This window comes from Chrysemys picta, chromosome 6 (assembly GCF_011386835.1).
Source record: "Chrysemys picta bellii isolate R12L10 chromosome 6, ASM1138683v2, whole genome shotgun sequence".
Classification (NCBI taxonomy): domain Eukaryota; kingdom Metazoa; phylum Chordata; order Testudines; family Emydidae; genus Chrysemys; species Chrysemys picta.
The window spans coordinates 124101543-124353348 of NC_088796.1; the positions used below are offsets into that span (position 1 = coordinate 124101543).

The 251806-nt window shown below is 43.6% G+C and overlaps 1 protein-coding gene across 3 annotated transcripts; it reads left to right on the forward strand.

Annotated features, from left to right (window-relative positions):
* The first annotated feature begins 25740 nt into the window (after positions 1 to 25740).
* On the forward strand, positions 25741 to 229430 carry RNF38 (ring finger protein 38). 3 transcript variants are annotated; one of them, XR_509557.4, is made up of 13 exons: positions 25741 to 26313; positions 127285 to 127355; positions 175409 to 175602; positions 182689 to 182902; positions 186099 to 186266; positions 200753 to 200923; positions 204495 to 204656; positions 208169 to 208275; positions 210294 to 210378; positions 213979 to 214100; positions 215168 to 215267; positions 215389 to 215982; positions 225856 to 229430. XR_509557.4 is itself a non-coding variant. In XM_005309268.5 (12 exons), exons 1-12 carry the CDS (start codon positions 25848 to 25850, stop codon positions 225916 to 225918), a joined length of 1923 nt encoding a protein of 640 aa, XP_005309325.4. In that variant the 5' UTR covers positions 25743 to 25847; the 3' UTR covers positions 225919 to 229430. The 3 variants fall into 3 exon arrangements, 2 of the variants coding, with proteins under 2 accessions (XP_005309325.4, XP_065405848.1); XM_005309268.5 differs by lacking the exon at positions 215389 to 215982 and having other exon boundaries at positions 25743 to 26313; XM_065549776.1 differs by lacking the exons at positions 25741 to 26313; positions 127285 to 127355; positions 215389 to 215982 and adding an exon at positions 141893 to 142039.
* Positions 229431 to 251806: the final 22376 nt, after the last annotated feature.

Genomic DNA, 251806 nt, shown 5'->3' on the forward strand with positions numbered 1-251806 from the left:
CCGCCAGTGCTTCGTCCCATTAGACTATGCTGCTTTAAGGCATAAATGAAAGTCTGGATAGTTATTGTTAGAAATAAAATGGATGAGCCCCCAAACTTGGGCATGTTCTGTGATTTTTAATTAATTGATTTCCACATTCATGACATGTTTTGTAATAACTGTCTTTAACTCATCAGCAAAGAGGGGAGAAAATTGTATCCTCATGTTTCTTTCCTTCCTGTTCTCACACCATGGCAGGGTGTCTACTCCTGTGCAGAGATCATTTTGGTTTAGCTTTGTAGGGCAGCCAATAGGGGAGGAAACAGCCGGACATTGGGAATTTGGGGAGAGGGATAGCTCAGTGGTTTGAGCATTGGCCCCCTAATCTAGGGTTGTTGTGAGTTCAATCCTTGAGGGGGCCATTTAGGGAACTGGGGTAAAAATCTGTCTGGGGATTGGCTCTGCTTTGAGCAGGGGGTTGGACTAGATGACCTCCTGAGGTCCCTTCCAACCCTGAGATTCTATGAATTCCCAGTTGTTTCCTTCTGCTGCTCCCGGAATCAGCCTTTGTGTGCCTGAAAAGGAAAGAGGAGATTGGAATGTTTTGGAAATAGCGAATTTTATATCACCTGCTCGCTAACAGATGTCTGGATACCCCAGCCCCCATAGTGAGATGCAGCTTGCGAGCACAGCATGCTCGGGTTGGGGAAAAAGGTAGTTTTCAGTCACCTTTGCGCCCTTTGTATTGTGGCTCCTGTTATGCTCACAGCATACACACAGAGAAGTTAGATTAAAACCATCAAATATTCTTGCTGGAAGGATGCAATGTAGCACAAGTAGTTTGCTTACTCAGGGCTACAGTCTGTGGAATGAATTCCCCCAGGAACCCAGGACCATCACAATCCTCCCTAACCTCCCAGTCCTGGTGCAAGGTGCATTTCTTTGACCGGCCTTCTCTAACAAACATGGAGGAGCATGTACATTTAAATAAAACCCTACCAAAACAACCCAGTGTTAGTCGCCTTGATTAATGCACTGCAGGAAGGTGCTCAGATACTCTGGTGATGGGGTGAGGCCGATATGAACCTACAGAGCACAGATTTGGCCCCCCCGAGATCAACTTTAATCTACACGTTACATTTTTACATAAGCCAAAATACCGACTCATTTCAAGATGTCATTTTACTCAACTTAAGGAAATGTTCATTGTAAACTGTCATCAAAAGGCTGAATTATTTTCCTGTGAAAAAATATAATTCCTTAATTGCTGAATTTTTCAGTGTTCTGAATATGCCACGGATTTGCTTTTAATCAGCCTCTTTTAAATAGGATGGTTATTCAGTGTGGCAAAAGAATTCGCAGTGTAGCATCGCTCGCTGAACTGTACGAGGGGGAGGGCGTAGCCATTGCAGGTTAAACAAAGGCAATCTTTCTCATTCCGTTGTTCCACCCAAGCCCCTTTAAAAGAGAGTCTGCGTCTTCTCGGTCTCACTGAATATTGGCTTGGGACTGTAGTTGAGACCACTGGGTGCTCCATTTCAGATCTTGTTTACTGTACAAGGTCAGAATGGGCGGTCAGGTGCCATTCTTCTCAGAGACAAAGTAAAAGGCTCTCTTTGAAGGGAGTTAAGAAACAGTGATTTTTTTTCCCCACAGCTTGCAGACGATCAGCTGATAAAGGACAGGCACAAACCTCTGAGAAATCCCTAGATGCTCCAGAACCTTTCCTCAGAACGCCGCTTGGGGTGAGCATAACATAGGGGATGTGGATCGGGGGGGAACAGACAAACCTGGATGTAAAATAGCTCCACGAGGAAAAACACTAGGGGTCTGACCCAATTCCTATTAAGGTTAGTGGACAGACTCCTATTAACTGCCATAGGCATTGGATCAGGACATAGAGAGCAGGGCCGGCTCTGGCTTTTTTGCCGCCTCAAGCAAAAAAAAAAAAAAACCAACCTGTGGCGCGGCCGGAGCAGCAAAGCAGGAAAAAAAACCCCAAACCCTGCGGGGCGGCCCGAGCCAGAGTGCAGGGGGACTCCCTGCACTGCTGACGTGCCCCGGCTAGCGGGGCGGGGGGAGAGAGAGAAGGGGGGTGGCCAGGGCTTCAGCGGGGCGCTCGCCACGCGGCCCCGACCGCCGCACCGCCTGCCGGGAGGGCTCCGCGCCGCTCCGGTCGGCAGGGAGGGAAGGACGCGGCTGCCCTGCTGGGCTTGCTACAGACCTGGCACCAGCTGGAGCAGACGGATCGCGCAGCCCCCTCCCAACAGGGCGCTCCCCTCCTCCGCGCCGCCACCCCCTACAGGGCGGCCGGAGCGGCGAACAAACAAACAAACAAAAAAGCGGCCGTGCCGCCCTAGGATTGGGCGGAGTGCCGCCCCGTAGAATCTGCTGCCCCAAGCACGAGCTTGCTCGGCTGGTGCCTGGAGCCGGCTCTGGTAGAGAGAAGTGCTATAGACATATGCTCCCTCTTTGTCCCCCAGCTCCTTTTCCCACCCGCAACAACTATTGTGGGAAAACACAGCTTGGAAGGGATGCAAAATTAGTAGAAAAGACTGAATTTGCCTTCTTCAAAAGCAGTGAAGACTGGACATTTCCCTCTCACATATGTGGCTGCTTCTGTGAATGTATTTAGAAAATGTGTTTGCATGCATAGGCGCCAACTCTATGGGTGCTCTGCGGCTGGAGCACCCATGGGGGAAAAATGGTAGGTGCTGAGCACCCACTGGCAGCCCCCCCCCCCCCATCAGCTCCTCACCCTCCTTCCCAGTGCCTTCCACCCATGGGGCAGGCGGGGGCAGGTAGAGGCAGGGCGGGGGTGGGGCGTTGGGGGAAGGAGTGGAGTGGGGGTGGGACTGGGGGCAGAGCAAGGGTCAAGCACCCCCCGACACATTAGGAAGTCGGTGCCTCTGTTTGCATATGATTGAAATGTAATGGTTTAAGAGCTTAATCGTGTTCCCTTGGAAGTTGATAGCATAACTCCAGTGCTGGATCAAACCCTAAGAGCTTGTCTACACTTAAAATGTTGCAGGGGCGCAGCTGCACCACTCCCTATGTTGATGGGAGGGGTTCTCCCGACCTAAGTTCTTAGTGTAAACCAGGCCTAGGATAACATCACCTCTGGTCTCCCAGGATTTGTCTTGACTAGGAAAAATGGTGAAGTTTACATTGGGATTAGCTAGTGCATTCTAGCTAAACTTGACCTCCACCTGTTCTGCATCTGCACTAGGAAAAAGGTTAACACCTTGAACTCAACTCTAGCTGGTCATAGTCTAGTCTAGGCGGGAACTTGTATTACACGGGAGACCCACACGGTGCTCTCTCTCATGGAAACGTTACCTTTGTTCATTCTTGTTTTGCTGTTTTCCTTAATCTAAAATAAAAACCACTTAGACTGAAAGTATATGATTATTATTATTTATTTTTTTTAGGTTTGTACTACTCCATAATAAAAATGTCCATCCCAGACTCCATATGGGTCTTGTCAATCTGTTAAATATACGATATTACAGACTGTCAGTTACCCTTGGATCCTGGGAGTAACATACATAAGAACAAATTTAGTTGAACTTTCCTCAACAGAATCCCCTCAGAAGTCCCCGTCCCCTGCCCCGACATGCTTCTTCCCGGCCAAATCCACTACCCACCTCTTTACAAACCAGAGAGGAGAGCTGGACCTTTCAATGCACCTGAAGGTTTAACAAACTCAGGGTACTATGGATCAAAGGGGCTGTTCTTTGTGTATGGAAAAACATAACACGACTAAACAACACAGTATTTTCCCATGCAAATCAATAACTGCTCTTGAAACACTCCAGCCTATCTGCTTCTCACTTGTTTCACTACAGGTGGTTGATATTTTTTGACCAAAATATTCTTCCTATCAAACAATGGAGTTTGTTGAAAATGAAATTTTTCAGTAGAAAATGGTTTTTGATCATTTTTTTTCAAAGGAAGTTTCTAAATGAAGTGAAATAAACACGTTTGTTTTCTGGGAAACTGAAATTTTTTGTTCACTCTGTTTTTTGAAAACTGAACATTTTTCAAAATTCTGAGATTTTGAATTTTTGTTTGCTCTTTTCCTGTTTTTTTTTTTTTTCTTGGCCCCTCAGTGCAATAGAAAGAAGGATGTCTAGGGTGGAAGACTTTCTTTTTTCACTCTGTACATTTTCAAAATTTCTTCTCATTTGGAAAAATGACAGAGGAGCAATAGTAGCTCTGCCCACGCAGATTTTTGCCAATATATTGCACTCAGTGGCAAAAAAAAAAGTTTTTTTTTAAAAAAAACCTTGACATTTCAAACACTATTTTGTTTTTGAAGACCGAAACAAAATGAAAATGTCAATATGAAATGAAAACTTGTTCTTCATTTTGAATTTTTCCAGCGAAAATTTTAGAATTAAAATGTGATCTTCAAGACTTTCCTCTGGAAAAAACTGGGGTTTGGGACCTGCTGGGTTGTTCACCTTCTGAACAAAAAGCTCATCTGTAATACTCCAATGGCAAAATTCAGCCCCCAGTTACATGACTATGAACCGTAATAAAAGTTTTAATTTTAATATTTCATCATTAAGGCCCTAGTTAATTCACTATATTGCGGAAATTGCAGATCCCGCAATATTAGGCTTCCACCACAGTTTTGTCAGTCGCATGGGGCTGATAGCGGGAGCCCTGGCCATCAGCCCCGCACGGGGTTGACAGCCCCACACATTAATGACTTTAATATAGTTGCAGCAAAATGTCTGGTTATCAAAAAAATTAGCAGGCATAACCTAGTAGTTGAGTGTTTATATTGTTCCAGCAAATTTTTCTTAAACAAACAGGTCTTCTCTGGCTTTTCCAAATTACCGCAATTAATAAAGGTCCATTATTACTTTTCCGCCATTTTGCATGTCTTGTCCGCAACTCAGCCACAATTATTTGATAATCATCCCACGATTCAAGTAGAGCCTTATTCATGACATTCTTTACTTAACAAATGAGAGGAAAGCCAACTGGTAAAATACCTACCCATTGTGTAATGCTATGATGTCACGAGGGAGATATGATATATTCTCTGAAATAATCTCTGATAAAATAACGTAGATTCTTATGTTCATGTGATCTTTGAGATTTCCAGTATTTAAATGTCCTGGGACCCTGGTCTGTGTTTGGTAGCAAAAAAATAAGCACCTTGAAAGAACCAAATCCTTGGATGTGAGCTCAGGCAGATAACTGGCTACTGGTTAAAAACTGACGATGGGTCTGTGGTGGGGTGTCTACTCGCACACAGGTAGTGAAAGGGGTAATGTGGCCTTCGGAGCCCAATTAACTCCCCTGGATTATTGGAGGGTGGGCCAAGCCTAATTAAAGATGAAGCCCAGCTGGGGAGGAGCTGGGTGGTGCTATAAAGAAAGTAAGTCTGGAACAGAAGGGGCTCTAGGGAGAGATGGAAGAACTCTGTAGTCATTGCTTTGGTTATAGGGTGACCTGTGGGGAACCGGAAGCCTCCTATAGCTTGAGAAAGCTGGGGGGGGGGGTAGAGAAAGGCACTGTATTAGAACATGCTCCTGTGGCTGACCCGGACACAAGGGCACTACCCAGATCTCTGGGGAGAAGCCCTCGGAAGTGTTGATTGTTATGAAGAGCCCAGGGAGCAGGGCCGGCTCCAGGCACCAGCCGAGCAAGCTGGTGCTTGGGGCGGCAGATTGAACGAGGCGGCATTCCACCCAATCCTAGGGCGGCATGGCCACTTTTTTGTTGTTGTTGTTCTGCTCCGGCTGCCCTGTAGGGGGCAGCGGTGCAGAGGACGGGAGCGCCCTGCAGCAAGCCCGGCAGGGCAGTCCTCGTCCTTCCCTCCCCACCGACCGGAGCGGAGCCCTCCCGGCAGGCGGCGCGGCGGGAGGGGCCATGTGGCAGCGCCCCACTGTAGCCCTGGCCGCCCCCCTTCTCTCTCTTTCCCGCCCGCTCCCTCCCCTTCCCCTCCGCTAGCTGGTCCCCCTGCACCCGCGCTCTGGCCGCGCTGCAGGTTTTTTGTTTTTTTTTTTGCTTTCCCGTTCTGGGCGCCCCGTTTTTTTTTTGCTTGGGGCGGCCAAAAAGCCAGAGACGGCCCTGCCAGGGAGGGGCTGAGGAAAAGGCCGGAAGAAAGGCTAATGGTAGGTAGGAGTCCAGGGAGGCAGTGGCAAGGTGTCTGATAGAGCAGATCTTGGCTCTTCACCCTAGAATTCCCGGACTGGAACCCAGTGTAGAAGGTGGGCCTGAGTTCCCCCACCAGTCCTTGGGAGGGTGGCATGAAGTCCCTGGACAGGAGGATGGTTTAAAGTCCTGAAAGACGTGTGTATGGACCATGGTGCTGAGAACCAGAGGTAAGTACACTGGAATTTCTTTCATTGGATGTTCTGTTCCCCTCTAAGGGATGGCACTAAAATGTGATCTGGCTGGAGGGCTGAGTCATGAGAAAAGGTCGACCACTGCAGGGCCAAAGCAGCTGTTGATAAGGGAAGCCTGATACACCACACCCAGCTACAAGGGGCCATGCCTGCTGAGAGTCCACTCCACTACAGAGCACTGCCTTAGGATGTGGGAGACCTAGATTCAACTCCCTGCTCTGCCATGGCTTCTGTATGACCTTGGGCAAGTCACTTTGTGTATCTGTGCTTCTGGTCCCTGCCTTTAAAATGATAATACTTCCCAACCCCACCAGGAAGGCTGTGAGTCTAAACACACTGAGGGTGAAGTGTTTTGAGATTTACAAATGAAAAATGATGAGACATAATAAAATTTTTAATTATTATTTTATTAGTGTCTTTCAACTTCCCAAAACCAGAGCAGCTCTGAGGCCTGCTATACATGCAGAAGGTCTGATTGTAAACTAATTTAGGCCTGGTCTACCTTTAAAGTTTTGTTGGAATAGCTATATCAGTTGTGGGGGAGGAATCACATCTCAGACTGCTGCTCTCCCTGTCTCCACCACCTGAGACACCAAAATAAGATGCCACTCAAAGCAGAGCATGCAGACCACAACATAAACCCTTTCTAGTGTACGCAAGGCTTGAGTTAAACTAGTGCATGATCCTCTGTAGAGACACTTAATTCACTATGAACCTGTCATAGTGGGTACAAAGGTGCTTTATACCAGTATAGTTTATTCCCAGCTAAAGGTGCAGGTGGCAGCTGAACCAATAGTGCTAGTTCTAGGAACATCAACATTCAGGGGCCTGAATTGCTTTAACTACACCGGTAACCGATATAGTTAAAAAGGTACCGAGCAGACAAGTCCTCATGCTTTCATCTTCTAAGGAATAATGTGTGCTGTGGTGGCCTAAATCAGGGCTCTTCAGAGGCAGGGCCGTGCAGAGGGGAGAGAGGAGATGTGCCACCCAAGCCATGCTGTGTTAAGCAGGGGGTGAAGGCCAGTGTCCCATCCAGATGCTCCATCTCCTAGGCTGTTAGCCATCCATGGAGCATTAGTCCTTATCTCAATGTGTATTCTCCTGCACAGGCAGCAAGCATGTGGCTGGCCGCCTGGATGGGGCTATCTCCTGTGTCTAGCACACCTGTGCAGAGGCAAGTATAACGTGGCCCCATGAGCATGTGCACGCATACATGTGCACCTGACTTAGATAGGAACCATGCCCAAATGTAAGGCCCCACATCCTGGGTGCACTTTGTCTGAACATATAGCAACAACGGGTGTGCAGTTTTACTGGTGGGTTCTGGTGACAATAAGGGCTAGTCATCCCCCTGGCACTGGGACACAAACAGGACATGTGACAGCACTGGGATGTAGCTAGAGTAGGGGTTCCCAAACTTGGTTCACGGCTTGTTCAGGGTAAGCCCCTGGCGGGCCACGAGACACTTCGTTTACCGGAGAGTCCGCAGGTACGGCAGCTCCCAGTGGCCGTGGTTCGCCGTTCCTAGCCAATGGGAGCTGTGGGAAGCAACACGGGCCGAGCCACTGCTTCCCGCAAACCACAGCCGCTGGGAGCTACGAGTGGCCGTACCTGCGGATGCTCAGGTAAACGAAGCATCTTGCAGCCTGCCAGGGGCTTACCCTGAACAAGCTGCAAACCAAGTTTGGGAATCCCTGAGCTAGAGTGAGACTTGCACCTTGTGTAAGGGGACTGTTGCCCCTTACTAACATTCAGTGGGGGTGTTTTGGTTGGCTCGCTCCCAGCACTAAAAGGGGAAGGGTCGATGGCAAATCAGGAGCCTGAGACTGACAGTCCCCAGGAGCAATGGGGAGAGGCCAATGCTCCAAATCAGCCTGATTGACAGGGCGGGCAGCTAATCAGAGTGTCAGGAGGCCGGGGGGGGGGGTCCCGTCCTCCGTGTGAGCTGGAATGGCCTGAGTCAGACAGAGTGGGGCCGAGCTAAGGAGAGAGCAGGGGCCCGAGCTGAGCTGCTGGGAGCAGAGCTGTAGCAACCAGAGCCAGAGAAGCAGCCCAGGGAGCAGGTCAGAGCTGGGAGCAGAGTCACAGAAGCAGCCTGCAGAGCAGAGCTGTGCTGGGGGCAGAGCTGCAGCAACCAGAGCCAGAGAGGCCAGAAAAGCAGCCCAGGGAGCTGGAGGCAGAGCAGCAGCAGCAGCAGCAGCCGGGCTGAGGCCGAGTGGAGCTGGAGCCGGGGCTGGAGCTGTCCGGAGCCGGGTGCGGTGAGCAGCTGGGGAGAGTGAGGGGGACCCTGGGCAGTGGGCCCAGCACAGGGAGACGCCTCAGCCAAGAGGCCTTGCAGGCCAGACTTGGAGGGGGATCATAACCCCGACCGGGCGGGGGCGACGCTGGGAAAAAGGGTCCTGCCACCTAGAGCCTGAGAGCGTGTGGCCAGCACCAGAGCAAGTGTCCAACCCACAGCGTCTCTGCAGCACAGACAGGGCCTGAGAAGCAGGCCTGGGACTTACAAGGAACAGACTGAAGTGCCCTGACATTCCAGAGACACTGTTTGTAATGTTCCCTGCCACAAAGCAGGGTGATGTGTTTTCCTTTAACCTTTCCCATTTTTCCTTATTCTTTTTTAAAATTAATTGTTAATTAAACAACTTGTATTTGCTTTAAATTGTATGAAATGATCAGTGGGTCAGGGAGGTGCCCAGTGCAGAGAGAGTACCCCGGAGTGGGGACACCCTAGCCCCTGTCCTGGGTGACCACAGCAGGGTTGGGGGTCGAGCCCCCCAGGAATCCTGGGCCCAGCCTTGTCGGGGTTACGAGGACTCTGCCACACAGGAGAGTGGAAGGGGAGCCCTCAAGGGCAGGGAGGCCTCTGGGTAAAGGAAGTGGGAGTGAGGACTCAGATCCTTTCGCTAGCCCACTTCACCGGGGTAGTGCAGAAGCCAGGAAAGTTCCCCACAATAGCGGGACCATTCCCCCGCTTACACTTGCATGAACCCAGCAAGGGGCTGGTTAACAAGGGAGGCCTCAGTTGGAGCCTTAATTGCTCTGAGTTTCACAGCATTTTCATGACTATCTGTCAAAGGGGCACGGAGCACCACTGTCTGGGCATAGATCCCAGTTCTGCTCCGTTGAAGTCAATGGCAAAGAACCTCCAGTGGGAGCAGGATCATACCTCTAGTGAACGGTGCATGTCCCCCCAAATGGGGCATGGGTTTTTCACACCTCTGTGCGACATACATAAGCCAACTTAATTTTCTAGTGTAGACCAGGCCTCTCAGTCAGAGGGGGATTAAGATATATTGGGGCCATGGGCACAAAGAACATTTAGGCTGCCCACGTCCCCTCCCCGCCATGGGGCCCTGGTCCACCTCTCCTCCCCCCCCAAAGGCCCCACCCCCCAGACCTGGTCAGAAGCCAGGCTGTGGTAAAAGCTGCCCACGGAGCCTGGGCCACTGTGGGGAGCTCTGGACCCTCCACCTGCCTTGGGGGGCAGGGATACGGGCTGGGGTCTGCTCTCGGGCACTCCGGTCCCCTGCCCAGGGCAGATGGAGGATTGGGGCTCCCCACAGCTGCCCGGGCTCCCTGGGTAGCTCTTGCCATAGACTAGGGCAGTAGTCCCCAAACTGTGGATGCTCCCCTAGGGGGCACAGAGGAACGTTCGGGGGGTGCAGCAGGGCCCAGCCTCACCCCCAGCTCCGCTCTGGTCCTACCCCAGCCCTGCCCCTAGCCTCAGCTGGGGCTCTGCTCCTGGCTGCACCCCCTCTCACAGCCCCCCAGCTGTGGGCCCCGGCCCCGCTCCTGCCCTGGCGTGTGTGTGTGTGCGGACTGGGCAAAGGGGGGGGTGTGACTGAAAAAGTTTGGGGATTCCTGGCCTATGGTGACCATATGTCCCATTTTGGCCCCAGACGTCCCAACTTTTTTGGCAAAACTGGGCCTTTGTCCCATTTTCTCTAGCCAACTGATCACCAGTTGACAAGAGCAAATGGGACAAAGGCCCGATTTTCCCAAAAAGGAGCTTGGGGCGGGGTGAGCAGTGGTTCTGGCCAGCCCCGCAAGGGGGAGGGGAGAGGGCCAACTCTGTACATGGGGGGGAGGGAGAGGGCTTGGGGGAACCTCAGCACCACACAGGGGAGGGGAAAAGGGAGAGGGGCTCGGGTGAGCTCTGTGCTGCGTAGGGGAGGGAGAGGGGCTCACTCCGGACCCTTGGTCGAGGGCTGCACTGCGCTGGACGGGGGGGAGGGGCCTTCATCCAGCACGGACGGGGGGGGGGGCAGGCATCAGGCTAGCTGAGCGTGAGGTTTGGGCAAGCAGCGCTCACTGTAGCCAGCTCTGTGAGGTGTTTGGATTCTATGGGCAAGGGGCCAGATAGAGAAGTTGTTTCCTGTGCAAGGGCACGTTTTTGCTCATTGAACGCACTTTTGCATCATCGGGGATATTTTTGTGCCCGTTACTAGAGTCCTGAGTTACAAATACAGCTTCAGAATCGCCTTTTACTTCAGTTTGTAACAACGATGCAAACCATGACAACCCAAGAATAAGCGCCGCTACGTCTACTAGCAACACAGCAGCTTCTCGTCTGCCCCAACCCAGAATATGCCCAACTTACAGCCGTGATCTGCCCAGCGCTTACACGTGAGTAGCTCTTTTGGGACATCTCATGAGGCGTAGAGTCAACCGAGGGTAAGTCTTTGCAGGAGCAGGCAAGCCCCCAAAGTCCCCCATCCCACCTGTACCTATCCCCATTCACCTCAAAAGGCTAGGAAAAGGGCTTTTCTGGAACCGATTTGAGCTGTTTCACACCCAGAGTGTGGGGGAGGCAGTGAATTTCATAGAGGGGGGAGCCCTTCGCAGAGAATTCCCTGCTTTCCCTCCTTTTCGATCCAAGGGGCCACAGCTTCAGCATCTTTACTGATCTCAGATAGGCACCTCCCAGGCCATTGAGTGCTTTACAGGTCAAAACCAACACCCCTTATAAGCCCTCAGAAGCCACTGCAGATCCCAGAGCACTGGTTGCATGTAGTCAGAATGCACAACTGCACTTGGCTATATTTTCCATGTGCTTCTGTTTGAGTGGATTCAAGGGGTAGTGCAATGCAGACTGCCCGGCACTAATCTAGGCTGTCTCGCCGTGATAAAGGCATGGATCACAGTAGCCATGTCTACATCCAAGAGAAAAGGTCCCAGTCTCCTGGCTAGAGGCAAATGGTAACCATTGTATAGGATCACTTCACAGGAACTGAGGATTCAACAGTGATCCCTGCCTGCTAACACAGGTCATTGGGATGGGTGTACTATCTACTTCTGAGGAAATTTTGTGCCAAAAAATTAAAAATTCTGTGCACAATATTTTAAAATTCTGCAAAGTTCTGCAAATTTTATTTGTCAAATAAATGTGGAGGCTCCAGCATGGCAGGGGGGAGCACAGGCCACTGGCTGCACAGAGGTGGGAGATCACTGTGCAGGTTCCCCCTGGGACACAGACTCAGCAATGAGGCTGCACCCAACCCTGACAGAGCGCAAGGACTGGGCCTGCCCCAGAAACACCCCAGGGCCCTGCCCCTCCATGCCAGGTGCACCAGGTGTGGGCAAGCAGGCTCAGCAAGGCAGGATCCAAGTGTGGAGGGGCTTAGTGTGGGGGGGATCCAGGTGTGGGTTGAGAGGGTTCTGTGTGGGGCAATCTGGGTGCAGACGGCTCAGTGGGGGATCCGGGTATGGGGGGACCTTGATGCACAGAGACTTTTGGGGGTGGGGTTCTGGGTGCAATGGTAATGGGACTCTGCAGGTGAAGGTGGTTGGGGCTCAACAGGTGTGATCTGGGTATGGGGGGGATAGAATTAGGCTGGGGAGTCTGGCTGTGGGGGGGTCCAGATGCTGGGGGAGTGGAGCTCAGTAGGGTGGGGATCCAGTTGCAGCTGTTTGGGGCTTGGTGGGGTGAAGTGGAGATCTGGATACGGGTGGCTTGTTAGGGTGGTCCAGGTGCAGGTGGAGTGGGGCTCATCTGGGGGGGGGAGGTTCTGAGTGCAGGGGAGTGAGGCTTGGTGGGAGGGTCTGGGTATGAGGGGGTCTGGATGCGTGGGGGTTGGGCAGATGGAGGAGCAGCTCTCTATGCAGGGATCCCTTCCCCTGCAGCTGAGGAGAAATGGGTGCAGGAAAGGGTGGGGGGGGAGAATTTGCAGAGCTTCCTGCAGTTGGGGGGAAAAAATCTGGGAGTGGATCTGACCTGGCCCCAGATGCCGTGTAGGAGAAGAGTAAGTCCCATCCTACCCAGCCAGGAATAGCAGCTGAGCCTGGCGCAGAGTAGGAGCCACCAGCCGGGTCTTCCCCAGTCCTGCTCCCTGCCCCACAGTGATTTACTTCTCTGCTGGCTGCCCTGGGCACCCGAAACATACTGCTGAGAAGGGTCACATGACCACTCTTGTGGCTTCCTTTTGCTTCCCCATCAGAAACTCATTTTTCTGCGGGGAAACAAAGAATCTGCAGGGGACGTAAATTCTGAGCATGTGCAGTGGCACAGAATTCCCTCAAGAGTAACTATCTCCAAAAGTCACATGCCAACAAAGAGCAGAGACACCAATGCTCAATGCTGCAAACCCTTTTACTTTATGCAAGTGAGTTTTTCCCCTGACGTCACTGGGACTATTTGTGTGCATAGATGTATTCATGCATAAATGTTCGCAGGTTGAGGCTCAAATGTTAAAGGTTTCTTCCATTAGTAAGTAGTCATCACTTCCTCTCCTCCTCAGTGTATTTCTGTTTGTTTGATCGTCTCTGTCCTTCAGACAGAATAGCAAATCTGTGTACATTCAAGGGCATTTTGCTGAAGTAGAGCAAATAAAAAATTCCCTTTAAAAAAAAAAAGAGATGGGCACAAAATGTGATATCACGCCTTGTTTAACAATATGTTGTGTTACAGGATGTAATGTTGCACCTTAAAAGTGACCTGCAAAGGAGAGAATTTAGTCTTGTGCCCTTTTTTGTGACGTATAAAGACCTGCAAGCCTTTTTTTTTTCTTCAGAAAGATCTTTCTGCTCATTTTAGAGAGATTCAGGTCTGTACTAACCTGGAAGACTCTATGGTCTTGTCCACACTTGTAAATTCTGTAATGGTAATTAGCCATATGTAGCCTGGGTGTAGCTGTCACAGTATTACTGATATTTTAAGCTGTAATGTAGGCTGGGTGCTAGGGATTTTAATACTGTGTCAGCTAGCCTAGGTCCTGATTAGAACTGCTAACACAGTATTAGTGACTTGCGTATCCCACCTACACTGCAGCTTACAATGGTACCTGTACTTAATACACTAGTAAAATGTGTTCCTGTTGATGGAGCCCACAATGGTGAGTGAGATTGTGGAATTGTGAGAGCCAAAAGGGTTAAAGTGAAGCAAGTGAGGGTCTGTCTGCACTGCAGAGTTAACTCAGGTATTGCCCCAAGCCCCCTTCTGTCCAGACACAAACCCCTCTCACCTGAATGTGGTGGTGCTTTACAGGCTAGCTGGCGCAGCAGGGGCGACAGGCTAAACCCCGGGTGCTGCTTCCACTTGGGCTGGTGACCCACATTGCAGTGAGGACACAGGCTAACCCACTCCAGTGCCAATAGTCCTCCAATGCCTTCCCACAATTCCCCTGTGCCCAGAAGGACAGACAAGTTCTCCTATACCACAATTCATTGGGAAAGCAACAGAGCGTGGCTGGGGTTCCTGTGGCACAAAGAACCATGGGCTGTGACCCCAGAAGTGCTAGTGAGGCACACAGGTGAGTGCAGCACCAGTGAGGACACAAAAAGAACAGGAGTACTTGTGGCACCTTAGAGACTAACAAATTTATTTGAGCATAAGCTTTCGTGGGCTACAGCCCACTTCTTCGGATGCATCACACAGGACACAATAACTTGGGGAGGGCTTTGTAGAGTGGCTGCCCACACCAGGGCCAGGCTAACCGGCGTTCCAATCACCTGAGTTAAATCTGCAACACAGATGACCCCTCAGAGGGGAAGGGGGTTTTAGTCCAAATTTTTTCAACTCTTCATTTTGTTTTTCCTTTCTCTTTGTTAACACTGATTTTAAAGATTATGACAACCTAACAATTGGAGGAAGGAAGTCTTTTTTTGGAAGGCTTAGCACCTGCACACCTATTACTGAGGTCTGAGAGCTAACAATATACATCCCCTGCGACTCCCAACAAGCATTCCCGTAAAATCTGGGAGGAGGAGTTGGCGCCAGTTTAACTTAACTTGTCTCCCTCTGCATGTTGCATGTGGTGAAGGTCACATGATAGACACATTTTTCCTTTCACTGTCCCATTTTGCTACCTCCTCTGCTGCTGTATTGTGCAAGCACTGTGGGCCTGCTCCAAAGCCTATTAAATCTTGACTCCAATGGAGTCTTTCCATTAACTTCGGTGGGCTTTGGCATAGACTCAGCCCTTTCTTCCCTCTACACCCTGGGGGTGAAACTGGAACCAGTGGCCCATGCACTTCATCCTCACTTCAGTCCTTAATGTGGTGTTTCAGAGCTCCATACGCTCTTCTTATTGCAATTTTTAAAATGTTTACATCGTCCCACAGTGTGCTAGCGTCTCTCCGGGGCAAGACAAAGAGCTTCCAATCTAACTCTAAACACGACACAACAAGTGGTGATACCAAACAGCAGGTAGTGTATGGAGGAAGAAGGACAGGGCTTGCAGCAATAATTTCATGTGGTTCGGGGCTTGAATTGGGCTGGATTGTGCTGAGTTGGCAACCTGACGCTGGCGGCTAGTTCTGCAGAGGCTACATTTTCATTGAAGGGGGGAGGGGGGAGAAGGAGTCTCTCTAGCCTGCCTGCATCTGCAGAAAGCCTGAAACAATAGCTCTGAGAGCTGTGAACTGCCCTGTTAATTGAAATGGGGCTAACTCAGATGCCCACTGATGAGGAATGTAATGACCTTAACTATTTCACTGCTGATCAATGTGTAAGAGAGGAGAGGGAGTGTCAAAAATGTGCATAATCTACTGTGTGTGGCATCTGTTTGGTGCCCCAAGATTGGGCTGGGACTACCCACCTTTTCTTTCCAATCTGCGTGTGTCCCTAGGAGGGAGGAACAGAGCCTGGGGGTGACTGTGAGCACTACTAATCCCACAGTGCATAGGAGGACTCCCAACCAAGCCCACCGGGAGCAGCAGGAGTCAGGTCTGCTCTGGATATGGGGATGGGATCAAATAGCCCTTGCCCTGGTTCTAGTGACTGCTGTCCCTCCCTCTGCTGGGGCTGGTTGCAGACTGGTTGCAGATATTGCTGCTTTGATTATACTCAGTTCACGTTTTCAAGCTTTTCTTCTCAACCATGAGGACTAGAAACAGGTGGGCTAGGGGAGGGGGAGTTGAAATGATAGCTGTCATTCTGATGTGCTCACATGACTCTGGGATCCAGGACCCTAGGCATGTGCATACTCTGCCAGTGCCTTAGTCAGCCCCCTCCACTCTTCCCCCCGGGGTGTAGCCAAACCTCAGGGAGGACACGTGATCAGATTTTGAATGTCTGCATGCTCTGGTTTTGAGTGGCATCTTATTTTGGTGTCTCCGATGGTGGAGATTGGAGAGCAGCAGCATTGTTATCCCTGCCCTTCAATTTAAGCCATAATACAGTCATGCTGTTTAGGCAGGTGCACTTCTAGAGTGTTTGATTTAAAAAATAGTAAATACTGATATTCACGATCTGTTGTGGACTGGCTTTCCATAGGCATTGTGGAAGAGCAGAGCCTCCCCTGCTCATTCTCTGAATGGAGGTGAATTTCACCCTGGGGGAGGCAGCGTGGTGCAGCTGGATCTGGGCTCCACGCCTTGGTCTGCCACGTGACCTGAGGCTAGTCACTTTACCTTCCAGTGCCTCTTTCCCCTTCCGCCCTATCTCTCTTGTCTATTTAGATTGTAGGTTCTTTGTTTTTACAGTACCTAGCACAATGGGGCCCTGATGTCAGTTGGGTCCTCCAGACCACTGGTTCTAGACCGTGGGGGTACACAGAGGTCTTCCGGGGGTACGTCAACTCATCTAGATATTTGCCTAGTTTTACAACAGGCCACATAAAAAGCACTAGCAAAGTCAGAACAAACTAAAATTTCATACAGACAATGACTTGTTTATACTGCTCTGTATACACTATACACTGAAATGTAAGTACAATATTTATATTCCAATTGATTGATTTATAATTATGGTAAAAATGAGACAGTAAGCAGTTTTTCAGTACCAGTGTGCTGTGACACTTGTATTTTTGTCTGATTCTGTAAGCAAGTAGTTTAAGTGAGGTGAAACTTGGGGTATGCAAGACAAATCGGACTCCCAACAGGGGTACAGTACGAAAGTCAGATCACGCTATCACTGAAAAACCACTTCATTTCTACCATATAATTCTAAAATAAATCAATTGGAATATAAATACTGTCGTTACATTTCAGTGTATATAGAGCAGTATAAACAAGTCGTATGACATTTTTTGTTTGTACTGACTTAGCTAGTGCTTTTATGTGGCCTGTTGTAAAACTAGGCAAATATCTAAATGAGTTGATGGACCCCTGGAAGACCTCTGTGTACCCCGATGGGTACACGTACTCCTGGCTGAGAACCACTGATCTGTGCTTCCTTGTCAATAAACAAAATTGCATCAAAGAAATAACTGACTCTCACCAATTTCTCCTCCTAACTGGAGCAGCTTATAAGACTCTGAATTTTTGACTGACCACTTGGATCTGAAGGGATAACCATATTAATTCTACACCCAAATGAATGATATTCTTCAATTGCATAATGAGAGGAGGTTCTTAGGACCCTGCAGGTGACAACAGATGGAATCTAACAAGTAAATTATGTCATGTGTTGCCACCCATAAACTAGTTTTTTCCACAACCACAGGCAAAACATTTCTCTTCACCTATGTTGCTTGCTTCTGTTTGTTTACTAATAAGCAAGTAATTGTACATGCTCTTCGACTGTGATGTTTGCTCAGATTTGCTTCTCTTTTTCATCTCCTTACTGAGCTTTGCATAGCGGGAGATGTTGCCTTTCAGTGAAATCTATGTCAGAGCTTTAATTTTTTTTTGTTAACGATGAGTGTAGCTATGTTAGATTGAAAATAATTCAGCTCAGCACCAGTACGTGAGCCTAGAGAAGGGAACGGTAGGGTAGGCTACATGTGGCCGTTCCAAGACTTCTGTGATGCTGTTCAAAGTTAATTTGTATTAGGAAAATGTCGTCTCATTGGAGAGATAAGGACTCAAAAACAGTTACATGCAATACAGCTGCCAATATTTGTTTCCTGGGAAATCTGTGTTTCCTTGAGTGACTCCTGAGGATCCCCCATTTTCTGGTCTCCACATTTCTAATTCTGTCCTGTGAGTAGCATTCTTCCAGCTAAGGCCTATATGGGATTCCCCCTTTTGGAATGTGTGGGCCCGATCCTGATGTCTGCTGAGTGCCTTCATTTCCTTTCAACCTGGAGTTGAGAATGTTACACACTTGGCAAGACTGGGCCCTCACAAAACAATGACTAATCACCCTGCCTCTACAGAGAGCATAAGGGGTCTCTGGGAAAGGAACTGATATAACATAACCCTTGTAGTAAGTTACATTAGGCTAGTGCATTTAGCTCCACTGCCCATACTGGGAAGGACAATTCTATGTCTTGCACATGATGACAAATCAGAGGGCATCACTGCAAGACTTGTCAGTTGTTTAATTTCTCATGGCTTCAACTATTTTAATTGTAAATTGGTGGTGGAGGGATTACAACACTGGTTGTGCATTTCCCCTGGGGAAATGGCCAGCCTTCTTTATTTGCCTATGGAGTTGAAAAATCTCTGTAAAGATGGGGTAGCTAATGAACACAGTCACCATATTTTCTGGTTGCTTTCCCCAGCCTACCAGTGTCACGGCAGGGTTGGAGTGAAACATTAACCAGGTAGCCTTTCATCCATGCCCCCCTCTCAGCCAGGCCCTTGGGAAGGTATTCAACAGCACTAGCTGGGTCAGACGATACAGATAATTAAAGCATTCAGGGTTAAAATCACCCAGTACAGAGGCCTTAAGCATCACTTGAGCCTTTATTATGGGGCTTAAGTGATACCTAGGACAGGTTCTTCTATGAGGTGAGTTTAATTATCGGTGAAACAATATCTAATATAATCATTTCCAATAGTGGATTACATTGAGAACAGTGAAAAGCACATTACAGGTAAGATTCTGATAGAAGATTGGGGATTTTTATTGATTTATAGGACATACTTCACTTTTCTTTTCAAAACAAAAATATCATTGAGCAATTTGTTAAAAATAGTTGCTGTGGAGGGGAAAAAGATAACACACCAAATAATTACTCCAGATCTGTAGTAAAATTTTTAACATCAAATTTTCATTCTTTATCGAACTGGTGAGCTTTGACTGGCTTGAAACTAAATGAAATGTTTAATATTTAGATTGCCATGGATTTCTGATCACTGCAGTATTGAGAGTGAAAAGGCTAATTACATAGAAAAAGACAGATCTGCTATCACATTCCGTGGTGCACTCCAGAACAATGAGGGGTTGTCACTACCTGCCCTGGGGTACCTCATAATGCTTTGTTGTTATAGATCCTCACCTGGGGTGCTCACAAATAGCCTAACAGCATGCATGTCACATCCTGAGTCTTTGTATAGCTACAGACCTGGTCCAGCAACTCTGACCCCTGCAGCCTGTCAGCAACACACCAGCCACACTCTGGCTTCCAGCAGCCTTGGTTACTACCTGCAGGGTGACCCCAACACACTCCAAGTCCCAGATTTTCCCCACAAACACATTTTGCACTGACCAGCCCCCTCCTGGACAGTTCAGATATAAAAGGTCCATTGTAACCCTGTAAGGGATCAATATCCAACAGTTTGCTACTTCAATTGGAGTTACCAAACAATTCAAGTTAAACATGATGTTGGATTAGTTTTGATTAAAAAATAAAATAAAATAAAAGAAGCTTATTCAACCACAAACAAAGTGAATACAAGTAATAGGCATTAAAGTCAGAAATGGTTACAAGAGGAAAAAGAAAATGCTTTCTAGTAACTAAAATTTAACAAACTAGACTTGGTTCTAGGTAAAATCCTTACCATGTGTTTGTGATGTTACACCCCATAGTCTTTACGGAAATATGCTTATGATATGGCATAACTGAGATATATTTTATGCAAGATGGGTTTGGTAAGGTATCATTGGAAAGGTTATGATTTACTGAATGTGATTAACCAATGTGCATGCATGTATCATTTCTGTATCTGAAGCTGGGAATATTGACTTTGTAACAGTTACAACTGGGTGTATATTTAGGGGAACGCCCTCCAGACAGTAAGCAATCAGCCTGGATGAACCATTTAAGAAGGATAATAGAACTCTGGAGATACTAATCTCACACCATCCTGAGTTTCCTGGGATGTTGTTTTGACACTGCAGGGTCATCTGATGATGTCACTTGGTACAGAGTCCCACCTTGGTCACTGCTGGTACTTTCCCACTGGAAACAAAGGCTTCCCGCCTTATGTACATTATATTTAAAGCTGGGAAGGAAGTTATTCCTGGCTCTCCATTTTGCCTGACTGCCCAAGAAGAGGGACTGCTAAAAACACCTGAAACGAAGGCAAAGTGGGGAGTCCAGATTGAGATGGGGTCCAGTCTGTAAAGAGAAAAAACTGGAACTCTGAGCTACAGAAACTCTGCAACCTGCCTAAAATAACCTTTAGGGTAAGAAATTACACTCAAGAAACAGGTTACAAAACGTATTAAGCTTAGCTCATGTATTTTGTTTTATTTGCTCAGTAATCTGCTTTGTTCTGTTTGCTATCCCTTATAATCACTTAAAATCTGCCTGTAATAGTTACTAAACTTGTTTTTGTTTATTATTAAACCCCATTTGTGCAATTTCCAACTGGGGGGCGGGCAAGAAGCTGTGCATCTCTCTCTTCACATTGAGGGAGAGGGCGAATTCTTATGAGCTTGCACTGTATAAATCCCTGTACAACACAAGACAATATACCTTTGGGTCTGCACTACAAGGGAGGTGGGCACCTGAATGCTGGGGCAAGTCCCTTAAGTTGAGTCTTCCCAGAGCTGATCTCAGTGTCTGTCTTTCTGCAGCTGGGTGTGGCCCTACCTGAGTGTGTGCTAGAGGAAGCTTGAGCCTGGCTCAGCAAGACAGGGTTAAAGGGGGCCCAGGCTGGTGGAACAGGCAGGCTCAGTGGTATCCCAATACATCAGGTGGCACCTTAAAGGGGGGCAACTCGTCACAGTGTTCCCAACAACACTGCTAACCAAATGTTCATGTCAGGCTCCCTCCCAAAGTGAAAGGGCTGGTTCCTTTGTCATCTTAAATGAAAGGGAGAGAAAGAAAGAGAGACTACGTGGGGTGTTTTTTGCTCCTCAATTTTATAGTCCAGTCACCCTTTGAAATGCATTTCCTAAAGGTTACTCCTACATAAAGTTCCTTCCCATTGTGAGGATGGACACAGACTCTCGTGGTGAAAGAGGTTCCATGTTGTTAAAATATAGATCAATCTGTTTCTGCCCCCCCTCCTCCCCTTCGCTGTTGCCAAAGAACGGCCACTTCACCGGTGAGTGCTCATCAACTTTGATGACAGCTGCCTTGAGGCATCAGCTCGTCCTTTGTCTCTGAGAAACCGGTTTACCCCTCCCTAGACTTGTCTGGTCAAATATTTCAGTCATGATTTCAGCTCATATTCATAACTTTATACACAATGTCGTTACATGCATTTCACCTTGTTACTGACCAGTCATTAGTTTGTAAAGGATACCTCAAGGCATATTTTGTACTAAGATTATTACAATAGTGTATGGGGTGTGACTATAGGGTGCATTTGGTCACATATTGCTTAGAGCAGGTTGCTGAAAACTATTGATAAATGACCCTGTTAGTACCATTTTGTTAAATGCTGTATAGAACCAGTTGTCTTCATCTCAGAAGTGGGAAAATGATGTCTTTATGTAGCCATGCACTGAAAATAGCCAGATCTAACCCAACAGTTATATTACCTTCAAAAGTCTTGGTTGAAATTTAAACTAACTTTGTAAGGAAATACATCATAACTCTGGTAGTAAATAAACCATCATGCACCAGAAACTTTGTGGTTTTACAGTTCCATAACCTAGACACACACATTAAAAGTAGAGCTTGCCCTGAACTTCCAGATGTTCTGCAACCTTCTCATTTCTACTGGAAAGACAAATCTTTGAGTGCACATTAGATAAATGGCCAAAGCAGCTTGATAAGGCAGAACTATCCTTTTATTACCTATTTGTGGAGGCAAATTAATGGAGTGAGCCCCTTTAGAAACTGTTCTGTAGGAAAGAAATCCCCTATGCTTTGACCCTACCAATTTTTGGAGGGCTTGTGAAAGGGTGAATCTGTGCTATGACTCAGTAATATGTGATATTGAAAGCACAGGAACAATTTCAAGCAACTTCCCCAGAGGAATGGACTGGAAGATGTGATCAACAGCTGCCCTCCAAATCCTCCTTTTCCTTCCATTGCCCTTCCTCCATAGTCTTCATGTGGTGGTGTGGACGGCACCTGCTGTCCACTGGTTCTCAGCATTAGGCTGCAGGAAGTAGTAGTCCTGTCTGGCAGGTGTCAGCAAGGTGATGTCTCTCCAGATAGAGTAACAAAAAATAAATAAATTAAAGAAATTGGTGTGGGTGGCACGGGGTGTATATGTTGCCAGGTGGCCTCCACATTCAGTGGAATATAGTGGAAAGATGGCTCTTGGTGGGGCCTGGTGATGGGTTTTAACTGTTGCCATACTTTAAAAAGAAAAAATAGCAGAAGCCTCTTCCTACTCAGTATTTTGTACCATGTGTTATGTAAAGATGGCATTGTTACAATGCAGTATGCAATGAATAAGATTTTAGTAAGTTTCAATAAAGAGCCAAAGTAAATGTCCTCATTAAAATACAACACAATGCATGTCTCCTTCCAGGTAGTAAATCTCATTGTTGGCTTCCAAGATGTCCTTTTTTTCAGTAAAATGTCACTTTTTCACATTATTTTCTTTACTATCCCTGAAAACTTTATAAATATGTTTTTGAACTGCATAACATTGCAGATGTGTGCATTTGCTTTAACATATACAACTACTGTAAGGATTTTCATTGTAAGGAAAAAAGTAATCTCTAACCACTTGGTATCTTTTCATGTATAAGGATTAAGGTAAAGATGTTTGTCACTGATATGTTACCAACACCATATGCTGTATATTGCAGAAGACAGTCACATATTATAACTAATTAAAGCTTACTGATTTATTAAACTCTCTATATAAAATGGGAATGTCAATTTAATCCCTAGCACCAAGAGATAGCAAAGTGCAGGTTTGGAGAATTTTACTCCTTCCAGAACTAAAACAGTGTTTTTGGAAGCAAATCAATGTAATTTAAAAGTCTTGTTTTAGCCTGGCCAAATGTTTCAATTTTATGTTCTTAAACAAAATTAACTGTTTGTCTTTCCAGACACTTTTCCTGATTGATTTTGACAGCAGAACTGGGCATCACTATGCTAATTAAACATCTGGGATTATTAAGTGAAAATTAATCTTCATGGCAGGAGCCTGCATTGGTTGAATGTAACCCCCACGAGAATTTGAAGTCCTACTGCACTCTCTGCGGATGAGAGCCCTTTCTTTGAAGGTAACTAATTGACCTGACAGTCAGGCAAGAGGGGCTGAAACTACTAACCGATTAAGCACACACTTCTTCACCCTTAGAGGGAAAGGAAATTAAAAAGGGTGAGTTTTTCGAGATTACTCTAGTCCTGAAAACACATGCACCCCTGCCTTGCACTATGAAATCACAGCAAGGTGCAAATTTTTCTATAGGCACCACCACCCACGCCCCCATTAAATCAACTGTATAGGTAATTTTCTGTAACAACCACGGGGGGGTAAATGCACTTCTTCCAAAGGTTTGCTCCCTGCACCAGGGGCATGAGCAGCACAAGGCTCCTAGGGCAGATGGGGGCAGGATCTCACAGCAGCGGAGCGCAGAGCCATGCACCCCCGATGCAGGACTCTCGGTTTCTAGGTGCACCCAGCAGTGGGGCAGGTGCTGTTCATAAGCTGGTGGCCGTGCAGCAGAAGCCAAGCCAGCCCCTGCCCTGACCACAGGCAGCTCTCTCCCCAGCCCCTGCAACAGCTGCCAGGTATTTGTAAACCATTGCTTCCTTCCCCTCCCCCACCGCCTCCGGCCCCTGCTCGGTCCGGCGGCGGCTCGCCCAGCCCTGCCCGGCTGGCTGCCCCCCACTAGCGCTGGCGCGTGATGGATAGAGCCAGCCCCGGAGCGGAGCAACCAGCCCCGTGCAATCGCCCAGCCGCCCAATCGATCGCAGCAGCGGCCGCCCGCCTCCCCTGCAAAGCATGCCAGCTGCATGGGGGGTGCAGCAAACCTGCGGGAAGCAGCAGCTTTCATGCACTCCCCGCCTCTCAGTGCAGGGATTGCAAAGGCGATTCCTTTCAGCTGTGCTGCAAAGCCACCCTGCTGCTAACTCACTCCCCCCGAGCTGCCGCCCGGGGCTGGGGGGAGAATCCTTTATTTGCTGCGGGGGAGAAACGGGAGAAGCGAGAGCCGGCTGAGCACAAAAGGCTGCAGGGGAATCACCAGCAGCCCGGGCTCCCTGGGTGGCGTTTCCCTCCCCTGCACGGCTGGGAACAAAAGGGGAAAGGGAAGGGGGGGGGGTGAGGATGATTCCGGGCTCTGCACATTTGGTCTGCTCAGGGCTTCCCAATGCCAGTGCTCTCTGCACATTTCTCCTCTCTCTCCCCGGGCAGTGTGTGTGCGCGTGTGCAACTTCTCCCAGGGGCCCGCCCGCGTGCCAGCGCGCACCTGGGCGTGCAAAAGGCACATGCATAGAAAGTCTATGAAGACAGGTAGCCCTCTGCTGTCCCCACCCCCTTCACACCACTAAGAACAGATTAGAACATTGCATGGCGGGGCTGGGTTTATTGCACACACACACGTGCATGCCTGTACTACAGTAGCCGATGTCTGTGTACACACATGTAGAGCCACGCGTGTACAAACACACAGTGGCCAGCACACTTCATTTTATTTTGCCCTGGAGCTTTTTAAAAGGGCGAGGGGGACGAAACATGACAAGCAGATGCCCCCAGCCATCGTCCTTCCCTGGCCCCGGGCAGTTCTGGGTTAGTACCAGTGCCCCCGCCATCTTCCCCCCTCCCCGGCCTGGTCAGTTCTGGCTTTGTACCAGTGCCCCCGGCCTGGGCAGTTCTGGGTTAGTACCAGTGCCCCCCGCCCGGGCAGTTCTGGGTTAGTACCAGTGCCCCCGGCCCGGGCAGTTCTGGGTTAGTACCGGTGCCCCCGGCCCGAGCAGTTCTGGCTTTGTACCAGTGCCCCCGGCCAGGGCAGTTCTGGCTTTGTACCAGTGCCCCCGGCCAGGGCAGTTCTGGCTTTGTACCAGTGCCCCCGGCCAGGGCAGTTCTGGCTTTGTACCGGTGCCCCCTGCCCGGGCAGTACTGGCTTTGTACCAGTGCCCCCGGCCAGGGCAGTTCTGGCTTTGTACCAGTGCCCCCGGCCCGGGCAGTTCGGGGTTAGCACCGGCGCCCCCCTGCCGGGCACTGTGTGAAGCAGGAGGTGGGAAGCCCCAGCCAGGCGCTTTAAAAGGCTTCCCCGCTCCCCACACGGCCATGGGGCGGGCGCGTGGCTCTGCTCCGCGGGCAGAGCCGGGCTGGATCCCGAGCCGCTAGCGCGGCTCCCCGCGGGAGGAAGGGCGGGAGGCCGGGCCAGCAGGAGCCGGGGGAGAAAAGTTTGTGGGTTTGCCGGGGCGGGCCGGAGGGGAGCCCCGGGCAGGGCGCTGGTGGGTTCCGGGGAAGCGCTGCCCCCTCGCTGGCGGGCTCCGGGCGGGCGGGCCGGGCACGGCAGTGGGAAGGCGCGGGGCTGGCGGCGGGCGAGGCGCTCCGCGGTATAATTGATGCGGGGCGGCGAGGCCGCGCACAGGCAGGGCAGCGCCGGGGGGACGGAGCCAGGCGAGTTTCTTGCCCAGGGCGGCGGAGGCGGCAGCAAGTTCTCCCCGCGCCCGGGCGCGGCGCCCCCCAGCAGGCCGGAGGCGGGCCGAGGGACGCGCACACACAAAGGCGGCCGGGGGCCGCGGGCGCACGCCGGGCGGAGAGGCGCGGCCGGGAGGGGCGGCGGAGCTGCCGCCCCCTGCTCCTCGCATGCCCTTCGCTTTCGGTTTGCCGGCGCGGCGCGGCGGCTCGCAGGGCGGGGGCACCGCGGGCTGGCAGCCGCCTTTGTTTTCTCGCTTGCGCGGCTGAGCCCCCGGCGCCGGGCGGCCCCCCTGGCCCGGGTCCCTCCCCGCCGCGCGGCTCCGCGCCAGCCCTTTCCCCGCCCCCCAGCAAAGTAAGTTTCCCCGGCGGGCTCCCCCTCGCGCCCCGGCCTCGCCGCCCGCCCGCCCGCTGGGGACACCCCGGCCCCGCCGGCCGATGCCGATCGCCGCCAGCTCGCAGCCCCGCGCGGCGCAGCCCGACGCCCGCCTCTTCCCCCCGGCCCGGCTGCGGGAGCGGGAGCGGGACCCCGCCAAGCAGGGGGCCGCCGCCGAGGAGCCGCGGGCCGCCGGGCGCCTGGATCCCCCCGGGCAGGCCGGCGAGGCGGCCCCGGCAGCCGGGCTGAGCGGCAGAGCGGCGGCTCCTCCCGCCGCCCCCTTCCTCCCCTCCCCGCCGCCGGCCCCCGCCGCCGCCTCCCCGCCGGCCCCCTTCCTGCTGCTGGAGCCGCCCCGCACCCGCTCCCGGTCCCGCTCCGGCTTCCTCACCCTCGCCATGAGCGGGGCCGCCGCGCACTTCCAGCCGCCGCCGCCCCTCCACGGGCCGAGCCTCCCGGAGCAGGGAGCCCGCAGCCAGGGCAGAGGCAGCCCCGCCGGCCACGGGCACCCCCGGGCCGCCCCCGCGCCAGGTAACGGGGACGGGGGAGGCTGAGGGGGGTGGGGATGTGGGGGAAGGGTGGGGTGGGGGTGATTGGGATGCAGGGGTGTGGGGTATGTAGGGGGAAGTTGGGTATGTGAGGGGATTGATAAGGGGTGCAGGGGGAGTGGGTGCGGTGCTGGGGAACTAAAGAAAGGTCGGGGAGACATTGCTGGGGGCCTGGGCTATGGGGGTACTAAGAGTGCTCGAGGGACAAGCTGCTGGGACTTGAACTGATGGTGGCGGTGGGGTTGTTAGGGGGGGTCTGAAGAGTTGGGTGGTGCGGGGGCTGCCATAAGAGATCACAGGAGTAGCAGCCCACTTTGTTTTTCCGAAGTTGACACAATCTGTAACACTTCTGCCGAGTTGTTCAGCCTTAGCCTCTTCCAAGCAATCTCTCTGTATCAGTCCCCACAGGGAAGATGACATGTGTCTGTCTGTACAGCGTGGTGGTGGGTGGGTGTATGTAATATCAGACATTATATTGGCTACAAAAATGGCTACACAGTATTAAACATGCTTTCTGCTTACTTGTGGGAAGTTTGGTGCAGCGAAATGGAGAGACTTCTGTGTGTGGAGGCATTTTTCTGCCCCACACTCCTCATAAATTGGAGGGGTTTGTTTTTGCCTGTCCTATTCTGCTGGGGGAAACTGTGATCTGATTACTACTTCAGCTCTGAGCTCACAGTCATTTTCATGGACACTCACAGTGTTGTCACACAGACTGAAGCTGTGAGGTGATAAGTCCCCAGGATGACATGGGAGCAGCACATACAGGGAGAAGAGAAGCTCAGGTTCCTAAGAAAATAACTTTAAAGGAAGTATCTTGAAAAAATACAACAAAGTAAATAAACTGGTTGTGATTTTATTCAAGTTTTGCCTAATGGTAACTTTCAGTACAACTGAAACTTTTATGATAATCAAAGTGAGAAATAGACTGGCCAAGATCAGTGTGGATCTATTGAATCTACAAGACTGCACGGAGGAGATAACTTCCTTTCCTACTTTACATATTTACTCACAATATTTGTGATGCTGGAATGATTGAATTGTCTGCCCAAAGGATGCTGTTTAATTCTCTTGCTGCATATAGTCCATTGGGGTAATCTCTGCCACGTAGATTGTATTCTAAAAGTTAGTATATAAGCATTTAAAATTATTCTATCATTTGAGATGTTTCAGGGTTTTTTTTCTTGGTGTCAGATGCAGAATTATAAATTATACTATTGTGGTAGAGAGACTAAAGTTGAAATAGCACATCTGTTATTAATATAATAATATATTATCATCTTCATTTTTTCTAGCCTATAGCTATAGTAGGTCTTAATTTATTTGACATTACTTTCTCTTTACATGGGCTTCAGCTGTAGCTATGCCCTCATACAATATTTTGTTAAATATAGACTTTGAATCCTTTAACAGAACGACAGAACTTTGATAATAATACTCATAGGGTATCCACTGCACATGGTAACCATGTGAGATGTGTGATTGTTCGTGGCTAGCATGGACTACTGTGGGAAAGAAACAACTAGGTAATAAAACTAACTCTTAGTATTAATAACATATAGTTTTTAGCAACCATTCATCTCAAATACTCTTATTTAATCTTAATGAGTATTTGTGATTGCCTTAATTTTTGCTGTCCAACAGCTTTTTGTCTTGGCATCAGAAATCAGTTTTCATAGAAATAGCATTCTGATTTTTATTCAATATTTAATTTGAGAAGAAAATAACAATGTTAGCAGCGATGCTTAGTTTTGAGAATATATGGCAGAGGAACTACTATGTCTATGTGTAAATCCAAAACAGAGGCTAACTGTAGGCTATCTTTCCCTCTTTCCTTAATTTCTAATAAGTATGCCAATTAAAAATAGGTGAGTTCTTAAATTCTTGTATATCTTGGTAATGTGGGGATTATTGGAAAACATCCTTATTCTTTTGGAAACACCATCTGCCTTCTTAATTACCACTTTATATTGGTCATTTGACACCTGACACTTTTTTTTTTACTATTATTATTTAAAGAGTCATGTCTGTTTCCTGTTAAAAATGGCTACACAATATTACCCCAGTGAGGAACAGTTTTTGGCTGCTCACTGCAACTTTATTTTGGTGCTAAAATGTTAAAGCCTTAAATCTGCAAACACTTAAATGCGTGTACTTAACATTAAAGCATGTGAGTGGTCTCATTGACTTCAGTGGGACCCCTCTGTGTTTAAAGTTGCGCATGTGTGTAAGTGTTTAAAGGATTGGGGCCTATGATGATTTCTCTTCTCAGAGTTGTGTATGGCAATAGGAATTTTACTGTATGTTTATGAAGTTACTAGTGCAGGAAAACAGCAAAGAATGAAAGCATTTTGGGGGATTGGTGAGTAGGGAAAAGCTGTTTGTCTTCTCTTTGGAACATACAATTTTTATTTATGCTGATATTTTGGGGCTGGGTGGTTGTTGTTTTTTGTGTGTGTGTGGGTTTTTTTTTTTTTTTTTTTTTTTTTGAGGGGGGAATGATTTACAGAACTGGTACAAGTTTTACTTTAAAATGAGAGCTATATAAGTATTTTATAAATAGCTGGATTTATTTATGTTTACTGGAATTTGTACTAAGGAGACATCAACTTAAAATCATACTTCTATTTGATTGTTTTACCTATTATTTCTAAAGGTAACTCTGAAGATTACAGAAAAATATCTGTTTGTGTTTTACTTTGTATATAGTCAGTTTTCACCATTGCTCTATGAAAGGCCCATACAATCAGAGAGATGATATTTAATAGGAAAAACATATTTGTAAAAGTGCAGAAATTGGCTAATCTTGGGAGCGGCTTTTTTTTACTTGAAACTATTTCTATTTCTTTTTAAAATTGATTATACTTTAAGTGAATTTGTTGACTTAAACCCGAAATTTTCCTTTCTTATAGCTGCTCCTAACTTCCTGATACTTTCAACAACTTGTACAGTAATACTGGCAATGAAAAACTTGAAATTGTAGATGTATATTTCCTGTGATTTGAAACCTGTCACAATTACAGAGAAGAAACTCAGTCGAAGTGTTTAGTTCATCATAGTCCTTGTAAGATGTAACTATATAGCACTGTGGCAGCACGGAATTAGACTGAATGCATTTTCTTTAGCCTTCTCTGAGAAGGGGAGGGGTTGGTTTTATTTATTAGCCCAAACCTTTTGCTTAGAAACTCACTTAAACTACAGTTGCAGAGTTGTTGCAGTGAGGAAAGCTTGTAAGGCCTGTGTATAAAAATAGTACTTAGAACTGTGTTAAGGCCAGATTCTTCAAAAGAGATTAGTTCCTATTTAGAGAGCTGCCTAATTGAAGCTGGGTTTTTTAAAAAATCTGGCTATTTATGTTTACTGATCAAGACTTTCATGGAAAACAGATTAGTCTTACAAAAAATACACTTTAAGACCCCAATTCTGCAAACATTTATGCACCTGCTTAACTTTGCTACCATGTGCTGAAGCATTTGCAGAATCAGTGCCAAAATTGTTTTTTGTTTTACAGTTGATAACGTTTTTCTGTTAGCCACACTATTGAAAGTAATAGTTTTCAATTAGTTTGCTCTTTAATCGAGTCTCTGTTCTCAAAACATTGAAATAACAATATTATGAATTTCTATTTATTTTTCAGTATTAAGGAAACTTAGTACATTTTACAGACCAAGTCAGAATCTGTCGCAGACAATTACTGGGCGTCCCCATCCCCCACAATGTTTAGTGAAGTGTGTTTTGTTTTTTTTTCTCATTTGTTTTCCCATTAAATATACATGTCAACAGATGCAAAGGGCTTTATTCAAGATTGTCAAATTAATAAACGGGTAGTGGAATAGAAAACACAGAGCTGAACTGCTGAGTCTTCTTTTCATCCAGGAAATTGATCCTGATCTTAAGAGGCACTTTCAGGCAGAACTAGAGGAAAGTGCGTTACCTCTGTCACTGTAGGCATATCTTGTAAGTGAAAAAGATGAGAACAGCTAGAGACATGCTTGTCAGTTGGTAAGAGAGGGGTGGTTTTAATGGAAAATTTCAGTCCTTTTTCACCTTCAGTTTTTTGGAAGCTCCGATCTGTAAAATTATTTTTGTTGTGGTATCTGGGGAGGAAGGAACCGTAAAAACAATAACCTATTAGAATAACATACTTTCAGTGCTTGGTAGACAAAGCATTTTAAAGGTGGCTTTTCTCTTTTCTACTTAGGAAAGCTACCTTTTGGCTGACTCCTGGTAGCTATATTCAATCAATTAACGCTGATTTCAATTTTCAGCCTTGTTATATTTCAATTTTAGATGGAATAGTTCTAAAAACTACAAATTAATGATGTCAGTCTCACATCAGTCAAAGCCTTACTATAAAATATTATTAAGAGGGGTGGTGGGAGATAAGTAAGCAGCTGCTAAGAGGTTTTAGTCTGAAGGAATTGAAACTGCTGATCAAAGGATCAGTGCCTGTTTTCAAACATATGCAAAACTGCAGGGTGTGAAGGGGATGGACTTGCTTGTAAGGGTGCTGCCACTATTTGTATTGAAAGTGAGGTGGAAAGCTCTTGCAATTCATAGCGATTTTGCCTGATGCAGTATATGCTAAACAGTAGTAATTTAACTACTGAAAACTCCCAATAAATTTCAGATTGTCACATGCGATTTTTTTATGCCCTTAGCAGTTATCTGTGTGCAGTACATATGGTTCTATTTTTGAATTGAATAGCAGTTACAGTGGTTTTATGGCGAGAGTCATGCTTAAATTTTGCATGCCCAGAGATGTGGGTCTTCTTACTTAGGTTACACTGGTCCCTTCACAGCTTTATGACCCTCTTAAGTAGAGCAAGATGCAAGGATATCTCCTTAGTAATAATGAATGAAGCACATTCAATACTTGGATTTGGTGGATAAAAATCTGTTCTTGCACCTTTTTATATTCAAGGCTAGTGTATTTTAGCTGAAATGATTGTAGTTTGATGGCAATCCTTAGTGAGAACTTGCTCAGAATTGTAAACCCAGAGCACGTAATGCAGCCTAGTCTTTTGGTAGAAATTAGCTAGCTTGGATAATAAATTACGATTTACCTTTTGGGTTCTCTGAATTATTTAGTGAATACCTTGGAAAGTAGGTTTTTAAAAAACAAAACAAACATTAATTTCTGGTTCTTATAAACAGCTTTTCAATAGAAATAAATCGACCACAGTATATGGAATGACCCATTTCAAGCGTTTAAGCATTTAGTATATTTTTAAGAAAGTAAATGCCCTTAGCCAAAGGGAGAGAGATTTCGGGGTTGTTTTGGGAAAAGTACACATTCATTTGTATACTTTTTTTTTATGATGATGATGATCGTTTTCAGATAACATGCATCTTCCCGTAAGATTCTCCTATGGATCATCTTGATAAGTTTTTCACTTTGCTCCTAGTTTCTTGAGCAAATTAAATGTTTATTAATATATGGTGAATATAAATATGTTCACTCAGTTGGGGAAAGATTCTGTGAAGACATGGTATACTAGGCCAGAGATATGCTATGTTGCTTTGTCAGAACATGTTAAGTTGATTAAAAGGTACAGTATGGCGGGGAGGTGATGGCAGTTGCTTGGGCTAGTTACTGCTGCTTTCCTATAGCAAACAGCAACTGCTGACAAACTTATGTTTTTCAGATTTATTGCTCATTATGTCGTTAGTCTGATAACATGATGGCTCTATTTTAGGGCGCATTCTTTTTAAAACGGCAAGACAAATAACTGTAGAGAATCCTTCAGGTTTCAGACAAACATAATGACATAAACCACACTATTGCTACAGTTACTGGAATATAAATACTCTGAAAGTAACACTTGCTGGGGGTAGAGTAGGGTAATCTTTCATAATTAAGAAAAATCTGTCTTTTCTATCCCATAGGACATACTCCTATTTAATATTGGGAAGGGGAAGAGAGAAAGTATTTAATTTTAAAATATATCTTTTGCTGTGCAACATCAATTTAGATTGCGTAACTAGTGAAGGCCTAATCCAGCAAGGCGCTGAGTGACCTCAGTTCCCATTGATTTAAGTAGGAGTTGACTGACCTTGCAGAATCAGCCTCTAAAACAGTAGAGGGACAGGTTCCTTGGGTGCAATGCCACACTTGCCAAGGTACAGGACAGTGTGCTGATAGCCCATTTTGGATAGTACAAAAAAGTCTCTTCTGAATATTACTAGCTATTTTAGCTAAAACATGAAAACTGGTTAGCTGCAGAATTCACAAATACATTTGGATTGCTGTACTTACCTCTGGTGTACAGCCCCATCCCTGGACCTTGGCTACACTTGATAAAAGACTGGGTCAGGTGCTTCTGTCAACAAGGGAACTATTGCAAAGCTACATGTGAAGGTAATGGGCGTGACTCTTCTCTTACACCTGTTTTACATTAGTGTAACTACGTAGACTTCACTGGAGTTATGTCTGCTTTACCACTTTGTAAGTGAAAGGAGAATCAGGCCTAATGTCTTACAGTTAAAGACTCTATCCTTTTTGATTTAAAAACTAGTACTTCCAAATAAGTTGAAAAATACAAAATGATCAATTACAAGTCATTTTATGAAATACAGCACAGTCTCAATGAAACAAAAGTATCTGAAAGAGGCTCAGGCCTCCCCAATGTCTAATAGCAACACTGAAAAATGCCTCGATTATTGAATGACTAAATTCAGCTGTCCATAATTATTCAGTACCCCCTTTACGCTTGGATAGTCATAGTTACATTCTTTAGTTTAGTTTATATTATGGAACTTCCTTTTTTCCCTGTATGCAATTTAATACGTTTGAAATTCTGGTGCTCCTGTGTGTGTGTGTGTGTGTGTTCATGTCTGTCTTGTTGCTGAGACATAGTTTGTCTGAAGAGTGCAGGTGCTGCTTGAATGTCTAGCTAATTCATTCCAGTTTAATATTACCTTTAGAAAATAAACAAGCAGAAGGTTTTGTACTTTTTCTGGTTTATCTGTATGTTGTGCTTTGGGGCAGGTGGAGAGGCAGAAATATTTTGAGTGATGCTCTGCTTGCACATAATTAAGGTGAAAAATAGTCTTGTCACCAAAGGGAGCAGGAAGAAACGCTTTAACAAGAGTACTAATAAGCATGTCTGTGAACATTACATAAATCTGGGGGGGGGGGGGGAAGACAGGTTCAATTTTTAGAAAGATTTTGCTTACCTTTTTATATTTTTAGCCTTGCCACTTTTCACCCACAAGATTATCTTGGCAAAATGAGGCCCTCTTGCATACAAAATCTTTTTAATTCATGATTTGATATGAAAGATGGTGTTTTAAATCTTGTTGCAATGATATTAGTGAAACTTCAGCTTCTTTCGTAAAATATCTGAAGCAGGAGAATTACAGGTGGTTTCTTGTTTGGTTTCTAATATGAATCAGAAGCTTAGGTGGAGAGAGTTTTGACTAAAATGTCAGTTAAATATGAATGTGCCCAACCTGAAAGGTGTAGTACAGGAGGAGGAGGGGACTATATGGAACAGGTGAGAATACAAGATATTAAAGAGCTAGTCTTAAAAAGTTTGTGGTCTTTAACTTGTACAACTGATTAATTTGTAACTAAATTATACTTTCCTCTCTTCATGCTTGTGGCTTACTATTGTGATATGTTGATGCAGTTAGAGGTGAGATGGAACGTCCATTCTGTGCATATTTTTCAGTTGCTTTTTATTTGCTCTATAGAGGCCTTTTGGTTGAAATCTCTCATGCTTGTTCTGAAGTACTCTTTCTGTCTTGTGTGCACAAAGCATAATACATATCCATTTGGTTGTTTGAGCTACCTGAACGTGGAAAAACATTTTTTCAACTGGTGAGAAGTATTGGTTGGTCTTTTTGTGCTCTGATAACAATATAGCTTTCTTTTAGCACTTATTTGACATGTAATGTAAAATGAAAAAATGCATGCTCTCTGTTCTGTTTGGAGGAAGGAGAGGGAAGTGGTTTTGAAATAGCAAAGTTATGGGTATTTTAAGAAGTGTTTTGAGCATGCTGAGTGTTTTGTTTTCTGAACTTCTGACACACACATGCTCTAGTTGTTCACTTTCTTAAAACATACTCTGCCCCCACCTCCCCCATTGAAGGAATTGAGCTGCTACCAATATGCCACCTTCTTATTTGGGTTGATCTTGAGCCTGCTCGCTCTCATCCAAGGTTCACTCATGGCTTCGGTTTTGCCCCAATGAAAAGGGATGTGTGTCATCAGCATACTTGTGGCATAACACTTCAAAACATCTTGCTAACTTCTCCTTCTGCATCCAAGCGAAGATAACCCATGTTCACCAGGCTGTCGAGCACCTGCAACAGTCTCTTTGGGAATCTTTCTTTCATAGATGGACCAATAATGGAGGCTTTTATGTTTCAGATCTTGCTTAATAATAATGTTTGATTTGATTCTTGCTTAATAATCAACTTGCTGTTATTCTACTGGGGGTTGTAATCTTTCAGCTCTCGTAAATTAAGCCATTGGGCTTGATCAGTAGCTGCACGGGAGACTTCCAAGGGAAAAACAAACTAAAAGGAGCTTTTAATGCAACGTTGCTTGATTCTAATTGCACAAAAGTCAGGTACACTTATTTTAAGGTTTGCACTTAATCTTCATTCCTCCTCCTTGTATCTATGCATTACAATAGGGCAGGGGGAATGAATAGGTGGATTGCGGGCCAAATCAAGACCACCAGACACTTTTGAACGGACCCCAAAATCTTTTTATTTACTTACTATTATTGTTGGGATTTTTATTACTTTCTCTAGAGTTTGGACCTTGACTGTAACTTGACTAAGAAATTTGGATCTTGACAAACAATAGACTACCCCTGCAATAGGGTCTTCCCTTGCATGATTGCACAATACTGAACAGAACAATGCTACTTGTGTGTCGGCAAATAAGAAATACCTTACAACCATTCAAAGAAATTGCACTATAATAGTACATACGCATGCACATACATAGGATTTTGTGTTAGGAGATATATCATATGATCATGTCTTCAAGTACACTGTCTTAATGCAAATGTACAAGGAACAGAATTTAACTCTGAATTTCATGACTTTTATTAAATTTCAATTCTCGCCCATGGTCTACATACTCCCCTGTGTAGGATTCTTTTTACATTTTTTTTAAAGCAGTAGTTCCCAAACTCTTGTACTGGTGACCCCTTTCACATGGCAAGCCTCTGAGTGTGACACCCCCCCCCCCAAATTAAAAACACTTCTAAATATATGTAACACCATTATAAATGCTGGAGGCAAAGTGGTGTTTGGGGTGGAGGCTGACAGCTCGCGACCCCCCCCATGTAATAACTTCACGACCCCCTGAGGGGTTCTGACCCCCAGTTTGAGAACTCCTGTTTTAAAGGAATCACCTAAGATTGTGTGTGTTATGTACCATGCCATCCAGGTGTGGAGGGAGAATGGCTATGTAATTGGTAGGGGTTGTGTCCAGTAACACGCATTGAAAAGACAGAATTGCAGATTCTGTGCTGGGAAAAATATGGATCACTTCATTACTACATGTGTGGCAAAATTTGTAGTAAGTGACCACAACATGGAGCAAGGTGCAGCAAACTAGTCCAGTGCTCTGGCAGTTCTAGGTGAAGTATTGCTCCCTCACCACGGTTTACAGCTTGTCCTGTGTATATGAATGTCGACTGAGGTGTGTATGTATTTTGCCAATAGCAAGTTACTGCTGTTCAGAGCATAAATTTACTCTGTTTTCTGTAGTAGCTTAGGCCCTGATCCTATAAAGACATTTATTAATGTACTTTATGCATGGGAGTGGTCCCATTGATTTGGCTAAGGATCTGTGCAAGATTAGAGCTATACTTTCTTTTCCCCTGCGGTAGCATGTGTTGTACTTTTAGCTTCTTCCTTACATAATCAGACTATGTCGCCTTTTTGGAGTTTGCAGATATTCTGGTGTAGCTCTTGCATGGGACCACTTTCTTTCTCTTATAAGTTGGTATGGCAGAAAACCAAGCAGGAAGAAATGGCTTGTGCATGGAATTTGGAGGCAGGTTTTGTAGTAAAATGCTGCACTTTTTGGCTCATAAGCCATGGGAGCATATGGATTCTTTGTGGTGCAGAAACTGCGTGTGTGTGTATTTTTTTTAATACATGTATATTTATATTTCAAGCAAGGTTTTGATTTTATTTTTAAAGACGTGTTTACAAAATTGATAGGAAAACAAGTATGGCAGATACTATAATTCTCTTTAAATTATGCCTATGGATTAGGGCATTTCAGGACTTTCCGAAATTCTTAATGCTTTATTTTTTAGGGGAGAGAAAAAGCTCTTAACCAATTAAGAGAACAGTGTGTCAAAACTATCAAGACTGTGTGACAGTAACGTTTATGTTTGCTGAACAGTATGCTACAAGCTGAAGTATCAATTTACAAATAAACAGGAAAAATGTATATTGGATGTTCTTCATTGATGTCTATTACAGTTAGTAACAAAAATGGGGAAAATTCTTTTTCCTCTTTTATTGAAACTTCTAAATGTTTTTTGAAACTTCCAGCCTGTTTTTGTCTATGTCTTGCACGCTTTCACTACTCACTGTGTAGTACAAATGTAAGCTTCTAAATTGTATTACTGTACTTGGATGTATAGTCAGGAGGGTGTCCCATTAGTTTGTTCATTTCTAATAGAAGAAAAGTGTTTTTACAGGTTGTTTTTAAGACACTTCATGTTCTGATGTATTCTTTATTAATTTGTAATATAACAAAACTGTTCTGAGTTTCCATCAGAATACTCTTGTGGTCCTTAACTCAAAGTATTGTGAGCATATTGGTGTGTAAGCTGATGAAGCAATAAAGCACAAAAGTGCAGGGTCAGCCAGATAGATCCCCTTTCCTAGGGAGAATTTTATCTCTTGGTCTCAGAAAAACAGATAACAAACATAAAAATGTAACCCGCAGATGTTTCTTGGCTCAGTTTTTGACTCAGTCCTGGGTTCAAAGAACAGACTTCTTTCAGGCAATTCCTTTGTTCCTGGAGCAGCTGCTTCTATGCAGCACCTGCATGAACCTGAGTTGCTATTAACTCCTCCTTTTCCAGGCACGGGATAGGGTCTCTGAACCTGGTAATACTATGCTTTGAATATCAACCATATTTAGGAATCTGCTGCCAACAAAGGAGTATGTTCTTATTGTCCATTGAGTAGCAAATCTGAGCTCATGATGTTCTAATCCACTGATGTCCCATCATTTGCAAAAATAACTCCTGTGTGAATAAAGTCTGTTCAGTAAGTGTAGATAGTATTAGTGGAGTAGAACAGTTTGTAAACTGAAAGCTCCTTTTTGTTGAATTTCAGTAGATCAAAAAAAGTTGATAGGTTCCCCTCCCCCTCTCCTCTGTTTTTCCAGTTGCAGAAATAAAGAACTTTGGAAATCTAATCTGATGATACTTACGATGTTTTTTCCTATCGTATTTTTACTTGTATTTGCATAAATGACAATCTGAAATTGTTTTGTTATCTTTGTGTGCCCTTTCCTTAAAGAACTGGTTTTCTGTGGCAGGCTGGGTTTGAGCTAGTCCCACTCCTAGAAAGTGTCTGGGAGATGATGATTCTACCTCCAATTCTTCCTGAGGCTACGACACTTCTGTAACAGGGTGGTTGGAATAGGATTGAAGCTAGTAATAGCGAGCAGTTCTCTTATAGTATGAGAGGATAGTGAACTTAATTTAGTAACATCGATTATATATACCATTTTGGCATACCATAGGCCAAACAACAAATAAATACACATCAGTCCCTAAAACAGACAGATAAAAGTCAGATTGTCATTCCCTTATTCTTAAGGGTTTGGCATAGAGTTTCCAGTAGGGAATGCTAAGACTCCCTTTTCCTGTGATAACCGTAGTTTAAGATTACTGACCAATTGTCAACTAAATAAATAAATCCACAGGAATTGCTTAATGATTTGTCTGGGTATTTTTGTAATTGGTTGGCTGGTTAAGGAGGAGGTTTTAAAAAAAAAAAAAAGTGGTGAGGCTTTAAATCATAAAAAGGTATAATAATCTTGACGATTCGCTTTCTATAGGTGGGCTCAACCTTTGAGTGCAAGAGAGAGATTTGCTAAACTGAGTTGTGTGCATGTATGTGGAGTCAGTCTCTTCTCGCATTTATTTTCTAAAATTCTTGTAAAATAGAGTTTAGCTATTCAGAATAGATATTCCTGTATTTGAAAATCATATCACCCATTTCAACTGAAATTCTGCTGATGGTGATTTATTTATTTTTTGCATGTGAGTCCATTTACTTTTCTCTTGCTCTCTCTAGGGGTAGTCACTGATCTACATAAACTGATTTTGAATCCTCCTAGACACTATTCCTTGTTATTTCAGAAGTACCTGTAACAAGGGTATGGTATCTTGGGGCGCATTCAGATGAGTAAGTCAATCTCTTGTCTGTGACTTCCTATCTGAATTCCTGATATTTGTTTTGAATTGATGGCTATGGCTAGAGATTCAATTACAGTGGAGTGTTTGGGGCAGGAATGCGAGAAAGCACAAAGCATAGAACACAGACTGCTTACAAAAGCAGGTATTAGACAATACTACTTGCGCTGCAATTTTGCAAAAGTACTTCCTGGCTCCAAATGGACTGGTTGCGATATTCCAGCAGGGTCACATAACTGTTCCAAATGACTGATTACCGTCTAAAGAAGTGTGGTGAAAGGCAATCTGTTTGTTTTTTCTGATCTTAGAATGTTTCAGAGGAGAAAAAATGGCCAGTCCACGGAATTCTATTACTTTAATTGGAGATCTTGTGTACTATGATTGAGTTTGTAAATTTATAATACGCTGGCTGGTTATGATTTGACGAAAGGACGACCAGGACTCCTGTTTTTGAGATGCTGTCAGTGATTACTACCACTGCCACTTATGTTTTGTGATCCAGAACAATAATAGTGAGGGGTTTGTACGTCAAGCAAAAGTGACCAAATGGGTTGTCCTGTGTTGCTCCTATTGAATGAGGAGATTCAGAACAAATTAATCTACATAAGAGAGCAGCAGTTGCAGATGCTTATATTGCTAACCAGTGATTGGCATAGTGAACTCAAGGGATTAGAGAAGAAATTTAGGTAAATGCTAAAATAGCAGATGAATGGGGCCTATTACTTACAGCCACATGTAAGTGGAGATGTGCCAGTACTATGAAACTGAAATACACCTCTACCTCGATATAACGCTGTCCTCGGGAGCCAAAAAAATCTTACCGCGTTATATTGAACTTGCTTTGATCCACCAGAATGCGCAGCCCCACCCTCCCGGAGCACTGCTTATTTGTGTTATATTGGGTAGCGTTATATTGAGGTAGAGGTGTACTCCAGCAATTGAAAGTGATGGTGGAAGCTCTGACTTCTTCAGAAACCTGCCAAGCGTGATTCTATTTTAAAGTGGGGTTTCTGGTATCAAAATTAATTATTTTGAAGAGAGGCCAAAAAAGACACATTTGTCTTTTAAACACAGTTTGTATTTAGAGGTGTGCTGAAGGTTGGATAGGGGAGGGAACAGGTGCGATCTCCCCTCCCCTTTCCTTTTCACTTCTGTTTTATGATGTATAAAGAGATCCTGGAAGGTTCCCTTCTCCCAAGGATGTCTGTATGGGGTGGGGATGTGGTATGGTGGTGTGTGGTGTTTTTTTTGTTTTGTTTTTTTTCCCCCTAAAACCTTAGATGTGTCTGGAATGTCAAGTCTCATCTTCCCGGTTTTGCCGGGGGACTCCCTTGGAGGACTCAGAGGCAAATGCAGAGCACTTTTACTCCTTAATCAAAGTGGCAGGGATGTTGAGCCTAACTGCCACGTTCCAAATTTCTGCCAGTTGTTCGAGGTAAATCTGTGCAAACAAAAAAAGAAAACTTCGCGAGAGGAAGCAATTTAATCAGTTAATCCTCACTCAAGCGATATCCGTGATATGATAAATCTACTAGTTATCCCGTCATCCATAGTTTTCCAAGTAAAACAGGGTAGACAAGACCTGAATTTGTGAAGTAAGAAATGACCAGAACAAAAAAATTAGGCATTCTGTTTGTCGTCAAACAAAAAATATACCTTTTTTTCCCTTGCAAAAAAAACCTCTCTGTGTGTTCTAAAAGATGACTTGCAAAAGAAAAGGAGTAGGTGTGGGGTGAATTATGCCATATATAGCTAGATGTGTGGAAGCTGGACTTTGTCTGTGTGTGGAGGGGTAAGAAGAAGTGAAAACAAGGGAAGTAGCTGAATTTTCTGGAGAGTTTGAATCCCAGATTAATGTGGAGCAAATGTAATCTTAAAACATTTTGATACCAAGACACTTGCCACTCTTCCCATTGCTTCACTTTATCTTATTCCTCTACATTAAGAGAAATAATTTGAGGCTTTTTCCTATCAATTATGTCCTGGGATTTTTTTGATGTAGCACTTCCTGTCTGGCACTAACAAGAGAAGCATTTATAAGGGCATTTTCCTTCTCTTCATGACTCTACTTCTCCTGCTGTTTTTCTTCTCTTCTGGCTTTATTCAGCCTTCCTGACAATATAAGGAACTTGAGGATTCAAGTTTAATAGTAACATAAAGAGGAGACTACATTGTCCAGTTGCAGCAAAGAGATCTATTAGGATCCTGGGCTGCATCAAAAGGAGTATTATAAACAAGACCTGGGAAATCATTATACCATTGTACAAGGCTATGGTGTAGCTGCACCTTCAGGGCACTGCATCCAGTTTTGGGGCATTTTACTTCCATAGGGATATACACATTAAGGAGAATTGTCTGGAGAAGAGATACTAATGGGCAATTCAGAATGTTTTAACTACAATGCTCTGAAGAGCTTACACCTATGCAATTGGAGAAGAGGTGGCTATGTGTGGTTTATTGCTTTTATAAAGAGGGAGCAATTGAGTAAGGATTTAGCTAGCTATTCAGGTAGCAACAGGGAAAAACACAACTTCTTAAACAATTAAAGTTTAGCAGGTACTGGCAGGACCAGGGGTGGTTGTGGAGGTTTTAAGACCGTTTGGTATTGTCAGCATCTTGGGTTATAACTTGTGATTTAGGGTTTGACAGCACTAGGAAGGTTTGCTGTTTTAACTATACTGGGAGTTTCAGGAAGTGGAATAAGCTATAGTGGTATAAGGCACTTTCTGTACCAATATAACTGCATCTATAGTAAGGTCTGTACTGTTGTAACTGACAGCTGGGGTGTGATTTGTGTGTGTGGTTTTTTTTTTTTTACTGATATAGTTATATCAATCTAACTTTTCTAGTGTAGACCAGCCCTTAGATGCTTAATGTAGTTGATTCTTGCTCACGTTTGCTTTGTTTTGGATCAAGAAGGAACTTTCTCTCCAAGTATATTAGGGCGCTCGGAGCTTTCCTTCCTTTCTCTGGAGCATTGAGCATCCTCTCTTAGAATCAGGTGGGTGAATCCAAAAATATTCTCCCCCACCCATTGTTACTCTTCTCCTGTGCCGCCTCTTTTGTTGTTGACTGGCTTCTGATCTCCTATGCATACATGTTCCTCTCAACTTTTTCCCCCTCTTCCCTGCTCACCTATCCTATGGGACATGCTAGCGCACTCTGCTGGAGTGGTCCAGCTTGACGTGCATCGTAGTGTTGAAGGACAAAGTGATATCTTGATTCAGCACAGCACTTTCTCGCTGATTGACTGAGCCCTGCAGTCAGCCAAGATGTCAGTGCAGAAGTGGGATAGGCAGATGGCTTGGGGTTTCCTAGGCTATTGCTAATAACAAGGTTCTAAAAGGTGTTCAAATTTTGCTTTAGTGAGTTGCAGCACAATTTTAACCACGGATGATCTCGTGCCCAAATGTTTTAGTTGGGATAGTTTAGTGGCTCTGTAGCTCAAACTGTAGCAGCTTGTGTCTTTTGATGTTGTGAAGGCCAAGACTGTAAGAGGGTTGACAATAGGTCCATCAGTGGCTATTAGCCAGGATGGACAGGGATGGCGTCCCTAGCCTCTGTTTGTCAGAAGCTGGGAATTGGCGACAGGGGATGGATCACTTGATGATTACCTGTTCTGTTCATTCCCTCTGGGGCACCTGACATTGGCCCCTGTCGGAAGACAGGATACTGGGCTAGATGGTCCTTTTGGTCTGACCCAGTATGGCCGTTCTTATAGCAATATCTATTGAGGTTGTCGGAGCTCTAGATAAATGCTAGCTAGCTAACTGCTACTGCAGCACTAGCATGTCCTCTCTGTGAAACTCACAAAAAATAGTGGCTGTTTTATTCTAACTTTCAGTGGTGGTAAATCACTTTTTTGAGAGAAAGAGACAGAGAGATGACATTTGAGATGGCTTCCCCATCAGCTAATCATTTAAAGTTGCGTCAAGTTTTGAACACTTACATAAGAACATATGTGTGGTCTGTCTAGCCCAGTATCCTGTCTTCTGACAGTAGCCAGTGCCAGATGCTTCAGAGGGAAGGAACAGAACAGGACAATTTTGAGTGATCCATCCCCTGTTGTACAGTCCCAGCTTCCGGCAGTTAGAAGTTTAGAGACACCCAGAGCACGGGTTGTGTCCCTGCCCATTTTGGCTAATAGGTCCATCAATGGTTATCTCCCATGAATTCATCTAGTTCTTTTTTGAACCCAGTTATACTTTTTGGCCTTTATAACATCTCCTGGCAATGAGTTCCACAGGTTGACTGTGTGTTGTGTGAAGCAGTACTTTCTTTCTTGTTTTAAAACTGCTGTCTATTAATTTCATTGGGTGACTCTCTTGGTTCTTGTATTATGTGACGGGGGTAAATAACACTTCCTTATTTACTGTTGCCACACCATTCTTGATTTTGTAGACCTCGATCATACCCTACAATAGCCATCTCTTTTCTAAGCTTAACAGTTCCAGCATTTCTGTCTCCTCATTTGAAGCTATGCCATACCCCCTAATCATTTTTGTTGCCCTTCTCTGTACCTTTTCCATTTCTAATGTATCTTTTTTGAGATGGGGCGACCAGAACTGCATGCAATATTCAAGCTGTGGGCATACCATGGATTGATATAGTCGCATGATGAAATTTTCTGTCTATTATCTATCCCTTTCCTAATGGTTCCTAACATTATGTTAGCTTATTTGACCGCTGATGCACATTGATCACAATTGTCCACAATGACTCCAAGATCTTTCTTAAGTCATAACAGCTCATTTAGATCCCATCGTTTTGTATGTATACTGGGGATTACCGTATATACTCGTTCATAAGCCGAATTTTTTTAGTAAAAAAGGGAAGCACCAGAGACGGGGGTTGGCTTATGAACGGGTATAGAGAGGGAGAGGTGGGACACAGCCCCTCTCCCCCGACAGAGGGAGCAAGGAGAGGCAGCAGAAGGGAAGAGGCGGGGCCAGAATCTCTCTGCTTCTGGCCACGCTGCTTTCCCCCCCCCAGCCTCCGAAGCAGCTGCAGCTCCGGGGCTGGCAAGGTGCAGCCCGTGCCGCTCGGCCCCGCCCCCCAGAGCAGGCTGTGGCCGCGCTGCCTGGCCTGCTGGAGCACACTACGGTGGTGCCGCCTGGCCCAGCCCGCTGAAACCATGCTGCGGCCGCGCCGCCTGGCCTGGCCCACTGGAGCAGACTGCAGCCGCGCTCTCCAGCCTGCCGGAGCAGCTCCAGCCAGGCCAGAGACATCCTCCCCTGGCCCTCCCCAGATAAGGTGGGAAGGGATGGGATGGGAAGAGTGTGGGGGTCCCAGGCTAGAGGTGGGTCATGTGGGGGGTGGTCACAGGGGTTACTCCCCTGACCCCCAGCTTCTCCCCCACAAAAAATTTCCCCACCAGTTGCTGTCCTGGCGCGCCGGGACACTTTGTTAGTTAGGTTTACCTCCGTGCCTGCAGACACTCGAGGTAAACAAACCATCTTGGCCTGCCAGCAGCTTATCCTGATGGACTAGGAGCCAAAGTTTACTGACCCCTGAATTATAAGGTCGGCTTATGAACGGGTCATAAAATTTTTCCATTTTTACTTATCCATCTTGGGGGAGGGGGTTGTACGGTAGTATGTTTTCCAGTGTGTTATTTTGCACTTATCAACGTTCAGTTTCGTCTGCCTTTTTGTTGCCCAGTCACCCCAGAGGGGTAGCTGTGTTAGTCTGTATCCACAAAAACAACGAGGAGTCCGATGGCACCTTAAAGACTAACAGATTTGTTTGGGCATAAGCTTTCGTGGGTAAAAAACCCACTTCTTCAGATTGTCCGGTGGAAGATTGTCTGAAGAAGTTGGTTTTTACTCATGAAAGCTTATGCCCAAATAAATCTGTTAGTCTTTAAGGTGCCACCTGACTCCTCGTTGTTTTTCCAGTTTAGTGAGATACCTTTGTAGCTCTTTGCAGTTGGCTTTGGACTTAACTATCTTGAATAATTTTGTATAGTCTGCCAACTTTGCCACCTCACGGTTCACTCCCTTTTCCAGATCATTTATGAATGTGTTGAACAGCACTGGTCCCAGTATGGAACCTTGGGGGATCCCGCTTTTACCTCTTTCCACTGTGGAAACTGACCATTTATTTCTACCCTTTATTTCCTATCTTTTTAACCAGCTATTGTTCTACAGAGGACTTTCCCTCTTATCCAATAACTGCTTGCTTTGCTTAAGAGCTTTTGGTGTGGGACCTTGTCAAATGCTTTCTGAAAGTCCAGGTACACTATATCCACTGGATCACCCATGTCTATGTGCTTGTTGACACCCTCAAAGAACTCTAATAGATCGATGAGGCATGATTTCCCTTTACTAAAGCCGTTTTGACTCTTCCCCAACATATTGTGTTCATCTTCATGTCTGATCATTCTGTCCTTTACTGTAGTTTCGGTCAATTTGCCTGATACTGAAGTTAAGCTTACTGGGCTGTAATTGCCAGGATCATCTCTGGAGCCTTTTTTTAAAAATTGGCGTAACATTAGCTATCTGCCAGTCATCTGGTACAGTTTGATTTAAGCGATAGGTTACATACTTCAGTTAGTAGTTCTGCAATTTTACATTTGAGTTTCTTCAGAACTCTTGGGGTGAATACCATCTGGTCTTGGTGATTTATTACTGTTTAATTTATCAGTTTGTTCCAAAACCACCTCTACTGACACCTCAACCTGGTATAGTTCCTCAGATCCGTCACATAAAATGAATGACTCAGTTATGGGAATCTCTCTCATCCTCTGAAGACTGATGCAAAGAATTCATTTAGCTTTTCCACATTGGCCTTGTGCTCATTTAGCACCTTGATCAGTGGCCCCACTGATTGTTTGGCAGGCTTTCAGCTTGTGATGTACTTAATTTTTTGCTGTTAGGTTTTGTCTCTCTTGCTATTTACTTTTCAAATTCCTTTTTGGCCTGCCTAATTATACTTTTACACTTGATTTGCCAGAGTTTATGCGCCTTTCTATTTTCCTCAGTAAGATTTGACTTAGTTTTTAAAGGATTCCTTTTTGTCTCTAACTACCTCTTTTACTCTGCAGGTTAGCCATGGTGGCATTTTTGGGGTCATCTTACTGTGTTTTTTTGATTTGGGGTGTACATTTGATTTGAGTCTCTATTACTGTATTTCTAAATAGTTTCCATGTAGCTTGCAGGCATTTTACTCTTGCGATTGTTCCTTTTAATTTCCATGTAACTAGCTTCCTCATTTTTCTGTTGTTCCCCCTTTTTGAAGTTAAATGTTACTGTAGTGGTTTCTTTGTTATTTTCTCCCCTGCAAGTGTGTTAAATGTAATTCCATTATGGTTTCTATTCCCTAGCGGTTCAGGTATGTTTACCTCTTGGACTAGAGCCTATGCTTCACTGAGGACTAAACCAAGACTTGCCTCTCCCCTTGTGGGTTCCAAGACAAGCTGCTCCAAGAAGCAGCCATTTATGGTGTCTAGAAATTTTATCTCTACATCCCGTCCTGAGGTGGCATGTTCCCAGTCAATGTGGGGATAGTTGAAATCCCCCTCTATTATTGTTTCTGTAGCCTCCCTAATCTCCCTGGGCATTTCACAATCATCACCACCATCCTGGTCAGGTGGTCACTAGGAGATTCCTACCGCTATACTCTGTTCAAGCGTGGAATTTCTATCCATAGAGGTTCTGTAAATAGATCAAACTGTATTAAGATTTTTACTATATTTGACTCTAGGCTTTCTTCCACATATCGTGCCACTCCCCCACCAGCATGACATACTCTGTCAATCCTGTGTGTTTTTGAAATATCATGTCCCGTTGATTCTCCTGCTTCCACCAAGTTTCTGTGATGCCTATTTTATCAATATCTTCATTAAATGCAAGGCACTCTGATCACCTATCTTAGTATTTAGACTTCTTGCGTTTCTATACAGGCACTATAAAATTGGTTGATATTCAGTTGTCTGCCTTCATATGATGTAATTAAATAGGGCTCTTTTTCGTTTCACTCTTTCTCTTCAGTTCCTTCCTGTACATTATCAACTTCTATCCTCTCCTCTTTACTAGGATATAGAGTATCGCCTTTAATAAATCCTCCCCTAAGGGATGTCTGCCTGAACTGTGTGCTTCTCTGCACCTGTTGGCTTTCCCCCAGCCCTTAGTTTAACACTCCTCTCTGGCCTCTCGAATTTTACATTCCAGCTCTCTGGTTCTGTTTTGGTTTAGATGGAGCCCATCCTTCATGTATAGGCTCCTCCTTTCCCAAAAGCTTCCCCAGTTCCTAACAAACCTAAATCCCTCCTCCCTACACCATCCTCTCATCCACAGATTGAGACCCTGCGGTTCTGCCTGTCTTCCTGGCCCTGCGCGTGGAATTGGAAGAATTTTAGAGAATGCTACCATGGAGGTCCTGGACTTCAATCTCTTACCTAGTAGCCTAAATTTGGTCTCAGGACCTCTCCCATACCTTTCCCTATGTTGTTGGTACCTACGTGTACTAAGATTGTCTGTTCTTCCCAAGCACTGCATGTAAGTTCATCTGGATGTCTTGAAGCCCGCGACCTTTGCACCCAGCAGGCAATGCACCATGTGGTTTTCCTGGTCATCACAAAGCCAACTATACGTGCTTCTAATATTTGAATCCCCCATGACTATTATTCAGGGGTATCCTCAGTGTGAGAGGAAACTATGCCCTCATCTGGAAGGAGGGTTCTAACTATGGGATCGTTTTCCTCCTCTCTAGCTTGATGTCCTCCTTCCCTGAGACTGTCGTGCTCCTCAGTAGCACAGCAGCCGTCAGAGTAGGGGTGGGACCGTTCTAATGTGTCCCTGAAAGTCTCTTGGGTGTATCTCTGTCTCCTTTTGCTCCTCTGGTTCAGCCACTCTTCTCTCAAGAGCCCATACTTGGTCTCTGAGGGCCATGCATTCCTTGCAACGAATGTACACATAAGTCCACCACCTGCCCACAGGGCAGGTAATCATACATGCTGCATTCAGTGCAATAAACTGGTTAGTCCCCACTCTGCTACAGGACTTCTGCCTGTTTACACTTGCATGTTTTTTTGTTTTGTTTTGTTCTTTGTTTTTTCAGGGGGTTATTGGCCAAAGTGTAGAGTATTTGCCTCACGTACTCCCTCGCAAAACTCCCGTTTGCTAGCACCTCTGGTGTTGGCTTTTAAACCCCTGTTCTCCTGGAGAACACTGTCCCCTCCATGTTGAAGTGTCCCTATTTTGAAGCATTAGTTTACAGTCTGCCTTGGTTCTTTTTAAATTAAAGAGGAAAGGTTTTGGTGGAGTTTTGGTGGAGTTACCTTTCATGTCTAGAGGATTTTTTTAGTACAGTAAAATTATCTGACCCAGACTGCTCACAGCATTTTACTCTTTCTAGTACAGAATCTCAGGCATTCAATGTATACCAAAGACATTTCTGGGTGGGGTTTTTTTATTATTATTTTTTATTTGACAAACTGCAATTCAATTCAGCACCTGAGAGCATATATTGAGACCTTTTGAGAAGGGTCACCCAAATCCATAGATCTTTAAATGGTCACATGTAACATTGCCCCCAGCTCGGTGTAAAAAGTACAGTAGTTGGACTGGGCTCAAACAGATGTGACTGGGGCCCCTCTTGCTGGCATTTGGAAACATTTTAGTAACCCTGCTAAAGAGAGAGCAGTCTCAAAAACCAGAACCGACCTAGGTGCAGACAAGCATTTCAGCCTGAGAACCAGTAGAACTGCACAAACCTATGTATCCTATGGGGTTGACAAGTTATGTCTAAGTACATCTGATTCTTGAAAAAGAGAAGAGAAATGGGTTGCTTTATTTTTAATGTTTGAAAGAATGTGCAAAAGCAGTAAATGCATCCGTTTTGGTTTTAACACATCTGAATTCCAGCAGTTTTCTGCCAGATGTTGCATGTATTATGTTGCAAGAGTTTGAGTTTTGAGAAATTAAATCCTTAATTTATTCACTTAAATTTGTGTAGCAGCTAGCCTACAAATGTTTTTACAGGAAGTATTGTGGAAAAGGAGCAGATGCGGTCAGATTTTGGGGGTGGGAGGAAGAACAAGGCTGGTACCAAACTTGTAGACACATTTTTCTGCAAAAACTGTCCCTTCTTGACAGTTGTCGGAGACGTTTGCCTTAGCGGTATCGGTAGGGTCGGCTGTAGTGCCCTCTTGAGTGCTGCACTCACGCACTGGTATATCAAGTGCTGCCGACCCTACGCCCTCACAGTTCCTTCTTACCACCTGTGACGGTTGGAACGCCTTGTCTTGCATCGCAAGAGCGTTAGTGGTTCTTACAGTCCATTGTTCTGTCTCCTTTGTTGTTAGTTGATCGGTACTTAGACCTTTGAGTTAATTGTTAGAGTAGTTGTTTAGAGAGTCCTGCCTGGGACTTGACCTTCGAGCGGGGCATGCCCCGTTCCCCAGGCTTTAAGCCATGTTCCTCTTGCAGCTGTCCGATGCCCATTAGTGACGCCCCATTTAAAGTGCTTGGGGGAGTCCCACGGTAAGGATAAGTGCAGGATCTTCAAAAACTTCCGCCCTCGAACTCAGAAGGAGCAGGATATCCGCTTGAGGGCCCTCCTCATGGAGGCTGCGCTTCGTCTTACCTCGGAGCCCTCTTGATCAGACTCCATGCTTGGTGCATCGGCATGCAGCGCACCACCGGCACCAGAACCCACCGAGCACCGTTCCCCCTCCCTGGTGCCTAAGAAGTGGTTGAAGTTGATGGGTCTGCCAGCACCAGAGAAAAAGGGGGATTCGGGCAAAGAAGCCATGTCAGGCCACGTGCCTGCCCCGGAGCTGATTGGGGGTACTGCTGCGGGCCAGGCCCCCATATCCAGCCAGAGACCTGCTTCCGACTCCTGGGAGAGGCAGGGGGTCCTGGCCCCTAGTAGGGTCATTATGCCAGAAGCGGGCCCAGCGGCCAAAGGGCAAGCAGGCTGATCGACACCGCGGGCGCCAAGTCAGGCGACGGACCCGGTCAAGGCCCCGGCATCTACAGGCAAGGCAGTTATGGGACTGTCCCCTAAAGCAACAGAGTGTCCCTGATCCCCGGACTGTAGGTGTCAGTCCCCATCACCGTGGCCTCATACCCTGGCACTGCAGCCTTGGTCCCCAGTTAGGGGGTCCCTGTTGCCAAGGTCTCCCCCCTGCAAGGCACGGGACACCTGAGTTGCGACACTGATCCCTGTACCCATGGTACCATAAGGCCTCCTGCCGGAGTTCACCATGGTGCAGATCACCATCGCCTAGGCGGTCTCCCAGGCATTGATTTCCCCTCCCCCCCCCCCCCCCCCCCCGGTGCCATAGACTCAGGCATCTATGGCTCCACTCTGGCCCATCTGTTGCGAACTGGGGCTGTTGATAAATGAGAAGAAATCGACCTTAATACCTGTACAATGCTTAGAGTGCATTGGAGCAGTCTTCAACTTTGCTCAGACGAGAACCTTCCTCCCTGAAGCTCATTTCCAAGCCATGGCGGACCTGATCTTGTCCATGGAAGCCCACCCTCTCACCACCACTCACACATGCCTACAATTGTTGAGTCACATGGCAGCCTGCACTTACGTGGTCTGGCACACGCAACTCCACCTTAGGCCCCTACAGTCCTGGCTCGCGTCGGCCTACGTCCCCAACAGACATAGCATGGACCATGTGGTCAGGATCCCGGGCCACGTACTGTCGTTACTCACATGGTGGTGGAATCCTGCATTGGTGTTGGAGGGGGTTCCCTTCACGGCTCCATCCCTTTCAGTGATCCTCGTCTCTGATGTGTCGGACCTGGGGTGGAGAGCCCACCTGGGCAATCTCAGCATGCAAGGCTGTTGGTCGAGTCACGATCGCTCCTTACACATCAACGTCAGGGAGCTCAGAGCGGTTTGCCTGGCCTGTCAAGCCTTCCTGTCTCACATAGAAAGCAGGGTGGTCCAGGTGCTGACGGACAATACAGCAACTATGTTCTGTATCAACTAGCAAGGCGGGGCCAGGTGGTCTGCCCTTTGCCAGGAAGCCCTCAGGCTCTGGAACTTGTGTACAACATGGCATCCATCTCGTATTGCACACCTCCCCCGGGCCAGGAACACTTTGGCAGATGGCCTCAGCAGCACCACCTCGTCTCAACACACGTGGTCCCTCCATCCGGAAGTGGCCAACTTCATCTTCCAGGCAGAACAGGTAATGCCACCTTTTCTGCTTGATTTTTGGGGGATCGACAGAGGCTCCCTGTTGGATGTTTTCTGCTCCCGTGGTCAGGGGCTCTGTTGTACGCCTTCCCTCTGATGCCGCTGATTGACAGTCCTCATGAAAATCAAGCAGGACAGGGCGCAGGTGATCCTCATTGCACCGGCTTGGCCACGCCAGCACCTGTTCACCACTCTGCTGGACCTCTCTGTGGCTGCTCCATTACAACTGCTCCTCAGGCCGGATCTGCTATCCCAGAACCACAGCAGTCTTCTGTATCTGAACCTGGTGGCACTGAACCTGACAGCTTGGCTACCGCATAGTTAAATGCGGAGGAGCGGGAGTGCTCAGCCGCTGTCCGACAGGTCCTGTTGGGCAGCAGAAAGCCCTCCACCAGAGCAACGTGCCTGGCCAAATGGAAGTGGTTCACTGGTTGGACTTTGGATAAAGGTATCCGGCCCAAGCAGGCCTGGCTGCAGTTGATCCTGCACTACCTTCTGCATCTAAAGCGCCAAGGCCCCTTCCTTTCATCTATCATGGTCCACTTGGCTGCTGTTTCGGCCTTCTGTCCGACACTCGAGGGTAGCTCGGTTTTCACCGAGCATGTGACTGGCAGGTTCCTCAAGGGCCTCGAGCACCTCTACCCGCACGTCAGGAACTGAATCTTGCGCTATCACAGCTCACAGGACCCCCCCTTCAAGCCTCTGGCTTCCTGCGCTCTCCTTCTCCTGTCCTGGAAGGTCACTTTCCTAGTTGCGATAACATCCGTCCACCAGGTCTCGGAGATTACAGCGCTTATCTCAGAACCGCCCTATGGTCTTGTAGAGAGCCACACCCAGCTTTCCTGCCCAAGGTGGTCTCTCCGTTTCATACAGGCCAGGACATTTACTTACCTGTCTTTTTTTCCAGAGCCGCATAAGTCAGAGGAGAAGCGTACATTGCATTCCCTAGACGTCAGGAGGGCGCTAGCCTTCTACATTGAAAGGACCAAGCCATTGCGCAAGTCGACGCAATTGTTCGTCGCGGTGGCCAACAGGATGAAAAGTCGTCCAGTGTCCGCTCAAAGAATTTCTTCTTGGATCACTGCCTGCATTTGCTACTGTTATGATCAAGTGATCATAATTGCCCATTCAACTAGGGGGCAAACTTCCTCAGCAGCTTTTCTAGCCCAAGTGCCTATCCAGGACATCTGTAGGGCGGCCACCTGGTCGTCTGTCCACACCTTCACGTCCCGTTACGCACTTACCCAGCAGGCCTGAGATGAGCAGAGCAGTGTGACAGTCTGCTAGACTATGAACTCCAAGCCCACTTCTGAGGATACTGCTTGAGTCACCTAGAATGGAATCGACATGAGCAAGCACTCGAAGAAGAAAAACGTAAAACATTTTGTAAGTGGTGTTCTTTGAGATGTGGTGTTCATGTCCATTCCATTGCCCGCCCTCCTGCCCCTCTGTCGGAGTTACTGGCCAGAAGGAACTGAGAGGGCGTAGGGTGGGGAAGTGAGGGAGGTCTGTCTGTGGAGTCGGAGGGAAATGTGGCTTAAGGTTTCAGTGAGATCTTTTCAGAATAAGAGCTCTGGTGTCCCGGTGGTGGGTGAGGGGAAGAAAGATGGAGTCACTGCTTGGCTGAACTCCAGATGGAAGGGGGAATCTGGGCCTGAATGGAAAGTGAATCTCCCTCACCCCCAGGGTCAGGGCTGTGCAGTAGCTGGTGCAGAAAGGGGCCTAGAGCTTGCCTTGCCTTAGCGATCCCGTGGCTACCCTCACCTTGTGGGGCCCCTCTGGGCTCTCTTCAGATTGGGGCGGGGCGGAGATAGGGCAGGGGCCAGACCTCTCATGGTCAGAAGGAAGTTAGGGTTCCATGGTCAGCACATCTCTGCCCCAGTCACCAGGAGATTAACCCTGCCCTGCAAACCTGAACTCCCAGCATTCTCAGGACACATGCTGATCCCTAGTGGCCACTGCTGATATCCAGCACCTCCCTCCTCTCTTAACCTGTGAGTCCCTCTCTGGATTGGAACTGGACTGGAACCAAAGACCATCTTGGAAGCAACATTACCAGCCCAAGCAGTCAAAAATCATGAGTTAGACCCGCCCCCCAAATCACAGGCTCTACCGCCGCTGCTTCATTCATTCTTCGGGGCGCAGAGCGCGACGGGGGGAGCCGCGATCAGCGGCAATTCAGCGGCAGGCCCTTCCTTCCGAGAGGGACTGAGGGACCCGCCACTGAATTGCCGCCGAAGAGCCGGCCTGGGGGATGGCGCAATTTTATATTCTTGCCTCGGGCACAAAAATACCTACTTACGGCTCTGCTCAAAGGGGTGCTGCAGCTGACCCTACGGATACCGCTAAGGCAAAAATCTCAGATGACTGCGCACGTGGGTGCGCACACACCTAAAATGGAACGGACCTGAGCAACACATCTCGAAGAACAACAGTTATGAAAAGGTAGGTAACCGTTTTCCATGATTCTACGTTGTGAATCAAATATAATGAAAACAGAGAGCTGGGGAGCTATTGATCTCAGTTTGCTGATTTCATGTGTTATGCATATGGGTAAAGCAGGCATATCTGTTTGTGACATGTGAGATCTGTATTTGGAGGGAGGGGACGGAGTGAGTGACTGCTCCTGTAGACTTCCAAGAGCCCAATTGCAGATCTCACTTACCATGGGTTTCCTTTGGCCTAGGGCTCAGTGAGCAGAAGGTACCACAGGGAAAAAAGCAAAGGGTAAGTGCGCTGAATGAAAGATTGATATCCACAGGTCACAAAGCCATTGTTCATTCAAAGCCTGCTTTAAATCTGCATTTACATTTCTGTTGAATATTCAATGAGTATTTTTCCCCTGCCATTATTTAGTGTGCTGCTAGCATACTGATGCTCTCAAAGAAGGGTTAAGAGTTCAGAACATGCACAATGATGATAAAATACAGCTTCTTAGTGGTCTACATCTCTCTTTTCCTTGCATCTGTTTTCAGTTGTTCATTTGATGCTAGAAACAAACACTCCATGCCTATGGAAACATTTGCAGGCATGCACACACACAGTATATCTACAGATACAGCCATCTCCGAATATTTTGGATGGATCTTATAGTTTGGCGGTGGCAACGTTCCTTGATTTCTAATCACCTCAGTGCATTATTTAAGAGAAGAGCGATGAAAAGAGGTACCAGTGAGGAGGGAATTGGCTCTACGGCATCCTGGATTTATGTATCTGTTAAGTGCATTGTAAACTTTGTAGGATTCTTTGTGGAAATGTGTAGGCGATATAACGCTATCTGCTGATGACTACTGCTGTTAGGGCTGGCTGCTGAAGCTGGTTCCATTTCAGTTCTAAAGACTCCTTTTGCAAGGTCCTTGAGCTCTTTGCTGCAATTAAAAAATAAATAAAAAGGGCAGTACAGTCATTTTTAAAGTGTGCGTGCATGAGGGCTAGAATTACAGAGCTATGTGCCTGTTGTATATGTTATCTAATCCAGAATACTTCTCATGTACAAGAAAGGCAAAATAACCCACTGTAGTCACGCAGACACATCTGTGAAAGCAGCCAGGGTTGTAAAAGGTTAGCCACTGATATGGCATGTTAAACCAGATATAATTTGAGTTACCTTGCCCTCCTGTTCAGAGCTCCCGTGTATCCCTAAAGGGTTTAATCTAATGTGAATGTTTTTATCACTATTGCATTTTCTATAGTTAAACTATTATTGCATCTAAGTTGGCTTTTCTGGTACCTTCTGTGGAGGGGATATGACACTTATTCTTAGATGATAATCCAACTTCTAACTAATGGGGGTTAGAAGGAAACTTGGCCTAGGGGCAGGTTATTGCACAGTTGCCTACTGCTGTGTGTATGGCACCTTCCTCTGGGATCGCTATTGCTGTCGGAGGCAAGGTACTGGACTAGATGGACCGTTGGTCTGGTCTAATGTGGCATTTCCTCTGTCTGTGTGATACAATTATTTTAAAATTGTAGATATTAGTAAGACTCCACTCAGCTTGTCAGGTCTTTGGGGGAGGGACAGTTTTGTTCTGTGTTTGTACTGCACCTAGCACAGTGGGGCCCTGGCCCATGACTGCAGCTGGTAGGCGCTACCGTAGTGCACATAATATATCTAGAAATGCACTGGGAGTGGGGGTGGGGTAGAGTGTGGGGAACACAGTGAAACGTGGCAAGTGAGGGGGGAAATTTACATATATGTTAATGAAAATAATCCAGAAATTAGGAAAAACTTTGGGGCTAATATTAGCCACTGAATTACTCAGTTTCAGTAATGCAGTGGGCACATTTTAACTGACACGAAAGTGAAATCTGCTACTGAATTCCAACTGTTAATTTACATCTTGTGATCTGGATGCACATCCCCTTGTTAATAAACTTCTAGATAGAGACTACTGTACTCTTATGCAAAACTTATTAAAAGTACTTCGCCCGGTGGATGTGTAAGGGGACACTGTGGAGTGATGTATCTTCCCCACTGCGTGCACACGGCTTGCTTTCTGAATAGCATTAATGTTTATAAGGGATGGGATGGAGCATCGGAAGGTTGGGAATTAGGCATTTGGGGGAGAGTGTAGTGAGAGCCTGTGGAGGAGGCTAGAACAGGGGATTGTCAATAAGGAAAGGTTAATATTAAGCAGGGTACAGTGTCAATGAAGTTGGTAGCTGAAGTTAAAAGGAAAAGAGTGAAAGAAGAAAGTAATAGAAGGAGGGAGACAGCAAGCACAGAGAAAGAAAAGACTAAGAAATGAATAAGCTTCCGGGTATTACTCTGTAGCTCTTACTTATTTGGGAGGGTTTATTAAAGGCTTGAATTGTCAGCTGGCATTTCCGTTTCTCCTCCCACAGTGGAACATATCCTAGTCAGAGCTTGATCCTGCTCTGGCATAAGCAGGCCTGCACTCGGAGGATGTCCTGGAGCAGGCCATTTGTGCAACGCTGCTAGTGTACAAACCACTAATGGAGGTGAGCAGAGTGAATTCAGCCACCTAGATTGTACTGCATGTGCCTCCTGAAATCTATAGCCAGCCTATAGAGAAGGCTGTCTGGGCTCTAGGTCTTCTATCCCACATTGAAAACAAGCTGTGCACCAGCCATATTGCAGATGCTCCCAGCTGGAGCTGGAATTACTGTGTACATGCAGAATTTGCTAACGCCAGATTTTGGATCCTACGAAAGTTCTTTCCATTCTAGAAACCGTCAGTAGCCTAAGGTAGGATTGCCAACCCTCCAGGTTTGGCCTGGAGTCTCCCGGAGTCGGCATTGATCTCCTGGTGGCTATCGAAAGCAATCCAGGAGATTTTAATAGGGTAGTTTAAGAAAATGACTTTGTCATGTTGGGGGGGGGGGGGGGGGGAAATCTTCCAGAATAGCTTCAGTGAGAGGTGGCATCCCTGGTCTAAGGGTCAATGCTCCATATGCTGAAATATCTTTATCAAACAAAAAATCCTGCGTCGAACAAAAAATAGTGATCCATTTCAGAAGGGGTGGAAATATGAAGCACAAAAATGTGAAAAGCTACATTTTAGAGATCCTCGGAAGACATGGTTTTTGGCTTATATCTTTGGGAATTCAGGGTTATAATTTTTGCCCGCCTGGAGGGCTACCATATTGTTCTTTCAGAACAAAAATCTTCTCGACAGACTTATTCTGTTTATAGGCTTTTTAAGCACAGTGATCAGAGAGAGATTGTTCTAGTTCATCCACTTGCATGCAGACTTTGATGAAAATCACAGCCGTTCTGCTTCTTGAGGAAAATGCTACATTTTTACCTATTAAAGTTTTTGTAAGTATAGAATCACATAAAATTGGAGGGTTGTTTTTTGTATTTACAGGGGAATCCTCTAATAGGAATTGATTTGGGCAGTTTCTGCCTTGATGGTTAAATCTCAATGATTGTTACATCCAGGTCCATAAGAGTGTCTTTCCCAAAGCTGTCACATGCATATAAGCAAGAGTTCCGTCATGCAAGGACAGAAGGAGCTCTGCTAGGTGTTTTAATGCCAGGCCAGGCCAGTCAGGTTATAATTGGCTCTAACTGTCAGTTAAGTAAAAGATAATATCCTTCACCTATAGCCAGGTGACACTCAGAAATGTGTGAAATCCTTTTCTACCTCTGGTGTTAGGAAAAAAATTACTTCCAGTCTGATCCCTCTGCTATAAACAGAGCAAATACATTTGCCCCAGTAGTAATGGATCCATAGAGCTGAATGAATTATGATTTTAAGTGAGGTATCACTGAGGGCTCATCTTCACTGTAAAAATAAAAGCAACCATGTGCCATTTTGTGGGAACTGTGTTACAACATAGTTGTCCCGGAGCATGGTTAAAAGACTGTTCTCTCTTGGATTATAGACTGGACCGTAACTGTTCCTGTGCCATGTTAACTGTAACGCCGTTGGAAAGATGTTTGAAATATGATTAAAGCCCCTCGACACTACTGTGTTTTAATCATGTCGTGGGTAATTTGTGTTGTGACCAGGTCTGTAGATTTGGTACATGGTTGATTTTCATAGCAAAGCTGGGCCCTAAAGGCCTATTCTGCTGTGATGTTTGAGAGAGAAGGTCTGCTCAGGGGGGGAAAAAAAAGTAAAGAAAAGACACCATTGATTCGTGATCTCTGATGATATGCCAGATTCTCCCTTCCAGTTCAGTATTAGTTATGGCTTTGGAACTTGTTCCAGCAGGCCAAGGGAGGAAGCTAGAATTTGGACCTTCAGGATATGCTGCAAGACCCCCCATTTTCCTAATTTTCCCTTGGGGAAATTTTGACCGACATCAGTTTTGGCCATGGCATCGCTTTTGTCAAAGAATATGACGCGCTTTGCCCCCGCTCCCTCCCCCTTAGTTCTGACCATTTCACCCATTTCTGAGCGTCACCTGGCTATAGGTGAAGGATATTATCTTTTACTTAACTGACAGAGCCAATTATAACCTGCCTGGCCTGGCCTGGCATTAAAACACCTAGCAGAGCTCCTTCTGTCCACAAATCATTCAAGCTCCCTCGCCTATATATTTCTGCACCATTTCAGATCCAGTCACTCTGATGACGCAGGCATCAGTCCTGTTAGTAACAGCATGAGCACAGGTTTTGCCTGTACCAAGTGGTCCAAAGAGAAGTACTCATTTGGGGGTTCAATCCAAGACTAACACACCTCTCAGGATGAAGCAGAAGGGGTTTCAAGCACCTCTGTTTTTCAGTCTATTCTTTGCAGCCACCAGCATCATTGTAAGTGACATCTGTTTTGTTTTTTTCCCTCTGCCTGCATAACAGTTGGGTCAGTCCTTTGAGGCCTGGGAAATGGTGCTGGAAATTTGGGGGGGGGGGGGGGGGTTAAGTATGAACATCTTTTATTGGTAAACTAGAAGTAGTTTTACTGTGAGGAGGGAGGCTGTCAGCTTTGGGGCACTGTTGGGAAATGCATGTTTTGGACAGGCCCGAAGCATTAGATTACTGTGACTCTGTGGGGAGCAAATATATTGGTAAGACCGGAGGGGAAAGAGTCTGATTTCCTGTTGGCCTGCACCTCGTTTACACTAGTGCGAAGTAAGCGCAAGACTCTATACTGGTGTGAATTGGGCTGAAGGTGTGAGTAGCATTTCCTCAGCCTGCCAATTAACAACACCATAAAATTGTGGTGGTGCGGTTGGATTGCTGTTGACTTCTGCACGTATTTAAGTTCTTCTTTGTGCTGGATGGTTTTATGGAACGCTCACTCTTCAGGAGCCTGAAGCTATGGAGAGCGGTGCCACTGAGGTAACATTTTATTACAAGATCACGTTTTTTCATCATTGCTACCAAAACCACAGACTTGAGGCTGGTGTCTGCCAGCTCACAATTACGAGCTGTGATTGTTGTAGCGATCTGCTCTGACTTGTCAACACTTTCAGTAGGCCCTCATGGGTATGCTAGTATTTTTGTTGCTTCTATTCTCACGGGCAGTTATCAAGTAGTGGAAATTGCATTTAAAGAAAATATTATATGAAGTTTAGATGGCATTTCAATCTTACCCAATAAAACACAAAGCATTGAATATTGTTGTTGAGCCCCCCCCCAAAGTGTGGTAGGCACTTGACAAATAAACATTATCAATACAGGCCCTGTCCTAGGCTAAATATCTGGGACCTTTTTTTGTCTGAACTGTTGGTTAACATCATTCCACCATCACAATTGTTTTCAGCTTAACACACGCTCTGACAAGCTCTAGCACAGTTGCCAACATTGGGAGAACACCATTTCCTGTTATAATTGGGAGAATTTCCCGTCATGAGAGAGTTGCTTCTGTTATGAAAATAAAATCGGATAAAACATTGGCAAATAGACAAGTGAGGATCTGTGTGTAGAAATTCAGAGTACAACTTAGTCATTTGACTTGAGAGGGACTAGCAGTGAAATGCTGTTTGAGTCAAGCTGCTGGTAGTGCTTGAGTTGTAAGGGCCAAGTCCTGCTTCTCATCCTCAAGAGATGGATTTCAAGAGAGGGAAAAGTGAGACCCAGGACAACTTTAGGAAAATTAAGTAGGGTCACCGTTGTTTCTGGTGGCTTCTGAGAGAGTTCCTGCATTGAGTGCACTTATTTCCTTTTAGTCTCTGCTCTGAGCTAGCAGGACTGGTCCTGTTGGATGATGCTCTTGTGCGCTGCTACTGCTAGCTCATTTCATGGTGGTGGTTGGAGGGGAGGGGGGCATTTAAATGCCAGTGCCTTTTTAAGGCTGAGGCACTTGCTCCAGCTCCTTCCTACATATAGTCTTGCCACTGCTCTACAGGCAACTCATGCCGTTCGTTTTTTATCCCACATTACGTTCCCTTGCATTCCACTCCTCCACCCCCAGTCCTTTCCCTGCAAGTGTTTCAGCCAGTGGGAACAGCAAAAGAATAAAAGGAAATTATTTGCAAATGACTTCTACCCTTTTTCTTTCTCTGGTTATTGCATTCATATTTTAAGGAGGAGGGAGAGAGCCCGAGCCTGATAGGCTCTCATTAAGGACCCCCCCATCCTAAAATGGAAAACAAACTGAGCCCCTCACCATGTACACCAGGTTTCTTACTCCTGCCCTAGACCACTCAAGCCCCAGATGTGTGTCAGTTGTGCCATTTTACTGGATTTGGCTTTCCAAGTGCCTGACCTGGGAAGCCAGGAAGATGGCACATAGCTGCCATACTCCAGGCATGAGCAATCCAAAGAACTGTCAAGCTTTCCCACCCCCCACTAGAGAGCAAGACCAGCCACTTGGCCCTGTTCCAGGAAAGTCACGGACTATGTGGGCTTCTAAAATGGAATAATGACAGGTTTCAGAGTAGCAGCCGTGTTAGTCTGTATCTGCAAGAAGAACAGGAGTACTTGTGGCACCTTAGAGACTAACAAATTTATTAGCATCCGAAGAAGTGGGCTGTAGTCCACGAAAGCTTATGCTCTAATAAATTTGTTAGTCTCTAAGGTGCCACAAGTACTCCTGTTCTTTTTAAAATGGAATAATGTTGCACTCCATGTGCTTTATGGAAATATGCTTATGAATATGACATAACTGGAATATGCTTTATGCTAAATACCCCTTGTATGGTGCCATTCGAAAGTTTGTAATCTACTAAGTGTGTTCATCCTATTTGTTTGCATGTATTATTTCTAGATCTGGAGTTAGAAGAATAAGGTATAAACTTGTATCACTGATGTAAACATATTAAGTGGAGGCCATTAAGGGTGCTCCAGAAACAATCAGTTGTAAATGGCCTTAGTTACTTGAAAGCCTTCCTGTGTACGTGTGGGCCAGCCCATGGGGAATGGAGACTTGGGGTCTTATAGTGACATGTGACCATGTCACCTGATGATGAAATCCATCTAAATCTGGTACTTTTCCATTTAGAAGCAGGGGTGGGGACCCAGAGAGACAAGATTCCCGCTTTATGCCAAAGTTATAAAAGGGTGGAGCAGGACAAAGAGGGGAAGTCATGAGAGAACCCATAGTTACCACCTGAAGTGTCTGCTGGATTAACAAGGACTGTACCATGGGAAAGGATTGGGCCCAGACTAGGAAGCAGTCTAGTCTGTGAAAGAAGCTTATTGGAACATCTTTGAGTGTGAGATATTACCCATAATCAGTTTCTTAATGCATTAGGCTTAGACTTGCGTGTTTTGTTTTATTTTGCTTTGTGACTTACTTTGTTCTGTCGGTTATTACTTGAAACCACTTAAATCCTACTTTTTATACTGAATAAAATCACTTTTGTTCATTAATAAACCCAGAGTAAGTGATTAACACAGATTAATACCTGGGGGAGCAAACAGCTTTGCATATCTCTCGGAGTGTTATAGAGGGCGGACAATTTGAGTTTACCCTGTATAAGCTTCATACAGAGTAAAGCAGATTTATTTGGGGTTTGGATCCCATTGGAGTCTGGGTGCTGGAGACAGGTAACCTGCTGAGCTGTTTTCAGTTAAGTTTGCAGCTTGGGGGGTGTTGCAGAAAGCTAGCGTGTCTGCAAGTCTCAAGCTGGCAGGGAAAATAGGCTCAGAGGTAATTTCAGCACACCAGGTGACAGTCCCAAGGGGATTTCTGTGACCGAACCCATCTCTCTCTCACACAGACACTCTCTCTCTCTCTCTCTCTCTCTCTCTCTCTCCAGTGAAGAACTTACAATCTAAATAGACAGAAGAAAGGAAGTACTACTATTCCCATTTTACAGGTGGGGAACTGAGGCACAGAGAGCAAGTGACTTACCCAAAGTCTTGCAGGGAGCTGCTAGCAAGGCAGGAATTGAACCTAGGTCACTGGAGTCCTAGTCCAGGGCTTTAACCACAAGATCATCCTTCCCGTCCAATAAATAATATATATGGAGATATACTTATCTCATAGAACTGGAAGGGACCTTGAAAGGTCATCAAGTCCAGCCCCCTGCCTTCACTAGCAGGACCAAGTACTGATTTTGCACCAGATCCCTAAGTGGTCCCCTCAAGGATTGAACTCACAACCCTGGGTTTAGCAGGCCAATGCTCAAACCACTGAGCTATACCTCCCCCCCCCCCCCAACAGATAAGAGATTCTGACCACTTCCTGCAGGATTTGGCATGATTGCCTCCACCACCCACCTTGGTCCAAAGTGGGCCAGAGAGAGGAATTGGACATTCTGAGAGAAGTGCATACCAACACCAGTGACCAGGACCCATGCTCTTTCTGGAAAGTCAGAGGCTGCAGGGTAAGCCTTGTCCCCATCTGATAGAAATAGCTGGGCCTCCCTTAGTGGGGGCACCCTGAAACATTCGATCATCTGACCCATCCTCAGAGCAAAATGGTGTGCTGAGTCATCCTGGGTCAAAGCTTTCTCTCTCATGGCAAAGGGCACATTGAACAGATTCCTTCATGAAGATCTTCGTCTTCCCACTAGCTTCAGGTCACAGCACGGAAATCACGCAGGCTGCATGGCTGGCCAGTCCCCTCACAGCAGTGGGCAGAGGTGAAACAACCTAGATTGAGTAGCACCAGCAATCAGCTGGTACCGTTAGTCTTGAGAGACGGCTGACCTGCCTATCAACCTCTGCAATTGCATGAAGCTGTTTGAGTTTGTTCCTTTCCAGCAGGCCCCACGAAGTAATGATGGGCAGCTGTTTCTCAAGAGCAATGGCTTGCACGTCCTACAAGGTGCTTTTCTGTCACCATTTTTAACATCCAGGTGCAACTGCTAAGGGATTTCCTAAAACGTCACACACCACAAAGCCAGCAATATATTGAGGACCTGCAGCTCCGTAGTCTCCAGTTCCAGCACAGACACCTATTGTCTCAGTGCTTGATAGCTATTAGAGCATGGCTCGTGCTGGACCTAGAAGAGACTAGAGCAGGGGTGAGCAAACTTTTTGGCCCGAGGGCCACATCTGGGAATAGAAATTGTATGGTGGGCCATGAATGCTCACAAAATTGGGGTTGGGGGGAGGGGCTTGGGGTGCAGGAAGGTGCTCTGGGTTGGGATTGAGGGGTTTGGAGGGTGGGAGGGGGATCAGGGCTGGGCCAGGGGTGCGGAGAGAGGCTCAGCAGTGCAGGCTCCAGGCGGCGCTTACCTCAAGCAGCTCCCGGCAGCAGTAGCATGTCCCTCCTCCGGGTCCTACGCAGAGGCGCGGCCAGGCGGCTCTGCGCACTGCCCTGTCGTCAGGCACCAGCCCCACAGCTCCCATTGGCCACGGTTCCTGGCCAATAGGAGCTGCAGAGGCAGTGTGCAGAGCAGAGCCCCCTGGCGGCCCCTACACGTAGGAGCCTGAAGGGGGGACATGCTGCTGCTTCCGGGAGCCACATGGAGTAGCCCCCGACTTTGCTCCCTGGCTGGAGCGCCGGAGTGGGGCAAGCCCCAGACCCTGCTCCCCAGTGGGAACACAAGGGCTGGATTAAAATGGCTGGTGGGCCGGATCCGGCCCCCGGGCCGTAGTTTGCCCACCCCTGGACTAGAGTAAGGCTTGTTGGAAGTGGGCTACTCTTCTAAGAACTAGTGAGCCATTGTTGTGAGTCGTGACCCTCCCTCTATCCTGTTTCTTGTAAGCGTGCCATCTTCAGATCTCGCTGGAAGCATTGCCTGTTCCCCAAAGCATTCTCGGAGGGCCGACAGCAGACGAGAATCTGGCACTCATGTAGGAAGCATGGTTTAGCTGAAGAGTAGGATGGAGAATTGAGGCTCTTGTAACCCCTGTAACGATTCTAGATACTGCTGTGAAAGATGCTTTAGAAATACTTGTAGTCCGATTCATTTGCTGTGTTCCCATTTCAGCCTTTTGTTGTAGTGCCTTGCTCTAGAATTGTTTTTTTTTTAAATGTTTTTTTCTCTCTTTACCCAAACCAAAATAACCCACTAGTTCCTCGAAAGAAGCAAACCCAAGAAATAGGATTTGTCCCAATTCTGTTTTCCTTTAAATATAGACCAAAGGAATCGTCTGTATACAGTAATGCTCATTGGAGCAGTGTTACCATTTTTTTTATTTGACTGGATGGCTGTTAGATAAGGTTCACAGTGTACTACTGTGGAAACATGCCTCCTGAGTATATAGGATCTGGCAGTTATCTATTGTGGGCAGTTCTTTATGATCTGAAAACTGTAGCTTTTGGAGGCAGAGTGACCTTTGTGATGGTGATAGGTTAGTATGTTCACCAACTTTCAAATATGTTAACCGAACTGGCCAGTGACGGGAGCTCTCTTGCCTCTCTCCTGTTGTGAAAGGCATAAGGCAACTTTAGAATCTTGATTTGGAAGATAAGGGGTAAGACGGGAAAGCAGAAAGAGTCGCAACCAATAAATTGCTGGACTTTCATAAACATCCCTGCCACTGCAGTCTTAGCTGCCAAAGGAGCCTTCTCTGGAGGTCACAGCCTGCTGGCACACGTCCGCTAGAGTGAGCGTTGGAAGAAAGGCCCTAAAGAGTATTGCAATAAGAGCAGCTGGCAGTGGGGGCTAATTTTGGGTGACCCGAAGAAGAGCTCTGTGTAAGCTCAAAAGCGTGCGTCTCTCTCACCAACAGAAGCTAGTCCAGTAAAAGAGATTACCTCACCCACCTTGTCTCTCTAATAATCTGGGACCAACACGGCTACCACAACAATGCATACTTAGATGGGTTAGTGGCAGATTTGGTCATCAAGGCTGTGAATGCTCAGAGGTTTTTGGCTGCTAAAAAAAATCATACAGCTAAAGCAAGATGCTGAGTAATAGATTAGTGCAGGCTTCACTTTGGAAAATGCACAAGTTACCATTTAATACTTTGGGAGTTAGTGCAAACTTTGCTGTAGCAGGTTCAGTATGTTTCAATTTTATTTCTCTTTGGTTCTTGTTAAACCTGTCTCTGAAGAGTATCCCTTATTGACTTATCCTGGAGTGTCAGCCAGATTGAGTAACGGGAATGCTAGTTAGTGATTTGACAAGCTGGCTTATATGGTGCCAAACTGCCAGTCATTTGGGAAAAGAAGCTGTTTGTGAAGTACTGCCAGTTTAACTCTTCAGTAGGTGGGCTGCTTCTGAAAGGTTCCATGTTTCAGCAATTCATACCAGCATACTAGGGGAAAGACTAACTTTGATTTCGCTGGCTACTAAAAAGATTTTACAAGTATAAGAATTGTGATGCATAATACAAATCCATTTTTTCCCCTCTCCGTTGTTCCCCCTCATATGTTCTTGCTGGGTATAATCGTTTCAAAATTTCCCTCCTAGATCTTAAAAATCATCCAGTGATCTCCCCATCTCTGTACCCTCATCTTTCTATTTGTCACTCCATTCCCAACACTTTTACAATAAGCTGCTTCCCCCTCCCACAACTACTCTTTTTTTTTCAGCTATTTTCAAATCCCTTGTACTTTTTCAGGTGTGTGACACTTAGATTTCTTGCTAATTTCCCCCAGCAAAAAAAAAAAAAAAAAAAAAAAACCCTTAACGCAAAGGTGAAGAGTGTATGAAACTTTCTTAGGAATGATGGAATGATGCCCCTATACCTCTGCATAATGAAATTCAACTTCCAGATCCCCTAAATTTGCTCAGTTCTCTCTGAAATTTGGCCTTTATTCCTCTTCCCTCCACTCAATCCCTGTTTTTTACCATATGTCGAGATGCCACTTATGAGATAATAAACTCAATTTTGTTGGTATTTGCCTGTACAGTAGAACCTCAGAGTTACAAACACCAGAGTTATGAACTGACCAGTCAACCACATGCCTCATTTTGACCAGAAGTGTGCAATCAGGCAGCAGCAGAGACAAGACTGAAAAGCAAATATAGTACAGTACTGTGTTAAATGGAAACTACTAAAATGCTGCTTTTCCTTTACTATTCAGAAGAGGAAAAAAAATTAGTTTCAAAGCTGTATTAAGTCAGTGTTCAGTTGTAAACTTTTGGAAGAACAACCATAATATTGTGTTCACCGTTACGAACATTTCAGAGTTATGAACAGCCTCCACTCCTGAGGTGTTCGTAACTCTGAGGTTCTACTGTAGATAATATATACCTATCTCATGGAACTGGACGGGACCTCGAAAGATCATTGAGTCCAGCCCCCTGCCTTCACTAGCAGGATCAAGTACTGATTTTTGCCCCAGATCCCTAAGTGCTCCTCTCAAGGATTGAACTCACAATCCTGTGTTTAGCAGGCCAATGCTCAAACCACTGAGCTATCCCTCCCTCAATCCTAATTATAAATCCTTGTATGCTACTGAATTATTTGCACCATTTTTTGTACTTTAACATAAAAACTATTAAAATACTATGGAGCATGGTATAAAAAGTTTTAATTGCAGCTTGTTTTCAGTTTTGATGCAGGGACTTGAGAAAATGGCAACCTTTCCTTGGAAACTGTGCTCAAAATCCTGATGCAACGTACAGTAACTCCTCACTTTAAGTCGTCCTGGTTAACGTTGTTACATTGTTGATCAATTAGGGAACATGCTCATTTAAAGTTGTGCAATGCTCCACTCTTACGTTGTTTGGCTGCCTGGCAGCCTCCCTACGTGCCCCGCCTCCCACCAGCCGGCAGACACCACGGATCAGCACCGCTGGCTTGCAGCATTTCGGGGGAAGGAGGGAGGGGGGAGGAGTGAGGCCTCGGCACACAGGCTCCCCCTCCCTCCCCAATGCTGCAAGCCAGCTGATTGCCCTGGGCAGGAGGTGGAGGGGGGGGAGGGAAGGGGAGCCTGCCTGCTGAGTCCTTGCTCCTCCCCCTCCCTCCTGCTCCCTAAACACCGCAAGCCAGCTGATTGCCCCAAGCAGGAGGGAGGGGGGAGGAGCAAGGACTCTGCGTGCAGGCTCCTCCTGCCGGCGGCAGTCAGCTGGCTTGCGGTGTTTAGAAGGGAGGGGAGGGAGAGGGGAGGAGCGAGGATGCAGCATGGGAAGTAAAGGGGGAGGAGGTGGGGGGAAGAAGAGACAGGTGGAGAAGGTGGGGAGTGGGCTTGCAGAGTAGGGGAAGCTGCCGCTGCTGCACAATGTGCTTCTCCTAGCCTACAGCACCTTCAGCCTCCTTGCCTGCCCCATTGTCTGCAGTGCCAGTGGGCTGTGCCTGTGTGGGGTAAGGCAGGAGCACCTCCCAACTATAGTACTGTATGTACAGTATGTTTGTAAACACACAGCACGTGCACACTACTCCCCTCCCCCCCAGCGTAGTATTAAATTGCTTGTTTAAAAATTGTTTACGACTTATACCTGTATTAAATTGCTTATTTAAAATGTATCTAATGCCTTTTGTCTGGCAAAAAAAAATTCCTTGGAACCTAACCCCCCCTCCCCTTCCCTCCCCATTTACATTAATTCTTATGGGGAAATTGGATTCGCTTAACATCGTTTCACTTCGTCGCATTTTTCAGGAACAGAACTACAACGTTAAGTGAGGAGTTACTGTAGTTTAGACTGCCACAAGTTGCTATGTTTGTAGTGATTTGCTCGTGAGGTTACCTTGCACAGAATGCAAACGGCAATGACAACATACAGAGGCCAGGGGGAGAGGAGAGATGCAGTTTCATTAAACGAGCATCATTTTGTTTAAGCAGTAGAGTTAAACTATGATTCATAAAAGAACGAGAAATCAATACTTTACTGTCTATTGTCTATACGGGTATGTACATATAAATGTACCCAAACTGGTGACTGCACTGACTCTACCATGTACAGTACCATATCAGCTTTTCTAAGAGCCTGAATCCTGTTGACTGTCAATACATACCATACTAGGTTAGTGAAGACCGAAGTTCTGTGCTGTCTGCAGTAAGTAACCTGATACTGCCAACAGAGATGACAATTTGTATTGCAAGAGTGGAAATAGCTCTAAGTATATAAAATATGTCCTGACCGTTTGTTTAGATTTAATTGATTTTTTCCCCCCCCCAGGCACACTGTCAATCATCTGTAAATTTTAGGGCACTTTTTGTGTTCTTTTTCTGTATTTGATGGACTTAAAACTTGAATCAGGATGTTCATGAGAACTTACTTCCTGGGTCAGGGTATAGGGACACGTACAAATGCTTAGAGGGCTTGTGTACTGAGCTCTGTTCTCAAAGTCTGTCTTAATTTCTAGTACAGCTAACGCAGGGGTAGGCAACCTATGGCATGCATGCTAAAGGCGGCACGTGAGCTGATTTTCAGTGGCACTCGTACTGCCCGGGTCCTGGCCACCGGTCCGGGGCGCTCTGCATTTTAATTTAATTTTAAATGAAGCTTCTTAAACATTTTAAAAACCTTATTTACTTTACATACAACAATAGTTTAGTTATATATTATAGACTTATAGAAAGACCTTCTAAAAACGTTAAAATGTATTACTGGCATGCGAAACCTTAAATTCGAGTGAATAAATGAAGACTCGGCACACTACTTCTGAAAGGTTGCCGACCCCTGAGCTAACGGGTCAGAAGTAGTAGTTGGATGGGACACCAGTTTGCAAAGCATGCTGCAGTGATAGTCCTTGTTCTTCACAGTGACTACCAAGAAAATTCTTGGGAGAGGATTTCAGCCACTTCATGAAGGCTGAGTATAACCACCATTTTATTGGGTTATATGGAACCACCAGGTGCCAGAAAAAGACACTAAAAGCAAAAGTAAGAGTGATTTCAAAAGAGATTGTTCAGGAGAATGTTGTCAACTTGAAATCTAATCAATAAAAAGAATGAATCCATATCGGAGTGTCAACTACTTCCCCTGCCATAAGGTGTAATTTTTGCGGTCCTCCTTTACTACCTTTTAAAAATAAATGTTTTGGCTCCTCTGTTCCTGTGTGAAAGACTCCAACAATGGAGGAAGCTACTGTCATTTTTTCCCCTTTGTAGTTGAAGCTCTGTTATAGGCTCATAATAAAATGGAGAAATACTTTCTCTAATTTCTTTCAACTATAGGCCTTTTAAGTGTTACAGGTAACAATTGGAGGGTTTCAAAAACAAAAACAAAACAGGCACAGGTGTGATACTTCTTTTTAAGTTGATGATGCCCTTCCCTTCCTAATGTAGCATATATACCCTGTTATGAGTTCTGCTTGCTGGGAGGTCTTCTAGCCCCCACCTCCCCTGCCTCTCCCCGTGCGTTCCACTTCGTGTTGTTTTATCTGCCAGGGTAAGGTCACCATTGAAAGAGACCAAAATGAACAACAACAGAACAGATAGCTACGTTCCCTGGAACAGAATTGAGTTTTTTGAAAACCCAAATGCAACCTGTTGGGAAAAGCAGTTCCTCAGACCAATTTTCTTTTTTCTTGGAAATTGAAAAGTATGTCAATGAAAGCACAGAGTATAGCAGGTGAAAGCTACTTAATTTCATTTTAAATGCTTCAAGGCATCCGAACACATACAACATCTGTTAACCGAATGTTCTTGAAATCTTTAACGATTATAGAGACAGACTTTATAACAGGGCTAAATGCTGCTTCAGTTATTTTATAATTGTTTGATTTAAGACAAACTAAAACTTTGGATGATTGTTTATTTATAAAATATATTTCACAGTTTTGTTCTTTTTTTTGCTTCTCCCAAGATTTATAGGAGATATAGCAGTAACTACATAATTGAATTTGACATGCTTTATATTGTAAATCTAACTTTAAAAAAAAATCATATTTACAATGTATAAAGTAGGTCATAAATGTGTTTTACCTTGTTCCTTCCAACTTTATCACTAAAGCTGTTCTGTGGTTGAAATTTTGCATGCTTACCCTTAGTTCAGAAGAGTTTATTATTTAATTTTAAGTTTGCAATAGAATTCTCCTGTTCAGAGCTCTCTGAATATTTTTTGTTTGGGGTGGAGGGAATCATTTTGCGTCAACCCAAAATGTACATGTTTCAAATATTTTGGCAAAATGAAATGTCAAAAATGATCTGATTTTTTTTCTTTGATTTTTTTTTTTTCCATGTCAGCGCCCAAAACGCCTTTTTGTTTTTAGGGTTTTTTAAATTGTTTTAAAATGTTTTTTTTTTCATAAATTTAAATAGGGCTGTCGATTAATTGCAGTTAATTCAAAATATTAATCTCAATTAAAAAAATTGTGATGAATCAGTTTTAATCGCACTGTTAAGCAATAGAATACCAATTGACACTTATTAAATATTTTGAATGTTTTTCTACATTTTCAAATATATTGATTTCAATTACAATACAGAATACAAAATGTACAGTGCTCACTTTATATTATTTTAGACTGCAAATATTTATAATCAAAAAATGATACAATTTCTTTTGTTTATTTTTCAGTTCACCTCAGACAAGTGCTGTAGTGCAATCTCTTGTGAAAGTGCAACTTACAAATGTAAATTTTTTTTACATAACTTCATTCAACAATAAAACAATGTAAAATTTTAGAGCGTACAAGTCCACTCAGTCTTTCCTCTTGTTCAGCCAATCGCTAAGAGAAACAAGCTTGTTCACGTTAACAGGCCATAATGCTACCCGCTTTTTATTTACAGTGTCACCTGAAAGTGAGAACAGGGGTTCACGTGGCACTTTTGTAGCTGGCATTGCAAGGTATTTACATGCAAGATATGCTAAATATTCATATGCCCCTTCATTCTTCGGCCACCATTCCGAAGGATGTGCTTCCATGCTAATGACACTCGTTAAAAAAATACAGGCAAGTCTCATCTTATGCGCATTTAACATGCGCAAATTCAGCTTTGCGCGGTTGGCAAAAAAAAAAGAGAAAAATAACAATTTAAATACTGTACCTTTAGTGCGGGCGATTCCGCCCGCCATTACACTCAATGTAATTTTGACTGTATGCGATTTTCGCTTTACGCGCTGACAGCGGAACGTAACCCCAGTGTAAGATGAGACTCGCCTGTAATGTGTTAATTAAATTTATGACTGAACTATTTGGGGGAGAATTGTATGACTCCTGCTCTGTTTTACCCGCATTCTGCCATATATTTCATGTTATAGAAATCTAGGATGATCAACCTTCTGCTGGTGGCATTTGACTCAAATGATGAAAATGAACATGCATTGATCTGCTCTGCTTTGGATCACTATCCAGCAGAACCCGTCATTAGCACAGACGCACGTCCTCTGGAATGGTGGTTGAAGCATGAAGGGACATGTGAATCTTTAGCGCATTTGGCACGTAAATATCTTGTGACGCCGGCTACAACAGTGCCATGTGAACACCTGTTCTCATTTTCAGGTTACATTGTAAACGAAGCGGGCAGCATTATCTCCTGCAAATGTAAACAAACTTGTTTGAGTGATTGGCTGAACAAGAAGCAGGACTGAGTGGACTTGTAGGCTCTAAAATTTTACATTGTTTTATTTTTGAATGCGTTTTTTTTTTACATAATTCTGCATTTGTAAATTCAACTTTCATGATAGAGATTGCACTACAGTACTTGTAATGGGGGAATTGCAAACTACTATTTCTTGTTTTTTTACAGTACAAATATTTGTAATCAAAAATAAATATAAAGTGAGTACTGTACACTTTGTATTCTGTGTTGTAATTGAAATCAATATATTTGAAAATGTAGAAAACATCCAAAATATTTAAATAAATGGTATTCTATTATGTTTAACAGCCCAATTAATCTCGATTAATTTTTTTTAAAGTAATAGCCCTAAATTTAAGGGGAAATTCCTAAACCAAAAGTCAAAATGTTTCATTTTGGAAGTGCCGAAACAAACCATTTCAACACAGGCATTCTTAATTCAAACCATTCCTAATTCTTGAGTGCTTCACTTTGCAACGTTAGCATTAGTTTATTGTTTTGTTATATAAAGGGGAAAATACTGTGGAGAAACTGGTGAAGCCATGTAAAGTATAATGAAGCTTATTAGAACTGGTTGAAACTACCAAAAAACAAAATCAAAAAACCTTTCACGGAAAACTCACTGGGTTTTTTTTCAAACCCTTCTACTTACTGCCTGTTTTGACACCCCTTGCACATAAACAAACTGAAATAGGGTGCATGGGGTATGGTTGAAAAGATTTAGCTCATATTTAAATATAATTATCCTTTTTTGTTTGTTTGTTTTAAGGGATAATACTGAGGTTGGTAAGACTTAAAATTCTTTTTTTTAAAAACACATGCATACATATGCCACCTCTCTGCAGTGTCTGTTTTTGATTTTATGAAACAAGAATTATTTTCTTGAAGGCTCTGTGTACTTGTGAGGCATATGAAGTTCAGTGTGTATCAACTCTGACAGTGTCTTTAGATTTAAATGTTTTCTTTCATTTTACTAGATCTATTATTATTTAGATTGTATCAGAACATAGGAGCCCCAGTTATGCACCAGGAGCACCTTGTGCTATACCTTTGCACAAATGGATAGCAAAGAGAGGATCCCTGCCCACAGAGCTTACAGTCGAAGTGTAAAGGTTTAGTACTAACAGCTTCTTCTCCAGAAGTCACTTCCCGTTCGTTATTCAAGGAAGTCATACCCTTGACTTTGCATTCCCTTGGTAACAGATTTCCATTCTATAAACTGAGAAAATCAGCTTTTATGATTCTTGCTAGAAAATCCACTGGCTTTTTTTTTTTTTTTAAATTCATATATATAATATTCTCACACATGCCTTTTTTACTGTAGTATGGACGAAAAGATGGGACTCCAGTCTGTCAATAAGCCTTAACTCTCGTGGCAGGTGATCTGCTGTTAGGTTAGCAGGTGTGAAAACCTTTACTAAACTGTTAAACAGTTTCCCCGGTGTCTTAAAGACTATCCATTGAATGCACGACCTGCAGTGGTATGTAGGCTGTGCACCTGCAACCACTTCCTGATGGCTACGAAACAGAATTGTTAGTGCAAGGTGCAGTACTTTCCTAAGTTCTGTTCTGTTCAAAGATGTATTGTATGTACGTTAATAGGGACAGGGTCAGCTCAAAATAAAAAAAAAAAAATTAATGGAGATATGCCATTTCCCTAGAACTGGAAAGAACCTTGAAAAGTCATAGAGTCCAGCCCCCCCTGCCTTCATTAACAGGACCAAGTACTGATTTTGCCCCAGATCCCCAAGTGGCCCCTGCAAGGATTGAACTCACAACCCTGGGTTTAGGAGGCCAATGCTCAAACCACTGAGCCTATCCCTCCCCTAAATGGAATTTAGTCTTTCTCTCTTTACAAAGTTCTATATGTTCACGCTTCCAAAATAAATTAGTTCAATGCTATTTTTTTTAAGTTGGCATCAGTGGCTGAACATACATTAGTATCTGTGCTATAATTAACGTAAGTGTGATTAAGAAAACAAAATCCATTAACTGATCTCATTTTCAGGCTTCTTGGTGACAGAGGTAAATAGAGGAGAAAAATTAAAATCTTTGAACTATGGGATAGCTTGGAGACCCCTACTAAGATAGGGCTGTTTTGTGCATTTGCACACTGCCTAGCATACGAAGAGACAGCATTTACCTTCAACCAGACAAAAAGTAGGAGAGAGGATGAATTTTTATCCTTATTATAGAATGGGAATTGAGGCACACAGTGTTGTGACTTGCCCAGTCACTCAGGAAGACTGTCAGGGCCAGGAATGGATCTCAAGGTCTCAGTCCAGTCTTAACCATGAGAGCTTCTTTCTTTTCACCTCCATGTGCTCTTCTCTTTTCTTCTTCTCCTTGCTTTTCTCCTTCTCTTCTCTTTGAATGAAATATCAGGTTTTTTTATTATTGGAATAAAGAGTTATTTGCAAGTTCCAGCTTCAGACACATTTTCAGCAATTAAAAAAATAAGAGATGCTCAGATGGCACGAGACTTTCTACAGGGTTTTATTTACTAAAATGTCCTGGATATAGTTTCACTTTCTGTCTTTGCTTAATATTTATGATCGTTCCATCTGCCATGAAACAAGAACTGCAAGTTCTGTTCTTTGATAAATGGGGTGGAAAGGGCAATCCAGTTTCTCTGTAGCATAGGTAAGTACTTCAGGAACATCTGCTGAAATACTCAGATGTAACTTTTGCGATTCACAGAGTATTGGACTAAAAATGCCACCTTCCAGGGAAGGATTGTCCAGTGGCTAGGGCATTAGGCTGGATGGACTACTAGCAACACTCTTTATGAGGTGGTAGATAATTTTCCTCTCCAGACTCTGCATCTTGATTCATAGGAACAAAATTTAATGCTTTGCAAAGGAGGGTAAATATCCCCATTTTTGGATGGGTAAACTGAGGCACAGGCAGGTTAGGTGATTTGCCCAAGGGGACACAACAACTTGGTGGCAAAGGTGGGAATAGACCCTAGGACTTCTGACTTGCAGGCAATTCCCCCTCTCTCTCTTTGGAGTGTGTGTTTAGTCTCCACATTCCTTTCTACAAAAGCCATCATGCATAGATTAGATGTGAAGAATGTGCTGAAGTTTTTCCTGAACAGAACTTAGTTATTTTTGGTTTCTTCTTAACTTTTAAGATAGATCAAAGGGATGCTCATCTTCAGGCAACATCCTACTAAGTAGTTACATACGTTGTGTAATGCAGGGACGTTGTGTAATGCAGGGACGATACATTGCTCTTTCTCAGACAACTTTGGGTTCACTTCACCAGCTGTGTGGCAGCTGCCGAAATATGTTTGCACTGCGTTTCTCTAGCTGATGTCTCTAAAGTAGCCAACTGGGAGGAGTTTTGGTCACCACTACTATTCATACTCCGAGGCTAGGTCACATGCTTAGGTTGGTCAATTTCCCTGACTGTTACGCTACAGAGCCTTGGATGGCTTATAGCTAGGGAGTCTCTGTGGCTGAGATTCCGTGAAGGCAGTTGATAGAGAAAACAACTTTCCCATCTGTAATTGGAGTCTTGCAAATATATTCCTTCCACAGCATGACGCTCCACCCTTGCAGTACAGATGCTGTATACAAATGAATGCGTGCCTTGATAATTTTGCCTCCTTAATTGTACAAAGTTTTTCTGATGTGGGGAGGAATTTTGAAAACCTACTGTGAAGAGTGATTCTGGAAAAGTGGCACAATTGGGTTCTGTGTTTGTGTGTCAGTGACTTCCTTATCAAATGTACTCCGTTCAAGGATAAAGAGAGATTTTCCTGACTGCCAACCCTGCAAAGTCACCCTGAGCTCTGACATCCAAGCTGGGTTCTTTCCGCATTTTAATAACCAATAATAAAGGTCCTGCAGGCCAAATAATGACCTTGGTTCTACACATGCAGCCTTGTTGCGTTCCCGTGGGTTTGCACAGGTGTAACAAACTGGAATTTAGTAAACAATTCTCTTGAGGATGCACAAGAAGTGAGTCGAATCCCTCCCACTTCTCCCTCTCTCTAAGCTGTGTTGGCTCCATATTGCTAACATGAGTAAAAACTTATTTTTGTCACTGAAGCTAACAGTATTGACTCAGCACACAGGAAGCAGCTCTGTTGAGGTGAGACTACCATTTTTATATAGGTACTCTTCAGGTAGAACGATACTTCAAGAAAATGGTGGACCAACCCTTAAACATTCATTTCCAGTATGTTAGTCTTGAATTCAGAGCACGACATCTAATTATGTGGATTCCGTACTTTAAAGTTTTTGGTTTCTGAAGGCAGAATGCCAGATAATTATTGGGCAGTGATCAAATGAATTCCTTAAAACAAGGCATAATTTGTTGGTATGACTCTGCAGTAGAAAATGTGTATGTGTATACTGTTCACATTGACTTGAAATGTGGTTGTACACCTTAATTTGTCTTGTGATCTCTTATAAGCTAATAAAAAAGAGGGGTCAAATAAAAATGTGGTGATTTTGTTTCAAAATGAATGTTTTACTCCTCTTCCTTTCCCCCACCCCAAACAAACCCAAAAGAGAGCTTTTCCTTTGTTTTTGTTTTTTGTTTTTAAAGGCTTTATAAGGTTTCCAAGTTCTTGTGAGCAAAGGCTGTCTTCAGCTCATCGTCCCTTCTAACTTTGTCTGCAGATCAGCCAAAAATAATCGATTTCTGCATACTTAGAATTGTGGGTCTAAAGTCTTACCTCAGCCCAGCAAGGTCAGCAAGTTTCTCGCAAATGGTGCTCCCTTGAAGTCAAGACGTAAGAGTTCAGTATGAACGACAGCTGTGGCTATCTGCTAGCGTTAATCTCCACAGGAATATATAAATCCCCCTCCGTTTGCTTATGATGGCAGAATATCTGTAATTGGAGGAACGTTTTGGTTGTGCATTTGACCTTCCTTCCGTATATCCCTGCCCGTTTTTTTCCTCCTTTGGATTATAGTTTTTATGTATGCTCTTCAGTGTATATAGTTAGATATTGATAATGTAATGCCTTTCTCTCTTTTACTCTTCTTTTGATGTGCTGTAATATATATACTGCTTACTGTATTTTTTCACTCCATGCATCTGATGAAGTAGGTTTTAGCCCACGAAAGCTTATACCCAAATAAATTTTAATCTCTAAGGTGCCTCAAGGACTCCTCGTTGTTTTTACCTTTCTCTCTGTGTTTGGTGTGAGTAGGTCCAATGAAGGCACCTAACAAGCAGAGGGAAGAAACGGGTACTGCGTGGTTTTCTTCCATGTTTTCTTCCCTGTTCTCCAAATAGGCAGATAGCACCGTTAGATCCTCAGTTGTTTAATCCTCTCCCCTCTCAATCCAGTTCTATCTCGTTTCTTTCAGCACTCCTCACCTGCTGCTGCATCATCTGCCGTCGCCCACTCCCCAGCTCTCTGTGGCCGTTCACGGGTTGTGTGCTTTTTTTTTTACTAGAAATGGCTGGAACAGCTAACAGAAAAAGATGAAATTGTATCAGCTACAGCTCAACTGAGTTTGGCTATGGGATTCTTCTCTCTCATTTACAAGGACTTGCTGTCCCCCCAGGAATCAGCAGTCACACTGGACCTATTATTTCAGACTCAAAAGACTGGCAGCTTCTCACTCCTAAATGTGGAGGCGAACCCTTTAGTTCTAACAAGCCATACCCTTCCTTCTTGTACCCAGGGTTGGTTACCCTTTTTAAGGTATTTTAAAGAAGTCTCATTGTTTGAAATACGGTATTCCAGCAGTTGGTCTGAACACAAGCAGGTGAGTAAGTGCTGGAGAGGTGGATTTGAAATTCCTCCAAGGTCACAGGTGAAGACTAATTCAGGTGTTAGATCAGAGTTTCCCTTCTGGAGCTGGTGAGCCTCTTCCAGACTAAGAACAGTTTCCTGCTGCTTCTAACCATGAGCAGGTGAAACTTTGTAACTGGCGCTAGTCAAAAGTTTTCAACAAAACATCGATCAAAAAATACAGTTTCACCAAAATCAACACTGTTTGTGGGAGTTTGTCGATTTTTGACAAATTTCGTTGGTTAAAAGTCTGAACAAATCATTTAAACCAGGTGTGGGCAAACTTTTTGGCCTGAGGGCCACATCGGGGTATGGGGATGAGGGGTTTGGGGTGCAAGAGGGGGCTCTAGGCGGGGACCAATGGGTTCAGAGGGTAGGAGGGGGGGATCAGGGATGGGGCGGGCTGTTGGGGCATGGGGGCGCTGGGGATGAGGGATTTGGGGTACAAGAGGGGGCTCTGGGCTGAGATCGAGGGGTTCAGAGGGCGGGAGGAGGATCAGGGCTGTGGCAGGGGATTAGGGTGTGTGGGGGGCGGCTCAGGGGTGCAGGCTCCAGGCAGCGCTTACCTCAAGCAGTTCCCGGAAGCATTTTCCCCCCTCCGGCTCTGAGGGCCGGGACGAGGGTTTTAGCCACCTGGATGGATAGAAGAGGCTGTAAATAAGCATTCCCCTGTGAGCATTCTGGGCTAGCGTTTCAAAAAACCCAGTGTTCTTAAACCTCAGCAGCACGCCACAGAACAGCTAGAAGCTGCACTGCACCAGAGATGTCGACTGACTCCTTTTTCAGTTGAATTTCTAAGTAGTCCCTTACCCCGAGCTTGGAAAGCTCACAGACATCCTCAGCCATGTCTCTCTCCCCCGCTGCATGAAACAGGAGTATTTGACAAAGGTCTGGTGTGTGTCTGTCTCGTGCTTTTTTTTTTTAATGATTATTTTTTTTAAAGCCTTAAGTTTCTTCCAGAAATGATCTCAAGCTCTTTCTGTAACTGGATGTTTGGTTTCTAAATGTTGTAATAACTTAGAGGGCTTCATGCTCGAGCTTCCAGCATCTCAGAGCACCGTATATGTTCTGGTTTCAAATTCGTCAACGTAAAAGTATCGTATCTTTCTCACAATTCAGTTTTTCCTTTCCGAGCTATCCCTGGAACAACTTGATACTGCAATATTCACACAACGATTTATCTTTCCAAATTGCCCATTGGCCACAATTGAGCTTTAGCAAAGACTGAACAATTGATGCAGTGCAGTCATGAAGGCTCAACAGTACCCTCAAAGCCTGAGCAATTACAGCGAATATGTCCACTGTTCCAGTTCATTGACGTGTGTGTGGATACTACACTTAATTTTGTACATAATATATAATGATTGTAATGGTGAGTGCATTGTTTTTTATGTGATATATCCAGGCATATGCACAGGTACAGGCTTAATACTGACTGTATTAGTAGAAGCTCTGGTAGCCTGCTGCACACATGTGTGTCCTGTGCTATATTCTGCAGTGGCCCTTTTGCTAGAACTCTTGAGTTACAATAATATGGTGGCTTTAAAAGGACATGCTTCCTATCCCTTTTTAATATCCACTTGAAGTCTATGGAGTTCCTTTTTCATTCCTGTGCAAACTCCTTCAGGACACAGGTCATATCCCACGCTTTGGGAAACAACCACTCTCATTGTCAAAACTCTCAGGAAGGTTTATCGGGGGCGGGGGGAGGCGGTTTCTGATCCACATGTCTCCAGATCTCCTGCTTGTGTCAGGTCAGGATCCTTCCTTCTTCCTGCTATTCTGAACCTTTTCTGCCAGAGTGGCCCATCTTCCATAGCAGCCTAGAAAGATGACAGCTTGGTTTGGCATATGAGCAGAAATATTTGAAGAGTTTCCTGTAAATGTGAATTGTACTTATGTCATTTTCGAACCTTCCAAATTTTCTTCATTGTGTGGGACATTTTTTCTAAGAGCTTGTCTACACTGGAAGCGTAAGCCAAATTAACTAATGCGCTTTGAATTCACAGCTTTAATTGACGTGTGTTTAAACCTCAGTATGGATGCTCTAATTCAGATATAAAGTTGCCTTGCTTTAGTGAATGCACTTTAACGAATGTGCTTTATATTCACATCTTTCCCCAGTGACCCTGTATAGCCCCTGGCCCCAGTGATGTTCTCTCAGCTTTGACCACTTCCAAATCATGTTCATTCTCCTCAGTGCCACTGTGTCTTGAAAAGGGATTAGGGTAAGGATTTGGGACTTTGAGTTCTTGCTATTCTTTAAAACTGTGCGCTGTGAGTTAAGGGAGCTATTGGAGGCCTTATAGGTTTTCTGTAGGTTATCATGCAGCTTTTTTCTGTTTCTTGATATCTGTAGCCAGGAATAGACATAATTAAAGTTATCACTTCTTGGAATTTTGACATAGTTTGAAAAGATTGATTTCTCTTCTCTCCCCTCCACCCCACCACCCAGTTCCACACGTTGGTTCTTTTTACTCTCAAAGATGCATGGATTTGTGGTAATGGTACAAGTATGCAGATGGATAGCTATCTCCATTCACCGCCTGACTAGAGCTGTGTGGAGATAAGGTAACTTTATTTTGCAAAGGATTTGATATTTTGAAATTTGGTTTAGTTTCAATTTGGAACAAAACCCCCAAACTTCAGAATTCTACAAAAGGGAGTGGCGCCCCAACTCTGGGCCCCTCTGCCGGATGGGCTTCCCCAGAGCCGTGGTCTCTGACTTTAGGGCAGTTCGGCAGGCAGAGTGCTGAGGAATCGGTGGACGAGCTGGGAGGAGACAGAGTGGTTTCTTTCAGAAGCCTCCTTGGGTTCCCGCCGAACTTCATAGAAATCCAGCTGTCTCTGTGAAACACTTTTTTTGATTTTTTGACAGATCACCAAATTCCAAAGAGGATGGGGGAAGGTTTCATGGGATTTCTGACCAGCTCTACTTGTAACCTTAAAAATTAGCCCATTTGGTCTGTTTCCGAGTGTATCATCTCCACCTTCCACTATATAGCCAGTAATAGAACCTGAAGCGTCTCCATTAATTTGCCTGTGCTTTCCTGAGCTATAGTGTTGTGACTCCAGAAGGAACTTCCTAGCTGGAAGGCTAGTCTCGTTGTGACTTTTTGAGACGCATCAACTCTTAAAGTGCTTCTACATTTCTATTAATGTTCTCTTCTACATCAAAGTTTATATTTCCATTCGTTTAAACTGTGGTTTAAATGATTAATAAGACTAGGACTTTTCAGCTTGGAGAAGAGATGACTAAGGGGAGATATGATAGATGTCTATAAAATCATGACTGGTGTGGAGAAAGTAAATAAGGAAGTGTTATTTACTCCTCATAACACACAAATTAGGGGGTCACCAAATGAAATTAATAGGCAGCAGGTTTAAAACAAACAAAAGGAAGTATTTCTTCACACAACGCACAGTCAACCTGTGGAACTCTTTGCCAGGGGATGTTGTGAAGGCCAAGACTATAACAGGGTTCAAAAAAGAACTAGATAAATTCATGGAGGATAGGTCCATTAATGGCTATTAGCCAGGATGGGCAGGGATGGTGTCCCTAGCTTCTGTTTGCCAGAAGCTGGGAATGGATGACAGGGAATGGATCACTTGCTGATTCCCTGTTCTGTTCATTCCCTCTGGGGCACCTGGCATTGGCCACTGTCGGAAGACAGGATACTGGGCTAGGTGGACCTTTGGTCTGACCCAGTGTGGCCATTCTTATTTTCTTATGGTTAATTTCACTGTTTAGATAAAGTTGCTGATATCTTTAGTCACAATTTGAGCCTTAAATTTGTGATTTATTTTTTTAATCTTCGTATGTTCTCTCTTGATGTCTGTAACCTTCCTGTGAGTCGAGTTATTTTAAGCCTGAGGTGATCAAGGGTTGCGTATTGCTCTTGCTAATTAGAGAAACACTCTTAAATTTCTATTAACTGAAGTTGTTCTGCAGATGGTAAAAGCTTTTTAAAAACATTTATCTATAGAGACTGAATAAGATAGGTCATGTCAAAATCTTTTTTTTCAAAATTTCCTAAGTTAAATACCCATGAAAGTAATGATTCTACACTATTGTGTAAAAATGTTTTTCTTTTGAAATTGTGCCACAGAAAGCCATTGGAGATGAAATATAGGCTCATTAAAGCAATTTTTGCTGCACTGGGACCACTCTCCAGTCAGAGGTGTCGTGTTATTGTCCTGCCCACAGGGCTACCGAGTAAGCTGTAGAATGTGATGGTGGTAAGCTCTAATATTTCTGAATGGGAAGTGATAGATCCTCCCAAAGTGCTGGTAAACCGGCTTCTGCTGCTTTACGCATATTCTCCAGTGCAAACAATGGAAGTGAAGATTGACTGACTCAGATTCTCTTGGCACTAATACACTTGTAAGCAGAGAACTAACCAAATGCAGACAGCAGAGTCTAAAAGGGCACATCTCAAACTTTCCAAGCAGAGCTCGATAATGCTAAATCATTATCTGGTGCATTGATTAAAAAATAATAAATATTCTTTGGCACCATCAAATACGGGTTCTGAAAAATTGATAAATGTACTAACTTACCGTATGTGAAGCAGCTGCCAGGGGGAAGTTTCCCTGGAGGAACTGATATTCTTAAGCATGGCTTTGCAAATGCATTTTTTGTATTTTGATTTGTATTTTGCTACTCTAAGCCTCTTAGAAATAGAAAGGTTTCAATTTCAGCTGTGATGGAAAAATAGTATCTTTTCCATACCTTATCATGCTCTTTAAAAAAAACTCGGAAAGGAAAAAGTACAGGACTATGTCACCTGTTCTGAGAAAAGTAGACTATGGTGTGTCAGACTAGATTCCAGATGTAACTAGAATCACAGAGGCTTAAATAAACCTCTCTGTTCTGGATGTATGGACTTGGTGTTTGATCTATTTTAAGTTATTCGATAGTGGCTCTCGTGTAGTATTTAAGCCCTTTCCATCTGCTGTTTTTCTTCCCAGCCATACTAAGGGCCCCATGAGAACTGAGGGCATTCAGCCCCTTGTATGTATGCCTTTTGATGTAAAGATGCTGTTTAATAATAAGAAATGTTAGTTTTTGTTAGGATCCCCTGCAACTCTTAGCTGCCTCCCCGTCCCTTGAAAACAAACGAATGTTGGGTGATGAGGGAGCACAGCTGAGAAGTGGATAATTCTGAGCCATGTAGGGAACAGTTGGAACCTCCTAAAGATCCCAGTTTGGGTTCATCCCTGTTGTAATGTTAATTCTTCTGTTGCCTCCATACTTGATATCTGTGTCAGGTTGATTCTGTATGTTGCGATTGGAAACCATTTTTTAAAAACTTAAGCTATTAGTGATCTACTTTGTTCGAAACAGTACTTCATTTACTGATCACTTAATTCAGTTTATTTTATAGATATGGTGAATTCTATGCAAGAGAAACCGAAGGAAAAGTTTTCAGAAGCTAGATGGAACTGATATTTGTTCGCCAGATGTCTTGTTCTTTAGCTGTCATTGTCATTTTTTCCTCTCTTTCTGTAATTCACAGATGTTGTATGGATTTATAGAAGTCTGCAAAAGATAATATGGTACATTAGGTGCCGTGCTTAGATTCCCCCAACTTTACCTGAACAGAACTCAGGAAGAAGCATCATATGCATTCAGAATTCAGATCCCTGAGCAGGTTGTATGTTGCATCCTCTTAAATTCCAGATGCTAATTTTCAGATAATTGTAGCTATCCCTTCTTTTGGAGAGAGATAGCTGCATGCCCCATGCTGGGAACATATACATTAGAAGTAAGACTGTCTGCCAGTTTTGGTATTGGGGGTGGGGGGGGGACGGGACTGAGGTACATAACTTGGGGCCTATTGCCTTTGAAGGTGTTCTTCAGAGGATTTTTTAAAAAAAAGTCTTTTGTGTGCTTCTTTTACCAAAACATCCTGTAAACAGGCGTGGGCATCAGGTTTTGGATGGGTGGTGGTGAAGTATTTTTTCATGCTTTATCATCTTTGTAAATATCAGGAATGTCAAGTCTGGTCTTCACTGGTTTTCTTGCATGTCTCCGAGCATATGTATTTTGTGCTATCCTGCTTTAAGTGAGAGGATGGGGGTTTTGCATCTGAACAGATACTCTTTCTCCTACAGTCTGACTCTAAAATTCCCTCCTCTGTCAAATGCTTAGCTTTTGTTCTCTTGATTCTTGTGATGTTACCATTTCACTTGTTCTTATATCATCATTTTATTGGTTTTCTTTTGTTTAATAGGTCATAAATCTCTAACATTTCAGGTCTTTTTGTATGTCCTAAAAAAGCAAAAAAGGGGCACAAGCTAACTACCTCTCTCTGTTGCTTGTCATCTTTAACAGTGCATGTGTAGGGGGAGACCTGTAAGTCTTTCAGTAGCTCTTGGGGTGAAGGCAATTTTTTTCTGTTCCTTGTCCAACACAAAGGAAGCCAAATTAGTCAAATAATCGAAGTTAGATAACTGGCAGTCTCTCGGGGAATACGGTGTTTAACTCTTCAGGCTCTCAGATTTAGGGGATGCAGTCAAAGCTTCCTGCAGTCGTGGCTTTCCAAATAAGAAAATGATCATTTATGCAGTGTTTAATTGTTTGATTTCTGGGATTTTTTTCAAGACTTGCAATCAGATAAATTTTTTAGGAGTGTGTCCACTAAATGTTGTAAATTAGCATTTTTATTAGAAAACTTTAGAGTTAGAGGGACGTTTGTTAGCTTTAATGAAAAAAAATCACACTCTTGTCTGAATTTTTTAACTTACTCGTACAAATAACACATAAAATTTCTAGACCTGGAAAGAAGCTACGGGTGCTGGAAGAAGTCTTTGTCTTTTTCAATTTTGTTTACTTTTTCTTGTAGTCTTGTTTGTTTTTTCCCCTCTATGGTCTGTTGGTTTCCTGTGATTTTTTGTGTGGGTCTTTCACGCAGCAACAGTAGAGGGCGAGAAACATTTTCCTATTTAAGAAAAAAAAATAGTTTGCAAAACCACATTTGGCAGGGATGGGCTCAGGTGTATATGTTGGGAGTGAAAAATAGTTTCAGATACTTGTCTGAAACTGACGAGATTTAAAAATATATTTCCCATGTGAATCCCTTGCAGAGATTCTCGGGCACCGTAGTGAAGAGGGGAGAGCTGTGATGCTGGTAAATGAAAAGGTAGTTCTTGTCCCTTGGTTGGAAACGAAGGCAGTCCACATTTCATTATTGCCCTTGTGTAAAGAGGTGATGACTTCTGTAGTTTTCTGAGTATAATTTTTGTAATTTCTGATTCTATTAGATCAAATAGAGATTGTCACCTGCATCTTGGACAGTCAAACAAAAATTGAAAGCTGTTGAAAGGAACTACAGTGTCTTCCCAGGTTTTGTGTAGAGTATGAAGTAGTTTCCACATGGCTTGATAATGATTTTCCTAATATCATGGACAAGTTCAACCCTTGGCCCATACAGATCTTCCTATTGTCACTATGTGCATAACCTGCTGTGCGACTAAGGGCTAAGAGCCTTAGCCTTTCCTTGTCCTACTTGAGAAGATTTGTTTAAGCAGGTACCACAGTGATGTATGGTATAAATGTCTAGATAGATGGCTCTATGTAGGCTGTGAGACCCTTCTTGAAGGTTGATGCAGAGCAAGATCAATCCTGAAGAAAGTGCCTTGCTTAGAACAGCTTCAAGATAGTTTTAGAGGGAGGTTTCCCTTTTCCAGAGGATTTGTATTGAGTGCAGGTTGCAGACAAGTGGTGCTATTGGAGGCATTACTAGGGGATGCACAATGGGCACATACCCATTATCATCTCCTCATGGGCCATATTGTTTTAATAAATATGTATTTCCAGTAGTACCTATAATACATTAGCGGCTTTCCAAAATGAAAGGAAGGGACAATCTCTGTCCCAAACAGCTCATACAGCTTCTAAAGCCTTCTCTCCAAAGCACAATTGTCACCATTTCCCTGTGACAACTACTCTACGGGGTTTAGTTATGTGGCAGAAGTAGTAATAGGGTAGTATGAAGGAGTCAAGACAAGTAAAAGCTAGGACAGTCAAGCATTTAAAAAAATTAATCGTGATGAATGGCGTTGTTAAACAATAATAGAATACCATTTATTTAAATATTTTTGGATGTTTTCTACATTTTCAAATACATTGTATTCTGTGTTGTAATTGAAATCAAAGTGTACAGTTCTCACTTTATATTTTTGATTACAAATATTTGCACTGTAAAAAAACAAAAGAAATAGTATTTTTCAATTCACCTAATACAAGTACGGTAGTGCAATCTCTTTATCATGAAAATTGATTTTACAAATGTAGAATTATGTACAATAAATAACTGCATTCAAAAATAAAACAAAGTAAAGCTTTAGTGCCTACAAGTCCACTCAGTCCTACTTCAGCCAATCGCTGAGACAAACAAATTTGGTTACAATTTGCAGGAGATAATACTGCCCGCTTCTTGTTTACGTCACCTGAAAGCGAGAACAGGCATTCGCATGGCACTGTTATAGCCGGCGTCACAAGGTATTTATGTGGCAGATGTGCTAAAGATTCCTATGTCCCTTCATGCTTCAACCACCATTCCAGAGGACATGCGTCCATGCTAATGATGGGTTCTGCTCGATAACGATCCAAAGCAGTGCAGACCAACGTATGTTCATTTTCATCATCTGAGTCAGATGCCACCAGCAGAAGGTTGATTTTCTTTTTTTGGTGGTTCAGGTTCTGTAGTTTCCACATCTGAGTGTTGCTCTTTTAAGACTTCTGAAAGCATGCTCCACACCACATCCCTGTCAGATTTTGGACGGCTCTTCGGATTCTTAAACCTTGGGTCGAGTGCTGTAGCTATTTTTAGAAGTCTCACATTGGTACCTTCTTTGCGTTTTGTCAAATCTGCTGTGAAAGTGTTCTTAAAATGAACACTCTGAGGTGACATTGTAAATAAGAAGCAGGCAGCAATATCTCCCATAAATGTAAACAAACTTGTTTGTTTTAGCCATTGGCTGAATAAGTAGGACTGAGTGGACTTGTAGGCTCTAAAGCAGTAGATCTCAAACTTTTTTTCCCCCACGGACCACTTGAAAATTGCTGAGGGTCTCAGTGGACCATTTAATGATCTTTCCAAATGTTGTTTGTACTGTTAGCTGACTATTGTAAAGTGCTTTGGATAAAAGCACTATAAAAAAAAATTAATAAACTTTTTTTGTTCTACAAATAAAAGCACACAATTCATATTTTAATATCAGTAGTCTTACCTTTCTAATGCGATGGATGTGCCCTCTCTCCCCGGCCACAGCAGCCCCCGAGCTGGGGCTGGAAAGGAGGGAAGTGGGGTCTCTTCCTTTCTCCCCCACCGCAGCAGCCCCCAAGCTGGAGCTGGGAAGAGGAGGGTCTCTCCCCTGCCACGGCAGTCACAGAGCTGAGGCTGGGAAGGAGGGCCATCACTCCCCGGCAGCCACAGCCCTGGAGCTGGGGCAAGTCGCCTTCTTTCGCTGGCTGCCGCAACCCTGCACGTCCCAAATTCCCCCCACCCCGTCTTCTCACCCCACTGCCCCCTACCCCGTATCCCCCCCGCAAGGCCACCACCTCACCTTACATGTGCGACTTCTCCAGGGTCCAGCCACCTAATTAGTGGAGCCATGCCTGCGCTGCTTCATTAATTAGGTGGGTGACCCTTCATTCTTTCATGTGCGGCCGCCCAGGTGCGCACCTTAGAGGGAACTATCCGCGGACCACATGAATGGGCGGACCACAGTTTAAGAACCTCTGCTCTAAAGTTTTACATTGTTTTGTTTTGAGTGTAGTTGTGTAACAAAAAAAATCTGCATTTGTAAATTGCACTTTCATGATCGAGATTGCACTATAGTACTTGTATGAGGTGAATTGAAAAATACTATTTCTTTTTTCATTTTTACAGTGCAAATATTTGTAATAAAAAATAATAATCTAAAGTGAGCACTGTGCACTTTGTATTCTGTGTTGTAATAGAAATCAATATATTTGAAAATGCAGAAAAAATCCAAAAATATTTAATAAATTTCAATTGGTATTCTCTTGTTTAACAGTGCGATTAATTGCAATTAATTTTTTTTAGTTAATCGTGTGAGTTAACTGCGATTAATTGACAGCCATAGTAAAAACCTGTTTTAATGTGCAGGGTGGGCTTCTCGGCTATGTCCCTACACTTAGTGCATCAACTGTTGGCTTCCTTTCTTTGTGGGTTTTGTCTGGCAGCTACCACTTCTCTAACCCCCCTAGGTCAGTTAGGTTATGTCCTCCTGCATGTGTGCTAGCCTTCCAGGTTTGGTGTCCCTTACACACTTGATCAGGATTTCTTTCCCAACAAAGAAACATCCAGGAAAGACGCGAAGCAGTTGGACTGGGCACAGAGAGGTGCTTGGAACTTGGAGTTTGGTTGGTCAGATAGTTCCTTGGCTGCAGTTAGCAGGAAATGTTACGGTTTGCAGGCTGACAAAGCGTCTCCATGGACTAAGGAGCACTGTAGACTGAAAACTAAAACCAAATGCTCAAAGCAGTGACGATTCTCTGTTGTCATCCTCTCAAATAATTAGTTCTCTCCTTATACTTCCTGACAAAAAATGGTGGGCTTTTTCAGTGGTCACCATATTACCTCATTCTGTGGTAGAGCTAGTTTCTGCTTCTTGTAGACTTTTAATTTCCTCCCCAAATAGTAAAAATTGTCTTAAACTCTCCTGGGTGCAAACTACACTCCGCTATTCATATTAGCCAGATATTTTTTGTCCTTCCTTCCTTTGCTAAACAGAGAAAAGGTCTGGCATTTCTCAGTTGTGGTCAGGGCACTTACTGTAGCGGAGAGGATTTCAGATTATGCTGCTTTGATGAGAGGAAGGAGTGCACTAGTGGTTACATTCAGCCTTTTATTAGGGGGGTTTATGTTGCTTACAACGTATACGCTGTTAAAATCCAGGCTATATCTTCAACTATTGCAGCTACCTGGTTTAGAGAGGGAATAAGCATTGGTGGGACAACTTCATTACAATTACCAGTGCAAAATCCCTTTATTTTCCCCAAAATTACAAAAGATGCTGGGTGTTTGGTGGTTTTCATTTTTTTTTTTTTTTTTTAAAGCATCTGAGCATGTGGGTAGTAGCCTCCATTCAAGGTTTGGCTGCCTGCTGGCTGTTCCTTTCATGTACAGATTAGGAATCCCAGTGTTAGAACGGTTCCCACTATCTAGACCAGTTGATCTGAAGTACCCGCAGGATTAATTTCTTGCCTGGAGATCTGGATTTGTTGCTTTTGATGAGCAAACTGAAACATGGGTCTGCTAAAATGAGTGTCACAGGGTGGCTGCCCCCAGTAAATGAAGCCGGTCCAACTCCCCTGTGTCAGAACAGGTGCTCGCAAATGGCTAGTTAAGAGGGCAGGACACCATGTGGGATGGTAAAGGGTTGGGGAAAGACCTGATTAGTTAGAGCACGGACTGAGTCAGTCAAGAAAAGGAACAGGTGAGAGTTGTCAGAGACCAGGGCTTGCAGAAGGGCCTGGGAGGAAACGGTAGGATGTTCCTTGGGGAAGGCTGGAGAACAGCAAGAGGGGTTTGCTGGCTGACCTCCCTGAGCCAGAGGACTGAAGGGAGGGAGGAGCAGCAGAGGGAGTTGCCTGCTGGTGTCAAAGCTAGAGAGATGGCACCAAGGGCTGGAGAGGGCAAGGGAGCAGCGGAGGGGCTTACCTGTTGACATCTCCATGCCAGAGAGCTGGACGGAGGGTGGGGCAAGGCGAGGGATGCTCGCCTAGTGAGGATGACCTCCCAGCGGAGAGGTTGTGGGGGTTCTGGCTGGGAAGAGTGGGGCAGCTGTCGTGGCAGAAGGACAGAAGAGGACTGACAGAGTCTGGGTGTTGCAGAAGGTACTGGCATGTGGGGCATTGAGGGATGAGATGTCTTCAGATTCTAATGACTACTTGCGCTGGGGTGACGAGTGGACTGTGTGTTGGATGGTGTGGTACAAATATTAGCCAATCAGTTAATCAATACCAAAGTGGCGTGGGTTCCGTATCTGGATCGGAATGAATGACCGAATTCTGTCTTTGTTTGTCTCTGTCTAGAACCCTGATTACACTAGCAACAAATTGAGGTTATGTTTATTAGAAAAGCAATTCTTAATGTGCCCCAAAAATCCCATGTGGACCAATGCAGTGCATGAGACAGAATGCTGCATTTAATTTATATTTCTCCTCCGTGTCCCTTCGTGGCCATTTCTTCAAGTACATATGCTGCATTTTGAACATGTGCAGGCAAAAAAAGAAGCATGTTGGCATGTGGTTGTTGCTGCAGAGTGGGTCTTATTTCTGAGGGAGGGGGCACCTAACATCATCTCTTTCTCCGCCTTGCCTTACCTTCCCACCCTAAAAGTCCAAAGCCAAGGAGGAGGCCATTCAAATCCTCCTGAATTGTTTTACATTAAGTCTTCAGCTTTTGTGCTGTACTCTTGAATAGCTAGCTACAAATATTTTGTGCCTCTTTTTTATAGTTAATTGGCAAAGGGTAGCATGAGCCTCACCTCCAATCTTCCACACAACCAGCCCATGTGCCATCCTTTCTCAGATGCGCTCTCTTGCTGCCTTGCCCAAGACCTCCCCCACTGATAAAAACAAGAAGGATGCTGCAGCAGAAACTCTGTTGCCCCTCGCAGCTAGTTCAGACACATTGGTACCCCTTTGTGATGACACTGCCCTGCACAATCAATATTTATTTCTTGTAACTAGAGATTTGTACCCTTCAAATATGATTTAAATAGCCACTTTGAATGTATTGCTGAAGCTGTTTGCCCCCCTTCGGGTGTTACAGGGTGCAACCACGCCCTCTCAGATGCTTGGTAGTGTGCTGTGTGCCCTGAGTTGTAGGCGCTCCCAACAGTAGCACTGGGTGGGGTCTGAAGTAAGAGTCTCATGGGTGCATTTAGTACTAAAAGGAGCCTTTGCCGTTACACAGAGAGAAGATAGGGTAGCTTCTAACCAAGGCCTTAGCTGTGTATTCTGGTATTGAGCTGCCCCCTAGCATTGTGTGTCTGAGCACTTTCAGGTCTCCTTTCTGGGAAGGAGATGGTGTTGGGCCCTTGGTCTACCAGGCCTATGCTTGTCTCACCCTTTTGTATGCTGGACATCAGCTGTTGGTAATTTTGGGGTCCTCTGTGCAAGCTCGCTGCTCTCTGGCTGCATTAGTGGCATGAAAGTTTGTTTGGTGGCTGCTCCTGTGGGTGACCACCTCCTCTCTAGATACACCATCAGATATCTTACAGCCTGCATGCCTGGGTGACACTCCTCCCAGCACCTTTTCCACCATAACTCTCTCACTGCTCACCCCACTCTTCCCTCAGCTGCTGCCTGCATCCTGTGTCACAGTTCAGGGTGTTCACATCATCCTCTTGTAGCTGTTGTAATGAATTCCCCAGTGCGAACTCTGCTCGTTACAGCATTCATTTCACTGGCCCTTTCCATCACCCTCATGTGGCTATAATTACTCACATAAGCGAGTGCAGTCTGACAGCAGCATGGAAGAAAGACCCTGCAAAGAATTATACTGAACTGCCTCCTGATTTGTAGTTTTATTTACTCTCTGTTGCCATTGTTTTGTGGGGTCTTTCTACTTGCTCCCTGCTCCATATATACAACACGGCCCCCTCTGCCCAACCCACTGAATGAGAGTCTGCTGCAGCCGGAGGTTACGCAGCCTGGCTCAAGCAGTTGACTCATGGGTGTGGTTCTGAAGGCTCTTGGTTCATTCCCTGGTGTGTTGGCCAAGATGGCATCTGCCATGTGCACAGCACAGAATCATGCCTGGTTTGGGATTGTGAATGTGCAATTAGACTGAGAGGCACACTTTCATAAATCAGCAAAAGAATTGGATAAAAACAATTTAGCGGGAATCCCAATCTTTGAAGTGTTAGAGTGCATCAGAAATCATGGCTCTAGCAAATTCTGCTTTGCTGCCCTCCAATCAACTGTCCAGATGTAAAAGACATAATGAAGAGGAAAACAACCTGTCAGTGCACCATAGGAGATGTTGCTACAGTAAATGCCTGTCTAGACCCATGCCCAGGCTATTGGTATGTGATCTGGTCACACAAGACAGAGCAGAAATTCCTTGCTTCTGAGTGTGTTTAGACTCATGGTGAGATTTTAACATTTAGTCTAAGCATAGCGTTTAGAGAAGAAAATGTTTCAGTCAATTTGTTCATTTTCCTACCAGTTCTGTACTACAGCTTTATCAGGTTAGTCTTATATATGAATATAGTTACAGCTGTTCTATAGCTTTAATCTCAAGTGTTTTTTTTTGTAATTTAGGATCATAGAGTATCAGGGTTGGAAGGGACCTCAGGAGGTCATCTAGTCCAACCCCCTGCTCAAAGCAGGACCAATTCCCAACTAAATCATCCCAGCCAGGGCTTTGTCAAGCCTGACCTTAAAAACCTCTAAGGATGGAGATTCCACCACCTCCCTAGGTAACGCATTCCAGTGCTTCACCACCCTCCTAGTGAAATAGTGTTTCCTAATATCCAATCTAAACCTCCCCCACTGCAACTCGAGACCATTGCTCCTTGTTCTGTCATCTGGTACCACTGAGAACAGCCGAGCTCCATCCTCTTTGGAACCCCCCTTCAGGTAGTTGAAGGCTGCTATCAAATGCCCCCTCATTCTTCTCTTCTGCAGACTAAACAATCCCAGTTCCCTCAGCCTCTCCTCATAAGTCATGTGCTCCAGCCCCCTAATCATTTTTGTTGCCCTCCGCTAGACTTTCCAATTTTTCCACATCCTTCTTGTACTGTGGGACCCAAAACTCGACACAGTACTCCAGATGAGGCCTCACCAATGTCGAATAGAGGGGAACGATCACGTCCCTCGATCTGCTGGCAATGCCCCTACTTATACAGCCCAAAATGCCGTTTGCCTTCTTGGCAACAAGGGCACACCGTCGACTCATATCCGGCTTCTCATCCACTGTAACCCTTAGGTCCTTTTCTGCAGAACTGCTGCCTAGCCACTTGGTCCCTACGTGGAGACACTGCCATTTACATAATTTTGAATCCTGATACTTATATTAGTGTCAACTGAGCCATCTTAATGTCATTGCAGTATGGTCTGTAATGGGAATCCTTCAGATTCAGAGTGGTCCAACCTTTTTCAGTGCTGTGGGCCAGATGCTAGTTTGGGGGCATTTCCGCAGGTCACATACAGAAATATAACCTCAGATTTCAGAATCGGATCACTTTTTTAGGTTTTACCCTTTAAGGCATTAATGGGATTAAGAAGTAATACAGTTAAATTAAGACGATAGCTTGGCTATTAATGAGAACCCTGAGGAAAAAGGCTTTTTTCTACACAAGCGTTCCAGTATTGACACCAATATTTGTAGTGGCAAGTCAGCAGCTAAGAAACTCCTTAGTAGGGCTATAGGCAGGCCAGCGTTCAGACCCCCACTTAGTTCCTTCTGACAGAAAATCAGAACTTCAGTGACATATCAAGGGAGAGGCGCCCCCACAAATGTTTCGTATGCCCCTCCCCCTCCTGGCTCAGGGAGGGGACTGGCAGTGGGCTCACTGATCAGGGTGTGTGCTGAGACCCTTTGACCTGTGCTGCAGGAAGGAGTGCCATCTGCACTGACCATAGTGGAGTGGGGAACACAGGCCCAGCCTCCCCACACACTCCCTTTGGCCAACTCGGCAGAGACCCAGCACCCACTGCCTCCCCTCCTGGCTGTGCCCAAGGCAGCAGTGCGGGTAGCCATAGACCCACTACCCATGCAGGAGGTAACGGCCTGGGGCATCTGCTGGTTCTGTGGGGGACTGAAGACCCCAGCACTTCCCCTGCCCCCAGTGGAATAGCTGTGGGTGTTGCAGCCTGGATGCTGGGACTCGGCACCAAGTTTATTTAAGCTGCACTCACAGTGTCTGCCCTTGGCCTTCTCTGCTTTATTTCTGTGAACTGGGAGGAGATTGAAATTGACAAGAATCCTGCTTCCTTCAGCAGTGTGATAAATCTCTCTCCTTTTCCGGAGCTGGGGATTGTTAACCCCTTCTGTGCTATGGCTCAGTGCATGTAAAACATTCGTATGTTCATTGGCATAGAAGTTGAGCGGGCTTGCTCTGTGTGTAATGCTGCCATAAATAAACGAGATGTGTTTGAATATCTGATACCAAAAAAATTCCAGCAGTGAAATTATATATTCGAATTTATTCTTACATCACTTTCATGTGAGGATTCGTATTTGGATTTTGTACACTTTGTTCCAGGTGGTACCTAAACACCTTATTTCAACCTCAAAGTGCAGGTTACTCTTTTGCTTTTTATTTTAAATAGAATTCTGGTTGGAATGAAAATTCTTCTTTTTTGTAATCCTTGTAGTGCTTCATGATAGGCAGAAGTCCAGCGTCTATAGCAATTGCAATCCTGGAGGCTATGGTGTATCGAGGTTGCTTGCTAGCAAGTCTGTCATCCACTCTGAGAATCTCAAAATTAAACTGACGGCCTGACTAGCAGTGTGTTCCCAGGCTTGCAGAGAACATTTCTGGCTAGCAATGCCATAATGTGGGGAGCCATTGATAAACTAACTCTCCGACAGAAGGGGAAAAGTTATTAGTCCAGTACCCTGGGAACATTGGTTAAGTAATGGTTCTTCTTGAGCAGTGTGTAGATTGGGGGGGGGGGGGGGGGGGGGCTGAGAGCCATTGACCCAAACTGTGAACCCTATATATAATGGAAACCACTTCAAGCCAGGGGTGCGGCAGCCTTCTTTCCCCCTGAACCCCAATTCCGGCACCTATATTTGTTGAGGTCTGGAGGAATGGAAAACATTTGAGTGTTTGTAAGGAGACTACTCTATGGGTGCCTAAACTTGGCTACACAGACACATTAGCCACTTCAAGAGCCTCTGGACTGTGCTTGTTTGAATCAGAAATGCCACAGTATTGCTTGCTGGCTCTTGTCTTATTCTTGGTTGTGGATATAAATTGCTTGTGTCTGTTTACCAGCAACAAAAAGCAGCAGTTGATCAGCTTTGTCTTCACCCTGCAATTACAGGGAGAGGGCAGCCAAGAACCAGCCATACATCAGGAATCTGTGGGTTGAATTTGGCCCTCGGGCTGCATGTTGTTCATTCTTGGTTTTATTGCTGACAGTCTTTCAGTGAGGTTTCATTTTATTGGGCATTTTGCAACGGGCAGAATAGAGAGTTTGAGAATTGCTCCGTCTAGTATTTCCTTCAGTAGGTTTTAAAATGTGCGAAAGTTGGGGAAGAGGTGAAATCTTAGGATCTAAACTGTATGAGGAAAGTAAAACAAACCTACTTACGACATTAACATAAATGTGCTGATCCAGTTGTAACATGTAAGAGAGGCACACCTGGGGAGTTCTGAAAGGAGACCTTGCAGTGACTTGAAATATGCCGATGCAGGTTGTGTGTGTGTTTGTATAATGGGAGAAATTGTTTATCTAGAGCATTACAAAATTAATAAACAGACACTTTAGGTTACCTCTGCTTGCAAGGTGAAAATATACTTGTGGTATGTTGCATGTGTGTTTGCGTGTTTTTTGTTTTTGTTTTGTTTTTTGTTTTTTGTTTTGTTTTGTTTTGTTTTTTGGCAGCTGGAAGCTGAGTAAAGAGAGGACTACAGGTAAAAATGATTTTTAGTTTCCTGGGGAATTTTCTGTCAAACGGGAGGATCCTCTGCCCATTTTCACTACATGCGTAGCTTCCTTCCAATAGAGGACCAGCTGGAGTTCCTTCAGTTGGCTAGAGAAGAGGTGCCCCTGAGCAATGTAAGGACTTGAATTGTCTGCACATGGCGGCCTAGAGAGGGAGAGACTAATTCTTACCTTTGTAAATTCATGGTTTCTTTACAACAGTTGAGTAAAGACTCTTAGATTTAGAGAGATCCTCCTGCCACGTTCAGCTTTTTAGTCTGTCACCAGTGGAGCTGATGGCAGGATGAAACTCTGTTAGAACTTTTGCCAAGAGTGCATTTTTTGGCACTTAAAAGAGCATTTTCTTAATATTTCAGATTGATCTAAGCTGCCCTTGGAGATTTTTCTAGCCTTCTCGCTTTACAGCGCACAGTGAAACTTGCTGTTTAAAATGGTTTTTCTTCACTTTTGTCTTATTTTAGTGCAATTCAGTTTTGTGGCAAAAATGATGGTTCCAATACATGGCTGTGTTCCTCCTTAGCCATGACTCAGGGAAGGTACACAGTGAGAAGATGAGATTGTTTGCTCCGATCCCTCCTCTTCTGTCCCCTGTCTGCCATAGGACAGTTGCCTAGTGCTTGTGTAGCAGAAAGCAACTGGGGATGTCTGGCTGAGGTTGGCCTTCTGGCCTATCATTCTTGCTGCTTTTTGGCCTATGTCTGGCAATATGCAGAGGACCATTACTGGAAGAAAATGGAGCAAATGCCATGATTGTAACTTGCCCCTGCAGGCCTCTGTTTTAATCTGATTTTTCTCTCTTAATAAATCGGTTTTAATGAGACCATTTGAGTCTTGGGGGTGAGTTGAGGGAAAAGCTGGTTTATCATGGGGCACTCAGCTGATGCAAGTCGCTAAGGAAAGTGCCTCTTAGACCCTGGGTGTGGTCAGTAGGAGCTCAGAGGAAGCCAACTGACCATGGTGAGTGGCAGGATTAGAGGACCTCAGGTTGCCCGCCATATGAAATCAGATTCCTGGCTCTTTCCTTCAGTGGCACCACACCCTTTTTAGAGTTGTAATAAATTCTGCTCTCATGGAGAATGAACCTTGGAGGCTTGTTTGCAGCCATGTCCTAGCAAAACGAACGTCTGGTGAGTTGTTTTCTGGCACGTAACTACAGCACAGTACAGAAACCTACTCAGAATCCTCATCCGGCGTCAGTCGCTGGCACGGTGACTAGTAATAGGTGGGTTAGAATGGGCTCACTTTTGAGCTTTCCAATTTTGGAAGCTCTCAGTTGGGGAGCCAACATAGAGGGAAGAGGAAGTGGGTGTATAAATCTCCTCATCTGATCATTTGCCTTCTGAATGGCAGCGAAGGAAGAACATACCCAATGCCAGCATCATTTTGGCTGGGTCCTGGAAAAGCATTACTAAGTAAAAGAATTGGATTTTGCAGTGAGAGTATGTTGAATTTGCTAATTTCCTATCTCTGTATATTTTTACCTCGTGTAGAACTGATTTCCTCTTGATGGAATTACTGGTTGGATAACACATTTAGTGGGATAACTAATGTGTAACTTGGAATTTGTTTGGCTTGCCATTTATCGTTTCGTTCAGCTGTGTCTGTTACAAAGGTTTTCACAGGAGCTCAGTATCATTTTGCTTAGGTAATTTGCATTCTGAAAACTTTGAGTTTGTAAAGAGTAAAGTAGCTTGAATGCTTTAAAGGCAATGAGTATTGGGAACAGATCATTCAGAGAGATTATTGCCACGGAAGCTAAAGAGACTTTTAACTATTTGGCAATATTGAGAGTACTCGAAGTTTCAGGTAAATAGATTCCAACACGCTGATATGGAACAGTGACAGCCTGTTGTCCCATTTATTCTCTGATCAGCTTGTGGAATGTTGTTGTATGACAAATGTAACTGTTACCATGGTGTTTCAGTCAGTGGCTATTCATCCATGTCTTTCTCTAATACTATTCCCATTAAGAGTTTGTTTATGGGGCCAAATATTCCCTATGTGTCCAACAGTCTGTCTTGAGGGAGCGCACAGATACGGCTGAGTATGCCCAGGTCACAAGAAATCCTTTCAGCTCAGCACACTTGGGACCATGCTTTACTGCTGTTTTCAGAGTACGCCACTCGCTGGCCGGTTGTGGTGTTCGCCGCTCATGGTAGCGTACGTGATTCTTGGCTTGGTAGAGAAGCATGTCTCTGTTCCCCTTACATTCTGGTGTGTGTCCTGATGTATTTCTCAACACTCTTTTGTGTACTATGGATGCATTCTGTCTAGCTGTATAAAAAAGTACACAATCCACTAGTGTGGATTTGTGGGAGTGTGCTTCATTTCCTCCCTTGCACACCACACAACGAAGGGGAAGGATTTAGTCCATAGTTTGAGAAATGAAAAGTATTTAAAAATAACAATCAGACTTAAAGGGTCCTTTTGAAAAACTACCTGTATTTTGACATAGACCCAGTACAAGATGATTGCTATAGTTTCAAATGATGCCATTCAGTGAAACATGGTAGATGGAATTAAATTCTCCTGGGTATCTTCTGTATTTCCTTTCTTGGTTCCTGTGTGAAAACACAATGTGGAATCTTTAGTCATCAAAATATTTTTCTAACTCCTCTTACTGCTTCATTGCTGCCCGTGTCATCCTTTTTTTTAATTGTACAATGACAATGCATTGATACTGTGACTTTGCAGGAGTGACATCTGGAAAGAGGCAGTGACTTGTGTGGGAGAAATTCTTCCTTCAAATTTGCATTACATTTGGGGGGGAACATACTTGGTCATTAATCTCAGATCTCAAAATAGGGTTTTACTTTGTGATCCTTGTTTAAAAGCGGCACCCATTAGTAACTCTACAGTTAGAAATTGTCTAGGTGTGTCCATTATAACCTCCTCTATGGCAGAATTAATGACTTTGTGATAAAAATATACTCCAGGCAGTAGGAAGTTGGCATTCAAGGTCTGAATCCAAGGAAATGTTATTTTTTTAAATTTGGAAATGTGATCCTAGTTTGATTTATAGGTGTGTCAGGTAATAGCAGTATAATGGTTTGGGTCATTGTTTGTGGTTCCTATAGCAGTGTTTTGTTTGTGTAATAATTGCTGGGTCATTAATTCCATAATGTGGTCTAATTTGTTTTCATTATATGGACACAGTGTCCAATTTTACTTGAATGTTTGCTATTAGTTATTTTATATCAAGTACAGGTAAAACATTTGGGGGACTCTTTGTTTTGATATATAATTTTAACATTCTCTTGGGCTGGTTGATCTGCAGAGGTTGGAGGATACTTTGCCTACATAACTAAAATAGAGTCAGATGTGAAAATTTAGGGCCCAAACCTGAAATCAGCGGCACTATTTGTATGAGTAATGTTTCCAGGCCCAGGCCGCTATTATGGGAACAGATGTCTTGGTCAGCTGGTTTGCTGCTGAGTTTGTGTATGTTTAGTTTGCATTCTACTTTGTACATTTTTTTTTTTTGCAAGTTATTTTGTAATTGAAAGTTTTTTGATATGCTTCTGACTTGGCAGACATTTAACCTGGGTCATGTGAGTAGCCATGTTGCTTGTGTCCTATGCACTCTAGCTTGGTATGCTGGTGTAAAAATGTCTGGGAATATGTGGCTAAAGGGTGTGGTGTCAGGGTGGGAGTCAAGAAAGAGGTAGTGGATGGAGACTAAGGGTATATCTACATAGCAAACAAAAACCCGCAGCTGGCCTGGGCTCCAGCTCAAGCCTGGAAGTCTACACAGCAATGAAACAGTCCCTCAGCCCAAATCCTGCAACCTTGAGTCGGCTGGCACGGGCCAGCTGCGGGGTTTTCTTTGCTGTGTAGACCTACCCTTAGAATATGACTGTTACTGTAAAAACAAAATTCTGCTTTCCCTGGACATGGGGGTTCTAGGAATAATTCTAACTTTTTTTTTTTAAAGTGGTGAGAAATCAGCTTTTTTGTCTTTGCATTCAAATACTATACTCTTCCTGTATGTGTCATGCTTAGAAGCTCCCTATCCCACTAGAACCTGAATCATACCTAGGGCCCTACCAAATTCAAGGCCCATTTTGGTCAATTTCACGGTCATAGGATTTAAAAAATAATAAATTTCATGATTTCAGCTATTTAAATGTGAAATTTCACGGTGTTGTAATTGTAGGGGTCCTGACCCAAAAGTGAGTTGTGGGGGCAGGGGTCGCAAGGTTATTGTACCGGGGGGTTGTGGTACTGCTACCCTTACTTCTCCGCTGCTGCTGGTGGCGGCCCTGGAGAGCGGTAGCTGTGGGCTGGGAGCCCAGCTCTGAAAGGCAGAGCCACCACCAGCAGCAGCGCGGAAGTAAGGATGGCATGATATGATATGGTATTGCCACCCACACTTCTGTGCTGCTGCTGGCGGGGCATTGCCTTCAGAGCTGGGCGCCTGGCCAATAGCTGCCGCTCTCTGCTGCCTTCAGAGCTGGGCAGCCACAGAAGTAAGGGTGGCAATACTGTGGAACCCCCCTTCCCCAATAACCTTGTGCCCCCCTCCTCCCCCGCAACTCCTTTTTGGGTCAGGACCCTCAATTTGAGAAACGCTGGTCTCCCCTGTGAAATCTGTATTGTATAAGGTAAAAGCACACACAAGACCAGATTTCGGGGGGGAGAAGGGAGGAGACCAGATTTCACGGTCCGTGACATGTTTTTCATGGCCATGAATTTGGTATGGCCCTAACCATACCACAAAGCCTGCTAAGCAGCTTGACAGAGATTAAATCTATATGGCTGTATGCCGAGTAAATTGGGACAGAATGTGGCCCAGAAACTGCAGTGTTCATTCATTAGGATACCGGTTCAACTACCCAAGAAGTGAAGGTGCTATGCCTTTGACCTAATGCCTCACAACGCATCTAGTGCACACCCCAGTCGCTCACTAATGCAAATCTTAGGGCTAGAATCGCTGTAGTGGCACAGCTGTACAGATGTAGCAGCACCACTGTAGAGAGCTCTCCTGTCAGCATAATTACTCCAGCTTCCTGATTGGGGCAGCGCTGCTTCCGCCGGCACCGTGCTGTCCACACCAGCGTGTAGGTCGGTGTAACTTACGTGACTCAGCGGGGTGGCTTTTTCATACCCCCGAGTGACTTAAGTTATAGCAAAGTAAGCGCTAGTGTGTACAGGCCCTTAGTTCGTAGATGTGGTGCTGAGAAACGTATCCTGGCAGAACCCGTGTTGTATGTGTTTTGTGGATAAATAGGATTTTGGCCTCGAGCTGCCAAACTGGCACCTTTCTCAAGGGCTAAATCACGCTGAACGTTTTTTAAAGGGATGATTTATCAAGTAATGGTAGGAGATGCTGAAGTAATGAATTAGGAAAGCTATATGGGAGATGAATAATGAAGTTGGGAGATAAATTAATTAACAGGGTGGATTGATCTAGATTCTAAATTCATCTAGATGTGTCAACTCTTCAGGCCAAGGTTCATGGTTTTTTCCTGTGCCAACTACCCTGTTGGTGCTTAACAAACAATTATGTTGATATTATTTGTTAAATGACTTTTTATGGTGCCGACAGGCACTTGACAGAGAGGCATGATGAAAAGGTCCCTACCTCACTCCACCCTACCATAGGGAGTTTACAGTCTTATCTGCTTGATTGAGAGGTTTTGCAAGGGAGCTTCCATTTCCTATTGAGCTGGATAATCTTAGGTAGGACATGTACTCCAACCCCCTTCTTTGGAATAAAAGGAGAGTTTTGAGGTTTTTTTAGAGTCTGGCTTGTTTTGCACAGCGACCCTCTGCCAGCTCTTTGGTGATCCCCCTTTGGCTCACAAGAGGTGGAGCGGAAGGGAGAAATGTTGAACTATGGGGGTTTATAACTGCTTGGGGGAGAGTTGGTCTGAGGGAGAAGGTGCTTGTGCTGCAGCCGCAGAGGGCAGCAGGGAAGGGAGATGCACCCAGAATGAGAATACAAGCTGGTGAGTAAGAAAATAGGGATGAGGCTCCAGGAGCTTGTGAGCAGGTGACAGCGCAAGACAACCAGGCTCCAGCCTAGGGCAGCAGGACATGTGAATGGAGCAACCCTGGAGTCTTCCAGACGGAGATGCAGCCACTTACATCGGAGTAGATGGGGGACGGAGATGTTCCGGGGCCGGACTACTGGAATTCAGAGCACAGAGTGTGATAACATCCAGTGAGAGGCCACTGATGGAGGAGAGTTTGACTAGGGGGTGGGGGAGTGGGTAGACAGCTACAGGTAAACAAGAAGAGCAACAGAGAGTTCCTTTCTTTCATTCAATATGGGTAACTTTTTGAATTAAGCCCCCACCAGGAGCATCACCATTCCTTGTTTCGCAGTGGGGGAATGGGGATAGAGACGCTGAACCTGAGTGGGGTTAGCTGCTGAATTCAAGGGGAGCTGAGTACTCAACATTTCTTGGGGTCAGACCCATCTAGCAAAGGGGTGCATTCAGGCTTGACTGGGGATAAGACCAGTGTAGCGTGGTGCCATCTTGTGGTCTCTGCAGATACTGGACAGGAAGTGAGCTAGAGAGAAACACACTTCCCCGAGAATTTTATAGCTACGAGTGCCCAGATGAAAGAAGCTGGAAGCACCTTTTGTTAAATAAACCAGGTACGAAGTAATAACATGGGTCTGGTCTGGTCAGCCTCTCTTCCCTCTTTGCTTGATCCTTCAGTACCTCTGCACTTACCCTCAACAGCAGGTCAAAGCTGATCAAATAGGAACCCTCCAGCACCTTGTGGAGCATCTTCATCTCTTATTGGCTTATGTGGTAGTTCAGTCTGCTCACTTCTTCACAGGACTGGTTTTATATCGTGGCAGTCCAAGTTCCTGCCAAAACTAAGCAGTTTGTACATGGTGAAATAATAATAATGACTGATATTTAGCACTTGTATAGCGTTTTCATGCGCACTTAGCACAGGTGGGTAAGCATTATCATCTCTATGCTATAGATGAATAAATGAAGCACAGGGAAGTGAAGTGTCTTAAGGTCACAACAGATAGAACAAGGAGCAATGGTCTCAAGTTGTGGTGCAGGAGGTCTAGGTTGGATATTAGGAAACACTATTTCACTAGGAGGGTGGTGAAGCACTGGAATGGGTTATCTAGGGAGGTGGTGGAATCTCCTTCCTTAGAGGTTTTTAAGGCCCATCTTGACAAAGCCCTGGCTGGGAGATTTAGTTGGGGATTGGTCCTGCTTTGAGCATGGGGATGGACTAGATGACCTCCTAAGGTCTCTTCCAACCCTAATCTTCTATGATTCTGTGAACAGGCTAGTATCAGAGCTGGGAATAGACCCCAGCTTGCCTTCACCTAGGCCTCGTCTTAAACACTGGCATGTTTCCTACAATATCCCCCTGGTGGGAGTACTAATATACGGGCTCTTGTGCCACAAGCATTTTTGCTGCTGTGTTGTCTAAACCCCTGGGCCCAGTCCATGCTGACTTTCTCACCATTGCTAGCACAGGTTTCCACGCACAATACAACAGTGGGCAATTTTATGAAAATGTGTATGTTGGCAAGGTCTGGTCTGTTCTCCTCTCAAGACCTTTACTGCCTCCTGTAGCCAATGAGAGAGGATTTTCATTGTTGAAGTGCTGCATAGGCTGTGCTCTTGTTGGTTTGTGGGGCTATCTTGGCTGAACAACACCACTTGAGTATTTCCTGAGTGGGCTGGAGTGCCCTGCTGCCTGACCCCATCTCTGTAGTCAGGAAAGCAGCTAGATGGCCCTGGCAGCTGGGGAAGGTGGCATGCGTCTGCCTGAGAATGTAGGGTGCCATCATGCCTCTTCGGCACGTATATAGATTCAGCCTCTGCCTTCTATCTGCCACTTGGCAGCTGCAATTCAGTATATCGTGTATGAGTTTGAAAGGGGCGGGGAGGTAATGTGAAGGCTTCTCAAGGTTTTGTGGCATGAGCTAATTAAATGTATGGATTGTTAAACTATTTAATATTTAAACTATGAGCTGCTAAAGTTAGTGAGTCTGTAAGGTAGGACTAGATTTTATAAATCAGTCTAGATTACCACTTAAACATAACAGTGATTTGTATTTTTGTCTTTAGTTATAATTGCGCGGTTGCACTCTGCACTCTGTTAGGGGGTTGATGTTGTATGTTCTGTGCTATCAGCAATTTTCTTTTCCTCCTAGAGAGACCATCTAAATTTAGCAATTCACACTTTTAAAATAAATGACATTGATGTAATGTTGGCATATTTTCTATTTACTTATATTTGCGTGTCTGATCTCGCATCTTTACTTTTGGCTTTAATAATATTACTGTAGATAGGATTATGATGGACTAAACTGCATTCCCAGGTCAAAGGTTCTGAGATGGGGGCTGCTAAAAAGCTAACTGAGAATAAAATGGAACCATATATTGCATGCATTTAAAAAAAAAAAAGAATGTTAAGGTGGTATGTTTAAATACTCAAGTCAAGATTTGCCAAAGTTAATCTTCCACTCACAACTTTGTCTTCCCCCTCTTATGCTTATGCATTACAGTACATGCTTTAATTTATATGATCACAGTAGTTCTCAAATATAACATACAATTTTTATAGCCTTGCATCTTAAAGCACTATGATCTTTGTGTGTCTGTCAGCTCATAATGTCATTTATCTTAAAATTACCCAGTAAACTTTTCTTACATGACACACTTCACTATTATTTAAGGCTGTTATTCTTAATCTGAACATTTTGCTTTAGTATATCGGCAAGTTAGTTTTTTAGTTAACTGCTTTATTGTGAAATTGTGTCCTAAGGAAGGCCATTCTGCTGGTTGAAACAAAGATTTATAATGTTGCTTACTGAATTATTAATGTACATACCTTAGAGAGAGTTTATCATATTAAAATGTCTGTCAATAAAGAGACACTTAAGCACTAATAAGTATAAAAGAATGGGAATAATGCTATGCATGTACCTATGGTAGGCTGTAAAACAAAAAAAGGAACAGAAAACCTTGTGGTGTCTGTTCATACATACATACATGGGTGGAGTTAAGGTTGCACATATCTTAACTGTTACTTGATTTTTTTGGTAACTACTTCTGTGGAACTTCAGTGTCTTTGGTGAATGTGTTTTGTATGGAATTTCGTTTGTGTGTGTGTGTGTGTGTGTGTCTTTTTGTTTCTTTTAAAAAGAAAAAAGATGGAGGGGAAGAAAAGACTTAGAAAGGAACTTTTCTCCAGGACTGGAAAACTCTTTTATAGTTTGTAAATATTGCATGTCAGTTACAGAATGTGGAACTCTATGGCCAGGTACCACTGTACATACCTTTGGATGCCCCCAAGAGGGAGTCCCCATCCTGCAGACCTTGAATTAACAGGGGCCCTACCTCCAACTCTTCACCCCTTACAAAAGCAACAGTGACCCTTCACTTAGCCTCAGTTCTTCTTACCAAATTTATAATCTATAGTTAACTGTGAATATAACTTAGCTGCGCAGCTCAGCCTGCCTTAGTTATGCACTTCACAAACTTGATACCAAAAAAACCATCAATAGAACACAAACAAAAACCTGTCTGCTGTAAATGCTCAGTATTGGGGGTTCAGACACTCAGAACTCCGACAACTCCAAAGGAATATCTAACAGATAGTGGCTAGGCTGGGGGGGGCGGGGGAGAGAGATTTCATGTTCATCCACTTCTGGGAATGAGGCTAGGGAAAAAGTCTCTGCACTGAATGAGGTGATGTCCTGTGTGGGGAAATGTGCTCATATAATTTAAAGATAGTCTCATAATACATATGCACTATGGGGATGAACGAAGATGGTACAGGCAACCTTTTTTACCTTCCCTCCCCAATATGTTGGGCATAATTGTCTCAATTTGATTTTGCTTGTTGAGTGAATTAAAATATTTCTAAAGGTTTGATGTTTAGTAGAACTATACTGTCTAGTTGCTGATGGCTTTCGTTTGTGGGTATAATAAAAAGGGAAGGGCAGAAGTAAAACGCTGAGTGTGAACATGCCCTTCTTGGAAACAAGACTGGGACAGATGCTCACTAATTGGAGCGAGACCAAGAAAGATAGGGAGAGAGAAAGTTAATTTATGTTTGACGGGCCATGAAATAACTTTTGTCCTAGCAAGTCAGTCCAACTGATTATTAATGTGAGTTGCAGTAGTAAGCACTTCATCTGCTGTAGGGAGATTGGGGTGGGGGAGAGCTCTCTACATGGTAACAAAATGCTACTTAATTTTGGTCCCTCTGGAGTGAGACCAATTTTAATTGTATTTAGGGATGTGGCATTCATTTCCATTTTAGGAGGCTAGCCATATTGAGATTGAGAATTTCCTAAAGATGTCCTTTTTAAAGATCTGATCATGCAACGTGTGTGTTAGTAGTCCTGTTGTAAGTCTTTGCAGGGCTGGTTCTGAAATCAGCACTACTGCTTGAACAATGGGGTTAGAATCTTTGAATTTTCAAACTAATCACAAAGCAACAAAGATACATTTAGTCTCAATTTTGGTCTCGAGTTTGACATTTTTACTATAAAAATAGAAAAAAAAATTGGGGGGGGGGAAATGGTCACAAATGCACATACAAACAGAATAGTTGTGTAGTTAACTGGTTTAAAAGCTGAGAGTGTCAGCTGGAGTATGATCTTAGACCTTCTCTTCCTCTCGCACAGGCTTTGTGTGGTAGGTTTTTATAGCTTTTATTTTCTAAATAGGTGTGTGCTCATATTCTAATAGACAACATGCAAAATACACTGGACGTTGGTGCAATGATAAAGGTAGCACTAAAAAGTGAGGAAGATGGTGAGTTAAAGTTGAAAGCTCAAGTGTAACTCTGCCCCCTTGTGCTCTATCAATTAATATATGATCTCTTCATCCTAAATAACTTGTCAATTAATCCATCCTACGGTTTCTTGTACAGCTTTGTGTAAAATAAGTTGCAGTGCAGTACAGTACATACAAGTCTTTCTTTGATGTTCAGATGTCAGTGAGATCTACAAAACAAGGTGAGGCTGAAGAAAAATCAGTCCAGTAGTTTATGAACATTTTAAAATTAAATGGCCCGACGTTCAAGGCAGCTTTTACATAATTATTCACTTCAGTCAACCCAGCGACTGTAACAGCCCAATGTTCAAAGCCATTATATTTAATTTGGGCTAAAAAAAGTTTTAAATCTTATTTATTTAGACCTCCGTAACTTTAAAACTGTTGAACACTGCTTTTGTTTTCAAACTAAGTTTACAGAGACTGAAGTTAAGAGTAAAGAGTCCCGAGTTAAAATCCTCATGTTGAGAATGACTGACTGTGTGACCGTGAACAAGACATGGAAGCCTTTGAGCATTTGTGTCTCCATTTTACAAACAGAGACTGATATTTACCCTCTTCCAGTAGAGATGTTCTGAGGTCTAGCTACTGTTCGTAGAGTGCTGTAAACGTATCAAAGCATCAGTGTCACTTGTGAGACTAAAGTTCTATAGTTCCTTGTTCTCAGTCCTGTAGTAATTCCTCTAGTCTAGATGGGTCATAGAGGTTGTCATTGCTACTGCTCTTCCAAGTTAGTTGTTTCCCTGCCAAATTCTGGAAGTGTAAATTTTGGAAGACTTTAAAGTACTTATACATTGAGAGCGAAAGCACTTTGAGTTCAATCTTTAGAAAATCAGAGGCACTGAGAAATTCTTAAGTTCTTAAGAACATAACAGAAGGTGCACCTGCAAATATATCAAAAACTTGTAAACACTACTAAATCAATTTACTTCAAAGCTAGCTTGTTCCTTCCAAATGAGCTTTTCTTGATGAGAACTGTAAAATAAGCCAAGTTCGAACTGGATTGGTTCGAGATATTAAGTTATACATATGCAAATCTGTTTGCATCTTCTGAGAAGTTCCTCTTTTTAACCCTACACAGAAATGGTTTAAAGGATTATGCTCATAATTTATACACCTTGACACATGCACAAATCACCTTTGGAATTTCTTTCAGAATGTTATGCGTAGCTGAAAAAGTAGGTTTTAATAGAAACTGGAAATCAACTTTGCTTATACATTTTGCTGCTTTGGAAGCTGTAATTAACTATATAGGCATCCAGGTAACAGGAAGATGTGCAAAGTGATAGAAAATAGGAGAATCACAGTGAAAGTCTTCTTGTTTGGTTGCACCCAGGTTTTGTGGTGTGTATTCGAACAGTCATCACCCTCATGTTCTCTAAGTTAGATTGATAATAATAAAAGAGAATTCCATGAAGAGACCAAAAGTAAAATGTTAGCCTGACTGGGAATTTTTATTTTACTTCCTGGACCTAGGGTGATTTGGTTTAATTAAAACACAGCACAACCTTTGCTGAAATATCTGGTTTACAGTGTTTCAGTGTTTATACATGAATGAGTTTTTTTTTTTTTAAATGTATGTGTATCATCTAAATCTTTGGTCACCGAGACTTAACAGGTGTTTAGTGAGCTGCTATTTACCACCTCAGCAGCTATTAAACTTTCCAGCAGAGGGCACTGTGCGTGCCTGATTTGAAAGCCCACTGCTACATTTTAGCTGTTTGGTAACCTTTCCCCGCAGTGCTGCTTTCTGTGGTGGTCTGCCCGAACCAACTACTGCCAATTATTTGTACGAAAATAATTATCTACCTTCACTCTGCTGCTGCACTGCATGTACGTCTGTGTGTGCTGCTTTGTGCTGTGTACGTGTTTCACATGCTGCAGAGTGAAACTGCCGGTAAGTTTCACTGTGGTACTTGGTGCAGAGAACCCACAAAGGGCTGTGGCACCTGGGACACATCATGAAATGGGCTGCACAAGAGGGCAGGCAAGGAGGGGACTGACCTCAGAAGACAAGAAGCAGCAGCAGAACAAGTCTCGGAGGAGGGGCCAAAAATAGGGTTACCATACGTCTGGTTTTTCCCGGACATGTCCAGCTTTTCGGCACTCAAACCCCCGTCTGGGGGGAATTGCCAAAAAGCCGAACATGTCCGGGAAAATGTCGGCCAGGCACTTCCCCCTCCCGCGGCGGCTCTGCTCCTCCCCTGACTCTTCGGCTCTGTTTAAGAGCCGGACTGCCAGAGCGCTACCAGCTTCGAGCAGCCCCCATGCCTGCGGACCCTGCGCCGCCGGAGCCCGGGAGGGGAAGTGCCCGGCCGGGGGCGCAGGGTCCGGAGACAAGGGGGCTGCCCGAAGCCCAAGCGCTACCGGCTTCACGGTTTGCCGGGCAGCCTCCAGACCCTGCGCCCCCGGCTGGGCGCTTCCCCTCCCGGGCTCCAGCTGCGCTGGGGAGGCGCCGGCCGGGGGCGCAGGGTCTGGGGGCTGCCTGGCAAACTGTGAAGCCGGTAGCGCTCGGACAGCCCTTTCCGCGTGGCTGGGAGGGGGCGGAGTTAGGGCAGGAAGGGGCGGAGTTGGGGCTGGGCTGGGGTGGGAAATGGGCGGGGCCAGGACCCTGTGGAGGGTCCTCTTTTTTTTATTTACGTATGGTAACCCTAGCCAAAAGTAACAAATGGTAGGTGAAAGAGGCCAAATGGTCTTCTACCAGCCCTTAGAAAATATGGCATCGAGACAGAATGTAGTACTTCTCTAACACAGACTGGTTATGCAGCAAGTTATTACATTTACTTACTAATCTTCGTTTTCTATCCCTCCCTAGCTGCACATGGCTGATAAAATCCCACTGTAGGAGCTGTAAACCTTGTGCAGTGGGGAAATGCGGGGGCACAGAGCGAGAGAGAGGAAAACGTATCCATGTTCATCTGAAAATGTCTTTTAAGTATTAAGGCCCTCAGATCCAGCTCGCGGTGGGTCTGACGAGGGTTTCATAGTTTGGTAGCTCAGAGGAAATGCGTGCTCATGCTTTATGGTAGGTATACTTCAAATGAGAGTTTAAGTTGATGTAGGTCAGTTGAATACAGTCACAGTGGGCTCCTATCCATGGAGATGCTCTCAGGAGGACAGGCTAATCACTGTGCCAGTGTGTGACAGGTTTGGTTTTGGTCCCCAGAGCACCAGTCGGATTGCAAGACCCCCTGTAGAACATATAGACCCTGTTACATGGAGAAAGGAAGTCTTTGGTTACGCACGGAAACATATTTTCCTAAAGTGTGCAATGTGGCAAGTTCATTATGCTGTAGGAGTCTTAACTCTTCCATTTTTTAAGTATCATCTGTTTTTAAAGTGATTAAATGATTCAGCAATGTTCCTTGACTGGGCCAACTTTTGGGTTTTTTTGTTTTAGTTTTAAATGACAAGGTATATGTTAAGTTGCTATTCAGCATGTGCAGTAACTTGGTTTTCATGGGGTTTTTGACTGTGTACACAGTTGGGTTTTCAAAAATTAAATATGAACTCTGACTTTAACAGTTCTTTAAATGTAGGGTTTTGTGTGTTCATTTTATTTGGAACCTTACATTAGCTGACAGTTTGCTCCAGGCAGGCTGGCTAGTACAGTTTGTGCATATAAATCTTAAATAGAAATAGTTATAAAAAATGTTGTTGTTGAGTTATTACATGCTCATTAAAAGTCTTCGCTTATCCAGAAACGCTGAAGTCTCAGTTGAGGGGGAAAAAATTCTTTTGATGTAATACTAGACATTTAACTTTAATAGCATACTAAAGATTTAATTTTGTATAAATCCCCAAACCGTATTTTAAAAAAAGGGGTGAGGGGGGATGGTTGGAAGAACTAGAATCCTTTTGGTCTCAAGGCCAGAGTCTTGCTAGATGGGTTGAATAAAGGAAAATGAAGTAGATGTCTGAAGCCCCGCACCACTAAGGTCTTCGCAAGCATTTCAGAATAATGTATTACATTCGTACATTGGAAAGCAGTCTAACAAAATAAGGCCCAATCCTGCAAACACTTATGCATGTGAGAAACATTGACTTCAACGGGATTGCTCGGATGCTTAAAGTTAAACATAGAGTAAGTGTTTGCAGGCTTGCGGCCAATGTAGTTACGTTCTTAGAAGGTAAAGGCATAAAACAGTAGCTTCTCCACAGAAAATAAAGAGAACAACTGTACAAAGAATGAACCAATGCATCTGAAGTAATGGGTTAAAAATTGAGCTGATAGAACTCGATTTGTACCAACTGGCATACTAAGGAAGATAGAGCTGGTTTTCACTGCAGTTAGCTGGGAGGAGCAGGTGAGACAAAATGCCTCCTGTACATGGAAAACAAGTATGTGCTTGTCTACATGTAAATGGAAACTGAAATAACTAAACTGGTTTAAATTCATACCTTTAGCTATTTCTGCACAAGTCTGGGTTTGGATGCTCTTATTTTGGAGTAAGAGTGTCTTGTTTTGAGTGAATTGAAATTGGTAAATAACTCAGTTCAGTTGAAATAAGATGCTCTTAATCTGCAATAAATGTCAGATTTGCACTGAATAACTAAAGGTGTGAAATAAAACCAATTTAGTTATTTTGGTTCTGGTTTGTGGGTGGACCAGCTCTGTGAAGGCTCAGTATTCAGCTTTCTTTCTCAGATAACTGCTCCCTTTTTAAAACTCTGTTTTTTATGTATTTATTATTTGCATTACATGGTTAGTTTTAAAATCCTAAATGTTTTTTCTTTTTTTTTTCTTGAGCTGCTGTGCTGAAGCCACTTAATGGGAAGGGGGTGGAGATATTGGGGGAGGGGAGTGTCTCGGGTTTACCTTACCATTAAATGCATGGGCTGCTTTCCAACTCCCCAGCTCATTGGTCATCTCATTCCCCATGCCCTTGTCATTCCTCCTCACCCCCCTCACTTGTACTTTTTGGGCAAGCAGACCAATTACCAAATTAGTGGTGAGTCCCAGGTTTGGATGCTGGCATTCACACATCCCTGCTCCTGCTAGGCAAGGCCCAATATTGTTGTTGTAGCTTTGGAATGGAAGCAATAAATATTTGTTACTTTTGAAATACTCTTGTTGTTTATAATGGCGCTGCCATAAATCGCTAAAAGACATCCGCAGTAAATAACAAATGGTACTTTATGGCGTGAGCAAAGGCGGTGGAGCCATATCTGAATCCAAGAGTCTGGGACCAGTGATGGCATCACTTGAGAGAGGGCTGGAAAAACCCAGGAGGAGGAGTAGCATGCCCACATGTGTGTGATGAAGGGCAGCACCGGGAGAAGAAAGAAGAGGCCTGGATTTGACAAGTTCCCCCCGGACTTAAACTCCTTAGCCCAGTCCAGCAAAGAACCTCTAGTTGCAGCAGAAAGGCAGCATCAGTTACTTGGCATCTGGGGTGGGGAGGAATGCGGGGGTTAAATGTATAAGTGGTGTTCTCCAGTAACCCCAGGTTGTCCCTGACAAGGACTCGGCGTTTTGATTGTTTGAGCTGAGTTCTGGACTGACGTGCCGGTGCCTGCTTTCTGGCCCCGCGCTGAGAGTGCCTGAAGGGGTGCTGCCGTCAGACCGTTTGGAAACACTATCTGTGTAACAAGCACGTACCGCTCTCTTGCCAGGGCTCCATCGGGGACTTTTTTTCCTTTTTGGGCAAAAATGTGAAAATTGCTTTGCATCAGCCTCTGCCTCATCCCCTCGTGGCAATCCCCTTCATGATGGGGGTGTTGAGGGCATCCTGGAGTGGGCTGCGCTCTGTTCCTTGGCTGCATAATGGCCCCTTGGGGTGCTGTCAGCCAATGTAACTTAGAACAGCCCGGAGGCTGCTTGCTCAGTTGTGTTAGGGACTGACCTCACCCTCAGCTGCATCAGGATGTGGCACCACAAAGGTGAGTTTAAACTAGATTTCCCCCTTTCCCGTCAGTCCAGACCCGAGAATCGGGCCCCCAGGTCTCACTAAGCTGCCACTAAGTTCCACAGCTGCAGCACCATCCAAAACTATTTAGTGGTGTGGGAAGTGAGAAGCTGCTGAGGTCCTTCTTTGGGTTCCTTCCCTGCTGACCTCACTCCTGAGTGAGAGAAACCCCCACTGAGCTATTTTCAGACTTGCTTCTCCGCCTCCTTTTGAGGCATATTCTTGCAAATCAACAATTTCAGAAAAGTAATAGTCAGAAAAAATATATATATATTAAATAAAAGATCCTGCTGGAAAAGCATCTCTTCTGCCAAAACTAGGTTGGATTGCTTGGAGTCTCAGAGCACAAGCTTTAGTCAGTGCACCTGTGCGTCATGATCCATTATTTCCATCTCCTCTGCTCCCCTCATTCTAAGAGGTACATTTTCAGTGCATTGTGTTTGCAAACCTGTCCAGTGTCTGCAGTGTTGTGCTCGATGAAAGAGGGTACAGGTGAGCTTGCAGGATAGCCAGTCCATCAGTTGGCACAGTGTAGATGGCATACATGGGACCATCTTTGACCTTGCGCTTCAGGGTCATATTTTGTTACTATTTTTTTTCTTTCCTTTTGCTATAGAACCTTAACGGGCACAATGGGAAGACAGTACAAGTATCTGGAAAAGGTCTGAGGTTTGCCATAGGCTCTGCTCTTGGTAGTTCCCTTAAAGTGTAATCATGTATGTATTTTTAAATGGGCCAACATTTCTTGGTCTCACTCCAATCCTGGAGATTTCCAAAGAGCTGTACTTTTTTGGCAAACATTTGAAAATTGCTTTGCATCTGATATCTGATTTCCCTATCTTATTTGTTCTGCTGTAGCCACTAGATAGTATTCTTGAAAAATACACTTGTAGAGGGAATGGTCTGTGCGCCCTTCCATTACTTAAAGATGGGCAACACACTTATGAATACATCATGGGATAGAATGTCAGAGTGGTGCACAAAGGTTTTAGATGGGCAATGCATACCCCTCCCCCCCCCAAAAACATATCCTCCATGACCAGACAAGTAAATACTCAAAGCACCAGTATAAATTTAAAAAATGATTTAACCGAACTTTGTCTCATCATTTTTTGCTCTCTGTAGTTTTTATATAAAGGCCTTTCAGATTAATTCTGTCCTTGGTGTGATGGCCAAAAAGCCTTGAGCCATGGGGCAAGGAGTTAAAAAGCTTGGTTGCATCAGATGAAGTGGACTGTAGCCCACGAAAGCTTATGCTCAAATACATTTGTCAGTCTCTAAGGTGTAACAAGTACTCCTGTTCTTTTTTTCTTGGTAACTCTGTTCTTCATGTCAGCAGCACCTTCTCTATAAACCCCACTTTCCCATGATTTTTAGCGTGCCTATTAAAAGTGCCACGGAGATTAATTCAAAGTCCAAAGTTAAAAGAAAGTTATGTATAATATATAGTTATCTATATTAGAATTAAAGGTTTTGGAGTCTAAGTGAATGAAAACAAGGGATTCAAGATATTTTGGACTTCTTTTAAAGTGAAAATGTTTTCATTTTGAAACTTTGACTATGCAACTTTTCTCTTACTTAAAAAAAAATAAAATTGCAACAATACTAAGTGCTCGCACCAATGTGTGCGCACAACAGTTGGATTGATATGACTCATGGAATCATGTCCTGACGAGCCAATAAGGATGGCACTTGATTCTTGCAATGAAATGCTTCCTTTTCAATGGGATGAGTCAGAAGAAAATTCATTTCACAAAATACAGTTGGATTGGGGGAAATATACAACTTTCAAATCTACATATTCTTGTCAAAATAAACATTTTGTTGACAAATCCTAAATCCTTCCTCTACTGAAGTAAGTAAAATAGTTAACGGAGTAGAAAATTATGCTTTTAAGTCTCAATATGTGTTTACATGAGCCTAAATATAAGTTTACCCTGGGGACTGGAAAACCGCTAGTTATGTAATTTAAGGACCAAATTGTTTTTCAGTTGTTACTTGACAATAGCAGACAGGAAATGAAAGATTAGGACTTGATGCTTCAATCTAAAGCTAACAATGAAATTCTCTTCTCTCCCCTCCCCCACTTTTCACGAGTTGAATTAAGAAGTGTGTTTTCATGTTCACCTTAACACTGAATGTCTCGGATCTGGTGGTTTCTATCACAATCGTAAAAACCCCTCAGGACAGCAGTCGGTGTGTTCCCCCCAAGGGTGACTTAACCTTTCATCATCTCCCTCTACACCTCATCCCTCATCTCCCTCTACACCTCATCCCTGAGAAACTTGATTGGAATATGTAGATTTAAAGATGACCTGCTCAGGAAAAAATTCATTGCTCCTTTTTGCTGCTTGAAGGCATGGGAGGAAAAAACTAAAGAGAAGCACGGCGTGGCTCTACTTGGTTTTTTCTTTATAGTTATCATTAAGGATACGATTCTGTCACTGCGGTCCTGGATTCTGTGACTTTCCGGGACTACTTCTGGGGCAGGGCTGAGGCAGCAACTGTGGTTGGGTCAGCACCCTTGGGGCTGGAGCAGCTGCCGGCTGTCAGCCCTGGTGTTGCTGGTACAGGAGCAGCGCCCCCTGGGGCCGCCTGAACAGCTGACCAGTAGCCAGCCCAGGGTCACTGGAGCCGCAGGCCTAGAGCAGCTACAGGCCCCTGACAGTGCTCTACTGGTCATAGAATCATAGAATATCAGAGTTGGAAGGGACCTCAAGAGGTCATCTAGTCCAACCCCCTGCTCAAAGCAGGACCAATTCCCAGCTAAATCATCCCAGCCAGGGCTTTGTCAAGCCGGGCCTTAAAAACCTCCAAGGAAGGAGACTCCACCACCTCCCTAGGTAACGCATTCCAGTGTTTCACCACCCTCCTAGTGAAATAGTTTTTCCTGATAGTTTTCCCCTCCCCTGGAATTTTTAGTAAAAGTCAGGGACAGGTTGCGGGCTTCCATGAACTTTTGTTTATTTCCTGCAACCTGTCCCTGATTTTTACTAAAAATACCTGTGACAGAATCTTAAATTTAGTTATCATGGATGTCAAGTGTGGGGTTTTTTTTGTTTTACTGGAGGACTTGTTAGAGATCTCTGAGATGTGGAACATGAGGTTTCTCCTCCCTTCATTGAAGGGGTGTTTGAATATTTAGCGGGCATGTTTTCTCCTAGGTGTTTCTCAAATACCCACCTCCATGTAGCTTATTAACAGTACCTAATATAACTAGAGGATAATCAAGTTACATGTATTTAGCCTTGCAAGCAACTGCAATGTTATATTGCCCTTGCCCTATCCCCCTGCCTGTGGGGGGTTGGCTTTGCCTACTCTCCATTTTACTGAGACTGTGAACTCATCTGGGCAGGGACTTGATGTATCCTGTCAAGCAGCATGCATATTTGTGCAGCCCTGTAAGTTTAAAAAACAAAAAAAACAAACAAACAAAAAAAACAGAGCTTTGGAAAGAATTCTGCTGGCAAGTCATATTTTCTGTAGTCCCTTTTTTGTTGCTAAGGACACTTGTATGAAAATACCTTATTTTTCAGTAGTTCATCTGCTCCTGCTGGCTGTTCCTTAACTGAATTCATGTTACCTTCCCAGCAACTGGTTGTGATGTCATAATTAAACAGTGGATTATGACTTTAGATGTGGGATAAACTGCAGGAGCAGATGAACTCTCAAGAAGCTAAGCTTCTGCTTTCATGTAAATGTCTCCAGAACTATAAAACCAGGAGAGAATTATTTGTAAATAGATTTTGTTTTTCAGTTTTAATTTCATTTACACCATTACGTGCTGCAAATATTCCATCTGCGAGAAAATGTTTATCTGTAAATTGAAAGTAACAGCAAAGATTTCTTCACATAGCAAGCAGGAAGAAATGGATACAATTTTCTTCATACTGAATTTTAATCCCTTTCCAATAAGCAGGATTGTCAGTGTTAAATGTCAGGTTTCCCATTGAGAACATCCAGCAACAGACTCTCACAGCCAGCCTGTCACAAGTATTGATTTCCTCCCCCCACCCCCTTTTCCTCCAGCAACCAGCTTTGAGAGTATCTTTTTGCTGTCACTACATAATGATGTTGGGGAGCCCAGAGGAATGTACTGCTGTTGAGGGGTTTCTTGTCAGTTGTAGCTAAGAATTTTCAAGGAGCAGTACCAGCCACCTTTCCCCAGTAACAAAAATCAAAAACAGCTTAAAACAGCTTTGCTAAGATTTAAAAGTACAGATGTGGCCAAAAAAGCATCTCCTATTGTAACTTGAATTTGCAGCTTTGAACCTACTTGTATATCTGTTAGGCCAAATGTAGCCCTGGTATAAGCAGACACAAGTTTGTTGACTTGAACAAATTTGTGCCTGCGAACACTAAGACTAGGTCTACACTAGGGGGGGTGATCGATTTAAGATGCGCAAATTCAGCTACGCAAATAGCGTAGCTGAATTCGACGTATCCGAGCCGACTTACCCCGCTGTGAGGACGGTGGCAAATCGACCTCCGCAGCTCCCCCGTCGACGGCGCTTACTCCTACCTGCACTGGTGGAGTACGCGCGTTGATTCGGGGATCGAATGTCGCTTCCCTACGAGACGCAATAATTCGATCCCCGAGAGATCGATTTCTACCCGCCGATCCAGGCGGGTAGTGAAGACAAGCCCTTAGGCTAAGCTGTATCTGTATTTATAAGGTCACATTGGGAGCCGGGTTCTTTTTGCATTGCCTTAAGGGGATGTTAGTGTTTTTGCCATTAATTTAATATTGTTTTTACCCAAGGTAAAATAGCCACAAAACTGTGAGCCTGATGACAGAAGAGGTAAATAAAGGAATTGGTTATACTGTGGTAGTTTTTAATTGCATGAATTTGGGATGGCCCTATAACGCACTTGTGGTTTTGCTGAAAGTGAGAAATGCAGATTATCTCAAATGGGTGCCAAGAAAACCTTTTATACCCACACCACACCCCTGTGTTCTTTGTTTGCCACATACTTTACCAAACCCATTTTAGAAATGTTAAAAGCGTAGAAACATTTTTGTGGCTATTTTTCATTTTCCACTTCCTATAAAGATCAGGGCGCCTTCGCTATTATGAGTCTGATTATACTGGAGAACAGTTATAACTAATAAAATGTAGAAACCCCCTGAAATGACCTAAAGTAACTTTTTATATAATTACGTTGTGACTTTCAGTATTGCCAACCTAGAGTGCTGAAAAATGGAGTCAGCCCCCTCCCCCCCGAAAAAATCATGAAACTGGGCTTAAAATAGTGAGCTGTTTAAACAGTAACAAATGTTGGTTCCTTTCCTTTGCCTTCTTGTTTTGGAACCTTTAGTATACACTCACATCATGTTTTCAAGCTTATCTCTGCAACCATAAGGGCCAGAAACTTACTTTATTTTTTTATTTTTTTTAATGAGAGCTGTGATTCTGGGGTAATAAAATCACTCTGAAAACTAGGTCTTTAAGAAAAACACCAGATTTTGCAAGGTGAGACAGTAAAATCGTTAAAGTTGGCATCTCTGGACTCCTTGGGTGTGTCGACATAGCAGGTGAGCGTGAGCCTCCCAGCCCGGGTAGATGGACTCGCTGGAGCTAGCGCGCTAAAAATAGCAGTGTGGGCGTTGTGGCTTGTTTGGCAACTAAGGCCTAGTCTTCACTTACCGGCTGGTCCAGCGGCACGCCATCGATGTTCTGGGATCGATTTATCGCGTCTGGTTAAGACGCGATAAATCGATCCCGGATCGATCCCGGAAGTGCTCACAGTCTGCGCCGGTACTCCAGCTCGCCGAGAGGAGTACGCAGCGTCGACGGGGGGAGACTTCCGGCCGCGTCTGGACCGCGGTAAGTTCGGACTAAGGTACTTCGAATTCAGCTACGTTATTAACGTAGCTGAATTTGCGTACCTTAGTCCGAAGTCCGGACTAAGTGGGGACCAGGCCTTAGGCTTTCAAGCCCCCTCAACCTCCTGAGTCTGAGCTCGGGTGGCTGGCCTGCCAGAGCGGCCATGTCCACACTGGTAATTGTAGTGTGCTATCTCGAGCCCTGCTAGCATGAGTCTCTCTGTCCAGGCTGGGAGAGTTGCTCCCAGCTGCAGTGTAGACATACCCCTGTGGGTATTTACTTGGGGAAGCTAGCCTGTGCTGCTGCTCGCTGCTGTCCATGTCACATTCTTGTTTTTTGGCATGTTAGCTCAACAAGAGCTAGTGTGAATATGTCTATTCGAGGTGGGTATATCTACTCCCAGAGTCGATGTAGCCAGAGGTTTGGAATGTGAGGAGTCGTTGTCCTGGGAAGATGAGTTGGTCAGAAGTAAATGATAAATTTATGATGCAGTTTACCACATAACTTTGCAAATTATTACATGAATATGACTTTCGCCTAAGTGAAACACCAACATACTGTAGCTTTTTATTCTTAATTCTGTGTGCGGACAATAAATATCAGACTGTGCTCCCCATCCTGTCAAGAATTACTGTTTTGTTAGTAAATTACATATGCATGAAACTGCAATTATTAAACTTTTCCAACTGAAAGAAATTGTTAGGTTGTTGATTTACTAGTGTACCAGTGCTTTCCAGCTATTTCTCAACTGTTAGCATGTTCTTCTAGTGAAAGGTGACTTTTTTTTTCCCCCCATAAGAGAAACTTCAACTACTCTGAGTACTGCATGTGTTAGAAAATTTGCTTGTTTCCCTCTTAGTTTTCTTATTTCCTAGGACTCTGCATTTAATGTGCAATGTTTTCTCACTTGTCTAGGATGGATATGCTATGCCATCTAGGAGGGAAGATTAAGATAATTAAGGGCTACTATGAATTATCACTTAAACTCTCTTCTGCATCCTCCCATGTTTTTATCACCAGTCATAAAATAAATGGCATAGTAAGTTTAATGTATTATTAGCAGTAACATTCCTATTGTGTGTAGGTGCGTTTCTCATCTCTGCTGGACGAACTGCAGCCACAGGACTTGTTTGTATTTGCAACTTCTGCTTCCTGCAATGTAACCGGGGGGGAATCAAAGCAAACTTTTTATGTAGCTTGGGAATGGTGTTTGTGGTTTGCCTCTTGGTTAGAAACAGATTTACCATAGAGGCTTATGGTGACTAGATTGTTCTCTTCTTACTTTTCTCCTTCTCTACTTTTACCCTACCTCCCCACCCCTTTGTGCTCTGAGCTATAAAAACTTCTGTTAAATAGTCAATCTTTCTCACTGATATTAGGGATACTAGAGTGTTGTTTTCAGTGCCCCAGAGTTGTGTGGTTTATAGGAATTTTCCAAGTGCATTTAATCTCATCTGTAACTAACATGAAGTGCTATATATGTTCTGAGATTCACCAGGCCAGTTTCTGAGGCACTAGGAAATGGAAAATAGGAAAACCTGTGGGCCTTTTGCAGCAATGATAATTGCTTGTCTTCAGTAGAATTCTAGGGAGTTTGCTTTGGCTTTCATACATCCATGACTATAGTATTGCTCCCTGGCTTCAGAATTTATTTAACCCTTCAAGTGCATTTGGAGGAATCCCTCAGTCTCTGGATTCCTGTGATGCATGTGCAGCAAACAAACAAGGATTTACGATGCCCCTGCTGCCCGGCCCTGGCTAGTGCAGTTTTGATGTTGATCTTGCATATGAGATTTCTGAAATGTTCCAATAGTGTCACAGTCCTGTACCCTAAAACTGTACCTGTGACTAACTGCTCTTAAAGGAAATACACAGGTAGGCCTGGTTCTTAACTGAATCAATTCACATTTGGGGGGGTGGGGGTGGGGGAATTAATCCTTTTGGCTGGTTCCACCACAAATTATATCAATACATAATACATGGTAGTACAAAAGTGTGTGTGTAAATGGAATATCAAGAAAGCCAGGCTACTTAGTGCCAAGTTTCCCACAGCACTCTTAGCTCTGTCCATTTGCACATATCCATTTATCAAAGAAAAAGGAGTAAACAGTGAAGTGGCAAAATTTGCAGGCTACTAGTAAAGTCCAAAGCTGACCGCGAAGAGTTACAAAGCGATCTCACAAAACTGGGTGACGGGGCAACAAAATGGCAGATGAAATTCAGTGTTGTTAAATGCGAAGTAATGCACATTGGAAAACATAATCCTAACTATACATATAAAATGATGAGTGGTAACAGCTAATTTAGATCCCAAGAAAGAGACCTTGCAGTCATTGTGGATAGTTCTCTGAAAACATCCACTCAATGTGCAGCGGCAGTCAAAAACTAACAATGTTGGGAATCATTTAAGAAAGGGATAGATAATAAGACAGAAAATATCTTATTTCCTCTATATAAATCCATGGTACACCAACATCTTGAATATTGCGTGTAGATGTGGCCGCCCCATCTCAAAAAAGATATATTGGAATTGGAAAAGATTCAGAAAGGGGCAACAAAAATGATTGGGGGTATAGAATGAGGAGAGATTAATAAAACTGGGACTTTTCAGTTTGGAAAAGAGACGACTAAGGGGGGATATGATAGAGGTCTATAAAATCATGACTGGTGTGGAGAAAGTATATAAGGAAGTGTTATTTACTCCTCCCCATAACATAAGAACTAGGAATCACCAAATGAAATTAATAGACAGCAGGTTTAAAACAAAAGGAAGGATTTCACACAACGCACAGTCAGCCTGTGGAACTCTGCCAGAGCATGTTGTGAAGGCCAAGACTATAACGGAGTTCAAAAAAGAACTAGATAAGTTCATGGAGGATAGGTCCATCAATGGCTACTAGCCAGGAGCTGGGCAGGGATGGTGTCTCTAGTCTCTGTTTGCCAGAAGCTGGGAATGAGCAAAGGGATGGATCACTTGATGATTCCCTGTTTTGTTCATTCCCTCTGGGGCACCTGGCACTGACCACTGTTGGAAAACAGGATACTGGGCTAGATGGACCTTTGGTCTGACCCAGTATGGCCATTCTTATGAGGGTCTTTTGTTACATGATGATTCCATACTGGGCAGCATGGCATATATATTTGGGCTGACTCTGTGATAGTACTTGTATGTCAACTTATGAAAATATTTGAGAGGTTGGCTAGGAAGTTATCAGGGGAAGGGTGTGGGGGAGAGTAGAGTTCAGCATGCCAAGTGATATTGTGTGTGATGGTATATATGCATGCATATAAAATAGAAAAATTCTAAATAATTAAACACGTAAGCCTAGAGTAATCATACATACAATAAAAAGTTCATTTTAATATTTAAAAATCTAATGGAAAAGGATATTTCATGTCTTAGACCTGGCCAGGTAAGAACTTCTGTCACGCAGCCTCTGAAAATAGTGGTTTGTGTAGTTATTTAAAAGAGTAAACGTAAATATGCTCATTAAGCTAGATTGTCAGCTCTGGAAATTGAAGTCTCCTAGCTATGGAACTGGAGTAGTATGGACAGCAGGAGTGCCAGCTTCACTGCCATTGCAACGTGATGTGTATTCACCCTGACTTGCTTCGTCCACATCTAACCGACCTTGCCAACAAGGGGGCCAGGTTTTCTTGGTGGGCTTTGCAGTGTGAACACACATCCTCTAAGAACTAGACTGAAACCACTAACTCACTTTACACCAGCTGCCAAATCACCCTCCGAGTGGTTGCCAGCCTAGGCTCAACAAGAACTATGAGTCGGGCCCTACCAAATTCACGGCCATGCAAAATGTGGTGAAATCTGGTCTCCACACCCTGAAATCTGACCCCAATGGGAGTTGCAGGGGTGTCGCAAGGTTATTTTTGGGAGGTCACAGTATTGACACCCTCACTTCTGCACTGCCTTCAGAGCAGGGCGACCGCAAAGCGGCAGCTGTTGGCCGGGCGCCCAGCTCTGAAGGCGCAGCAGTGCAGAAGTAAGGGTGGCAATACCATACCAGGCCATCCTTACTTCTGCGCTGCTGCTGGCAGCGGCTCTGCCGTCAGAGATGGGATCCTGGCCGGCTGCCACCTCTCTCCATCAGCAGCACAGAAGTAAGCATAGCAGTACCGCAACCCCCTCTACAATAACCTTGTAACTCCCTCCCAACTCCTTTTTAGGTCAGGACCCCTACAATTACAACACCGTGAAATTTTAGATTTAAATATTAAATGTATTATTTTTAAATCCCATGACACTGAAATGGACCGTGAATTTGGTAGGGCCCGAACGATGAGCCTAAAGCCGGAAGGCTCTTTATGCCATTGTCAGTTCCCTGAGCGACCAGTTTCCCGTAAATAAGCACTAAAAACAACAAACATTACTTGATTTTGTGTGTCACGTTCAGAATATATGTGACACTTCAATATATGGAGGTGAATTTCTTGCCTTCTTAAGTAAGGCTGTACGCTTACTTCATCCATATCACCTAGACAGGCCAGAATATTCTCAACAAGGAGTGTGAAGTTAGGATCACATCAAACCCTGCTTGTGAGCACAGATGCTAATAGCCTTAAATAAGCTCTTGCAGCTGGGTCATGTTTTTAATTTGGATTCTGAGAACCAACTGCCCCTCCCCTCCCATCTCCAAAAGGTAACTGGTGCCAACTTTGTAAGCTCAAGCCAAAAAAAAGTACTGCTTTGACCCTTTTATCTGGGTTTAATGGTTATTAATTAAATGCACGTGCTGTTCAGTCTGTATCAGAGAAATAATTTAGATAGGGTAGAACTATAATTTTTTGCAAAATAACATGGATCCAACAGATTTTTTTTTGGTACTTTTTTTCAGTAAATTTTGGGAGAGAAAATTGCAGGATTATTTAAAAACTTGACTACCATTCTACCTGTGAACAGTTCTCCCATCCTGGAACTAGTTTGTGTACACGTGTGTTTCAGTCTTGCAGGAAAATATTCCCTGGACCATGTGCACATTCCAACTTGTTGGAAGAGTGTGTGTGTGTGTAATGCTCAACAGGCCTTGCTACATTTTTTTATTTGAAAATTAAGAGATGATGATATTTTCAGGTGAGATCTTTGTAACTCATTCTGATGCTCAAGACCCCTGAATAAAATAACATTCATTAGCAAAGTAAAATTTCATACCAACAAACTCAGGCCTTGATCCTGCAACTGGATTTGCCGAGATATAAGAGGCGCTCAGCTTGGATCAAGTAGCCAAATCAGGGTCTTAATTTTCACTTGAGTATAGGGCTGTCAGGTGATTAAAAAATAATAGAATACCATTTATTTTAAATAATTTTTGGATGTTTACTACATTTTCAAATATATTACTTTCAGTTACAACACAGAATACAAAGTTTACTTTATATTTTATATATGCTCACTTTATATTTATTTTTGATTACAAATATATATGCTATAAAAATGATAAAAGGAATTCAATTTCAATTCACCTCATACAAGTACTGTAGTGCAATGTCTTTATAATGAAAGTTGATTTTACAAATGTAGAATTATGTACCAAAAAACCCAAAAATGCATTCAAAAATAAAACAATGTAAAACTTTAGAGCCTACAAGTCCATGCAGTCCTACTTCTTGATCAGCCAGTCACTCAGACAAAGAAGGTTGGTTACAATTTGCAGGAGATAATGCTTCCTGCTTCTTGTTTATAATGTCACCTGAAAGTGAGAACGGGTGTTCGCGTGGCACTGTTGTAGCCGGCGTCGCAAGATATTTACGTGCCAGATGCACTAAAGATTCGCATGTCCCTTCATGCTTCAACTACCATTCCGTAGGACATGCTTCCATGCTGATGATGGGTTCTGCTTGATAACGATCCAAAGCAGTGTGGATTGACGCATGTTCATTTTCATCATCTGAGTCAGATGCCACCAGCAGAAGGTTGATTTTCCTTTTTGGTGGTCCGGGTTCTGTAGTTTCCACATCAGAGTGTTGCTCTCTTAAGACTTCTGAAAGCATGCTCCACGCCTCGTCCCTCTCAGATTTTGGACGGCACTTCAGATTCTTAAACCTTGCGTCGAGTGCTGTGACTATTTTTAGAAATCTCACCTTCTTTGCATTTTGTCAAATCTGCTGTGAAAGTGTTCTTAAAACGAACATGTGCTGGGTCATCATCCGAGACTGCTATAACGTGAAATATATGCAGAATGTGGGTAAAACAGTGCAGGAGACATACAGTTCCCCCCCCCCCCCCAAGAGTACAGTCACAAACTTAATCGACGCATTATTTTTTTAATGAGCACCATTAGCATGGAAGCATGTTCTCTGGAATGGTGGCCGAAGCATGAAGGGGCATACGAATGTTTAGCATATCTGGCATGTAAATACCTTGCAACGCCGGCTACAGCAGTGCCATGCGAACGCCTGTTCTCATTTTCAGGTGACATTGTAAATAAGAAGCAGGCAGCAGTATCTCCCGTCAATGTAAACAAACTTGTCTTAGCGATTGGCAGAATAAGAAGTAGGACTTAGTGGACTTGTAGGTTCTAAAGTTTTACACTGCTTTGTTTTTGAGTGCAGTTATGTCACCAAAAAAAAATCTGCATTTGTAAATTACACTTTTATGTTAGAGATTGCACTTCAGTATTTGTATGAGGTAAATTGAAAAATACTATTTCTTTTGTTTATCATTTTTACAGTACATGTATTTGTAATCAAAAATATTAAGTGAGCACTGTGCACTTTGTATTCTGTGTTGTAATTGAAATAAATATTGAAAATGTAGAAAAACATCCACAAATATTTAATAAATTTCAATTTATTGTTACAAATGCGATTCATTGCAATTTTTTAATCGCAATTAATTTTTTTGAGTTAGTCGTGTGACTTAACTGGGATTAATTGACAGCCCTACTTGAGTATAAAAATGAAGCTAAGTAAATTGCCTTCTAGACTTAAGAACTGAGTACAGACCTGGAGCTTGCCTGCTTTACAGCACCTTTTAAAAAGCGATTTGTGTACATAACGCATTAAAAGTAGTTCTGCTGCTGTTCTACTGAGTGTATTTAAAGTTTACTGTATAGTTTTTGATGCACAGTGTTAAGAAATATGTCAATTTTAAAAGAGAACAAAAACATGTGGAAAAGAGAAATTATAAGCATATGACATTTTTGGAAAAATGTTTAATAATACTTTTCAGAACACAGTCAGGCTACTTTATTTCTATAAATAAGGTGAGATTGGCATGTTAGCAGAATTTTCTTGTGGATGCAGTTTGGTTTCTTGCAAGAAGGTTAGATTTTGTTTTTGGTTTGTGGTGGTGGTATAAGAACACTTGTTAGAAGAAAAGAGTATTTTAGGTGGTGAGGAAACATACTTTGAAGTTTGTCTAGATTAATTGAATTCTGCCAGCATGTGAAACTTTAATCTTCTGGACAGCAAAACTGGAAATTGTATGCAGCTTGGAAATCCCCAGGCCAGTATTTATATACAGCCATGACATGAACTGTTTCCCAGTAGCTGTGGTAAAGTTGGATAGTCTGAAAGTGGTGTGATTCAAGCCTAAAACGATGCAAATTGGCCGTGTTCCATCAATGAACAATATCCAGAGGCCAAGTATTGGGTAGGGCTCAACTGTTTGCACCCACAGTTAGGGTAGTGGCTATGTAATACCACTCTGCTTTTTCCGTACTCTTTGCTAGATCATAAGAAAAGGAGAATATGTAAAAACAGTAAAAAAGGAAACCTAAAAAACCCCAAGTCATTAAAATTCCTGTGGCATAATAGCAGTAGCAATTGCTGTGGAAATACAGACCATTATATATTCTGGGTGCACAGCAGCATAAGCTACAAGAACATATTCTGCTTTGTTTTAGAGTGTGGGTGAAGGAGTGGGAGAGGGGACTAACTCTTCTTCTGTCTGCTTTTTCCTCTTCATGGAAATTTCTTGGTTTTCTTAATGTAATGTGAAAACTCTCTTGAATGCAATTAAATACTGTATATGCTTAAGCAAAAGTAAGTAAAATAGTTATGGTAATGAAGAGTGATACACACAAAAATAAGATGGTTATTCTGAAAAAGTGATAACAGGAGAGGTGTTTAGAGAGGTCTTGCAGTAGCAGTCACTTCTGCCTACCTTCCTGTATTTGTTAAGCAGGCTTACAAGCTTTCAGAGGGGTTGTCTTATGGCTGGAGCAGAGGGTAGACTTCAAACCTCTATTAAACACTATGGTTGTGAAATGGCTTATAGCTTGGAGTAGTCTTTCAAAGTGGGAATCGGTGCACTGTCCTTCAAAACTACAGCAGGAAAAGAGGGAGAAGAGCGGCTGAAAGAATTTCTGGGCAGAGGTTCTGCCCAGGAAACAGAGACCACGTAACTTACAGATGAGATTTTTCTGTAATTTAATAACATTTCTTGCTCCGTGTTGGGGAAGAGCAATTTTGGTCCAGTGTTATATGACATGCAGGCTCAGTACATGTATTCATTTGCATGTTAGTTGATAACTGTTTCAGGCCTCTAATAATTCTGGTTACCAGGTTGGGTTTTTGCCTACTTTGTTTCTAACATGACTCCGCAGTTCTTCAGACTGCAACTGCTAACAAGTAAAAACCAATCATCTGTGCCATCCCAGTGTAGCTGAGAGTCCCAGTTTTCCAGTGGTATAAAGCATGTATCTCTTAACACCAGCAGTTCCTGAAAACTGCTGCTAAAATCATGTTGGAATTGAAGATGACAGGAGGAAAAGTCAAGGCAGTAATCTGAATGGGCTTGTGTGTCATGACCTATATGAGAAATAAAACACTTACCTGGATCAGAACAAATTATTTTGGGACTAGTAAACTTCACCAAACTTTTATCCTAGGTCAGTGATCAAAAAGATAATATTTTGGCACCGTAATATGGTATGTTCTGATGGAATAAAATCCTTTTACCATAAATAAATAAATGACTGGGTAAGGCATACTAGAATGATGTCACTAGGGATGGTATAGAAGAGAGTGGAAGGGAAAGAAGAACAGGAGTACTTGTGGCACCTTAGAGACTAACAAATTTATTAGAGCATAAGCTTTCGTGGACTACAGCCCACTTCTTCGGATGCATCCGAAGAAGTGGGCTGTAGTCCACGAAAGCTTATGCTCTAATAAATTTGTTAGTTTCTAAGGTGCCACAAGTACTCCTGTTCTTCTTTTTGCGGATACAGACTAACACGGCTGCTACTCTGAAACCTGTGGAAGGGAAAGAGTTACCCTTGGTTTGCTAAGAGGGTAACTGACAACCTTCATTTGTATTTGCAAAATGAATGTGCTTGTGGGCTTGTAAGTTAGAGCAATGTTTAAAATAAAATTGGGCTTGCATGTTGTCAGCCACTGTGTTGCATATTTTAATTTGGCTTTGTTAAACTCCAAAAAATAAAAAGGGAACATCAGCAGAGTCTCTTCTCTCAATTTGCTAGGCCAGATTGCTTTAGTGGGGATGTTACTGTGTCCCTTTCAGGGAGGAAACAAATGCATGACATAAATAAGACTTTACAAAACATAGCTTGTACTGTAAAAGGATTTAAGGTGGGTTTTTTTATGCACATAAAGGCGTATTAGGGTGAACCAGTAGCTGCCATCCTTCTCATAAACAAGCCTTGTGGTCTTGCACTATTAAGCCCTTGCCAGGCTTGATCTGCACCATAGCCTGCCACATACAAGAACATGGGTAGGAAAGACTTGCATAAAGCTTTTGGGGGGGAAATTCCAGCCTCAACAAGAATATTATCAACAAAATGAGGATTCTCTCTGCCTCTTGGTCCTAGCTAGTCTGTTGTTTGTCTTAACAAAAGGAAGTAGTATATCTCGTCCCCAAAGGGCTAACTACCCATTGTGTTAATAACTGGGTTACCTAGTAGTGGGGGACACTACCTTAACACTATGTGTGTAGCTGTTCTTGACTTATGTTTGGCGTGTGTATTTTGCTGCTTTATGGCATATGTTTGTTTTGGATTAATGAACAAGTACTAATTTTGTTCTGTTTTAAATGTTTAAAAAAGTCTTGGAGAAGATATCTCTGGCACATAGTGAAAAATGTCTCTGCTGCTTATCCCATCATCAGAATTAAATACAAGAGCTGTCTGACATAGATGTTTGGCAGCTAAATCTCTCTGCTGTGTGAAAAAATTTCTGGCTCCTACACTTGTCTGTATTTATTTTTAGTATTCCCAGGGATTGGGTTTCCAATTCTAATTATTTTTTTTTCCTTTGTCCCCCCTCCCCTTTTCTCTTGTAGGTAGTACTGGTGCTTCCTTCCAATGCCAGTCAATCCATCAAGACCACATTTGTAATGATGACAGTGACAAGGTGAGATCTGTGTAAATTTCCCCTTTAGGGAAGGTGCATGTCATTCTTTTGCAGATTGCATTGCTTTTATAGACTAATGGTTGTTTTCCAGAGCCAAAAGCTAACTTTATATGAAATACATGTTACAATCTGAAATATCTCTGGTCTTTTATGAAAAATGTATATTTCACTCAAGATGATCTTTTAGTTGATTAAGGAGACACTAGCCTTGTAATCTATTTTTTTTCTGCTTCCATTCCCTCATTGTTCGCAATTTTTCTGGCTTACCACACTGACACCCACAGGTAATAATGGGTGGTGATTCCCCTATTGGCTTTGTTATATACAGCAGTAATGTCTTATTACTGTCATTTTGTGGCTTGTGAAGTTTGAGCTGGCTTAGCATGCTGAGAAGAATATTCCATCTGTGCTGTAGGTTTTCTCAACCTATCTCATGTGTTTTGGAGACAGGAACTTATTTTTTCACACTGCAGCTTCAAAATATCCATCTCTACCTGGCAGTGTGGAAGTGTTTTCTTAACCTTTTGGCAAGAGAGCACGTTCATGCACTGGCTTTAAGTTAATAAAGATGTTCACTGGTATTTTTGTTAGAAATGTTTTTTGGGGGGGAGGGTTTGGATTAGTTATATAAATGATACATGGTTAGAATACAAAAAGGAACAACTTCAGATTGGATCATTCTCAAGTCAGATTGTTTGGGGGTGTTTTTCCTTAAAAATGTTAATATCCCTTTTAAAGTAAATTAGCTATGGGCCACTACATAGTGGTACTTTGTCATACTTGTAAATACTATATGTAAGCTCCTGATTGGATAGGAGTGGGATGGGAGACTACACTAAATTCAGAGTTTAATTAAATACAGAATTTGGTAGGAACGTCTCAAATCTAGACTGGGGCCTGTTTGCTCAACTGCATAGTTTAAAGGATATCCGCTAATGTGGTGCTATTATGTACAAGTGTAGACTCCTAGTCTTGCTAGCTAGGGCACTTGCATACAAAGCCCTGTCTGTCTTGCTAGTTACATGGCCCTCAGTATAATCTGAGGGCCTGAGTATATGGGCCAATCTTTAGGGGTGTGATACAGGTGAGCCTCTTCAGAATTGTGCAAATATGAGACAAAAATGCTCGGCAGAATATGCTAGGATTATCTAAAGATTCCATTTGGTTCTGTAGTCAGCATGGTTATTTTCCCTGACTTCATTTTCAAAGTTTGTGAGCTTCCTTTAAAACAGTGGCGCTCAAACTTTTTTACGGGTGACCCCTTTCACATATCAGAGGGGTAGCCGTGTTAGTCTGAATCTGTAAAAAGCAACAGAGGGTCCTGTGGCACCTTTAAGACTAACAGAAGTATTGGGAGCATAAGCTTTCGTGGGTAAGAACCTCACTTCTTCAGATGAAGATGACAGGACCCTCTATCCCTTTCACATAGCAAGTCTCTGAGTGTGAACCCCCACTCCCTTATATTTAAAAGTGTTTTTAATTGATATTTAACACCATTATAAATGCTGGAGGCAAAGCAGGGTTTGGGGTGGAGGTTGATAGCTTGTGACCCCCTGAGGGGTCCTGACCCCAGTTTGAGAACCCCTGCTTTAAAACTAAAGAGACATTTTAGTCTGACAGCTTTAAATTCTGTTGATATCTTGTCTCTGCCGCTTTGTTATAGATGGTTCTATCCTTCATGCTGCTGCTGGTCTATCTGTTCTCAATGGGAGTAGGAGAAGGAAGCATAGAGAATGTCCCAGCTTAGCCTTCTACTGCTGGTACATTTATTTGTTCTGTGTGGAATCTTTAATGTCCTCTTTGGACCACGTTCACCAGTTGCACAGCCGGAGAGGAACTGACCGGGCTGGAGGGCATTTATAATGATGGAATGACAAAAGAGTGGTACCTAGAGGATTCATGTGAGGAGGGGGGAAGGGGAGGCTACTGGAGTTGGAGATGTCTTTCAGTGTCCGATATGCAGCCAGTACACACTAATGGGCCTACTGGTGCTGTTTCTGTGGGCAGACAATGTAACAGTGGTTGTTTTAAATCTAATGGATCCGGTCATCTCCTTTAGTCTCATAGCTCACTCCCACTTCAGGTGCTCTTGGCACCAAGAGGGTCCGTGGATGGGGAACAGACAGTGGTAATAAAGTTCCTTTTCTGTGCACCAATGTCTAGTGGTTAAGTTACAGAACACTTCCTTTACATTACCTCCTCCCTTCTGCTGCTGAAAGTGAGCCCCCAGGAGTGACCACCTCATGGGAGATAACCTAATCTGTAACAAGGAAATGGAGAACAAACTGAAAGATGAAAACATCCAGAGGTAGTTAAAAATGTTACAGTTGTTTTAAGAGCAGTTAGGTGTTTTGCTTCGAAGGTGATTCGCTGCTGTTTAAATTGCAGCCGGGGAAGGTAGCTTGTTAGACTCAGGTTCATAACCATTTCCAAGTCACAGGATGTGAGGCACCTCCGCAGCATTCAGGGAAAACACAAAAATATCCTATACAAGATTAGACCTCATGTTGAGTGGAGTAGATCTCTTCCAAAGAGCATGATGAAGAGTGCCATTTTGGAAGTGCCGTGGAGAAACGTTTTCCTCCAAATGACAGTCTTATGCAGTGGTGTCTTTGATTGTTCCTCCCATTTCTAAGCACTCACATGGAACCGTCTGCCTTGCACTTTCTTAGAAACTGGTAATCATGTAGGAAAATGGCTGCTTGTTCAGGACACTTGTGAACACGCCTGAGAATGCACATCTGTGCTCTCTTTTCTGATGTGCCAATGTGTACTGCATCCTCCTTTTTATTTTTACAGGGGGGATGAAGAGAGAGCACTGGTTCTCAGTTAATGGCATTGAGAAGTATGTGTTAAATTTACATCTTTCCTTTGTGTTATAACCCTTCATAGAATTTTTTTATGGACATAACCCCTATTTGTGGTGCCTTTTTTTTTTTTAAAGTTGGTTATGTTGTTACTTTATCCTTTTTTCATACATCCTCTAGCACAAATGCATGTAAGTGACAACTCAGGGATTTTTGGTTTGGGGGGGGGATTTTTTTAATCTGTTAGATTCTGATCCAGATCCGATGTGAATCAGTTTGAAAATGAGAGGCCTGATTGCACCATCATTACGTGGGGGTAACTCCAGTTAATAGTGATAGGAATAGCTCTTGAATTAGGAATACAGGATCTAGCCTTAATTTACAAGCAGAAATACTACTCATAATAGACTGGATACAGAAAGGTGTTTTTATATATTATTAAAAAAAAAAAAAAGGAATCCCCCAGGATAGCCGGCCACATCTTCAACTTCTGCTAACTAATGCACAGAAGTCTCAGTAAAATCCTACACTGCCCACACTGACATCACCAGTCAGTGCACTATATGAAAAACTTACGGTATAGCAACTGACTGCCAGTTTTGTATGTGTATTTTGCAGTAGCTTCTCCACAAATCCTGGTATACATTTCCTGGAAAGCAGGTGATATAGGAAATGTTCTGTGCAACACACATGCAATGAATGTTACAAATTTAACGAAAATTATTCCCAGGCTTCCAACCCAATTATTTGATTTTTGTTGACTTGGCTACACAGGAATCTTGAATACATGTTCAGTCAGATCAGCAGGAAACCAAAGACTAGAATTTTTCAAGTGTGGCCTCACTGCATTAAAAAATGAATAATTGGCTAGAGCATTATTGGTAATATTAAGAATCTGTTTAACTTTATAGGTTCAAAAAGAAGCATGCCACTTCTCTTAAAATCTTTACTTGAATCTGTGATATACTATAATTTCCTTTTTATATGCAGTTTTAAAATGACTTATGGAGACAAGTCTTAAAATAATTGCTGTTTTGGGGGTGGAGGGGTGAAGTGTAATGTATAAATCAAAGGCCCATTTTTTCATGTTAGTAATGTCTTTGATTCTTAGAATGACTAGTCATTCATATTTAAACCGTTACTGTGCTATTCATATAAGAATGATTGGTGTGATTTTGGACGAAGACTGGAAGTGTCGTTACTAAAGAAACAGAATTCTGTAGTCTAAGCTGTTCTTCAATCAGCGCATGTGGGGGAAAATATTGCAAAAAAGAACCTTTATTACAAGAAATGTTGCTGTTTTTGTTTTAAAACCAAACAGTGATGTCCCCTTGGACGTGTAACACAAGAAGAATGTTCTTCACGGTGCATTTCAACCATATTCAACTTGTTTATGGCTATGAAAGCTATTTGTTTTTTTTCCTTGTCCTTTATTCAAAAGGATGCACCCCGAGGTAAGATGAAGTGTGTGGTCTCCCTACTTGCAGACAGCTTATATTAGTGAAAGAACAGGACCAACCTGACTTGAGGTTACTTATTTTTTTCGTTGTCTTTGCAAGGGTTTTTGTTTTACAGCGTGAAGCATATCATAAAATGCAGCTTGTCATGATCATCCTGGGTTTACTTAAACAATGTAGCATCCGGTCTTCAGAAATCCACTGGGGCCTGGCATGTTGAGGGAGGTTTAATTTGTGTAATGACGTGGAAATATTTAGATATTGGGCAATGATTGTTTGTTTATTACATGTGTTTAATTCCGTACTGTTCTTATTTGTAAACAAACCGTCCTCAAACCTACAACTTGTAATGTACAAACTCTATTTCTGGGAAATCTCTTGAGACCTGACCCTTCTATCAATCCCCCCACTTCACACCCAACTAAAAACAAATAGACTAACCAGGAATAGTGGGAGAGAAAAGTAAAACTGTGAGAGAAATCTGATGCAGGGGTTCTTGCAACAAATTTTTTGATGGCCTCTGGGTGCTGCCACCAACTCTTGCTGGTGCCCGCTCTGACAATTTTTCCTAAAATACTTAATTAACTTTAGGAAAAACAAATAAATATGCACAGATGCATGTCCAAATCATTGTAATTTATTTATGTAGGATTTTTTTTTGCAGACTCAATAATAAAAAACAATGTACAGTTGTCTCTATTTTTTACTGGACCTAAACAGAATAGAAACACATTTTGCACATTCTTGTCTTTTTTTCTTATTGTTTCTTTTGCTTTTTTGGTTGCCTTTTTATTTTATTAAAGACTTGCTATCTACTAAGTCTGCTGTGAAAAGTGATATTAACAAACACACATGTCACTTTTCACAGCAGACTTACTCAGTCCTGGCAATTATGGGGACAAATTGAGCCCTGGATGGGGAGGTGGGTACGGAGGCAGCGGGAGCCAGGGGCAATGGGGCAGTAGGGAATGAAGCGGGGCCAGAGGTGATGGGAGGGGTGGTGAGCTTGGGGAATGGAGCCCAAAGCCCCATGGCTGGACCCTGCCACCCCAGTCTGAAGCCTGACCCCCACCGCCCCTGGGAAGGTGGGGAACTCATTGGCTGCCTGCTCCTCTAGCTTTTGTGCCTCCAGAGAGGGGCCACTGCTTCTTCTCTCCCCCCTCTCCCCAATAACCACCCAGAAGTCTCTGGCTGCAAGAAAAGCCCCTGGTGGCTGCATGCGGCCACGGTGGCCGCATTTGAGACATGCTGATCTTGTGGGCCTGTCTGCATTACGGTCTGCTGAACCAGGCCCTAAATAAGGGATAGATCACATGCATACATATGACAATCCCACTGGAGAAATCTGGAAAGCAGCCTTCAGTGTTTTCCCTATATTATTTGTTGGTGGGAGGAAAAGAGGTGTTTGGATAAGTTTGCTTTCCGACAGAGAGACACCCTCTTTCCGCCCCTGCCGCCCCCTGGAGAATCCAGAAAAGGCAGGGCATGCGCACTCCTGGAGAATCCAGAAAAGGTGTAGGGTAGTCTGTGTACTAGGCCCAGCAGCTGCCTTCATACCTGTTCTGGGACTTCTCTTCTCCCTGAGGCATTAGTAGAGATGTGTTGCTTATGAGGTTTTCTCTCTGTCTAGTGCTGCTCTAGGACCTTCTCCCATCCCTCAACCCTTCCTTTAGGGGGCATCCACAGCACAGAGAAAAACTGCACAAAAATTACTGCAACCTTGCACTGTATTGCCATTTTTGTGGCATGACCCCTCTCATGTCAGTTTGGCAGCAAAGGACCAAGAGACATGGCACCAAAACTTTCAGGCTCTGTGTCTCCATGCTCCCCAGAATCTTCCTGCCTCTTGGTGAAGAGGACAGCAAGTCTTCCTTGTGGAAGAGTCTAAGGTCATCTCCATTCTCCTCAGTGGTATGTTAACTCTGAAGTCCAGGGAGGGCAATTTAAATGTTAGCATTTACTATTTCGTGCTATTTGCGGTGTAGTTGTAGCTGTGTTTGGTCGCAGGATCCGAGAGAGACAAGGCAGGTGATATTATTTCTTTTATTGGCTCAGCTTCTATTAGTGGAAGAGACAGGCTTTCAAGCTTACACAGCGGTGTGTGTGTGTGTCCGTCCTATTCATTTTGTTAGAAAAGCCCAACCACTTTGGGATTGTCAGTAGTGTAGCTCTGCTCCCTCCTCAAAGCTGACCCCTAATTGAGAGTATTTAAATGCTAACATTAGGTAAGAGCTATTCATACTCTTCTTTTCTAAGAAACAAAGATCTGAATAACAATGCTACTGAAAAACATGACTACAATATTGAAGTCCCAGAAAAATGTGTAGCTGGACAGTATACAATTTAAGATGTCATACGTAGTAATTCATCTGTTTTGAGCATATGCAGTAGTTTCAGTTCTTTTTTTCCAGTTAAATATTTGTTAATAGATTACTGTTTTGTTGTAAAATACATACCATGAAGAATGTAGAAAGTGCTACACAGTCGGGTTAGCAGTGGAACCTTAACTTTTGCCTTTCCTTACTATATGTGGCTTTGACTGTCCAATTTTAATGTATTAGTGTAGTTTTTTGCATGTTAATATTTCCTAGTGCTTTATCTTGTATAGTTTTTAAGTGTCCTCAGGAGTGGGGCTTCTGACACTTTTTTGGAAACCTTTCTTATAGTTGTATACCTCTTATTATTGGAATTGATTATCCTTGTGTCCAGTTAGTCACACTAAATTTTCCCTTCCTTGAGAACAGCATGAAATCCTGTTTTATACCCTTTCATACCACCTGATGAATTTCTCTCCCTCCTTGGTGCCTACATCCTTCAAATATCTAAGATCTTATGTCTCCCAAGTGATACCTAATCTTTCAATCCCTCTTCGAGTAAGTTCTCCAGACCTTAAATAACTGTTATTGCTCTTCCCTGCACTTGCTTCAGTTTGTCTATCTTTTGGTACTGAGATGCCCTTAACAAGTAGTTTTCTGGGGGCCATATCTTCCTCGTCATGCATTTTTAAAAAAGTGTGGAAATGGAGATTTCACCAGAAAGTTCTAATGTGTCTAATCAAGAATATCCTCCATATTCTACCTGGGTGGAGCAAGGCCAGGGGTTAAGCCAATAGAGCTGTGCATAACTCAGGCTTGGAAAAGCAGTTCAGGAATCCATTTCAGAATCCTAATTTATTAATGAACCTACTTATTTATCTGTAAAATAGGAATAATGACACTTACCCACTTCCTGTGAGGTGCACTGTGATCTACTGATGAGCAATATATAAATTCTAAGTATTTTTTTCTGTCTAGTATTACCCTTCCCCCGAATTATCATTGTAAAAGCTCTTCCTGTTCTACTTAACTCATCCTCTAATTTTTTTGCTCCTCTTATCTTTTTCCTGCAAGTCTTAATTGATACTCTATTCTTGTTGGGTTTCCTCTTCCCTTTTCCATTTCCTATGTAGGTCTGGCAGATAGTACTCTGCTGTTCATTTATTGATTTGACCCTCTTGCATGCTGTAGTGAACTATTTACTACTGTTGTCATTTTAATTTTGGATATCCTCCACGTTTTTTTTGTTTTTACTGGTTGGATTTTGGAAATGTTACTAGAATGGAGTTTACACACAGATGTAAAAGCTCAGGAGTTTTAATGTTCACCTGTTACCTGTGACCTGGGTTGGTGGTTGTATCAGTTGCTGGATGCTAGCTTTGAACCCTCAACAGATGGGAACATAATGGTCTTCAGTAGGTGCTTGCTGTCTGGCAGTGTATGCCTGAGAATCCTTCTGTTACTAGGTGATGATCCGCTAGAAAATGTTGCATGTTTCATTGACTCTCTGTTACAAGTGCTCCTCACCCTGTCCGAATATAAGGGAGATGGGAGTCACTCAAGAGAAAGAGAAGACCCAGGTTGTGAGCCGAGAATAGCCAAGAATAGAGAAAAGGCTTGGGTTGTATTTTGAGTTGTTTCATTTTGAGTTCCTTTTTTTAATAAAACCAACCCCTAGGATGTTGTTATGCACTATGGGGAAGAGTTAAGGTTGGGTGAAACTTTAACAGAATTTCCTGACTTCTGGGTGATTTGAAATAGCATTGTGTGTGTGTGTGTGTATGTATGTCCAAAAGTCAGGAAATTCTGTTAGCTTCACCCAACCTTAAATCTCTCTATATTTATTTCTCATAAAAGACATGGAGGGAGTTAGTTGTTGTGCCAGACTCTCTGGAAGATAGAGATATGCAGTGTTGCGTAGATATAGCTGTTTGAGGGTTATTTTTAGTTTACTAATTAGTTTCTGAAGCTCACTTCTCTTTACCTATAATATAAAGAGTTTTTTACTGAAAGAAAGTGGGAAAATAACTGACAATGCTGTTTGAGCCCAAGTTCTATGGCCCAGTCCTGTGGATTTTGAGCACCCCAAATCGGTGGATGCATGTAGTACGCAGGACTTTTTTTTGTTTCTTTTTGTTTTTTGTTTTTAAAAAAATGGATTTGATAAAGAACAGACCAAGAATGATATAGAAAAACATTTAAAATAGTTTAAAATCCTACTAACTACCAGGATATTTTCCTCTCCACCACATCTATACTGACTTTTCTTGGAACTGCTTGAGTAAGAACGTGGCAATCGAAGAGTAACATTTACCGATGTGAAAAGAAACCTTGAGGGAAGAAAAAACATTTGTCTTGAAAGAAATGATGGGAGACTTGGAAAATGAGATTGTGTCTATAACAGTAGCTTCTGGCACCTTATGTCTTCACTTGACTTATTAAGTGTTCTGACATTTCAGTACAGTGTAGTGCTGAACTATTTCTGTCCCATAAAATGACTTGGGTCTGTAAATGAAAAGGCTGTTTTGTACATCTTTCTAAATTAAATGACTTACCTGTGTCAGAGGCAGGTTTCATTGGCTTGTGCTTTGAAAGGTGAAGACATTTTTAAAAATATTGTTTAGTAATGTTCCCCGGGAGTGGGAGGATTAGGAAATATTGTATATAGCTAGTGAAAATTACAGGGTTTTTTTTTTTTTTTTTTACATTAGACTGAAGCACATTCAACGTTTGGTATGTATTCTGCAAGAGGCAGGATGTGCATGTCTTGGTTTACTGATCAATATAAACATCTTTGTATTGTTGTACAATGCTTTCCTGAATGGGAACGTAGGGAAAGCGATCTGTTAAGTCAATGTTTCCCAAAACTTTTGAAAGCTAAGCCACCTTTCAAGAAAACTAAACCATTCTCATCCTCACATCTTAATTTATACATCATCTGCATCCTCTCAGCTAGTCCTTCAGGCTCCACAGTTTAGGGAACACTGACTTAAATGCTCCCATGCATCTGAAGAAGTGCGTTTTTTACCCATGAAAATGTATGCCCAAATAAATCTGTTAGTCTTTAAGGTGTCACCGGACTCCTCGTTGTTTTTGTGGATACAGACTAACACGGCTACCCTCTGATACTTAAATGCTCCCAGTTCTCATAGCTCATTGCTGTGTTCTTCATGCTGTGAATCAAAATGTGATGCCAATGGATTGGAGGGGATGTCCCAACAAACCATCATGTGGAATACTGCATTGTGAGAAAGGGGAACAAGAAAATGTGCTGCTGTGGAAACTTTGAAGTCTAGACTGACTTAGTTTCATTTCACTATCCATGCAATCAGAGCACAGATGTGCTTTGATACGATCAGGTGCCTATTGATTCAGCTCAAAACCCCACTAGTCGAGTCAGTAGAAGTTACCTCTTTATAAGACAATGTCAGTTATCTTATGTAGCTCCCCTTCTTTCTTCAGGCAGCATTTTGAGATCTAATTATATTGGGGCTTTAATTTTGTTGTTTTAGGAACGGTCTCTGGTACTTTATTCTCCCCTTCCCCGAAAGTCCCACAAATATGTGGGGAGGAGAAACAAGAATTTGAATGTTTACACATTAGCTCCCTCTTTTCCCTCACTTGTCCCCTTTGTCAGGGACGGTCGGGGAGGAGGTCAATATGCAAGATTGCTGTGGTTTGTAAATGTCAGAGTATTCTAGAAGTTCAAAAAAATGGAAACCCCCAATAAACCCTGTAGGTTGGGAGAGTTGGGGAGGACCATTAAATTGTCACAACCCTGCTTGGAGGGGAATAAGCCGTTTCTCTGCAATGTCAGGTCAGCTCCTTGCCTTCCTGGTGTCCATTGCATAGTACAGCCCCCTTCCTCCTTGTCTAGCATAGGTACCACTGGTTCCCATTGAGACTGGCAGCAGCACTACATGGTGGCAAATGCTCATTAGCAGCTGCCAGGGGAGTCAGGTCTTGCAGCGAGCTCTCTGCATCTCCAGTCACCAGAAAGGAGTTGAGGGAGAAGGCTGCCTGGCCAGCTGCCAGGCTGCTATAGAGTGTTGGGAATGCAGGAGGAGTGAAGCATGAAGTCCAGCGGCATTCAGCTGGGGAGAATGATTGCAAAGACAGGCTTAAAAAAGCCCAATCGCTGTGGCATCAGGCTGGTTTTAAAGCCCTGGTGTTGATCGTCAGTGGCTGCTATCAGCACTCGTTACTTTGCACTACACCAATACTCAAGAGAGGAGTCCCTAACCAGAGGTCACCATCCGGCATCTTGGCAGTGACTTGGGAAAATGCCACAGAGCAAGCAGTGATGCTCTCTTGTTGCACAGTGGTCAGCCTTTATCTAGTTGACCTGAAGAATAGACTTTAGGAGGGCTTCAAAGAAGTAATGATCTCAAACATTTTGTTGGTTTCTTTCCAAAATGACACTTCCTTCCTTAGGTCAAGTGGGGAGACGTGTCTGTCAGCCATTTTTTCACAGCTACCTCTTCTTCAGTGTAAGAGTAGAGGGAAATAATAGCTCTGCCTCATAGAATAGTAGAATGGGGGAATCTGTAAATCAGACAGGAGCAAGAAAATAGCTTTTTGCTGTGAGATTATTTTTAACTACCCCCAGAAAATGGTCACAGAACAGGAATCCATCCAATGCATTCGCTCTCTCTCCCACAATTACTTTCTGTGTTTAATTTTGACAAATTATATGGGTACCAGTTAGAGAAATCTGGAGTCAGACCTTCACTGAGAGTGCTTGAAAAGAACCCTTTCCACTGCACCACAGATATTGAGTATTATTATGGCTACGGCTATCAATGGCTTAACCAAAGATTGTAATGCTATAATCCTTTGAATGTAGACAGTAGATTGTCATTCCTTCAGAGATTTTTTCCCCATAATGCAGTGGAAGTGAATGAACAAGTATTTTGAATATACGTATGGACTTCTGCTCTAACTGAAGTTTCTTTTCCACCAAATCATCCCTCGTTCCTAGATTCTCCATCACTGACAATTATTAAATCAAGATTGGATGTCTTTCTAAAAGATCTGCTCTAGAAATTATTTTGGGGAAATTCTCTGGCCTGTGCTATACAGGCGTCAAACCTGATGGTCACAATGGTCCCTTTTGGCTTTAGAATCTGTGAATAGCTAGACTGGTCCGTTGCTCGAGTCTAGGGAAGTAACTGTTACTGTACAGACACAAATGAGTTCAGGATTCTTTACTGTGGTGGGTTTGCTGCAGGATGCCAACTCCGTAATAGAAATCCTTCTGTTTACTTCAGTGGATGTTAGATCAGGACCTCAATTTTCCAAACGGAGCGGGTCTACTTTTCTGAGGTATAAAACCAACAAGGAGTCCGGTGGCACCTTAAAGACTAAGATTTATTTGGGTATAAGCTTTCGTGAGTAAAAAACCACTTATTCAAATGCAACAGATATGTCTGAGGTATGTCAGTCTCATGCAGAGCAAGAGATCTGGGTAACTAATGGTCTTGTGTTATTAATCATTGCTGGAATTAGGTTGCTAGAACAAGGGAGATCACACTCATTGGTCCTGATTCAACACAAAAAATATCCGTTTTCCATAGCATCCAAGCTAGTTTTTTCATTTTTGGAGGAATAGGGAGGAACTGACCTGTAGCATAGCATGGATGTTGGACATTTAGCAGGAAATATCTTATTCAGCATAAAACAGAAGATAAAAAAAGATATGCTACCAAGGAAAAAGCTTTAATTTGCTGAATCTTTTGGCTCCCAAATACTGGTGGAGGATGTGGGATCCACTTATACAAAATGTTTGGAAAAAACTAATCTGGATTGATTTAAATGTCAAGTATGCGTGAAGGGTATCATGATTTTCTTCCTCTGTTACATTTGCACACTTTCTACCTTATGGAAAGCCAGAGTAATCTAGTCTGATATTTCTTGAGCTCAGACAGCTTTTTTGGATATATTATTTCCTCTCTGTGATTGACTATAGGTTTTGGTCAAAGCACCAAAATGTTAAGTGGTTGTCCCACTCTCAAAAAAGACACACCAACCTTCCTCCCCATTCTTTACTTTATTCACACTGAACGGGGGGAGAAGATGTTAAGTGTTTTGTTGTTGTATTGCTTATTTCTGGCTAACCCTGGGTTTTGCTAGGAGGACCGGTTGGTTACCCATGAGTACATTCTGTGCCTCTAATCTGTCCCTATTGTTGTCATCTTCTGTGAATCATGACTGCCCATTTCAGTTATCTTCTGCACCTGCATATGCTCTTGCACCAGTACAGTGCACTGAAGCAGACTGTAAAAGAGAAAATGCTCTCTGTTTACTGTTCTTGATGGGTAGGAATGGCATCTGGTACTTTCCTTTATCATCATGCAGCTTTAAGCCTTTTTTTGAAAAAGGTACCAGAAATCAGCTCAAACCCAAGGTCTCATTCTTTTCTCTCTTGAAAGACAGTTGCTACCTTTGTGCCTTGCATGAGCGATTCCTAGTAAACTCTGGATATTAATTTTTTGAATCAAGTTGAATATATGAAGTTGACATTCCTTTCTGTAAAAGTGCATTTACGCAAGTGTGACTTTTTTTTTCAGTGCAGATTAAAATACTTTTTTATTGTTTTTGAGGAAGCCTGGATCAACTTGAGGAGTTTTTAGTACTATTCCTTCCAAAGTTTTAAAGGAAAAAAGCTTTTTCTGCTATTGTATTGTTATCTCTAAAACCTTCTTCTATACACCCTTTTGTAGTGGTTGTCTACCTGCATCGAATGCCGTAATTTGATAAAACCATAGTCCCTTTGGTAACTTTTTAAATGTTAACTTTTTTAAAAAAGTGTAAGTTCCATGTGTGTTTCTCAATGACTTCTATGTTGAATGTGTTTTCATTTAAAGGACATTGACTCTCAAATCCCTGACTCCAAATGCCTATTAGCAAACAGCGTAATTTCAGGGTCATGTGTTGTCAGTGCTTTACTTTTTAGGCAAGTCCTTATAGTCTCAGTTATGTGGAAGTGGTTGCTGTTGCTGACACAGCATGGGTGAGCAGCTCCCAGGGGCTCAGGCAGTGATACTCAGAGTGAAGGGCAAACCCACCACTATGGGTAGGGCTGCATGAACGGCCCTCACCTAAGGGGCCTGTGCCGGTGTTTCAGGTAGGGGTACAGCTACTGCTGGATAGGGTGATGGTTGGGTGTAGGAATGTCAGACAGGGTGGGGTATGATGTGGGACAGTCCCCTTGGGGGGGGGGGGGGAAGGGGAGGATATGGAGTAGGGTGACCAGCTGTCCTGATTTTATAGGGACAGTCCTGATTTTTTGGTCTTTTTCTTATATAGGCTCTTATTACTTCCCCCCCCCCCCCCCCCCACCCACCTCTGTCCTGATTTTTCATATTTGCTGTCTGGTCACCTTAATGTGGAGAGACCTGGGAATGTGACCCCTAGGGTAGGCCTGGTCCCCTGTAGGGCGGGGGGGGGGGGAGTGGGAGGTGGGAGGAGCCTAGGAGTGGGGGCTGGGTCAGGACCCCTGGCTATGGGGGAGGGACAATGGAGTGTGGATCCCTCTCTCTCTCTCTCCCCCCCCCCCCCCCCGGCTGTAATGGCCCCCGTGGGAGGGCGGGGCACTCAAACAAAGGGGCGGGGAAAGGGCGTGCCACGGAGGCTCCGCCCCTTTTCCTAAAGCGGTCGGGCAGCCGCCTGAGGGCCACCAGCGCGGCCGCGCTCCGCCCTCGTGTGAGCGCGTGCACTGTCTGCCCGTCAGCGTGCGGCTGTGGAACGCGCTGGCGCCCTCGGCGCGCGCCCGTCGCTGCGGCCCCACCGCGCACGCCTCGAGCGACAACAAAGGGCGCTGCGCGGCGCTTGGCGGAAGGGGGCGGGGCCCGGACGGCCCCTCCCCGCGCCCTGATTGGCGGGCGAGGCAGCCAGGTGGGTGACGCGCCGCCGTTGCTGGCGGGGCGGGAGCGCCCTCTGCGATGGCAGGAAGGAGACGGGCCGACACTCCCGGAAGCGATCGCGCGGCGGGGGCGGGCCCGGCCCAGGCGGCGGTGGGGGACCCGGACGATACGTGAGGAGGCGGCGGCGGCGGCGGCGCGTTGGCGGTAGCCGTGGGGCGGGCGGCGGCGGAGCGGCCGCAGGTACCGGGCTCCTAGCTGGCGGGGGGAGGGGGCGGCTCTACTGCGAGCCCCTCCGGGGTGTGCTGCTGGCCGGGCCCGGGCCGCGTTCCCGAAGCGCGGGGTGGCTGTGAGGGAGTGGGCGGTGGAGGGCCCGGGCCGGGTACCTCAGCCGGCGGGCTGGTGGCGTCGCTCGGAGAGTCCCGGCCCGGGCGGTGCTGCTGGGTGTCCCGGGCCCTGGCTTGTCAATGGTATTACAGAGCAGGGGAGCCTAACGCCCCGGCCCTGTGCTCGGCGGGGGACCCCCCGCCGTGGGAAGGGGGAGAAGGACGGAGCCGGTCCGGGAAATAGCCCCCCCCCCCCCCCCCGCCTGAGCTGTCAGCGCTGGGGTGGGGTGGGAGAGCCCTTGTTTTGACTGAACACCCCCCGCCTCTCACACTGCACCCGCTTTTGGTGCGCTCCCCCCTCGTCTCTAAAATCCTCCCAGGCCTCCGCGCAACTCCACTGGGACTTCACAAAGCGATGCGTGTTTAATGGGGGGGGGGGGAGAGAAACAATGGGAAGGAAAAAGTATCCCGTGGGATATAGAAGAGAGGTTGGCGTGGCAGGGACACAAGTTGTTTGACAGTTTCTGCAAGGAATATGGATCAGTTATACAATTTTCCCTGATTGCAGACTGCTCGGTTTTCCTGGAAATGCTCTGAACTTGTAAAATAATAATAAAAAAATAAATCTCTAACTTAGGGGGTCTTGTTAATTTAGGAGATGGTCCAGGTGATCCCTAAGTGACATAGAGCTGTAATAGGGTAGACACACAAGTGCAATTTACATAATGTCTCATTCTAACATGACTCAAAGTGGATTTTTAGAGGAGAAAGATATAGTCATCTGAGAAATGTGTGGAGTTTTTTAGAATGTTTTAAAATTGCTTCCATACTTGAGAGGGAAATGTACCTGTTTTAGCTAATGGGTCTTGATAGCAAGCAAAGATTATCAAAAAAGTTTGCTACTTTCCTGCCTATGCATATGTTTGAAAGTTCAGTTCCAGTATGAAAATTGACTATAAAAATGGCATTATGAGTTTACAGATGGGTCTCAGTGATGTCTAGATCAACTATGTGTAGGCATGGCAGAAATCAATTTTTTAAAATAATTTTGACAGATGTATTTGTATTTAAGCTTTTTTTCAATTTTTATCAATTCAGCTTTTATCACAGTTGCATAAAATTACGGTGGGTCAGATAATTAATAACAGTAGATGTTGAAATTGAAAAAGTAAAAATTGCCAACATATGATAAAATATACAAAGAAAATGGCCTTGAAAATCAAACTCTTGAGTTCTCAAGCACCATTTTTTGTTTGTCTATATGTAAATTTCAGTTATCATTGATGGAAATATTTTTGTCAGCTGGTGTATGTATGGTGAAATGGACAATTATCAACATTTATTGATAATTCTAATCCTTCCAACCCTAAATATATGCTGTTTTACATACACAAATACTTTTGCTGTCCTCCAGCCCAACAAACTCACTCTGAGATCCAAGTCATGCTGTGTTTTTTCTGGCTCCCGTATCTTCAGTAATAAAGATTTAGTGGGCCAGATTCTCTTCCCAGTTATACCTGTGCAACCTTATTCTCTTCATTAGTTTGCACAGGTGAAACTGAGGCCAGAATATGACCATTCAGTTAGAACTTAATTAACATTTCTGTTCATATAGTCAATCTTTTTCTTTTCTGTTCTCATTGCTCTGCAGGGCTAACAAGTGCAAATTAGTAAAGCTTTTTCATCACTAAAGGAAGCATTGCTGCCACCATTAGGGACCACTGCTCCATAGGAGAGGAAACTGCTGCTTTTAGGGCTACCACCAGGAGGGCTAAGCTTCTCCAGTGGAAGGGGAATATCCAAGAGGATGTGAATCAGGCAACAGGTGCAAGGGACAGAGGAAGAAGGGGAACAGTCTGCTGAACATGTGCAGTTGGGAGAGAGAAACAGAATAGATGGAAAGGAATGTCAGATGAAGATCTTTTGCTAAGGAGAAAATATCTCTACTGCATTTAATAGTTAAAATGGAATACATAAATATTCCAAGTAGTATGGGGAAAATAATATGATCAGTGGTTGTTGCCACATAGATGTAGCCTGATCATGAATGGGGATCGTGGTTGGGCAGGGAGGTGGCCTGTGATAGATTATCTATCACTTGATGTCCTCAAATCAAGACTGTCTTTTAAAAAGAGAACTCTGGCTCAAGCAGAAGTTATGGGGCAAGGTTATCTGGCATATGTTATGCAGGAGGTCAGACTAGGGAATCTAAATGGTCTGGCCTTAAAAATCTACAAGCAGAACTCTTTAATAAGACAGGGTTCACACTGAATTGAAGTTTGAGAACGTTTGTTACAAAGTGTATTTTCTCCTTCTCTGATTGTAGATGGGATTCCTATGATTTTTTGAGGCTCCATTTAAAACTGTAATAAATCAAAATCACCATCACTGCAGACCCCCACTGTTTACAATATATGGGTTTTCATTAAAAAATTCAGGCTGAACAGCTTTTCCTCTGCACCTGTGTTGATGCAGTAATGGTAGGAGCTGTTGCCTCTTTAAGGCCTTGGCTACACTCAGGACTTCCCAGCACTGCCGCGGCAGCACTGTGAAGCGCGAGTGTAGTTGCGCCGCCAGCGCTGCGAGAGCTGGCTAGTAGTATTAAAACTTAGTTTTTCTATAGTGCTTTTCATCAATAGATCTCAAAGTGCATTATGAAGGAGGTTCGTTTCATTATCCTGTGTTGGTTAAGGGGCTAATGGAGCTAAGTAGGGTGACCAGGTGAGAATTCCAAAATATCAGGACCGCCGCAGGGGATACGCCTTTTCAATTGTTACACTCACCCGTCCGAGTCTTCGGCAGAGGGCCCTTCAATCGCTGACGGTCTTTGGCGGCTTTTCGGCGGTGGGTAATAAACCTTGCTGCCAAAGAAGGAAGTACCCGCCGCCGAAGACCGTCGACGACTGAGGGACCCTCTGCCGAAGTGGACGTGTAACAATTGAAAAGGCACTCCCCCTGCCGGTCACCGCCGCCTAAGCAACAAGGGAAAAAAACAAGGGATCTTTGTGTGTGAGTATATGTGGGATTGATGGAGGCTTTGTCATTTAATCTGTCTCCTGCAAACATTTTTCTATTTCCAGATGCAGGAGGGTGAACCACGTTTTAAAGTAATCTATGCTCTCTGTAGGACCAGTGTAGTGAATTAAGATTAGGGAAATAGTTGGGGTTTCTCATAATCGACAGTCTCACAAACAAGTGCAAACGCACAGTTCCACTTTCCAGTCGGTCAGTAGTTAACTCTGCAAAGTACATTCTGCTTCAATAGGTTTTCCAGTTCCTAAATTTTTCTTCTGGTATTTATTTTTCATCTCTCTTGGATGCTGTTCTGAGGGTTTACAAGTTATATAATTTGCATATATAATTACAGTTTTCTTGTGTCTGCAGACAAGACCAGTATCCTACCACTAACTCTATCTGTGATGGCTTTATAGGTTTGGTTCTAAGAGTCTTTAAAGCATGATATTTTGCTTGCAAGCAAAGGAGACAAATGTAACACAAAAACAAAATTATTTTCAGAGCATCTGTAATTGGTGTTGTTAAGCTACGGCCCAGACTTCCTTGGGCTGGCTTCCTGGTAGAGATTACCTTCAGGGTCAGGGTCCTACTCCCTCTAGGCTGCAGTTTGCAATGGCATAGTAATGGTCTTATTCTGGTTACTCCCTTCTTCCTTTTGTAATGGGATGTATTTTTTATCTACTGGAGTCCTAAGTGCGTGTGCTGTGGCTGCGATAATGCTTAGTTTTCTAAGACTTAACTTTCTTTTGGTAGCTTATTCAAGTTCTGCCAGAAGCTGGGAATTGGCGACAGGAGATGAATCGCTGGATGATTACCTGTTCTGTTCACTCCCTTTGGGGCACCTGGCATTGGCCACTGTCAGAAGACAGGATACTGGGCTACATGGACTTTTGGTCTGACCCAGTAGGGCAGTTCTTATGTTAAGTGAGATGGCTGTGCTCCTCATTTGTTTTGTTGGGTTTTCTGGGATTTTTTGGAAATGCCGCATCTAATTTTGTAGTTTACTTTTGCTGGGCAGATGTCCCCTCATTTTAGATCTTTTTGATCTCATCTACTGTTTGCAAAACTGTTGTTGAGATAATCAATATTAGTTTTTCATATAAATATATTAACAGCTGAAGTAAAGTTTATGGTGGTGGTTGTGTAAGGAGAATTTCAGGTTTTACTGCAGGAAAAGGTTCCAAAGAGAAAGATCTGCTCAATACAGTTTATTTAGTTTATTATCTTCATCTCCTTTACTTTTTTATGAAAAGGAAAACATTGACACTTCTGTGAGGAATTGCTCACAGTCTCTTAGAAATGTCTTTTGTTGTACAGAAGCCTGCTGTTTATTTTGAGTGCATATAGGACAATTCTGGTGTTTGGTAACTTTTACTGAAATACTGTACCTTATTGCTTGAAGTTGTTTGCATATTTTGACCCTATATATAGCAGAGAGTCAGATTTAATACACTTGTAATTGTCTGATGTGTGTTTGCTGTTTCTTGCTTCTAAAATACCATTACAACCGAATCTACTTTTTTCCACAGTTTCTAGCTTAACTTTTATTCACCTTGTCAAGAGGGAGTTTGGTACAGAAGGGAGTAAATGAATTAGGATTGTGGAAATTCCTGTGCTTGGGACGTTTCTGCTACAAAGGACTCCTAAAACTGATGATGTGGTTGTGTTTTTTGCAGCAAGTGTACCGACATGCATTAATCTCATGCTGTGGTCTACTAAAAAATAAACATTTTGAAGCATAAATACAAATGTTCTTTGGAACTAATCTCTACAGGAGGGCCATCTTAGAAGTTTATATTGGTGTACAAACATAACAGTTTCCAGTAGGTAAGACAACATGATTTTGACCACTAAATTTAGGGGGGAAATTGATGCTCACTTATCTATATTTATTTATTTGGATTTATACAATATGTTAAAACAAGGACAAGATGTCCTCATTATTTAAAAGTACAATAAAAACTGATACCCAAATATAACAGTGCATTATAATTCCATCTCCAGCAGTTCAAATGCTTGGGGAAGTTTAGCTTTGTGGTTTGCTGTCAAGGTCCCCAAGTTTTGAAGTATTATGGACGGTTGTAGAAATTAAATGCAAAAGTCCAGAAGCTCTCACAGAGAACACCTAGTCAACAACTCCTTCCTAATGGGGCTTCAGCTTGAAAATCTCTTCTGACCTTCATTGGAGTGGGGAGGTGCAGAGAGAGAGAGAGGTGGTCTCAGGTAGGTAGATTCAAAACTATTTGAGCTTTCTGTCAAACCAACACCTTATATTTATCAGCACCAATGCTTATGGGATTCCCAGTTGAGCAGACGTTCATAGATTCTAAGGCCAAAAGGGACCTTGTGATCAGATCTGACCTCCTGTGTTAACACATGCCAGGGAACTGCCCCAAAATAATTCCTAGAGCAGATCTTTTAGAAAAATATCTAGCCTTCATTTAAAAATTGTCAGTGATGGAGCATCTACCATGACCCTTGATAAATTGTTCTAATGGTTAATTACTCTCGCAGTTAAAATTTATACATCATTTATGGTCTGAATTTGTCTTCAACTTCCAGCCACCGCATCATGTTATATCTTTCTCTGCTAGGTTGAAGAGCCCATTATTAAATATTTGTTCCCAATGCAGATACATATAGACTATAATCAAGTCACTCCTTACCCCGTTTGTTAAACTAAATAGGTTGAAGCCTTTGAGTGTCTCACTGTAAAGTATGTTTTCTAATCCTTTAATTATTCTTGTGGCTCTTCTCTGAACTCTCTCCAATTTATCAACATCCTTCCTGAATTGTGGGCACCCAAACTAGACACAGTATTGCAGTAGTGACTGCACCAGTGCCAAACAGAGGTAAAATAACCTTTTCTGTTAGGTTCCACTGTTTATGCAAAAAGTTTTAATATACTTTTAATATAATGTAGCGAGGTACTCTGCTTACCAAGTTGACTGTTGCATTCTGCACCAGTTTGTTTCCTGATAGTTTTAAGATGTATCCTTATGTAGAGTGCATCATAATGTCTTAACTTGAGGTAACAAAGATATGGATCAGTAAACAATGGTCGCCACCTCCTGGCAGTACATGAGTGATGACCTAACCTGATTGCATAGCAGCTGGGTGTCCAGCCAGACCCCTGAATTGTGAACGTGACCAATGAATGGCAGACTTGACTCCCTTTCAAAGGGGCAGGTCGTATTCTTGCCTTATTTTTTGACTGATTTCCCCAGATAATCAGCATCACTGTAGTTTAGTCTTGATTAAGCTAGCTACTTCGCATCCATGCCTGTCTTGCCCAAAGACTGAATAAAGCCGTTCAGTGATTTGGCCAGGTCCGGTGACATGGAGACATAAAGCAGTGTGTGATAAGCATTCTGAAGACACCACAGCCTGTGCCCTCTTTAATTCTCCCAGTGCCCTGGCCCTGCCAGTACATAAAAAAAAATGACCAAATCAGATCCTGCAAAACTCCACATGAGCTTTCCACATATATGGCATTATAGATTGGGCAGGTTGTGCCACAACAAGCGAGGCTGTGCCCAAAGGAGCTTTGTCTGAAACCAGTGTTTAATGCATATCTGCGTGAACGCATTATAGTACTTCCATTAATTTTTTTAAACTGTTCCAATTTTGGGATTTGATAGTGCCAGTAATTTACAAGGGAAAAGGCTCAATTTTATTCTAATCACAGTTTTTGTGAAGTGTAAGCTTTTTGGTTTATTTTATACATTGTTTATAGTTATTAATCGGGTTGTGCAATCCATTATTATCTCGCTGGGGTTAATTTCAGGATTGTTTCTTCCCTTCCTCAGACTTTCAACTGTGTCAGTTTGATTTCGTTACCTCCTATATCCAGTTAAAAAATTAGAGTTAAAAACAGAAAATTGTTGTAAATCTCCTTCCCCCTCCCTCCCCCCAAAAAGGTACCCATATTCTGCCCCTCTTTCTCTTAGGCTTCCATTTTCCATTGCTGGTTGGGACTTTTTCTTCCTTATATTCCCATATTTGTGGTTTAGTTCCTTTGCATTCTCTTGCTTTTTTTTTTTTTTAATTTTTGAGCGTACTTTTTATTTCAGGAGTATTGTGGCTCTTCTTGACACATGAGTTTTCCCATCAGTGTTGTGAGATTAGTCTCAGTAATTAGAGTTGTGTCCTTTTATGCTTCTTTATGATGTATAGAGAGAGGCCTGAAAGTGTGTGTTGAGTGGTTGAATGTCAAATATGGTCTTGTCTTGGTTTTGGAAGATTTATTGTGGATCTGAGGTGTGCACAATGGACTTTCTTGCACCTTAATTGAAGAGTGTTGAGTATAAGCCTAGGAAAGAAGCTAAGTTTTAACTTGACTAATTTAGCACATGCTTAAGTATGGCTTGCCTTGTCTTGACTGGCATTTTAGAAGCTGTTACGTCAAGCTAATGTGACCTAATGTTACACATTTAAATCCTATTCTAGACAAAGCCTAAGGGAACAAAGGACTGAGTATGGTCCACATGCTACCATGAAAGCCTTGCATGCACCCTCTCCCTCCCCATTCCACTCCTCTCTCCACACAAGGATAATGCCTATGCTTCCTGCGTAAATGCTTCTGTACCCTTGAACTCCAGTTGGGAATGGATGGGTTTCTGCTTTCCTCAGATGCCAGTAGATCATTCTAAGCAAGTCGCTTTGCCTCATTTCTTGGTGCCCTCTGCTCAGTCCTATCAAGATGTGCTAGAATCAGTTGTTTTTCTTCTTCTCAGCAGTGAAGCTACAGTTGCAGCAGCTCTTCAAAGACACTCACTGAAAACAAAGGTTGGGAAAGGGAATGGAGCTGAAAACTCTCAGTACCTCCATCCTGTTGGTAACTACTTCAGGACCAGTAGACTGCAGCTGCTAGGACTGCCTTTCACTTTGAATGGAAGAAGCAGAGTCGTGGGGCAACTTCTAGCCACCTCACCAGGTCTTGCATCTAGAGGCTTGGCTTTACAGCAGCGAAATAGCCAAGAAGGCAGCTTTTCTCTCAGCTTGACTTGCAGGACTACAGAATTCAGCAGCAGCATCCAGAGCCTTTGTCTCTGCTGTTCTTCCTAAAGTGATACTTGCTTTGCCTAGAGCTTTGGCAGGGGCCAGGTGTTAGTTCAAAAGGCCTAACTCAAGCTACTGCTTTCCGAACTCCCCCTACTGCTAGCAGTACTTCCCAGCTCTCACCACCTCCAGTCACCTCGCTCCTGATAGATCCCTTGTTTTTTCCCCTGTTGGCTTCTATTATCCACTCAGTAATCATGGCCGCACAGGATGTCTCTGTCTCAGCTGCAGCAGTATATCCAGCCCTTACTCCTGAAATCACTGCGTTGTCTGTCCTTTGTCCTAACTTTCTCATGGGCATACTCAGCAGACCCCAGAACTGCAGCCCCCTTCCCTTTCTCAGAGTCTTTCACCTCAGTCTTGTGTCTGGCCCCTTCAGCTCCTTCAATTTCTGATAGTCCCTTCCATGATCTGGAAGGCGGAAGAAGTGAGAGCAAATTATTCAGAAGGGGACAGTAAGCATGGAGAGCGCAACTCCTGGTGTTAGTTCTCTTCCTCGAGGAGGTGGAACATCTGGGAATCTTCAGCAAGGTTCTGAGGAAAATGTGCTCTCTAAAGTGAGTGCAAAAAATAAGATATCCTCCTCTGCCCAGTTATTTTCTTAGATGCCTTGGATCTGAATAGTTTGCTCTTGGTTAGAGCTGATATGTGCTAAGCACTTTATTAACAATTTGGCCCCAGTGTTTGAAATCTGGCCCATAAAGTCTAACCGAGCTGCAAGTGCAGATAGAAAGAAATTTTGATTTGAGTATTGAGATTTTTCTTGATTCAGTGCTGTGTGCATGAAATTATGGTAAGATTATTATTAGTTGTTTATGTAGCCTTAGCTTATGATTTCCTTCATTTTTTATTGTTTCATCATGTGCTTAACGGTATCTCTTGTGTGAAGTATCGGGGGTAGCCGTGTTAGTCTGTAGCTACAAAAACAACAAGGAGTCTGGTGGCACCTTAAAGACTAACAGATTTATTTGGGCATAATATGTCTTGTCTTCACCTGCCCTTGGTGTCCTTAACTCTTCGGTTACTGTAGATTTTTTGGGATAGACAACTTTTTTTCTCAAAAAGGAACTTTGAAATTTAAAAATGAAGCAGGCATAAAAATGTGTGCATGGTGCATAAAGTTTTTTTTATATAGTGCTAAGCTCCAAGAAATTGTTTATAGAAAAATTAGTTAGATCTGGGATTTTCTTTGGTGGCAGGCTTTCCTTGAGTTTTGCAGGACAAGAGTAGATTTACCTGTTTCTGCCTTGGAATTTGAGAAAAACGTCTAGTGGAATGTACCTTATCTGTACAGAAGAGGGGAAGCTGCAGTGGTGAAAGGGCAGTTAGGACCATAAAATGTAAATGATCCTGCAGGGCATGCTTATCAAGACAAACAACAAAGTTCTATAGGGATGAGTATTGGCGTAAGAAGTGTGTGAGAGGATGGGAGCCCAGACAAGATTGTTTTGCACCAGATTGTCTATCTAGCAGAGCATTTTAGCTCTTCCAGGAAGGCGTGTTCTAGTGCAAGGTTTCTCCATATTTGGCCATGGAACCCTTTTCAATCTAGTGTTTTCTCTTTCTCTCTCCCCCTTCTCTTGCACCCCCGCCTTCCCCTCCAGGAGGACAAAGGACTGGGGGCATTGAGGTCTAGAGTCTAGTTATGGGAGGCTTGCACCAAAGGGTTCTTGTCTACTGGAGATTAAACTCTTCTTGATCTCTTCTCTTCTCTTCTCTTCTCTTCTCTCTCTCTCTCCCCTCCCCCCCCCCCCGGCCCTTTCCCTGGTTTCTGGCATATTGCTCCCACTCCAGCTACAGCATCACAGGGCCCTAGACCCTTACAGGAAGCAAAATCTCAACTAGTATCTCTTGTGCACTTTGCATTTTTACACATTTTCCAGTTATGAAAAGTACAGGTCAGTGTGTGAGAATGCGAGTGAAGAGGATTCAGGGAGCCATGAGGACTTGAATGAGGCTGGGATTCGAAGACTGCCTAGTTTAGAGCTCTCTTCTCCCTTCTTCCCTCCCTCCCCACTAATGCGACAGAGGGAGAGGCTTTTGCTCTCTGTCCATGTCACTCTGTACATCTGTTAGGTTTGTAATATAAACTGTGAGAGGTTGAAAAATTGACTTGACTTCCCTTAGCCTGAGAATGGATCATAAGCACCAGAGTAAAAAAAAAAAAAAATCATACCCCCACAACGCACACCCCTTCTTGAAAGTTAGAGGACCTGCAGGTGATCCATTTTTCAGGGTCTGACCCTCGTATTCAGTGCTGATCCATCTCTGCTTTATTTAGTTTTGTCAAACCCCATGGTTTTTTACTTTAGTTTTAAAACGTGACTCTGATACTTTTCCCCAGCTTTCTATCACACTTTTTACTTAAGCGTTGCTATAGTGTCTTAGTTAAAGTTATCACCTTGCTTAGGTTAAAGCTGTTATATCGTTGCCTCCCAGCACAGGTTATGTGGGAACAGCAAAACCAGTTCAGGCTGCAGCCAATGATTAGCACAGGGGTTCTCAAACTTGGGGGTCGGGACCCCTCAGGGGGTCACGAGGTTATTACATGGGGGGGTCATGAGCTGTCAGCCTCTACCCCAAACCCCGTTTTGCCTCCAGCATTTATAATAATATATTAAAACATGTTTTTAATTGATAAAGGGGGGTCGCACTCAGAGGTTTGCTGTGTGAAAGGGGTCACCAATACAAAAGTTTGAGAACCCCTGGATTAGCATGTTCGTAGTGAGTATTTCCCAAGTCACAGAAAATGTCCCAGGAGCTACTGAGGGCAAAGGGCGTGTCCAAGAAGCAAACTGTAAGGAAGAATAAGATAGTATGTTAGCCTGAATCCTTTTTATTATTAATCTAAGTCTTTAACATTTAGGCCGTTACCTACAGCTGATGAACTCCAAAAAGAGTGAAACCATTTAATATAGGTCCTGTAGTACTGGCCTGATGACCTGCTTTCCAGATAGGCTTTACATGAGGAATGTGTACATGAGGAAACATTACCATGTTTAAATGTGTTATTTTTTAACAATACAGTTGGGTAACATGATGCCGACTGTGCAGGCAGGAATGGGGCTTGTTCAACATCGTGTAAAGTCTAACCCTGCCTACGGGGCATTCTGAGCATTACTTGTGCTCATCTGCACTGACTGCAAAGTTGTCAGCATCACATTAGCCTACTTGATTATGAAAAATTGTTTAAAAATGTGTCTTTATGTAGACAAAGCTGTAGTGTGTGTGTGGATTGGGAGAGAAACAAAAGAAAAATGGGAGAGGGTAGGATGAAAGGAAGAGGAGTATGAAAACAGGAGAGAGAGAGACATACACCTAACCTAACTCCTGATCTTGACCCCCTATGTTGGTCAGATCCCCAGTCTGCTTTGTCAGTCCAAATGTGAACGCAGTCTGTCAAAATAGCTGCATTGGTAGCAGTATGCCAGTAGAAGTCTTGTTGGTAAAACTTTCTAGCGTAGACAAGCCCTTATTCCACATGGGAAGGGGAATAAACTGTATTGGTTATAAGCACCTTTATGCTGGTGTAACTTGTCCATCCTAGAGGTTGTATTGGTATACTTACATAGATTATTTCAATTAGGTGTGTGGTTTTTTTTAGTTATATTATTGCAAAGCCTATGTGTAGACCAGGCCTTAGAATGCAAGTAACTGTCAGGCACTAATGAGTGTATTTGCCCATCCTGTCATTCCACAGTTTGGAGATATGCGGAGTCTAAAAAGAATTAGAACAGTTTCTCAAAATTGAATGTCCCCTTATTCTTTTGAAACCCAGTATCTCTAAAACACTTTGTTCTACTTGCACCAGACTTCCCTCCTTACAAAAAGAAAAAATTACCCTTGGGAAAGATGTGCAGTATAAAATGTTGAGGTAGATTAGTTTTTAATATTGGCAAAGTTACCAGGGAACAGCATCAGTAATACTTAGTGGTAAATTAGTTTCAGCCTTAACAGAGAAATGACCACACTCTCCATAATAAATTACAAATTTTATTTTAAATTGTTGAAATTTAACTTCGTCCTGACATACCAGAATTGGAGTTCAGGATTCTGTGTATACCCAAGAACTACTGTTAGCATCATCTCCTCTGTATTGATTTAGGTGGTGGTGATATCAAAAATGTGGACACTTGAATTCCGATCTTGGTAGGTAACTTGAAGATAAGCTGTTATGAAACTGTAAATATTCTTATAATTACACAAAAACACAATTTGGTAACTTCTGCTATATAGCTTTTAAAACTGCAGTTCCTTCAGAGAGAGAGTGAGTTTGTAAGTATTTAATGGTGAGATGTCAAGTATTGCTTTTTAGCATAGTGTGTTTAATTTTAATTTTTCAGGAAATTCTTGCAAAAGGTGCAGTTTTTGTTTTCAGACTATTTAGTTTACATCATACCATCCATATCGTACTGAAATTGATTTAAATGTTTCAAGAGTGAGACAATAAATTGAGATTTAAAGTAGCAAATTTAGCCAGTCTTCATAAAAACAGATTGCATGCCTTTCTTTACAGTTAATCTTGGTTTTTATTATTATTATTAGGAAGCAGTGTTTTTGGTTTTTAAGGAGGTATGGTTGATTATCCAAATCACAGTAATAAAAAGAATAATTTATGGAAAATACTAGGTAACCGTCTCTAATTGGAAAAATCCACCTTGATGTAACATTAAAATAAACACACTTTACCTTTTGTTTCTATTTAGCAGTATTGACATTGGTTTAATTCACTTCTTTGAAAAAATAAGGAATGCAAAATGTTTTTATATTTCAAAAGATTTGAATTGCTGTTTGCACGCAGCAATTTGTATTTAAAAGGAATCCATTCCGTGTTCTGTCTTTGACATGCAAATACCATTGACATTCAATTTGAAGAACTTCTTTGAGATTGCTATGCTTTTCTTTAATTCTTATAAGTTGCTTTAGCATTACAAAAATAGTTGCTTCAGATGTAATGCATGTGTTCCATCTTTATATGCAGGGCCCTTTGTTGTTGTATGAGTATATACATGGAAAATTATTAAATGCATAACCTTGGTGATTACAATTTGCGGATTCTTTTTTGTTAAGGATATTTATGCATTATAGTATGCTGAATGGGAAACTAAATTTTTAGATTTAAAAAAAAATTAACAGTTCCTATGTTGTCTCACCTTTTTTCACATGCAGCAATTATATATTCTGGTTTTTAAATGTAAAATAACTGACAACCAGGAAACAATTTTTTAAAATGTTAAAAATGTTACGACAGTGGACCACTGCCCTAAATGCTAGTTATTTTAATATGAAAAGAGGATTTTAATTCATAGAGATTAATAAGCAAAATGGCATATGTAAAGTGCTAACCTGGCACAACGAATTTTATATTTAGACTATCTGTAGTTAATGTTGTGACTTGATTTCCATTCTAAGTCTGATTTTTAACGTCATCATAACGTTCTGTAAGCAAGACTTCTTTCTAACTACTGTCTGTTACATGTATTCCATCTGGGGCAGATCTCTTGACCTGCACATATTTTTATGCTTTTTCTGTGCAAGTCCTGCATGGGAGTTGCCATTCTCCTGCTGCCTAAGACTAAGCCCCGGCATGGATGGAGAAGCCTTTGATTGGGGCTTGATTGCTTCTGCACTGTTACTAATCAACCTGATTTGTGCAGCTTTTCCTTTGGTAGCACTGCAGAGTGCTGCTCCCAGTGATGGGTAGTCTCGGTGTGTGGTAATGGCCAACAGAAGTGCTGAGTAAGTGGCCTGGGAAAGGAAAAACAGTTCAGAATTGGCAGGAGCCACAAACATGCTTTGCAGGGCAAGTACCAACATTGCTAAATCATATGGAACCTATGTCTACCCTACAAGTCATGCAGCTATGCTGCTGTGTGTAGACCAGGGATTGGCAACCTTTGGCATGCAGCCTGCCAGGGTAAGCCCCCTGGTGAGCCGCGCCAGTTTGTTTACCTGCTGCGTCCGCAGCTTCGGCCGATCGCGGCTCCCACTGGCCGTGGTTTGCCGTTCCAGGCCAATGGGGGCTGCGGGAAGGCTGCCAGCACATCCCTCGACCCGCGCCGCTTCCCGCAGCCCCCATTGGCCTGGAACAGCGCAGCCAGTGGGAGCCACGATCAGCTGAACCTGTGGACATGGCAGATAAACTAACTGGCGCGGCCCGCCGGGGGCTTACCCTGGCGGGCCACGTGCCAAAGGTTGCCAGTCCCTGGTGTAGACACTTACTACAGCAACAGAAGGGATTTTTCCGTTGCTGTAGTAAATCTACCTCCCCTCAAAAGGTGGTGGCTAGGTTGATAGAAGAATTCTTCCGTCAGTAGGGGTGAGGTTGACCTAACCACGTTGCACAGGGCGTGAAACTTTTCACAGCTTTGAGCAGTGTAGATAGGTCAACCTATGTGTGATAATCTGTACCCTTATGTTCATCCTTTTTACAAGACTGATAAATTTTATACAAAGTATGCCTTGAAGTATCATTTGAAAATGCATAATCCGCTGAACGTTATTGTCCCGGTAAAATGTGATTGGGAATATTGTATGTGAAGTTATAAAATTCTACTGTATAAGACGTGTTCCAAGTCTGAGAAGAAAGCTTCAGACAAGTTCCCAGAGACAAAAGGCAAGCCAGCACCTCAGCCAGGTGTCAGCATAATCAGATTGACAGTCACCTGATTAAGTAGCTATTCTTTGGCAAGAAGGAGGTTGTAAATGAGAAATTTACGTCTTGGCAATGGAACAGCTGGAGGTTCCCATATAAACAGACTGGCTGTCACCTGTACCCCAGCTGGAGATCCTTCTCAAAGAGGAGGAAAAGATGAGGAACAGAGGCCCAAAATCACCTCTCTCCTCCCTTTCTTTCTACCCACGGCATCCACAATGCCTGAAGGACAAGGAAACGAGCATTGTACTGGGGGAGGGGTCCTGGCTGAAAGGTATTCAGCCAATAAGACTGCAAAAGAACATATGGTGAGAGAGATCCCTTTGCTTTAATTTCACTTAGCTTGTTAAGTTAGGTATTAGTTTGCATTTTACCTTTTATTTCTTTGTAACCAATTCTGACTTTTATGCCTCATTACTTGTAATCACTTAAAATCTATCTGTAGTTAATAAATTTGTTTTATTTAATCCAGTGTGTGTTTGGATGGGAGTGTTTGAGAAACTTCATTTGAGGTAACAGGATTTATGCATATCATTTTCTATTAATGAAATGGTGGACTTTTTATGAGCTTGTATTGTTCAGAAGAGAAGAACTGGGCAGTTCAAGATGCACATTTCTGGGGACAAGTCTGGGACTGGGAATAGGCTGATGTCACTCTGCAAAATAATTCAGGACTGGCTAGCTAAGAGCATTCAGATGACTGAGCTGGGAATAGTTTACATGCTAGAGCAGGGGTAGGCAACCTATGGCCAAAGGTGGCATGCGAGCTGATTTTCAGTGGCACTCAGACTGCCCAGGTCCTGGCCGGTCCAGGGGCCTCTGCATTTTAATTTAATTTTAAATGAAGCTTCTTAAACATTTTAAAACCTTATTTACTTTACATACAACAATAATTTAGTTCTATATTATAGACATAGAAAGAGACCTTCTAAAAATGTTAAAATGTATGACGGCACGCGAAACCTTAAATCAGAGTGAATAAATGAAGACTCGGCACACTACTTCTGAAAGGTTGCCAACCCCTGTGCTAGAGGCTATGTGAGAGCAGAGCAGGAGTGGTTGGTTGCACAGTGAAACAGTGTAAAGAGCTCCCCAGGTTGGAGAACTGAGGGGACACAATTGCCTAACAGTCCAGATTGTACCCTGGGGAATGTCGCACTATATTTTAGGTATAGACCAGGCCCGAGTTGTGGAGGCGAAAGGGTTCGTTGGGGGATGGGAACCTGAGGGGGGGGGGGTGTGGGTGGGAGGGTAACTGGGGAATAAGCTGCAAGATCAAAGAAAATAAGCAACCAAGTAAAGAAGTGGAGCTAAAGTATGTTCCTTTATCAGACAATCCTATACCAAAAACAAGTCCAGCCAGACAAAATTCCAGCAACGCTCCTGTTGTAAACCCGAATCTAATATTATTGCTGCTACTCCCCAACAGTCAAAGTCCTGTTGGGATTCAGGGGTGACGTTCCTGTCCCTTTCAGCTGAAACAGGATTACCTGTCAGTCAGCACTCATAAAATTGGAGCCATCTCCCACTTCCTTCTAGTGGGGACTGGGTGTTTGTTCCAGATGTCTTATTCCTGGGCTCCAGTGGGCTGTGGTGGTGGTGGAGTGAGTATGCATATTGCCAGTTTAGCCTGAGGTGGCTAAATCGCTTTGTAAAATATCGGAAGGTGAGCATACAGTGTCTCAGTTTCACTTAGCAGCCATAAATCCAGTTGGACTATCTTGTGTCTGTCGTCCTGAAGGAAGCATACTGTGTAATAGTTATAAGCCTAGAAATAGTCACTTTATTCACAGACTCCTAAACTTGCAATTTTAGTCACTACCACAAGAACCTTGCTTTTAAATTTGTTTATTGCATATATTTGCCTTATTTAGTAGCTCCTTTTAAGGCTTATTTAGGGCTAGAATTTTGAGAGCATATTAAAAGGAAATGTCTGGTTTTATTTATAGATCCCAAGAGCTTTTCACCTGTCACGCTGAGATTTAATATGATTGCACTTTTTTCCTTTCACACCCACAATAAAGAAAAAATAAGTCGTAATGTTAATAGGTACATTGTTCTACCACAAAAAAAAACCTTTATCTAATTTGGTTTGTAGAAAAGGTGTATCTATTTAAAGACACTGGCAGTGCACTCGGGCATTATGTTAGATGTGAGATTGATAGAAAACGGCTGAACTTTGTTCTTTGTGGTGGGTCCGAGGGGACTGACAGCTTATGTACAGTAAAGGGGAAACAAAGACATGGAAAAATAAGAATATTGAGTTACATTATGCAGAATAAAAATAAATAGGGAATGTAGACCTTTATGCTTCAGGATATAAACTCTTCACAAGGAAAGCTTCTTGCTAACCTCATTAGCAGTTGGTTTATATCATAATTGTCCATGACATGATTTCTTATTCCGGCTATGTCTACACTGGCAATAGAACGATAATTTTTTGTCTTTCAGAGGTGTTCCCTTGCCTCCCCCTCGAAGACAAAAGTTTTGCCATGACAAATGCCAGTGTGAACAGCACGTTGTCGGCAGGAGCGCTCTTCTGTTGACAAGGCAAATGCCGCTCATTGAGGGTAGAAGTTTTTTGTCGGCAGGAGACCTGACAAACAGTGGGTACACTGCGCAACTTTAAGCAGCACGGCTGTGGTGGCACAGTCATGTCTTTAAAAGCTGTGTAGTGTAGACATAGCTTCCTTCCTCTAAGACACCTGGCACTGTCAGGGACACAATAGACCTCTGGACTGGTGTGATCCAGTATGACACTATTCATTGCTGATTAATGGATACTGATCCATAGTGAATGGCCTTATTCTACAGATTTTTTTCTTGAGCTAATCTTCACAAATATTTTGCTGTTTGCAATGATGTTGTATCCATGTTGGTCCCCGCATATTAGAGAGACAAGGTGGGTAAGGTAATATCTTTGATTGGACTAAATTCTGTTGGCGTGAGAGACAAGCTTTCAAGCAGTTGGCTGTAGAGGTGTTAACTGCTCACTTCACCTTGTATTTAGGTGTGACATTCTGAGTACCTTTCCCAGACCTGAAAAGCTCTGTGCAAATTTGAAATATTTTGCTAGCAGACGATTGTTTTCCTACAATATATTGTTTTCAAAGACTAGTTTGAACAATGTTTTCCATGTATCAAAACTGTCTCACTTCTCAGTGAATATTTTACCTCCTGGGAGAGAGAACTGCCTTTCTCCATCTTTCTTCTCCTGTTGCCCTTATGTTCTAATAGTGAGAACACAAGATCAAAAAACTTTGCAGGGACATGTTACTGGCGTTAATATCAATAGCTTGGTTTGTTTGTAGTCTAGTTTTTTCCTGAGCCACGTGAGCGTGGCTCATCTTGTTGCAGAATTATGCACATTGACCAATACCTGTCAGCTGCCAAAACAGGACTCTTTTGCCAAGAGGTAAAAATGCACTCAGGTGTGAATCCTAGAAATGTAGATGAAAAAGACCTGTTTAGGAGGGGTCTGAATACTCTTCTGAGCATGTGATCATGGAGGCCAATGTGCCAGAGATTAAGAGATTTAAACAGTTGGGTTTCTTGTTGAACCCATTTTGTACTCCATCTTTCCCCACTTCCTCTATTCTCAAACTCAGGAGTACATTGACAGAAAAGGGGTACTTAACTCGTGGGAATGCAGGCCTCACTGGGCCATCATGGGAGGTTCCTGGATGTTCATATGCAGTGGCCAGGAAAAGCCAGGATGTCATAATTTTCAAAAATATCTGGACTTATCAAAAGGGAACTTTGTTCCCCACAGAACCACTTTTGCTATGGCTAATGAAGCCAAATACACAGATGCTGTCTTTTCAGCCGTACACTCTGCAGATGAGGGTGGTGATGCAGTTTGCTTCTTGAGACACAGGCACCTGCTCCATAAGGCTTGTTATATGGATATTTTTCCTTATCCCTATGTCACAGAGGCCCCTTTTGAGTGGGTTTTTTTTTTTTTTTGTGAAGATTTGTCCCGCTCTCACCACTGACACATACAAGATGGTGCACAGACATACAGATTCTCATTTTCTGCTTCTGTATGGATGGAGAAGCTAGGGTCTCCACTTGTGATTCTCCCTCACTCACTTAAAGGAGGACTTTTAGCATCAGTACCAGTAGGGGAAAAGGTTTGTAAAGGGTTTCGGAGAGAAAGCCAATGTTCTATGGAGCACTCAGTGCTGAAGTGGAACCCAGTGCTAAAACCAAAAGGGGGAGGGACTCCTGATTTGGCGCGGTACGCACTGTGACACCCCTTTTTTCCTCTCTGACATCTATAAAATCAGTAGCAACAAAACAAAGATGACCTTCAGGTTCCAGGAGTGATCTTTTTGTGGCAGAACCTTGGTTTCTCTATGGAAATGTCTTGACTTGTGATGACGGGTCAGAGAGGAATGTGTAATGATTGAAATATTTGCCAGCTGCAGTTTTGCATAATATATGTAGAAGCAAAAATGGTGTTCTGCAATGGAGTTGGGGGCAGCAGGACTTGGCACCACTTAAGTGCAGTAGGCCAGACAAACTGTTTGCACATGGGCTGTCGCTTCTGTTAGCACAGCTTTGCTGTTAGTGTGCTGTATACATTAAAAATGCTGGGCACATAATTTCAAACTGATAGGGGCAAATTGAGGATGGATCGTGTAGATCTGCAAACTAAATATTACACTATGTGTTTTTGTGAAGGCATTTCTTGTTACCTTGTTGCTGCTTTCTCTGTCTTATATGCAAGTTTTATCAGTTGTCCCATTGACTTGATTTGTGTGGTGTGGTAACTACATATATTGATGGGGCAATAAAGCAGCATGCAGGGGGTCAGACCAGATGATCATAATGGTCCCTTCTGACCTTAAAGTCTATGAGTCTATGAGTAATTCCAGCTTCATGAAGTATCTGCTTTGGTGGTGGACTTCAGCTGTTTATGTGCTAGTTTCTCATGATTTATTAACTTGTATTAATTAGGTTGAAGGAGTTTAAGGTCAGTATAGCAAATCACATCCCTATAAAAGAACACAAATCATGCTGTATTAGTCTTTCAGAATTCACTTGTATAATAAACATGGAAGCCAGCTGCAATGTCCAGTTAGGATAACAGATTTGGTCACAGTGGCAGTAGGGGTTGTATAATAAGAGGACATAACGCATGGCTTGGAGATTCCAGTTTTCTTTGCCTCATTCGTGTGATGGGTTAGAATATCTTTGGAATGGGCATAAGGGAGCTGGAAGATTGGGGCAGCCCAATAGGTGGGGGGAGAGGGGGTCTGAGTCAGTGGTGTATATATTAGACAAGTGGTGGAAGAACAGGTGCAGGACCTAGGTGTATGATAGCACAACTATCCCTTCACCCTTTACATCATTAAATATTTCTCTCTGGAATTCAGTCCTCAAGTCTGATTTCCCTCTTGTTTGTGAAATAGTCTAGCATATGTTATCTTCCTGGCTGAACCTAGTCTGTTTACATAACATAAGTAGTACTGGTCTTGTCCTCCCTGATCTGATCTGTTGGACTTTTTTCATCTCCACTTGGATGTCCAGGAAAAGTTCTTGTCTGCTTTTTAGTTTTTCCTTGCTCTCTGGTCAGTGTTCCACCACTTGGCATCTTGATCCCAAGGTCCTCCACCCTCTTCCCTGCTCCAGGAATTCCTTGGTGCAGTACTGATCACTACAGTGAAAAATAGAGAGGATGGGGTGTTAACTTATAGCACTGACTTGTTGGTACTTTGAAATACCAAGGAATGCAATAAAAGTAACCATTTCAGTTCCTTCTCAGTTCACATACCTTCCTTCAAGATGTTAAATGAGAGATTGATAAAATTAGATTTCTCACACACAGGTAATAAGTGTGGGCTATAAAGGCAGGGGTGGGGGGAGGATTATTGTGAGTGTAGCCTGTGGAAGGGGACATTTTTGAGTCCCAGGGAAGCAGACTTTATTTGAAAGTGCAGAGGGGAAGGCTGTTAAGTTTACATTCATGGGCTTATATCAGAGGCCCAGCTCTGGGAATGACATGGTTGTGAGAGCTTCTGTGGAAGTTTACTGAAATATGCATTGCCCCAGATTTGATGGGCAGGCTAGACAACTGGCTTTTGTAAATGATTTGCAGACACAGCTTCAAAGCCTGGGGGAAAATAAGGGCTAAAATTAATTGATATCTCTGAAGAAATCTAGCATGTCTTTGGTGTCTGGCAGCAGGTAGGAAGGGTAGAGCAATTATACCTTCAACCCTCGTGACCTGTATTGTACTGTAGTTTGCTATCAAATTATACCTGACTGTTTTTCATGCATTAAACAGAAAGGTAAGGATGAAATATGATTGTAGGTAGATAAGAACAGCATGCTAATTAGGTGCCCCAGTCAGGCGTGGGGGCAGATGGATAAAATATAATGCAAATGCTTTGTTCACAGTGGTTTTGTGAAATAAAATTATCTTGTGTTCAGTGTGCACATTATGTATACAGCTTTTTATTGTGGGGTGATTCTGCAGGGATAGACACTGGGGAAGATGTTTGGGGTTCTAATGAAAACTTTTGCCCACATGCAAAATTGCATTATCGGTGTTAAATTGGTGGATGTCAAGCATCAGTCTTTCAACATTGTTGTTTCCCAGATTTCTCCCTGACCCTGCATGTATGTATTTAGGATTATGTTCACACTGATCTTTTCTCTTACATTTTTCCAAACTAAATCTCACTTTATTTTATACCCACATTTTGTGTTTGTCCTCTTTTATTTCCATTGTGATTGATGTTACCAACTTTCTAAGTTAGGAACATCTGCAAATCTTATCATATGTTTACTCTTCTCTCCAGATTAGGTGATCCTACCCAAACCAGTGTGAATTTATATTTTAATTAAGATTGAGACCATATTAAATGCTTTATTAAAATACAAATGTAGGATATCTGTTTGTCACTTCCTCCACTAATTTTGTAATTCTGTTTTTAAAAATCAGTCTCATCCTCTCACTTATTAATTTTATTTGTTTACTTATTTGGCTAGCACTTAGCTTGTATGGGTTTTGTTTTGTTTTGCTGTCTGTATCTCCTTCATACAGGTCTGAGTGCGGTTTGACTCATTTTTATCCTTAACGACACTTTAAAAATGTAGGATGTTCCTTACCAGTAAATTCCCCTTACTCACCCTTCCCTCCCCCCAAAAAGAAAGTTTCCTGACTTTTCCAGGTTCTGGATCCTCCAGGCTGACAGTTTGTTTCACCTGGTCAGCGGCTCAGTATAGTAGGATGTGACCGATTTGAATGCCTGGGTTACTGTTTGCATGGCCCTGTGGCCAATGAGAAAATGCAAGCCAGTATTGCAAAGAAAATGATTGTTCTTACTCTAAAAAAGAGCAGGAGGACTTGTGGTACCTTAGAGACTAACACATTTATTTCAGCATAAGCTTTCGTGGGCAAATAATATGCTGAAATAAATGTGTTAGTCTCTAAGGTGCCACAAGTACCCCGGTTCTTTTTGCGGATACAGACTAACACGGCTGCTATTCTGAAACCTGTTCTTACTCTAGTGAGCCTTTCAATGGCATGCTTTTTAAACTCTTATCCTTCGACTAAGCACTAAGTTATCCTCCACAGGGACACTATATTCAGAGGATGGAAATGGTGCAGTGTTGAGTTCTTTCTGTAATGCAGCTTATATTTGTTTAAATTAGTTTGTCTGTGAAGGGGTATTGTAGTATTTGAGACTAAACTAAAGGTGGAGGGAGGTTTTCAGGGAAGGGAACATTTTAACACTTCTGGAAAGAGCTATAGAAAGAACAATAGAAGCATTCTAAGGGAGTTGAAGAGGAGCAGATACCTGTAAAGTTGTCACCTGTTGAAAGTCTTGCTGGAGCACCTTGATTTGTCTGGGGTGGGTCCCAAGCTGAAACTACTTTCAGGTTGACAGAACATCTTTGGCCTGGTCCACACTAACCCCCCATTTCAAACTAAGGTATGCAAATTCAGCTGCGTTAATAACATAGCTGAATTCGAAGTACCTTAGTTCGAACTTACCGCAGGTCCAGACGCGGCAGGCAGGCTCCCCCGTCGATGCTGCGTACTCCTCTCGCCGAGCTGGAATACTGGCGTCGACGGCAAGCACTTCTGGGATCGATTTATCGCGTCTAGACAAGACACGATAAATTGATCCCAGAAGATCGATTGCTTACCTCCGGACCCGGCGGTAAGTGTAGACCTACCTTTTGTGTCAGGACTTGTCCCTGCAGGAAAAACTTGTAAAGATTGCAGTTTGAGGAAGTAGAGTGAAGGGGGAGTAATGCAGTAACAGATGCAAATAGAAGGGGCATCTGATCTTGTTCTTGGTTTGAACCACTTTTGAATTCAGGACCAAACTTGGGTGGTCCTTGTGACAACAGGAATTAGGAATCCTGCAGAAACAGCACCCTTAACCCATGTGGAGAAGGATGTGCGTTCCATTGTTCTGTAGTGACCACCTCACACCAACTAAATATCAGGATTAATAGGCTCCGAAGCAGCCTCATAAAGCCCTTTCTAGCCAGCATAAAGGTTTATACACTGCATGATCTTTATGTAGAATGGGCTATCCAAGAGGAACTCCCTGATAGCAGCCTTCAATTACCTGAAGGGGGGGATCCAAAGAGGATGGAGCTCGGCTATTTTCAGTGGTGGCAGATGACAGAACAAGGAGCAATGGTCTCAAGTTGCAGTGGCGGAGGTCTAGGTTGGATATTAGGAAAAACTATTTCACTAGGAGGGTGGTGAAGCACTGGAATGGGTTCCCATGGGGAGGTGGTGGAATCTCCATCCTTAGAGGTTTTTAAGGCCCGGCTTGACAAAGCCCTGGCTGGGATGATTTAGTTGGGGTTGGTCCTGCTTTGAGCAGGGGCTTGGACTAAAGACCTCCTGAGGTCTCTTCCAACCCTAATCTTTCGATTTTTCTGTGATTTAAAATCTACCTTTTTATAGTTGTTAAACTTGTTTCTTGTTTATAATATAATCCAGTTTGTGCAACTGATATGGGGGGCTGGGAGGAGGGTAAGAGGCTGTGCATACTTTCCTCCACATTGAGGGAGGAGGCGGATTTCATAATATACCTTTGGGTCTGCACTCCGGGGGGGGCGGCACCTGAGTGCTGGGACAAGTCCCTTAAGCTGAGTGTTCCCAGAGCGGGTCTCAGTGTTTGTGGTGTTCTGCAGTTGAGAGTGGCCCTGCCTGTGTGTGTGCTGGAGTGGGCTTAAGAGTCTGGCTCAGCAAGACAGGTTAAAGGGGGCCCCGGCTGGCGGAACAGGCGGGCTCAGTGGTATCTCAGCACGTCAGGTGGCATCTTGAAGGGGGGCAACTCGTCACACCTTCCTTAAAAAAAATTAATAGTAAGAAAACTTGGGTAAAATTGAAGGAAAGGGGACCAGGGGAAGGACAGGAAAGAGGGTAGCTTTAATATTTTGCTGGCTAGTCAGTCAGCTACCAGGTCATTGGTTAATTCAGTAGTTTGATAAGATCAGCTTTTCCTCACTGCTGCGCCCCAAACATCCAGATAATGTTAAAACTTCTTAAAGGAGCTCCATTTACAGTGTTGCCATGTGATGTTGAATATCTGCAAACACAAGACTCTTGCCGTGTTAACTTTATCTGCCTGGAGTACTGATATCTTTTTTTTAAATTCCGATTTAGTGCTTCTAATTTTGTACAGAAAAATCTGAATTTGGAATATTTAGCTGTTAATTTCTTAAAAGCACCTGGTTGCCTATAAATCTTCATAAACTTTATTTTTTAGTCTCTGATACAGGTTGCAATGTAATTACCAAGACCTGCTAGGTTGTGTGTTCTGATGGTGTAGTGCACACTATGGATGTGCTGTAAGACTATGAAGTGCAGGTATTTTCAGCTATGTGAAAACTAACATAAATCAGATTTATTTTGTAAAACTCCATCCTTCCACTGAATAATTAATTCATAGTGGAGAATAAAATAAATATATTACACTATTTTTGGTGATTATGTTGAGGTCTAATATAGAAGTAGTAGTTTTATATAGTTTGATAGCCCTGAATTTGCAAGACGAGGAAGATTCAGGATCTGTTTCAATCTAAGATCTGGGATACGTTTCTTTTTAAATTAAAAACCTGATAATTTTGTAAAATACAAAACCTTATATTAAAGGGACACTTGCTAAAACCAGTGAAAAGCCTGCTCCTAAGTGACAAAGATGTCAGCATCCGTGTTGGTGCCCTGTCCGTAGCATTTTTGGTTCCTGCTGGTCTGTGAGATGAGCAATACTTCAAGAGCAGTGAGGACAGATATCTGCTCAAGTAGAAAATTCTCCCATTCCAAGGCTTTAGGGTTTCGCTGCAGGTTTCCCACAGTTTCTGCTCTGTTCTATACGAGCTAAGCCAGGGGCGGCCAAACTTACTGACCCTCTGAACCACATATGACAATCTTCAGAAGTTCGAGAGCAGGGAGTGCCTGCCGGGGTTCAGGGCTTCTGCCCCACAGGAGGGTCTCGGGGCTTCAGTCCCGCTCCCGCTGAAGCCCCAAGATCTGGCAGGCGCACCCCACAGGGCTGAAGCCCTGAGATCCCCCGCCCTGCTGGGTAGAAACCTGTACCCCACCACCCTGCTGCAAGGCAGAAGCTCCGAACCCTGTCTCTTCCCCTCCTCCCCCCTCCCCCCAGTCTGGTAGGTGGAGGGGGGGAGTAGAGGGGGTTCTGGGAGCTGCACTTTAACTGTAAAAGAGCCATATGTGGCTCACGAGCCACAGTGTGGCCACCCCTGAGCTAAGCATTCATTTTAAAAATTGCTAATTCTTCTCCGAGTGATTGTTCACGTCCATTACACATTAGGTGTGTGCGCGTCGCGTGCACGGACGTCGGAAACTTTTTCCCTCAGCGGCTCCCGTCGGGCCGGCAGGGTCCCCTCTCCCGCCACAGCGGCGCCCCGCTCTAGCGTATATATATATCCCTGTGGGCCCGACCCTCCTTCAGTTCCTTCTTACCATCTGTGATGGCCTTGGAACAACTGTCTCTCGCTTGAGAGTGTCCCTTAGCATTAATAGTTAGTGTTAATCTTAACTACTACTAAAGAACTGTTAACTGCTAAGCTCCTTTGTTTTAGGTAAAAAGATCAGGAGTACTTGTGGCACCTTAGAGACTAACAAATTTATTAGTTCCTGGATGATGCATAATATGCATCCGAAGAAGTGGGCTGTAGTCCACGAAAGCTTATGCTCTAATAAATTTGTTAGTCTCTAAGGTGCCACAAGTACTCCTGTTCTTTTTGCCGATACAGACTAACACGGCTGCTTCTCTGAAACCTTTGTTTTAGGTGTTTGGTCAATCCCGACACCGGCCCTGGGCGGCGGGGCATGCCGCACGCCCAAGGCTTCAAGGCTTGTGCCACGTGCCGCAAGCCTATGCCGATAAGCGATCCCCACGACTCGTGCCTCCGTTGCCTGGGGGAAGCACATCAAAAAGAGCGCTGCAAGATCTGTAAGGCCTTCAAGCCGAGGACTAAGAAAGAGAGAGACTTTCTCCTTAAGTAGCTGCTCATGGAGGCTGCATTACAGCCCTCCACTTCGACGCATCAGGCCGCGGCCCCAGCATCGGTTCGTGATCCGGCACCAGCGGGGCACCCTAAGCCGACAGCACCGACACAGCAGGACCGCCCCCGGCACCGGTCATCTTTGCCGGCAAAATCAAAGGGCCAACCCAAGGCCCGAGGACACTCCCCACATAAGAGGGCAGCGCCCGCGAAGACCTCGAATGCGCCTAAGGGAGTGGCGACCCCAGGACAGATCCCGGTGCCAGTGGCTCCGGCGCCGAGAGGCCCGTCAAGCCCCGGGATAGGCGCATCGAGTGAGGAGGAAGGGCTGGAGGAGCTTTTGGAACAGCCCTCCACCCCGGACATGTTTGAGGCAGCAAAGGACCTCATCGAATTGTCCGCTGAGGGTCCCCTCCAAGCCAAAGATAATCCACCAAGACTGCCATCCAGAGGCAAGCCAGCAATGGTGCGCCCATCATGGTCACCATCTCAGCACCGTTCCCGGTCGAGCTCCGCCTTGGTGGACTCCCGGCTACCCTCGGCGCAGAGGGCCGCACAGCCGTCGGGCCCGAACAAGCACCCGGCACCAACCCAACAGCCCTACTTGAGTAGGCACCAGGACAGGTCAGCCACGCGATCCCCAAGACTGACCACTCGCTGTCGTTCCCGGTCCCGAGGTCACCGGTACCGGTCCAGGTCCTGGTCGGCAAGATGTTACTTCCGGTCCCAGTCACGGAGGTACTACTCTCCGACTCCGGACCAGCACCATCCCACGGCACCACCGTGGCCATCCAGGTCACTGTCAGTGGTTTCGGAGGCAAACTCGGGCCAGTCCAGCAGATTTGCCCACAGGGCACCGGCCGGTAGGGAACACGAAGCCGCTTGGCACCCACAATGGGGCCAGCCAGGACAATGGCCATTCTGGACCCCTTGGGCCTACCACCTGCAAGGCCCCCTGTCCAGGACCTCGAGATCTGGCCCCTCGAGACACCTGTCCCACTCCCCGCAGGGGCGCCCCTCCTCTCGCAAGGAGGCCACGGTCTCTAGACCACCGGAGCGAGAAAGAGCCGACTCGGCACCGAGCCCGGCACCGTCTCAGACCCACACTATAGGACAGACCCCAGAGGAGCGCCCGGTCGGTGAGGAGTTGCAGGAAGAGGAGGACGCACAGAAGGCCCTAACCTCTTCCTCCTCCCCAGATGAAGCCGTAGCAGGCACGACAGTGTCCGGCCCTCCCCCGGTTGACCATTGGGCACACCAGGATCTGCTCCGCCGAGTAGCCCTCAATCTGGGGTTGCAGGCAGAGGAGACGGTAGAGCAGGAGGACCCCATGGTTGACATCCTAAGCCCGGAAGGCCCCTCCAGGATCACACTCCGGCTCATAAAGACAGTACAGTCTAACTATAAGACAGTGTGACAAACACCGGCCTCCAGCGCACCAACTGCGAAAGACGTAGAGAGGAAGTACTTCGCCCCCTCCAAGGGGTTCGACTTCCTCTTTTCTCACCCAGCACCCTGTTCGCTGGTCGTCTCTGCGGTCAACGAACGAGAGCGGCATGGCCAACAAGCCCCGGCCCCCAAGGCCAAGGAGGCAAAGCGCTTGGACTTATTTGGTAGGAAGGTCTACTCGCCCAGGGGTCTCCAGTTGAGGATCGCTAACCAACAAGCGATTCTGAACAGACACAATTTCAATTCTTGGGCATCAGTCTCCAAGTTTAAGGACTCCCTGCCCCAGGGTTCACAACCAGAGTTAGCTGCCTTGGTGGACAAAGGGAAGGCAGTAGCCAAAGCCTCTTTGCAGGCCTCCCTTGACTCCGTGGACGCAGCGGCCAGGACAATCGCGTCAGGAGTGGTGATGAGGCGCTCGGCATGGCTACAGGCTTCCGGCCTTCCCCCAGAGGTGCAAAACACCTTGCAAGACCTCCCGTTCGAAGGGTCAGGCTTGTTCTCAGACCAGACGGATGCCAGATTACATAGCCTCAAAGACTCTCGAGCAACCCTCAAGTCGTTGGGTATGCACACCCCAGTGACACAGAGGAAACCCTTTAAGCCCCAACCACCGCAGAGGCAATACCACCCTCGTCCTAGACAGGAACCATATCGCAGAAGGGGCAGGGATAACAGGCGTAGATGTAACAACACGCCTAACCAGGGCCAAAGCCACGGCCAAGGCAAGCCGCAGTCGGGAAATAAGCAAGGGTTTTGAAGCTGCGATCGAGGACAGCGTACCGACCCTTATACCGGATCCTCCTCTGTTTCAGGGACCACTTGTCCCATTTTTACCCTGCTTGGTCCCGTATAACATCGGACCGCTGGGTCCTTCGCACGGTGGAGGCGGGAAACACCCTTCAGTTCTCCTCGCCTCCTCCCTCCCACCCCCTATCCTCGTCCCTCTTCAGGGACCCCTCTCATGAGCAACTCATTATGCAGGTCGTGTGGGCCCTCCTCAAAGTAGGAGCGGTGGAAGAGGTCCCTCTGGACCTAAGAGGGAAAGGGTTTTTATTTCCTTATTACTAAAGCAAAAGGGGGCCTCCGTCCTATTTTGGATCTCCACAAACTAAACAAATTTTTGGTCAAGGAATGTTTTCGTATGGTCTCCCTTGGCGCTATTATCCCATCTCTGGATCCGGGGGATTGGTACGCTTCCCTCAATATGAAAGATGCGTACTTTCACATCGCCATCCGCCCAGCCCACGGGCGGTTCCTGTGCTTCACCATCAACCAACACCATTTCCAATTTACGGTCTTACCCTTCGGCCTAGCAACAGCCCTGCGAGTGTTCACGAAATGCATGTCCGTGGTGGCAGCCTTTCTTCGAAAAAGAAAGATGTGGGTATACCCGTACTTGGACCACTGGCTCCTCGCGGGCAGGTCAGAGGGCGAGGTCCGCTCCCATGTGGTACTGGAGTTACAGGTGTTCCGCAAGCTCAGTCTACTGGTCAATGTAGCGAACTCCTCACTGATCCCCACGCAGAGACTGGATTTCATAGGAGCAGTTCTGGACTCGGTGGCGGCACGGGCAAGTCTTCCAGTGTCCTGGTTCCTGGCCATTCAAAGGGTCGTAAGCTCCATCCAACAATTTCCCACAACCACGGCCAGATGCTGTATGCAACTCTTGGGGCACATGGCGGCTTGCACACATGTAGTCAAACATGCCCGCCTAAGACTCAGACTGTTACAGCTGTGGCTAGCCCAAGTGGGGTCCCTTAGCTGTCATATTCTGTGGGTATTTGGAGGTGGCTCCCTTCTGCCTCCTAGCAGCATCTACCATCATTTACCCTAAATCGGCAGGACCCAGCTCTGCTGGTATGTGCAGGGGCTCAGGGAGGGCGAGGCATCTTAGGCCTTGTCTAAGTTTTGTAACGTTTTCAAGCTGTCACCTGGCAAACACACAACTAAGGAGATACAGAACGCTCCATGTAACCTTTACAACTTCAGGGGGAAAGGAGACCACATCAAATGTTATGACAATATTATTGTCTTGGTAAAAACTTCTGCTTTTATAAAAAGCCTAAACTAGCGACTTATCCTTTCTCATAAGAGCACAGAGATGAGCAGCGTTAACATAAATCACATAGAATGACTGTGGAAAAGTATTCAAAAGCATAACGAATGGTCGCATCAACAACGTATCAGAATTTCACTCCAATTCATACTAAATAGTATAAGAGAAGGATGCATTTTACAGATGGGTTTAATTCTTTGCTGAATAGTGATATGACTCACTGTTGGTGTGTCTACGTGATAAGGTATCATAGTGCACAGTTACAAGGGAAGGGGTATAGATTTGCTAGGGGAACATTAATTGTGAATTTCCTGACTCTTGTGGATTTAATTTCAATCCTAATTCTGCCTTGGCATAAGCTTCATCTTCTTTCAGTGGTAACATGGGATGCCTATCATGAAGTCTTTCTGGCATTGGTGCTTTGACCTATGAAATGTGCTGTATTTTGTGCAGATGTTGTTTGCTCTTCTAGAAATTCATGTTTGAATCAATGCAGTCTTTTAGTTCCTGGCTTTTGTCATATCAGTTTTTAATTTATGTAATTAATAAAAATAAACTGCATCTTCCACAGCTATCAGGCCAACATCCTTCTGTTCTTGCTGCTTGTTTGGCCGCAGCAAAATCATACAACACAGAATGGCCTGTCAGCAAAGGAGGTAGTCCAGGGACTCTGAGTTGGCCTGTTGAATGTTGGCATGAAATTTGGGGAGATGTAAATGTTGCAACAAATGACATACTGTACAAATATAGTACCGCATTTGCCAATTTAGGGTATTATAGACTGCAAAATTACACTGTTTGTGGCCAGCTCTGCCATGAGTTCAGTGTAATTGAAATGTAAATAGATCTTAATTTGTATGGGATTTGTTTCTGCCACTAATTCCATGTTACTCTTTGCAATATGCTCTTGTAACCCTGTTACAATCATCTTCTGAGAATTGGTTTCTTAATTAAAGCCAAGAAAAAGCACCAATGTTTTTTTCTTAATGACACTAATTTATGAAGAAGTTAGGATTTAGCTTTAGGTTATTTTTTTTCCAGTTCAGAAAAACATAATTAGGTTTTAAAAGCATGCTTTTATATGTAGTTCAGAAAATGATTTTATCGTTATTTTCTTTCTAATGGACAAGTTGGGATGGAAATACTGTTGCTTAACATAGAAGGCAATTAGCACATATTATGGAGTTTGGAGTAGATATACTAAATAGTAATTTGGAATGATGAAGGGTAACCGCCTAGCAGCTTGTTAGTTTGGTACATCTTTGCCATCTCCTATAAACTCATGAGCTGTCGTTTGTGCTTGGAGTGCATCTCTTCAGAGACAAAATAATCAAAAGAACCAGTGTTGCAGGATAAATACGCTTTTTTGGACAAGTAGGGGATGGGGGAAGGGGTATTTAAGCATAAATTTAGTGCTAAGGAAAGGTGCCAGATGCATGGCATTACCAATCAAAGTTTGTTAGCCGAACAATAGCTTGAAAACTCCCCTCTCTCACCAACAGAGGTGAATACAATGAATACCTGTTACCATTCACTAGGCTTTGCCCCCTCTGCCAGCTTACTGAACCCTTTCGTCTCATCCTCCCATCTGCACCTGTTTGTTTTCATATGGTTCTCTATAGCCTCCAAGTGGGCCTGGCCTTTTTGCCCTATTTACCTATCGGTACATATACCTCTGTGGATCTGACCCACTCACCTTAAGCATACAAGTTGCTGTTTCCAAAACTGTCTTTGAAAACTCTCATTTTGGCCACGAACCATAGAACCCTGCCTTCGTGACTTACCTCGTTCTTCACAACACTAACTTTAAACATAAATTTAAAAATCAAAGTAGGAACTTGAAGCATGTCAAAGGTACTGCTTGCTATGCTTTTAGGCTGTACCCTTTTCTCCTTCCTTACCACTAGTAAAGTTAGTCAGTTGGTGGTCTGATCTGGAATAGGTTTTGAATGTACAGTGTTGAGGGGGATCAAAGAAGCAACTTAATCAGTGAAATGATAATGGGAAACGTCAATTACCAGCATCCAAACATCACAACAGGGCAAGGTTTAGGGAAATGGTTGCTTCACTTACTAGAGTACTTCTTGGAATACCTAGTCCTAAAGCACACAAGAGGGAAGGTTTGTGTTTTTTTGTTTTGTTTTTGTTTGGTTTTTTTGTTTTGACTTACTTTTTTGACCATCTCCTGTATCTCAGTTAGGAGTAATTGTAGCCTTACAGCTATTAGTGATTATAATTTAAGTACTGCATCCTCAGGGAGGAATTTCATATAAAAAATAAACCTGTCACTATGCACTTAGCTTTAGAAAGGGAGATGGGGACGGGGGGGGGGGGAAGGGAGCTGATCAAAAAGGCCCTGAAGTAAAAACTTAGGAAAGTAAAATCCTTTGCCTATAATAGATATGAAGACTGTGAATATCCCGAAACAGGAAGGTAAAAGAGATGTGGTTAATTGTCAGAGATGAAGAGAGTATTCAAGCCAGACCAGTATTCTTCTGAAAATGTAAATGCAACATTAGTGAAACTAATAAAAATAACATAAACATGTATATTTTATGAAGACAGGGATTTTTGAAGAGTAAATAGCCACAGAGAGAAACAATGCATTTTTTTAAATGTGTGAAGCAGAAAGCTTGCAAAAGAATGAGTACGTCAACTGGACTATCAGAAAGTAAAAAATGAAATTGAGACAGACAAGGCCATAGCAGAGAAGCTGAATTTTCTCTGCATCAGTTGCCTTTCCACAGAAGGTATCTATTCTGTCAGGTAATAAAATTTGAGATGTTGTCAACACAGGTGGTATTGGAGCAATTTGGCCTCCTGTAGTCCATTAGAATTCTTTGTGTCAGCAAAATAGGTGGTCAGATCAGGAAAAAGGTATCCAACCAGATAATTTTTTAAAGTAAAAATTACATTGACTTAGCTGACGCTTTTGTCAAATTCTTTTTACACTTGTTAATTGCCAGTCTTGCGCTAACAAGTTAAAGGACAAGAGACACATCTGAGCTGAGTAAGCAGAACTAAAATCGGCTGCAATACAAATCAGATGTCTAATCAGCTGTATAGTGATCATCCTCCTGGTGGATCTGGGGTGCACATGCTGAGCTAGAACTCCATCTGGCAGACTATTTAATGATTGACAAATACGGATCCCATTGGCATGAAATTGGTGCTTAGCCGGCAACATTTTTGGAAGAGCCCCTACATTTAAAAAAAAAAAAACAACCCTCTCTTGAAACATTTTTTTAGCTGTGTATCTCTGGCAACTTTGTTTCTACCTCAGCATTAGAATTTTTAAAATATTGCACTGAATTCTGTAATAAAACTGTACTTGGGGTGGGGAAGCCATAAAATAATTGTAGAATCCATTACCTTCATGATGTGACAACTAGACATTTAACTTCAAGTGGTATTTTGTTTTGAATGTATATAGTCTACTTCAGTTTTTTCCCCCACAGATGTAAACTGCAGTAATAATACAGAACAGTGTGTCTGGGGTATGACTCACTCAGGTGTGTTTATTTTTTGCATTTGCATAGAGTGAAGATAGTCCGAGTCCTAAGAGACAACGCCTTTCTCATTCAGTCTTTGACTATACAGCAGCATCACCAGCCCCATCACCACCAATGCGACCATGGGAGATGACATCAAATAGGCAGCCTCCTTCAGCTCGACCCAACCAACATCACTTCTCAGGGGAACGATGCAACACACCGGCACGCAACAGGAGGAGGTAAATGGATTAGTCAGACTGTGGAGTGGTTTCTTGCTAGCTTGTCTGCTGATTCAGGCGAGACCTTTTTCAAGGCAGCAGTGATTCATTAGCATTAGAAATGAAGTATTCCTAGCAGAAGACTCCTAGTTATACAAGACTGTATGATAAATATTAATTTTGAAAGCTTTGTTGATAAACATTTGGTATTATCGCTGCTGAAAACTGGTATTGGAAGTAATTCATGAGGTCAGTGTACTGTCCTCCTATAATTTCGTGTGGACATGTACAGTTGGAGAGGGTGGCTGCTCCTTACCATTTTCAGTTAGAATCCGTTTATTGCTCTAATGCTGTACATTAGTGTGTTGTACACATAGACAATGTGTCAGAAAATCAACCAAAAACTAAAGATTCTTATTTCTGGACAGGCTACTAGTAGTAGTAGTAGACTAATTATTTTTATAGTGCAATAAATGTGCATGACACTTAGAAAACTTACAACTTTGTCCTTCCCTAATAAACGTACAATCTAATTTCAAATGAACATAAGAACATAAGAAAGGCCGTACCGGGTCAGACCAAAGGTCCATCTAGCCCAGTATCCTGTCTACCGACAGTGGCCAATGCCAGGTGCCCCAGAGGGAGTGAACCTAACAGGCAATGATCAAGTGATCTCTCTCCTGCCATCCATCTCCATCCTCTGACAGACAGAGGCTAGGGACACCATTCCTTACCCGTCCTGGCTAATAGCCATTAATGGACTTAACCACCATGAATTTATCCACTTCTCTTTTAAACTCTGTTATAGTCCTAGCCTTCACAACCTTCTCAGGTAAGGAGTTCCACAAGTTGATTGTGCCTGCGTGAAGAAGAACTTCCTTTTATTTGTTTTAAACCTGCTGCCTATTAATTTCATTTGGTGGCCCCTAGTTCTTGTATTATGGGAATAAGTAAATAACTTTTCCTTATCCACTTTCTCCACATAACTCATGATTTTATATACCTCTATCATATCCCCCCTTAGTCTCCTCTTTTCCAAGCTGAAGAGTCCTAGCCTCTTTAATCTCCTCATATGGGACCCATTCCAAACCCTTAATCATTTTAGTTGCCCTTTTCTGAACCTTTTCTAGTGCCAGTATATCTTTTTTGAGATGAGGAGACCACATCTGTACGCAGTATTCGAGATGAGGGCGTACCATCGATTTATATAAGGGCAATAATATATTTTCAGTCTTATTCTCTATCCCCTTTTTAATGATTCCTAACATCCTGTTTGCTTTTTTGACCGCCTCTGCACACTGCGTGGACATTTTCAGAGAACTATCCACGATGACTCCAAGATCTTTTTCCTGACTTGTTGTAGCTAAATTAGCCCCCATCATATTGTATGTATAGTTGGGGTTATTTTTTCCAATGTGCATTACTTTACATTTATCCACATTACATTTCATTTGCCATTTTGTTGCCCAATCACTTAGTTTTGTGAGATCTTTTTGAAGTTCTTCACAGTCTGCTTTGGACTTAACTATCTTTAGCAAGTTAGTATCATCTGCAAACTTTGCCACCTCACTGTTTACCCCTTTCTCCAGATCATTTATGAATAAGTTGAATAGGATCGGTCCGAAGACTGACCCTTGGGGAACACCACTAGTTACCCCTCTCCATTCTGAGAATTTACCATTTATTCCTACCCTTTGTTCCCTGTCTTTTAACCAGTTCTCAATCCATGAAAGAATCTTCCCTTTTATCCCATGACAACTTAATTTACATAAGAGCCTTTGGTGAGGGACCTTGTCAAAAGCTTTCTGGAAATCTAAGTACACTATTTCCACTGGATCCCCCTTGTCCACATGTTTGTTGACCCCTTCAAAAAATTCTGATAGATTAGTAAGACACCATTTCCCTTTATAGAACCATGTTGACTATTGCTCAACAGTTTGTTTTTCTATGTGTCGGACAATTTTATTCTTAACTATTGTTTCGACTAATTTGCCTGGTACCGACGTTAGACTTACCGGTCTGTAATTGCCGGGATCACCTCTAGAGCCCTTTTTAAATATTGGCATTACATTAACTAACTTCCAGTCATTGGGTACAGAAGCTGATTTAAAGGACAGGTTACAAACCTTAGTTAACAGTTCTGCAACTTCACATTTGAGTTCTTTCAGAACTCTTGGGTGAATGCCATCTGGTCCCGGTGACTTGTTAATGTTAAGTTTATCAATTAATTCCAAAACCTCCTCTCGTGACACTTCAATCTGTGACAATTCCTCAGATTTGTCACCTACAAAAGCCAGCTCCGGTTTGGGAATCTCCCTAACATCCTCAGCCGTGAAGACTGAAGCAAAGAATCCATTTAGTTTCTCCGCAATGACTTTATCGTCTTTAAGCGCTCCTTTTGTATCTCGATCATCAAGGTGCCCCACTGGTTGTTTAGCAGGCTTCCTGCTTCTGATGTACTTAACAAACACTTTGTTATTACCTTTTGAGTTTTTGACTAGCCGATCTTCAAACTCCTCTTTGGCTTTTCTTATTACATTCTTGCAATTAATTTGGCAGCGTTTATGCTCCTTTCTATTTGCCTCACTAGGATTTGACTTCCACTTTTTAAAGGAAGTTTTTTTATCTCTCACTGCTTCTTTTACATGGTTGTTAAGCCACAGTGGCTCTTTTTTAGTTGTTTTACTGTGTTTCTTAATTTGGGGTATACATTGAAGTTGGGCCTCTATTGTGGTGTCTTTAAAAAGTGCCCATGCAGCTTGCAGGGATTTCACTTTAGTCACTGTACCTTTTAACTTCTGTTTAACTAACCCCCTCATTTTTGCATAGTTCCCCCTTTTGAAATTAAATGCCACAGTGTTGGGCTGTTGAGATGTTCTTCCCACCACAGGGATGTTGAACGCTATTGTATTATGGTCACTATTTCCAAGCGGTCCTGCTATAGTTACCTCTTGGACCAGCTCCTGCGCTCCACTCAGGACTAAACCTAGAGTTGCCTCTCCCCTTGTGGGTTCCCGTACCAGCTGCTCCATGAAGCAGTCATTTAAAGTATCGAGAAATTTTATCTCTGCATTTCGTCCTGAAGTGAAATGTTCCCAGTCAATATGGGGATAATTGAAATCCCCCACTATTATTGAGTTCTTAAATGAGAATGAATAAAACTGACAAGGTTGATGCAAGTAGTATCATGTGATTGCTTAGATGTGTGGTGCATGTATTGCAAGGGTTTACATTTTTATCTTAGTTAAGTTTTGAGCTATGGTTCGTAAGCCTCTTTGTCAGTTGGCATTCTGTTAGTTTATTGAAGCTGTAGCACATTGTTACTTATTGTTAAAGAAGTCTTTAGGGTCACAAATCTTGGAAGCTTTGGGTCACAACTTTCAAAATTATATTGGTTTTCATACAACCAGCAGTCAAAACTAATAATGCAAGTCAATGAGTTGATTTCTTGGATTATTGCATGGAGAGGGGCAACGTGGTCCAGTGGATAGGCAATTGTCCTGTGACTCAGGAGACCTGTATTTTATTCTCAGCTCTTCAATTGACCTTCAACTGTGAGTCTCTGTTTTGCCCTCTTGTCCTCTGTCTTGTCTGTTTAGACTAACCTCCTAAGGACAGGAACTCTCTCTACAGTGCCTAGCACAGTGGGCCTCGAACTTGCATGGGGTTTCCAGGCACCATCGTAATACAAATAAAAAGTAGATTACTAGTAAAATGAGCTCAATAGGCTTTTACATAATTCTGTTCAAAAGTGAAGTTAATTTGCCCTTCTTCTGATGAACTTGCTTCAAGTTTTATCAGGTTTAGTCTCTGTCACTACGTATATCCATTAATCTGCTGCCCATGTAACAAAACCTGGGCTTGCTCTGACTGGAGACTGTTTTGAAGCTGTTGGTCACCAAATGGCTAGCAAATAAATCAGTACTGCCAGCACCAAGCATTTTAAAAAAAGCTAGACCCCAGAAAATCTTGATTCAAAATAAGCTTTGTTTGTTAGTCTGCCTTCTTCCCTCTACAGGCTCAAAAATCAGCTGTCATCCCAGTTTGTGATTATTTAGGTTTGACATTCACCCTTATGTACACAGTGGATGCAAGGGTGGACTTCTCTCAGCTGCAGGGAAAGTGTCTGCATGGTTTGCCCCTCTGCTATTTGGGAAGATGGAGCTGCCGTTTTTCTCCTTTCGTCCTTTCCCTGCCACACTCCAGCTTCCATCCCCATTCTTCCTGCCTTCCCGATGTATAACACACCACCTTCCCTCTGCCTTCTCCTCAGTCTTGTTACCCTCATGTTCCTTTGCATCAGCTCCATGGCAGTAGTTCTGGTACTCTGCTCCCTGATTGAGAACATTAAAAAAGTTACTGGGGCGGGGGGAAGTACTTATGTTGAACAGCTAAATACAGTGAACAGGAATCTCCAGTTAGACAGCTGTGATTGTTGTTACTGGCTAAGAATTGCATGCATCTGGTTATATTTATTTGTTACTCCGTTTCCCCAACCTCGTTTCATTTGTTTGGTCCACAAGTTAGGCCTTGTCTTTTAAGTTTTTAGAGACAGATTGTCATTGACTATTTTTGTGTATTACCCAGCACAACGGGGCCCAAACTGGTTGAGGCCAATGAGCACTACTGCAGTATGAATGTTAAGTGCAGGTTGTGACTACTTGGCATGAGCCATTTCCAATAATTCCAAGTTAGTCATCTCAGAGTTACACCTAAGGAAAGGGACATTTCTTTGCAATTCTGACATATATCTGATCACCTCAGAGAAGTCTGTTTGCATCAAGTTCTGTTTTTTCCACAGTACTATTGTCTGTGCTGACCATAAATCAGTATATAGAAAAGTGCCCCAAAAGTGTTGACAGTTTTTGTTTTCGTTATGCCTTGTTTCCTTCTGGGTAATTAACAGAACTAAAGCTTGACCACTGGGACTACTTGTGGAAAGGTAAAGGCAGAACTGAAGCTAAAAAAGCTACTGTGTCTAAAGATAAATGGCAGGGGAAACTAGGGCATCTCTACTTGTTTAGTTTTTTCAAAATGTTGAAACTGCCATCAGTGACTTTTACCACTCCGGAACTTTTCCAACCCCAAGTCCTTCCTTCCTATGACGTTACAGCTTTGCACCGATGTTAGCTGAAGATTAGAGAGAGAAATCAGACCATTTAAGCTTCATATCTGCTACTGTAAAGGTGTTTATAAAAGTTTAAATCTGAATTCACTAAAACTGAAATCTTGCTGCCTGCATTATGAAATAAAATATCTGCAGTGGTAAAGTTACAAAATTATATAGGTCTATCTTATCTAATGATGTACAACCTTGAACAAGTGGACCTTAGTAGTAGTGCAATTTTTAGACCATTTAAAAGCCGTCACTAACATAAAGCATACTTGAATACCTTGGGCAAGTTGATTTATATGTGACTGAATGTACACATCCTTAAAGCTAGATTTGTATCTGTGCAGCTTTATTTGATTGTCTTGTGAGATTATGGAAAGCACTGGGGGTAAATCTTTTCGGATGACGCCAATAATAGCTACGTCAGCATAACTTTATTAGTAGTTATGCAAAAATTATCAAACACTATAATAGATTCCTAAAATGGAGGAATACAAGGGAAACGTGTACCTGCTTATAAGGCTTAAATCAGCAAAGCTCTCCTATAATAGAACACAAGTAATTATAAGCGGGGTTGGTAACAACACTGGTTGTTAAGATTGCCTGACAGTTCCCATTATAAGACACTGTTTTCAGTTGCTTATAACTTTGCCAAACTTTAATGATTTGAGCTGAAATTTTCTATCCTGGGTGTGTTTAGCTCAGGATGATTTTTTTTTTGAGGTGGGGGGAATTTCAGCCAAAACAGTTTCACCTTCTTTTGAGAATCAGGTGAGAGAAAAAAATGTTTTGCCCATGTTAAAACAGTCTGGTGTCTTTTTCTTTGAGGAAAAAGTGCCCCCATGCTTTGCAGCAGAGACTTGAAATTTGGGCAGAAGGTGGCCTATGTCAAATTTGCCTTTTCCTGTTCTTGTGAAAATCTGCCCAAATTTGGCCAAATTATAAGACTTAGAAAAATTGCAGTTTGCGTATGCTCTGTAGAGACTTGCTAGCGCGCAGCTATTCCCCAAAGATTTCGTCTGGGCGTGCTCCAGAGACCAGGCAAGTCACTTAAACTAAACTTCTTACAGGTATTCATTAATTGCTCATTTTCTGAGCGCTGACTTCAGACCCTGGCATCTGATTAGCAGAAGGCCTGAGCACTCTCAGTTGCAAATAAAGTCAATAGGAGCTGTACTTTGATCACCGAAAGAGCTATGTTATGCTCCGTAATCCGGTTTTAGGTGTCTCAAATTGGGCATCCAAAATGAGTAGATATTTTTTATATTAATCTGTCACAGTTCCCCCTCTGTAAAATGGGGATAATACCACCACCTTAGCTCACAAGGGTGGTGTGAAAATAAATGAAAGTTTGTGAAGCATTCAGCTACTACATTAAGTGCCAGAGAAAAAACCCATGAAGAAATTAATAATTCTATCTTCAGAGCAGGGTATGAATAGTATGCACTACATAAGGCCTGAGGCCACACACTGAATAATGAGGAGAAAACAAGATATTGAATAGCTGCTCATTTAGTGAGCAACATCCATTCTGTGTGCTGAATGAGTCACAGGGTCCTTTGGGAAAAAAAGTGTGAGATCATATACTTGTAGACTGTATCCTCATGCATACGTACAAGATTGCACAAGCAACCTTAATCCTGGCATTTTCTAACTTTTGAGTGCTTGACTTGGCAACCTTCATGTTCCTTTAATGTATCTTGTGATTACAAGATCTGTATAAAGTGCTTATATTAATTTAGCTTATGCTGGTTCTCCTGATTGGCATATTTTGGTATAATCACTGTATCCTGAAATAATTGCATCTATACTGAGGCTTTTATCAGTATACCACTGTCTGTTTAAAAAATAAAATCACATCCCTAGCCGACATAACAACGTGGATGGAACTGTCTAGTATAGACTTGTCCTCAGTATTGGATTATGTATGATATTGTTTAAGAAAGAGGCCTGTGGCAATTTGTGTGACGTCTTCCCTTTTAACGTGTTCCCAGTCCTCCTGTTAGACGCCAGAGAGCGAGAAGGGATCGCCTGTCTCGACACAATTCCATTAGTCAAGACGAAAACTATCACCATCTCCCCTACGGACAGCAACAAGCAATAGAAGAGCCCCGAGCCTTCCACCCACCGAATGTATCCCCCCGTATGTTGCACCCAGCCGCTCATCCGCCACAGCAGAATGCCGTGATGGTCGACATTCATGAACAGGTATGAGAATGTTGGGCTGAATGTGCTAAGGACACTGCATTTCTCTAAGACTTTCAAAAACTCCGAGTAGTTGGCATTGAAAATAGAACACTGTGGTAACTACTGCTGGCAGGCTGTTGGGGCAGTTTCTTTCAAGGGTCATAATGGTGCACTAGTAACATACAGCAATGAAAATATCATAAAATATTGGTTATATAAAAAAAAAAAACAAAGCCTAACAGAGAGTGAAAGTTACCGATTTGGCCAAGGCAGCCATCAGCACAGTTCCAAAGGCCTTCAGATCACACTTTTGAAACATAATTTTTCTGCTTCTGAAGTGAATTTAGTTTGAGAGGGGATGTGGTGTAGTTATGAAGTAGGCATTCATAAACACTGAAATAAAATACATATCTTTAGCTCTAGGTGCTTTTACAGGATTAAAGTAGACAGTATAAAAATAGAATTCACAATGCATATAATTGACTGCCTTCATGTGGATAGAATCTAATAAACTCCTGTTTTCAGCCCCAAATCTGTTACTCTGACTCTCAGCCCACTCCCTCCCCAAATGCCCCAGAAAGAAGTTAATCTTGGCAGCATATCCTGAAAGTGAAGTTTCAGATTGAGACACCAAGAGGTGGAGCAGTTTCCAGAATCAAGGACCCTTTGGAGAAGATGTCCCACTAGCCTCGCCCCACCCTGTTCACATCAGAGGGCCTAGAGCCCAAGTGCATTTGTTGACTGCAACTACATAGCATCACATGGGGAGGGAGTTGGCCTGTCAGGTAGCCAGGTCGCAAACTGTTTAGAGCTTTATGTTAAAATTAACACTTTAAAACCCTGCCTGTAAACTAATGTGGTCAGTGCAGATAAGGGATCACTGTGCAAAGTTCTCCTCAGTAAGCAGACATCTACATTATGTGCCTGTGAACAAGCACAAGTTTAAGCTAACAGTCCCTTCTGGCCTTCTCCGAATTTTCCCTTATGTCTGATAAGTGATCAACTTGCTGGAGCATCTCAAAATGAACACCAAATTTGTCCTCCCACTCCGGATGATGAGATTACATCAGGGCATGTCTGGGGGAAAACAGGTCCCACAGCACTGCTTCTGTGCCCTCTTGGCATCTTCTATAACCAGTGTGTCAATGTTGCCAAGGTCTAGTCGCCATGGTTATTGGTGGGTCCTTCATGCTGGTCCTTGACACTGATCCTACTTCAGGGAAGGGATCACTTCCTCCTGGATGCCATGGTTGGTCTGCTCCATGAGAGAAGTAGTCCTCTCCTGACTCACATCTGGCACAGCCGTCAGTGCCTAGCAGTCATTGCCTAGGAACCTCTGCTAACCCTGCTACAAAAGGTCTGCAGTGGTGCCCGAGCTAAGTCAAAGGCCACTTGGACTATCTCCCCATAATGTTTTCGTCATAGAGGTATGCAAGACTGTCATCTGTGTAGTAATACTTGTTTGGTTCTGTAGCAGATCAGGAGAGCAGTTGTCTTTCATTTATATTAGGGCTGTCAACTAATAGTGGTTAACTCAAGCGATTAACTCAAAACAAATTAACTCGATTAAAAAAATTAATCGCATCTTTAATTGCACTGTTAAACAATAATAGAATACCCATTTAAATTTCTTATACATATTTTTGGTTGGTTTTTCTACAGTTTCAAATATATTGATTTTCAATTATGCTAACGAAGCATAAAAGGGCATACAAATGTTTAGCATATCTGACATGTAAATACCTTGCAATGCTGGCTATAACAGTGCCATGCGAACTCCTGTTGTTGCTTTCAAATGACATACATAAGAAGTAGGCAGCAGTATCTCCCGTAAATGTAAACACACTTATTTGTCTTAGCGATTAGCTGAACAAGAAATAGGACTGAGTGGACTTGTAGACTCTGAAGTTTTACATTGATTTATTTTTGAGTTCAGTTATATAAAAAAAATAAAAATCTACATTTGTAAATTGCACTTTCACAATAGAGATTGCACTACTGTACTTGTGTGAGATGAATTGAAAAATACGATTTCCTGTTTCTTTTTTACAGTGCAATGATTTGTAATAAAAAATATGAAGTGATTACTGTACACTTTGTATTCTGTGTTGATTGAAATCAATATATTTGGAAAATGTAGAAAATATCGAAAAATATTTAAATGGTATTCTATTCTTGTTTAACATTGCGATTAAAACTGGGATTAATTGAGATTATTTTTTTAATTTTGCAATTAATCGTGATCCATTTTTTAAATAATTTGACAGCCTTAATTTGTATTTATTTCCACCTGTGTACTGGTTTGTTCCTGCTTGTTAATTCCCCCAGAGCGGGATCTAGGAAAGCAATTCATGAAGGAAGAAGAAGGATTTCTCAAGATAATTGCCTTTTATGGATCCACACGCCTTGTCTCTAATTCTTTGGAGTCTTTACTGGAGATTTCTGATATAGTATAAGAAACCAAGCAGTGGTTGGGGCCCTCTGTCTTTTAGTCCCTCGGGTTTGAATGTTGAGTTCTAGTAGATGTTGCTAATTCCCAGCCCTGGGCATTTTCAGACCAGGAGTATGGGTCCTTAGTGGCAGTTACCTGTAATTGTGGTGCTTTGAGGCATGTAACCTTTCCCTTCCTAGCTTTTAAATTAGCCTTTGGTTTTATCCACTGTTCTGTTAAGTTTATTTTAGAGACATCTCTTGAGCTTTCACCTTCGAGTGGGAATATGCAAAGATGGTTATCTTGGGAGAAAAAAATTATCTGAATTTTTTTCTTCGATATCTCTGTGGAAAATCATTTATCCTCTCTTCCCATCAGAGTTTCGAAGACTGTTTAGCTACTTGTACATTTTTCCTTCTGATTTTAATTGGCTTTTATGTGGGAGTTACTGCCTCCTTTTTGAAAGGAACTAATCTGAACACATGAGGGGGGCCCTACAGAATCTGAGATGTTTGTGTCTTGGAGGATTTAATGTTTTGAGTTGAGAGTTCCCTCCCTGGCGTTGTTCAGGAAGCACTGATGTAAGAACACTAATCTATTGAGGAGGATATTTTTTAAGAACAGGAATTACAGGTTTGTAACTTTTTTATACTGTCAGTGTAAAATGTGATTTTTCTGGTATTTAGGTGAAAGTTTGCTATTTTTAAATGTCAAACCATAACTGTTCAGAACCCTCTGAATTGTGTAAATTAACAAAATTACTGAAAATTGTTTGTTTCAATGCAGATCCACCAGGGCACAGTCCCTGTCTCATACACAGTAACAACGGTGGCACCACATGGGATTCCGCTCTGCACAGGCCAGCACATACCAGCTTGTAACACACAGCAGGTCCCAGGATGTTCTGTGGTTTTCAGTGGACAGCACCTTCCCGTCTGCAGTGTGCCTCCTCCAGTAAGTAGGTTTATCTAATGACACAGGCTTTCATCTCCAGTGTGTGGGGTGGGCAGCCTGGAGCTTCACAGCTAATGTGGTTTTGCCATTTGCATCAGAGAAATCCATTCTTCACTGGGGCAAAGTGTGGGTGGCCTTTTAGCTTGATGCAGGGTTGCGTGTTTTATGTTTATGTACTTTTTTCCATAGTGGTGTAGTATTTTCTTAACATGTTTTAACTAAAGTCAGAACTAGCTTAGGCTCCAGTCTCTGGACACACATCCATAGCTTCGCAAAACAAGCTCAGAAATTTGGAGGAAAGGGTTTTTTAAGTTAATCAAATAGTAGGAAGCCCACTAAAATAATTGACTAGGTGTAAGAGACCCCTTCCCCTCAGAGGGTGTGCGCGCATATATAAAATCAGCCCTTCCAGCTACATCTCTAAAATCAATAATTTGTGTAAATACTAGCAAGATTTTTAAAAAAAGACTAACACAGGCCAAAAGATAGCACAACTATTTGGAAACACATTAACAAAGAAACTGTCAAAACATCCTTGTTTATCTAATAACCATGTTTCTCCCACATTGCTGGGAGCAGAATAACTGACTTGCCGAGCTAACTCTTTCCTGTCTCAGACCTGAAATGGTACAGAGAGTTCATCCAGATACTAGATGGGGATAATACCATCCAGCTACATTACATGCATACCACCTTGCTGTCAGAGAGAGAACTATCATTATGTAAGTGCTGACAGTGCACTCAGTATTGTACAAGTAACAAATTAAGCCACTCCCTGAGGAGCTCACACAATCCAGAAATCCAGAAAACTGCCTTTTCATGTGCGTTTTAAATAAAGCGATAATGGAAAGTAACACATGTTGTGTCTACACCCCAGTAATCATTTGGAACATATAGACTGGAAAAAATCTTTGTGTGCGCAGGGCTGCATTTCTCTCAGTACCAATTCTTCTGTACCAGTCACACTACTGAGCGGTTCTCTAGCCCCCACTTCTGTACTGATTCAATTTTTTTTTCTATATAGTTGGCTTTGTTTTTATAGAATCATAGAATATCAGGGTTGGAAGGGACCTCAGGACATCTAGTCCAACCCCCTGCTCAAAGCAGGACCAATTCCCAACTAAATCCCAGCCAGGGCTTTGTCAAGCCGGGCCTTAAAAACCTCTAAGGAAGGAGATTCCACCACCTCCCTAGGGAACCCATTCCAGTGCTTCACCACCCTCCTAGTAAAATAGTGTTTCCTAATATCCAACCTAGACCTCCCCCACTGCAACTTGAGACCATTGCTCCTTGTTCGGTCATCTGCCACCACTGAGAACAGCCTAGTTCCATCCTCTTTGGAACCCCCCTTCAGGTAGTTGAAAGCAGCTATCAAATCCCCCCTCATTCTTCTCTTCTGCAGACTAAACAATCCCAGTTCCCTCAGCCTCTCCTCCCTTAGGGGTCATGTGCTCCAGACCCCTAATCATTTTTGTTGCCCTCCACTGGACTCTTTCCAATTTTTCCACATCCTTCTTGTAGCGTGGGGCCCAAAACTGGACACTGTACTCCCGATGAGGCCTCACCAATGTCGAATAAAGGGGAACGATCACGTTCCTCGATCTGCTGGCAATGTCCCTACTTATACAGTTGCCCTACTTATACACTACTTATTGCAGTTCTAGAAGTTATGAAAATAGGGTGACTTAACGTCGTGGTTTAGGTGTGAACTAACATTGTGTTAAGAACCTTAATTTCCTGAGTAAAGCACTTTTCTGACTTCAGAGTTAATTTCTCAACTTTAACAATGCATAAATAAACCTTTTAATCTGTAATATTTATATGAAGTGTATATGCAGAAGCATATCAGTCCATTTTGCAACATTTTGTTAACATATGAACGTTGACCGCCCCAATTCACACCAGCATAACTTTTTTTTTTTTTCTTCTTTTTCACGAAGAAGATTAATTCCCTTTCCAGCTCCTGTTTACTTCAGGGGCTTTTTGAGCAGTGAAAATTGCTCATATAATTTGTAAAAAATTATGGGCTTGATTCTCATTTACACTAAAGATACTCTGCATTGTAATTACATTCACAGCTATTTCAAGGCCCTTTACACTGCCAGAGCAATCTATTTCAGAAGCTGTTGATGCATCTAAGTTGATGGGCCAGGGACAGCAGTTTTAATTCACTTTGTCCAGACCCCATTCACTCCCCGTTGGATATCTTCTTCAGCTTTCTGGCATCCTGCAGTCTAAGATGCCTGTTGGTAGCACTTCCTTTTCCTAGTTGTTTCTTTGCTGCAGCACCTCAATCCTGTGCAGGGAGAGGGAGCTGTCAAAATTGAGGTGATCTGTTACATGGTCAGAGTGCCAGGGAAGCAGAGAGGAGAACTCTCCTGTCTATATAGATTAAGTCACAGTTTTAAGAGTTGTGGATCTTTAATGCTCAGTACCCGTCAGTGGAGCCACATCTAGCTCACAGAAGTGAGTGACTGTGACAATTGAAACTGTGGTTTGAACAGTGAACTCCTGCGAAAGGGACAGTCTCACATGGCCCCGAAAGTGCTAAGGAGCAACAGCTGAAATTGGAAAAGGAGTATCTGTGCAGAGCAACCCGAAGAACTGATTGGAGGTACACCCACCTATCTACCCTCCTAATGAAGCATTTCTGGCTTTATGCAGTCTCGTAAAATCTGTGAAACAGCAGAGGACAACGGGGAGAAAGTCCAGTTCGAAAGCAACTACTACAATTAAAACTGCAGAGGAATTAGTTTTAAAGGAACCCTCCGGAATGTTTCAAAATCTGAGCTGGGAGAGCACAGAGAAGAAAATCTTTCATTGACAAATGCTCAGAGTGGTGTAATCTGATTGGGGAAGCAGCTCTGTAGTTCCAGTGCACACATGGGTGGAAGATAATTATATGGGTTTGGAACCATCTTCACTTAAACTGATTTCTGCCTTATCCATGACATTTTGTTACAATACTATTTTATATTCAAAACATAACAAGTTTGCCCATAAAACAGTCATAAAATACAGTTTAATCTGCTCGTGGAAGGAGATAACACATCAATTTCATCGTGTATATTCAGTTCAGTGAAATCACTATATTAAAAGAATGTTACATTTGCAGGGAAAAATGAAGGTGAGGAAATAGTCTGCCCATCTTCAGCCCTGCCCTCTTGTGCTCATACATTACAGTAATTTTTAATCACATGATAGCATGATATTATTTCCACAAGACCTCTCTTGCTCAGTGCCTATATCTGCGACCAATCAAAACTGATTTTTCACCTGATCATCAGAATGTGTTGTCTGTCTACAATTTCAGCTTTCTAGGTCCACTTATAGGTATTAGAACTGTTCCCAAAAAAGGTTGTTGGTTTTTTTAATGTTAAGGTGGCTTTTCATTGCCTTCATCTAAGAAATGAGAGAAACCTGTTTGCATACATTTTTTTAAAAATCACCTTTGGGCAAAGACGAGATCTGGAAAATTTTCAGCCTGGAAAATGAAAGCTTGACAGCTTATGCAAGGCATTTGACTTGGTACCACGTGGCATTTTGATTTAAAAAAAAAATAAAGATGCAAAGTTAACATAGCACACATTAAATGGATTAAAAACTGGCTAACTGAAAGATCTCAAAATGCAGTGCAAACAGGGAATCCTAGAGAGCGTGTGGTGTTTCTAGTGAGGACCTGCAGGAATCGGTTCATCGCCCTATGCTATTTAATACTTTTATCAATGACCTAGAAGAAAACATAAAATCATATTATTGAAAGTTTGTGGATGTCAGGAAACTTAAAGTGGTAAATAATGAAGAGGACAGGTCACTGATACAAAGCGATCTGGATCGCTCGGTAAGCTGGGCGCAAGCAAACAATGTGCCTTTTCATATGGCCAAATTAAATGTATACATCAAGGAACAAAGAATTCAGGCCTATACTTACAGGGCTGAAGATTTTATCCTGGGAAGCAGGTGACTCTGACAAAGACTTGGGGGGGTCACGGTGGATAATCTGCTGAACATGAGTTTAAGTGCAATGCAATGGCCAAAGGGGCTTATGTGATCCCTGCATGTATAAACAGGGGAATCTCAGGTAAGAGTATCATATCAACGGCCGACAGACCAGGTACTGACGGTACTAAGAAACCCAGAGCTCCTACGCAGTTGAGCTCCGCCACAGGCATTAAGGGGAAAGTGAAACCCCATGCCACAGCACCAGCAAGCAAACCATTGGTACTGAGCATTCCAGCGCTAATGCTGCCACCTACTGCTGGTACAATGCAGGCCAGCCACACACCTGCGCCGATAAACACACTCCAGCACACGGTACTGAGCTCCACCATCCCACCGGTACTGAGACCGGGCACATGACAGCAGTTCCTGTGTCACATAGACTTATCTGTCTCGGTACTGCAGTCTCCTCTCCTCACACTAACAGTACCATGGTACATGCGGTACTTAGCCAACCAGCTCTCCACAGTGTTCACCACAATTCTCTAGTGGGGAGGACAATGGAGAGAAGGATATAGGAATGCTGTGGCAAGTGTCTTCTCCTGTGGCTGTTCCTCCCACACAGGCCCCACCAAGCATGGGATTCCCTGTAGATTTTACAAACCAACCCTGGTACGGCCAACCCTGGATGCCCACAGTGCCCTTTCAACCGCAATGGCCATTCTGGCAGCCATGGGCTCCATATCAACAACAGCAACAACAGGGAATACCCACCACTCTGCTCGCAACTGGTGCACCTCAGCCACCCATATTGCCATCAAAGGCACCTTCTGCTGTCTCCCAACAAGGGACCGAAGAACAGGAGGAATTCTCGGACCCAAACGGCCAGGCTGACATTCAGGTTTCATCTTTCTCACCGGATGGCACAATTATGCCTCCACTTCCCACCACAGCAGACAATTTCAGGATTTCTACAAGACGGTGGCCACTTTGCTAGACATCTCTCTGGAAGAGGTCCAGGAATCTCACCATAAGCTAGTGGACATACTACACACGTCCACTTCATCCAAAATCGCCCTTCCCGTGAATGTTGCGACTATGGACCCTGTGAAATCGCCTTGGCAAACCCCAGCAACGATTGCACTTGCCTGTAAAAGGTCTGATAAGAAGTATTACGTGCCAGCCAAGGGCACTGAATTCCTTTCCTCACATCCAACGCCGAATTCGTTGGCTATCGATGCAGTGAACGAACGGGGTAAGCTATCATATGGGGTGTTTCTATAGTATTGTTAAGACTGGAAACAGTTCGACCTGTTCGGCCGCAAAGCATACTCGGCTGCGACCTTACAATTGAGAATTGCCAACTATGAGGCCCTACTTGCAAAGTATGATCACAATAATTACACAAGTCTCTCAGAATTTATAAACTTTTATTCCAGAAGACAAAAAGGATCAGTACAAAGCACTCATCACAGAGGGCCGTCTTATCACCAGAACAGCGCTACAAGCTGCCCTTGACTCTGCTGATTCCACAGTGAGATCCATAGCAACAGGAGAGCCTCCTCATTTCATCTGTCCGGTTTCCCAAAGCCAGTGCAGACCACTGTAGAATACGTACTGTTCAAAGGCGCCAAACTCTTCGCGGACAAAACGGACAAGTTATTGCATATCCTGAAGGACTCCAGGGCCACCTTGTGGTCTCTGGGCATCCACACACCTAGGAACAAGAGATGGCAGACCAATTATCAAACTATTCAATGCTTCCAACCCCCTCTGTATACCCAACGAAATAGATATTACAACCAACAGGGGCGGAAACCGAAAACTTAGAGGAGAAGGCAGTTAGCTTCGTCGACTACTACCTCTCAGCCATCAACCTCTAGACAACAGATTTGAAGTCTTGGTCGAGAGCTTGAGAATCCCATCTCTCCCCATGCTGGCACGATCTACCACTGGCAAAATTTTTGGAGATCGCCTACTTCCATTCTACCCCACCTGGCAGTCCATCACCACAGACAGATGGGTATTAGAAATCCTCAAAACCAGATACTCCATCCCCCCCTTCCCCGTCCCTCTTCAGGGACCCCTCTCACGAACATCTACTGTGGGAAGAGGTGAACCATCTCCTATCCCTGGGAGCAGTAGAACCCGAACCGACCGAGTACAGTAGTCCCATTACTTTTTCATGCAGGAAAAAAAACAGGAGGTTGGAGACCTATTTTCAATCTACGGCGACTCAACAATTTGTAAAAACACAGAGATTCCCAGGATTCGAGAGCGGGGACTGGTTTTCAGCCCTTGACCTTCAGGACACGTATTTTCATGTATCTATCCCTCCCTCACATGGGAAATTTCTGCAGTTTACAGTAGCACACGAACACTTTCAGTTCTACCCTTCGGCCTTTCCACTGCACTGTGGGTATTTTCCAAAGTACCCGCTGTAGTAGTGGCCTACCTACGCCGAGAGGGAATAATATTCCCGTACTTGGACGACTGCCTGCTGAAAGCACCAACACTGCAGACAGCCATAGATTCCACCCAACATACAATAAATCTCTTCACCTCCTTACGACTTAAAATAAACTTGCAAAAGTCTACTCTAACACTTGTCCAATGCAAAGAACTTGCCTACAACTCCTAGGCCACATGGCTGCCACGACATCCATCATCCAACATGCAAGGCTACACGTGCGGTGCCTTCAAGCCTGGTTAAGGACAAATTATGCACCCGACAGGCACAGCATAAACAAATTCCTCACCATGCCCAATAAAGGACTCCCTGCAGTGGTGGACCAATCCAGACAACGTCTGCAGGGGTGTGCCATTTCTGCAGAATCCACCAGCGCTCACCATCACCACGGACACATCCCTCCTAGGCTGGGGGGGGGCACATCGACAGACACATTCTATACAGGTCCGCTGGTCTCTAGCAGAGTCCCAGCTTCATATCAACCTGCTGGAACTACGGGTGATTCAGAATGTCTGTTCTCATTTTCTACCACTAATCCAAAACAAAACGGTACAGATCCTCATGGACAATGTATCCATTATGTTCTACATAAACAGGCAAGGGGGAGTGCAGTTACACTCCTATGTGTGGAAGCCATGCATCTTTGGCAATAGTGCATCAAACACAACGTCCGTGTTGTAGCTTCATACCTACCTGGCTGCCAGAACAACATGGCAGATGCCCTGAGCAGGTAGTTTTATCAAGACCATGAATGGGAGCTGAACATCTGGGTCATCCGAGATATTTTTCAGATGTGGGGGTTCCCAACAATAGACCTCTTCACAACCACACACAACTCCAAATGCCCCCAGTTCTGCTTCAGAGCAGGACTTGGGCGACACCTTCCTCATCAAGTGGAACACCCCCCCACTCCTGTACTCCTTCCTCCCCAATCCCCTTCTAGCCCATGTACTCCATAAGATGAAACAAGACGGATCCAGAGTGATCCTAATAGCCCCCACATGGACGTGACAAACATGGTATCCTTACCTTCTCTACACACAGGCTCCCACTTCTGCCTCAGCTTCTATCGCAGGATGCAGGTCACATCATCCATCTGGATCCCCAAAAACTCCATCTCAAAGCCTGGTTACTACATGGCTCTTGGGATCTGAAATGACATGTTCCGCAGAAATTCAGAACATATTATTAAACAGCTGTAGGGTAACTGCCCGACACACCTACAGACATAAGTGGAAACTATTTGAATCAAGGTGCCAATGCAAACAGACTGCACCTGTGTCAGCCTCCTTGCCTCTTACTTTAGACTCTCTCCTGGAACTTAAACGGGACTTTCCATGAGTTCCATCTGTGTACACCTGTCGGCCATCACGACATTTTATCATAAAGCTGATGGATTCTCTATTTTCACGCTTCCTAAAGGGTGTCTCCAACTCCTATCCAGAAGTGAGAAAACCTGCCCCACCATGGGACCTCATCCTAGTCCTTCATGCCCTCACTGGGCCCCCTTTCAAGCCCATAGCTAGAAGCTCCTTACTACACCTCTCTATGAAGGTTGCATTTCTAGTAGCCATTACATCTGCCAGATGGGTGGGAGAACTAGCTGCTCTCATGACGGACCCACCCTATACGATCTTTTTTAAAGATAAAGTATCTCTCAGACCCCATCCTAAGTTTTTGCCTAAGGTGGCTTCATCCTTTCACCTTATCCAACCTATATACTTGCCTACATTTTTTTCCGAAACCACATACAGACAATAGACAATCCAGACTACGCTTCTTGGACGTCTGCAGGGTTCTCGCCTTTTATAGCGATAGAACAAAATCTTTTTGTAAGTCTCCAAAATTATTCACCGAACAATCCAAGGGGCACGCCATTTCCAAACAATGCCTATTGTGACAAAGTTCCTCCTCTATCTTGGTGGGTCCTGCGCTTATTGGCGAATTTTCTTGCCTTAGAGATTCACCATGTGGGTTGGGGAACAGCCCAGAGACCTTCCCCTCTGGGAGAACCCACAGTTCAGGTCAATTGGGAGGTTTGGGGGGAACCCGGGCCCGCCCTCTACTCCGGGTTCCAGCCCAGGGCCCTGTGGACTGCAGCTGTCTATAGTGCCTCCTGTAACAGCTGCATGACAGCTACAACTCCCTGGGCTACTTCCCCATGGCCTCACCCAAACACCTTCCTTATTCTCACCACAGGACCTTCCTCCTGGTGTCTGATAACGCTTGTGCTCCTCAGTCCTCCAGCAGCACACCCTCTCACTCTCAGCTCCTTGCACCTCTTGCTCCCAGCTCCTCACACTCCCACCACAAACTGAAGTGAGTTCCTTTTTAAAACCCAGGTGCCCTGATTAGCCTGCCTTGATTGATTCTAGAAGCTTCTTCTTAATTGGCTCCAGGTGTCCTAATTAGCCTGCCTGCCTTAACTGGTTCTAGCAGGTTCCTGATTACTCTAGTGCAGCCCCTGCTCTGGTCACTCAGGAAACAGAAAACTACTCATCCAGTGACCAGTATATTTGCCCTCTACCAGACTCCTGTACCCCACTGGTCTGGGTCTGTCACACTATCCAAATGGATATCAGACTTTATCAAACTCTGTTATCTCTAGTATGAACAACAATCCCCTAAGGGGCTCCATACACACTCTACTAGGAGTCTCTCAACCTCCATAGCATTTTGCAATAACATCCCTATTGCAGAAATCTGTAGGACCGCAACCTGGACTTCATCGCACACTTTTATACAACACTATGTGTTGCAACAACACGCATCTTCCGATACCCTGTTTGGTCACGCTCTGCTTTCATCTACTATGACTTCAACTCCGGAGGCACTGCTCTGAAGTCATTTAAAATAGAGCACCCACAGGGACACCACTTGAAGAAGAAGGAAGTTACTCACCTTGTGCACTAACAGAGGTTCTTCGAGGTGTGTGTCCCTGTGAGTGCTCCACTACCCTCCCTCCTCCCCTCTGCTTTGGAATTCTATCAAATACAGACTCTGCAGTAGAGAAGGAATGGTGGGGTGGGGTTGGTCGCACAGCACTAGTTAACCGCCTGAAATGGTGCGAGACGGGGACCGCATGTGCAGCCCAATCGGGCACTGCTACCATAAATCTCCAGCTACGAGCAGAGGGGCGCAATAACACCTAAAGTGGAGCACCCACAGGGGGGCACATCTCGAAGTACCGCCATTACTGCACAAGCTGAGTAACTTTCTCATCTTTAACAGTGAGAGTAATTAACCGTCAGAACAACTTATCAAGGGTCGTGGTGGATTCTCCATCAGTAGCAGTTTTTAAATCAAGATTGGATGGTTTTCTAAAAGATCTGCTGTAATTCAAATAGAAAGTAGTTCAGGGAAGTTCTGTCCTGTGTTATACAGGGGGTCAGATCAGAGGGTGAGCTGGGCATACAGGGTCTCTCTCTCGCGCGTGCGCACACCCTCCCTACCTGCCCGGAAACACCCATACGCATGGCAGAGGCGATGCATGGATGGGGCATGCAGGGTCAGCCCTCTTCTCGCCCCCTCCCCGATGTCTGCCCAGTAGGATTGACGGGGTCAGGCCTCTGCCCCGTACCCTGGGGAGGGGGAGAGCCCTGACGGGCTGGCACTGCATCCTGGGCCTGCGCCAGTCACCCTGCCACCATGACAAGGAGCACAACACTGCCCCCCACCTTGAGTGTGAGCCCGCAGGTACCCCCTCCAGACCAGCCAACATACCCCTCCTAGTACACACACACACTCCCCTCCAGCACTCTCCCTACTTTGTTTCAGTAAATAGATTGGGATGTTTTGGGGCTAGTTTTTAAAGTGACTTTGGGCTATTAATGCAGTATAAATCGGGCAACCCTGGCGCCGACACCTGACTCCACAGAGTGCAGGGCAGAGGCTGGGGGCTGGCTGCTGCTGAGACTCACTGCCAACTTCTCCCCTCCTCACACAAGCCTGGGCTCCGCAAAACTGCCACGGAGCTTCCCCATGGTGGGCAGGGCACAGAAGCAGAATGCAGGGCTCCCTGGCCACGCTGCAGAGCAGACAGCACTCACACCTGCTCTCTGCAGTATCCACAGGGCCTCTCCCCTGCTCCTCTCCTGCACACAGCTGGCTCCTGCCGCCTTCCTCCCAGTACACAGCTGGCACTAGCCCTCAGTGCCCCATATGTCCCCCACCTCCCCTGTGGAGCTGGCTCTAGCCCTCAGTATTACAATACAATATTTTTGTATTAATATAATGCATATCTGAAATTTCTGAACTAAACAGCTTTGAAAATCCAAAATTACTGTTTTCTCATTGCCAGAAAATATTGGCCCTAGAAATAAGCAACTGGAAAAGGTCTATTAGAATGGAAATGGCCAGGCATCTTTACCTGTAGTGATCATTCCACGCTCCAGCTTTATACGTAACGATAATAAAAACACAGAATGAAATAAAATAGTCTTGAATTGACATGTTTTCTCAGTGTATTGTGAGGTAAGCAATAAAGATTTTGTTCTCAATATTGAATAATAGTGGTTGTGTGGACAAGATCAATATTCATAGGTTTTAAGGCCGGAAAGGACCATTATGATGATTTGTTACACAGGAGGTTAGACTAGGCCATAGAACTTTACCCAGTAATTCCTGCATCAAGGCTGTAACTTCTGTTTGAGCTATTGCAAGCTTTTAGAAAAGCTATCTAATATTTATTTAAATACGTCGTCATTGAAGTCTGTTTTAATATGCTTCAAGAATCTCCACCAAACTGTTGTACCATAGTACTTAATCTTCTAGTATATAAATTAATCTTCAGTTAATTCAGAGAACCAATCCTCAGTTTATGGTACACAATAAAATTTCATTTGCACTACAATAACTTGTCACCACAAGATAAGGCTGTGGGCTGCCACTTAAATTGCATTGCAGTAGATGATGGTGAGTGGTCAAGGACAGTTAATAGTGCATTTCAGGGGAAATCAAAATTCAGATCAAATTAATCTTATGTAGTATATCAGCCTCCAGTAAACATTGATTTTTGGGGGGGTCGTGACCTCAGTGATGCCTACGCAAAACTTGACAACGGTTAGGCTGCTAGAGTACAAAGACCACTGCCCATCATGCTGACCGCTATTGTCTCATGTTCACTTGTACTCCCCTGTCCCTAGCCATCTGTTTCTTGTTTTACACATAGATTGTAAGCTCCTTGGGGCAGGGACTTCTGTGTTTGTACAGCACCTAACACAAAGGGGTCCTGGTCATTGACGAGGCCTTCCGAGCACTGTAGTAATACAAATAATTAGTAGTAGTAGTAGTAATAGAGTGAGGTTGATTACACCTCCAGTACTGGCATTTGCTCATCAGTGACATCTCTTTACCATCTGCAGAGTCAGTATTGTCAATATATACAGTGTGTTGGATGTTGACAACACTCCTGGGCCTATGGAGGTGGAAGTGTGTTGGAGGCAATGTACTGAGCCATTGGGGACAGGTTCATGGCACCTTCTAGCAGTCCCCCTCTAATCAGTAAAGGCAGTGGTGATTGTTTTGCGCATATTTGTATTGAGGCAGAACTGTCAGTCACACAGCACTTACTCACTGCTGTACTGAAAACCTGGTTTTCCCCATTCTTAGGTTCTCCTTCATGACCTTGCCTGCACAGAGCCATACTGCAGGAATTGTGTGCCTCACCATGGCACCTTTTTAAAAAGTAGTTGGCAGTTCAGGGTGTATATGTGCTCCTTTAGCCTTGTATTCTATTGTGCAGGGGTATGAATACTGCATCCCTTTCAAGCGGTCCCTCAGTTCCTCTCTTTGCCAGAGCATTCATAAAATGTAGTAAAAATTGTATGTAAAAGTAGAAGAGGGTTTTTTTGGTAGTTTTAAAAACTTCCTAGTTTTGATTTTATTGCAATTTTCTTTTTCTGACTATGGCTCCTATTAACATAACAGCACCTCAAATCTTGAATGTATTTATCTTCACAATACCTCTGTGAAGTAGAGGAGTACGATCATCCCCATTGTACAGATGGGGGAACTGAGGCACAGAGAAGCTAAATGCCATGCCCAAAGTCATGCAGGAAGTCTGCTTCCTGTATGTTTCCGAAGTTCCAGACTAGTGCCCCAGTCCCTAACCACCAATCATCTTTCTCTGGGACAACCCTTCTTCCAGCAGAAAGATTGGATTTTGTACCCAGCGCCCAAACTGCTTCAGTTGACAACATGACAGGTTTCTAGGTCAAGGTTACTTTCTTCTGTTGGAGTGTGAAGAGTCCAGACCCCTTTCACTAGGAAGTGTTATGCTTCTAAGTGCAATTGGTGTTGAAGAGACTTCCTCTTATTTGATGTCTTGGCAACAGTTATGGCTATTTCTGCATACAATGTTTCTAAGAAAGGGGTGGCTTTTTCCATTCCCTGGTGTAACAAGTTAAAGGATCTTACGATCGTGACGCTTCCCATCTGGAAGCCTGCTGATCCCTGTGACTTGGTAATTTTAATGGAAACCAAATTCAAGTGTCTTTCTGAGTCCATAGGATCTTGCTCTTTCTACCCCTTTTCCCCTTGTCTTAGGACGGTCTGCTCAGCCAGGAGAGTCTTGGAGCTGGATTCTGATGGTAGTCCTACCCTATAGAATCTTCATGTCTGTATTTTTCCAATGCCCCATAACCATACTGAGGGAAGTGAAGTCCCTTCCTGTGGATATCAAAATTTCTGTCCCTCCTTAGGAAGCCTAGCAGTCTGTGGCCTCTGGAAAGCTAAAGATTAGGCCATCTCAACTGAAGGACTGTCTCAAGTGCATAAAACTGTGCATGTGCTCTTGTTAAAAGCTAGCCTACATCTTGTACCTGATTTCCCAGGGCTCATTCACTAGGGAGTTTGGCTGCTTCAGTGGCCAGTACCCGCAATATGCCCTTAACAGAAACCTTATGGGATTCCTCTCTGAAATTCGTTCCACGCCTTCACAAATGGAGAGTCTCTCAATCCTGTGTCCAGAGCAGATGTTTGTTTTGGGAGGGGGCAGGGCTTTGATTGTCATTCAGTTAGCAGTGCTCCTTAGCCCGCCTCCTTAGAACTCTCTGAAAAATTCAGGGGAAAAGGAAAACTTTGGACTATTTTAAGATGAACTGTAGAGCTGGTTAAACTTTTTCAAATTTTGAAATTTCCATTGTTAAAAAAAATTGAAATGTCCATGAAATGTTTCTTTCCTCAACCTGCTGCCCTTCTCCAGAGGGCATACCACCTAGTGTCCTGTAGCGTGTCCTGGGCAGGCAATTTGAAAGGAGAGAAGAGGGGCAACCTTCTACAGAGCTTAGGGTGTGTTCCCTCCACAGAGCCACAGTGATACTTTCCTCTCCTATGCTTCAGAAGTTAAGGATTCTGGAGGTAGAAAAGAACTGAGCAATGCTTAGGGTTGGAATAGTTATACCTAGAACTTGAGACAAGTTGTTGCTCAATTGTTATAGCTGTGTTGATCCCAGGATATTTGAGTGTAGTAATACTTTCTATGGGACCAACTTCTGTGGTGAGAAAAACAAGCTTTCGAGCCTATACAGAGCTCTTCTTCGGGTGACCTAATGAGAAGCTCTCTAAGTTGGTAAATTTGTCTCTTTCACCAACAGAAGTTGGTCTAATAAAAGAAATTACCTCACCCATCCTGTCTGTCCAAGTTACTGCTTAAAATGGTTGTGTAACCATGTAGTTAGGCATGTGGTTCTGAGGAGGCAATACATATGGAGAATAGAAGCTACTGGGGTAAGTAACCACTACCCCTTCTTGTATTTCAGTCAGAAGTCCTGCCTGATCCTGCGAGATGCGGAGCACCTTCAACTCCCCTTATCTTCATCTGAAGTGAAGGGTACTCAGCACCTTTCAGGTTTTGCCTGTGATATCAAAGCTCTGAAATAAATCTCAGTTCTTGAGTGGAAGCATCTCTTTTACCACATTAGGGTTATATAAAAAATCAGTGCATTCTGAGGCAAGTGGTACATTTCCTTTGAATGCCACTTCTAGTGAACAACAAAACTATGATAAATTAAAGGAATATTCAGGTTAGAAGCAGAATTGTAAAATTGTAAATGTGGTCTCTTCTTTTCTTTTACAGATGCTTCAGGCATGCTCAGTCCAACACTTACCAGTACCATACGCAGCATTCCCACCCCTTATTTCTAGTGATCCGTTTCTTTTGCATCCTCCTCACCTCTCTCCGCACCATCCTCCTCACCTGCCACCGCCAGGCCAGTTCGTTCCCTTCCAAACACAACAGTCACGGTCGGTAAGTATCATATTTTACTAACTAACTTTCCTAGAATATTTGCTGTCGTCATTCAGCTGGCTTTATGGTAGGGGAAAGTGGGTGCACCTGACACTCAGTAACTCTTACAGGTTTTGGATGCAATGGCAGAGCTTCCCAAGCAAAAGTCCATGGCCCGTAAGAATCTGATACAAGAAATTACGATCACCTTTGTCTTATTAGTATTTCCCAGGCCACATACTCTCTTGTTCCTCCTCTGCTCCTGTCAGTAGAGCCTAAAGTAATGTTCACCTTTTTCATATATTTCCTACTGCTTCTGCAGTTGTTTTTTCTCTCCTGGGAGCAGAAGGGAAAGTCTAGTGGTCTTGGTGGAACAAAATCACAGGTTGCTTCCTAGAAAGAAACAGGAGAATGTGAGGAGTAAATTGTCCTTTCTCCTCTCCTTGCCCCCATCCAGTTACCTCAGACAGATATTTTTTTAAATTGCCAATTTCGACAGAACAAAGGAGAAAAGCATAGTGCCTTGTGTCCTTGAAAATGCATTCCAGAGAACCTAGATATTTTTTGGAGGTTATGGAGCCCTTCCACTCAGGGAAAGCTTGGTGGAGGGGGTAACAGCTCCACGATAGGGGTCCATACAGAAGTGGAGCTTAGGTGCCTTTATTTTACATATTTCACCTAACAAAAAGTGAGACTTCATAATCTCCATTTATTATCTCTTTGGAGACTGTGGGCAGGCATCTGTATCCCCCTAAATGTATGTTTGGCTGGCACTTTAGAAGATGCCAATATCTGATTCATACGTACATACAAAGGGGCAGTTTCAATATGATTAAGTGCTCAGGCCTATGCATGCCCCTTATGGCTGAACCTCTGAGTCAGGTGTGGTGTTACACTAAGATCAGGTGACTCCAGTATGGTGGGGGTTGACCCCTCCTATGCCAGGCCCACAGGGTTACAGTGATGAGTGCCATAGAAATGCCTACAGTTTAAAGTTTTGTTCAGCAGAACAGGGGACAGAATTTCCCATTCCCTTTGTTTCCACTGGGTTTCGTGAAGTGGGTGGCGCTATCTACCTGCAACCAGGAAGTAAAAGGGCAGTTAGTGAGACAGTAGGGAAATTTTTTAAGAATTTTAAAAATTTTGAAACCAAGATTGATCTGATCCTTGGGCTGACCTTTCTTAATAATAAAGTAATATATAATATAGCAATGCTTTAGATTAGCATATCTAGTCTCAGCCGCTGTCGTACGCTATTTATGAATTCCTCCTAAAATGGTCTTTTGGGCTGGAACTTATGCTGCTGCTTCTCTGCCCAGAAATAATTTAAATCAGAACTGAAAATATGTTGACTTTAGTACCAGAGTGTGTGGGGGGGGATGGGTAAAGTGGGGGGTGCCTCCTACTCTCTGTTTCACTTATGGTCCTTTACTTTGCTCTTGGTGCCAGAGAGAGATCCACCTAAGCAGATTTATTGCCCTTTTATAGGCAAATGATTGACTGGCTTCTGAGGTTAAATGCAGCAAAGTATCATTGCAGAGCTGATGTTAGCATCTTTCTAATGAAATAGTGTCACAAACAAAGCCATTGTGAGGATTATTGACTCTTGTGATAGAACTTACGGACAGTCATTGGGTGTAATAACCTGGGCACCCCAAGGGAGGATTGTGGTGCCCAAGTGCAAGAGGGGAGCGGAAACCTCTTATTTGAGGTGCTTTCTCTGTCACTAGGTAAAGAGTGTTTTTAAAATGTCTTGTGTAAAAGCGATACACGATTGACATGGCTATGAAAGCAACCAAGACAAGGCAGAAGCTCAGTACAGTTTATCCAGACCCTGCATTTTAGTGGCAGAGGGAGCAGGCTTTGGTGGAGGAGGCTTGGAGGGAGGATAACAGTTCTTACTTCACGTGCAAACAATGAGCGGCGTTCCCATAGGAAACATTTTTAACTTGCTCAGGCACGTAGCGGAAGCTGAAGGCACCTGGAAATATGTAGGTAATGGACTCTATAAGGAAACAGTAGAGAACTGGAACCATTTTCGAGATAATCTGTGGATTAGGCACTTCTTTGTACTAGGAGTAGGCAGTTAAGATACTGCCCACCAATATGCAGCCTACTGATTCAGAGGATCAGTATTAAAGTACTCCTGGATTCCAGTAGTGATTTTACTTAAGTATCTAAAACAGATTTTATCTGGCCCCCATAGCGCCTCCCACTCTTCAGTGTATTTATTGTCACAGGCTCCCCATGAGGTAGGGGGAAGTGCAGTCATTCCCATTTTATAGATAGGGAGCCAAAGCACATGGAGACAAAGTGACTTCCCCCAGGTCCTGTAGGGTCTCTGTTGGAGCAAAGAATTGACCATGGGTCTCATGAGTCCCAAGCTCGCATCCTGACCATCTATCCACTCTAAGTCCTCGTACTGCTGTGGAATATTTTATTGAAGAACTTGCATTGATTGATATATTTGTGTATTTCTGTGTACCCTGGTGATTTTCTGTGTACCCTCGTGATCCTCTCTGGTTGCTGATTTCAAGGGGTTATTTTTACTATAGACCAGGGGTTCCCACCTATTTACCATTGTGGGCTGCATATGCAGCTCTCTGTGTTGTATGCCGCATCCACACAATATCTATACTACTTGTATGGCCCTGAGGATGTCACATGGGCCGCAGCTGTGTGCTGATTGGGCCGCAGTTGAGAACCATTGCTATAGACTGTGGCCAGAAGGACAAAAGAACTCTGAGCCTCTTGCTAAAAGTCTTTCATTTGACGTTTCACAGCTGGCTTCATTCTAGTGCATGAGGAGAGCAGGCTGCTGCTCATGTTCTTAGGGAATTACAGTAACTTCCATGTTTAATTTTCAGTTTGCAAATGTCCTGGCCTCTGGGTGTGACTAGCTGGGAAATGTGGCTATATACTAGATCAGGGGTTCCCAAACTGTGGGTATGTGAGACATCTCGGAGGAGGCGGTACATGGGAGACATTGTGTAATGGTGGGTTTTATTAATTTTATTTTTTGCATTTTCATAATAGGCTATTCAGACAAAGCTTAAAACTCTTGGAATTTGTTATATAAAATATGGTCGTTAATTTACTTCAAGATGTACCTACGAGAACACAGATACAGAGATGCTGACATACATAGTCCTCATCTCCAGTCACCGTACATTTGCTCAGCAACTGTCCATCTAACTGAGCTCAGAACTTAGGTTTTTTTCAGTTGTATACGTTGCACTATATCTGTACGTAACAGTGAGATAAGGACAGATGGCTAAAGACAGGTAGCATTACGAACAACTCACAAAGTATCAGTGATGAGAAGGGTAGAGGCACATGGGCGTTTGGTAGGTCTGAAAGGGGGTACATCATAAGAAAAGTTTGGGAACCTCGGTACTAGATCCTTATTTAACCCCTTGGGGGATAGAGAAATGTTTTTCCACTAGTGTTAATGACAGAAGCCATGGATCCAATCAGTTACATTTCTTCTGTAAAAAGATGACAGCAACCAGGGAACACAAAGCTGTAAGTTTGTCTCCTCTATGGGGAAAAATTAACTATCCTAAATACAGCAAATGCTATTTTTTCCTAGCCACTTCAAAGGATAGAGAACGAAGTAGAACTTCTTGGAGAACACCTTCCGGTAGGAGGTTTTACCTACCCTCCCTCAGCCCATCCACCAACATTGACTCCCTCAGCCCCTCTCCAGTTCTTAACGCACGACCCTTTACACCAGGAGGTGTCCTTTGGAGTAGTAAGTATTGCTTTCAGCACTTCCCTCTTCCTCATGCTATCTTCTCAATTCATCCATACCCTGGCATGGGTTACTATTGTACATCACAACCGTTTTTATTAAAAAAACATTACTGAGTAGAATTTTGTTAGAGGCTGTCACTGCATAATGAAATTTGTTTAATCTCCATGTCTAAACAAGTCAAAGGTAATTTATTAGTGACATCATTTAATGGTTTCTGATAAACATTCCCTGTAGAGAGCCTGTCATGCCAGTTGCTTAAGAAAGGTTTTCTGTTCCAGCACAATCTGCTACTTCTACAACAGAAACTATACAACCATAGTGTTGAAATGCTGCACTTGTTTTGTAATGAATTTCTATGACACTTAAGGTATGTCTGCACTGCAGTTGGGAGTGTGCTTCCCAGCTCGGATAGACAGACACATGCCAACATGCTTAAATAGCAGTCCAGTTGGAGTAGTCTGGGCAACGGCTCAGACTCGCTGCCCGAATACGTACCCAGGTGCTCCAGAGGGATCTGTACTCTGATGGTTAACCTGAGCTGTTGCGTGTGCTGCCGTGGTTACACTGCTGTTTTTAGCATGTTAGCTCAAGCAGAACTAGCCTGTGTCTATCGGCCTGAGCTGGGAAGCACACTCCCAGCTGCAGTGAAGACATGCCCTGATTGGTTCAGTTGGGTATGGACATGTTCTACAGCAAGGTGCACACAAAAACCATTTTTCAAGTTAAATCATGTTACTAGTTCATTACTTCCCATTTTATCCTCTTGAATTGCTGCTGCTAGTCATTTTATGCTTGTTTCCTTCGTTTTCTGGTTGTTAGGTAAAATCTGAAATTCTTTAAAGACTTTTTTTTTCTGCTAAGAAGTTTCACATTTAAAATGCTTACCTATACTGAAAAAGGCAAGTCCATGGCCTCGCTAATATCTTTATTCTGAGACCAAGTCAAACACGAAATTGATAAGCAAATAGTCCATGCTACATGCACAACCACTCCCATCTTCCAATACGTCTAACATCCAGCAGTTAAGAAAGCTGAAATGCTTTGGCCAAGTTATACTCCTCTGTCAGGGTTTGTAGTCTGAAGTCAATTGGAGTTGTGTTCTTAAGTCACGTAGATGCTTTTGAAAACCCTGCTATTGGGTGCCTAAAATGGGCTTAGTAGCCTAATTTTACTAATTTTGAAAGTGTGAACTTTTTATACACAAGGGCCAAAATCACTTTAATGTATTGAAAGTGTAAATAATTTTTCACTGTTAGCACTGATCAGTTTTGTTTTAAAATAACATTGAATAAAAACACAATTTTAACCCCCTGATCCTGCAACCACATCTGCACATATTTATTTTTAAGCACATAAGTAGTTTTATTGAAATCAAAGGACTATTCATTAAAGTTACATGTTTTTGTAAATTTGCAGCATCAGGGCCTTCATTTTCAGTATCTTTTTTTTACCTGTAGTGCCTTGATTTAATTTGCTCCACCCTGTTGCCCATCCTACTATTTGTGCGTGTTGGGGGGAAATAGGGTTTTCTCAAGTACAAAGTTCAGCTTTTAAAAGTTGAGAAGGGATGGGAGCAGGGTGAGTGTTTTCGGTTTAGCAAATTGTAGAAGTATCAGTTCTCCATGAGACTTTAGAGTTGTTGATTTGTACTATTTGGGACAGGGAAGAGTAATCTTTGAAGCTTTATGAAAAATGATCAATGACTTCTAAACATTAAAAATTTATCCTGTATTTTTCATACTGATTTATTGAAAAGTTAGTTTGATGCTACTTATGTGAAATAGAAAAGAAAATGAAGTATTAAAAAGTAACTAGTCAATGGTGAATGGCTCCATTTCTGATTTTCTTGTGTGCTTGACTTAGAAATGAGAGTAAATGAAGACACACACAACCCATTTTGATAGTGTTGGTACTTGTACTTGGTACTAGGGAATAAAATTAAAGCTGATTGTTTTGGAGTAGAAGTTAAGTTTTTTTTTTTTTTTTAGGCCAAGTGTTTGTGGGAAAGAATGAGAGTGCTATTATGTGTCAGTGTGTCAATTTATTGTCCTAAATTCTGGGTTTTATGTATGCATATATATTTATAGAATTTGTTTGAAATAATTTCTCAATTTAAAAAAAAAAGAGGAGGATCAGGTATTTTTAGGGGCCTTCTACTAATTGTAGTTCATTTGCCCGGATGGCACAAACATGAAGAATGACTGACAAGGTGCCACCAAAATCCTTCAGTGATCTTTCCCTTCAATAAATACATTATTCAATACTCTTCTAAATGTCACTTCAAAACAAGTGGCAAAATTTTACCATGTTTGCCCCATTTTCATAGGCAGAGTAAGAAATGTTAGCACAAGGATACCAAGGACTAGTTTACTCCTATTCCCATTTGGGAATAAACTATAGTGTAAGTAGGGGCCTACTAAATTCAGGGCCGTGAAAAACATGTTGCCACCGACTGTGAAATCTGATCTCCCCCGTGAAATCTGGCTGTTGTAGGGGAAAGGCAGGGCTCCAGCTGCTAGTCCTGGCCAGGCTGGGGAGGGACAGGACTTCCTCTTCCCCTACAGGGGCTGCTTCAAGAGCTGGGTCAGACCCACCTCTGGGAAACTGCCTGCAGGAAACTCCGCTGCTGCTGGCTGGGATAGCCCCTGACCCGGGCAGGAGGCTGTGGGTCGAGCTGTCACCCCCACACACACACACACACCCACACACACACACACACACACACACACACACCTGGAGAGGCTGCAGCTCCAGCTGTCAGCCCCCAACTGGTAACCTGCCCCTCACTTCTGCGCTGCTGCTGGTGGTGGCACTGGCTTTAGAGCTTGGCACCCAGCAGGCTGCCCAGCTATGAAGGCAGTGCCCCTGACAGCAGCAGGGTTGGGAATCCCACGACCTCCCTACAATAGCACTGCAACTGCCCACCCCACCTCCTTTTGGGTAGGGACGCCCATGGTTACAACACTGAAACACTGAAGTTGACTATTTTTAAAATGCTATGACTGTGAAAGTAATCAAAATGGACTGTGAATTTGATTGGGCCTAACTGTAAGGAACCTCTATACTTGTATAGCTGTGTACACGCTAAGGCTTGTGCCAGGATAACCATATCAGTAGGTCATAAGATCACAACTCTAACCAAGTTTCAGAGGGGTAGCCGTGTTAGTCTGTATCAGCAAAAACAGCGAGGAGTTCTTGTGGCATCTTAGAGACAAATCAAAATAGTTACACTAGTATTAACCCGGTTTTTAGACCAGGCCTTAGAAGGATTTTAAAGACTACTGTATTTTCATGGTTTTCCTGTGTACGTTGTATATCTCAGCCATTTCACACCGAATGCTGGAAGCTGCATAATTAGGAATCCTTGTCTTAATAAAATTGTGTTTTAAATAAACATTTTATTTGTTAATGCATTTTAAAAATCAGTTCTAATAGTCCAAATTTCAGTTAATTTAAATATACTAGTAAACTGTGCAAGAAAATACTGAAGCTTTTCTTCCTCCTCACAGCCTTATCCACCCTTTATGCCTCGAAGACTCACAGGGCGCAGTAGATACCGATCCCAGCAGCCAATACCACCACCCCCTTATCATCCCAGCCTGTTACCATATGTGCTGTAAGTTTTTTGTGCAGCTTTTTGTAGCTTGTTAAATAACGTTTTAAATGTACTTTCATTTTTAAATGATCCATTTAACATAGGCCGTATCCTGTCCTCAGCCCAACACTGTAGAGCCTGTTCCCTTTCAGGCATAGCACATAGCAACACCTGTCATTAGGTTGCCTCAGCATTCCCATGGGAAGGGGCTTCTTTCAGTTGCCTTTAACTTTCTTCCATGTTTACTTTTCATATCCAAATTTCCCACATTTGGGCTTTGCCCTCAAGCAGAAACAAGGTCCCCAATAACTCTGGGGTTTCTTGCTTTTCAAGGATGAACAGAGTCAAACACTTGCTATTATATATTTTTTTAAGTGTTTGCATCCTCTTGTGATCAGCGCTAGCGCTTCAACAAGCAAATGGTAGAAATGTGAAATTGGGCAGGGACATAGTCCCATGTCATGGGCCTCTTCCTCATCCTGTGGAAGGCTATTGAGAGTTGATCCACCTGTAACAGTATATAAAATATACTTGCATGCTAGGCTTTTGTACTTATTTTTTGTTATGCGGGTACAGGTTACGTTCTGAAATGTCTTTACAATGGGATAAAAACTGAAGTGTTTATACTCCATTCAAATCCAATAGTCTTTATTCAGGGATAAGTTGCTTTACTTAGTTTGAAACTGTTTTATTGAAAAATAATGGAACGCTATGTGCTGTTACTTTTCTTATTGACTGAACTGCTAATCTGTTGTAAATGCTGAATTTTCTGTCCTGCTTCCAATCAGCCATTTCTTTAAGAGGGTGGGGAAGAAACAAAATTCAGGGATTATGATGGGCCTAAAAAACTGGGTAGGGCCCCTTTCTGCTGGAATCGGGTGGACGAAAAGATTCCACGTGCTTTGTTTGTTCTGTGGATGCTGCATCTATTTTTGAGCTGAACATAAAATGCTTGGAAAGAGAAGATGAATATTTGTATTCCTCCCTATATCTGAAAAAGAGCTCATCGAGTTTCAAGTCTTTTGTTGGATTCCCAAACCTCCGGTTTCTTTCACTGTGTGCACTCTGCAGTTGCAGACTCTGCTAAATTACATTTGAATAAATGATCCAATGAACTTGCAAAGCTTTAGATCACACGTTCTTGTCAGAACTTCCCCAGATGCCCTGTCCTCTTGACTTCCCCATCACTGGTGACTTAGCAAAGTTGAGAGATTGCTGTAGTGTGAGCCCAATGAGACCAAATTTACAGTGCCCTAGAAATCTTAACTTGTGAATTTCCCTACTCTCTGCTGTACGTTTTAAACTATAATCATGAATTTTCTTAATTATCAGCATATATATTGCTTGTTTTTAATTAAAAAAGAAAAAATTAAGAACAGAAAAATTGGCACCCCACGCTTGATCTCATTTCCCAGATGCAGAAACACCTCGGTTTTCTCCTGGGCTAAGTTCCGGTAATATACACATGTATAGGTGAATGTGCAGTGCGATCTACTCTCAAAATGTGCAATTGGACCATCTTGCGCACTTAATTACATGTATTTGTCTATTGGAGAACTTAGGTTTTTTGCATTGCAGAGCCACATCAAGTTTGGGGTAACTTGTCTTTGGTCATTTTTTGTTCTATTTTAAAAGCCGAACAGATTGAAGCCAGAAGTTCTGTTCTGAATTTTAGTTATCAATGCAATTATGCTAGTTTCTATGGGAACATTGACTCGTAGGTATCTGAGACATAACCTTATAAATAGCAATTGAAAATACTCTACTGTGTCTCTCATGTGCCATGTCTTGGAATTAACTTTCCTGTGAGAACCTTAACTGTTGAATAGCCTGGATTCTGTATTTTAATCCTTTACTTTAATGCATTAATTTAATATTTCCATTTAATTTCTAAAGCATATTCATTTTAATAAGTGAACAAAATTGCAGGTGGAGAACGTTGGGCATAACTTGGCTGCAAGAAAGCAAAAGCGTATTGTCTTGGCCAACTGTTTAATTTTATGAATAATAAATCCTATCCCTGATTGTTCTTCCTGCAGATCAATGCTTCCAGTGCCACCTGCAGTTGGACCAGCTTTCAGCTTCGAGTTGGATGTGGAAGATGGAGAGGTGGAAAACTATGAGGTTGGTTTATGAAGTGCAAATATGTTTGGGAAACAGTAGTTAACTTAAATGATGAATTTATACTGACTACCACCTTTCCCTCAATCCTTTTTTGGCCTTCTAAATAAATGTAATGTCTGTACGTCTGAAAATAGAATCTAGAAACACTATTTTATGCCTGTTGTATTGGATGTTAAAAACTAAGATGTTACACTTTTATTTTGTTCATATTTATTTTCAGAACCCTCCTAGACTACTAATCATGAAGTGCTCCATTTTTCATTCTAGATTTCACTTTTTTCTTGCATTTTAATTGATTTTTAAATATTTTACAGAAGTAAGTCTTGTGCAAATAATGTCATGTACTGCATTTTACATGACTTGCTAATTGATGTTCGCTTTACACGCTAATGCTACTATTATAAGATGAATTCAGCTGAATGTGAAACATAATGCTTACAAACTTCCGTCATGCACTTTGTTGCCTTAATGTTAAGGGTACTGTCATAAGTAACAAGTATTGGAAAAAACACATACCAAGGAAGTTACAGGTTAAAAATCCTAACCTTTGAAATATGGAAATAAGGTATAAAAGTTGTGAACTGGAAGAGTATATAAATATGCAAATACCATTTCAGTTGATGCATTCTCTAATACAAATTGATGTGAAAATAAAGCAGTAAACCATCTTAGGGTGTGCTCTTAGATGGCTTATTGGTTCAGGATGTGCATTGGGAACAACCTAATGTACAACTTGAAGTAGCTTGTTGCTATTAGAGTACAGCTTCATTCTTTTTAAAACCATTCTTCTATCTCAGTCCCGGCACTTGCGTTATATAGTTCCTCCCAGCTAGCAGATGGACAGTGATATGTCTTAAGCTTTTCTTTTCTCTTCCCTCCCCCCTCTCCCGCAGTTCCCTGAGCTTAGAAACCCACTTCTCCCTTTTTCTGTTCCCCCGGAACCTCGCTGCCTTATTAGTAACAGATAGTGGGCCAGACAGCTGCTTTAAGTTTTCAACTACATATTGAAACAGTCAGGCTGCAACTCTAGTGGGGGTTTTTGTTTGCTGTTTTTATTTTCCCCCAACGGAAAAAGGGCAGCTGTGCTGAGAGGGAGAAGTGAGAGGGCAGTTAAAAGTTGTTTTCCCTTCCTCTGCCTCTCCTTTCCCTTGATCCGTCGCCTTGGTTCTGCGTCCTTGCAATGGTGCAGTATTTCCAGTGTGATATGTGCAAGCTCCACTGAAGCAGTTGCCATGCCAGTTAAGACAGTAGGCTGGGCTCAGGAGATCCAGATTCAGCTTTCACTTCTGCCACATGCTCCCTTCGTGAATTTGAGCAACTCACCTAATTTCTCTGTGCCTCAGTTACCCTGTTTCTGAAGCTGTTGGCTGCTTCCTCAACTCACAAGGGTATTGAGGATAAATCATTTACATGGGAGAAGTGAAGTGTTTTGATATCGTGCTCCAAAGCGAAACCTGTACGTGAATAAAAATATTCTACTACTGAAAGAGTCTGCCCAGTTCAGTGTGATTTCATCATTCCTTGGAAGCGCTCAGCACGTAATCTCTCCATACCTGAACTCGGCTAGGCAAGAAGTGGGAGCCAGAGGTGTTGTCCCTTTAAACTATAGGTCAACCAGGCAGCAATATGCAGTCAGATTGGGCAACTGTTTCCTCTGATTATTCATACTATTATTTCAGCTTTTTTCTGTCTAAAACAAAATATTTATCATGCTGTGAGTGCAGCTGCAGGATGGATTAAGAACTGGGTCATGAAGATTTAGATAACCTGAACAGAGCTTTCTTATACAGTTCAAAAAGTACTGGGATCAAACTCTGAAAAGAATGTTTTCCAAGAGCCTGTAATTGTGAGGGAAGGGAAGATAAAGATTCTCAATCCCTCTTGCTAGAACTATATGGTGGGATAGTGATAACATTTTATGTCCAAAAAAAAAAAAAAAAAATTGCAGTTGTAGGGGAGCTCCTTTGAGCAATGAGTTTTTAAAAAGCACAAACTCCACTTATAGACTCATAGACTTTCAGGTCAGAAGGGACCACTATGATCATCTGGTCTGACCCCCTGCATGCTGCAGGCCACAAAACCGTCCCTACCCTTTCCTTGACTCTGCTGATGAAGTCCCCAAATCCTATGTCTTAGTGACTTCAATTGGCAGAGACCCTCCTGCTAGAGAACCCTGCCCCATGCTGCGGAGGAAGGCGAAAAACCTCCAGGGCCTCAGCCAATCTACCCTGGAGGAAAATTCCTTCCCGACCCCAAACATGGCGATCAGTAAGACCCCGAGCATGTAGGCAAGAGTCTCCAGCCTAACCCTTGTTAGCCATTATACTGTTTACCTACCATTGCTTGGTATTCCTCAGCTAATATGTTTTACCATTAAACCATTCCCTCCATAAACTTGTCTAACTTAATCTTAAAACCAGACAGGTCCCTCGCCCCCACCGTTTCCCTCAGAAGGCTGTTCCAATATTTCACCCCTCTGACGGTCAGAAACCTTCGTCTAATTTCAAGCCTAAACTTCCCCACGGCCAGTTTATATCCATTCGTTCTCGTGTCCACATTTGTACTAAGCTGGAATAATTCCTCTCCCTCCCTTGTATTTATCCCTCTGATATATTTAAAGAGAGCAATCATATCCCCTCTCAACCTTCGTTTTGTCAGACTAAACAACTCGAGCTCCTCCAGTCTCCTTTCATACGACAGGTTTTCCATTCCTCTGATCATCCTAGTGGACCTTCTCTGCACCCGTTCCAATTTAAGTTCATCTTTTTTAAACATGGGAGACCAGAACTGCACACAGTACTCCAAATGAGGTCTCACCAGCGCCTTATACAACGGAAGCAGCACCTCCTTATCCCTACTAGATATACCTCGCCTAATGCATCCCAAGACCGCATTGGCTTTTTTCACCGCCACGTCACATTGTCGACTCATAGTCATCCTGCGGTCTACAAGAACCCCTAGGTCCTTTTCCTCTTCCGTTACTTCTAACCAGTGCGTCCCCAGCTTGTAGCTAAAATTGTTGTTAGTCATCCCTAAATGCATCACCTTACACTTTTCACTATTAAATTTCATCCTATTTCTGATACTCCAATTCACAAGCTCATTCAAGTCTCCCTGCAGAATATCCCTATCCTCCTCCGAATTGGCAACGCCTCCCACCTTCGTATCATCCGCAAACTTTATCAGCCCACTCCTGCAATCGGTTCCGAGGTCAGTTATAAATAGATTAAATAAAATGGGTCCCAAAACCGAACCCTGAGGAACTCCACTGGTGACCTCCCTCCAACTTGACAATTCACCCTTCAATACCACCCGCTGCATTCTCCCCATTAACCAATTCCTTATCCACCTCTGAATTTTCATATGGATCCCCATCTTTTCCAGTTTAACCAATAATTCCTCATGGGGTACAGTATCAAACACTTTACTGAAATCCAGGTATATTAGGTCCACCGCATTTCCCTTATCTAATAAGTCCGTTACTTTCTCGAAGAAGGAGATCAGATTCGTTTGGCACGATCTGCCCTTCATAAAACCATGTTGTAATTTATCGCACTTGCCATTAACCTCGAGGTCCTCAACTACTTTCTCTTTCTGCAGGCACTGTTGAATTTGGCAGAACGATTGGGAGAAGCCAAACCACGAGGACTGACAAAGGCAGACATTGAACAGCTTCCATCTTACAGGTTCAATCCAAACAACCACCAGTCAGAACAGACTTTGTAAGTGCATTGCTTTTGCCTCTCAGTTTAAAATGCATTATAGGTCATTTTGATCCTTCTAGGTTGGAGTCCATATTTGCCAGTATTGTAACATACGTGCTCAAAATGCACATCAAACGGTATGTGCTTTTTTAAATTTTCCAGCCCAGATAATAATTACCCTGACTTTGAAAGCTCATACATTCCTACATGAAATTTGGGATGTTTTAAGGTTTAAAATGATGAGTAGGTAAACTTGGAACAGTTTTTAAAAGTTGTCCAGTTATTTATTCAGTTTGCTACATTAAAGGAACATCGCCAACTTGAAATTTACCCTGTATCAGAAGTGGTTTCAGGCACTGTCCCTACCGCTGAAAGCCCTGGCCAGTTTTTGTGGTTTACACATTTTCCTATTAATCTGTTTATCTCTTCTATTTGGAAGACCACACAAACAAAAGGAGAAAATGATTATACATGGGAGGCAGTGAAAGTGACCATACACAAAGTGCTGTCAGATGTATATAAAGTAAACAAACTGGAAGAAAAAAAAACAGGCCTTTTTTCAGACTTCTAGTTACAACAGCCTTAGGTATTACTTGTAACAAGAAGTAGGGAATAGATTTTCAGGTGGAAATGTTTTTTGCTTTAAGTTGACGATGTTTCAGCCATGATGAATCTGTTTTAAGAAAACATATGACTGAACAGAAATATAAATTAAAGGGGGAATTTCTAAAAAGAAGTAATCTGCACTGACTAATCTTCAGCAGCTCATTGCAGACTTTAATATTCTTATGAATTACTGTAACACAATCTTGCTTGTGCTATTGATTGGGGTGGTGAAGATGCTCTGTGGTAGGAGCATTAGCCCTTCTCTATGCTGAGGTTTGAAGCCAAGGTAAGCGGCATTGGAGCAGCTCTGTTTACAGTGGCACAGCCGCTCTACGCGAGAGGTTTGTACTCATGCCGCTCCGTGTAGCTACTCCTACTAAAAACCCCATTGCAAGCACAACCTATAAGTTGTCTATAGAATGCCAATTTGTTGTTGTTGAATAGCAAATAACTTCAAACTCTGCAATCTTTTTTTTTAGGTGCGTAGTATGCATGTGTGATTTTGAGTCAAGGCAGCTACTTAGAGTCTTACCTTGTAACCACGAGTTCCATGCCAAGTGTGTCGATAAATGGCTTAAGGTAAAAAAAAAAAAAAATCTGTTTCAGTGAGACTTTATAATGGCCTCGTTTGTAGTTGTATTTATTTTCAGATGCATTTCATCTCTTGTTTCATCTCTTATTTTTCCTTTCTGATATTTAGGCTACAAAAGCCAACAGACTGAAAGTGCTGCCTCCTTTTCCAATAGCATTATTTTCTAGTAGTTGATGAAGGGAGATTATGTGAAATCTATATCAAAACTAGTGTCATTAAAAAACTGACATGAAGAGAATTATCTTGACCAACAAATGTAGTTCATTTTCAGTTGGACATAACCATGCCTAATTTTATGATAAAGTAGGAAAGTTCAAAGTAGAGTATGAGATTTGTGAGTGGTCTGAATACTGCTTATGTCTCTTGCTTAAGCAGGAATTGATATTAACTGAAAGTGAAACTATCAAAAATCTTTCTAGCTCTTTTATATAAATGTAAAGTCTGGGGGCGGGGAGAAAAATACATAACTGGTCAAATTTCTCACAAAATTAAGGCTTTACACATGAAATAAGATATATATCTTTCAAAACAAGTTATTTTAAAAAATATGAAGACCCTAAAATCAGGACAACACGATAAGATCAGAGATTAGGACAACACCATACAGAAGGTGAAAAGTGCAGGGTACAATTAGTTAGGTAGAAGATGATATACAGAGACAGATCTCTGCAAGCTGCATTATCCAGACCTACTGCCAGCAAGGTATTGTTTCCCATCTTGTCTCACATTTTTAGTACTTTGTTCTATTCTGATTAATTTATTCTCTATTTTAATCTTTTCCATAATAGATCTCTGGTTACAGCAACCCAATGAGAGAGAGAAATATGAAATAATCATTAGAGAATAGTACAGCCACTGTCTTAACATTGTATCTGTTTTAAGATGCATTTTCTTAAAAACATGGCATTCTTATAGATCAGGGGTCTCAAACACGCAGCCCGCGGGCCGCAGGCTCTTGTGTGTGGCCCGCCAAGCTCCCCGCCCCTCTGCCTACCCGTGGGATTGCCTCCTGATGCTGCAAGTGTCGTGCTGCTCTCTGAAGCAGCCAGCAGCACGCCCCTTCGGGCCGGGGGGAGGGGGAAGGAGGCAGAGGGCTCCGGCATTGCCTCCAGCCAGGCACCGCCTTCCATAGCTCCCGTTGGCCGGAAACAGGGAACCGTGGCCAATGGGAGCTTCGTGGGAGGTACCTAGAAGAGCGGCAAGAGCTGCACAAGCAGGGAAGCCTGAGCCCCTCCCCCTCCCCCAGGGGCTGCAGGGACATGGTTCCAGCTGCCTCCTAGAACGGAGCAGCATGGAGCCGGGGCCAAAGCAGGCAGGGAGCCTGCCCTGGCCCCAGTGAGCGCCGCTGCCACCCCGGAGCCGCTCTAGGTAAGTGGCACCAGGCTGGAGCTCACACCCTGAACCCCTCCTACACTCCCAGCTCCCTGCCCTGAGCCCCCTGCCACATCCCACACCCCCAGCTCCCTGCCCTGAGCCCCCACCACATCCCACACCCTTCCTGCACCCTTTCTGCACCCCCTGGGGGCAGCGTTGGGGACTTCAGGGAAGGGATTGGAATGAGGCAGGGAAGGGGCGGGGCAGGGGCGGGGCCTAATTGGAAGGGGTGGAGTGGGGGCAGGGCCAGAGGCAGCGGAGGGTGGGGTTCAGTGATGTGGCCCTCAGGCCAATGCACTAGTCCTCATGTGGCCCTCGGGGTCATCTGAGTTTGAGACCCCTGTTATAGATCATACACAGCCTAACATACACAGAGAGAGTACTACATTGGTAGGCTTCTGAGAGTCAAGAAAATAGCTGCTTTATCATGCTTACTGCAGAATATCTTTAAGGTGGTAGTCAGTAATAGTCTGGTTGATGAATATACCTTCTCTTGGGTAGTGAGTTCAATACTAAACAAATGTGCATGAATAAAAGACTGGGATTTAGAGGCATGCTACTAGATAAGATACTCATGCTCTGAGATTGTGGAATGGGTGCCCTACATTAAATTTAGGGCCAAACGTAACTTCAGATAGTCTAAAGCTTGTACAAAACCTAAGACCAGTAATAAAGTTTCCATACATTAATTTAAATTTCCAGTGGAAACCATTTGTATGCAATAGATGTTCTGCAATATTCTGAACCCAAACATTGCAGCATTATGATAGTGTCTAATGTTTTTAGTAGCAAACTGAGAAAAATGTAAAGAATAAGGGTTATGCCTACACCAGATGTTTTTACTCAGGCTACGTCTACCCTTGCAGATGTAGAGCGCTCAGAGACAGCAGCAGGGAAAGCGCTGCTGTGTGTTCACATTGTCAGCTGCAAGCGCGGTGGCGTGGCCACATTAGCAGCTCTTGCAATGCCACAAAGAGCAGTGCATTGTGGTAGCTATTCCAGTGTGTAAGTGGCTGCAGCGTGCTTTGGAAGGGGTTTGCAATGCCTAATGGGGCAGGCACAGCATCACATGATGCAGGTTTCCCAATCCCATTGTTACAGGGCATCCTACTAGATTGTCAGCTGCTTTTCAAATGGGGAGGTGGAGTGTGACAGGGAGTGTGTTGCGTGTATGTGCGGGGAGAGACAGTGTGTTTTGGGGGCAGTGTGTGTCAGCATGCTGTCTTGTAAGTTCAGACAGCGGCAAGGGGAAGGGGAAAACCCCGACATCAGCCCCCACCCTCCGCCCCTCTCTCTCTCTCGCACACATGCCTGTCTCTGCAGCAAGAGCATTCCACAGTAATGGTTTGCTTTGTGTCCCAGAGCAGATAAGCATGCGGGCTGTCAGAAACGGAGCTTTGAAAGGGGATAGCCGCATGCCTGCAGCCGAGTTCAAAACAATGACACGAGTGGCCACTTGACTTCAAGGGATTATGGGACATTTCCGGAGGCCAATCACAGCGCAGTAATGCAACACGTCATCCACACTGACATCCCAGCGCTTCAGCCAGGACGCAGCAAGATCTATGCTTCTTGTGGAGGTGGATTACCAGGGGCGCTCCAGCCGCGGAGTCCAGGCGCTCTAGGTGCCTTGCCAGTGTGGAAACCTCAGGAGTTAGGGCGCCCGGGGCTGATTCAATGCACTCTAACTTGCAAGTGTAGACAAGGTCTCAGTGTTTGACAATTAACTGGAGATACTTAACATGTTTGTAAGGGCACTCCCCATACAGTCCATCCCACTCTTACCAGTCCCATGCATGTGTAGCCTGGGCCAAATGTGTGGGAGGTGTCCACACTAGCCTTTGCTAATCTGTTAAGTACTTCAAGTGAGTTGGCAATTCAAAAGTCTAGTGAAGACAAAACCCTAAGAAAACAGTATAGTGAAAAATCAGATTTTGAAAATGTTTCCAGTAGCAATGATCTAAGGTGATTTATTTACTATAGATAGGGCCCTACCAAATTCACAGCCGTGAAAAACGTGGCACAGACCATGAAATCTGGTCTCCCCCTGTGAAATCTGGTATTTTGTGGGCTCTTACCCTATATTATACAGATTTCAGGTGGGAGACCAGAGTTGCTCAAATTGGGGGTCCTGATGCAAAAGGGAGTCGCAGGGCGGGTCACAAGGTTATTGGAGGGAGGGTTGTGGTACTGCTACTCTTACTTCTGCGCTACTGGTGGCGCTGCTTTCAGAGCTCGGCAACTGGAGAGCGGTGGCTGCTGGCCGGGAACCCATCTCTGAAGGCTGAATCACCGCCAGCAGCCGCACAGGGTGACATGCCCTGCCAGCAGCCACCGCTCGCCAGCTGCCCACCTCTGAAGGCAGCAGCACCACCACCACCCACGGTGCAGAAGTAAGGGTAGCAGTACCGCAACCCCTCCTCTCCCCCCAACAATAAACTTGTGATTTCCCCCCCGGCCCCTCCCACAACTCCTTTTTGGGTCATGATCCCGACATTTACAACACTGTGAAATTTCAGATTTAAATAGCTGAAATCATGAAATTTACAATTTTAAAAATCCAATGACCAAAAATTGACCAAAGTGGACAGTGAATTTGGTAGGGCCCTAACTATAGATAAGGGGATTTGATGATGGTGTCCCTTAAACAACTTAAAAATCACTTCAATAGCAACTTTTGTACCTATTTTTGTTACTGGTAACATCTCAAGGTTGGTCTACATGAGAGAAATTTTCCTAGTCAGTGTTGGTTTGGTTTAAAAAAAAAAAAAAAAAAATCCCAGCCTTGTCGTTCTACTGGTATAGGGATTATACAGTTATACTGGTATAAAGATGTCTTATACCATTAGAGTTTGTCGCTTCCCAAACTTGAATAAACTCTACCAGTGGTATAAGCACTTCTATGCCAGTATAATTGCATCGACATAGGGTGGAGGATTGTTGCCGCTTTTATTCCAATATAGTTAAAGCAGAAAACCTTTCTAAGGTAGAGAAGCCCCCAGGAAGAGATCAAAAAATTAAATATTTTCCTTTTGTCCGTTTTATATTCTGTGCATTTGACAGCTTTCTTTGTATGTTGTCAGTTTCACTGTATTCTTTGAGTGATGGTCCCTATTGTATGCCACTGAGGGTTATACGCATGCATTTGGAGCCAGAGATTTTGAAACTAGTAGTGTCCGTTGGGCCGCACATGCACCCTTGCTCCGCCTCATGGTTTCGTCCAAGGTGATAAAGGGCGGAGCGGACCGACTGCGCCTTCCGTTCCCTCTCCCCACCACATGGTTTGAGTTGGAGCCTCTACTGTTCTCTCATCTCTTGTGACACTACTAAAAAAAGAAAATGGTTTATTCCTGTGTATAGTTAGTATTTTGTTATTTTTTGTAGTAATTTTAGTGTTAGTAGTAGTCGTTTTTAGGATTTTAAGGCCTTTGGGGCGCTGTTTTACCAGTTGCCGCCCCAGCCCCCATGCCTGGGTACTGGACTATGCCGAAGACACCGAGGTTCAAGATCTGCACCTCCTGCCCTAACTCACTTTCAACCAGTGATGAGCACCAGTGCTGCCTTTACTGCTTGGGAGAAGCTCCCATTGCATACAGGTGCAGTATCTGCTTCTCCTTCCCAAGCCGTACCCAGGAAAGCTGGGCTCTCTGCCTCAAGAAGCACCTCACGGAGGTTGTCATCAGGCTGCAGTCGGATCCAGGCTAGGGAACACCACCTCCCCCTCCATAGACTGAGCAATCTAGGAATGCACCTCCTACCGCGGAGCTCAATTCCGTGCTGAGGCCTAGCCATGAGGCAAGGAAGCATGCACATAAGAATGGCAGCCTTTCTCCAGACCCAAGAACGATACTGCTCTGTCCACCAGTTCCAGCCATGCAGAACTGGCACGTTCCAAGGCTCAAACACAATAAGAAGCCGCATAGAACGTCTGATCTGCCCACCGAGCTGCAAACTCCTTCCAGGTCAGCACCGCCAAAGTCAAGGGAGTCTTCGGTTCCTAGGCAATTCTCCTTTTCAGTGCCCGTTCTGGCTGTGGTTCCGACTGCAGAGAGCGTGTCACTGACACAGGGAAGACTCTTATGAACTCTTGCCTTGGCAGAGGTGAGGTCTCCATTGCCTCCTAGGAGAGTATGCTTCCCCACGTTAGACTTGCCTGTTTCGGGCCAGGTTCCTGCCTGCTCCCCAACGACTCCTGTGGTTCCAACAGCACCATCGTTTGAACCGGGCTCTGACTTCTCTGCATCAGAGAACTCGGGACAGAAAGCAGGGTCCGCCCCTCCTCTATCATCAGTATGCCTACCCCAAGGTCCTGCCGATTCAGTGGCAATATCCTCCCTTTGCCACGCCCTGGCGTTGCTGGTATCCCACTCCTAGGGACTGTACATAGCAACTACCGGATCCGCCTGTTGGCCATACTGGCGGTTGTGGCCACAGTATCTGCCATTGGAATCTTCCCGCTCTGCTTGTGAGGAGTCTCCAATCTCGCCCCTTTGACTATCATCGAGCAGGTGTTCAGAACCACTGTTGGAGGATGCACCACTTAGTCCGACTCCAATGGTACTGACGGAACTGGAGCAATTCCCCTCGTCATTCCCGGATGCCATGGTGTCTTCGACTCCCTCTTTGCCGCCAATTTCAAGAACTGCTGCATAGGGTGGCGATTGCCCTCCACGTCCCACTGGAGGAAGTACAAGACCAGCAACACCAGCTTCTTGACATCGTACACACCTCAGTACTGGCCAGAGTGGCTCTACCGATCAGTGATTCCATTTTTCAACCAGAACGGACTGTATGGCACAGTCCAGCTAGCTGCAAACCCACTCCCAAGGGGCGGAAAAGAGGTACTATGCCCCTCTGAAGAGGTCTGAGTTTTTCTTCTCTCGCCCCTTAGTCAAATTCCCTTATTATTCAGGCCGCAATGGACCAGGCTCAGCAGCAACACCCCATGCTCCACCCCGGCAGACAAGAAGGGCAAGCGACTGGACCTTCTGGGTTGTAAAGTCTTCTCTGTCAGCACACAATTTCGCATTTCCAATTACTTGGCTCTGTTCACCATGTACACTCCTTCCTTACCTACAGCAAGCTGGTGGATTTCACAGACAAACTGCCCCTGCAGGATCTAGCTGGCTTCCAGTCTATCCTACAGGAGGGGAAATTGGTTGCGAGAACCACACTCCAGGCTGCAGTGGATGTGGTGGATACTTCTTCGTGCACAATGGCTACAGGGATCGTCATGCGTAGGGAGTCGTGGCTACGTTTGTCCAGGTTCCCGAGGGAAGTCTAGACCACCATAGAGGATCTACCTTTCATTGAATCTCAGCTCTTCAATCAGAAGACTGAGTGACTCCCTCAAAGACTCCAGCGCCACTCTGCGATCGCTGGGTATCTACACACCAGCACCCAAACGCAAATTCTACTGCTCACCTCTGACGCAGCGATTTAGAGCTTCCCAATTCTTCCACCAGCAGCCTTATGAGTCTCCTTGCAAATGGCAGAAGACCCAATGAGCTGTCGTCCTGGTTCATCTTCACAACCTTCAGCGTCTCATACTCAGTCTTTGCAGAAGCATTATTTCAGAATGCAACCAGAGAGCCATCAATTACCCTGTCTCACATTGTGCACCTGACCCATCCCCTTGGGGGGCATCTAGCACTCTTTTTTTACCAGCTTGGAGTGTGATAACAGACAAGTGGGTCCTGGATGTCATTCAACATGGCTATACAATGGAGTTCACAACACTACCTCACCCACGTCCTCTGCCTTAGCCCCGCCTCGGGAACCATTTTCACAACAGTATCCTTGCCCAGGAAGTGGACTCCCTACTGCAAAGAGGAGCAATAGAACCTACGATGTATCAGGGCGGTGGTCCCCAAGAAGAAGGGTGAGTGGAGGCTGATCTTAGACCTCGACCATCTCAACCATTTCATATGCAATCCAAAGTTTCGTATGGTCACCCTAGCAGCCAGCATGCCTTTCTAAGAAGGAGGCATGTGGTGTATGGCTCTCGATATGCGAAACGCTTTCATGTGACTATCCATCCTGCCCACAGTTGTTTCCTGAGATTCACAGATAACCTTCATCACTTTCAGTACATCTACTGTTTGGACCCACCACTGCTCCACAGGTTTTCACCAAGGTTTTCTCAGTAGTGATCCATCTATTCCAGTCACGTTCTCATCATGTTGGACAACACCACCACAGTTTACTACATCACCAAGCAAGGCATGAGGTCGCCTGTGCTTTGCGTGGAGGCTGTTTGTCTTTGGGATTGAAAAGCCCAACCTGAGTGCACCTGGATGGCTCAGAAATCAGAAGACAATGAAAAGGAACCCAAATTATTTTTTCCAAATCCCATGATTTTTAAGCCACTCATAGGGGTTTTTTAAGGCCTGATTCCTGATTGTTGAACACTTGGGTTTGGCAATACTGTGTGTTATATTTTTTAAAATCCCAAACCATAAGTAAATAGTTGTAATCCATCTTGTTTCTGGTGACATTATCAAAACCTCTCCGTTTTTGCTATAAGGCTTTCACAAAAAGCCCCTAGGTAGAACTACTCAGTTTTAACTAAATGATATTTAGAAGATCTCAGTAGAAAGTTTCTTTAGAATACTTTTGAGGAAGGTTACAGTACATCATCTAATGGTATGTGTATGCTTATGTTTAAGAAAATTAATTTGCTTCAAGTAACTGCACATTAAGTGAAGTTTCCATTCATGACCTGCACTTCAGGATGCACCTCCAGTTCCTACTTAAACCATTGAGAGTGATGTTCAGATAAGGAGAAGGAGACCAAATTCCATGAAATACAACAGAATGCAATGCATTTAACTGATTCATTATGGTAGAGAATCCTAAAACATGGGGAAATGCTCTACTGCTAAAATTTGTAGAACTGTTAATATAGCATTACAGGAACATGAATAATTTGATTTATGTTGATATTAAGATGTTAGTTATTGTTTATTTAGTCTGGTTTTGTGGATTAGTTTTCTATAATTTGCTTTCAGTAAACTACAATGTATTGATACTACCACTAGATGTCATATTTAATACTACAGATAGCAAACACTGAAATATAATCTTGAGGAGTATATCTCAGTGTTGTTAGCTCTTGAACAGTATAAATTAGGAAAAGACAGTTTTATTCTAAAAATTATATGGATTAGTTGCATTATGTCTAGAATAGAAGGGTGCAGAACAGATACTTGCTCTACTACGCTTAAAACCTATATTGACATAGCTGTGTCAGTCAAAGTTATGAAAAAAACATCTCCCCAGTGACAGCGATGCCAGCCAAAGCCCCCAGTATAGAGACAGATGCCAGCACCAAACTTAAAAGGGGAGGTGGTGTTCCCATACTTACAGGAAAAACTCCTCTGTTGGTATAGGCTGCATCTATACTAGGGTACTGGACTGACATAGGCTTTGCAGTGTACACATAGCCAAAGGTAAGGTGATTGAATTCTCTCAAATGGTTATGAAACCATAATGATACAGGATGAAGTCCACTTGGGTTTTGTGTCTTCCGTTTGCAGCACTGTTTTTCTCATTTCCTAAAATGTCAATGACACTTTGATGCAAGAAGCTGTAGGACAATAATGGTTACTTACAAATGTGATGGAGAGAAAAAATATATATATGTTCATTTTTGGTTGCACTAAGAAACGGGAACATTTTCTACTGATTGTGAAAATACTCAAAACTTGGCCACTTTATAGACATTATTGGAAGTCCAACAGTTCACTAATCATCAGCGCTGTTGCTTTGATTCAGACCTTAGTGCACCTATCTAAATAGTTCAAATTGCAAATATCAAATTGGAGGAGAGTCTGGGAGTCTAATTTCCTTTTTTGGGAAGATTTTAATTGTAAATGTTATCTGCAAGTATTTTTGCAATATTGGCTTGCCTCTGTAAAGAGAGCTTGAAAGTGTTTATCCCTTCATTGTTAAAATTTCTTAAGCAGTATCAGCAATGCAAGTCTCATCTTCTCTGATTTTACTGGGGGTGGGTGTTGCAGGAAATATGCACTTAGGGTATGTCTGCCCAGCACAAAAAAAATCCTGTGACAGCGATTTTCAGACTCCCAGTCTACAGACTCAGGCACTCTCTGCAGTGCTAAAAACAGCTGTGTAGGGTTTCGGGCTCTGAAACGCATCCCCCTCCCCAGCTTCAGAGTCCAAGCTCCAGCCTGAGCCCAAATGTAGACACAGCTGTTTTTAGCACTGTAGACCAGGGTTCTAAGGGTACATCTACACTACAGGGGGGAGTCGATTTAAGATACGCAAATTCAGCTACGTGAATAGCGTAGCTGAATTCAGCGTATCGCAGCTGACTTACCCCGCTGTGAGGACGGCGGCAAAATCGACTTCTGCGGCTTTCTGTCGGCGGCGCTTACTCCCACCTCCGCTGGTGGAGTAAGAGCGCCGATTCGGGGATCGATTGTCGCGTCCCAACGGGACGCGATAAATCGATCCCCGAGAGGTCGATTTCTACCCGCCGATTCAGGCGGGTAGTGTAGACCTAGCCTAAGACTCACTGCTCCACAGGGTTTTGGTATGTAGATGTACCCTGTGAGCACTCTCCCCTTAACTGAAGGGTGGCAGCACTCATTCTTGAACAGACATCTTTTTACATATACACCTCTACCTCGATATAACGCTGTCCTCGGGAGCCAAAAAATCTTACCGCGTTATGGGTGAAACCGCGTTATATTGAACTTGCTTTGATCCACCGGAGTGCGCAGCCCCGCCCCCCCGGAGTACTGCTTTACCGCGTTCTATCCGAATTCGTGTTACATCGGGTTGCGTTATATCGAGGTAGCGGTGTAGTACTCCGTACTGTGTTCAACAGGCATTGTTAAAAACAGTCTAACTAAAACTCCCTTCTCTTCAGCTGCTCAGCTTTCAGTGCCTTGTGATGGCATAATGTCGTCATTTTCCATAATTCTTTTAGAAAATTCTCATCTCTCCCAATTTGTGGGTGTTTAAAAAAAGGCAAAAATTTTAATTTGGCAGACCTCTTGGGCCACCTTCATGCACAATAAAGAAGCCCAAACGGGCACAGACCCAATTTATCTTCCTGTTGTGATTCCATTTTGGATTAGTTAGTACATGCCTGTTGTATAGCGTGGTATACGTTGTTATATAAATAAGCATCCTTGTCAATGCACTAAACCTTGTTTTACTTTTGTTTTATAGGCAAATCGTACCTGCCCAATTTGTAGAGCTGATGCTTCAGAAGTGCATCGTGATTCAGAATGACCAATCTAAGAGCACAATTCTAGTTTGGGTGTTCCTAGTCACATGTATAGACGAACTATCCATTGAACTTACCCGTGTGGCTGCCAGCCTTCCCTTTACACAAAAGGGTCAATGGACCTTTTTTTGCACTGTGTGATTTAATCAATTATAAAGCTTATAATTAGTCTTCACAATTATGGGATTGTTATACTAACCGTGTGATTGGAACTCCAAAGATTTTATTTTCTTTAGCTTAATTTTGTGTGTGCACTAACATTCCCTGGTTTTTGTGTGATCATTCCAAGTGTTGCTGCGAGATTACAGTGGACGTGATCTTTTAGCATGTGCTTTTATAAAAAGTGGTAGCTCCAAACAATATAGCAATCTACCTTATATAGAGCCTTCAGATACTGTGAGTGGGAACGAATGGTGTGGGTGGGAGTATGTATGCGCACACCAGAGTTTGTGTGGGGTGTGCTAGCGAGTGTGTGCGTATGTCTGAGAACCTATATACCAGCATGTACTGAGAACGTATGTGAGTAGTATTAATTATGCTGCAATGTATAATCTTGTGTGTTATTTAAACAGTACTAGTACTGTACACTGGTTTCTTTCCTTGTGTTTGCAGTTGCACACTGAATGCTAAGGGTGCAGCAATTATAGGCATTTAATATTTCCTCCCCAATGTACTTAATGGTATAAAAAGACCTTTTAACTTTTATTCAGACAACTGTTATTGCTTCCCCTTCACTGGCGGTTGTAAATGTACCACTAAAGAGTGCATTGATTGCGCAATACATGATTAATCTTGTTTTTAGCTCATGTCATAAAATCCAAATTTTACATTTGCTGATTTACTGCTAATTTATCAATAGTTGCAGTATCGCACAAAATCAGTTAGCAATATTAACATTGTCAGTTGATCGTTTGAATGTTGATGCTTTTCCGTTTTCCTTTTTAATTCCTCTAGCCAGTTTGAATTATGTTCAGTTGATTTCAGAACACAGGTCAGTTCTGAAGATGCTGAAGTAACATATTCCTCCCCATACACAGAAGCTGAAAGGACATTCAGAGTCTTGTGCAACAGCTCCTCACATTGTTGGCCATTGTACTTGCTAAGTACATAATCATTTAGCTTATAAACTTTGGCTTTAAATCATTTATGTTCTTTTTCATGTATAAGGGAGTTTGTGTAAGTGGAAGAGAGGCGGCTACCTTTTTAGTCCTGCAGCTTTATGAACAAAATATAATTCTTAGCATTTTCTCAGAGTGGAAGAATTTCTATCTTTGTCCTTGTACCACCGCAAGTTTTTTGTGGTCATTCACTGCCTGGTTCAGATGGCATAGGATGCTGCTTCTTCCCTTCCCTACTAGGTAGTGAGCTTTTGCATGAATAAAAAACTCCCTTGGTTTTTCGGTTAGTAGCCAGAATAGTCCCATTAAGAGAAGAGTGTGTTAGTACACCATCAGGAACAAAGAATGCTGTGAAACAGGAGTTAACCTCCATTCAGCTGCCCTGCGAATGTTCGAGCTGGATTGAAAAATTGGCTTTGTTTAACATTTCAGACTGTTAAAGGTTTTAAAATTTGTTCTTCAGTCAGATATTTAGGTCTACTACGTATGCCATCGTTATTGAAGAGATGCACTGTTTTGCATCACTGTGCTTTCTCCTACATGTCGTGTCATTACTTTGGTTGCAATAGCACAAGTGGCACAATTAGCAATATTGCTGGAACTTGCCGCCAGTCTCAGCTTTTAAGTTTCTGTGTCATTTCTGATGCTTCTGTGTGCTGCTACGCTTTAGTATCAGTTCTCTTTTCAGACAGTGTTACATGTTCTCCATGCTGCTTGCCCTTCGTTGAAGGCTCTACAGACCAATCCCAGCTTGTGGTTCAGTAAAACAAAATGAAAGCACAATTTTGCCCATGTTTCAGATGCTATTGCCTCTGTTTAGTTACACAAGTAGAACGAAAAACTTGCTTGTCTGTCCATATGTCAGTACCTAACACTAAGTCTATCAAAATTATTACAAAATATACAGTGTACAACAACTTTAAAGTGTTCGTTTTCCCCTGGACGTGCTAAGGAATGGAACTGTCACAACATGTCACCAAACAAGTTAAATCACATATAGTAAACTTTATTTTTTTAACGAATGAAATCATGTGTTTAAAAAGAAGTGTATGCCACACATCTTATAATACTTAGGGTCTTTTATATAGCTGCAAAAAAATTTCTACCTGTACAGATCTAACCATAACAAACACTACTACACTCAGTATTCACTTCGTTGACGCATGGAAATAAGGCACTTTTCTAAGTTAGATAGAAATGCATAATTAACAAGGCATATTTTACTAATATTGAGGTGAAGTAGCCCTCTTTCCTGAACTGGAGACATCTTGATATGTAATGGCCCTCTTTCCCAGTAAAGTTCCGTGACGCAGGTGGAGATCTAGGAGGCAGTAGGGTCTCATTTGGTAAAATACTGAATTTCATTGTTGCACTCTTGTGGCTGGTCTCTTCTGGAATGTTTCTTTCGTTTGCATGGGACTCTTGCAGATGTGTGCAGACTTGCTTCCTGTGGTTAGTGTGTATAAAAAGCACACATGCATGTGTTCTGAACCAGCTCAGACTGGCGACAACAGACTTCATTGTTGTGGCTGCCATGTCAAAAGAGGAGGGGAAGGGGATTCATGCTCAGCCTTTACTGCCATGTGTTATGCACATTTGTGTCTAATTCCACAGCCTGCAGTGGTGCCAGGCAGCACCAGAATCCAGTAAAAGGTTTATGTTGGTTACCTTTCTCCCCCCCCCCCCCCCCCCCATTTCCCACCTCCCTTCTAAAAACAACAAACTGTTGGCTTTACCATGTTGGCACTGCTGTTTTTTGCATGAATTGTCAACTTAATTTGACTTTGTTCTGGTTTTTAATGGATACCAAGGCCTACAGATCTCTCCAAGGTCTAATTTTGTGGGGTTTCTTTACAGAAAGTTTTATGTGCAAAGTAATTTTTTTTGTTGTATACAGTTTTTGTAGTCTCTTGAATGTGATTTTCTCAGCTGTTAACATTACACTTTTTGTAATACTTGGAATGGTGGGATCTACCAATGTGTTGGGTTTTTTTAAACTTACTGAAAATGCATTTTTGACTGAGTTATCTTTAGGCCTTAATAAAAGAGCTGTGTTTTTCCCCCCTTTGGTACATTCAGTTACCTCATTTTGCTATTTGTGTTTCAGATTTGCTAATGATTATGAAAGCTTATGGGTTTTGTTGGAATCATATTTTGTCGAGTGTTTTCTTTAAATCATACTCTATTGTATCAGTTAACATGTAGTTTTAAATGTATTATAAATATCTGTAACCAAATCATTTGAAGGCTTGATAAATTTTTAACAAAATTTGTACATTTTTTATGAGAGTTACTAGTAATGCTTTACTAAGTAGTGCAATGAATTTTTATTTTTAATCCCTGTGCCCAATTTTGGAGTTGAGAGAGTTGTTCAGTAATAAATGTATGATGTACACTTAGTTTTGTCCTGCCTCTTGTTCTCCTGTTGGGGTACATTGTTTACTCTTCGTAGTCTCCATATTTCTATTTTATTGTAAAAACTTTAGAGCTGTACCACTTTGCAACTGGAATTAGGTTTTTTTGCTTCTGACTAATGCTGTTCATATGTAAAACAAGAATTTATTTTCTTTCAGACAAAAAAATCAATATTTGGTTAACGTGTCTGCTTTTAGAAATCTCAGGAAGACCAGTTCAGAGAGCTGCAGTATATCCTTTTTAAAATATTAAAGGTATTTTCAGCAGCATTGTCCTACATTAAATGAATGTTCAAATACGTATAATTGACAGCGCTTTCTGCCTTGATTGAGATCATCTTTCTGAAGGTTTTGCTTAACAGTAAATGGTGTCATAAGGAAACTGGGGGGGGAGTGATTGAAAAATATTGGGCACTTGGGCACTCCTCTGGCATGTTTTAGGTGAATGTCTTAGTGTTTTACAAATGAGGTAAGCTTTGCAACACTCCTGTGAGGTAACATTATCTCCATGTTAGAGGTGAAGCTGAAGTATAGAGGGTTTGATTTGTTCAGGCTCACAGAAAAAGCTGGTGGAAGGATCAAAACAATTTCTGGATCCTAATCCTATGGTTTAGTGACAGGACCATGTATGGTGAAGCTTAAAATGCAAACTACCTTTTAAAATGGTTTTTAAGTAAGTAGCAGTTAGTCCTCCAGGTTCTAAAGACATATCTTTAAAAATGCAGTTGTCAGGCCCTAAAAGTAATTTTAATAAAGGACCTATATAAATTTTTTTGGTTTTGCAGCACTTGTTATAACAAAAGTTCACCAATAAATGGGAATGCTGCTTTATGCAGCATGTGGAGTTGCAACAGTTAGCTACTGATTATATTTTAAAAATGGGATATCACCACCCATAGTATTTGCACTTACACAATCTAAGAGGCTAATTATATAGAGGGTCTTAGGAAGGAAAGCCTCGCCTCAATGCATAGCAACACACACATTTTGGGAGGTGCAGGATAGCCCCGGCTCCTTGTACTGTGTATACTAGGCCTACACTGAGTGGCGTTCTGCAACAGAGCTGCACTGAATTATGCAGCACTCTTAATTACAAAATAATGAACCTTCAGTTTTATGGGAAAAAATATATAAAATTCACCACAGGATGAAAATGATGACAAATCCCTATTATTTGCATTGCAGTAGAGGGATATTGCTCATCACTTTTTGGTATTTCCACAGTGGGCAAAACCTTTGACAAAAGTGAAGAGCTAGTTCACAGGCTGCTTCCCTCTACACCCCTACAGGTGAAGCAAAGGAAATTGTTCAGGCGCTCAACTCAGCATGGTGAGAGAGAGAGAGAGAGAGAGAGAGAGAGCACCGTTTAGAAAACCTACCCACTCCCTGACTAAGCCTACACCAGTGACTGAGCTGCGACCTTCCTGTCTGGTCTCCTGGGGGATATCTGCACTCTTCCTGGGAGCCAAGGGAGACCGACTCAAGCCAGCACACTAAAAATAACAGTGCAGATGTTTGCAGCTTGGACTCTCAAGCTCACTCAGCACCTGTGGCTCGCTGGAGCTGCAACATCTAAACTGCTACGTTTTGTGCGCTAGCCCAAGCCAGGCTGGGAGGCTTGCCCCCCCATGCAGTGTACGCGTACCCCTGTTGGTTGGGTGCCCCAGCTGCGTGGGTCCCAAGACTCAGTCTCCCAATGGCTGAACACTGCTCCAATTAATAGGCGCCCCCCCATACATACTCCAGGCTCAACAAAAGTCAACCCTGCCCCAGTAAATCCATGTTGGGGCACCACTCCCGTTTATACACAGATTTATAAGTGAATGTCCCTAGTATACTCCTCTCCGCCTGTAACCCTGTTGTTCTGCTCCTGGTTTCATCCAGTGCAGAGGCAGTGGTGAGGTGTTCTCTCTCTCCATCCCAGCACGTTTAGTCATGTATGTTAGCCCCACCATAGCCTTCATTGAGCTGCATTCCTCAGATCTGCACAGGGGTTCACCACCATTATCTGGGTTCTCTGCATCTTCTACAATTGCCATTTCCTTTTACTGTCCAAATAAACCAACATTTCCAGACACTTCTAGTGAAAACCCACTGCATAAATGGGCTTCTCCCTGCAGAAAAAGCAGCACTTGGCGGCTGTTTTTAAATGTACCTATACCATGTCCTACTTTTTCAGTGTGATAAATGGTTTACCAATAGGAACCAGTGTCTCCAACCAAAGACCCTCCTGATACTCCACAGCTCATAACACTCAAGACAATTCTTCCATAGCATTGCCATAACACCTAGCAGCCGTACCCGTGGACCAGGACTGCATCATGCCAGGTACTGTACAAACAGAACAAAGATTGGCCCTGCCCCAAAGAGCTTACACTTTAAATACAAGACGAGACGAAAACCCCTGTCCCAGAGGAGCCCCTGTTGGATCTGCACTCCTAGCATGGCCAGAAAGGAACTCAGCTCAAACTTCCAAGCCAACGAGGCACCCATAAGGCTGCTGTGCCTCCACCTCGGTGCCTTAGAATGCCCTGGATTGTGAGGCCAGCTTCTCTCTGACCACGGTCAGCAAAGCAGCATCTAGTACCGGTCAGCACTTCAGAAGGGATCGGTCCAACTCTCAGAACGCTCTCAATCTATGCAGCTTCTCAGATCTTCTTGTCTGCTCCGGACATCTCTTCTGTCTGGTTTTCTTCCCAAACAGGAGCTTGCCTCTCTCTGGCCTTTACTCCCATTCTTTCACTGCTATCAACTCCACTATCTTTCCTGTCTCCTCAGCCCATGATATTGGTGTCATATTTAACCTTTGCCTCTGTCTTGCTAAATCCTGGCACTGCTTCTACTTTAATTACCCCAAATCTTCCCTTTCCTCCTCATCCCTCTAAATCCTGATCCATATCTTACTGCAATCACTAACCACAAGAAGCCAGAGCAGTGGAGAGCACATGGGTAACCAGACAGGCCAATCCAGATGTGACGCAGTGCAAGGACTACCTGAAGTGGTACAGCCAATTCAAATAGGGATGCACCCACAAAGACCTTACAGAACTCACTCTGAAACCATTATGTTGCTTCCAAAGCAGATTAATTGTAGCAGGATGAGATGCAAGACAAAACAGAAGATTAGTTTGCGTGTGGATGCAACACAGTGTATGCTGAAAAAAACTAAAGCGATCCTGAAAAAACATTACCATATCGACAAGACCGAAGTATCTACAGCTACAGGCACTTGGATTATATAAAGAAGAACAGGAGGACTTGTGGCACCTTAGAGACTAACAAATTTATTAGAGCATAAGGTTTCGTGGACTACAGCCCACTTCTGTAGTGGGCTGTAGTCCACGAAACCTTATGCTCTAATAAATTTGTTAGTCTCTAAGGTGCCACAAGTCCTCCTGTTCTTCTTTTTGCGGATACAGACTAACACGGCTGCTACTCTGAAACCTTTGGATTATATAAAACTCTTGTAACATCTCTCATCTTCTGTCTGCCATGTACTTTCTCTCCTTTCTTGAAACCCACTTCTAGTAATACTTCTTTCTTTTCTGTGCTTCTTCCTCTCATGAGCTGGTCCCCAGCATCTTGTTTATCTTATCACGTTCAGGCAGGTGGTATGTTTTACCCTGCCAAGCACTTAGTAAATGTCTGGAGAGGAATGAGGGGATTTTGAATAACACGAAAGCTATACCAAGCAGCTGGAAAGAGTCTAATCTGTTACTTAGATGAGAATATCTTAATGTTCAATAGGCCACGTATGCTAGGTGCACAAGAAATCAATAGTGCTGTCGAATCCTGATAGCATGAACATGGTTACAAGTTGAACAAACAAAAAAGGAATGTTGTGTACGTTGTAAACAGTATTCACCCTCTGTATGGCTCCATGGAACTTGAATGAATTTGGCCCTGTCTCTTGATTTCAGTATAGCTTTCAGTGCATGCTTGGATGAGCTTCTAAGAGGAAAGTTAGAATGATATTGTTTGGTCAATGCAATGTGGAGTGGATACAAAATTGACTGGCTGATAAGCCACAAATTGAAAGTTTTCATAACCAGTCAAACATCAGAGTGGTGGTGGGGCTGTATAAAGGAGTGATAGAGAAGGAATGGGCTCTTGTTAAATATCTTCATAAATCATCTGAAGAAAAGTAGTAGCTCATTGAAGGAATTTGTGGCTGAAAGCCAATGACCTCCGGAGGATCCACAAAAACCATGTGGAATAGAAAGAAATAGCAGAAGGACCTAGGGAATTTAGAGGAACAGGCAAAGATGATGGAAAAGTGAGGCATGTGGGGGAAAGGAATACATAAAAACATAAGAATGGCCGTACTGGGTCAGACCAAAGATCCATCTAGCCCAGTATCCTGTCTACCGACAGTGGCCAATGCCAGTTGCCCCAGAGGGAGTGAACCCAACAGGCAATGATCAAGTGATCTCTCTCCTGCCACCCATCTCCACCCTCTGACAAACAGAGGCTAGGGAGCCCCTTCCTTACCCATCCTGGCTAATATCCATTAATGGACTTAACCTCCATGAATTTATCCAGTTCTCTTTTAAATGCTGGTATAGTCCTAGCCTTCACAACCTCCTCAGGCAAGGAGTTCCACAAGTTGACTGTGCTCTGTGTGAAGAACTTCCTTTTATTTGTTTTAAACCTGCTGCCCATTAATTTCATTTGGTGGCCCCTAGTTCCTGTATTATGGGAACAAGTAAATAACTTTTCCTTATTTACTTCCTCTACATCACTCATGATTTTATAGACCTCTATCATATCCCCCCTTAGTCTCCTCGTTTCCAAGCTGAAAAGTCCTAGCCTCTTTAATCTCTCCTCATATGGGACCCATTCCAAACCCCTAATCATTTTAGTTGCCCTTCTCTGAACCTTTTCTAATGCCAGTAGATCTTTTTGAAGATGAGGAGACCACTTCTATATGCAGTATTCGAGATGTGGGCGTACCATGGATTTATAGAAGGGCAATAAGATACATTCCATCTTATTTTCTATCCCCTTTTTAATGATTCCTAACATCATCTTTGCTTTTTTTGACCGCCACTGTACACTGCGTGGACGTCTTCAGTGAACTATCCACGATGACTCTAAGATCTTTTTCCTGATTCGTTGTAGCTAAATTAGCCCCCATCATATTGTATGTATAGTTGTAGGTATACCAAGTGCAAATACAATCTGGCCAGAACACAGCGAATGTACGCTGCCTTCATCATTTGATTGCAAATTGGCCTTTCCTCCTCCCAATCCTTCTAGTTTCCAAAGCCTCTGGGCAGTCAAATCTAAACTTCCCAGCTGCTATCACGTATGTGCCTTCACTTGGGGGTGAAGGTTCCTCCAGCAGATGCTAACAATTTAGAGAATGGGTTCTAGACAGCATGTGAGAATGTGAGCTGCCTAGGCACCCACTCTGCAGCCATGCCAGACTGTGGCCTTGTGGATTCATAGAGTCCAAGGCCAGAAGGGACCACCATGTTCATCTAGTCCAATCTCTTGTGTAACACAGGCCAGAGAACTGCCCTGACATAATTCCTAGAGCAGATCCTTTTAGAAAAACTTCCAGTCTTGATTTAAAAATTGCTAGTGATGGAGAATCCGCCATGGCCCTTGGTAAGTTGTTCCAGCGGTTAATTACCCTATTAAAAATGTACGCCTTATCTCCAGTCTGAATTTGTCTAGCTTCAACTTCCTGCCATTGGATTGCGTTATGCCTTTGTCTGAAGAGCCCATGATCAAATATTTGTCCACCATGTAGATACTTACAGACTATAATCAAGTCACCCCTTAACCCTCTCTTGGTTAAGCTAGATGGTCTGTCACTAGAAAACAAGTTCTTCGAGTGGTTGCTCATGTCCATTCCATATTAGGTGTGTGTGCTTGCCACATGCACTGGTGCCAGTAGTTTTTCCATTGGCAGTATCCATAGAGGAGCAGCTCTGGCGGCCTCTGGAGTGGCGCCTGCATTGCGCGGTATAAGGGGCGTCACTAGCTCCCCCCACCCTCAGTTCCTTTTTGCCATCAGTGACAAGTGCTGGAACTTCTGCTGCTTTGGCTAGCTTTCGCTTAGTTCAGTGTCTCATGAACGTTTCATGTAAAATAGTTGTGTATATAGTTAGTATTTACCCTTACTTTCTTCACCTTAGGGCCCAGGGCCTGGCGCCCTCGTCTGTCAAGGTGCACCTGGCGGCCATATCGGCCTTCCACCCGCCGGTGCAGGGCCACACGGTATTCTCCCATGCTATGACTGCTGATTCCTTAAGGGATTGCATCGTCTCTTCCCGTACGTTCGACCCCCAGTGGGACCTGAACCTGGTGCTGGCCCACCTCATGGAATCCCAGTTTGAGCTGCTGGCTACATGCTCCTGGTCGCACCTCTCGTGGAAGGTGGCCTTCCTGGTGGTGATCACGTCGGCTAGGCAGGTCTTGGAACTCAGCGCCCTGACCTCCGAGCCCCTATACACGGTGTTCCATAAGGATAAGGTCCAACTCTGCCCACACCCCTTGTTCCTCCTGAAGGTGGTCTCTGCCTACCACGTGGGTCAGGACGTTTTCCTGCCGGTCCTCTGCCCCAAGCCCCATGCGTCCAGTGAGGAGCGCCGCCTCCGCATGCTGGATGTGAGACGGGCTCTGGCCTTTTACCTGGAGCGGACTAAGCCATTCAGGAAGTCTTCGCAGCTGTTCATGGCCTCGGCTGAGCGCATGAAAGGTTGGCCGATCACCACTCAGTGGTTCTCCAACTGGATCGCGTTGTGCATCCGTACCTGCTATGACCTGGCTGGAATCCCCCCGTCATCAATTGTGAGGGCACACTCAATTAGGGTGTAGGCCTCGTTGGCTGCCTTTTTGGCCCATGTCCCCATTCAGGACATTTGTAGGGATGCCACGTGGTCTTCAGTTCACACGTTCACCTCGCACTACGCGATCGTCTCCCAGACCAGGAAGGACGCTGGGTTTGGCAGGGCTGTACTCCGTCCTGACAGTTTGTGAACTCCTTCCCACCTCCAACAGATATAGCTTGGAATCACCTACTGTGGAAGACACATGAGCAATCACTAGAAGAAGAAAAGACAGTTACCTTTTCTGTAACTGGTGTTCTTCGAGATGTGTTGCTCATGTCTATTCCACATCCCACTCTCCTTCCCCTCTGTCAGAGTTGTCTGGCAAGAAAGAACTGAGGGTGGGGAAAGTGTGCAGCGCCCCTTATACCACATCATGGAGGCGCCACTCCAGGGGTCGCTGGGGTGCTCCCCTCCGGGTACTACTAGGGGAAAAACTTCCGGCACCAGCGCACGTGGCAAGCACGCACACCTATTGTGGAATGGACATGAGCAGCACCTCTTGAAGAACACCAGTTATGGAAAAGATAACTGTCTCTCTTGTCTAGTGAAAAAAATTTCCCTGGAACCTAACCCCCCCATTTACATTAATTCTTATGGGGAAATTGGATTTGCTTAACATCGTTTTGCTTAAAGTCGCATTTTTCAGGAACATAACTACAACGTTAAGCGAGGAGTTACTGTATCTACGTCATCCCATTTACCCTTTTTAAATACTGGCAAAATATTAGCTTTCTTCCTATCGTCTGAAACTTCCACTGTGTCTAAGACTTATTGAAAGTCAACATTAACAGTCCAGCAAGTTCCTCAGCCAGCTCTTTTTAAATTCTTTTATGCAAGTTATCTGGACTTGCTGATTTAACGTCTAATTTTAGTACCTGCTGTTTAACACCTTCCCGAGATGCTAGTGGAATGAAAAGTGTGTTATATGACATGACTACGTAATCTTTTTTCCCAAATATAGAACAGAAATATTTACTTTTGCCTTTTCTGCATTATTGATAATGGTATTGGTCCATGGTAGAATTGTTAAAATTGTTTTTTCCCTAATATACTTTAAAAACTCCTTATTGTCCTTAGCTTTGCTGGTCATAGATTTCTCCTTGTGTCCTTTTGCTTCCCTGATAAAGTTTTTACAATTCCAAGCTTCTGATTTATATTCATTACTATTAACTTCCCCCTTTCTTCCGTTTGCGATATATTTTTTTTTATTTTTTATAGCTTCCTTCACTTCCCTTCTAAATCAGGTTGTTTTCTTAACCAGTGCAGCTTTCATCCCCTTTTAAAGCACCAAGTATTTACATCATTGGTCTGGACTTTATACTATATGCACATTATAAACGTGATCAAGCCATGATCACTTGCACCTAAGTTACCATTAATTTTTAGTTCCGTGATCAGTTCCTCTTTATCTGTCAAGATGAGGTCTAACACAGAATTCCGCCCGTGTTGGATGTAACACTCTTTGTGTTAGGAAGTTGTCGCCTATAATATTTAGAAATTCTGAGACTGTCTTAATACTAACACAACATGCCGGGGGAACTCTGAGAGCAGTTCTCTCTTCCTGTGGCAGAATTCTCCCCACAATTCCTCCAGGGCTGGCATGACTCCACACAGGCCTGAACACTGGGCTGGACAATGGTGCCACAAGCTAATATTCACCAATCAGAAGTTTATAATTTGCATTCATCTGTGTATTTGGTTGCTGCTTACGTTGCACTGCACTGGGGGCAAATTTAATCAGTGTTTACTTCCAACCTGTCAATGTTGTAATAGTGTCATTTGTTTATCTTACCAGTCTTGGAAGGATGCACTCAGCATGCAGTCCGGTGAGCCACGTTGATACTATTAAAGGCACATTCCCAGTTAATGCCTTTTCTGTCCTGGAGTAAGAACCAGAGGCCACGTTTCCAGTGAAAAACCTCAGGATGTCCCATAATAGGCTCCCCCACTGTGTGTGCCGTCCGCTGCTTTCTATTATAGGCCTGGTCTACACGGGGGGGTGAAAATCCATCTAAGTTACGCAACTTCAGCTACGTGAATAACTTAACTGAAGTCGATGTACTTAGATCAACTCACTGCGGTGTCTTCACTGTGGTGAGTCGACTGCTGCTGCTCCCCTCGACTCCGACTCCGCCTCTCATGGCACTGGAGTACAGGAGTCGACGGGAGAGCGCTCAGGAGTCGATTTATCGCATCTAGACTAGATGCGATAAATCATAGAATATCAGGGTTGGAAGGGACCTCAGGAGGTCATCTAGTCCAACCCCCTGCTCAAAGCAGGACCAATCCCCAGACAGATTTTTGCCCTAGATCCCTAAGTGGCCCCCTCAAGGATTGAACTCACAACCCTGGGTTTAGCAGGCCAATGCTCAAACCACTGAGCTATCTCTCCCGCTGGATTGATTGCTGTCCGCCGATCCGTCAGCTAGTGTAGACATACCCATAATGTTGTGTCTATGGGAGCAAGAGGAAGGTAAGTGTAACGTACACCACTCTCCCATACGCTATAGTTAGTCCGGCACTATAACACAGTGCTGGGTATCCCGACACCACCCTGTTTGCACAGCAGCGTTAATGCTGATCGTTTAATACAAGGAGCTTTTCCTTTCAAAACTAATTAATCCATTAAACTTCTTTAAATTAAAGGGGTCATAGTAGAGGGATGTTCTGAAGTAGCTGAAGCAGTTTAGGGAATACACTGCCTTTTACAGCGACCCTGACTAGCCTTAGCAAAGGGAGCTGATGCCCCAGAAATGTCCCCGTTTCGGGTATTCTGGATTCTTTTCCTAAATTGTTTTTGTATGAATCTCCCTGGGTATCCCTCTGATTTTTCCAGAACAAATTAATGCACTAATTGGGACAAGAAATGCTCCTGTTAAGCTATCACCATTAAAGTTGCCATACAAATATGGTAGCATTGGGATGCCCATAACCAGGGATGTGGATTTTTATCATTTTTTTTTCCTGTTATGGTCGCGAGCCCAGCTCAGATCAGGGCCCCGCTGCGCGAGGGGTTTACTATGCATAAACACATAGTAAGGGACAGTCCCTGCCCCAAAGAACGCTCATCTCAGTAGACAAGAGCGGGAGAGGGGAGTACTGTTCTCCCTGCTTTCTAGAGAACACTGAGGCACGGAGAGACGAAGTGACTGGCCTAAGGTCACGCACAATGTCCATGCCAGAGCTGGCAATTGAACTTAGCTCTCTGGAGTTCCCAGTCTGATGCCCTACCCATAAGTCCACCCCTCTCTTATGCCATGGGGTGTTCCCAGGCAGGAAAACCAGCTGAGGACTATATAACTTTTATAGACCCAATACTGAGCGCTGGCAAAGAGATGCCATGCCACAGCTCTAGCCAGGGGTCACTCCGAGCGGGAACTGGGTGTGCAGAAGTCAGATGGGCTGTGGATGATTGCTGGGGGTGGAGGGGAAGAGTTGGATGGAGTGCTGCTTAGAGGGGGAGGAAGGGGAAGGGGCTGGAAATAGCAGGCGAGAGGCAGCTCAGACTCTTCCCCTCCCCCCAGCCCATGGTTCTTTGGAGACAGCGTGGGGCAAGGTGTGAGAGAGGGGGGAATGCCCTCAGGGAGAAGGAAGCCTGGTTTCTGAGAGCTGGGGAGGTCACTGATCGCACTGATCTTAGCGATAAAGCAGGGCAAGGTGGGCCTGGGTGTAAAGTCAGAGGGACAAGGTGGGGAGGGTAAGGATGGAAGTGTGGGTGCCATGACAGGGGGGAGGGGTAGCGGCAGATGGCTGGAAGATCGCTCAGAGGGAAGTTGGCTGGGAAAGTGAACTCCGTGGCAAACCAGAAAGGCCACGTACGCTGGATAGCAACCACAGCAACCAAATCAATACAGCAGCAAATGGTTTGCGCCTGGGTCGATAGGGTGAGGAGAGGACAGCTGGCTGGGTTAATGATTGAGCAGGGCAGATAGCACTGGGCTGGTGAAAAGGGTGCCAACAACCACCGCTGGGGTAGTGAGCTGGTGATGTCGGCAGGGGGCAGGTCTCGGGCTTGAGGTACCCACAGGGCCTTACTGCCCCCTGCTCTTTGTGTCAGTGTGTGGGCCTGACTAGTGTCTGGGTGTGTGTGTTGTTGCATGATTGAATTCCCAGGATCCCCCACAGGCTAGGAGAGAAGGTCCCCGTGTAGGAGCGCCATGCCTGTGGGGACCCAGCAAGAGCTAGACGCTACCTGCAGGGCTTGCGGGGCCATGGTCACAGCAAACCAATTGCTTTGCCCTGCTACTTACACGGGCTCTGAACCTGGGCCTGTCTGAGGGCAAAGGAGGGCTCGGTGACCGATGCTATGATGAGATGATCAGAGAGACTCCTACAAACCCCGTGTAAATTCCCAGGATGGCTCTTGCCCTCTAAGTCTTCCCTGCCACTCCCTTTCTGTACAGCCTGGAGGACAATAGGACCCTGATCTCCGCCTCTTGGTGCTAAGGGAATACCAATACTCTGTCCCACCTTAATACTTCCTAGGTCTGGGATATTGAGCATGTTCATTATCTCGAAAATCCTGAAATAAACTTGCTTGCAAGAGAAATCCCTTTTGAGGCTGTCAGTTTTTGAAGAAGCGGTGATGATGCCGTCTAGATGTTACTCTGGCACTACAGCACACTGTACATGTGCAAACAGGGCTCTGAAAATAGTCTGGCATTTCTGTGTGAAAGATTATCACTTTGCAGTTGTGTGTTTTGTGGGTGTGTCAACAGGACTTTCACCTTCGTGCTTTGGATGGCTAAACACTAGCCTGGCTTTGTCACTTGATCTTGTTGAAACTTATCCAAGTTATAAATATTTGCAGTGGGATAATTCTGTTTGGTGTTGAATTATAATCCAAGCTAAAGGCCCAAACTCTTCCCTGTTTGAGTAACTTTACATGCATGAGTAGTCCTGCTGCTATCTCAAGTTGGAAGTGGGTCAGGTAAGACTACCCTGAAGGGATAATAATTTGTGGCATGCATAATTGTTTTGGATATTTTATATTCTGTTGAGAAGCCAAACTACCTAGGTATTAGACCTTGTGGAATTATGAGCAGCAATATGGTTTGAGCATTGGCCTGCTAAATGCAGGGTTGTGAGTTCAATCCTTGAGGGGGCCATTTAGGGATCTGGGGCAAAAATCTGTCTGGGGATTGGTTCTGCTTTGAGCAGCGGGTTGGACTAGATGACCTCTTGAGGTCCCTTCCAACCCTGATATTCTATGATTCTAGAGCTGTGTAAAGCCAGTGGAAAAGTTTCCATGAAAATTCACATTACATTTTTCACAAATTCAATCAGTGTAGGTGTGAGTGAAAGCACCCCTGTATTCACACCTTACACACTATTATAATCTTTGCACAAAATATGCTTTGTTGATGTATCATTGATAACTAATAACTCTCTGGTCAATAATATCATGGTGAAATGTATGTAGCAACATTATATGTAAGGCTATGATTGAAATCCCCTGGATTATGGTTTTAGCACATGTTCAAAACCACACAAGCAGAAGTATTCTGAAGGAAGAAATGTGTGTTTACATACTTCAAAATATTCTCCAAAAAGAAAGTCTAGAACAGGGGTCAGCAACCTTTCAGACGTGGTGTGCCGAGTCTTCATTTATTCACTCTAATTTAAGGTTTTGCGTGCCAGTAATACATTTTAACGTTTTTAGAAGGTTTCTTTCTATAAGTCTATAATATATAACTAAACTATTGTTGTATGTAAAGTAAATAAGGTTTTTAAAATGTTTAAGCAGCTTATTTAAAATTAAATTAAAATGCAGAGCCCCCCAGACCGGTGGCCAGGACCAGAGCAGTGTGAGTGCCACTGAACATCAGCTTGCGTGCACGCATGCCATAGGTTGCCTACCCCTGGTCTAGAATATACAGATTAACACGCTCAAAACTGCCTTCACCAAACAGGACACCCCACCAGAGAAGTAGATTGCATCATGAAATGAGCTACCCCAATACCCTGAGAGAGCCTGCTTCAATACAGAAATAAAACTCCCTCCAACTGCACATCCCCAGTTGTCACCTACCACCCCCCACAGCGGAACCCATATGGGTTGTCCCCAAACAACTACAACCCATGTATGATGGGGACCCCACCCTGAAAGAAATCTTTCCTGAATTCCCTCTTTTGGCCTTCCAACAATCCCCCAACCTCTCCAAAGTCATCTGAAGCGGCTCCCCGCAAACAAGGACACACCAACTCAAAGCGGCCGCAGACCATGCCAGAACAACACATGCAGACATCTCTCCATTGCTACAATGATCAAAAAAACCCTCGACACACCTTTCAAGATCCATGGTCCTACACATGCCTATAACATATGGTGCACCTTAGTCAGTGCACTAAATGCTCCAATAGCAACTATGTGGGTCAAACCAATCACCCCACTCTCGAACTCACACAGGAAAATAAGAAGACTCCCTATCATCTGTGGGTGAACACTTTTCAAAAAGGGATCACTCTATATCTGACCTATCAGTCCTCATCCCCAGTGGAAATCTGCACAACACTTTAAAAAGGTGAGCCTGGGAGCTTAAATTCATAACTTTGCTAGACACTAAAAATCATGGACTGAATAGAGACACTGGATTTATGGATTATTACAACAATCTGTAACCCACTAGCAACCCCCACCCCTGGCTGCTTCCCCCCCCCCCCTTTCCTCTCTATGATTGGAGCAGTCACTTTGAATGGTCCTTTGAAACATGTGGGAGGGATAGCTCAGTGGTTTGAGCATTGGCCTGCTAAACCCAAGGTTGTGAGTTCAATCCTTGAGGGAGCCACTTAGGGATCTAGGGCAAAAATCTGTCTGGGGATTGGCCCTGCTTTGAGCAGGGGGTTGGACTAGATGACCTCCTGAGGTCCCTTCCAACCTTGATATTCTATGATTCTACTTATGCTAAACAATCTTTTTCACCTTGTATTTAGCTGTGACACTGTGAGTACCTGTCCCAGAGTTGGAGAAAAGCTCAGTGTAAGCTTGAAAGCTTGTCTCTCTCACCAGCAGAAGCTGGTCCAATAAAAGCTATTACCTCCCCCACCTTGTCTAAGATCCTGGGATTGACACAGCTACAACAACACTGCATATAAGAGCAGAAATGTCAAACAGTGGGCAGCTGGAGAAGATTTGACTCCTCATTCTTCTCTCTGGCCTGCACATGGTGGCTCTGGGCAGTAACTGATGGCCCCTTTTCGTCCTTGAGAAAAGTGAGCTGTTCAATTTCTTTAAGTCTAGAGCACTGGCTACAGTTCCGTTAACCCATGTTTCCAATGAGGATCTGTAGCTTTGTCCTTCACTTCTCTCTCCAACAGTTCTTACGGCTTTCCACAGAGCAAAGCCCTCCGCTCTCCACAACATGTCCCACACATCAAGGAATTCTAGCTGGCTTGGTTGCAGCACTTCATTTGGAAGGGATATATCTCGACCTAGTCCTTGGGGAGTGTGGGACTTTCTGGAGAGCAGCTGTGCTTTTTCTAGTCAGCCAGAGCATCTATCAAGGTCGTTCCAGGAAAAGGTCTTTTGCCGGGAAAGCTGCTTTCATTTGGGGAACTGATATGAGCTATACCAGCTAAAGCATTTTTTGTTTGTATAAGCTGCATCTGCACTAGGAGGGTTTGCCGCTCTAGTTATACCAGTATAGCTGCACCGGCAAAGCTTTCCTAGTGTAGACCTGGACTAGCTCTTGGTTTGGGGATAATTACAACCCCTGGTGGTAAGGCATTTTACCTTTAAGCTACTCTGAACCTTAAATCGATCTTAACATCTTTTTTCTTTCAGATTTATTGACTGAGCCCTCAGACCGCATGCTGTAAAAATGAAACCGGAAAAGACAGACCCATGCTCCAAGGATCTTACAATCCGGTCTGGACAGATAACCCCTTTCAGATACACAGTGCTCCATTTGATCAGGTGACATTCAGAACTCTGTGTAGTGAGCTTATTTTTTTTAATCATATACTTTTGGAGGGCCTGGCCTGGATGTTTTGTCCTTAGGGTGCTCTTAAGTCTTTTGTGTGCTGAGCTGGTGTTGGTGTGGAGTCTGCCATTTTAACAAGTGGATTATTTTAATAAGGAACTGAATATAATATGTGAAGAATGTGAAAAATATCTGAACTGCACACTTCTGCTTAAGTGTATTTTTAAACCATCCTGTTTGCATTTTACAATAATCATCCCAAAACCCTTTCTTGAGAGAGGGAGAGAATCTTGCTCTATTTCACTAACCAATGGCCGTGTAATTTAGAAACGTGCTTAAAAATTCAAGTGTACAGAAATAATTACAACGCCGCATTGAAAATGCCACATCCTGTAGAAAAAGTGTTTACTGGTAACTTCGTAACAAATAGCAAGGAGTATATAAACTAATATGTTTCTTATGCCCCCAAAAAACTTTCCACTTTTTTTAATTAAGAAAAATGGAAGTAATTAACTCAGGAAAATACTTCTTGCCTTCATTTATTTTCCTAATGAAAATGTTCGGGGGGGAAAGTACAAACAAAATGTAATCAATGTAAGTTAAAATTGGACCTTCAAAGCTTTTTTTATGTTTGAAGAAAATAAAAATTGAACATGAAAATTAAGCTTTTGCAGCACTATTGAAGGCACTTTAAAGGCCTCCTAATCTTTTGTAAAATTAAATTACTTAAAATACACAGACTCACAAAAGAGATCCCAACAGGTTAGCCTGACCCAGAATGAAACTGCAGTAATTAAAATACACATTCTGTTCCTCACCCTGCCACTTCTCAGCACTTCCAAAGTAGTTAACCTTGAAAAATAAACTAATTCTCCAAAAAGAGTCAGGATTTTGCGTGAGTGATGTTTCAATCACTGGTCTCACACAAGGGTATGAAGCCTGGTGAAAAATGCCATTGACTCGCAGTAGGGCTGCAAACCAACTCCTCAGTCCTGCACACACTTATGCATCTGCTTGATTTTGCGAATGTGATTAGCCCCAGTGACTTCTCAGGTGAGTAAAGTTAGCCCTGTGCAGAAAGGTTTGTAGGAGCAGGCTCCAGGCTGCTCACCATTAAAAGCAGGGAGGAGGTTAGTTTTCAATAGAACTGGTTGGAAAACTTTCAATGAAACATTTTTCTATTGGAAATTGCCGTTTTGAGAAAACTACAGAATTGTATCCGTTTTGACAAAACTTGGTTTTGAAAACAATTGAGGGGGGAGGGAGTTTTTAAATGTCAATGTCCCATTTCAACATTTTTGGAATGAAAAGTTTTGATATTTTGTTTTGAAACTATTTTTTGCTTAGAAATTTATTTGATATTTAAAAGGGTTGAAATAGAAACAAAACACTTCAACTAACCCAAAATGAATTTTTTTTTCAGCGTTTGATTTTGTGATAAATTGTGAAATTTTGGCTTTCTTTCCTGATTTTAGGATAAACATTTTCAAAATCTTGAATTTTTTAGTGGGACGGAAAATCCATTTTCTTACTAGTTCCACTCAGAAACCATTAAATGAATGCTACTTTGCTTGCTATGATTTTGAAGGACCACCCTATTGTTGTCTAAACAATTGGAAACAAAACAGGGAGGAAAGCTGATGGCCTTGGCGTTAAAGCACTGACCTGCGACTTAAGAAACTTTGGGTTCAGTTACTGGCTCAGCCACTCACTCCTGGTCTGGCAGCAACCACTTGCACGCAAATGCTTAAGTACCTTCCTGAATCAGGGTCTTAATCTCTCTGACTCCATTCCCCATCTGTAAAATGGATCAATACTTCCTGACATCACAGGATGCTGTAATGCAAGGCACTCCGTTACTGCTGTTATAAATAAGAGATTTTATGTCTTTTTAAATATTAAAATACATTCTCATTGCTTAGAAATCCTTAAAATTCTTGGAACATTTATTAATGCAAGAACAACTCACTGATCCAGCTCTTTTTGATGGCTGTTGACCTAGAGAATTCAAATTATACCTCACTTGAGCCTGCAAATAATAAATAGACTAGGGCTGTCAAGCGATTAAAATAATTAATCGCACAATTAAACAATAGAATAACATTTCTTTAAATATTTTCAATGTTTTCTACATTTTCAAATGTGATTTCAATTACAACACAGAATACAAAGTGTACAGTGTACAGTGTTCACTTTATATTTATTTTTGTTTACAAATATTTGCACTGTAAAAAACAAAAGAAATAGTATTTTTCAGTTCACCTAATACAAGTAGTGTAGTGCAATCTCTTTATCATGAAAGTTGAACTTACAAATGTAAAATTACGTACAAAAAAAATGCATTCAAAAATAAACCAATGTAAAACTTTAGAGCCTACAAGTCCACTCAGTCCTACTTCAGCCAATCGCTCAGACAAACAAGTTTGGTTTCAATTTGCAGGGGATAATGCCGCCTGCTTCTTGTTTACAATGTCACCTGAAAGTGAGAACAGGCGTTCGCATGGCACTGTTGTAGCCAGTGTCGCAAGATATTTACATGCCAGATGCGCTAAAGATTCCTATGTCCCTTCATGCTTCAACCACCATTCCAGGGAACATCCATCCATGCTGATGATGGGTTCTGTTCGATAACGATCCAAAGCAGAGCGGACCGACACATGTTCATTTTTCATCATCTGAGTCAGATGCCACCAGCAGAAGGTTGATTTTGATAACGTGAAAGTGGGGACAGGGACATGCTGAACCTGGGACATATGAGGGTGACAGCTTGGAAGTGCTGCTCGACCCAGCCTTATGAGTCCAGGAACATACAAGGGGTCAGCTTGGGAGTGCTGATTAACCCGGTCCTCTCAGACGTGGTGTGTGTGTGTGTGAGAGAGAGAGAGATTGAGATTCTGGGCCTGGAAGAACCCATCGAGGGGGCACCTCGGTCCTGCAGGGATAGCTCCATTGGGAGGGAACTTGCAGCAGGAAAAAGTAGAGCTCCATATGAGAACACAAGCAGTACACTGATAGATTTATAGAAGCCCTCCCCAGAAGAGTAACCCTAATAAATAGACTCATAGACTTTAAGGTCAGAAGGGACCATTATGATCATCTGGTCTGACCCCCTGCATGCTGCAGGCCGCAAGACCCTTCCCTGGACTCTGCCGTTGAAGTCCCCAATCCTGTGTTTTAGTGACTTCAATCGGCTGAGACCCTCCTGCTAGTGATCCCTGCCCCATGCTGCGGAGGAAGGCGAAAAACCTCCAGAGGCTCAGCCAATCTACCCTGGAGGAAAATTCCTTCCCGACCCCAAATATGGCGATCAGTAATACCCCGAGCATATAGGCAAGAGTCTCTAGCCTGACCCTTGTTGGCCATTATGCTATTCACGTACCATTGCTTGGTTTTCCTCGGCTACTATGTTTTACCATTAAACCATTCCCTCCATAAACTTATCCAACTTAATCTTAAAACCAGACAGGTCCGTCGCCCCCACCGTTTCCCTCGGAAGGCCGTTCCAATATTTGAGCATACCCCAAAGCAAAGGGCAAATCTGGTAACAGTGTTCTTAAAACGAACATACGCTGGGTCATCAATCGAGACTGCTGAAATATATGGCAGAATGCAGGTAAAACAGAGCAGGAGACGTACAATTCTCCCCCAAGGAGTTCAGTCACAAATTTAATTAACACTTTTTTTTTTTAACGTGCATCATCAGCATGAAAGCATATCCTCTGGATTGGTGGCCGAAGCATGAAGGGGCATATGAATGTTTAGCATATCTGGCATGTAAATACCTTGTAACGCCAGCTACAAAAGTGCCGTGCGAATGCCTGTTCTCACTTTCAGGTGACATTGTAAATAAGAAGCAGGCAGCAGTATCTCCCGTCAATGTAAACAAACTTGTTTGTCTTAGCGATTGGCTGAACAAGGAGGAGGACTGAGTGCACTTGTAGGCTCTAAAGTTATACATTGTTTTGTTTGACTGCAGTTCTGTAACAAAAAAAAAATCTACATTTATAAGTTACACTTTCATGCTGAAGAGATTGCACTACAGTACTTGTATGAGGTGACTTGAAAAATATTATTTTTGTTCATTTTTACAGTGCAAATGTTTGTAATCAAAAATAATAATATAAAGTTGTTACCCAAAATTGGGCCAGCTAGTAAGCTTGGGGCGGACTAATGACCCACCAGAGTCTGGCAGAAAGCACGTTTATTATACTGATAGCTAAGCTCAAAAGGGGGGGGGGCATACTCTCTCTCACATACTCACGCTCCCAGGACAGGCACAGCATTGGAGATGTCAGGATCCTTCGAGGTAAGTGTCCCACAGTGCAGCGATGGGCGGTGCGATGAAGGTCAGTCTTCCCAAGGCACGATGGAATGCAACGCGGCGAACCACCGGCCAGGCGGTCCGGGCGAAGGGCCTTCACGGGAAATACAAGCTTATGAGTGCACTCCTGAGCACATGGCCCCTTCCCCTTTTAAGGACCTGCTCCTCATGGCCTGTGACTAGAGCTGACTTGGCTGTGTCTGGTTGGTCACACTCCATCTCGGGCAGTGTCCATGCATTGGGGGTGTGATCACTGCCTAATCAGAGTGCCAGACACCTTGTCTACCTGGGAGCTCTTCTGATCTTCCAGCTGCGCAAGCAGCCCATTCATCCCACAATCATTCCAGGAGGGAGGGGGAAAGCCACTTCACAGGTATTTAAAGAGGGAGAGGCGGGGGGGGGTGTAACAGACCTTTTGAACATACAGGTTATACAGAGCATACAGCTCACTGCTGCTCCTACAACAAAAGTGAGCACTGTACACTTCGTATTCTGTGTTGTAATAGAAATCAATATATTTGAAAATATAGAAAAACATCCAAAATATTGTTTAACAGTGCAAATTTTTTGGAGTTAATCGTGTAAGTTAACTGCAGTTAATCGACAGCCCTAAAATAGACTTTAAAAACTACACCTCGCTCAGACCGGAACTATACAAGCAATTGAATACACAACGCAGCATACAGGCTTTAAAAAAAAATCCTATTAGTGAAACAAAACTTGCAAGCTGCTGGCCTCGACTGAAAAACCCTGTGTGTATGTACTTAATATTGTGTTTACTTTGAGGCTGGAAATGAAAAGTGGCTTCCTGCCTCAGTTTCCTTCAGCCTGACTGTCCTACTGCTTACTCAAGTCATTTCTGCCCGTTGGGTGGAATGCACATTGCTAGTCGTACATGCACTCTCCCTGATGGAAACTCCGAAGTGCTCAGTGTTAGTGTTTACAAGGAAACTGAGACAGGAAGCCTTTTTTTTTTTTTTTCCCCCTAGCCTACAGTTCTGATGGTCTGCTAGGTCAGTGCCTGCAGGATTTATAAGGGCAGATTAGAAGTCTGTCGGTGAGGACGGGAGTGGTATATTTGCATAGGAGCCTTCCCTTATTAATGTTTAACATTCTAAGTCCTTCCTGTGCCATTAGTTTGCATGTCCTCTGTGTTAAGTTCCAATGTTTGACACTGATGCCATTAATGCTTTTTTTTCTTTTTGCAAAGCACTTTCACCAACTTCCTTTGCCGTTGAGTATCATCCCCATTTTTGGAACAAGCGTATTGAAATACAGAGAGGTCATGGGACTTGCCCTAGCCACACAAGAAGTCACTCTCGGAGCTGGGATTAGCACTAGCAAAGGGCTGGCAGTGGCTTCCTAGCCCCATTCCCACTGTATCGTGCTACATGCCCTTCACAGCCTGATGGCCAGGCAGATGTAAAGGTACCCAGATGGTGAGAAGCAAGGACAGTCCCCATCTGCCTCACTCAGCAGCAGAGCAGTCCACGCTGAGTTCACCTGCCTTTTGCTTTGGCCTTGCCCTCTCCCCTCATTGTTCCCTCTGGGCGAAATTCACCACAGTGACGAGTCACCATGAGGCTGGCAGTGGGGCATTTACACCCTATGTTGAAGGCTTTGCTGGCCCTCTGCACAGGGGTGAAACCTCATGGATCAGAAGCTTCCCAATAAACATTGCAACCATATCTGGTTAGAGATAACAAGACAGGTGCATGACGATACCAGCCAGAGGACTTTGTTAAGGTTGAAAGTACACATCTGTGACTTGAAGCATTGAAGACCCGCCGAACACTGGAATTACACAAAAACAGGATCTAAAACTAGGACATTCAGAATCCAGATGACAAGAAACTTACACGAACTCTGTACTTTTATTATAAACATTCCTCCCTGCCCCCTAAACCCTTAAATAAGCCAGGAAGCCTAACGTCCCCAAGCCTATCACTATTTAAAAAAAGAAAATTCACCATTCAGGCTGTCAAACTGCCTGAGAAGTGAGACCCTGAAAACATCAGAAACTCCAAGACTACCTTATTTGTCTCAAACAATTTCATATCGAATAAGTGACTAGGAACTTTAGAACATCATACTCTGAGGTTCAGCGGCTGTGCTGACTAGCCATATGCACTTCACAGAAAAGGGTGTGCTTTACCAATCGCCGATTAGCCAAGTAGCTTCTGACTTCAGTGGGAGTTCCACCCACTTTCACTCCATATCCTCATTAGTTTATAGTATTCTTTCTGCTCTTCTGTCCCCCCTTATCTTCCTGCAGGCACCGACTACCTATACCATGTACCAATTTGGTGTCTAAGGCCCCAGTCCTTTAAACACTTATGAACATGCGTAACTTTACTCATGTGAGTAATGCATAAGTGTTTGCTGAACTACGGCCTAATTGTCTATTCTCAGCATCAGATTTTGGTTCAACCTTCAGGTGTCTGTGTAAGTCCCTTGTGAAGCCATTTTGGCCACTACTTGTTCCTTCCTCTTGCTCCTTTGGAGGAACTGAATTCTGCTTTTCCTAGTGATCAGGTGTGTTAGGGTTCTCCCACCTCTTTCACACTCATTAATTTTAATACTCCTTTCTATGACTACAGAATAATTGCATTTGACCCTTGCATTGCTTCATTCTGTGAGCCTGCTTCTGATTTTGATTAAGTCATGTAGCTTGGGGTGAGTGATATCAGATGTCCCTATTATTCTTTGTCAATTCTCTATTAGGAAATAAATTTAGGATTAGTAGGTAGATTTGGATCTATTACATCTCTTCGTTAGTCTTTCTGCTTTCTGGGTTCTCCGTAAACTCTTTGCATGTCTGTCTATATTTGTTACTTAACAGATGCTTGTGGTTGTAGTCTCTCATCACTGTGTGGTTTCCTGTTATCTTACTGACTTCTTCCCTTGTGTGCAAGTCCTCTTAAAGACTTATTGGTCCTGATTCTTATGGAAGCTCTGCTAGTGTAAAGGGACCTTATTTACAGCCAGGCCCATTTATGGGCCTAGAGTGGTGCAGAAGTCCCTTAGCGCCAATGTAAATCAGGCCAAGTGTGGATGCTTGTGCACATCTTCCCAGATGTAGGAATCACAGAGATGACTAAAAAGGATGTTTGGAAATTCTATTCATATAAATCCTATGTTGGGATGGAGGGATCGCTGGATTTAGAGACAAGCAGCCGGAATGTCATTGAGGATGTTTGAATACAATACCGATGTGTCTGACAGGGGCCTATCTTATATCTGGGGCAGTAACGCTCACCTTAGGAATGTAAGCAG

What these genes read in the sequence shown, in the direction of transcription:
- RNF38 (XM_005309268.5), top strand. Translation starts at nt 25,848, where the DNA reads ATGCCGATCGCCGCCAGCTCGCAGCCCCGCGCGGCGCAGCCCGACGCC. An exon ending in TCTGCAGTGTGCCTCCTCCA is followed by an intron (nt 186,267 to 200,752) that starts GTAAGTAGGTTT and finishes TTTCTTTTACAG; the next exon opens with ATGCTTCAGGCATGCTCAGT. An exon ending in GAGAGGTGGAAAACTATGAG is followed by an intron (nt 210,379 to 213,978) that starts GTTGGTTTATGA and finishes CTCTTTCTGCAG; the next exon opens with GCACTGTTGAATTTGGCAGA.